Raw genomic sequence first — 247,158 nt, 5'->3', positions numbered from 1 at the left:
TTGACTCATGTGAGGTGCTTTCACACGGACGGAGCGCCCCCCTCACACACACTCTAAACACTCCAAAGAGGCCACTATGAGGTCTTATGCTAGGCGTGAACAGCCGCCACAGCTGCTTCCAAAGAGTTGCTTTGTTCCTGGAAACTACGTTGACTCATGTGAGGTGTTTTCACACGGACGGAGCGGCCCCCTCACACGCACAGACACACGTACAGCCTTTGTCAAAAGTTTGGAGCCCAGGGGGTTTTCTTTTGAGCCACACTGCGCTGTTCTTAATGGATCTGTAGCGCAACAAATTTCCTGGACATGAGAAGATTACTGGTACGGCCTCCTGCAATAGGTAGGACTTCCATGAATGCTCCTGGAGTCCCAGTATAAAGCTTAGAAGTGAACCCCCTGGGCCTTAACTTTTGACAAAGACTGTACATTCCTAGCGAAAATTCTTATTCGAGAATTAAGAGTGTTTGCTAGTCGACAATTAAAATCCAATCAGCATCTTAGTTCAACTGCATGAACCATATAGATTGCGTATTAGACTTCGTTACCTTGAAAATTATCATATGTTTGTCCGATAGCGTTTCACTGGGCTCTAATCGCAGTAGGCGCTGGCTAACGACTTCTTCAAATAGAGCGATGTAATAAAATAATCCATAGCACAAACCACTACGCCTACCGCATTTAAACAGAGAGCCTCCCTGAATAGTGTAGCCATATGTACTGGTGGGGAGTGATTGATCAGCATAGTCCACTCAATCAATATGACGACTCCGTCCTCGTTATGCATCATTTAGAAATAAATATGTAAATTTGTGAAGTTCTGTCCTTCTGAAGCCACAATAATTGCTAAAGCCAAAGTAGTTAGTGCTTTCTAATATGCCAAGTGCATCAGGAAAGCCCGCCTCAAGTTTTGAAGAGTAGGTTTTTTCAATTTAAGAGAACCTTCTTGTGATATGGTAATACCAGTGTTCGTGCACGGCAGAAATAGACGAAACTTGTAAATTACTTAAGTGAATGACTATATTCTAATCCTTAACGGTTTTAATATTATCAATAGGCACCTCACTGCAATTAGAGGTGCCTACGACACTCGCCTGCTCTAAGAAGAGTATCGTCGTGCCTCGTTGCGTCGTTCCCGTGGTGAGAGGCCGTAACGAGCTGTGGACAGTAAACCACTCTGAAGAGCCAGCTGTGTTGCCCCGGGGCCTCAAACTCACCCGTTTCGAGGAAGGTGTGTCAGGTTCTGTCGCGACGTTAACCAACTCCGTCAGTCAGCAGCACGTGAAAAGAGATATGGAGACCCAAGTTAAGGCTATGATTAATCAGGCTCTTCCCACAACCGTGTGTCGCACTCTAGTGGAACTCTTTCTGAAGCACGTGTTTGTGTTCGACTTTGCCAAAGACGATTCAACACCACCGCCTACCAGTCGTATTCATCACACGATCAACACCGGCTCCGCACCTCCTATACGCCTGAAGCCCTATCGAGTCTCAGCCACTGAACGTAAGTTAATAGATGACCAAGTTCAAGAGATGCTAAAACGAGGCATAATTCGAGAGTCTTCCAGTCCTTGGGCAGCTCCAGTTATCCTTGTTAAGAAAAAAGATGGCACATGGAGGTTCTGTGTTGACTACCGTCGCTTAAATACGGCAACGAAGAAGGACGTCTACCCGCTTCCACGTATAGATGACGCAATTGATTGTCTGCACTCCGCTTCATACTTTTCTTCTATTGATTTGAGATCCGGCTACTGGCAAATCCCCATGCACGCTGCAGATAGGGAAAAAACGGCATTCGTAACACCAGACGGACTTTACGTGTTTAACGTTATGCCTTTCGGATTATGTAATGCACCTGCAACGTTCGAACGGTTCATGGATACAATCCTGCGTGGCCTCAAGTGGCAAATTTGTTTGTTATTTGGACGACGTTGTAATTTTTGGCAAAACGTTTAGTGAGCACAACAGCCGCCTGGATATTGTGCTTGATTGCATGGAACCAGCTGGCCTTATCCTCAATTCCAAGAAATGTCATTTTGGGAACCGTGAAACAATTGTTCTTGGTCATTTAGTTGATAAAGAAGGTGTTCGACCAGATCCAAGAAAATTGAAGCTGTCAAAAGTTTTACGGTGCCTCAATCAGTGAAAGAGCTGCAGAGTTTTTTAGGGCTCTGCTCGCACTTTCGACGCTTTATAGCTAGGTTTGCGGACATCGCTTACCCACTCACGTGTTTGCTGCATAAAGATGCACCGTTCAATTGGACCAGCGAATGTGACGCAGCTTTCCGACATCTGAAATTTCTTTTGACCTCGGGCCCCATCCTACGCCACTTCTGCCCATCTGCACCAATTGAAGTGCACACTGATGCAAGTGGTATCGGTATCGGCGCTGTACTTATACAACGCCATGGTCACGATCAGCATGTGGTAGCATATGCCAGCCGTTCATTGAGTAAGAGCGAAAGAAATTACACGGTTACTGAGCAAGAATGTCTCGCCGTTGTTTTCGCTGTACAGCGCTTCCGCTCCTATCTGTACGGGAATGCTTTCACCGTCGTGACCGACCACCACTCGCTTTGCTGGCTAGTCAGTCTTCGTGACCCTTCTTGTGACCGGCTTGCTCGATGGGCTTTGCACCTACAAGAATTTAATTTCACTGTGGTGCATAAAAGCGGCCGTAAACACTCAGATGCCGATTGTATTTCCCGTTTGCCGCTTCAAATGACTGATGACGACGCAGACAACTTTGATGAATACTTGGCGTCACTTTCACAAGCCTTCCCCGGTCTTCAAGTTTTCTGAACTGAGCAACGCAAAGACCAAACATTAACCTCTTTGTTTGATGCCGCTCAAGATTCTGTAAAGAATACTTTTTGCATTCGCGACGGTTTGCTTTATAAGAAGAATTTTGCTTCTGGAGGAGCACGCATGCTTCTTGTCGTACCCGAAAACCTACGCATCACAGTTCTTGAAATGATCCACGACGACGCCACATCTGGGCACTTGGGAGTGACACGCACACTCCACCGCACACAACAACGATTTTACTGGCCTAACATGCGTTCAACCATCCAGCACTATGTAGCCAGCTGTGTGCAATGCCAGCGCTTTAAGCTGCCGACTTCAAGTCCACCGGGCAAACTGCGGCCAATCACACCTCGAACAGCCCCATTTGAGCAAGTTGGCATTGACCTCCTTGGACCTTTCCCATGGTCCTCTAAAGGAAATCGATGGATTCTTGTGTGCGTAGACCACTTAACCCGTTATTGTGAGACAGCCGCGATACCAGCTGCTACTGCGTCTGAAGTATCTAACTTCTTACTTCGATTCGTCATTCTTCGGCACGGCCCTCCTGCAGTTCTCATTAGCGACCGTGGACGCCAATTTACAGCGGACGTTGTTGAAGAACTTCTCCGCCTCAGCAACTGCAGTTTTCGCCACTCCACGCCATATCATCCCCAAACGAACGGTGTGGTAGAACGCACTAATCGGACGCTCACCACCATGCTTGCTATGTACGTCGCTGCAGATCATAAGGACTGGGATGGCGTCCTCCCGTTCATTACTCATGCATACAACACAGCGCAACATGAGACAACTGGCTACAGCCCCTTTTACCTGCTCTATGCTCGCTCACCTCGCTGCGGCCTTGACACCATTCTACCATTTTTCATCCACGATGAACCTTCTCTTGCGACCACACTATGCAGAGCTGAAGAAGCTCGCCAGCTTGCCCGTGTTCGAATTTTATCTTCGCAAGAGCGTTCCAAGAACCGCTACGACGTCCAACACCAAGAAGTTTCTTATGTTCCTGGTGACATTGTGTGGTTGTGGACCCCTCTACGCAAGCGTGGTCTGTGTCAGAAACTGCTATCCCACTACACTGGACCGTTTGTTGTGTTGGAGTGCATAAGTGACGTTAATTACGTTATATCACGACTAACTGCTAGTGGTCGACGGTCACGCCAGTCTCAGGTGGTGCATGTAGCCCGCCTCAAGCGATTCCATCCCAGACGGCCTATTTAACTCGCCCGACGGGCTTCGTCTGCGAGGAGGGAAATGTCACGTGCTTCCACAGAACCTCTACGGAAGAAGCAGAAGATGGACTGACGAGCAGTGAGAAAGGAAGAGAAAGAGCTGAAGGACGCTGGTAGGCTTCCTGCTTCCATCCTGCTCCGACCGATCCCCTCTGTGAATAAACCCCCGTGCGTGCTAAGCACGTAACAATATTTTACTGCATGGGTTTATGGGGGCTTAAGGTCCAAAAGAGACTCAAGCTATGAGGGGCGCCGTAGTGAAATGGGCTCCGGAAATTTCGACCACCTGGGGTTCTTTCGCACAGCACAAAGGCCTCTAGAATTTCGCCTCCATCGAAATTCTAGCCGCCACGGCCTGGATCGAACCCGCGTCTTTCGGGTGGGCAGCCGAGCGCCACAACCACTGAGCCAGCGCGGTGGCGCAATTAGAGATTTCTACCTGGCCGTTAATAATAGCCATACGTTTTAGAATTTAGAAAACGAGATTATCCTCGCCGCTGTGACTCCACAAAATTGTGGCATTTCTCGAGCCATTCAAAAACCGCGCGCATGCGGCCAGCGCAAAGCGACATCCATTAAATCTCGCCGCACTTTTAAATCACATACCAAGACACATTCTCTGCCCCGCCCGCGCTGGAGCAGCACAGTGGCGTGCAGAGGGGAACGCAGGGGAGATAGTGGCAGGGGCAGAAATTGGCTAGCCACTCAGCTGCCGCTGAAATCTTAATTGTCATGACTTGCGGTGGCAGTCTGTGCACACATGACTCTGAAATACATATATTACGCACCTAAAATGTCTCCAACCACTTAACACCTGGCAGAATCGACAGCGAGCGAGAAATACGGGCACCGGTCATTCTGCACAGGCCTCGTACATGTATTCGTCGTCCTCCAAAGCTGGCATTCATATATTTTATTCATGCATGCAGTAACATTTCATGCGCTGTTCAGAAGTGGATGAACCGAACCACATCCGGTTTGCGGCAATAATTTTCCTCCATATGGCGCCGGATAATGTCAAGTAATTTATTCCCGGATTCAACGCTCTTCGTCTGCTTCGTTCGCTCCTACTTTCGTAATGCGCCACCCCACAGCGTCACAGCCATAATTATTAGGAGTTGATAGTTAGTCGCAATACCTATCTTAAGCTTGCTCCACTCATTACCAGCGAAAGTCGGAAAAAAGATCTTTTGCATTAAGATAAGCAGTGAAACAATACTGCGATAATAAACTGTATTCATCCGTTGAGTCATATGACTTTTGTCTGCGCTGTAGGGAAGCAGCTTGATGATACCTTCTCTGCGTTGGAACAACTGTTCGTTGATTTAACACCCTTAAAAGAATCTTGGCGCTCTTTACCCTCATTGTAAACACTGGTCTTTGTTCTCGCCTGCCTCCATCCCACAAATTGGTCGTCTCACAACAGAATAATTTCAATGGCACTGAAACTACAGCAAGCTGCCGGAGCATATAAATTAAATATGTTTCGCCTTGTGAGCCCCGTCCGGAGCGCGCGCGCGCGGGCGCGCGTTCTACTGCAGGCCCCAAATAAACGTTTTAACAATCCAAATCGCCTTGTGAGGTAGTCATTGTTTTGTTATAGCCTTTACATAAGCGCACAACCTTGAGTAAATTGGGCTCTACATCTCCACCATTGAGTTTTGGCGCACTTTATACACTTCGCAGCTTACGTCGCCGCATGAACGTTAACGCTTATGGCCATGAGCTGCGTGGCAATGTTTTCATTAAGGACATGTGTAAACATTTATAACCTTCATAAAACTTCAAAAACAGGAGTTTGCCAAAAGAAATGTACTTCCCAGCAGCCCCGTGACATGCTGGGAATTACATTTCTTCTTAGGACGATAACTGCAGAGAAAAAATACCAAAGTTACATATTTTCATACAGTAAACATTTAGCAGACATCAAAGCTATTCCGCTTAGAAGTTCGCCTTGAGATTAGCTATATGTTAAAGTGACAAGAAAACTTCAACAACTGACCATTTCAGTCTTGCGGAGGAACAGTGTGTAAAGGACATCAATGTGGCTGGAATTTCACTGCGAATTTAACTTCTATGCCGCCATAAATGTAGAGGTCCTGGTTTAATAGCATTCTGAAATAATCGAAACTCACCAATGATTCCGCCAGGCTCAACATCAACTCTTATCTCGAATGTAATGATATGAACTTGGGAAATGCCATCCCAGCGAATAAGCTGCGAGACCGCGAAGAAATGAGGGACAAAGATCAAAGGCAGACAGTGGAGAAGCGCTCGCCCCACTATTGCAAATGGATGGTTTTACTTTTCTCTTTGCCAATACGTTCCCAATACTGGGCCAATTATCTCTCCTGCTTGGCGCAGTTGTTCTAACTTGAGACAGTTTCCCAGTGTATTGCTTCACCGCATTGTTAAATCGAGTGCACCATACTAACGGCTTTCTGAAGTTCTTTTCTGGTGCAGATGAACATTTATTTTTTCGAACATTTTCCTCCGCACATAAATCATTGCTTTCAAGACAGGAAGCTGGGCTAGTTGATGGTTCATGATATATCAAGAAGACTAGCGCAATACACCGGGACACGTATTTAATGAAACTGCTAGTTCAGGTTTTCCTCCCCATCCTGATCGTTTCCACCAACTTTGGCAGCCACGAAGCTCTATATTCCAGGAAAAAATTATGTTTTTGTTTGCGATTTTCGTGGCTTCAGCTCAGGTGATTTCTGAGAGAAACGCTGCGTTTGACGTGTAGAAAAACAAAAAAAAATAAAAATCATTCGTTTTTCTCGACTTTAAGCTTATATCAGGTCGTCACAAGGATTTTAGAACGGAAGGTGTCCTTTTCATTTGCTATTTCAGACATTCAAAACGCGTTCGAGTGTTTTCTTACGTGTGTAACGTGGTCGCTGCGTGAGCCGCAGCATCATCTCTGCTAAAATACCGAGTGTGGTTTCGGTTTGCTGTTTTTCCTGTTGTACAATACTTCTACTCTATATATAGAAAACAAGTTTCTTGGACCGGAGACAGTTGACTGCAAGCAGAGTTATGTGATTATCTTCTAAGAATGGTGGAAAAAACGCCGCAGTTCACCTTTAAGGGCACGGGTAAGCAATATATTTCTCATGATATTTAGACATACATAGGACCATACAAAGGTCGGTCAGGTTTGTTCGGATTTGTGTCTCATACTTTCTTCTTCGAACTGAACTGGAATTAATTCTGCTAAGCTCAGTAGGGGTAATTCAAAATTCCGCAACTGCGCTTTCTCGCATAACAATGTTGTATCAACCAAGATGGCTGACCATGCGTTTCCAGCTGAAACAAAGCAAGAAAGAGTTTTTTGTTTTATTCTTCCAAAATACGTTTCTTACATTCTATCCACACCTTTAGCGCCTGTCCTGTAGCCCACGTAGTTCCTTTATAGCGAAGTCGGCCATCTTCTTTGTGGCAACATAGTTATGTGGGGAAGCGCACTTGCGGAATTTTGAATATCCCCTGTTGTGAATATATGAAACACATTTTTATAGAATTTTTTTAAAACCTGACACTTTTCGGCTGTGAAGCAGTAAAACTCCTCTACACAACAGCTTCATCCGCAGATGTGTAGCATTCTGTCGAATTATATTTGCACCTATCTGTAGCCAAAGCTTTTAAGAAATCAGCTCCTTATCGTTTCTTGTTTTTGTAAAAAGAGGTAAGGTGCACACCCAAGTTGTGTGGAACGCATAAGCTACGTGTCAAAGGTACTGCGCAATAACGTAATGCGGTAATTATCATATATGCCGAAGGTCAATCTCTGCATTAACTTCATGGATTTCTGGGAGTGCTTATGCCCCCCCTGCCGCAGTGGTGCAGCGGTTAAGCGTTGCACCACTGCCCCGCGAGGGCGGGTGCTCCCAGCGGAAGGCCTTGCGGGGCCCACGTTTCTCTTCCCTAGCGATCAATTAGTAATTAAACCGCCACCTAGAATGGTGGGCAGTTTGCTCACTATCCGCTGAGCAGGTTTTGATGACGCCACAAGGTCACGTGACCTAGGTGGCCCACCTAGGTTCCTAGGTTACCCTCTCGGCGCCACCTGCAGCAGTCATTCTCTTGACTTTTCGCTCGCAACGACGACGCCAATAATGCCGACACTGACACCGGATTTTCTGGACAACGGAGCCTTTAACACTATCCCATTAAAAACAATACTTCGAGATTATGAACGCCAAAAATGTACGATATATTCGCTTCACTTTTTGGCCAAAAATTTCACAGAGGCAACTAATTACCTCATTTGGTGTCAGTGCGGTAACATTAAAGATGGTAATGCCTTTAGCTGAAGTAACGTCACTACCGGGCATGTGACGTAAGTTCCCTCCAGCCAGATGAAGTTACCCGGTATGGTGATAACTTCATCTGGCTTCACCAACCAATGGGCTAACTTTATTGCTAATGACACATTCCCCCCCCCCCCCCCCCCAAATAGACTTTCTCATTGAAACAATATAATGTGGACAATCCGTTTAATAGGACCTAGCAATGTATTTACTCCGGCCACCTATGTATTCAGTTCTACCATTTCTGTTTCGGCTTTTTGCGTTTTCACTACGCTTGTGCGACATCCTTTTTGATCGGTTCAGAATCTCTCCAATTACTTTCAACTACAGCCTACATCATCTCACATTAGCGCAATAGCACACCGCTAACATCCAATCAGGGACATCTCCTGTGGGTTATCACCGACGGATATAATCAAGCCAATTGGTGACGTTGAGGTTATCACGAGACGTTAGTTCGAACCACGCTACTATCATTAATGTGAGCGGCACGTCTGAACTAGTGTCTCAAAGAGGTTCAATCTGAAGAAGGCATTCCTTCATGCGTGCTCCCGGCAGACGTGTTACATGACTCGTTGTTCTGAATACGCATGTAGAAACATTTTCAAGAATATGTGGTTAAGCTAGTTGCTAAAAATAGGCATTGCGGTAGGATTAAGTGATTTGCGTTTGTATTTGACAGACAGCGGTTGATTTGCCATCTAGCTCTTGGAGACACACCAAGTTTCAAGGTGTTTCAAACGCATATCAAGGCAGGGGTTGATCTCGGTAGTCAACGGATGGAAATACGTGGCCTAAACACCCTCATGTTTTTTCCCCAAGATTTGAACCAAAAGCGACAAAAAATGTTTCTAATTAACAACGCAGCAGTGAAGCAATGCTACGCTTCCCCCGAAGTCACAAGGGTACTGTGTATACCTTGCCAGCGTTCAATAAAACTTGCCATATTTCCTTTTTTCCTCCTCCCTTGCTGTTGCTTTAAAGAAACACTCGAACTTAGCGAAATTCTAACCTTTACTCTTGAACCCATTTTTAAGGGAGAAAGCTCAGTGAGGGCACGCTTAATGAAATCAGGCGCTATCAATCACGTTTTAGTTTGTCAACCCGCCTTTTCTGGCCTTCGAGACTGACAGGAAACCAACTGCCGGCATTTCTTAATGGGTTTCATCAGGAACTCGGGGAAAAAATGTGCAGTCCATTATAAAATTAGCACATTGCCTGGATGGAAGCGTCATCACCACAACATAAGTGACGCCAGTTGCGGTCATCAACAGCTTATAATGTTATAACAAATTTTGTTTTAAATCCTAGCCTTTGTTTGTGCCCTTAACCTGTCCATTATGCCCAGATTCCTACCGTCATGCTGCTTCAGTGTTGTCCGAGGGACAGCGGCCGGTATATTTATGCCCCACCGCCATCAAGCCTTAAATCACATCCTCGCCGCTGTTCTGGATGGTAGACAGAGGCCGTCGCAGGAATGCCACGCTAGGCACGAACCGGTCACTAACGTCTCTGGAGGCAGCAACTGTCGCCACGTCGTCCCGGACCCTCATTGTTTATGCAGATTCACCGCCTTGCCTAGGTGGATTCACCTTGTGTCTGTGGTCTCCAGCGAAGATATTATTTTAGCATTGCTGCTAACGCGCCTTTTGGTCCGATGGGAAACACCACCTTCGTCTCTCGTTGTCCAGTGCATCATGGCGGTAGACCTGCGAGGTCACTCGGATGTTTGTTTGCTTTTTTTTTCAGCCCGTCGACTGTAACAACTCGTTATCGAAGAGGAAATAAACCCTTTTAGCGGACATCAGCAGAGCAGCAAGGACACCATCGCCATCGGGACATGTCAGAAGTCGCAGCCGCTCTGCCTTCGCGCTGTCGGCGCATCATTCTGCACAGGTGAATCCTTGTCTAGAGCCTCTTTAGATAACTTCCCCAGGTCTGAGTAGACTCCCAGTAAAAGAATGATGAATCATTAGCAACCGTTGGCTCCGTTGTGCTGCATGCGAATAAGTAATCACCCTGTTGTTTCAAAAATTACCTCGGGAGATTCCTCTGAACTCGTTAGATGTGCCACGGTGCACATTCGTTGGCGAGCCCGAGGACGTGCGTTCGTTTGCGGCCACGATTGCCGCCGCATTTGGATAGAGGCAAAACACTTAAGGCGCCTATCTGCTGTGCGATGTTCTAGCGCGTTACAATTCTACAGTTGGTCTAATTTACTCCGGAACCCTTCACTACTGCGTCCATTAAAGCCCGATTGTCACTTCCGGACGTTAAACCCAACGAACACACTCGACTAACGTGACTGTTACCTCAAGCTATTGTTGAATTTTGCCTCATAATTCCACCTTTAACCGTTCTTGTCAGTAATGACCGTTAAATGACAGCAGCGTAGAGACGGTGCCCCCGTGTTGGATCTCGGTACAAGAGCGAATTTTTCTTCAACTGCCAAGCTTCTAAGGAATCGGTACAGCTCAGTTCTGTACGCGTATGATTATACTTGAGTGATTAAAAATGGTTATTTATCACCTTCATACCTGTCACCTTCAATTGTCACCTATCAATTTATTTATTTATTTATTTCGGAATACTGTCAATCCCATCTTGGGATTTTTACAGGAGAGGGCAAAACATACAAATACAGGTTCAGTGCTAATTTTTTTTAAGAGTAGAAAATAAAGGCAAAGACATGCAATACAAATGGCAATAATAAAACAATCATGTCATCAAACTGATGATGTCACTTGATTACAATAAATACACTGAGAAGAGTACTGCAATACAAGAATACGAGCAAGGTTATGATGTGAGGAATGAGAGTACAGAACTCTCAGCGAGGGTAATAAATTTGTCTATGGTGCGTTGGGCTGTGACTGACGGATGCAATTGATTCCAATCTCGAACAACTTGTGGAAAAAAAGAATATTGGAAAGTATTACTGCGACAGAAATATTCTTCAAGGGTGAGTGCATGCTTGTGACGTGTTCCTCGTGTAGTGTTTATACGAACAAAGTCTGTGGGAGACATCTTTAATGCATTATTAAGAAGTAGATACAAAAACTTTAAACGGTGTAATTTGGCACGGCTGGTCAGCGTGTGAAGCCCTGCCGTGCGTAAAAGATCTGTGACTGAATGCATGGGGCCGTAGCAGTTGAAGATAAAGCGCACGGCTTTCCTTTGCATCATCTCGAGCGTGTTAACGTTCTTTTTAGTGTGGGGGAACCAGGCTATGTTGGCGTATTCTAAGACCGGACGGATAAAAGTGACGTAAGCAAGAAGTTTTGTATCGGATGTAGAATGACGAAGGGCCCTTTTAAGGAAAAATAACTTGTTCAATGCTTTGCTGGCTATGGTTTGAACATGCGTAGACCAGTTTAAGTCAGAAGTGATGACTACACCCAAGTAACGATATTCGGTCACACTACGGATATTCATGTTATTCCAAGAATACACATAATCCAATTTACACTTTTTTTTGTAATAGACATAGAGACCGTTTTTTTCAAAATTAATTACCATCTGCCATTTATTACACCACTCTGCATTTTTTCCTAGAGCATTGTTAAGTTTTTCCTGGTCATTAGAGTCTTTTATTTCTTGGTACAGCACGCAGTCATCCGCGAATAGTCGCATTTTTATTTCGGTTTCATCTGATAAGTCGTTAATAAAAAGTAGAAACAACAGCGGGGCTAAAACTGTACCCTGAGGTACTCCTGAAAGAACAGGTACTAACTTGGAGGCATGATGGTCGTATTGTACAAATTGATAACGGTCAGAGAGGTAATTACAAATCCATCGTACGAGTGGTCCATCACCAAATATAATTCTAAGTTTAAAGTGGAGTTTAGCATGAGAGACTCGGTCAAAAGCCTTGGACAGATCCAGGAAAAGGGCATCGATTTGTGACTGATTGTTGAGGCACTGCGCAAAATCATGCATAATTTCTACTAGTTGCGTAGTCGTTGACAAGCCACTACGAAATCTATGTTGGTTTCTGTGGAGTATGTTATTGACTTCAACAAAATTTGTCAGAAATTTCAAAATAATGTGCTCCAGTAATTTACAGCATGTACATGTCAGTGATATGGGTCGATAATTAGCAGCAGATGAAATATTGCCAGATTTATGTACCGGAATTACTTTCTCTACTTTCCACTCTGCAGGAAGGCTACACTCGTCGATTGATTTTTGATATATCAGGCAGAAGTATTTACTTATAGGCTCGGCATATCGCTTGAGAAATTTGTTCGGGATTCCATCTGGTCCATCACATTTCTTATCATCCATGTTTAACAACATAATAAGCACTCCCGCCTCGGATATTGAAGGAGTGCCTGACAGCGTGGTCTTACATTCGAATGCAGGGGTAAGGTCAGAGGAGTTGTTATCATGTGTGAACACTGACTGAAAGTGAGTGTTAAAGGTGTCAGCGTCAAGTCCTTCGGTGGATTTTGCCTTGCTGCTTGAGTGTTGGGAACTGAGATATCTCCAGAATTTGCTGGGTGCTGTTTTAATGAACCCATTAAGTGTGGTTTTACAATAAGTCAGTTTAGCAGACTTTATTTTGCTTTTTAATAAGTTAGTTAGAGAGTGAAGGCCAGTAAGGTAGTTTGCAATCGGGCGTATTTTGTTTGATTTTCTCAGTCGTTTGATTTTACGTTTGAGGTGGATAGCATCGCGTGTCATCCATGGATTCTTTTTCTTTGTGCATTTAGTTACAGTGGGAATGAAATTGTCAATGCAATGCCTGACGTGAACCTTAAAACATGCCCAGACCTGATCAATGGTTGACGAACCATCCATACACAGTTCAAGGAAATTGGCGCATTCATGGACGAGATATGTCATAATGGCTGCGTCATCTGCCTTTCCAAATGCTAAAATCGGCGATCTATCTTTTTTCACAGCCAGAGGAACAGGGAAAGGCAGAGTGCAAAACACAAGCTTATGGTCTGACAAGCCTTCTAGTATTTCAGTGTCAATTTCAGTTGATGGAAAATAATCAGTAACGAAAACCAGATCGAGTATCGAGCTGGACGACCCTTGAATGCGAGTAGGTGTGTGGACAAGTTGGATCAAGTTAAATTCGAATATAATGTCCGAGAGAGCATTATTATGAAGTGATTTCGGTATTTGAGAGCTCCAGTCCGGTTCTGAAATATTAAAGTCTCCAGCCAAAATAATTTTGTCACCTGATATGTGCCGGTGCATATAATCAAGTAAAGGAATCAGGTACTCGGGATCAGCGTTTGGTGGCCTATAGACAGCGCCAACGTGCAGGACGTATCCTTGTATGTTTAGTTTGCACCAAATACTTTCTACGTTCGGTACATCAGGCATAGGCGTGAAAGATATATCATCCCTCAAGATAATGGCCACACCTCCGCCTCTCGATGCTCTATCTTTGCGCAGAATAGCATAACCTGGTGGAACAACTTCATTATCTGAGACGTTTGAGTGAAGCCACGTTTCGGATATAGTGACCACGTCCGGGCTCAGTGCCATCAACAAAGCTTCCAGGCATTCCACTTTGTTGATAAGACTTCGCGCGTTTAAGTTCAGAACGGTTACTTTGGCTGAGATCGCGTGATTCTTCGATCTGGGATGGATACTTCGTCGTTTTTTGGCTTTACCTTAACCATGTCGTCGCTTTCTGCGTCCCATGCAAAAAGGCGGCCAGCTATGCGAACTTTATCATAAGTTAACATTACCTTTTCTTTCCGGTCCCGATTTTCTTTAGTTTTATTCCAAAGCTTTTTCCTTATGACACGAACGTTGCGTGAAAAATCTTCGCCAATAGAGTATCTGGTATTTTTCAGCTTCTTGCAATTTTGAAGGATTTTCGTTTTGTCTCTGTAGTCATGCAGCTTAAAAATTACCGGTCTAATGTAAGTCTCGTCGTCTGGTTTTGCTCTACCAAGTCGATGAATTCTATCTATTCCCGCAATGTCAACGTCAAGAATGTCTTTTAGAATTCCATCTACAACAGCCTCCTGAAGCGTTTCAGAGGATTCTTCCTCAGGTTCACTCAAGCCGTAAACAATCAGATTGCACCGACGACTCCTATTTTCAAGATCATCAAGTTTCTTGGCCATAGTGTCCACGCGCTGCTCAAGTACGGTAACCTTCACACACTCTGAGACCTGTTTTTCAAGTACACCAATCTTAAGTTTTTTGTCTATAGCGGATAGTTTTTGGTTGGTTACTGTTTTGCCCTTTTTAATTTCCTGTATGTCAGCTGCGATTGCTTTCAATTGGGCTTCTAGCGACGTGTCCCCTGGACCCGGATTGGATTCAACATCTCCTCCGAGAAGCAGTAAAAACCGCAGGTCACAAAACATCTCAAAAACAGGCCGTGGGCACGGCAGCACGAGAAGGCAAACATCATTACTGCGGTAACATTTTCCATATCGTCTGCTCACCTGGATGAAGAACAGAAACGGATTTGAGGCCATGATCCTGGCGTTGCCGCCGTGCCCACTGCCGAAAGCTACTTGGAAGCCTTCTTTTATACTGGTTGCTGTCGTTGACAATCTGGCTTGCAGTTCCAGAGTTGAAAAATTGGTGCCGCTGGGAACGCTGGTTTGTCTCTCGATGATAGGCGTCAGAATGATCGGTCGAGTCACCCAGTCGCCATCGGGAGCCGTTAAGTGCATCAGCGGTGTGCCATGCTCCGTTACCGGTCCTGGTATCAGCCAGACCCAAGCAAAAACCTGGATGAAGAACAGAAACGGATTTGAGGCCATTATCCTGGCGTTGCCGCCGTGCCCACTCATTATCAATTATCACTCATTATCACTCAATTACCTATCAATTATCACCTGACCTCATACCTCCTCCACACTAGGGGTTATTTCTGAACACATAGGGCAAGCTGCCGTAAAGTTGCGCGTAAAAAATATTAGTGCAAATCACCTGTGCCCGCAGCGATGCAATGACAACACGGGCCGGTGCTCTTAAGGACATACCCATAACAATAGCGCCACGCCGTTGCCTCTCTTCCATGTCAGAGGAGTTCAGCAGACATTCATCCCCTACGAAGCATTCTTTTTTTTTCTTTTTGGTAAGATGAAACGTTTGCTTAAAATAAAAGAATAAAAATAAAAAATGGATGGTGGTTTAGTACTGCTAGTCGCAAAACCTTGCGCGAAAGCACAGTTTTTTTGCTGGTGGACGCCAGCGCCACGTATTGAAAGCCCAGATGAGTTGTCCGCTGACTCAGGGAGCCACTAATGAAGGTCTTCAACTCTTTCATCGCCAGTGCCAATATACCCAATGTAGGCCGGCGGCCTATGCTCCAGTGGCGGGTTTCGTCATCTATGTTGTCAAATACTACGCGTATTGCTCAGCGCCATGTTGCTGCCACAACGCTGTCCACGCCAAAGCATGCACCGTATATCTCTCTGTCACTACCGCCACATAGCTCGAAGCGCGAATATTGGTGTGATAATAGTATTAGTTGATGAAGAAGACGATGTATAATAGACAACGGGAGAGTGAGTTGCAATTTAACACGAGGCGTGTTCGGCTGCGGCGATAACCAAGTGCTCTCATGCCGCGGGTTTGAATCCCAGTTGCGGATGCTTATTTTAAGACCGCTAGCTCTTACTCATCATGTTTCGAGACTTCGTGGGGTCTGCTACCACCCTGAGATCACAGCGCCATCTGTGGCAGCAGCTAGAAAAAAGCACATCTCGCATTGAACCTTGCAGCGCTATCTACTGTAGCATTGTAGAAACAGCCACCTGCCGCGTGCCAGTGATGACGTCGCGGTCCATTATGGTGGGTAGAGGTCGAACTGTGTGAGTATGGCGTACGAATATCATTTATATCAATTCTAGTCAGCCAAACAGCTAACGCTCGTTACTTTAACGTCTTCCAGACGGTGGCGGCCTTTTTTTTAGTTTGTTTCACCAACCTCGCAAGATCTTTCTCGGGGTTTACCTATCGGAATAGTGCTTTCACACTAATAAAAATGAAGATGCCGCTGCTCACGACAACTCATGCCAAGCCATCAATCCATGCAGTAAATCACCGAGGCGGGAAGTAGCGATTTTAACGAAGGTTACTTCTTTCTGACCGGTCTTGCTTCAAACCTAAGCACGACCCAGAGCTGCCGCTGTTGTCGTTTTTGGGAACCACAGCGCCACTTTGTGCAGTTCCGACGCTGGGGTTGTCCGTCACTTGTGGTAACCTGTTTTACTCGCCGCTCTTCTTCTTGCGAGCAGAGGTCCACAAGGCGGCTGCTGACTCAGCTCACCCACTGTTTTCACAATAAGGTAAAAGCCGTACATATAGTTTAGCGAACTGCGACAGTCGCCCTTTCATGGCTGACCGTCGTTTTACAGGATGTTTCACCTAATAATTACCGCACAATTTATACACATAGGATTTTGAGTTTGATGAACAAATTTTTCAGCATAGCATTGTCAGCCGTGTGATACATCAGAGAACAGCTAAGACGTGCTGACCAGCAGGCTGCTTAAGTAAGAATACATAGTTAATTTTTGAGCTATTACTGATAGGCCTCTTAATTATTGAGAGGCGTGTAGACCGTTATAAGTGACATCCGTGCGAGTTTTTAGAATTTCGAAAACACGGTTACCCTCGGCGCTGTGGCGCAACAAATTTTGTCCGCATCGCGACAAAATGCATGCACTGTCGAGACGCTTGCAGGCAAAGAAACTCTGTAGTGCCCGTAACTCGTAGAAACAACCAAAGTGTGTTGGCACACAACACCAACAGTAACCGTGTTTTCGAGGTTTTAAAAACTAATGCAGACGATACTTAAGGAGGGCTACACGCGTTTAAATAATTGAGGAGCCGAACAGTAATAGTCAAAACGCTAACAGTACAATATGGGTTAATCGTCCTGCTAGTAAGCACGTCGTAGCTCTATTCTGGAATACTGCCGCGCTGACAATACTTCGCTGGAAAAAGCGGTGTTGTAAGTTTTTTTTTAAGTTGTGTAAATTGTTGGATGAAACATTCTGTATACCGGAGTACAGGGCAAACCGCGACGTCAAGGGAACAACAATTTTCCCCAATCAAGAAATAACAAAGGGCTCGGCACCTGCAGGCGACAGTCTGTAAACAAAATGATGACAGTATTTCTCCGAATCGGTGTCGCCACAGAACGGAAACTACGCAGCAGGACATTCATTGCACGCAGGTTGCAGCCTGCGCTCCGTTCTACCCCGCTGCGTGACATCGCGCATTCTCAACGCTTCGCTTCTGTTTTTCATGTAAGTGCTTAAGGTGGAGCTTTGCTGCTCGATAAATATTCCAGTTCTTGTAAGCTTCCCTTAATGACGACTGTGCACGGTTACTCGGATCGCCCCTTCCTTGTTTTTAGTCCTAACAGACACAATACAAACACAGAAAAATATTTTCTTTATATCCAAGGATATTCTGAGATCCTTCGTACTCATGAAGCGAGCATGAGATTTCGAGGGCCTTATGAAATTAATAAATTTGGGGAGGCGCAGTTTCCATCACTGACACCTGAGCACTTTTTATTCTGAGGTTTTCCTCAGGCCCGCAGCCTGCTTGTCTCTCTAATGTGTAGGGTGTTTTTCTCTAATATGGTGGTTTTTAAGACGTTGCTACTTGGCCAAGTTCGCTGAAACCCTCTAGGACAAATCACACGACACACTAAAAAAATTTACTGAAGCCGTCCCAATGGTCAGGTTTTGTCCCAATGGTCAGGTCTCGAAGAAAGTGAAAAATTGTCAAGTTCTTTTGTAGGTGAAATTCCAACTCCAAATTCCTATGTTTATAAGAACAAGGCCTTGAAAACCCAGACTGATCATCTGTTAACCACATGTTTAAAGTGGCCACGCACCACCGTCAAAGAAACCGGTTTGGTCCACCGACAAAGAAAACTACACCACAATCATCGGGGCAATCAGAATTAGCAAACGTTGACTCTATTCAACCGAATCCAACACTGAAGTAATTAATCACGAATTAACAAAAGCTGATATGTAGAAACAGCCACGTGTGCTAAAACCTTACAAAAGTCAAAAGTCTTGAACAAAGCTACTTTGAACACGCTTAACATTGGCTTCCATGCTCTTTTCATCAGCCAGAATATGCGAAGGACTTTTTCACAAAAGAAAACAAAAAGGCGGTTTATTGCCTGTTACTCCAGAAGAAGAAATGATAGCAGTTTCTGCGGTCCAACAATACACATGTTAAACTATGAGAAACCCCTGTGGCATGTGATTACCGGATCTCTCCCGAGGCTGACTTGGCGATTTTCAGATTTACTTCCGTGGCAGTATGTAGCCAGTTGCATGAAATCTTTTAGTTATGTTCCTTTTCCAAGTTCTTCTCTGATCCTCATCAATTGTTTTTATTGCCCTTTTTATTAGGTATATATTTCTATTTGAGGAGCCTGAAGAGTCACCAGTGCGATATTTGTGCTTTCCTATCTCCCCTTCATTACAATTTCTCGCTGTGTCACATGACGGAGACATTTTATACCGAAAAGGGACGAAAACGTCTCTGCCCCTGACAATTCGTTCCCCACACACTGCTATCGCTCAAGCTAGAGTTAGGTCGAGCCGGAATTGTCATCTCGCGAAACATAAATTACAAGGTAGAGAGAAACCTTGATATTTAAGCTTTAAAATACTAATCTCTAAGGTGTCTACTGCAAAATGTAGAAACCAGTGTCTATAATGTAGACGCCAGTGTCTACAACATAATCCAGGAACTGGTAAGGACAGTGTGCCTTGCGGTTTTATAACGAAATCTCTTTGTTGCCCCCCCCCTCCCCATACGTTTCTGCTATCAAAACCTTTATTCATTATTCCTAATAGCATTCGTATTTGTTTTCTCTAGGATTGAATTCTTGCCTGCAGAACATTCAGGTGGCCCCTTCTGAGGCCGAGCCATGATGATGAGGTGGGCGTTCAACGGAGGCTCTATTTCGCTGCTGATTTGTCTCTGCTTCCATCAATGTAAGCGTATCGCTGTGTATAACATTTTAGCCACCGGTTTTCCTGCGAGGCAGAAATTCTGGAAACATCAATGGGGCATGGTCCAAAGGGCAACACTGCATGGCGGGCAGAGCGGAGAGCCAGATCGACGAACGATATAGCAATATTTGCGCGATGGGATGGCCCGTATTACTTCTACGAAAACATAAGTCCAGTATTACTTCTAGCTAACTTTAAGAAATAATTTGAAATAATTTGATAAACATCTTATTTAGTCTCATTCACTCACAGCAGGCCATTGCGTCCTGATAATAACATCCGCTGAAACTCTGCTTCCCACTCAAGGCTAAATTTCGTTCCCTAACCTCAATCGCAATAGTCCTAACCGTAATCATCGCCCTAATTATGTAGAGTGCAGGACAAAGACCGCTGCCCTATCCCCCCAATTAACCCTGTAATGGGCCAGCTGCAGCCATCTTATAGCCGCATATTTGTTAAATTTCCTGCATAAAAAAAGAAACAGCCCACCCAGCCGGTCAAAATATCTCTTCAGGAAACCAATTGCGAGCCTAGAATTGGCGGATATGCCACGTACTTCAGTCGTACGGAGAGTACCAGGGCAGCTGTTCTGCTTTCCAAAGCCATTACAGCAATATAGGATCAGCTTGAAGATATAAAAATCGAAAATGTGTTTGTGGAAACCATCCCGCACAAGAGGACATCAGAGAGCACGTTCTTTCCAAATGTCTAGAGTCCACCGTCGCAGAAAAGGGTCGGATTCGACACTCTGCTGAGAGCAACGATGAGGGGAGCCAAAACAACCGCCTCTTAATCGTGGGGAACTTCAGTGCTCGGTGTAAAAGCTGTGGGTATAAAGGCGCTTTCACACATGCCCAAAAATCCTGCGAACAAATCGGATTCGCTCGCCGCAAAAACTAGGATCTGTTCTCATCTGTTGACGCCCGGGCGAGGCGGAACCGCCAAGCCGCTGCTGTTTCTCGCTTTTCCACACCACGTCGCTGCTGGCGCCATACACAGATATAGGGAGAAAAGAGCATACATTTACGCTGTCTACGTACCATAAGTGTATGCAAGCTTAGGTGCGTTAAACGCGGGCGCATTCCAACTTTTAGTTCAGCGTATGCTTGCACAGACGCAAAATAAACTCAGCCTCTAGTGGCGCCATCTAGTTTTCAGGACGGGAACCATTATTGTCAACAAACCGAATCTCCTCTTAAGCCTAGAAGCGGCAGAATCCCCACTATGAATAAAAAAGAAGGCAAGTTTATCACTTATACGTTTGCTTAGAGCCGAGCTGAGACGAAGCGGAAGACTGTTGCCTCATTTATGGCCAGTGAACGCGCTGAAAAGGGCAGCAACAACGAGAATTCAGTCGGAAGTGAGGGGGTCCGGCTTCGAAGGGCGCTGCCATGTTTGTCGCCGCGCGGCGGAAATCAGACTGGACCTATCGGCCTCATCGTGCCGATTTCCGCCTTGCTCGAGCGTCAAAAGCGGCCGTCGGCGTCAAAAGCGACCAAATCCGCTTCGCTCAGCGGATTTTTGGGCAAGTGTGAACGCGCCTTTAAGGAGACTCCATGAAAAAGAAATGCCTAGACCAAGCTACAACCACTGAACGGATAGAACTAATTACTGACTGTACAAGGCCGAGTCGCATCGGCACACAGTCAAAGAGGGTGCCTGTCCAGACTTAACATTCGCCAAGAATATAAGGGACGCGGAATGAAACAAATTGAAGAACTAGGTAGCGACCATTACATCCTCTCTCTAACATTGGCCACGGCGGAAGTTACAAGGCAGGCAGAGCCAGGCTAACGGATTGGAAGGCAATCAGGAAGACGTGCAGCGAGGATTTGATAGGCAATATTGAGAAATGGAGTCGGATGCTACGCGAACAGAGAGACAACTCAGAAATCTTGGAAAAGGCAGCAAATATACTCGAAATACACAGCCGTTTTTGCACCCTGGAAGGCCCGTACAAGACTAACCAAGAGATGGAAAACGCAGAAGGGCAACAGGAGACATAGACCCCGCATAGCTCTAGTCTCCGCTCAGGCTGAACAGCACGCTCTAGCCCTGACCAGGCAGAACTGGGACCAGCTATGCAACTTACTGCGTAGAGCACTCGGCATAGACAGAACCTGGAGCCTGCTTAGACACGTGATTGATCCCACTAAGTCCATGTCTGAAAACAGCAAGACCTTGCAATGCATTATCCACGCTTTCCAGGGTGACGATGCAGACATGTTTCGCAAGATTACTCGCAATACTCACAGATCTCCCTCCTCCCCTTCAACATAGCTGTGTCAGGGCTGCTGAAAGACTAGAACGCATCAAATGCATCTGTCATGCCATGTACGCTGAAGATATCACGGTGCGGTCAAACGAGGGATCATCTAGGAAAAAAAGCTACCAACTCCAAGAAGCCGTAAATTGGAGTAGCCGGTAAGCAAGAGAATGCCGTCTACCTGCTACCAGAAAAGTTCGAAGTTATACGCATTCACTCAGGTATATACGACAAGGAGAACGTCTGACTCAACATTCTTCTCGACCGACAGGAGATTCCTGATGTAGCAACAGTACGGATCTTGTGAATGTGGCTACAATGATGATGATGATCGATTTTTATGGCTCAAGTGCCTTTGTGGACAAAGAGCGCCGTGGCACAAGGAGTTCTTTTTTCTACTCTCGGTGGGGTCAAAGACCCAGTTACCAAGCATTTCTCTCTAGATAAGCTCAGCACCAAACCAGGAGAACGCTCGTACCCATTGTATCACCGGTGGGCACCAGGAGGTTATGGGGATCGAACCCCGTACTTTCCGCATGCGAGGCGGATGCTCAGACCCCTAGGCCACAGCTGCAGTATGTAGCTACAACCCGACCACAGAGTGGACCACATGCTCAGACGTCTCTCGTATTCAACAGCCCGCCTGACTCGTATGATCACTCCAGTAGCCAACAGAAGACGGGGTTTTCAGGAAGAGGGCACGGTCAGGCCGAAACGAGCTCTAAATATCAGTACAGCCTCGTACAGTTCACTGTATCTAGTCCTTCGGAAGGCATATAAGAGCGCTGGGTCTACCTCTGAGAGCATCTACACGTAAATTAATAGCCCCAGGTTCTTCAACACATACCTATAGCATCACGAAGCACTTCTCATCGCTCATAAAGAACGATCGACTTCTAAACACCACAACACACAGGTCTTTATTTAGACGACTAGGCTACCCTGACAGCCACAAGCAGATTCAAGAGATGGAGGACGTACAAGACGACATCAGATCGACGTAGAAAGAGCTACCCATCTCTAAGCACATGCAGCAGCAACTACACCGAGGCAGGAGGGAAGGAAGGGCTCAGGCGATAGAGCAGATCATCACAGGCAAGAAATAATCCGCATTTGTAGAGCAGCCAGCTACACAAGACCATTAGCCATGGTGGCAGCAGCAAAATACAACGCTCACCAGGAGCTAGACAGCGTCACCATAAAAGGCTGCACCTCTGCTGAAGAAGAGGAGACTATGATTGCACTCACAGCCTCCAAAGCATCCGAAGAGGTGAATCCTTGGTAATCAACTCGAACTGGCAGACTGCCTGTCGAAATTTCCTGCCAAGCAGAATTGTCAAGAACTCTCTCCGCGTTCTGAGCCAAGGTGGCTCAAGCGAAGAAAAACATTCTATCCGGTGGGCACCGGAACAGGCCGGACTGGTTGGGAACCACGCTGCGGACGCCATCGCTCGAGGACATAATAACCAAGCGACGGCTGATGCGTTGGGACCCGAGCGAGTTACCCAGACGTACGGCGACATACTGGAGCACCTTAGGGGACTAAGGAGCCAACTCACTAAAGAGCATACTGTAAGTTGCAGGCAGCTCCAAACAAACAGAATTCCATGCGTATTTTTTCTAAACAAGATAAACCCCACTACATTCAGGCCCGCATGCCCATAGTGCGGAGAGACACGCACTAAACCACCTCACGTGGGGATATCAACACAACCCTGCAGTCCCAGTCATACACAATGCTATGCAATGTCACTGGGAACCCAATGATCAGCTTTCAATGGTTGAATGGGCCCAAGCTCCGGCAGCCGCCGCAGGAGTACTGGACTCGGAACTCGGGCTATTAAAACTCCCAAGGTGCTATGAGCAAAGTATAAACGTTTTGTCTCTCTCTCTCCCTCTCTACTAATCTATTCTGCGCCACTAATTTTCGCCCGCCCTCTGCAACGATTGCGTTCTCTTGGAATCCGGTGTGCTCCCCTCAGGACTATCGCATATTATGCCTTCTCAATATATGCCCTGCCGAAAGTCATTCCGTATTGATTTCGACTCGGCTATCCTTAACTCGCGTTCTTCCTTGAAATATTCTGCTGTTTTCATGTGTTTCATATACTCGTGCCATTTTTCTTCCATATCTATCTGCGCTTTGTCATATTTTCTCTAGGTCACGTCAAGTGATAATCTGTATATTCGATCTCAAATAATTACACTACACCATCGCATCTAAAAAAAAGTCTAGTTGGGCTAGGTACACGTTTCTTCTCTGCAGCGCAGCCTTCATGTATTATCAGAAAAGCGTAGTAATTTGTTAGCAAAAGACATATCGTATACTGCAGGCTAGAAATCCCAATAAAAACTAGGTAAACAACTGGTGCGCCCAAAAGAAAATAAAAAGCGCATAAAAGAGTCCCCAGTAGCCCAGGAACCATCTCTTAAATGCACATTACACTATATGCTCCCATCCTGGCCATTTGTTCCTGATTTTAGCCAGGATATAATTAACGCTGTTTCATAATTGCCGGAAATGGTGCTTACCGCAGGATTCTGTTACTATAGCCAGTGACAACTCAAGAGTTACGCGGCGAATGCCTCTGAAAAAAGACCGTCCAGCCAGTGGAATCGACCGATTTTCATGACGCAGAGACTAGGAAAAAAACGGAAGGAGAAGGCCCTTTGTCCGCGTTCAGTGGGGAGGGGGCTGGTCGGGCTGTGGTTGTGCAGGGGTTAAGCAGAAATTCGAAAAGACGGTGCGGGGTCGCTAAGGTTGAGGGCAAAGTCTCCTCCCTTCCCTGCCTAGCCTCTTTGGCAGAGCAAGAACTGGACGACGCCATTCGATGGATGGGCGTCCTCTGCGGGGCATTTGCCGCTGCATTCTTGAGTTGTAATTTGCTTAGTACATTTTATTCAATCATCGAATCCACGAACTGCTGGTAGATTGAGGCTGATAAAATTTCATACTTCTCTGTGGGGTATTACAGGTGCGTTCCAACCTATTTACGAGGGGAGAAGCATGATTTGCATTGCCATTGCAATTTCTTTTGTATTTTCAGGGCCTTATGTAGGCTGTTTCTAGAAATGGTACACATATGTATACATATGTATACATATGTATACATATGTACAACCTTGAATCCCTCCAAAACCGTGCTGTTCGCTTCATCTTTTGAGATTATTCACGCTTCACCAGTGTCACAGCATTAAAGCAACGTGCCGAGTTGGAACCGCTATCATGTCGACGCCATTTCGCTCGCCTAACCTTACTTCACAAACTGTATCACCATCCCACCCTCCACGACGACTTCTATTTGCCACACCCTGCAGTCTTTCCTCGCCGCGACCACGATTACAAAATAAAACGTATCACATGCCGTTCATTGCTCTACGCGAAATCATTCATTCCTCGCACTATAATATTGTTACGTGCTTAGCACGCACGGGGGGTTATTCACAGAGGGGATCGGTCGGAGCAGGATGGAAGCAGGAAGCCTACCAGCGTCCTTCAGCTCTTTCTCTTCCTTTCTCTCTGCTGGTCCTTCATCTTCTGCTTCTTCCGCCGAGGTTCTATGGAAGCACGTTACATTTCCCTCCTCGCAGACGAAGCCCGTCGGGCGAGTTAAATAGACCGTCTGGGATGGAATCGCTTGAGGCGGGCTACATGCACCACCTGAGACTGGCGTGACCGTCGACCACTAGCAGTTAGTCGTGATATAACGTAATTAACGTCACTAATGCACTCCAACACAACAAACGGTCCAGTGTAGTGGGATAGCAGTTTCTGACACAGACCACGCTTGCGTAGAGGGGTCCACAACCACACAATGTCACCAGGAACATAAGAAACTTCTTGGTGTTGGACGTCGTAGCGGTTCTTGGAACGCTCTTGCGAAGATAAAATTCGAACGCGGGCAAGCTGGCGAGCTTCTTCAGCTCTGCAGAGTGTGGTCGCAAGAGAAGGTTCGTCGTGGATGAAAAATGGTAGAATGGTGTCAAGGCCACAGCGAGGCGAGCGAGCATAGAGCAGGTAAAAGGGGCTGTAACCAGTTGTCTCATGTTGCGCTGTGTTGTATGCATGAGTAACGAACGGGAGGACGCCATCCCAGTCTTTATGATCTGCAGCGACGTACATAGCAAGCATGGTGGTGAGCGTCCGATTAGTGCGTTCTACCACACCGTTCGTTTGGGGATGATATGGCGTGGAGTGGCGAAAACTGCAGCTGCTGAGGCGGAGAAGTTCTTCAACAACGTCCGCTGTAAATTGGCGTCCACGGTCGCTAATGAGAACTGCAGGAGGGCCGTGCCGAAGAATGACGAAACGAAGTAAGAAGTTAGATACTTCAGACGCAGTAGCAGCTGGTATCGCGGCTGTCTCACAATAACGGGTTAAGTGGTCTACGCACACAAGAATCCATCGATTTCCTTTCGAGGACCGTGGGAAAGGTCCAAGGAGGTCAATGCCAACTTGCTCAAACGGGGCTGTTGGAGGTGTGATTGGCCGCAGTTTGCCAGGTGGACTTGAAATCGGCAGCTTAAAGCGCTGGCATTGCACACAGGTGGCTACATAGTGCTGGATGGTTGAACGCATGTTAGGCCAGTAAAATCGTTGCTGTGTGCGGTGGAGTGTGCGTGTCACTCCCAAGTGCCCAGACGTGGCGTCGTCGTGCATCATTTCAAGAACTGTGATGCGTAGGTTTTCGGGTACGACAAGAAGCATGCGTGCTCCTCCAGAAGCGAAATTCTTCTTATAAAGCAAACCGTCGCGAATGCAAAAAGTATTCTTTACAGAATCTTGAGCGGCATCAAACAAAGAGGTTAATGTTTGGTCTTTGCGTTGCTCAGTTCGGAAAACTTGAAGATCGGGGAAGGCTTGTGAAAGTGACGCCAAGTATTCATCAAAGTTGTCTGCGTCGTCATCAGTCGTTTGAAGCGGCAAACGGGAAAGACAATCGGCATCTGAGTGTGTACGGCCGCTTTTATGCACCACAGTGAAATTAAATTCTTGTAGGCGCAAAGCCCACCGAGCAAGCCGGCCACAGGGGTCACGAAGACTCACTAGCCAGCAAAGCGAGTGGTGGTCGGTCACGACGGTGAAAGCATTCCCGTACAGATAGGAGCGGAAGCGCTGTACAGCGAAAACAACGGCGAGACATTCTTGCTCAGTAACCGTGTAATTTCTTTCGCTCTTACTCAATGACCGGCTGGCATATGCTACCACGTGCTGATCGTGACCATGGCGTTGTATAAGTACAGCGCCGATACCGATACCACTTGCATCAGTGTGCACTTCAATTGGTGCAGATGGGCAGAAGTGGCGTAGGATGGGGCCCGAGGTCAAAAGAAATTTCAGATGTCGGAAAGCTGCGTCACATTCGCTGGTCCAATTGAACGGTGCATCTTTATGCAGCAAACACGTGAGTGGGTAAGCGATGTCCGCAAACCTAGCTATAAAGCGTCGAAAGTACGAGCAGAGCCCTAAAAAACTCTGCAGCTCTTTCACTGATTGAGGCACCGTAAAACTTTTGACAGCTTCAATTTTCTTTGGATCTGGTCGAACACCTTCTTTATCAACTAAATGACCAAGAACAATTGTTTCACGGTTCCCAAAATGACATTTCTTGGAATTGAGGATAAGGCCAGCTCGTTCCATGCAATCAAGCACAATATCCAGGCGGCTGTTGTGCTCACTAAACGTTTTGCCAAAAATTACAACGTCGTCCAAATAACATAAACAAATTTGCCACTTAAGGCCACGCAGGATTGTATCCATGAACCGCTCGAATGTTGCAGGTGCGTTACATAATCCGAAAGGCATAACGTTAAACTCGTAAAGTCCGTCTGGTGTTATGAATGCCGTTTTTTCCCTATCTGCAGCGTGCATGGGGATTTGCCAGTAGCCGGATCTCAAATCAATAGAAGAAAAGTATGAAGCGGAGTGCAGACAATCAATTGCGTCATCTATACGTGGAAGCGGGTAGACGTCCTTCTTCGTGGCCGTATTTAAGCGACGGTAGTCAACACAGAACCTCCATGTGCCATCTTTTTTCTTAACAAGGATAACTGGAGCTGCCCAAGGACTTGAAGACTCTCGAATTATGCCTCGCTTTAGCATCTCTTGAACTTGGTCATCTATTAACTTACGTTCAGTGGCTGAGACTCGATAGGGCTTCTGGCGTATAGGAGGTGCGGAGCCGGTGTTGATCGTGTGATGAATACGACTGGTAGGCGGTGGTGTAGAATCGTCTTTGGCAAAGTCGAACACGAACACGTGCTTCAGAAGGAGTTCCACTAGAGTGCGACGCTCGGTTGTGGGAAGAGCCTGATTAATCATAGCCTTAACTTGGGTCTCAATATCTCTTTTCACGTGCTGCTCACTGACAGAGTTGGTTAACGTCGCGACGGAACCTGACACACCTTCCTCGAAACGGGCGAGTTTGAGGCCCCGGGGCAACACAGCTGGCTCTTCAGAGTGGTTCACTGTCCACAGCTCAGTACGGCCTCTCACCACGGGAACGACGCAACGAGGCACGACGATACTCTTCTTAGAGCAGGCGAGTGTCGTAGGCTCTACCACAGCTTCAAAAGATTCGCACTGATTGTCAATAGAGGAAACCCGCACGAATGCTGCGGAGAAAGCTGGTACAATAATGTCTTCTTCCACCGCAAATGCTCCAAAATCCGGTGTCGAGTTATCCACAAGAGCTGAAAGTAGTGAAGAATTCAAAGCAATTTCTCCCGTACGACAGTCTAAAGTTGCACCACACTCTTGCAGAAAATCAATTCCAAGAATCACATCATGCGTTGACCGTGGTAGCACTGCGAATTCTGTTCTAAACGTTAGACCACCAATAACAACATCCGAAGCACACACACCAAGTGGAACCAAAGGTTCACCACCGACACCACGAAATAACGCTGCACGGTCACCACTAAACATAACTTTCCTACCTAAACGGTTCTTAAACCTCAAACTCATAACGGATACGGTAGCACCAGTGTCTACAAGAGCCATTGTTTTCACACCATCAATAAACACTTCCAGTTTGTTCTTCAACATAAACACGGGCAGAGGTATATTGGACGTCATCGACTCGCCGGCGGCCTCACCTCCATTGGCCGCGCCTCCTAGTTTCCCCGAGGCGGAGGGGATGCACGACGTTGAGGAGAAGGTGACCGCCGTTGGCGCTGAGGTGGCGGCGTCACACTGCGGTCAGATGCAGGTGATGAACTCCGCAAAGTGCTCGGACGGTATGGGTCCCAAGCGGACGTTGAGGGTCGCTGCTGCGCGGTGTGCACTTGTCCGTAAGTAGGCGCTGGGGGTTGGCAGTCTTGAGAAGTCGGGAAACGACGGCGGCAATATCTAGCGATATGCCCTGCAATGCCACACCGGTAGCACAAAGGTTGAGAGCGCCAGCGACCGCCATAAAAGTCCTGGCGAACAAAGTCGCGACGTTGGCTGGAGCCAGGATCTCGCTGCTGACGAACAACGTCTTCTGGGTAGGTGGGCCTCCTTTCCGCCGGCTGGTGGCCATAACGTTGGGCAATGTTCCGATCGTCCATGGGCAAAGTGCCGTTAGGTTGAGCCCACGGAGTCGACAGGGCGGCAACATCTTCCTCCGGTGCAGAACTGTGCCGCAGATATTCTGTGCGGCAGAAGGTGTCCCGGGATCTGGACAATTCCTCGCGCACAATCTCTCGAATCATATCAGCCATAGAATTTGGAGGACAGGCTTCAAAACTGGCTATAGAGGTGACATTGGCCAATCTTCCGAATTTAGGGGTAATTCGACGCAGCTTAAGAGCTTCAAATGTTCTGCAATGTTTTATAACGTCAGCGGTGGTGCTCAGGCTCTCTTTACTAATCAGGAAATTGTAAACATCTTCCGCAATTCCTTTTAGAAGGTGGCCGACTTTGTCTTCTTCAAGCATACTGGAGTTAACTAGCTTGCATAACTTTAAGATGGCTTCGATGTATGCCGTGCAAGTTTCTCCGGGTACTTGCGCGCGGTGAAGCAATGTCTGTTCCGCACGCTTCTTTGTTGCCGATTCATCCCCAAAATTTTTCTTGATTTCGGTCGTAAAGGTTGCCCATGAACTCAGTGTATCCTCATGATTGTCGAACCAGTCAAGGGCAGTGGCGGCAAGGAAAAACACCACGTTAGCCAGTTTGGTAGCAGCGTTCCAGCGATTGTATTTGCTCACCCGCTCGTAGTGTTTCAGCCACTCGTCAACGTCCTCTTCAGGTTTTCCAAAAAATGTGCGGGGCTCTCGGTAATGTGGCCAGTTGTTCGCTGTGGATGTCCCGGGTTGCTCGGCATTGTCGTCTCCAGGCATGTCCGATGGCAGTGGTGGTAAGCCTGCGAGTCTACGGCTCCTTCGGTAGATGGAATGCTCCGTGGTCGATACCCCGCACCTCCACCAAACTGTTACGTGCTTAGCACGCACGGGGGGTTATTCACAGAGGGGATCGGTCGGAGCAGGATGGAAGCAGGAAGCCTACCAGCGTCCTTCAGCTCTTTCTCTTCCTTTCTCTCTGCTGGTCCTTCATCTTCTGCTTCTTCCGTCGAGGTTCTATGGAAGCACGTTACAATATATTGGAATAACTTGCCATCACACATAGCTACTGAGGTTAACCTACAATCGTTTCAGCATTCGTTAAAATAAACCATGAACTAACAGATTTGGTATTTTTGTTGTATTATGTGCATTTAGAAAGTATTTTATTCTGCATTGTTTGTTGTGTTATTTGTGTACATTACTAGCTTTAATTCATTATTATGTGTATTTTGCTTCAAATGCCTGTGCAATATTTTTATGCTTGTATCGCCCCCCCCCCCCCCCTATGTAATACCCTCGCACGAGGGCCCTTAGGGGTATTGTAAATAAAAAAAAATACCGACAGACAGAAGATGACTCCGATTGGAGTCCCTGCTCCACATAAGTACCACGGGTTAATGGAAAGGACGCCGCTGCTCCTGCACTTGCTCTGAAGCGGCTCTCCTATCTAGTTTCTATCTGCGTCATCGTCTTTCCTAAGCGCACTAGAACTTTACCCTTTCTTAGCATTGAACCAACTAGTACAGCAAGTGGTTTTATTCAACCAAATAATAATGCGATAGCATTAAGGTTGTCGTATCACAAATAATTCCCCCCTGGTCCACAAAGTTTCCAGATTGTGCGAAACAGTTCGCGTGAACTTGCGACCTTGTTTACGTTAACCTACCACTCAGCTCAGCGCATGAGCGCTGCGCAACTTAGCGCAGCACATGAGCCTTACGGGAGATTGGAAAGCTCAAACTGGTCCTCAAACGCCCAGCCGGTGGCACTGTATGAATCACCCACTTCCGGTGGCAGTGGTGCATCGCTTCCAATGTAGCACTTCACAAGTAGTGGTTGGCCCGCCCCCAAAGAACTTCAAACTGCTCGCAAAATTTTCGACGTGGACTACCGGAGAAAATTAATTAAGGTAGATTAGTGGCGATTAATGGGTGGGTTAAGGGATTCTAGTGGGTGTAGTTTATAATACAGTCCCGTATGATAAACCCATGAAAGCTCCTCTGACGTCCTGGGGTGACAAGCACTTCAGGGTAACGGGTGTCGTAATTAAAGGTTTCAGGTGAACTTCGACCGACCCAGGTTCACAAACCTCCATCGGCAGGGCCCAGTAGACACGCGTTCTGGGTTTTGCCTTCATTGTATTCGGTGATACTAGCTGGGGTTCGATCCCACAACCTGGTGACCAGCAGCCAACCACCAAAGGCACGGCGCCGTCGTGGCAGGAGCGAATCCCATCTTTACCACAAGAAAAACAATCTGCAGCCGCTTCCTACAGCCGATGCATGCAGTTTGGGCGGTTCTTATTTAAGCAAAAAGAAAAGGCGCCACACTTTTCAATAAGCGGTATCTCTTTCGTCATTTTTCCGATCGAATCTGAACGGAAGATGCTCGGTCGCCGACTGACTGCGAGGTGTTAGCAAAACTTCGTTATTTTTCAGGCTACAAAAAGTTTTTGCGGAATAAACGAAAATCTGCAGCCAGCACTATTCAGCGCACTGAGCTTATGTGTGGTGAGTGTATTGCCTGTCACAGTGAAAAACGACGCAGCAAGCAATGAAGTTGTTTGTACATTTTTGCATACTCTCTTTGAGAAGCGTTTTCATGTAATGCATGATTAAAATGCAAAATGCTTTAGCGAATTCTAATATATCTGCTTTGTTAAAGATAATTCGACAGTCCACGCAGCCAAGTATGGCGCGTCAGCTCTTCCCGAGACAAACCATGGTGGTAGGCAGTCTGCTGGAGATACGGAAATGGTATGTTTTATGTTTAATTGCTGAGCACTGTTTTGATTGTTGCTAACCTCTGCCTGGTGCCTCTTGAAGAAGGCTTCGTTTTTACATCGTGAAGGCAAAGATGTCACTGGAAAAAAGAATGAGCCCTCCGTACAACGTAGTTTTTCTTATCGTGCTGTTAACTCCACGAAGAGCATGCAGCCACCACTATTTTCATAAAAAAAAAAATGTCCTGTGCAGTGCTGTATCACGCGAAGGTACAGTGGCGACAGGTTTGAATCTCATGTCAGAATCCGAGGTCATAATTCCATGCCTCGGGGTCGATCCTGATCGGAACACTTCTGTAGCCATCGATGTCTGCCTGCATGATCAGGAAAGTACTTGCCGAGAATGAACTCAAACACTGCGTGCCAGATTCTCCACCACTGGTCCACTCTGACGGGTGTCTTCTGTGCCATCGCTACTTGGGAGGGCGCTTCTGTCGGCAGCGGAATACACCTGTGACGTCCGGCAGAGTGTGCACTCAGGACTCCTTCATCGAGAGGGGGCGGGTTTGTTGCACCCAATCCACCGTCACCGCTAGGGAGTGGGTGGGCTGCACTTAAGGCGGGCGTAAGGGCTGCACCTCAGAGTGAAAGCAGCAAGCTGCTTCAAAAGGCCCTTTCATCTCGCACAGGGCCCGAAGATTTTTTCCTGTGAATAGCTGTGAATCGCTCTGCCTACCACCACAGTTGATGCAGAGGGGCCGTGTCTCCGCGTCGAGTCCGTCGTGATTGAGCGGCCCGGCTTGAGCGGAGGCGTTTATGTTTAGCGGTTGTGCCAACAGCTTTGGTGCCGGAGTTCTTGTTCCCAGTTCGTCCTTGAAATGGACATCGCCTTCAGACGGCAAGAACCACGCTCGCAGGCGGCGTTCAAAATTTGCACCGTCTTCAGAAGACTGACGCCACGCCTTCGTGGTGTGTACCTTTTCAGAGCGACTGGCGAATTCTTTTTGGAAGGCTGTCGATATTTTCAGCGCTAGTATTATCTGCCAGTTCCCGCAAAAGTCCGCCATGGACTTCCTTTGGGCGTGTCCTTCGTATTTTGGATCTGCCAGAATTTCAGGGTCCTTTGTGCAGGCTGGGACGCAAGATGCTACGGCTCTGTCTGTTGGCTTTCTGTCACTCGAAGTATTGCTCGCAGGAGGTCGTCGGTTCTAGCCATGGTACAAATGGCGACACGAGTAACAGATGGTTTTGTTTATGGTTTATGGGGGATTAACGTCCCAGAGTGACTCAAGCTATGGGGACGCTATGGGGCTCCGGAAATATAAAAAACCTGGGGCTCTTTAACGTGCACTGACATCGCACAATATACAAGCCTCTAGAATATTGCCTCCATCGAAATTCGACAGCTGCGGCTGGGATAGAAAAATGAATGTTTGCAAAAAGTGTTCCAATATTTTGTTTTTTCTTCCCATTTCTCCGAAAGAAATGTTCACGTGTAGACTCCTTCTGTCAAGAGGAGCTGCACTATTCTTTATAACAAAGCTAACCGCTTAGGATATGCGCGTGAGTAAACAGAAATATTTTAAAAAGCAATACCTACCACTCACGGAAATGTTCCCGTAAGCTATGCAGCCTGTAGCTTATCAAAAAATTAGCACACTACCTGACAAAAAAATTCGATGCCATTATTAAGACACTCGCATTATCTCGTACTTTTTATTATTACTTCGTTCTTTGTAAAAATGACTGTCACATGACGCAAGATTTGGCGCTAGAAGAATAAACCTCACTATACGCTCTCCTAAGATAGTTGTAATCCTTCGTTTTGCCCAACTTGGAAGCAGTATAGCCAATTACCACCTGCCTGGAGCCTTTCGTCTTGCAATGAGTCACCCATAGGCATTAAAAGCGAATGTCCTGAAGTTTTTGATACACTATATTGCGCATTTTACTTCTATTTACAGGGAAGAGCTGACACCGGCACAGTCGTGGATATTATGAAGCCACCGATGGATATGAAGACAATTTTTACCATCTAGCATGAGGCTCAAGAAAAATTCATGATCTGCTTCGCGAGCCCTCTGCCCGTTTTCGGTCAACCGCAGCATGATATATGCGACAGCACCGGATAAGAGCACCATAACACAAAAACCAACCAATGGCGAAACACATGTTACAGGAAACAAAATACAAGAACGTGCAAACAGAATATTCTTTCGAAAGAAGTTAATAAAGTGAATTTTTTTTAACCGTTAGACTGTTTACGTGGGTGTTTTCTTTGCTTAGCATGTTTAATATGTGTCGGGCATGCGATGTGTGCCTTACGTCAACCGAGCATAGGTCGTCTTGTCGCATTGTGGCATTGCTGTTACAATTGCTGTGGTCTTGGCACTGCTCCACCAACTAAATTAAAAATAGCGTGTTAAAAACACTGCTTGCTCTTCTTGTTCCCGTCAACTTGTAGTTGCCTTTGTAACAGATCACGATATATGGTGTCCGATGTGGGCCCCAGCCACAATGGAACATCTGAAAGCTCCGCAACCCTTGCAACTGTGCGGCAACCTCGGTGAAAATTCGAGACGCTCCAAATAGATGTTTCAGCTGTTACTGTATGCAACCAGAACGGATGAGCAACCCCACGGCGAAACTGCCAAAGCCGCATTCTTGTTGAGTGGCGCCGGCTATGAAGCGCCCGACGTGTTCAACGCGTTCAAGTTCGGGGCCGCAGAAAGCAAGGGGGACTCCACAAAGCTGTTTGGGAAATTCGAGACCTATATTGCGCCAAGGGAGCAATGAAGTTCACTTACATTATGCGTTTCGCTCAAGGAGGCAGGCAGAGCCGGAACCGTTGGAGAAATTCGTGCGAGACATACCAAAAATCTAAGCGTGACCTGCACGGTGGCAACACATGCAGTTTGTGCATGAAAGACGGGGGCTGCATGAAGGTGAATTGCGGGCAACCGCCATATTGGCTTCCCGTGCAGCACCCTGACAAAGCCAAGGCGTCTGTGTGCGGGCAAACGGCTAGTATATATCCGCCAGCAGCCTTCGTAAGTCCTGCGCAGATTACTCTGGGCTTCGCAGTGCAGAACCGCCATGCGCCATTAACGAGTTGCCGGGTAACAACTATCGACAGTCCCATGTACATTAGTTGTACACGGGAAGAGTTGAAGTTCTCACAATTAGCCTGCCAGAATATCCTACATCAGGGGTATAAGGGTTAAGCGTACCCAAACAGCAAGACCTTGCATGTTTCACTCTGATGAAGAGCTGCTCTTTGAACGTCGTAATAAAAAAAGAACCCGCTTCTGAGATTTGTTCATGCTTCTTTTGCGTTTATCGCATTGCATTTTTTTTCTGGTCTGCTACGGTCGCCGCGGAGAAAGATGACAGCATAAGGTTTCTTGCTTGTTTCAATGCACATAATTTACGCCAGCACTGCAAGCGCTTTCGTCGTCTCCATGCAACATGTGGCGCATGGACTTCACGACTGGTTGATGAACATGGCGAGCCTCCAGCGACTGCACCAGAGGCTCCAAAAGGTTTTTACTGTCACGTTCATTGCAGCAGATTTCTTAATATCCGCTACAGCAGTCTGTAGCGACGCATCGATGTAGAAAGAAAATTCTTGGTTTACGTGCAGGAATTCTTTGGTCTTCTTCGTCAAGCGATCGCCCATAATGTCAAGTGATAATGCAACTTGTCCAAGCGCTATCGCGAGCGGCCCCACCCTTCACTCTATCAGGAAGAGATACTAATCATAAATCGCCCAGAACAATTCTATCAATGAACAATAAAAGGTTAATTCAACGGAGCCGGCAGCTTGGGGTGTTCCCTAAAGGGCGACGCTTCGGGCTAGCGAAAAGGTTCAGCGCTCGAGAGAACAAAATAAAAACAAAAACCACCTGCAGAAACTTCGCACGAGAAACCTGTTTTTGTGCAAATTTTTTTTGCAAGCTTTTTTCTTTCCTCTCACCACCGCCTTCTCTGCTTTTCCTGGGTCCGATCACAACAAAAAACCTGCGCATCTCTGGTTTTTCTGTCGGCCTTTGTTCCTTCCCCGAGGGCTCCTCTGTGTCTGTCCTGTCCCTCCCAGGCCCCTTCCCCGAAATGGCGCGGATGCGCTGACTCTACAACCCACTACCGAACATTTTAAGCCGCCCTCCCGACCACGCTCCCCGCGACGCTTCCATGAAGTGGAGAGGAGGCTCCGATTCTACTTGTTCACTGTGCCCTGTTACTGTGCGGTGACGTCATGCAGAAATGCTTCCCAGCCTTTCCTGCGTTGCCTTGGAACAGGTTTTTCTTCTCTCCTGTGGCTGGGTTGAGTGTGGGGCGATGAAGAAAGCTGCGAAAACACGCTGGCACTCGCTCTTCCGCGTTGAATTTGTGTTATACAGTTTTTTGCGCCTTTCGTCGTGTTGCCTTGATCAATCCACGATCGAAAATGACATCGCCTTCCATGCGTACGTCCAGTGCAAGTATGGTGGAACCCTGTCGTCCTTCTCTCAGTGATGAATGACTTCGCTACGAAATACGTCTGTGGTGAACAGTAACATTTACTGACATATGAACGATGGAGGCCACGGCGGTGAAGGCGGATTTTATAACGGCGACGTCATGCTGTTAGGACGTACGTACGTATTTCAAATCACTCTGTTCTCTAAGTACTGCCTCCGTCTCGGTTATATGCTCGGCGTCAACAGAAACGTTCTAACTGTTCAGTGTTTTTTTAACTAGCAATTTGTAGATTGATTTCACAGCGTAGAGGGACGAAATACCGCGACATTTTCTTTCATTTACATACCTAAATTGCTTCCCTTCATGATAACATGACTAAAATTCGTTTTATGGTTTGTATTCTTTCTTTACAGAGGCATATGGTGTATACGTGTGAGAGCAATCAGCGATAGCGTCCTGATTGGGAGCGGCTCAAGGCCTTGAACAAACATCACGCATCGTATTGATGCTGCGGAATGTCCCGTAAATAAAGGCGGATGACCACGCAAGCATTGGAATTCTCCGAGCAACCTGTTTACACACCAACAATGTTACGGCGCAGATTTTGAAAACTTTATTGATTCAAATATGAAAGGCGTGAGGTGCAATCACGGTACTAAGCATTGCCAATGCTCAGGGCCAGGCGTCATGACACACCTGGCTTGTCTGTGCTTGTCGCACGAGGGCCCGCAATTCAGAGCCCCGTTTCTGCTACTGGGGTGGTTCGCAGTCGTGCCCCAGTGGTTTGAGCGCCCGTCTCGGCTGCCGGAGGTGGGTGGTTCGAAACCAACCCACCGCCGGGCACCCACCGGTCAAAAGGGTACAAGCGTCCCCCGGCCTGGCGCTCGGCTTCCTTTAGGGGTGTACGTTTGGGAGAAGTGAATAAAAAAGGGCCACAAATTGGGCTTATGCCGCACGAGGCGGACTTATGGTTGCTTGGCGGGGGAACTTATCACTCATCCGTCAAGGCAACTGTTTGGTCTAAGACCCTTTTCCCAAGCATTTCACCCTAGAAGAGCCGAGCACCAGGCCAGGGGAAATCTTGTACCCATTAAAGAAACCGGTGGGTACCCGGCGGCACTGGGGATCGAACCCAGCACCTCCCGAATGCGAGGCGGATGCTCTACCACAAGGCCACGCTTCGGTGAGGTGGACCTGTATGCAATAATTACAAATGCATATATGCATTTGTAATTATTGCATACAGGTCCACCTCGGGAATGGAATTTTTATTCCTTCGGCAACGTGGGCAGCAGTTATGGCGGCACCCAAAGATTCGCGTTTCTGCAAGGACGCAGCCCGCAGCCTTTGGACGACTCCACAACTCCTGGAAAGGAGCGTGACAGGGTAAGATTGCCATCGGAACCTGAAGTCAGAAGCCTCCACAGTGGGCAGAAAGCCAATGACGCCTGAAAAGCTACAAGCCATTGGCCGTAAGTTGCATGTCACAGTGCTCCATGCATTATGTTGTGTGTCAGTGCCCAATTAAATGATCGGCTGGGGGCATTATGTACTAGCAATCATATTTTCTTTTTCTGCAGGCGCTTTCGACTACTTCATTGGCCAGCACCCTGTAGAGACCCCAGCGCCGGCAGATCATGGCAAAAAAGTTAAATTATTACCTCAGTGAGCTGGTTCAAGACATGCGAAAAAAACTTAGATCTTTTGGAGTTTTTGATGCATTATAATATTCACCAAGCTACCAATATTTGGTGAAAGCTGGGAGCAAATAATACAATTGCACATCGACTGCAATGCGAATCGCTGATAATCACAGATTACCAGTTTCTGAGGCTCTGTATATTGCAGCATTTGGCTGTACACTTATCCCACTTGTTAGAGATATGGCTCAGTTTTTGTGCAGATTTAGTAAAAGTGGGATATATCTGAAGCATTTTATTTATGCCTTTGTCTTGTGATACAAGGCCCTCCTGTATAATACCGAGCTAGCCTGTACAATACAGGACTGTCCTGTATAATACAGGACTGTCCTGCTTTATACAGGACTGTCCTGCTTTATACAGGACTGTCCTGTTTTATACAGGACACTCCGGTATTCCGGTATCGCAAATCCTGCACAATAACCGGGTATGCGGTTCCGGTTTAAAATTCATACCGGATTTTTCAGTGGGGTGGGCTACCTGCAGAATTCATAAAATATGGCCACGCATCCAGCTCAGACGTCAGCCGTCCAACCACCCCGGCCAGATCCCCTGTCCCTGAGACAGCCACTTCGGGCGAAGCTGCGAAGAAGGGAGCGTGAGGGTATTGTTGTTAAAGAGGACGGCACCACAGACTGGGTGCTATTGGTCTTGATTAGGAAAAACGGTTGGAAAACTTACGGTTTCGTATACCCAAGAAAAATTAGCACATAAATATACAGCAGTACCAGCTCCCAGACAATGAGCACATGGAAGGAGAACTGCTCGGAGCCGTCGACTTCAGCTGTTCGGACACGAATTGTTTTCATGTATTGCGCTTGACGAAAAAACATCGAGAAGATGTTGACCTCACCCAAGAGCGAAACTGGAGAGGACGAAAGGCACGTAACAACAGAGATGTGTGCTTTGTCTGTTTTGCGCTTAATTCTGATCCAAAATATGTATTTCACTAGCTGCGCGAATAGACAAGCACGATTACAGGTGTTGAACACAGGGTGATGGCAATGCTTGGTCAAGTAAGAGGCTCGAATTCTTTATGCACGATGTCGTCAAAAGAGCTAAATAATATGACTTCGATCTTTTGCCAGCGCATTCTCGCTTTTTTCTTGGCCGCGATGAGTATGTATCTCGTCAATACTCATTTTGACGTTTTGTTTCTAGACCGCTGTCATAGACCCATGTCTCATCAATTATAATCACATTTGTGAGAAAATCTGGGTGACTTTAAATCCGTTCGCGAAGGTCAGTACGCACTTTCTTGCTGGATTCTTTTTCCTCACAAGCCGGGTTTTTGGGGGCCATTTTTGTGCGTGTTTTTATTCTGCAATTTTCTGTAATCCTCGTGTGTTTTCCTTTCTTCGCTGTCAAAAGTTGTGCTGTTCCGTTTTGAAATGCTACTAAAACAAGAGCCGCGCGTCCCGCCAACGCTCATGACGAAGTTTTACTGGAAAGAAACACATTTCAAATGTACCGGAGCGATAGAAGAATCAAAACAGGTGTGGAGTTTTAGCTGCTGCTAGTATTAACTGCTCGTCTTTTGACATCGATATCTTTTGCATATTCGAAATGATACGGGTAGCATAACGTCCCTTCTAATTAACACTTTCTTGGGCGTCAGCCTCAAACTGCCAGACTACCATCCTATATTGGTTCCTTACCTCCAACTCACTATAACTGTCATTCCAGCTAGATTTTCTAAACTGGAATTTTCTGGTTCGAAGCTTTTAATCACCCTTACGCTCATTGGTCTAACGTATCTTTTTTCTCTGCCTTCAATGAGTTAGCGAAGCTGGCGCTAGACATTCAACAAGTTAACGTAACTGAGCTCTTATTGCAGAAAATCGGCGCCGTCGTCAGCGTCGGCGTCGTTGGCTATGAGAAAAAAATCCGCTAAATATCCCCAAGGAAGCAACTTAAGTCAACCTAGGTTGCATCTCTGAGAAGCAACGTAAGTAAGTGGCAGCCTAAGTCAAGTGACCTTGTGGCGTTATCAGGACCTGCGCATCGCAGTGGGAGGAAGCTGAGCACCGTGGCAGGTGGCAGTTAAATTAATGATTGGTCATTACAGGTTGCTCGGGAAGAGCAACCTTGGTCTCGAAAGCCCCACCGGTGGCATCACCTGTCATCGCAGGGCAGTGGCACATCGCTTAAAGGGAGACTGAAGCACTTTTTTTGAAACTCAGGCTGGCAGCGGCGTCCTATAGTTTTCCATGCTGTATACTGGAATATCGCATCCAAATAAGGCAAAAACAAGCGTGAATTGCCTTTTTTAGCCGAAATATGCGGCCTGTGCCGCGGGGCACGCCGCGCGGCGCGCCGCCGCCCGTGATTGGTCAAGAGAGGTCGTGACGTCACTTTGAGGACCGGAGAAGCTGCCGATGCGGATCCGGCGCTGCGTTGAGTGCAGATCGCAGCTTTCCGTGTCGTTGTAAAAGCAAATACGGCGACTATTTTTTTTTTTACTGACCTCCGAAGAAAAGGATACTACAGTTTGCTCATTCCACGTATCGCCTGAAACCAAAAAAGACACAAGCAAAAAATTCTACGCCTAGCACAAGCGTACGCCAGCGTCAAAGACGCGATGCAGACCATGCGTAAAAGGTGCCAGCACAACCTCGGCTCGTATTCTCGGAAAGGAAGGGGTGCGAACAATACTCCAGTCAATTACCATCCCCGGACGCCTCCTGGCTCGCCCGGAAGAGCGTCATCCTAAAGAAAAGGCCCAAAGCACTGTGTACAAAAAATCCTGTTCTCAGTACCCGGCGTTGCAGGTTGGGGCAAGAAAGTATTTCGAGGAAACGATGAAGGAGCACAGAGTTGATGTCAAAATTAGCGAAGCGCAGTGGCCAAGCACTGCGAGGCATGTGATCACAGGATAGTGACGCAATCATTGTGCGCTGGAAACCATGCCAAATACGCGCACAAGGCAGCTGCTTCACTCGTGGCGCGTTCAGCAGATGCCAGAAAATATTAATCGCTGCCTCGGAAACCTTCGCCCTTCCTAGATTTGCAGTTTAGGTTCAGTGAAGTAGTTGCCAACTACTATATGTGTGTTTAAAAGCCAAGCTAGCTGCAACTCGTCCGCTGCCACAACTTGATGAAGAAACCGAGTAAGGTTGCGGTGTTTTTTTTTTGCAAAATCTCCGTTGCCATTGATTTCTCTCATAAATTTGCATCCGAAATCAACGTCGAACGCTTTCATTTCAATCGCTTAGCTACGATTAAACGAGATGCCGCATAGGAAGAGCTTCGATGCTTGCTTGCTTTGCTTTATTGTGCTTTGCTCTGCTTGCTTGCTTGGACACGTCGAACCGAGTATAAAATCACTAACCGAGCCTTGCACGTCTCAGGTGGTCTGGTAGCACCTAAGCTGAGGAAAGCGACACATTCTTAAGCCTCTATAAGGTTTCTTCAGGGGCTAAGTGAGCATGTTTCTACTTTTAAAAGAGCTAGGCGCTTCTTCGGAATGCTGACATATGCCTCTCATGCGCGAGAAAATCGAAGGAACTGTGTCATGGTTCAGCCGCGTCTTTTCGACAGAAATCTCCAGAGGTCCCATTAGGGACCTCTGGAGATTTGAATCTGATTCTCAAGGTCGGCTGACACGCTTTGTACGTCACAACGCACGCAGCACGAGAAAAAACGCGCGCTGAAAGCTCGCTCGGGCGCGCCGAAGTATCCCCGGCTCCTCAACGTGACGTCACGTTGGCCGACATGGACGAGGTTTCCCTCTCCGCTGTTCTCCTCTCCTACGCTCGCGCGGGGCGCGGGAGATTTGAACATCGCGTTTTTAATTGGTGATTGCGCCACTATTTTAGCCAAAATCGAAAAAATAATTTCATAGACGTGATCAGCAATGACACGACTTCAAAGCCCTAAAAAATTAGCTGATTCGAAAACCGCCTCAGTATCCCTTTAACCGCTGCACCACCGCCCCAGGAGTAGTATGAGGATTACCAGGGTAATGAACGTTGATAAAGATCGACTGATTCTGCATATATGGGAATTAACTCATTAGATGTCTATTCATACCCTTGAGGGTGAGCAGAAGTGTCCCCACGAATTATCCTTCTCGCCAACTTATGGACAACTCAACACAAAGACTTCATTGTAAGATCTGCTGCAGAGAGAACCAGTGTTATACCGTATAATGAAGGATTCGGCGGGATAATCAGGTTCTTCAGTTATCTATTAAGGCCCCTTTCATTTCCGCTGCTCTTAACCAAATTCTAAATTATACTAACCCTGACATTAACGTTACTAATCGTGGTCTAGGGCGTTTTTCTGAAAGTTTTATTTGTGATTTCTCGTCTACTCTATTTTGTACAAAGACAAAATAACGAAACTTGTATGTAATCGCATTCACCGAATAACTTTTCGTGTTAACATATCTAAACAGAATGGAAAGCATGGCTAGTTGGATGCTGTTCATGATGAAAATTCGGGTGCCAATGAACACGAAAGAAAGAAAACCACAGGACAAGCGCCGTCCTGTGTTCTTCTTTCTTTGTCTCCGTTTCTTTTGCGCCCGCATTTGCATCATGAACCATGTGTAAGCTTTGGTATAATGAGTCACTTTGAGTGGTAAGAAAACAAAACAAGAAACAGTGCCTTCTTGGAAGCGACTGCGCACAAATTATTCGCAAACGCATCATAAACTTTGTGAAACGTTGTACTGCCATGCCATTCGAAAGGCCTGACATAAATGCCTATTACAAAACTTTCAGTCGATCGTGAAAAATAATCCTGCAGAATTTTGGAACACAATTTTGCCGTCATGCACGACTTATAATATTTCACTGTGTGATAAAAACTGCAGTCAGCAGCTTAGGAAAGCTGCTGTTACTTCAGATCTGTGTTACCTGTTCCAACGTGCCACACTACAAGAATTAAAACTGCTCATTCATGAGTACAATAGATAATGCAATAGGAGGCTTATATTCATTTCATTTCATTTCATTTCATTTTAATACCTTAAAGACCCACGGGGGTATTACATAAGGGGTGGGTACAAACAGTCAACTGAACAAGTGTTATGTTGAAAAATGGTTGGTAACAGCTTCAGCCAATGTGGATGGGCATGAGATGGTAGCGATGTCATTGGAGAGGTCGTTCCAGTCTACAGACTAATTGAAGTTCTAAAGTCTAACTTTCGCAGGGGTAGAGGAAAAAATACAAAACTCTCAATCACTGTACATTTCTCTAGTATCGTTCGCTGCCATATATTCAAGCAAAGACTAGCAACAGGCGGAATTCCATATGATTGGAAAGTCGATAAAACAATCCCTGTCTATACATCTGGTGATAAAAACTCAGTGACCGCTACCCTACGTCTCTAATAACTATATAAGTTACTTGAATGCATCGTTGGCTCTAATTTCGCCTGCTGTCAACAAATAAACTTTTTTTTTCACTTGAACACAGGTGCAGAAAAGCATTCTTCTTTCACGCACAACCAATTGAATTTACTAGTAATCAATACTAGTGATCGTGAAGGAAGCCTAAAAGTCTTACTGCATATTCACTGTTTTTTCAAAGCATTTGATCGTGGCGATTATTGTCGCCGCATAGCTAAATTGTAATCCCTTAACTTAGGCTCCCTCGCTATATTCTGGATCACGAAATTTACATTCTTACAAGATCATTTCACGGTTTTCAACTTGTGACGTCATATGTGGCATCATAACGTGACGTCAGTCTTGGAGACATCACATCTGGCGTTCCTCACGGAAGTGCTTTTGGTCTGTTATTATTTGAAATGTTCATTAATGACCTGCCATCTCATATTAGATTATCTCTACAACTGTTCGGCGATGACTTGTCTTATGCAGCACGGGCTGGGAAATATTAATTTTATTTCTTTTTTTCTGCCCACACTGCTTAATGTTCATCGTTGAGTGCGCAATTTTTCATAAAATCAGTTCAACCACTGACCACGCCACGCCTAAGTAGGACCTTAAATCCGTGACTCAACTGGCGCACAATATGACTAATTGACTGATAATGCGAAATCATGAGTGTTAGCCAAAAAATTGGCAATGGCTTAGATCTACGTAGCGAAAGCTAAGGCGCGCTGTTCCTTTGTTTCCTGGGCAATTCGTTCTCTCTTCATGTCGTTCCGATGTCGATTCCAGGCCTACTCCTGCTTAGCAGACTTGTCGCCGTCCATACTGACGCCTCAACTCTGGTTGCGGCGCACGCGAGCTCTCCTTTTCAATCCTCCGACATGTTATGAGGCATGCGACACAGCTGGCGAAGCGAGCGGAGGCGAGCGCAACGACGAGGCAAGCGGTGTGACGTCATACCGAACGTCGGCGGCGGTGAGGCGCGCGGTGTGACGTCATGCCACATGGCGCGGCGAGCGCGCAGCGTCCGCCAGCTACGGCAGTTGCTAGGCAACGGCTCAAGGTCGTCTCTCTGTGCCGCCTCGGAGCACAGCCGCAGCGAAACCGCAAGTTCGTGGCCAATGTAGCTTTCGCTACAAAACATTTCAATTCGCCATTTATTTATTATTTTAATGTCTTTTCGCTAACTCGCACATCTTGTAACAATTTAGGGTCGTCGTCTGACTTCCGATCATTCTTAGGCGACACACATTCAAAGCATAACCGCCAAAGCATCGTGCACCCTTGGCTATCTGAAGCGAAATCTTCGTAGCGCACCGATTTCTGCACGCAAGCTTCAATACAGAAATTTTGTCCTTTTTCAGCTAAAATAGGCCTCTGCTGCCTGGTCACAACATCGGACACATCTCATCCATTTCCTCGAATCAGTTCAGAACCTTGAGCACGCTTTATTCCTCGCGAATGCAACCTCCATTCCAGTGATGCTAACACCAAGGTATCCGTATCGCTCAAAAGTGTGCAGTCACGAAGGGATATCTAACTAACCTGCTTACTGAAAAAGTAATCTAGAGTCATCACGAATCAACAATGCTACTTACAAGACCAATTTGAACACCACGCCCACTACATAACAGTCTAAGCGTTCAACGTCTATTCGGCTGAGCACTCGCGTTTTACTCTTCTGTACTGCCATCTGGTATTACTTGTTGCAATACTCCTCCGCATTGTAATTCTAACATTTTGGACTGATTTTAGTTTTAAGACAGAACTGAGCACCTTCTTGAAACAATAATACCTCATTGTAGAGTGCGTTCACCAGGGCCAACTAAGCGCATAGTCACTAACTATTGTATATGATTATATTCTTTATGTGTTATTATCATACGTATCAAAGGTGCATTGCCAGTCCACTAGCTAATGTGACGATGTTTCCGGTTGAGCTCAAGCTATACGGGACGTTGACCTTAGACTACTGGCAAAATTAACTCCTCAGTCTTTCCAGATCGAGTGCTGTTCAGTGCGTCTCACAACTTTTGTTTACAGAACACGTACAGCAAGCATATAAATGGTGTCATCAACCGAACAGCCGGATCGCACCTGTAGAAGGCAGACTTGTAGCAGGTGAAAATATCAGTGCAATCCCCTCATAATAAAACAAACCGGGTAGATAGACTAAGCACGTGTCAAATTCCAGTGCGAACTAAGCAACAACCTCAAACAACCAGCGATTAAATGTGGATGACGTGATCCCAGCTGCGCGGCTGGAGGAACAGAGAGATCACTGATCGTGAAAAACACAAAGGTGCACAAATTTCCCATTCAAATAAACCGCAATATAGAATATCGGTTGTTTTCAGCTTCACTAAATGTTTTCATAATAATTAAATAAATAATAAATAAATTTCATAATAATTTTAATGATAGTAATAATAATAAAAATAATAATAATAATGTTAATGAAATAATAATAATATTTTTTATTATTCGGCGGCATATAGATGGGCTGCACGGACACGCTAAAGCAAAAGCTGAATTTGTAGAGCGACGAGAGGCAAAAGTAGAAATTTGTTTCATTTCATTTCATTTATTTTTCCCTTAAAGGCCCGAGGGCATTACATAAGGGGGGGGAGCAAACTCAAGATTTGTACTAACATGACAAGAACACTACAGAGAAAGAAAAAAAAATAACAGTGAAAAGGAATATAAATGTACAGCAGGTAAGGGGCGTCGAAAAGGTTATACAATATGTAACAAGTAAACAAAATTAACACATGAGTAAACAAAGGCTAAGGAATGAAAAAAAGCAAGGACACTTGTCTGTATCAAGCACAACATATAATTGAAAAGATTGCTCTCACGAAAAATGGTCTTTTAGTATTTCACGGAATGATTTGCGATTAGTGCATGATACAATGGTGTTTGGCAGGGCATTCCTAGAGCTATTGCGTACGGGAAAAAAGAACTGAGTGCTAACGTGCGACAGTTGATGCGAGCGATGCTATGATTGTGGTTCAAGCGGCTAGACGTCCTATGGGGGGGTTCTAGTTTTGCGTGGCGTGAGCGCGGATGGTAATAGAAATGATGCAGAAGACAGAGGCGAGATATGATGCGGCGTGACACGAGCGATGGAATGGAGACGGACTGTTTCAGTGCAGTGATGCTGGTTTTTTTTTTTAATAGGAAGATGTTATAAAGCGGATGGCGCGGTTCTGTACGGCTTCGAGGTCCGCGGTGCGCATTTAATTATCATTAAAGTACGCGTCAATACGAATCAGGACAGAACAATAAAATAATTGAAAAATTTAGTTCAAAATTGGCCCTAATTCAGCACTCCGCAGCCTTTTGCCGAGGTGGATGTGCGAACGCTTATGTGGCGTTTCATTAAAAAAAAATTTAGGGGGCACTTTGTTGACCTAAAGTGCGGTGAGGCGAAAGCCCTAAGCGCGGTGCTTCTGCTTGTGTCGCTGATGTATAAAGATGTTAAGCTTTGCCTCTAAGAGTGGAACGCGACAGCGTCTTGCAACGCTGCCAGGGAGTCCACAGAAAGCCATCACCCGTTCGGCTCTGCGCCTTGCTCGACGGTAAATTGTTTTTTGAGGAAAGGAAATGTGTCTGTCTCGTATATCTCGCTGGTCACCTGAGCCTCGCCGTAAGGAAAGGGAAGAAGATGGGAGTGAACGAAGACGCCGTATTAGCTAGATGCGCCTTCGTTTATTCCAAACCATCTAGCTGGCATGGCGGACTGGTCAGCGTGCTTGTCTCGCATTCCTGACACCCTGGTTCGATTCCCCAACTCGACCAAATTCCTTCTCGGTTTTATTTATTTATCTGGTCTGTCTAGAAAGGCTAATTAGGCTAATTGGCCTTTACCATTGTTCTAATGCCATCCATCATGTCCTGTCACTCACCTGTCAAGTGATAAAACTCTATAGAATGTTCGACACATTGTCTATGAAACGTCTAAAAACGTCTAACTATTAATGATGGTTGATGAGTTAAACATAACTTGCACATTTCGTGCTACTAGTTAATGTATAGTTAGTGATAGCTAACGTGACCTAAACTAATACACTGACTAATTAGTGTTATTTAAGGTACAGGCGCAGTGCACAGGCCCATATGCCAATTCTTAACTACTACTAAATACCAATTAGTCATTTAGTCATTAAGTACAATGATATAATCATGAAATCACTATATCATGTTCTGCTTTCTTTCGATTGAACCCGATTAAGTATCTATTGGCTATTGATTGGCATATGCCCATATAAGGCATGCATTCGAAACGCGAACACATTTGCTAACACGTCTTGGTCACGAACGTATGAGGCATTAAAGGCTTTCGCCTTAATACCGACAGTCTGTGCACAAACATGTCGATAAGACGAGAGTAGGAAGGCAGGCGAAGCTCATGACGGAGCCCGTGATCTCGAAACCGCACTAATAACAACGTACACAAATGGCGCTCCCACACGGAGCCGGCCTGAAATCCTTGCTCGCTTGACTCAGGTTTCCAGGCTTCAGAAACGGGCGATATTTCTTCAAACATGAATGGTATTTCCAGTTTGGCGAATATTTCAAGCAGGCAAGCCTATTCAAAAAACGAATGGTCGCTTTCCAAGTGGTCGTAGTGCACGCGAATTGTGTAAATACTCGCAGTAATGATTCTTTACTCGAAACTTCAAGCAATATTACCGAGGTCTATATTTAGGAAGGCTTAGATGCACTGAACTAGAAGCGAGAGTTGCGGCGAGTTGCTAATTTTGAAGGGAATCGTGCAGTAGACAAGATATGACTAAAAAGAGCACGTCTGGTTCAATGACAGCAGTCCTCCGTCAACTTGACTTTTAAGTTCAAGAATAAGCTCTAAATGTCTGTTGTGTTAAGGAGACATTAAGTGACCGTGTGCCGTAACGCTCCCAAAGTAAGAGTTAGAGTTTCTTGTGATCTATCCCCGAAACCTCCCCACCTGTCATCGCTTTGCATCGTGAGTGAGCACTTGATCGCCCGCAGGCTGCCTTTTCTGCAGTTGCGTGCCGGTCCCGGTTGCAGTCAGTGTGGAATAAGCTGAACGGTATTGCGCGTTGGAGCTTACGTAGACAACATGGTGATGTCCTTGCCTCAAACAGCTTTTCGCTCGTTCCGTTTCTGAAATTTTAATCCTTGGGACACCGTGGCTGGAATCAGATGCAAGTGCTTTTGTCTTAGCTGGTAGAGCTAAACGCAATATTCTGCCTATAGCATGCGTAAAAATGGTTCCCTCTGCAACTGCTGAGAAAGCTGAGCATTTAACATTGCTCGGAGAACTTCCCCTATAATAACTGGCCGCAGCTGCAAACGTGATGCTAGTGTCGTTTTCCAGGTATAGGATGGCACCGATACAAATGGCTAAAATTTTAACAGCTCGCCCGTGCTGCTCTTAGGACCGATGTTATGACCTCCAGCTACCTAGAATCCGTCCTGTTCTTTGGGTACCCTCACACTAAATAAATCAGTTAAACCAGCAAATTCCATTTTGGTGATTCTCGAAACTTGGGTGTCCATTGTCGCCCGACTGTCCTTTCGTTGCGCTGTCTAAAAGTGGCAACTTGTGGCAAAAACATACACCAGCTTATTATTGAGATCTTGAAGGCCATAGAAATCAAGAAGCTAGGTTAGAGCTGCATGAGTGGTCCATATGCTTCTATCCAAGTAATACAATATTAGTTGTTTATTTCCTGTTCTTAAACATTTTGCTTGCACAGAGTTCAGCGCGCGTGGGCATGTCTGGGTTCATGGTCGGTAGCGTATCGCTTTGTTTTCTTGCTCTTCCTTAATTTGCTCGACTGTACTTATATGTGGGTCATGTCAGTAAACGTCAGTTGTTAGCGCTGTGATACGTCTTTCCTTCTCTTCTGTGTTCGTGTGTCGCAGCGCAGGGTCACCGGTATGGCCTTTTTTTGCTTTGTTTGTTCCTTGTTGAACGTTCGCAAGGAACCTTTAGACCATTCCGTCATTGCGACTGCGTTTAGATGTGTAATCCTGCGCAAACTTGAACTCGTACAAAAACTCCAGCCTAATCACAATAACTGCCGCAATTTTGCTGCTGTGAAGAATTAGTCGGCGCTGCCAGCTATATCATTAATGTCATTAAATTCCACACGCAGCTCTGGCTTCGCCGGTAAATCGTGACAGCCCAAAACATGCCCGTCGTTAACACTGTATTTTGCCTGATCTGTTGTTCTAAGCACGCCAAGCCCTATGATATCCCAGTTAATGGCCCATAGCTAGGCGAGGCAAGACTAACTGCATGAAATTCTTGCATTAACCGTTGCCACGATCAATGTGAACTGGTGAACTTGCCAGTGAATAAATCTTGGACGCCATATGTCACCCATTCTTTTCGCGCTTCCAAATATTCAGGGACAGTAGCGCTGACGCCATCACCGCGCTGTGAAGAGGGATGAGTCAAGAGGTAGAGCGGCTCGCCTGTGTTGCCAAAGGCAGCTTTATCGTGCAGTACACGGGAGTGACAATGTGGCGAAGGCACCGAGACAGGACAGAGAGATAAGTTTATTATAATAGATTTTTGCCCTAGAGGTTGACTTTTTATTTCAGAAGAGCAGCGCTGGCCGTGATTTCCCGCGCACGACAGACCAGTAGAACCATGTGAATTGCTGGGCTAGCTGGTGCATAATGTAGAAGGAATCAGCGAAAACTGACGCACAACAAGAAATAAGGGGTGGTCCTGTGTGTGTGTGCCCCCTATTTCTTGTGCTGCGTCCGTTTTCAGCGGTTCTACCTTCTGTGCATCTGTGAACTGGTAGACGCTGGTGGCCGAGTCTATACATGGAGGGAGAGGCAGCGTTCCCACGAGGCTCTTGTTGGATGAGGATGTTCAATTCATAAAAACAACTAGTTTTTCTGGTGTCTAAAGCTGTCTCCTAACCAGGCAGGAATGTGCAGAAATCATCGAATCCATAATTATTTTAGATTCCACTGTTCCAGTCATATATTAAGGGCCGCTGTTCGAGGCAAATTACCGAGTATATGGAGGGCACTTTTCTAAATATATTTACACTAGACATGCCGCATCCTTTTAAATTACTGAATGGCGCATTTGCGAAAAAAAAATGTTCTCAGTGAAAAACTGATGTGATACTGAGTAAGAGTGCTAAGAAGGTGAAACCAGCTTTAATATCGATGATATACAAACACGCATACCTTTCTGCCCGATCAGAAGCACGTCGTGTCACCTTCACGGGGAGGTAATACTCATTTCGGATCTAAATTTCTTCTCCAAAACACGGAAGAGAAAGAGAATGACCAGACGAGAACCTCCTCCGTTTTTGGTGGTTTTCGTTTGTATTTATTCGCTTTCTTTTTTTCTCTCAGATGGCAGCTGACTTTGTACAGAAGCTCGAGTGGGCGGAACCCACACCCATTGTCGAGGGAGTCCCACTCACGCGGCTCGAGGCACACAGTCCTACACGGATAGGGACAACGCAGAGAAAGAGAAAGAAAGGGGAAAGAAACACAAACAAGGATAAAAACGTAAGCACACCAGATCTGCAAGTGTCATAGGCGGTATGCGTGATAATAAATAAGGAAGTCAGAGAAGGACGCCCGCCGGGCTACAACTCTGTCCAGCTCCATCTGGCGGCAGAGTTTCAGTCATGGCGACGTCTTGGGCACACATCGAGCAGTATACATTAAACAACACTCGTCTGCCCGCGGTCTGACGCCGTTGTAGTCTTCACAAATCAAGAACCTCTCATCGCCTCGCGCAAGCTACCCAAGCTCGCGTTGCCTGGACGATACCTCTTTCTGATCAAACACTATTATCCTCTAGTGTGTCTCATCTGTGCTCGTAACACGGTCCTGACCGCGACTGAGGCATTAAAACTGCTCGGTGCATTTTTCAAGCTATTATTTGCCGAGGTTTTGAGGGTGTATTTCCATTACCTCAGTTACTCAGAACGAAACGCTGTTAGTGCAGTTTAGTCCAAGTATCTTTAGATATCATAATGCAAAGCACATAATGGGCCAACAGCGAACATAACTGCGCCCTTAAAAGCGATAGCGCATCCTGTTCTGGATACACCCATTTAAGGCTGCCAAAGTACTTAAGCTGTATAGAGTAGTTGGAATAACCTAGAAATGTTTATATCCCCTTTTTGCGCCACATTAAATTCTAAGTTCGTGTTACACATTTTCATCCTTTTTGAATTAAAGCAACAATTGCAGTGAGCAAAGCCTATAAAATTTAGGCTAGCTTTCCAACGCCAAGCTCAGATTACTTAAATCCAGCACAACCTTCATGAAAATATACATGCCTTCTTATTCGCAAAAGAAAAAATACCGCGGATATGAACAATGGTAACATTCACTGCACAAGCATGATCCTGAGTGCTTTTCTTTAACAACACGGTTTTCCCTAGCATGCAGCTCCGTATGAGACTAAATTTATCGAAAATAATCGCAGCTAGCCTTCTTTTGTTTTCTTTATTTCAATCACACGTTCACACCGTGAATTTAAGTGGTAATACGAATATTGAATAGCTCAAGCTTAGTTAGTACAGGCTGGCGCAGGTTGGGTTAAGCTTTCTTTTTTTCTCGGAAAGCATGAAACACAGCTATTATCATGCAGATGCCACTCGCAGTAACACTTACTACGACAAAGCATGCTTAGGCGTTGAATACTGCTGCATCTGGCACTTTTCGGGAATGTGACTGGCTTATCCTTCACTCGCATTTTAATTAGTTTCTACCACGAAACACGATTTTACCTCTTTTTAACCAATTAACTCTTCAAAGCAGAAATTAACAAAGCGAGCGTACTTGTGTAACTGTCATGTCCCAGCTTAAGCACAGCAATTTCTGCAACGTCGTGCGTTGCTTTTTTGTGCGAACGGCTTATCGGGAGCATGACTGGAGGGCTTAGTTTAGTCAGATGCTTTGAAAAGTAAGGTTATAGCCGTTATGCACGTTACCAGGAAACGTTTCTGAAGAAAGAAGGCTTATTTGTTTAAATGCGGCTAGCACCTGTCCGCAGTTCTTAGCGTAGCATGAGCGCCACATGTTATACACGCTTTCTTTGAACGGTTAAGTTTATCCCTGCTTGTTATGAAAGCAACAAAGAAGTATTTTTCACGAAGTACAGGATCAAGCAAAACACCTATGCTCAACATAAGAACAATACTTTCGACATAACATGATAAAAATTCTGCCATAACTTTGCACTCTTTGCACGAGCGATTTTTTCCCGAGGTAAGCACGCATACAGAGCAGTAAAAGACATCGAGTATGGCTTAACACGAGACAAAGCTATAATAGTATCATAGAAACAACGGGTTACCATCAGCAAAATCGCCGCGGGTTTCGCAGAGAGCAAGACACAAACGATATCCAAAACTAAAAAAAATAAAAGAAAACAGAAATGAAGATGTGTTGGCGGAAAATGGTGTCCCCCAAAACGTTGACACCAGTCTCACGTTCTCTCGCGTCAAGCACATTGATAACTCTGCATACATCCTAAAGTAACAACACGAAATGCTACAATACAGCACTGAATACTTTTGCAGCATATTAAAACAATGTAAAATGTTTGCGGGAGACACACACTCTAGCGCTTTACACAAACTCCAGAGGTCTCATGATAAAGCATTGAACATTTCATTTTTGTCCTTTTTGGCAGTATACTAGGCACCGAAGAAGCATTGACCGATTGAAGGCACTAGAGTAAATACAGTGATTATCATGCGTTCCGTACCACATAAATGTGACGGTTAGTGTGTTATGAAGATTTTTTTCAGCACGGTTTGTGACCAAGTAGCACAAGACCAAGTAGCATTGTGCGCTGCGTGAACATGAAAGCGCAAAGCCACTGCTTCAGGCAGTTCATCTCAAGCATTATATTTCACGAATCTTTTGCGTTTCTGCAATTTCAGACCATACAACAAGAAAAACAACTGGCATAGTTGATCAGTTACTTTCCGTTGCTTGCTAGTCTCTCTCATATTTTGAGTAAATCTTGCGAGGCATTTTGGCTAGAGCGGCTAGGGTACGTTGTTTCGTGCATGACCTGAAACAGCAAGAAACTGATTGTCAACTAGCATCTCCCTAATCTTGTAGTCATCTTTTTTTTTCTGAGCAATACATGCACACTTTCACAGTTCTAAAGACTTTTGACAGCTTTTTCTGTAGCATGAAGAGAAGAGCACATTTAAAGGTTAAGGAGGGTAACAATTTTGGGAACTATGACCGGCGGTGATGGTCAGCCTACCTTTATAAGGCTGGAAGTTCTGGAATTTTATACCCGTTGGCATTGTTCTAGCGCTATTTTCTAGCTAGCTTAAAGGCCAGGAAACACAGAACTTGAAAGTCTGGTGAGGCACTTATTAGTAAAAAGCTGCTACACTCTTGTGTCACAAATGACGTTTCATTACAAGCATTTTCAGTTTCGTATTTATGTCTAGGGCTATTTGGGTTACGCTCTTGCAAGACAGACCTTAACTTTATAACTAGTGACCTGTGTAGTGTTCTCCGTATCACACTGCGCTGGACAGAATATTTCAACGTTTTTTTTTATGGCAGCTAAAACTAGGCGATCATTGTAAATACTATCAGACAATACACGACATTACTTCACAGTCGGGAAAACTCAAGAAGCTGAATATCTAAGAGTTACAGGTGCTGATATCAGGTCTACGGAGATACATTGATTTACGGGCTCTTGAGCTATCGATGTTACTTGGGAATGCGCGTGGTACAAAACTGCGAAACCGCATTGGCTGTGGATTCTTACTGCAAATTGCTCAAATGTCACGTTTGTTTTAGATAACTTGCTCCCCTACACGCGAAATGAAGACACACCCATTTCCGAACGCCACGTTCTAGCATACAAAACGCGCAGTTCCTTAACCACATATTCTCTTTACGTAAGTGACGCGAACAATACTCTGGTTTAAGACGACGAGCTCGATTTTTAATCGGCAATGGAGTCACATACTTTTCTACTAACTGTTGGAATACTCAGAAAGATTCCCTTTCTGGCCCATACAACACACAATCGTCGCCGCAGAAAACACAGCTCTCGTGGGGGCCAATGTGCAGCGTTCCAAAACGTGTGGACAGTGGAAACGATGACAACCGGCGTTTACATCGGGTTAGGTGAGGATAGCGGGTCCTATGGAGCCCGTGCAAGCGCGGTCACACGGTCGTGGCATGCCTTAGAGGCTGCCGTGAAAACCAGCCCATCGATTCCACTACCACGGCCACTTCTGGACCGCTGTGGCCCTTACACAAACGAAAACAAGGTAAAACAGAACGCGGAACAGGAGACGACGCAGTGATTTGGAAGCGATATAGTTCGGGCGGACTACGTCTTAGCCACGTGCTTGCAGTCATCGACGTTCTCGGGCCAGTCGCAGACGCTCTCGTTCAGGTTGAACACGAGGTTGGTCGGGCACGGCATGTGGTGGCGCCGCTTGCCCTCGCACATGTAGTACATGGTGCAGTCCTTCTTGTCCAGGTGGTAGCTGATGTGGCCGTCCTCTTCGTCGCACACCACTTCGTCGGGATCTGCACAGGAGTGAGGGGTATCGCCAGTTAGCAGCAGTAATGACGCGCTGAGGGACCTTAACGGGACACCTAAGAAAACTACACACGGCTTTTGTCATTAACTGCTCCGTGGCCCTTTGTGATCTAACAAAGGGCGCTTTCATTGCTGAGAAATTTGAAGCTAACCTGCAATTTTTTTCTGGACCTTTTCAGATTCAACCTTGGAGACAGTCCTGAAGGCATCGAAGGTTATGGATTTAAAACAGACGCTTGGGCGAGTTGGTAATCCATGATTGTATACAGCGCGAAAAAGCGCTCGTCTTTGTTTTTTTCCCACGTCCCCGCCTTTTTCGCGCTGTCTACAATCATGAGTTAAAGATTTCTTCTGTTTCATATTCCACGCTTGAATTTTGTTGGCGTGTTGATGTGATGGAAGGCCGGTAAAGACTGCGAAACAAAAACAATTTACTAATTTATCGTATAATTGTTTATTTTCGGTTGTATCTAATTCCAAGTGTGACCGATAGTCGTGCTTGACCTGACCGCAGCATAGTTGTGAAAAGGGCCTTTGGCGACAATAGCTGTTTTTGGTGAAAGCGGCCTTTGTGTCAAATGCAGGTGGTAGCCCTAGAATCTAGGAAAAGACAGATTACTCCTTACTGTACTATTAGCTACAACAATTTTCCTGTTTATTAATTCCGCAAAACTCTGTGATTGAGGGCAAAGTATCACATAATATGTGTGTTAATGACCAAAATGATGTGTCTTTTCTTGGATTATGAAGAACTAATTTCGAAATCCCCTCTGCTATATTCTCCCCTTTCAACAATACTCCCATCGCAAGTCTCGCTAAAATTATTTATTATCACAGCCATTAAAGTCCTAGTACGACTTCATTACCACAAGAAACATACTTATGTTACTTTGCTACCACTATTCGAGTGTGCATCTTCTAAACAGAACCATTCTTGGTTTAAAACTTGCCCTCCTGAAAGGGAGCGACTAGTGTAGGTTTTCAAGAGGATCCTATTTTTGAGGCATACATACGACAATGTTGCTAGCGTAATATTTCAACAGCCTGGACGAGCTAACGTTACTCTGTGAAATTACTACCTGACGAAATGAAAAACCTAACGAAAAGTGACGAATGAGTAGTTCCTTCGTTGCCTTCAGTTCTTTACAAACGGATTGAGTAGCACTAAACTAAATTTGAATGAGGCTACCAACGATAAAAAGTAAGCAACGCATCGCGTTGCTGAAACAGCCAAAACGTGCTTCTTCAGAGAACGAGCTGCTCTACAGGCAACCGTAATATGAATATGCTTTCTCAAGACAAAAAGTGCCTGAGAAAGCGTCGGCTAAAATTACTTGTGAGCATTAACAAAATTTCCCAATGATCACCGTAGAAGAGACAGGAATACAAACAAATAGGGCAGTTGAAAAGGCAAGAGACAACAGCGGCAGTTCTCAAGAAACAAACGTGCACAACGTGTCTGACTCTGCAGCCTTCTAAACTCATCTTCCAGTATGTTCTTCGCGGTTTACCATCAATGCCGGCTTAGTTGTACAGCATATGCTGTGCTGAAAACTCAGTTGACTTGCAACGCTTTTATTATTAGACTGAAACACTTTTATGCAGCTACTCAGACTGTTGCATTAAAGGAATGCATCCCTGATGGTGCATTTCTAGTACTTCAGTGGCAAAGTGCAATGTGGTATTTTATGTACTCAGGTAGTAAACATGATTGAAAGATAACCCCTTGACTGCTAAATCTACGCTGTAACGGAAAGAAACTCGATTCCTCTGGCTAACTTCTCTGCATTGCATAAACGCCAGCGCCGAGATATACGTATTAGCTGGGGCACCGTTTCTTCCATGTTACCCCGCGTGGGTTGCTGCCTTCATTTCATACTTGTTATAGCTCGAACCAGCCAAGAGGTGCTGCTCCGCTCATAAACACGCATGTGTGGTCAGTCACTTGCAGTTTCGTGTAGATACACACCAAAATTATTACGGGGCATATGTCACGTGCGTGCTGCCTTCGAACTCGCTCATCTCTCGATCTCGGCCACAGCGCGGAGATGAGCGCCCCTTACCAACGAGCTGTCCGTATGAGTTGAAGACGTTGGAGGAGGCCACCTCAAGGTTGGCCACCTTGTAACCCTTGAGCTCCTCTCTGATGGCCGTGAGGAGAGGGTAGCTCTGGCCCGTGCACGATCCCCGGAAGTCATCCAGGTCGACAGACCACACCATAACGCCGCCATAGCCTGCCTGCTTTAGCCACTGGACCTGTAAAGGTCGATGTTGAGTGCACGTGAGGGCAAGTGATCAAGGGACAGGCGAGCAATATAACAAAAAGCGAATCACAGATTGTGGGTGCTACTTTGGAAGCAGGCACGTTGTGACTTCGGCACATGTGTATCCCGAGATTACAGACAGAAAGGGAGGGAAGGAAACATGAAAACAAGGCAGTGGGATTAACCCTCTAGGCTGTGTTTCGGGACACAATGTGGCATTGAAAACATAAAGAAAGGAAGGATGTCATAGAGAAATGACAGTCCAGAGAAAAGCGCAGAAACGGTAGGAGCGATAAAAGCTCTTAAGTAAAAATTATTGACAGCAATGCATTTATTCTAGGTTTAGCTGTTGAATATTTAGCTGTTTTTAGCACATAAGCTGAACATTCTTCTAAAACGATATGAGGTGGACCAGTGTCACCCTAGTCTGATACAGTCGGCGCTTTTTTTCCTACATGAACAACGTACCTTTTGTCGTAATTACTTTTAATTTCAACGTCATCTTCACATTCTAGGCCGTAAACATATTGGAACATAGATTTATTAAATTTATACGTAATTCGAAGTAAACTGAAGTGAGTTGCAAACCAGTTAACATGACTTGTAGCGAGTGCACACAAGTTTAAGCGGAAAATTTGAATGCAAGAAATTCTCCTTTGAAATTTAACGACGTCAGCGCCTCCCGTTGCCATCATCGTGCTCTTAGGGCTGCCAGCCGCTCTCACGCTTAAGGTGCATTGCATTATAATTTCGAACACATGTGGGTCAGACGCCCCTTAAACTATGCGTTACAGGCACCTACACTGTTCTTCTTCCCTTTTCCTCCATCCTTTCAGGACGTTGTTCAGGATGCGTTGAGGACGCCTCAGGACACACAGTGACACATTTCCCGCGCCTTTCCTTCAACTATAATCATCCTCTCCACCTCCTGTGTGAGCGTGTCGCAGCCTCGCTGTGCTGCTGGATTTGTAATGCAATGAACGAGGAGCACATCGGGCATATACCTTGAGCTTGAGACTCCTCTGGTCGTCGAAGCCGACCCACTGGTCGTCCTTGTAGGCGTACGGCACCATCTGTTCATTGTCCCAGACAAGTGTGGCTCCAGAACGCAACAGATCACAGATCTGCAGTGGACGGTAGCGGGCACCATTATCTCTCTGCTAATGAGACTCGAAAATAGGCGCACAATGCCGCACCAAAATTCATTATGAAATGTCCACCTCTTGCAAAAGTAAGACTACTTCACTCCAACATTGAGATTGTTAGCAATGAATTTCCAGCTGAAATTTTTTCATAAATCTGCGTGAGCGTAAGAAGAGTGCGTCATGAGCGGTGGTGATGAAATCAGCATATCATGAAAGCCCGTAATGGCTGCAGAAGGCAGAGTGGCAGGCAAGCCATGAGCCGTTTCTGCCTGCGAGGTGTTGCAATAGTTTTGTCTCTATCCTGAATACGACAGCCGCTGCTTGATCTTCAACGCCAGAATGGTGTCGTTATGTAGTGGCAAAGATTTATCGCTAGATATGTCATTCTACTATCCGGCGTTCGACAGCGGCAAAATATAATTTTCCAGAGAGCCACACTCCCTCATTTGCTAATGACTGTAGTTCGCGGAAATTCGCAAGCTCGGAATATTTATCCTCACGTCTAAGAAACATAGGATGCGTTTGTGTGTAACTCAGCGTTTCTGTTTGCTTCGTAATTTTAGCGGTCATAGGTTATAAAAAAGCGCTAAAAACATTAAGACAGAATAACGAACTCCAGGGGAGTTATCGCTAGGCACCGAGGCTCTTTCCTTTCGGATATTTTGGCGCTTGTATAATGTTCCACCACGTTTCAGCGAATGAATCAGCCTGGTTAAGGCTTGGCAACGAAAATAAAGGCTGGGTGAAATCCCTTCGTCTCGTTTTCTGTCATCCTGTCTACGCTTTTTACAGCGCAGCTCGTAAGCGACCATTGGTGGCTTGAGCGACGTCCCTCACCGTCACCGTCGGCGTAACGGGGCGCACAAGGTAAAACCACAAACACATGCGTCATGCGCGGGAAGATACAGTGTCTGCCCTCACTCAGAGATGGCGATAGAGTCGTACGCACCATAGCCCATCGAAAGCCGGCACTGGGGATGCATAATAAGCCACACGGTATGGCTCAGAAGCAGACCCCTCTTTGCTCTGGACATGTTACAAAGGGTGTACATTTCCCTATCACTTGGGTCTAAAACCATAGTTGCGAAATCTATTAGCGAAGTATGCTGACAGAGTGATTGACAATTATGTGAATCTCCTTATACTTCGCTTTGTGTTTCATGGAATGCGTGAGCAATTGAGAGGGACGAAATGTTTCGGATAGAATTGTGAATTTTCCAGTTATTTCTGGAATAAATTTGAGAATGGCTTTTTGATATTATACTCCAAGAAGACTAGTTAGTGAGAGAAAATCTGTGCTTGTTGCACATGATTCTGGAGTAATCAGTAAATGAACGCATTTAACTTTATTCCCACTCTAATTCCACATGACTGCACACTTTTTATGGGTACTGCTCTATGCTAAGGAAGCAAATGCTCAAATAGGGCCACCGCATTTTGCCTCGTCTTCATTTTTCTTCTGAAAGACGTGAACCCGAAATAAGATAATACGAAAAAAGCCGCCGAGAGTACAGCTCACCTCGAAGAAAGAGAGGAATCCCGTCTCGCCCGTGTAGTTGCCGGGTTTGCCACCGGCCGTGGACGGCGCTCCGATGTCAGTGAGGTTGTTGTCTCCAAGGGTGAAGGTGCGCCCGTACGTGGGAATGCCCACCAGCAGCTTCTCCTTGCTAGCGCCCTTGCGGACCCACTCTCCCGCGCTGTAGTCCTTGATGATTAGACAAAGGAGGGATCTCAATTTTACAGATGTTTCAACCAAAGGGTTTTAGCTATGGTTCTACTCGGGTTAATTCGAGGTTAAATTTGGTTGGATTAGGACACACCGCGGCGTTACCTTGGGGCTCTCTGAGTCTGAGCATGGGTGCGTTACCTTTGCAGAATTTGGAGGCGGTTTCTCTGGGTGCGTTAAGCTATAAACCTTTAGACACAGCTGTCTTAATGGGCATTTCAACAAGATAAACAGGCTCAGTTACAATCCGCTTTTCACATTCAGCCCTCAATTCATTTCTATCAGCGGTACTTTCCCACAGCTGTAGTGATTAGAACTTCGTCATATTTACCCAGCCATCGCAAAGCTTAGCACTCGCTGCAAGTCATATAGGAACTGCTCTAGACTTCCACGTGCCTAAAGACTTTATGCATTTAGTGTAATCAGAGAGCCGAGCATATATCCAGTGTGCCTGGTTTATCTGTGCAGCGCTTCATTCGGGAATAGCTACTGGGGACAAAGCTTGAATTTGACCACAGCGCAAGACGTCGCCAACATCGACTAAGGGCAAATTGTAAAGGTGACGTGCACCAGAGTTTCCGCACTAAACCCAAGAAAAGAATCCATTGCCTCCGACTTACTCTGCGTCTGCTAAGAATTTATGTGAAACCTCTGACAAGTCGACGATGTTAGCTCTTCATATGCCTTTTGAACAACAGGCGATATATAATTTCTTTCACAATGCAGTACTTGCTGTCAGAAGGTCCACAGTAACCGGGATTTTATGTGCACCACTACAGGCTCTGGATTTTAAATACACCGGCGAATTGCAGCTTTCCGCAGACAAAAGCCTTTTCGTTATAAAACTTTTCATTGCCATTATTTTCTTTATGGTGAGAGCGACACAGATGAAAAAGCAAAAAAAAAAACTAAGGATCTTTCTTCTGAAAACGTATCCTTTTTGAATTTAACTTTTCCCTTTTAAGAATACGGAAAAACCACGCGGATATTGTCGTTTAACTTTCACCAGCTTCAGTTTCCTCACTTCTGACGCATGAAGCGCATGGGTGAAATTCAACCTCCTTTTATTGAAAAACGGGGGGAATTTTGCAACGTGTAAGTACGTTGCCCAAGGGAAGAATGTTTCCAGAGTTCGGAAAAATCTATATTTAACAGGTTACCCGCCTTATCCAGCCATTTCATGTATTTCGTCTCTTTTACCGCAGCCTCGTTAGTGTCCAGCTTCTGGAAGATCCAATAGTTGATCATGTTTTCTTCCGTTAACGTTTGCAGCCGCCAAAAACTCCTCCTTTTACCAGTCACGTGTTGCACGAACATTGTGCAAGAACATGCACGACTCACTGCTGAATATGCAGGCAAACAGCGTGCACACAAGAATGAATTTGTTATTTTAAGCCCGGAATGGAAAATCTCTCAGGTTATTCATCGAGACGAAACCTTTTTCGTGCGAAAAAGAAATGTGCTTTTCTGTTCTACTGAAAGAATAACCTTGAGCTGTATGGCCAAGTGTTCCCTTTGGTATCATCGCGTATACCAGCAATTTTTTCTGTCTCTCTTCGTTTCAAACCCTTTATTCCTTCTCGTAAGGTGCCGTGTAAGTGTGCACCCTATGTTACACAGTTCCGTGGCTTTTAGTTCTTTACACGTTCCTGTCATACGCGACCGGAAAACACATCGACACAGTCAAAATGATTGACGTTTTTCTCACAGCGTGCATGTGTAATGGTTGGACTACCAGGTATTCGTCTCTTGACGGGAAACTGGGAGACAGTAAGCTTACCACTGTGAGCTTCTTTTGGAAGTTGCTGGCTGTGTAGAGTGGGAAAAGTGGGCTGTGGTGTCCCACCTGGCGTTCCCAGTCACCGTGGAAGTCGTACGTCATCATGTTGATCATGTCCACATGTCTGCGATAGGAAACTGCGGTGAAGCAACACTCAAGCTAAAAGATGAACTTGACTCTACTTTGGTCTATTCTACACACTCTGAAATAATATTGAACTTCCGGTACAACTTGTTTAATGAGTGTTCGTGCTGGCTCGAGTTAAGGCCGACCTCTTTACCGAGGATCATGAAACGCACGCGTGGTCTCCGGAAAACCTGTGATATTTACATTCTCTCTAGGTCTGCATTCGTGCTAACTGCTCTTTACACGCTAGAGAGCGAAATGCATGACATGTGAAGGCCGCTCCAATCCGGATTCACTGCTCCTACCTAACATTACCGGAATGTGCCTGTTAAGCTGGAAGCCTACGGCGCCAGTAGCAAATTTCCCCCTACCGTATCCGTCTGAAGTCGAGAGGGGTTGACAATGGGGACAGCGCGTCCCCCGCTTCGGACGCTGTACAGGGCAGCGGGTATTAAGGAGCAAGGGGCTGACGACCGTTTGCCATTGAGAAGAGATTAGCTCTCAAGTGGGTGGGGGTCAGTAAGGTCGGCGACTTCTGAAAACTCCGACTGTCTAGCTAAGCAATGGACTTTACTGGCGCCTCTAGAGTCGGGCTATGGCGAGCACTGGGCTCCGCCAACTTGTATGTACAGTGCCATTTCAGCAGTATTGGTTGAAATTGGGCGAGAGCAGATTTAATAAAGCTCCGCCCAGTTATCGAAGGTATTAAAACCCGCTGCAAACAAAGAGCGAGGGAGCGCGCCGAGTCCCAGTCTCGGCCGCTTTTAGCCAGCCTTTATTTTAAACAGCCTTTTCTCTTAGTACTTGTTTTTTGCTCCAGTCTTCAATAAATCGATTTTTTCTGTCAAAACGTTTGGAGAGGCTGCCCCAACCGACAACGTGTCGCTGGACTAGTGGACGAATACGTAAAGTGCCCAGCATTCGATCAGAGCAACCGGCCATTCCGACGACGATCCGGAGGAGAAACTTAACTGGTGCCGTGACCAGGCTGACCAGTGTTTCAAGTTAACTGGTACCGTGACCAGGATGATCAGAGTTACAAGTTAACTGTGCCTAAGTGCTTTCCTTCATCTCAGTCAGCAGTAAAAGTGGTTCTTTCGGGAATTGCTATAATGAATATTCTAATTAGGCATAACCAGTACACAATAAGTGTCAATTGTGGCCTGAACCCTCTTCTTTTGAACCAAATTTACTAGATATCAGGGCTAGGCAAAGGAACTGAATTTTTCTTCCGCGCATCAACTTTAGGAACGCAATCTCACTTGTTCAACTCTTCGACGTCGTAGCCGGCAGAGATGGCCTCGAAGCTGGCCGGAGCAGCCATGGAGAGGAGGAGCCTGGGCTTCTTAGATGCCAGTGCCTCACCGTCAAAGGCTGTCTTAAGCTCCTGCAAGAAGAATACACAGTAAGACATGCATCAATGTGGAAACCTCTCGACGGCTCTTAAAGATTAGTGACCATTTTTGCGTTTTTCTGCCTCTTAATTTTTTGCCCCTTGTATCTTTTTGCTACATTTTAGTTCCTAATTATTATTTTATTACTGTGGTAAATAAAGTTCCAGACTTTCATCTTTTACGTTTCCATCTGGAGCTCAAACCTCCATGCCATAGAACAGGGGCTGGCAGCGGCCAACTTTTTGAAGACGTGATGCCCAGGATTGCGTCCAAGGTGTGATTCAATAAAAATTTTAAGTTAAGAAACCACATCTCTTTACTTTAAAGGCCGAACTATTACAGTATAGACCGTAGAATGGCACCTTGAGATATGCTAAGAGTTACGAAATCATGGTTTTCAAAACGTCTGATCCCGATTATTTTAAGCGGAGGAAGAACACTTCATAACATGTGGCCAGTCTTCTCACGGAAACTAGAAAGCGATGGCTCCAGTTAGCCATCGATTTCCATACATAAATGGCTGGCTTCATATCAATTTTAAATACAACGTGAAGTGTCTCAGTAGCTTTAAACGATTTGCACGTGTTGTAGGGATCATCGGACTCCGACGGAGTTCAAGTTGTGCGGGGTTCGAGTTCTTGAGCGAAAACTGAGCTTCCTGCTCTTCATGTGTAGTTCCCTGTGCACTGAGATGCGAGAGACATGAACGAACCTTGATCAGGCCAGCCAGCCTCTTCTTGTCATCAGCGCCGCGGGGGAACTCCCAGTCGACGTCGAGTCCGTCAAAGCCCTTTTCTCTCAGGAAGTCGATGGCGTTAAACACGAACAGTGATTGCCTGTAACCGAAGTGCATTCACTTAAGGGGCGCCGTACTCTAAACAGCATTGAAACTTTGAATAGGAGAAAAGTTAAACCCTGGTACAAAGATATTCGGTGGTATGATCTGCACGGGATGAAATGTTTGCGTATTGAATATGTGTCGTGCAGGCGCCGTCACGCTAAAAGTGCACATTAAGGCATACATCTGAAGAACTGAGTAACAAAAGACGTGGTTTTGACGCATTCTCACGAAATGATCTTTCGGCTCTGTCGCGCTGCTCGTAACACAAGATCCGAAGTGTATCCACAATATAGTACGTATGTCTAAAAGTGCGTCCACATGGCCACAGATTTTATGCTTTGAGATTTTTGGAACATTGCCATGATTACCTTTATTTCAATGCTTCCAATAGAAACAATGTAGTAGCCAAATGCAGGCGCTCTGAAAATATAGAGATCTAGCCGTCTGCTTTTAAGCCACGTCTGGGGCTCATCTACCATCCGTGGAATTAGTATTCCTCGCAGCGATGAAACGTTACTTCCTCACACCTACTAGGTAACATGAAAAGCTGGCGCCGTGGCCCAAAAGGCCTCCCCTTGGTTTCTATTTTTTCACTGAAACTATAAGTAGTAACGTTTCGCTGAAACATGTTGCATATCCATGCTGACCCTTGCTGCTTCCATACATGACAGGCTCTCTTCATCGCAGCCAGTGCTCCAAGTTACGGCTCCACCCCACACAGTGTTGTGCAAAGCAACTGCCACTGGCAGAAGTCTCCGGTAAGTCATCAAGGTGCAACTTTCAGCCTCTCTAGACATCTTAACTGCAGCTCTCACCGTGTGAACGACCTTCCAGTACTGCTACGCCTGTGCCCGATTCTCTGACATAACGCGACCTTACGACACTCGACGCCTACGACGTGTCTTGCCACGGGGTCAGCGGAACAACCGCCGAGCAAACAACCTCCCTCCACGGGAGCGGTGCGCCTTGCCTCGCGACCTCCGTGTCTTACACACCACGACACAGGAGGCCATAACTCGTTGCCAAGGGCGACCTTCGCGTTCTCCGCGAGAGGAAACGAGGTTCGTTGCGTAACTTTGGCTCGCGAATCCTGCGCCGCGAATGCACTGTCTGCTTCCTTCCTCTTTAGCATCCACCTCTCACCTCTGAACTCTAGTGGCCCTCTTCCGACCCTATGAACCACTACCGACCCGGGGTCGTGAGAACACATCAGCAACGCCTCGTGACGAGCAAATGGCTTGTTGCATATGGGCTTCGCCAAGTCTTGTTCATGGTCGCTTCTGTTTGTAAACGTAGTCCAGTCGTTTCCTGGGCGTTTAAGCCTTCTTCTCACAATGATTGGATTGTGAGCGCCTCATTGCCCCTCTCGAACTCTATCGATGTTTGGCCTTCGAAGAAAGCTGCGCTGAAGAGGTCTTCAATGTCGCTCATCATCGAATGCGTCGTGCTGGCAATGTACGTCGGATGGTGCGAGAGCCAATCCTTCCGGCTTATGGTGTAACCCGCCCTTGGGATCATGCTGCTATATCGCTTCCCTGCTATTGAGTAATACGTTGGCACTGCTTCAAAGACGATGCAGACACGAGATACCTTGTGTGGGGGCCTAGTGCGGAGGACGTTTCACTTCCGCATTTTTATTTCAATACAGCTAGGCTGCTTGTTATTAACCTGGTCAACAAGGCGTTTTATGCATCTCCGTAGGCTAAATATTATTCTAAAAAAAAAGAACGTCGATTTTGCATCTCTCTTCTTTTTTTCCTCTCTTTACTCCTTGTTCAGTGCATGCGAGTCTATCGGGGCCGGTTTCTGCTTGGTACTCTTCGTTTCGTGCTTGTGTATTTGCAATTTTGCTCGTGTAAAATAACGCGTGTTCCGTTCAAGTAAACTTAGATATCAGTAAACACTGTTTCCTACTTTCCTTCCTTCTTTGGCCGTGTGTCACTGCGCTGTTTCACAATCATAAATTATATGCATTAGCGCTATCCAGCATGTCGCGTTTTGTACTTGCATCCTGCACCTCCTGATTTTTGTTTTGTTTTCTGAAGGACGGTTTTGTGTATATAGCGAGTTATGACACAGTCTCCTCAATTTGTACGCACTCTCATTGCAGAGCAATACAGGGCACTCCCCCATTCATTTCCTCTGCAAGCCCAGCGGTAGCAGTTTCCGCTCCGGGGCTGGTTTGTAGATATCAGATTAGCTTATCGCGTGTTCTTCTCGTAGCCTATATTTCAGCCATTATTTGATGCCTACCGTGCACTGATGGTGCAACTCAATCATGTGTTTGCATATTATGTCTACTCGAAACAACAACCTAGAAGATTTAGCACTTGGTTTACCGTTCCTGCCTTCTCTTTCGACATCTTACTTTTCGTCTGGCCTAACACCTTATAAATTATTTGGCCATGAGTTAATACCGCTCGCGGTCTTAGTAGGCCTTCGCCACCTCCAGCTCGCAGGAGGGTGAACTTCCTGCATTAGTACTGCAAGAGACACTCGAGCAGGCTAGAATAATGGGCTCCCTGACGACGAGCCATTCCGTGCAAATATACCGACGGCACTTGGCAAAAACGACGGAAATTTTCAGGACCTAACTCCATTTTGAAATACTGTTTCTGAAAATTGGCTTGCCGGATCTGCGGCAACGCGCAGAAAGTAGAGGCATTACGCCATCGTGACCGTTACGGTGCTATATCAAGACGACAGCTAGCGGCGGCAACCAGCAGTTCCCAGCGTAGGCGTCTGCCAGGGCCTTGGGCACACGCCGCCCCGAAGGAAATTGGTTTGCTGTGCAGTCACCGTTCAAGCCAGTATGGACGCCCGCCACTGCGTGTGGGTCGTCCCGCCGCAAGCACATCGTGGAAGTCAAAGCTGTCTGGCGCCTTGACCTGTGTCTGATGCGCGGTGACCTCTTGTTAAGCGCGCAGCACAGCACTCAACCGTAACAGGACCTCGTCCTGCAAGGTTTCCTTACTTTAGTCGTGAGCCGATAGTTTGGACTGTGGCGCGCTGAACCGTTCTCACCTTTACACCAACGTTTCCTCTCGCATACATATCCTGCACGCTGTGCCATGTAGATGAATCTTTTGCACTCTGTACTTGCTTGGTGCCTGGCTATATGAAGCGTGTGCGATATCTCTGCAGTTACAGACCCTTTCTCAATGTCCCTTTTTCTGAACAGCGCTGTCAAGGTCACCTATGTGCTTGTTAGCTGACGCAAGTGAAGTCTTGCCCATCGATGAAGAACAATGCTGGAACTTTCCGCGGAACATACGCCGGTGTAACTCTTGCAGTATTTCCGAAGAAAAAATTTGCTTGTAATCGTATGTACTTTCAGGAGTTTCTTATATGCACTGCCCGCCACAATCCGCCTAAAAAATTCTTCTACGGGAGCATCCCCGAAAGTTAAGGCAGCACAGATGTAACACTAGCCGCAAACCTTAACATGCATGGCTTAAGGAGAGGCGCTTTTTCACTGGCAACTCTATTCACAGTGACCAAGACCTCTGTTGCGTCGATTCCACTGGATACACTTGTATGCTGAAAAACGTGCGTTAGTGGATCTTTCTTTACGGAAATCACACATAGTGCGATGAATAAAAGCCATCCCAAATTACATCGGCAAGTGCTCGTACCCCAGTAACGACTGTGAGAAATTAATAGCGGTCGAATGGTATTCAAGTAGCTGCAATCATCAGTAAGAAAAGTAGCAGTCGCCAAGTTTACGTTGAAATGACGCTTTCCGCAGCCGCAACGGTACACTGAGTATGACCGAACCACATCTATTCAGAAATCTGAGAATTGTGCATTGAAGAACAGTAATGACTTTCTATGCGAAAGGAGTTCAGCATGTGGCTGTGCGAGGACCGACCTGTAGGAGTTCTCGGTGACTTCCCTGAACGGTGCCGATCCCAGCATCCAGCCTCCGACAGCCAGCATGACCCTAAGCAGCGGATTCTTGGCCTTGAGGGCAACGATGCGCTCCCAGAAGCCCTTCTTGGCGCCGCCGTCTCCTTCGTCCACGGGCTCGGTGGACACGATCTTGTACTCCTTGATGTTGGCGAACGCGTAGATGACGTGCGTGCAGAGCGTAGGGTCGATGTCCTCCGGCTCGTAGTGTCCCTTGGCCTTGCGCTTCGAAGACCAGTTGGTGTAGTAGCACACGACGCGGGCATTGGTGTCTGCGCGAGAAGCAAAAAAGAAGCAATAAAAAGCAATTAAAACAAAGCAAAGAAACAATTAAAGTAAGCAGCTAAGTGGCAAAAGTGCCCAGATGCTAGCTTCTCTGAGGGTAATAAGGGAGTAATTACTCCTTTATTACCCAAGGAGGGAGGGAGCAGTTATTCATATGGCGCTTTAAGTTATACTAGCCAGCATTTATAGAGCACTTCTCCAGCAAATATGTAGTCAAAGCCCTCATTGTGCACGAAGTTAACTGCTCGCCCGAAACCTGACTGTAACGTCGTGGTCTGCCCCTGGAGGTTGGACACCCCGTTCGCATCACTTCAACCTCTTGCTCCAACATCATATACCATTCGGCCTCCCCCGCAGTGATACTACGCTGTTGTGCCGCCTGTGGCTGGGAGTGGCGTTCACAAACGCCTATTCCCATCTCATCTCAATGGCTGACTCTCCTGCGTGTGGCCAGTGTGGTTGTGACGAGACGATCAGCCACCTCCTCTGTGACTGCCCTCGTTTTGAGCGAGAGCGCGGTTGCCTAGTTGCTTCTCTGCTCCGCTTGGACTCGCGTCCTTTAACAGAGTCTAACGTTCTGGGGCATTGGACACAACCTTCCAGACAACGGAAAGCGATGAAAGCGCTCCTGAATTTCCTAAGGGACTCGGGGTTGCATTCCCGCCTATAATCTTTAAGTTTTCAGTGCGCGCCCTCTGTCCCTGTGACATAGTGGTCGCTGGTCACTTAGAAGACTCATTTCCTTGCCGCTCTTTTTCCTTTTTTCCCCTTTGTTCCCCCCCCCCCAAGTGTAGGGTAGCCAACTGGGCATCGCCTGGTTAACCTCCCTGCCTTTCCGTCCTTTTCTCTCTCTCTCTCTATGCAAGTGAGGCGCAGCCATTCACACACTTTGTGCTAACTGCTTCAGTTTTTTTACCATATACAAATGAACTTCGTAATTTTTGGTGCCCATTGGCTTTTCAACCAAAACCGGAGAAGCCCTTGACGACACGAACCAATGGACCGCGGATGTTTATCACATGAGAAATCTAAGAAAACTTTTTCTGGAGTAAATTCCTCGGGATGCTCTATATACTTCGTTGATATATCATACGGTCGTGTTTTCAGAATAAATGAATAGCAGGATATTCGTAACTACCCGCACGTCAAAAACAAGCACACCTTCCACACTACCAGTCATGAAACATTTAGTGTAAGCGTTGTCGCAATCGTATATGAGACCTGCTTTCTTGGGTCTTTCATTCGCCAGAAAAAGACACCGGACTCCGCTCAACGCAGAAGCGTCATGTATGAAGTGTGGTTTCAGATTTACCTGGTTCCGCAGCCTCGTCCTTGGCGGGCAGAGAGGACGGGGCTGCCTTGAGGGGGTCGGCCCTCTTGAGAGCGTTGGGCGGCGTCGTGGTCGTTGCGGGTTTCCCGCCCGTGGTTCGCGGCTTCTTGACAATTGGAAGCAGGTTCTTCGGTCCCCGGCTGGGCCTTCCCAGCAGCTCTTCGGCCATGGCGCCGATAAGCGGCCAGGTCTTCGTTGTGCACCGGCCACGGAAGTCGTCCATGTCCACGGTCCAGACCATGGCTCCGGCGTAGCCGTTCGTTTTGATCCAATTCATCTATACAGGCGGCGGGAGCAAGAAGGAAAGACGATATCATTTTGGAGATGGAACGGAACTGTAAAAAAATGCTGGAAAATTGCCGTAGTGTCTGTAGTGAAGAGAACTTCTAGGAGAAAAATTCGAACAAAAGAATTTAGATTTGAATAAGGGAGTTTACCGAATATCCTAACTACATTAAACTATGGATTAACTAAGTGCTTCTTGATACTGTGTCTATGCCGGAATGTCACTGGGTAGAGAACGAGTCACACAGTTTCAAAACTGTATTCAGCGAAAGCTATTCAGCTGAACTTCGCTGCCGTTAATGTGTGCCTGTCGGCAGGAATTTTTTTGTTTGTTTGTTTCAGCGCATCCTGCGATCCTGGGCTGTGAGCTGCAACTGTCGCACTCCACGGAATGCACAAAGTAGCTGTAATTGTCCGATATACGCATACCCAACACTGCTGGAGAAAAGCATTTTTGAGCCGGAGACCTTTTATGAACGTAATTTTTCCGTATATTGTAAGATTTAACAATAACGATCGATAGATCCGTAAATAACCCAATGGCAGTCCTGAATTTTTTTTCTATTAACGTTTTTCTTATCGTCAAAAGCGTTCCCTACTGGTCTTTTATGCGAGTATTAACTGTTCGATGCAGTCGACGGAAACACTTTAAATGATAGATTTCGGTACATATCAGAAGGATGGACCATTGCCTTCAATATTACCGCAAAAGGATCGTATAGTTTTCCCATCCTCGAATTTTTTGTCCGAAACCGTTGGACATGACGAAGCGACATGGTCGACAAATACACCGAGGGCAAAATTTGTAGCGAATTAAGCCCTTTGATTTGCTGGCACATAGCGGGGAAAGCAAAGTGAACGACAAATAGCTTGATGGAAGCCAAATTTTGATGAATTAAAATTTGTGGCCACTCAGGATCGTTTCCCTGCGAAAAAGGTGCTGAAGCTATCAGCAGTGCCTGCTTAGCACGAATGTCGTTCGATGTCGCACCTTTGCCCTGATGCTCCTCTCGTCGTCGAAGCCAACCCACTGGTTACCTAGGTAGGCGTAGGGTACCACCTGCTCGTCGTCCCAGACGTACTCAGCGCCCTTCTTGAGCATATCACATATCTGCGAAAACAGAAGCCAACACAGTGAGTATTTCACGAATTCGAACTGCTCCTGCAAAAGGGAGCAATGTCTATTGGTACGGTGCTGAAGTTGAATACATTTAACTACAAGGCTGCAAGAAGTCAGCGATCCAATATCACTATCCGCTGTATCCTGCAGAACGAACAACAATGTCGTTCCAGTGTGTGTTTCAAATATTACATCTAAAAACTAAGAGACAGTTGGTGAACAATAATGGAGGAAGAAATGGACTTGGGCAGCGCATCTAATGGCAAGCCAAAAGAACAAATGGTCGTTAAGGGTAACGGGCTAGATTCCAAGAAGCGTAGCAGGAGGCGGTGAAGAGTTCGGTGAGAGGATGAGATTAAGAATTTTACGGGGATAAGTTGGCCGCGGTGGGCATAGAGCAAGCTTAAAGGCGCGATATGAGGGAAAGGACTTGTCATGCAGTGAAAGCAGTCAGTTTGATGATGAATTGCGCATGGGTAGCTTCGGCCACAGAACGCTATAGTACGAGGTATTTTTTTTCCTCAAGAATGTGACACTAATCTTAGCGCATTTCATCTTAGAAAAGCCGAGCATCGTGCCACGATAACTTTTTGGACTACCCGCATGCGAGGCGGATACTGAAACCACTAGACGACCTCTGCGGTGCGAAGGATAGAAGACAGAAAAATCGGTAATGCGTGCCAAGTTAGACAAATTAATTGTGCTAGATTGAATATTGTTCTAATTTTGCCATTGGACTGAATTCGTTTTTTCTTTTGCATAAAGCACTCAGCTGCTGAATCAAAGTCACTGGATCAATACTCGGCCATCACTGCCTTATTTTAGTGAGGTCGAAAAGTTTAGTGTGTGATTGTGCTATTCGCTGTCGGTGTGTGGCACAGGACCCCAGTTGATGGTCGAATTTTCCCGGAGCGCTCCACCACGCCGTCTCTCATATCGTTTTGAGGAGCTTCGGGAGAGTGAACCCTATGTACCATCATATCTTTTGGATTTACCACAACGAACCATAGCAGATAAGTAACTAAATTTCAGTAGAATAAGAAATGCGTTTTTTCTTGTCGTACTGCCTGTAATATCTTGCATTTTTTATTAATTTTAAATTGCAGTTGCCTGAGAAAACATTTTCAATAGTACCAATCTCCCAATTTCTTCTAAATTGTGTCCTAGCATCACGTCTTCAATTTGTCCTGACAGCCATTGACAACAAGATCATGACTGTCTGCCACACAGGAAGGGTTCCTCTGCGTTATTTCCTCTTGTCATTAACAACCATTTACAGCGATCGCATAAGATCAACACACCTACTGATTGCCGGTTTTAGCAGCGAGATAAATCTGCTGTAAAAGATGCAACAACCCCAAAGTGTAGAAACTTACTTTCAGTTAATAACCCGTTATCAGGTCGCACTGAGTCAGAAGCACTAGGGAAGAAGATAATCGAAAATCAGACAAGATGGTGTAAAATACTAGCGCGATATCGATTACAAGTGCGCCACTTCACAGGCATAAAGAACGCGACGCGCAGACTGGACAACGCACGGCTGCGAAGGGTGCGGAACTTGTGACTGCTGAACCAACCGGAAAATCTACCAAGGAAGAAACAGCGGAGACTATCCCGGCCATTAATGTGTGACTAAATAAACTTAAAACAATTCCCCCTGCGATGCTTCTGCGGCATTTTCGTTTTTCATTTCTAAAACGTGTCCCTGCATTAAATGAATTTGATTTGCCGCTTTTCAGGATACAAGGACCAAACACACGTCCCGACAGATAGCTGTGGTTCGGAAGACAAAACCTGCAGCTGGACTAAGCACCCACCTCGTAGTATGCAAGGAAGCCGGCCTCCTTAGTGAACTGTCCAGCATCGCCGCCACCCGAAGACGGAGCGTTCATGCCATTCTTCTTGGGATTGGCGAGAGTAAAGGTACGACCGTAGGTGCCGGTACCCACGACTATCTTCTCCTTTGGTGCACCCAGACGCTCCCACGTCTTCACGCCGAAGTCCTGTAAAAAAAAACAGAATTCACGTCATCAAAGCAGCAATAGTAATGTGCTCGCTTCCCGCTGTTCACGGGCTGAGGTCGTCACCCTGTGCACACTAAGGACTGGGACTGCGTAACGTGAGGACAGAACTCGCCGGTGTTATCAGCTCGTCCCCTTTCCTCTAAGTGCAAGAAACTGACGTCGGATTTACAACATGCAAAAATTTGTTTGTTTTTTTATCACAATGGCTTGCTAACATCCCGGCTGCGACAAGCGTCTATTGGATCTAGCCCTGACTTGTGGGCGGAGCGGCGGACTAGTGTTACTGTCTCTGGCCTGCAATGACTTGTGGAGTCTTCCCAGGTAGCCATTCGTGAGCTCTGCACTAAAGGATGCAGGATAAAGACTACCTAAAATTGTTATATGAAAACTGTTATACAGTATAACTAGTGCAGCTATTAGTGCAGTTGCTACTGCTGTTACCCCTGCTACTACTGTATACTACTACTACTTGTACTGCTATTGCTGCAAATAATGTTATTACAATTGCTACCAGTATTACTGCTTCGGCTACACTAGATTTGGGTAACACCTACCATGCAGAGCTGCTTTCGCCATGTGGTCTCGTTGGCCTGCGCGTAGAGCGGGCTGTTGTGTCCAGTCATGCTCTCCCACTTGCCGTGGAAATCGTACGACATGACGTTCAGGAAGTCGACGTAAGCTGCAACGGCGGGCACGTCGTAACCTCCGCGGATGGTCTCCGCCCCGGCAGACACGGCTGCGGTCAGCAGCAGTCGCGGCAGCTTCTTTTCCTTGGACTCAGCCTCGAACGCCTCGCGCAGTTCCTGTGCCAGGCAGGGAGCAGTCGCATAATTGAGGACGAAGCACAGATGCACTTGCATGATTTTTTTTTTTTGAAGGAAAGCTGTGGTGGGCACTTGTGTACCTTGCACTAGTGGCTGCCCCAAACAAGACTACCTCTTAACTTTCGTTTTCTTAATTCATTCTTTTTCTTCTCTACATACGTTAGCTCCCACATGCGACGTCGCACCTGATAACTAGCAAGCGAAGGATATCAATCTGCGGCTTCAGCATCAAATACCAGTCAGACAAAGCATGATTCGGAAGCGAATATTCACAATATACGGCCTGAAATGAAGAGTTGGGTGGTATCGGGCTTGGGCATTTCAGGATGCTCTTGGCCGCAATAGTTTGTACTTAACAGCTTCCTGAGGCTGCGGCACTTTCACACCATTGTAGATATCTAAGAATCAAGCGCCTAGATTTCATACAGATCCGGTTCCTCTGGTCACACGGATCGGCTCTTCTGTATATTGGTGTTCACTGCGTCGAAGCTGCATATTCCAGAACTTTTGCGGAGCTGCATTCAGAGCACTCACATTACTCCGCCAGAAGCTCACTTCTTTCAGACTCTTAATCTGCTGACTACCAGTCAAAATAGCGCAACTTTCGAATTGCTATTTACGGGCACGCCTACCGGAGTTTCCATGCCAGTTAAATGAAGCAAAGTGAAAATACGTGACTAAACCAACGCCTGAAGAAAATGGTGATATTTTTAAAATGATTGTAGTATGTGCGAAGGGAGTTGTTAAATAAATATCCAGATTACAGGTTGGGTATGCACTGGAAAGTGCAGAGCTCGAGGAAGCCCTGTGATTCTAAAGTTCACAGGAAAGGAGCCGATGAGGTAAAGCATGACGACTGCAACTGGTGGTAACGAAAGGTCGTGATGCTGACAGAGTTAAGCGAACCGTTCTTCAGCAGGTCGCAGAGGTATGGGCTACAGAAATATTTCGCACCCTTAGAGAGTTTGGGTTTCTGCACTCGCACCACAGACCTTGACTAGTTCAACAAAGTTCTTCTTGTCCTCATTTCCGCGCGGGAACTCCCAGTCGAGGTCAAGACCGTCGAACTTGCGCCTGCGCAGGAAGTTCAGAGCGCTGAAGATGAACAGGCGCCGGTTGTAGCTGTTGGACGCCATCTCCTTGAATCGCTGAGTGCCGAAAGACCAGCCACCTGGGCAATAAAAAAAAACGAATACACATTTACGTACCTCATGATGTTTAGGGTAGCGGTGCGTATTGTTGCATTTCCCCCTCTCCGAAACATGCGCTGTAGTGCGCTGTAGTAACTTTCGGACTGCTGCGCATTCATATTCGCCAAGACTGAGGGCACTAAGTAACGTAAGAACGCGCACAACTCGCTTTAACTTTTCTCATGTTAATGTAGGGAGGAATCTGCAGCCACCTTCTGTTGAGTTCGTGCAATGTCAAATACATTTTTTTTTGGCCGACATTGGTTATCATGCAAAATTTCTCGTTTTTTGATAACACTGTCCACTGCTACGAACGTTCGTGGACAGCGCACACAAATAATGGTTTGCGCACTCTTGTACGCTGTACTTTTTTTAAGTGATAAGATATCGGTGCAGTGTCCCTGTCGGTTTCTATTATCTTAGCGTGACTGTTTCTAAGGCGTTTCAAGGTGCGCGCAACTCTTAATGTATGCGCCTTGGCAGAGCCAAGACGAAATTATCTCATTTAAATAGACGTCAAAAGTGAATTTTTTTTATTAGCGCAGCCGCCGCTGGAGCAGTTATTCATACTAGGTTCCAATGAAATGAAATAACTCGAGTCTAGCAACAACTGCAAGCGGAATTTCGATTCGTGCCATGAGTTGCTTTCCTTGCAAAGAAAATTTCAATTTCAATATCTTATCATGGCATTGCTTCATTAATTATTTTTGTTTAATAATTTGTCATTCTAGCCTACACCTAGCGGTGCCAATCTAGCTTGATAAGGCCTTCTAACACGTAATTTTATTCTCTGTGCACCGAAAGATATATCTTGACGTCACCGCCGGGTACGTGGGAAAATCACCGGTGGTATACGACAACTGTTTTTCACTTTTCGTTCTCTCCCAACTTTTAAGACCATCATCTTCCCTTTTAAAACTAGCCTCTTTGAAATGAAGAGTCTAATCCACCAAAATGGGCAAATTTTATTCTTCTTTAAGCCTCCCCCTAGGAAGCGTGCCTTTCGGAGCAAACATCTATGTTCATCTCAAAGTTCATAGTAGGAAGATGATGTAGATTCGCTCTTTTGCAGCTCATTCTAATAACATGTTTTCCACAAAGGCTAGGTGTTCTGTGGTAAGATTCTTGTCCAGCTTCTATTTCTTCGAGTTACGTGCAACGCAGAAACTCTCGAATATAAATAAGAAAGGGTGATTTCCTTCGTCATCGTTCATTCAGCAACGCCACGTTTAAGCCTAGATAGAAACCCTAACATCCATAGAATGGCCGCACTAGTTGTTCTGCGAAGCCACCACGAGAATCGTAAATGCAAATTATTGTGCTATCATTGCTAAACTTTCGAGACCCCTATAAAATGAAAGCGGTGTCGGAAGCGGGACGTTGACGAAGCCTTTCGCCTTGTCTGTACAAATCCTTTGGCACAAATAGCTGGTAGTGTCACACGCTTGGCAACCGTTTCGACCTTGCAGAGCATTCGGTAAGAGAGTCACAGAAACCAGAGCCGCGCCAATGTTTACAACGTCACTTTCCTTGTTCACCTGAATACAAAGCATGTATAAACTGATCCTTCCACCTCACCTTGATTCCTGCATCAGATCAACAGCGCAAGGTAGCCCTAAACATAGAGTCACCGCTCACTTTCACATTCCAATTTCAATTGGCCTTTAACCTGAGCTACTAGTCAGCACCGAAGGCCGTGTCATCGTTTGGCATGAAGAACTCACTCGACCAAGGCCAACGTCGTCATTAGTGAGTATTAAACTCAAGACACGTAGATGAGCGGCATACACAGAGGTTTTAGGGCAAGGATGCATTATTTAATTTTGGCACTCTGAAGAGCTCTAAAGAAACTGCAAATAACGCATATTTACTACAGCACGCTGCGCTTGCCTCTGGTACATTTTTTCAAGCAGATATGTATTGCTAGGCTCGCGAATCATTAACTGCTGATTCCTGTTGGTTCAGTTCAACACCATTCTTGCAAAATTATCGCGCAAAACCCGCCAACCGCCATAGTCATCGGAGTGATAACTGCGTACAACGGAGTCTACGAAGTAGCCTGATTTCTCAAATATATTTTTAAAAATCCCCCATAGATTGGAGGGCTTGACTATTATGCATTTCTTACAGGCCTCTAGCTGAATGAAACTGAAAAGTTAAAACTCGTCCTAGAGACGACTTCAGTGCTGGTCGCACGAAAGACATTGAAGTGTCATGTACTCAATGGCAGGCATCATCCCAATGTGTCCCAAGTGCTTTTACTTCTATTGAGGCTGCTTTCTGGCAAACCACAGACAGTCAACAAGCCGTCTTTGTGGTCCGTTATGCAATGGCGACTTTCAATCGCACGCTGCACAGAGACGCATAATGATCTCGGGAAGAAGACATTTGGGCAGTTTCCTCTTCTGTTTAAAATATTGCAAAGAAAGGCGAAGGCGCTCCTATGTGGAGCAATCTACAATGCCATCACTGCAGGTGTGCTGCGCACTAAGCAGAGCCTCATTGGACCCTGAGACTCTTGAAGGCTACAGGGAGCATTCAAGTCGTATGCGTGCTGCTGTAGATGGGCCCAAGCGGCACAGTGGAGTGCGATTCTTGTATACTAAGCAGCTCTTTGTTTACAAGACTACGTGCTAGTTCTTGGGATCCTGGGAGATTCACATGTAAGCGGGACGGCGCTTCCTTTACTAATAATAAAAGCAAAAAGCATCCGGGCAGCGTTTGGCAGGCATATTGTCCTCGGCTGCCGAAGATGGCGCGGTTCGATTGCAAAGAAAGTCGACTGCGTTTCGAGGCCGACGCGCCTCGGAAACGTTGGCTTCGTAAAGTGGCTAAGAACTTCGGGAGGATTCCTTTCGGCAACGCCCTTGCTGATATCCGATCGTTCTTTATACCGGCGAAGTAAAGAAGAAGGGCCTTTCCGGAGATCTCTCTGTGAGATTCCCTGTGTGCCAGATTCCGTTCCCGCCGCTTTAAGAAGAATGCGCTCAGGCGCTTGCCTCTTCTAGGCGCATATTAAACAAGTAGGCGCTGAATTGAAGGCCCCTGTGCGGAGCTATGTATAGTAAAACGAGCTGCACGTTATCACGTTGCCCCGATAGGACGTTTTTCGTCGCGTGTGTTTCCACGTCATCGAGAGGCCCTTCTGGTTCGTGGGGTGTGTGTCCTATCGCATGAGATAGCTATACCTGGCACGTCGGCCTACCATGATACTACAGTCATTTCCAGCCGCTCCTCCCTCCTGAATCTTTTCTCTTTTTTCCTGTCACTGGTCGACAGCGTTCATTTTTTTTCTCACGTGCTTGAGGTGCCATGGGGAGAGCAACCGAAGAAGGTCCTTATTTATAATGAATGTGCGAGGAATTCCAACAGCTTAAGAAACCAAGGTTCCAAATTTCTTCCTGTAAGCCTTAATTCATTTTCTGATCCGTAGCCTTAATTTCACTTCTAAATGCAGCAGTCAATCGTTTCGTGTACACATTATATTCGCCCTTCACAACAACTGAACGAAACGCTACGGCACACTGTTCACAGTGGCTGTTACATAGGCCAGACCGTCTCAACCACAGACCGATTAGCTGCACCTTTTCAAGTGGTTGAGGCCCTTCCATTCTTTTGTTTCCTTTCAGCCTTCTCTTTGATTATCCGAGAAACGGCCCCGTTAGTGCTGAGCTGTTAAAATGCGTTCACTCGTAAAAGCAAACTTTCAGCGCCCATTGCGAACTCAAAAGCTGGATCTACTCCTAAGCAACTTGCACACGTCTCTTCCAATGATTGCGCTTGCTGAGTGCACTTACCGACGGCGAGCAGAACCTTGAGGTTGGGGTTCTTCTTCTTGAGGTCAATAACCCGCTCGTACAGGCCCTTCTTGCCATTCTTGGTGTCGTCGGAGGCGTCGAAGCTGGACAGCTTGTGCTTCTTCATCCAGCCGAAGGCGTAGATAATGTGCGTGCAGAGCGTGGGGTCAATGTCCTCCGGCAAGAACTTGCCGTCGCCCTGGCGGTACTGTGCCCAGTTGGTGAAGTAGCAGACAATCTTCTTGTTTGTTCCACCGCTTGGTGCTGAGGGGCCTGCGAATATGAGAGGAATTCAGGTTTATTCAAATGGATTTGAACATGTGGAAGGTGCGCAAAAATGGGCCCTTGTTTGGGTGCTTTCCAGGGGAACGGCTAAACAGCTCGCAAATCAACTCTCGTATGCCCAAATTGCATTGCGTCCTACGTGAAACTACCGATATTTGTCCTAACCTGCTTGTTCGCATCGCAACAGAATAGCAGTCTGGAAACCAGGCTCTGTAATCCTTGCTAACGATATTTTTGGAAACACTGTTAATTTGCATTCTCCCGACAGGGAAGCCAGAGGTTTCGTGAAGGTTGCGTCACCAAATATTCATGGCTGCGTAAAATAAGCTTGGCGGCGGACACAAACACTCTGTCGGCCGCAGTACTAATTGAGCATGACGTGAAACCGTTTGCGCAAAAGCATGTATCGTTGAGAACTGCGCTTAGAGGGGAAATATACACGGCCATCGTCAAAATCAGACGATAATTCCAGTAGCATCGCTGTTACATTTCAGTCTTTATGGACCCTTAATTAGTATAATCACGTGCTTTTATTATTCTTTTCTCAGATCTTCATGCCGCGATTATTTTTTCGTGATTTAGTGTTAGGCGCCTAATAAGCTAATAAATAAGGGAACATAATTTTTCCCCGGTATGGACGAGGTGAAACAAAACAACAAGCACCTACGGTGCTAAACAAGAGAGCCGAGTGAAAAAAAAAACATACAGTGCATTCTTAGACACAATTTCTTGCCTGAATTAATCGCTAAGCAGGCTACAATTAGGTATGAGCTAATAATGCCTTTTGCTCTGGCTTTTGGAAGGGGCAGAATTCTCATAAAAAGAGAAAGGTTTATTCTTACTTGCAATAACGAAGCTATAGTGTAAAGTGATTTGCGCCTTCAACGCATGATCTCGTTTTCTCATCTGCTTTTTAAGATTTTTGGCTTAGGAGTCATTATTATGAACAACAATCATAAGACTGAACCGTAGGAATAGAAAGAAAGCTTCTGTTCTCCAATCTACAGTGAGCGTAGAAAATAATGCTCCTGGCCACGTCAAATAACCGCCATTTAACAATGATCGCTATACAGTGCGCGATCCGTCGGCAACATCAACAGAATAACAGTGATTTCGCTAATGAAGGTTTCTGGCGCCACGCCTCTGATCGCAGGATACGGTTCCGCCTACGCGCCAAAGGTCATCTTTTCTTTTCCAGAGAGCTGTGTACCCATAAACAATAGCGGGAGCTGGAGAAACTATAAACGCCGGCATCGTGACCACCTCATGTTTATTTCTCAATGAAACTAGCCACACTCGGTCATAATGTGGACATCGTAATTGCCTCTGAGGACTACCCATCGAAGCGATCTCGTCAATGAACCCTGTAGCCATCGATTTCATGCCGCATCTCTTGTCTTGAGAGGTGTCACCGTAAATAATGATGTGGCTTGAACTCAGAGGATGCGCTTCGGCATCTTCGTCGCTGCAGTCGACCTAGCCTGTCTGGGAACGCCTCAAAGAGAGGGCGCAGGACAAGAAAGATGTACTGTCATGAAGATATAGGCTAATTGAGGCCGTGTGAATGCCTACCTGGATGGCGTTTCTGCGCTGCAGTATTCTTTCCTTTAACACGTGGGCAAAATAGTACGCTTTTGAATATCGAGCGCAGAAAAATCTGCACAAGTGCTCCCATTTTGATCGTGTTAATATAAGAATCAATAAACATCAGTCATTTTGTTTTTCAATCGTAGATTGTTGAAGAATTCAGCGTGAGCTGGTGTTTAGTTCGAGACCGTTCTTGTCTCGCGTGCGCAATTTTTGTTTTAAATACCACAGCCACAGTTTTGCAATTACAACAGTTACTAGTTTCTTTATTGGGAAATAACCTATATCTGTGTAAGGTTTTCATTGTTTGCCTCTCGTCCGTTACCTGCATTCCCCAACGTGTCCTAGAAACCGAGAGGCACCTGTGACGCTGTGGGAGCAGTTGCCCGACTGTTCCTCTCTCCGTTTCTTTCATGCTTCCTAGGCGTTGCAATAACTCATGCGATCTTAGATCAGCCATTTTAGGAAATAAGTCGATCACTTTAGTCTCGTTACAATGTTTTTGCCTACAAACGCTTGCTATACAACGCATTTCAGTTAATAAAGGGACAGCTTGAATCCACCTATTCAGATTTCGCCCACCACCCCTGAGGACCTTCAGGAGCGGATACATTAATTTTGACGGATGGAAGTCTGTAAATCAAGAACGAAATAAAACTGCAACTGGGACAAGGCATGGCATAAAGCACTAGAGACACGGCAGTCGAACACAAGGTATTGTTACGCAAATAAAAAAAAAGGTACGAGGCTCTGAGTAGTTGGCACGTCTAATGAATAAAAAAACCGTATCAGGAGAGCACCTAAGGTAATGACACTTAAACGTACTTTTTGTTGTGACCTTACAGAGTTGTAGGCTGCTCCATTCCTTTAACCCGAAAAGTGTGAATGAACTTGCATACACAGAACGGCGATATCTTATACATTTTATTTTGAATTGGTAGTGCAGAGCATATAGAATGAGTGACCACTTATTAGAGCCTATGGAAAAGCTCGAACTTTCGTTCCCGACTGCATTACCTCATAAGCAGTGATGTGGGTACCAACAATCCTATAGAAGCACAATTACTACTATTGTTCATCCGACACTCTATCGGAATTTCGTGTATCATGCAACCATTAAGCATACGTCGAACCGCAATATGACGCTGTCCTCAATACATGCTGTTGAAACGGAGAGCGATATTTATTTGCGAAGAACCGCCGACATTGACAATGTTCATAAACTGTGCTTGTGGCATGAAGGTGCGCTCCTAATGCGTTCTATTCACGTCGGGAACGGGGCAAGGGAGTGGGGGAGAGGAGTTATTTGCAACGTCTTCAGTACTCCTCATTATGGTATGAAGGTTGCCTTGTTATGCAGTGCTTCGACTCAGGTTTTAAACACAGGCTCTTCAAGCGCGATTAACTGGAATAGTATTCCCCGTCCTAGAACCGAGTCAGCTGAGCCGAATGTGAGGTCCGCGTGAACTCCTGGCCTCTGACGCGAGTAAATAATCTACCTACACAGGTCCTTGCCGTCCTCAATGCAGGAGGTTTGTTCACTTATTTCACATGGAACATTCTCAAGCCTCTTGCCTGGACTTGCAGAAATTTCTCAGCACTTTTGTCACTACTTGTTAACCCTCGGGTAATGAATTGTGCGTAATTTTTTTCATCATGCTTGCTCGGATACAGGCGGCTTTTTTAGTCTTTATGATCAAAATTTTTTGTTGAATCTACACGCGTGTAGTGATGTGGGATGTTTATCGTCCAGTGTTGCGTATTGCACTCATTGTAACTATCTCGTTACACTTATTATGAGTGTGCCTGTATGTGCATAATACGCCATCTTTTGTGAATTTTCAGTCACTTCTGCTGGGAGAAGTAATTGGCACAACCCTCAGCCTTTCCCTTTCACGCTCATACCAGTTAAAAAGTATAATAATCCCGTTACTGCACTGCTCTGAACGCGACTAACCGTACGGATGAAAATACTCCGAAAGTTTTTTTTTTCGTTTTTTATTTTTCGCATCTAGAAGTGACAGTTCTATAATTAAAATTGTTTTCTTTTTTTGTCTATGAGGCACCTGTAAAAATTTCAAAAATGATTTCTTTGAAAGTGAACACAATTCCCTCTACCCGGGCCTAGCAAGTATCCTTGAAGTTGCCGAAAGAAAAACAATCATCGTGAGTGTCTTTCCTAGGTCTCGTCGTTTGAAAACCAGCGGTTCCTTTTACAGCTGCCAGCAGGTTAGCCTTTCATCCTACTGAACGCTGAGCACCAATGTTAACCCTTCTCTTTCAAGTGGCCTTGCGCCAGTGTGAACGGTGGACTTAGTGATATTTGCTTTCACCATTGTACAGCTCTTTTCTTTGTCTAGCATGAACGCCCACTCCATACAAGGGCCACTCTCTTGAGCAATTTAGTTCTTGGCTCTCACTTTCACCGCCTTTCGTGAAGGAGTTCGCTTCCTTTGAAGTAGCTGCGCGAGCTCGAGGGCGAGCAAGCGGATTGCATAGACAAACAACAACCATAACCGCAAGGAATGGCTGGAAAAAGGTAGCAACTGTTCCGGGTTGAAATGTTTTTCCGGGCCGAAGGTTCCTCTGCTCTGTTGAATTAATACAAGGTTAGCTGTTCGAAGGACTTTCCCTTGGTTTGATGACGTTGTCGATGTACTTTGTTACAGAGCAAGACTCTAGTGTTCTCCAGCCACGTGCAGACATTTACCAACACTGAGCAGCGGTGGTGAGGGCTGTGGAGTCGCATCTGTTAAAATCCCCAATCCCAGATCACCTATCTCTGATGGGTCCCTGATATGCAGATGGGCTTTCATTCAAGCGAGTTCACTACAGTTGTCAGTTGCTTACCCCCGTAGAGAGCGGGAGCAGTCTTGGAGCGGTTATGAAGAAACAGATTTCTTCTGAGGTCAACGTAAACGTTCTTAAGACACACATTTTTACAAAATTTCATGCGCGTTGTTTTGGAAAGCAGTCCGAAGAGTAATGCAGATTAAAAAACAAAACTGGCGTCATCTTTGCCAAAATGAAGGGCTTTGAAATTTCATAATGAAAGTTACTGCTTCCAACAATCATAGAATGAAGACTTCGCTTGATTGTTTTTTTTGTAGATTTCTCCTTCACAACACTATCTAAAATGCTCAGTCCAAATATCAGATCTCAATAACTCATGTAAACTTAACGTCTTGAAGTTATTCATGGCCATGAAGTTATTCATGGATGGTATATTTATCAGTTGTTTAAAGCCCTCCCCCCCTCCCTCACCGCCTATTTTTAATGCCATTTGGGATATAATATTTCTGTAAATAAATGAAGGCCGGGATAGAGTTCGTCGCGAATTCACGAATTCGTAGCGATGAGTCACACTTGCAAGCGGCAGCGGTAAAGCAGGACGCCTTCCACCTTCTTTAATCATCCCCGATCTTGACACTCGCTGCTGTCAGTCGCTCGACTTGTAGATAATTTATGCGCCATGACCTGAATCAAGTTGACCTCTAGATTGTCCCACGACAAGCAACGTCTGTTACGACTCTCTGGCGCGAACAAAAAAAATGTTTTCAAGTGACTAGTGAAAGCGTCCATGGAATCCTGTGATGTCACTCAATGTGCAAGCGGAAATAGACCCTCATGCCTGTGTCAAGATGCGCCATCGCGCGTCTGGACACACGTTACCCAGTTACATACGCATTGGACGCTACGACCACCTGCGCGAATAGGCGCCTTTCCCAATAAATATATCCATCTCAGCGCTCGCAATCAAATACGAACTCACAGCGAGCGAGACCATTACCAAAACGCAAGCAATCCCGCGGACGACGCATCGTGCGTCGTCTACATCGAGGTCGCAGAAGCCTATACCGCGCACGCCGAATTAATTCACCGCCGGTCGTCTGCTTTGCCCGCGCTCGTGAAGCAGACGACGCGGCGGTCTTCAACAGGCAGGAGAAGCATGCGAGCACGATTCGCCGCGGGCGGCCCGAAAGCACAGGTGGAATGCAGAGGAGCCAATATTTCGTATGCGATATTTTGTTGCCTCAGCGTCGGCGCGTGCCGTTAAGGAAAGCCGAATTCATCCTGGGCAGCGCTGAATCCTGCCTAGGCTTGTACGTACCTCGAACGAACATGGAAGTCTTCTGATACGGGAGCTCTTACGCGAGGTCATCTGCCGGCTAAGTGACCGTTAGCGCGAACCGCATACCATCATTGTGGTTAGGTCTCAGGAAGAAAACGAATTCGCTTTCGGACGCCCTGATAATGAAAGCAGCAGCCGAGCGCACCGACAAAGATGAAGAGAAAGAAGACATATTGGAGTTATAGAAGCGCGCAGTTCCTGCTGCTGATGACGAGGGGAAGGGGGAGGATTGCTCGGTTAGGCCTAGCGCTACCACGGCGCCGACGGATGACCCACATCTTCCTTAACGGGGTTGCCTGCCAATCTTTTCCCCGCCGCCGGTCTTTTCAAGTCCGGTCCCGGCACGCCGCCGTCGTCACCGCCACCCTCGGGCCGTTTGGTTTTACTATTCGCCACGTTCGCAACCCCCCCCCCCCCCCTTTTCCCTGAGAGGGTCTTCAGCTGCTAAGCCTCAGGCGGTAGCGAGGCAGTGTACAAGATGGAAGGCATTGAATGCACTGCCGGCATAGACGGCGACGGCATTCTCCTGCACGACGACGACAAAAGCCAACCTTCCAGGTCCCCCCGGGGCCATCACGTCTTTTCATCCGTCTCCCACGTTGCGCTGACGTAACTACGGTCACGCTTCTGTGAAGGACCGTGTCATCGAGACGCGTACGCAACAACGGCCCCCGGACCGACCCCTTCCGACGTCCAGCCTACCATCCACTCCTCTAGCTAATTGGGAGCATCGTGTTCCTTTCTTTGAGCTGCCGGAGGCTAAGGGAAAGGCACCAGCCCTCACCGCACAGTATCAAGAAGCAGCAGAGGGAGCACTGCTATCTACCTTCTTCTTGTTTCTCATATTCGTCTTCTTTCTTAGAGGTTTTCTATCGCATTGCTGTAGAGGGGCTGACATTACGACGACGACGCCAGTACGATGTGGAAACGTAGGGGCGGCTTACACACAAGCGTTGGTCTTTTGTACTGCTGAATGACCAGGGGCGATGCGGTGGGCCAGCCGCAAGCTCTTTTGTCGCTGGCGCCTGTTAACGCGTTGTGTGCGCCCACGATGTTGACACACGTCCCTGGGGAATGTGGAGGGTGCTTTCGCATATCGCGAGATGGCGCGGTGACGGCTGGAGGAAGAGGGGGGGGGGGGCGTGCTTGTTCTTAGGTGTGCTGAGGGCTCTTGCGTTTTTCGCCTGTCTTTCTCTAGTAGGCTGAGAGGCGTTGGAGGGGTGGGTCCTTGAAAGACGAGGATGATTGACGGTTTCATCTGGCTCCGCTCAGGGGCTAGCAGCTACAGGTGCTAATGGCTGGCGAGGAATGTCCGCGCTCAGACACATGGGCGCGACTTCGGCAACACGCGAAACAAATGTGACGAAAGAAAAAAAAGTATCGTTAGAAGGAACCTACATACTGGAGCTATCCGTGATTGGCACAGGTTTCTTTGACGCAGCACGATTATCTTAATAAGGTGAAAGCATGTCCCCGAAACGAAGGCAATAAAATTATTGTGGGGCAGCGTGAAACGAAGAGAATCGGTAGGTGAAGGTCTATTAGACGGTGAAGAGTTAGACGAGGCAATAAGAAATCGGCTGGAATATGGTGGTCACGGCTGGCGCAGAACTCAACTGATTGTAAATCACTCAATGGCACATCTCTGTCTCTGCCATGCAATTCCTCGAAATAATTGCCTTCAAGTGCAGGGACCGCATCTGGCCCGAAGAAAGAAAATTATCAGAAATCGGCTCGCAACCGTGCCCGTCCTCAAATCTTTCTCGAAGCTGGTCGCGTTCTTCGAAACAAAATAAATAGAGAACAAGGATATCAACGGAGGATAAAGTATAACATTACCTTTCCGCTACCCTGCGTTACCACGTCTCGTAAATAATCTTGTAATATTGAGGACCGAGGCCTATCTCCACTGTTCTGGACTTCTACCCGTATCAACAGCGATAAGTGGTAGCAGCTGCGTCTAGAACCACGAGGAGGGCACGTTGCTTCTCCACCAGTGCCTACTTAGTTGGTTCTAGGGATATGAAGGAAGTATTCGTCCTACAGTGAGCGTAGTTGTCTGTTGTTGATGTTGATGAGGATGAGTTAGCCACGGAATCCCAACGAACTGATTAGTTGTGGATGGTAAGCGCATCATACAACACCGGATCATTTTTTTTTTCAGAGATAAAATCAGAAACATGCTCTGCATATATCTCATAGATCCTCACTAGGTCGTCACGGCAAATTGCGAGACATTCGCAACCTATGCAGTATATTACGATCACCTCATTGATCGAAGCACTAAGTAATTCGAAAGTTTTTTTATATATTTGTTCTGCTCAAACGGTCAGAGCATCGGTGCAAAGGCATTTCTGTGTCACGATAAACAGGTTCACCCCCGAAAGACGACAGGATGTAATCCAAGAAAGAGCACATTCAGATCCGTATCACCGTCCCAGCCCCAAGTTACGCGCGGGGATATCTCTACTATGCCACTTCCCCGCGATAAGTAGAGGTACAACTTCCGGCCTTCCGCCACAGTTCGACGGTGCTGATTCTATTTCCTAGAAGAAAACCTAGACACACACTGGTCGCTTCCGCGAGTCGGTCATGACGATTGACAGGGTCTTTCATTTTTCAGTTGTTTTTTTTTTCTCTCGGATTGCAACTTCACAAGAAATGACCTAGGAAATTCCCACTGCTAAACCGAGGGTAATCTTATTACCCACACCATGCACAGCCACAATAGTAGCAATTAGCTATTTTCGCATATCTTTGGTCCCCCACAACACAAAAACTAACGAAAAGACGCCCCGCACACGGCAAAAAGTGCTGACAGGCGTAAAGCGGCAAATTCGTTCAATTAGTTCAGTGAAAAACTGAGAAAGAAACGTATTACCAGCGGTTTCAGTGTGATATTGCTATATAACAAAAGCTGAAATCTTCAGGGTCCGCGGGACCTAGAGGTTGTTAAGGAAAAAATTCTCACAACCAATTTTTTACCCTCTCAAGACTTGTTGGATGGTCCGCCGCCTTCGCCGTACGTTAATAGAACCTTTCTTGAGAACCGCGCATGAAACATGAATTTTAAAGAAAGGAACTGAAAAACAAGGAAAGAACTATAGGAATTTTAGCTCACAAGCGGTTCACTCCTGAGAGCTTCTGACTTATTTGCTTTGTTACGCTTGTGTTTGTGTCTACACCAGAGTTTTAGTGTTTTTTTTTCGGCCTGCTGCCTTTTATCTCTTCTTACCCTTCTCCTGCTGGCACACAGGAGACAAAGGTTTTTCTTTTACTGGAGCCAGCATGGCGTAATAATTCCTGCACCGTTGGCATATGCCAAGGCGTTCGATAAGTTTGCCTACTTCTGCACTAAGTCTGTTAAAATCCTCTTTCGCCGGAGCACATCACTGTTCGGTGTACTCGTTATTCGCGGCGATGAACTTCTGTCATTGGTGGGTGCACAAATGTCTACATATCGTCGGCGAGAAAAAACTCCAACTGGAGCACTATATCTTGCAGCCCGAACAACGTACAGCCAATTTCAAAAGTTTATAGCCAAGGGCCGTCGCTTCTAAGCCGTGTAATGCGCTCCTTGTAGCATCCGTGGAATTCCTAACCTAAGAATGGGGAAGGACCAGTATTACTACAACCTTCAAGAGATTCGGAGCACTGGGGATGAATACCGATCCACATGGCGTGGTCCAGAAAAACTCCTCTGGGCTCTAAACTTTTTAACGAAGGTTGTACCTTCACATTTCTAGGCGCTTCCAAAGCTAAAAGAACGTCTAAAGGGTACGGCCTTCAGGAGAGCTTATCTCCTTTTAGTTACCTTAAATTGGCTTTAAGCTTGACAAAGCTCTGATGATCCGAGTTCCGTCACTCTTTAATTTCTTATTTTTTTCAATCGTTTGAGACGACGAAGAAAAGAGAAAAAGGGTATGCCTATCGCGTCCACCGAAGAGGTCACGTATGAACTCTGCTTCTGGAACCAGCAGCGAGAAATGCTGACAGCGCCAGATGAGCCGTCACTGTCAGAAGTCTGCATTCCATCTGCGACGCCAAGCAACTATCGGTATGCAGATAACGGAATTGCATTGTTGATGCTGCTGACCATATTAAAAGGTGGCATGATCCCGAAAGACAGGACATGCCAAAGATCCATAAAAATACTATGAGATAGGAGCCAAAACATATAGAACTCCCCTCACATCCGCGCCTAGTCTCACATAGCGGAATGTCTTGTGATTATTGAGGGTGTGTCGGAAGCTGACAGCTGAGAGACCTACTTAGCATCGCCTGTCCAGGAAATGGGCTTCACTTCATCTTTTCCGGTCACCTCTTCGCAGAGAGTGAGTAATATGACTTCGAGTATCAACGGCGCATGCGGCTGTGTGGATGCCTGTTTGCTGCCTGCAAAAGTGGTTTGAGTTTAAATGTTTTTGGACAGATTAACCTTTCTTTGCGGAACTCCTACATCCCGCAGACAGCTTCCCGGTACTGCACTGTACAGATTACCCCTTATTCAGAAAGTGCTTCCTATAACAACCCATTCGTGCACTGGCAAGAGGCTCTAGTTGCCTTCGAATTTCGTTGCATTACTCATTGCTTCGATATGCTGAGCCACAACATGCATCAAGAGAATTTATTATTTCAATACAAAGGCTCTTTCTTTGTATTGATGGCTTCCGTTGTTTAGATCTATTTTGTCGTTCTGATACTAAACTCAACATGCCTTCTTTGTTTAGATATTTGATATGCCTTGAAGTGTGGGTGGAAAACATAGAAATTCTTTGACTCCCCCCGCCCTCCCCCACCGTCACCCCACCGCCCCACTCCTTAGTCGACCTCCACACCAATTTCAACGCTACCATTAAACTCCCAGCACATTCAGAGTATACCACCGATAAGAACAATCACAACCACGCACTTGCAGGAGCAATTCAGCTCACATAAAAAAAAAAGAAATAGATAGCAGACCTCAACTTTCCTAGTGCGCTGCCCGACGTCTCAAAAGTGGACGGATCGACGCAGCACAGAGAAGCAGTTAAAGATCTCGCCGCTAAATCGAGCCGCGAAAACAACGTCTCAGCAAAGCACGGCGCTTCGGTCGACCCCAATTCTTTTCAATGCATCGTCCTCGCCGGTGCTGCTTCTTGTCGATAGGGCGCAAGCAAGCAGGCGTGCCCCGCTCCACGTCTCGCACGAGCCAGGACGCTCGCACCCCGCTTCTCTGCGTGACTTGCCTATGCGGTACCGCCCATCCAGCGTGCGACCGCTGTCGCCATCACTTTCCCCACTCTTCGCTCGACAGTGGCACGCCTCTGAGGGGGAAAAAAGAAAAAGTGTTGTCGAGCCGAAACGTCGCCGTCCCACGCCGCCTCGAAGGCAGGCACAGGCGCGCACGCGACGGAAACGGAGCAGACCGCACGTCTTCCAGGCTCGAAAGTGACAAGATGGCGGCGAGCAGACGCCCTCGAAGAGGCTTACTGCGCGCATACGAGAGAGGCGCAGCGCGACGCTGACTATAGACGACAAGCACGCGACGGGCAGACGAGGAACAGGAATGCTGGCTTAAGGGGCTGGCATTGCTGGGATTATTTTTACACAGTACATTATTCAGTTCTCGACAGGTACAGCTGACTCTATGTACGTCGGTCATAAGCTCCAGCGTCCTTGCATACCTGTACGGAAACATGGAGCACATCAAGGGAGCTCTTGCGCTAAACAAAGTAGACGTAGGGGAGGAAAAATAAATATGACCTGTGTTTTTATTCGTCTCTTCTGTGTTTTTTCTCCCGGTGCCTTTTTTGTTTTGTGCGAAGATTTCCTTGAATGATTCACCAACTGGCCCAACAACCTGCCTTATAGAACATGCACAGGACAGCTGAGATCTGGGCTACGCATCAGAATTTAATATGGTGCAACCAGCAATTTTAAGTTTCTTTTCTCAGGTACATCTCCGGTGTTAGCTGGATATTTCGGTGTATCCATGACACCTAGGAGATCTTTGTTTACCACAGGGAAATAGTACACATATGGGAACGCTTCGGTGGTTTTGTGGTAGAGCATCCGCCCCGTATTCGGGAGGTGCTGGGTTCGATTCCCTGTGCCGCCGGGTGCCCATCTTTCTTCTAATGGGTACAAGATTTCCTCCGGCCTGTGCGTGGCTCTTCTGGGGTGAAAGGCGCGGGAAAAGTTCCCAGGACCAAACCGTTGACACCGAAGCCCCAGGTACCAAAGGACAGGATAGAGGCAATGTATAAGCAAAAGAAATACCGCAGTCTACAATGCGGTGGCCTCTGCTTCTCAGTCGTTCCTTTAGTTTTCCATGGGCAGCTTTGTTTACAAAACCTAGCCATGAGCTCATGGGATGTTTGTGCAACAATACGGACTGAGCAAAACACGAAGACGTCCAGTATTTCCAAGAGAGAACGCTATTGTATCTAGATTTTCCACGAGATTAAGCACTGCGCGTCGTGCATTCCATCCGCACAATCGAAGACAAAGCTTAGAAACTTCCGCGGCGCTGGAATTGACGTCCTTCGGTCACGCTAAACTAGCCCGACATATTTAAACGCTCGTAACAATGTGCAATGTGATACGGTGCAGCAAAGATTGTTTGTCGGCTTCGTGCGAAGAAATTATTTAGCGAGGTGCCCTACGCTGCCAAGACTTCGGGTTAGGCACCAGCTATACGCAATATCAGATAATAACCCTTTTGTCTGCCCATAGCCATCATGTACAGAGGTCACGTTCCGGGTGCACTGGATCGTTCGTCCTCGCAAGCGGTAAGCAGCATAAAGCTTACTTTTATCAGTCCCTAATATCTGCCATTGTGTCTCGAAAATTCCCGCACAGGGCCATTTCACTATCGACAAGGGACAAAGATTCCATTGTGCGAAGAAAGGCTCAGGTAAGATGAAACTTTTATTACGCCACATCAATGACAAGTGCGAGATGAGATTCATGAGCATTGAACCCATAGCCTCAGCGGATGTTTTTAGTATTTTATTCATCTATAACCTGTTTCGGAAGCCTGCATTGAACATATCAGCAAGAAGACAGTTCCATATATGACCACAATCTAAAAGTCTCATCGTAACATCACCAACAGAGATTCTGGTAGCTCATCTTGGAACTGCTTCTTCCTGTGTTCTCCCTTATACCGGTCTCACCCAAGCGGCTAACTGTTATTGCAACTAATTCCATGCCAACACGAATCTCAATGAGCCTCTTCAACACTCAGCCATGTTCGTAATGCCCCACTGTTCAAATGGTCACCTTAAATATCCACAGGTTTCTTACAATGACTGGCCACCGTGGGGCACATTCTCATAACATTGTGGCTTGGTGTAGTGCTGATATTACGTGTAGTGCGAGTATGGCCCACTCGTATTTGGTTCAAGATTTAACTGATAGTTACTGTTGGACTAGCTGGAAGTCCGACATCCCGTTCATTGCATTCAGCGCAATGGACCAGGACAACTAAAAGAAAGACGAACACGGGTGCTGCTAAAAATAATTTACTGAAGGCTGAAACCACTGCAGATAGTATAAATCAACGCGCCCACGCAGGCGCAACCGTACAAGGCTTCTAGAAACCAACAAGCTTAAAGTTATCGGTAGAAGGCGTGAAATAAATTACATCTCTGCACTGTAGACAACAACTGATGTGTGAGTAAGATTGCAAGTGAGTATATAATTCAGAGATAAAGTTTCTTCCTCGCCCTGCCCTATAATTTCCAGCTTGCTCCTTTGTAATGTGCCTTGTACAGTTGCCTCTGGCAGGTCTGTTTATTTATACATGCTGTGGTTTCACCCTTCAACAAATTAGTTGGGGGCAGTGACCGTGTTCGCCTTCCTTCCCACTGGCCTGCCCTTTGTATTAAGTGAGATGAAAGGAATACTTTACATGCTTCTCCACTCGTCGCATGTCTAGATTTACTTTTGGCTGCAATATAGGATGCAATGTCTGCTCTCGTGCAAAAGGCATGCCCTCACTTCTCAGGAGTCCTGCACTTCAGCACAAATTCGACTGCTATTAACGACGGACTTATCGAGGTGGCCATTAGGATCCTCACTACATAGTTCCTTCTCAGCGTAATGTCCGTCCAGAGGAGGGCCGCATAGCATGGCAATAGCCGTACTCAATAAAAATCAGAAAGCCATCAGCTTCCTACTGTGCACTGTTCTCCAGTAATTACTCCTTCGTCCTTCGAGTGGGGTGGGCTTTTGGTCGGTGTATGTTTTCCTTTAATTAACCTGCTCTTACCATGCAGTAACCAACCTACTGCCATAGCTCGTTATTCAAGCAGCGTACGCAACCCTGAGAACCGGAACAATACACAATGGCTTTAATGGATTAAAAGGGACTCCGCCGCGGTGCAGAGTCCCGGCTATCTGATCCACGTCGCAGTGGCAAAGCTCGCGGGCAACTTTCTCCCCTGACTCACAGCTCCTTAACGACGAGAAAACCGAGATCCGCCAGTCGCTTGCAATGCATGTCTTCTTGGCGAGGCTTCGCTCATTGGCTATGCATCGTATAGCAGGGAAGTGATCGAGATCGACTTCGTTATCGACCAGCACGGGTAGCTAGGTCAATAGCAGCAGTGAAACACGGACGACGCCCAGTTTATAGGGGCGTGCCATTAGAGACAGAGAAGGGGTGATTAGTTATTCGACGGCAGTCCACGGCTTTTCGAAAGCGAATGGCGTTTCACCGTAGGTGCAACTCAACGAGCCAGCTGCAGCGCTATTTGGCTAGCAACGTTACTGAGCAAGGCCACCGAAGAATCTGAGGTGAAATTCGCCAGTAAAAAAGAGGCGTGGAATTAGATATATATGCGCGAGCCAGTATCTGTCTAGAAGGCTGAAGATGGAAATGCCAGCCAGCAAGACGACCTTACTGGCCGCCTCTCTTGCATGTCTTGCTGTGCCTCGCGACTTTTACTCTCTTTGCAAAACGGTCGATAATATCAGAGGTGAAAAGGTTCCTATGGGAAGCTGGCACGGTATTGAGTTCCAGTGGTAACCAAGGACTAGAAAAGCGTTCCTGAGGGCAGCGTGATATTTCTTGGCGGCAGAGGTTCGCCACACGTTTTGTTTCTAAGCAAGAAGGCAAAGTTTTGGAATAACCACGTTCGCTCAGCCTACCCATACCACATCTTCTTTCTCTTTCGAGGACGTACAGGTGCGCGCTCAAACTCATTTCCTTCTTCACCGATAACTATGTGCAATACATTCAGAAAAGCCAAAGGGAGCCCCACCGCAAATACTGCGGAGGATGACTTGATACAAATCGCATATTATGGAACTGCCCACACGTTTAAATCAAGCTCATCAAGCCCCTGTCTGCGATCCAGGCTTGATACCAGCCTATTTCGTAGGGCGAACTAACCCACTCCGCTATACAATCTTTTATGCACTTAACGGGGATGCGTCAGTAGTCGCATAGCACCCAACCCCCTAGTGTGACTTAAGATAAGATCGTTATAGACGCATGGAAAGCAAAAATGTACCTTGTTTTACATTTTTCAGCTGTGCAGAAAACCTCTGAAAGAAATGCGAAGCTAATGGCTTCGCTTTCTTCCACACAGACTGTAATACATTTTAAACATAGTTTATGACCCTCATTTGGCCAATGTGATCGTTGTTTTAGGTTTGTATCTTTTGCGCTGTGTTGCTTTGGTTAGAGTTTGTTAACTCTTCTAAAACATGCAAAGCAATGTATTTCATCTCAACTCCTTGCTGTGTTTTGGTCTTTTTGCTGGCAATGTTCTACTTTTCATTTCAAACAAGCGCTGTGTCTTTGCCAAAATACATTTTTGGTTTTCAACCCCAACCTAGCCTCTGCCTATGGATTCGAACATTGGGAATTTGTATGGCAAAAGTAGAAAAATAAATGAAATTATTTGATGATATAAATGCAAAAATAGAAAAGGAATATCTGAGCGCAACAAACTGAATGCGGTTAATTTCCACGAAATCGAAGTTAATGTCAAGCTGTCCACTACAAGCTGCGTAACAGCCATGGTGTATACTTTCGAAGGCAAAAAGGAATGCGTTGATTCTTTCCTGTAACATCTGCGCTCGTTAAATTTTCCTCCGCTGCGACCCAAGCCAACAGGCGAAGTGAGACACATCGACATACTTCCGGCCTCTGTCAGCTTTGAGCAGAAGGTGCGTGCCGGAACGGGTTCATATCTGGGCCAGTGCCCGTATGACGGCCGGCTAAGGTCAACCGCTCGCCGGCCGCCGCCGACCACGTGAGATATATCCTCTGTAGACCTCGGGCATGGCTGATGCCATTAGAATTTGTTCTTCGTGGAAATCCCGGCACACCTGCAGCCATCTTATACCGAAAATAAGAAAGGACAAACAATATAAACTCTGGAAAAGCAGCGAAAGCTTAGTTTGGGCTAGTTGGCTTGAGTTTCTTGGAAACAGCGCAAAAATAAAACGGCCCAGACGGGACTGGCGTAAACTGTCTACTTTTTCCGTCCCCCTTTTATGCTCTTCTTGTGTTTTTTGCGTTATGTTTCCATGTAGACTGCCGAATCTTTTGCAAGGACATGCCATCGGCTTTTCAGTTACAAGAATTTATCATATAAGTTTCCCTGCTAGAGAAATACGTTTCGTTTAGCACGAGCACTAGACTGCACCTTGCGGCCACCATTTCTATAGTGGACCTTTCTAGCCCGTGCTTTAAGACAACGAACGCTTATCGCTAAAGCAGTCATACCGATCACGCACTCAGGGGACAAAAGAGACAATAATTACCACGGGAAATGGTCAGATTGGATGTCTGGGCTAGTTGGTAAGCCATTATTTGAGGGGGAAGCTGGGGGTGGGGGGCTTACCTTGATATCTAGAGCCTTCCTCAAATTAGTGGGTCGCTGGGCATGCGCGTTTGATTCTTCGAGCATGTCATTTCGTTTCCAATTCTTTCAGTGACAAATTAACGCTCGCCCGGTGTCTCTCTCATGTCCTTTTTTCTTGCCTTTAGCCCCCCCCCCCCCCCCCCCAATTTTCATTATGACAAAGTCCATCCCTCTTCTTTCGAAGTAAAACGCACGGCAGCTTCTTCTCTCCTTAAAGACACAGATACCCTCTATCTAGTGAAGTAACTCTTCATTGTATATAAGCACCACTTAATCCAAGTTGCTCAGACCAGCATCTTTATTCTTTCTCTTGTATGCCGAAGCTGTCGCCAATACAGCCCCCTCCAAGTCCCTCGTCTGCATACAATCCGAAAGTGAGCATCGTCGACGGTGAGGCTTTGTGGCCGAAACGTGACAGCAGATGGCGTGTGGCTTTGTCGACTAACCACCACGTAACTTGGCTTGGATATTCTCCTTCGCATGCTTGTCAATGCCCGAATTTTCTATTAAAACTTTCAACGTCAGCGGCGGCAGCAACGCTGGTGTTGTTGCAATCCTACAAAGTCCCTCATTCCATTATCCTTGTAAAAAAAAAAAAAAAAGGTCACATGAGGTTCTTTATGCACGGACGCCTTCTGTGAAATTTCTATCGAAACACACTTCGCAAATTTTGTGCACTTTACGTAGAAAATGGCCTCTTGTGGGCCTATTGACTATCCTTCAAATGGAACTCGCTTCTCCGCGGTGTCGCCGCTTGGAGATCAAATGCGGCAATTGTGTGCACATCGGTAGTATGATTGTTAGGTTTGGTTTGCTTTATTGGGTTTTAACGTCCCAAAGCAACCCAGGCTATGAGGGACGCCGTAGTGAAGGGCTCCGGAAATTTCGACCACCTGGAGTTCTTAAACGTGCACTGACATCGCACAGTACACGAGCCTCTGGAATTTCGCCTTCATCGAAATTCAGCCGCCGCGGCCGGAATCGAACCCACGTCTTTAGGGTCAGCAGCCGAGCGCCGTAACCACTGAGCCACCGCGGCGGGGCAGTATGACTGTTAGAGACAGGCAGATTTTCTTCTCAGGTCTAAGTAACCACACCTGCTTCCTCAAGATCCCTGTACGGTCCACTGGTGCCTAAGCCATCTGCACTGAACGATCGCCACAAAAGAGTTTTCGACCAACTAAAGGCCTATTCCACGCCACGACACTGCCAGCTCAAATATCCTCCGAGTCACTCGCTGAACCGAGAGGCTGTAGTGGGCACCAGCGCAAACAAAGCAACCCGTCGTGTCCTACGGCCCAGATTCCTGTCTCTTCACTGCGCCTTGAACCCGCTCAGCTCACGGCGGGCGAGCGCGCGTGCAAGCGTGTCAGAGGAGCGTGATGCCTGATGTCGCATCCTCCGTGACGGACAGGCGGGGAGTGGGGGCGGTCAGACCAGGAGTCGGCGGCTGCGCTGTTCGTGACATCAAACGTGGGCCTTCAGACAGCGACATACCCAGCGCGCTTCCTCTTCCACTCACGGACGGAGTAAAATAAGAAAACAAGCGACAAAGACGCGCGCTCTCTGCCTCCTGGACGAAACGCGGCACGCTACTGCATAGTAACATCCCGTGAGCACCGAGTTTGCTTCGTGGTTGCCGTCGCGGCGTCGTGCTACTAGTGCAGCGGAGTTGCCCCGTACGCCTGGGCGGTTTCCTTCCCGAATCGCGGTCGTAGCGACCGCTGTGCCTGCAGACGCAGCGACATCACTAGCCCAGCCAGAGGACAGAGGAGAACAAGACGACTCGAGGATGCTTTGCAGTGTCGAAGAAAGAGTCACGAAGAACGTGGAGGCCTAGGACTCGCACGCAGTTTTGTCGCTGAGATCCTCGCAGCGTTGTTTCCTTGACAATTCTTCTGCGCGAACGCGTCCTTCAGCGAGTCTCTCCAGTGGGATTCTTTAATATCTTCTTATTCGACTAAGACAGCCCGACAGAATTCGCAGACAGACAGACAGAATTTACATTAAGGGCGCTATGATGAGCTTTCTCTGGTATTTAAGGGATATTTGGGGAACGTCGCAACCAACAAGTCCACCATAAACCTGCTCGCCGCTGAAGGTATGACCCAGATTGTCGTGAGACACAGTGAACTGAAATGACCGTTCGAGCTGATTGGAACATTATACGCCGTTCAATAAGTGCAGATATGATGGGGACAGCCGGAGAACATGTGGGTATTCCTTCTGTTTCCCTCTTCTTCTGTGCCCTAACTTAAAGTGAAATGTCCGGTACATAAGGGCCACACAACAACAGTAAGTTGGCTATGTGTCTTTCCAGCATATGTCGTCCTGATGGTTATGAGACTTGAGTCTCTGGTCACCAAACAACGGGAGGAATGGTGGAGGAGGAGTGCTGTCTTTCACTGCTATTAATTGTAGGTAGATGGGTAGCAGATATTTTCTCCAAGTAGACAGGGCGTTGTACACGATAATGAACCTTCAGCCATCCCTGGTCTGCGACAGTGACTATTAAGACACGGTTAGTGAAGAGAAGGCATTGCATTGCCGTTATAGACGTCTACGGGAGGACAAGGCTGAATTACAACAAGCAGCCTCCAAAGAAATTGTGAAATCTCACTTCCTTTCTAACTTGCACTAAAACTTGTGCATCTCAGCGACTACCACATTTTGTGCGCCATCTTATGAACTTGATTAATATCGCTGTAGATTATAAGCAACTTTTCTGTTTCCGTTTTCCGTCATTTATATTGTTTCCTGCCTTGCGCGTGGCAACTAGATTTTCCCTCTCGCTTAGCTACAAAATCAGACTTCTTAACAATATATTCGCACGAAACCTTTTCTGTAGCTTGGCACCGGCACATACACTCCGTGTCGCCCCTAACCGAATTAAGAAACAGGTATTCTCGCCATCGTTACAAATAAAAATTCGCCAAAAATAAACAAAAATTGTCCCAATTAAGACCAGCAGTTAAATCCATCATTAGCTTATCATGGCAACTCTTCTTTCAGCGCAACAAATGCCCGTGATCCCAATTAACTAACCACCGCAGCTGATATTAAACATCCCATTCATTTGCAACGTACCACGTCGTCTCAACATATATAAACTGCTTCTTTGTGCTTGGTTCCCGAAATACCGTTCGTCAACACATTTTTCCGCTCTTATGATGAGCTCACGCACGCCTCGTTATGTATACCTCCCTTCGTCCGCCTCCTCTACGTCTCCGACAAACGAGCTGGAAAACAGGACCCGCTATTTCGGCGGCAGGGCATCGCTCCCTCGAGTGAGAACGGCTTCAGCGCTTCAACAACTTCCGTCACTCGCGTCAAACCCAGCTCAGTCCGTGCGTCCCAGGAAACGGCTGCTCCGTGCAGCCTCCTCTGCTTATAGCGCGACACCAGGGATTATCAGGTTGCCCGAATTAGCTGTCGTTCCCGCCCAAACACACTCTGAAAAGCCAGACCATGTAGTGAACAAAAAATTAAGAGATGGCAGTATACCTGTGTACACATGCCCATATAATCCTTTCTTCTCACTTGATCCACGCTGACAAAATGATTGCCGCGACGTCCGGAACGTGGCGACATGATAATAGCGATGATGCAACGGTTGTCGCAACGCCACGGACGTCGCGCTAAAACGAGCTGCAGGTTCGCATACTTGGTCTGACGGCAGCGGCGGCGTGACTGATGACCGTTTAGGGCCGCTAAGATTTGTTGGATGCGAGCGTATCTGCGAGGCAGATATGTGAAGCGTGTTATATTTAGCAAGCCCCGATCCGGGGAAGACCTCCGATGTTGGCCCAGAAGCCCCAACAACATTCTTTTCTCCACCAGTCAAGTGACTGCGGAGGGAACGAATGCCAGTCACGCTATTCTGTCTTATCAAGGCAGCTAACGATCACCAAAACCCAGGAAAGCAGAGGGAAAGCTTTTTGTAATTAGTGGTGTTGATCAAGTTTGGAGTGGTGTCGATTCAGGTAAAAAGTGGGTAATTGACTAATCTGCCACTGATCAGTACCACACAGAAAAAAACATTCCCTAAGCTTTCCTTGGTTTCGGCGTCTGTCGGCTTCCTTAAAGGGGTAGAGACATCAAATTGCAAGGTTGTACAAAAGACTGCCATACGTTTCCTTTGTATGTGAGGACCATAAGAGCGAAGTATTAAATTTAAGGGAGGTCTAGAACATATTTTAATTTATATTTAAAGTTTGTGAAAATGCTCACTCTTGAAGTCTGAGCCATCGCTAGTGCATCAATGTGACGTAGGAACAGAGAAGAAAACACAAGCAAGTATTTCCTACGTCATTGCACAGTTTTCTGACGTACGGGACCAAGTTTTGCGGTTTCGCGGCCTAGCAACCTTGGTTACGAGTGCTCACGAGTCTTTTTTTTCTGCACGCTCGCGAGTGCGACGGTGCTTTACGCCTGGCGTTGCCGCAGGCGATGTCGTTGCCGAAAGATCCACTTTTGCACAGGCATATTGCCGGTGCCCTAATCTAGGAAGCATTCTCTGGTATCATGGATGTTATGTATTTTCTTGTGCGAACGTGAAGTACGCCGATCATGCCGGCCGGCCAGCCTGGATCCCGTCTGCCGGCGTCATAAAAACGAGCTAAAGTGTGTTCTTGACGTAAATAATAAACCCTGGGATAAGAAATGTGAAAAATGTGTCATTTTTGAGGATCGCTGACCAATTCTGAGCTGCTGGCAAAGGTAACGAGTGTGATACGAGCAAACTTCTTGCCACAACCGCCTCGCAGCTGCCGCTGGCCCGACGTTGGGGTCCGGCTCGCCTGGCGCCCGCTCGCTTCGCTGCTGAAGGCGTCGCGGCGATTTACCATACTATTATTTTATTGTGAGATGATGCTGTTGACAGTAAAGCCATGTGTAGAGTAGGCCGTTTATTATAGCGCAGGCGACTTCCGAAGCGCCGGCCGCTGCGGCTTCGATGCGGAAGAGGCTATAGGCCTAGCGACGACCACGGCAACCAGGCAGCAGCAGAGCTCGTCTCCCGGAGCGCCCGCGAGCGATGTCGTTGCCGTAAGCTCGAAACATAAGCAGGCATGCTTTGTCGCTGCTCGAGCAGTCTTTCTGATAACAAGGCGATCTTGTCTTTTCTTATGAGATTTGTACACCATCCCAAGCAGCGCTCAGCCACTGCTGCACGGCGGCGAAGTGCGACACCGGTAGTGGGCGGAGCTTGGGTAGAGCGGCGCAGCGATGCTCACCACTCCGTGTCCCTGCTTGCAGTGGGGCGGCAGTTCGCAAGCGACGATCGGTGCGGCGCGTTGGCCAAGTGGCCATATGGCTGGATGAATGTTGCTGCGCGTGCATTATTTGTCTAAATAATGATTGCACTTCGCGCTCTGAGCTCGCTACTTGCTTTTGGTCGGCAAATGTTCTCGCTCGGCCACCGATCTGCCCAAGACACGCCGGCCGACGGGTCTCGTCGGCATCTTTGGTTGGCGGCGTTGTCACACTAGGACGACGCTTGATCTTTGGGGCATCGTCGTCGTCGTCGGTGCAGTGTGACTGGCTAGTCGGGGAACGACCAGGTTGGCCGACGCGATCGTCGGCGTCGCTGTCGCGTCGGCATCGGGGTCCCGTCGGCCTAGTGTAGTTCCTCGTCTGCGTCATCCCGCGATTCCTCATAATCGGTGTCTTCGCCGAAATAAAACTCTTCTTTCCGACTTGGAGCTGTTCGGCATTGCGACTTGCCCTCCGTCCAGCTCTCCGTGTTTACGCGCACCACGTGCGTGTCAAGCAGACGACATGCCTACAACGACGTCACGGCTTTCCGGACCCACGTGACAACGCATTGTCTGGTTTTTGACGTCATGTAAAAGCCTGGCAAAACCTGGCAACTACGAACCGAAACCGAAACTGCTGGGTACAAATAATACGATTATTAATTATATAATAAGAGTTCATGCTTCTAAGATGGTGTTCCATGCTCACTGAATCGCTACGCATTATTTACAACCCAGAAGTACAACACAAAATTTTGGTGTCTCTACCCCTTTAATAAGATGTTACAAATAGCAGATTATCTATCTGTCATTAACTACTAAATTTTTATAGCTTGCCGCGGTGGCTCCGTGGTTATGCCGCTCGGCTGGTGACTCAAATGACGCGGGTTTGATGCCTGCCGCGGTGGTCGAATTTCTATGAAGGCGAAATTCTGGAGGCCTGTGTAATGTGCGATGTCAGTGCACGTTAAATATCCCCAGGAGGTCGAAATGTCCGGGGCCCTTAACTACGGTGTCTTTCATAGTCTGAGTCGCTTTGGGACGTTCAACCCCACTAAATCAATTAATTTTTATACCTTGTTGCGTATATGTCATCATCATCATCTTCATTATGATGATGGCATAATACGTAACACGTCTCTATATTTCTGCCGGGCCGCTGTACAATAAAATATCCACTGGTAGCCAGCGTTGTACTTCTTCATGACCGAGCCTCGTGCTAGTACTCGGATCCACTTTTGCGTCAGAAATCCTCCAATATTACATTAGTACCCTGCCAACCAGTAACGAGTCCCATACTTGAGGTTGTAGACTATGCGTTCATAAAAGTCTTGTGGCATCGACGTAAAGTTCAGCACTGGTGTAATGCTGAGGAGCTCACTTTAATCGACTTTTATTTTACTGTACAAAATTCATGCAGCTTTTCCACCTTCCAAATCCGTTTTACGCAATTGCAGTCAAGTAAACCCTTCCCCCTCGGTCTACCACCAGTGAAAGAGTAGACAGTGTTACTGTTTTGTGCCGTGCTGATATTTTCACGTTAAAATAAATCTCAAGGCGTCCTATGCGAAAGCACTGAGTGACCTCAAGGGCACTCGGCCTGACCATCTGTAGCTCCGTGTTGCGGTTGAACCGCAGGCATCCTTGTAGCCTCTGTTGGACTGACTGTGTTGGCACGTGCATAATCTTCACGTTATTTGTAGAGTGAGCGACGTAGTGAACGGCGTAACACCTCCTGTGACTACCTCGTGGTTACGCTACGCCTTGTGGACCATGACGCCACCTACACCGAGGACCTGTCTGAGTGCTCTCCGCACAGCTTTTCGTGGAGACTCGTCCATCGCAAAAAGCAAAAGATGGCTAAACGCATAAAAAGGAAATCATACTCATAGAGGCGTTTTTTTCTCTTCCTTCGTGAATTATTTGAGTAGAAGTCTCGTCTACAACATCATTTCTAAACAGTCGCTTTGAACGCTATGACTATGAATCCAGTATAAATGACGATGACAGGATTGAGTGGTTTGAAAATAAGGACCGAACTGAAATGATTTCAGTGCGTCGTGAAAAAAATAGTGAGCCACTTACTTGTGAGACTGACTTTCCGGAGGGGTCTCCTTGCAGCGATGGCATCTGTGACGCTCCATGTGGCCAGTATGGCCAAGAACAACCACCTCGGTTTCTGCAAGACAGCGATAAATGCCACGTTAGCGCCCGCAAGCAAAAACGAAAAATCAGCATATTTATTTAGCTCACAGCAGCTTTGGGTAAGATATCAGTTGGCACGTTTTGGTCTCAAACGACGTGCAGCGTCGGCTACTTCAAAGATCCAAATTTGGCGCATTTCATTAACTAAAAGTGCATTTAGTGTGCGTCGTCCCAGGAAGCTATTTCTATGTTTCAAAGGGAAACACAAGCTCTAATGAATCTGCTGTTTTCTTCCCTGAAAACAATATTTGAAAAACGGTAACATTTTCATGGGGTTTACAGCAGCCATTGAGTAATATACTGCAAAAAAAGTGGTTATAGACCACACGAATACCTTGATTTGAGCGTTGTGTGTCATCAAAAGCGGAGTTGCACTGGCTTATGCAGTGGATACCATTAAGCATTATCGGATGGCTGGAGCGAGCTATCCACAAAAGCAGTTCCTGTCGTCAAATTCACGAGCCTGCGGCTTCGTGGCGCATGTTATCACCGTAATTTGGTTGGCTATAGTATGTCTAAAGAGACAATCGCTATCTCTGTTGGATAATGTTGGCAGCCGCTGACAAACTTCTCATAAACAACGGCTAAGAACACGTTCAATATTTTGCGTGCTGCAATTAAAGACGGCGCTCCGATACTGCTTGACAACATTCACTTAAGTCAGCCATTACCATTTATAGTTTCAAACGACAATCATCATGCCGTGCAAAAGACTGTAGTACCCATGTAACTAGTCACGCGACTCGAAGAAGCACACTCTTTTATTCACACAACCATTTTTGCACAATTTCTATCTTGCTGATGCCCTAGTGCTTACTTTTTTTTCTAAATAATTGGTATAGTATTGCACACAAAGCGAAACTTACATCTACCATGTGGCTACTCCCGTTCTTTTCCTCTTTTATAGAACAGGGTTCGTTTATGGTTTATGGGGTTTAACGTCCCAAAGCGACTGAGGCTATGAGGGACGCCGTAGTGGAGGGCTCCGGAAATTTCGACCTCCTGGGATTCTTTAACGTGCACTGACATCGCACAGTACACGAGCCTCTCGAATTTCTCCTCCAAAGAAATTCAACCGCCGCGGCCGGGATCGAACCCGCGTCTTTCGGGTCAGCAGCCGAGCACCATAACCACTGAGCCACCACGGCGGCAGAACAGGGAAAAATTCTTTTTTTTTTTTTGCTCCATACCCCAAGGCAATGAGAATTCATAGTCAGCTCCAACTGGTACAGCACCCCACATATCCTCTTTCTTAGCGAAACGAGCCGATTGGATTGTATCCAGGAACAATACGACACAATCTCCATACGGGCGTTAAGGCTCAATTGCCCTCAAGCATTAATTTTCAATCCAAGAGAGGAAATCTGGTAGAACAACTAGGGTTTAAAAAAATATCTGGCAGCGTCTAGAGGCTTTCGCAACTCTCCTAGCAGTCCGCTAATCGAATGCATGTCTTATCGTACAAAGAAACGAAATCGAATTCACCGTCGATGGTAATAGGACTGGGCAGAACTTCGGACTCTTATTTCACGATCCTTCCCACCCGTTAGTCGAATACGTTTTAATCTTTGTGTGTGTATAAGATCGCGATAAGGCAAGTTCAGAGAACCACCCGTGACAAGAGGTGCCAGGAGCCCCGTGAGCCTTTTACAACTTCACAGGCCGTTATTTTAGAGCGTAAAGGCAGAAAGCTATCCGTTAAAAGAATATACAAAGAAAGGAAAACAGCTTCTTGGAGTCGTCTTTTGTAACGTTTCTTTAGCAGCGTTTCGCCTTTTCTTTTTTTTACTGTGATCGGCAGTGCTTTCATAGCAGAGCTGGAATCCGAGACTGCCTGCTTACTTTTAGACGTGACGTCGCAGCCGGTTGCTGAGAATATTTCAAGAGACCAGAAAGATGAGTTAGGAAATGATAGATGCGGGTACGTGCCGTAGATTTTGAAGGGCAAGGGACGACAGCTTGAACATAGGGCTAAAAAAATTTGTGTTTTACGTCCAGTCCAACAAAGAACAGGGCATATAGACTACTATAGGAACAGGTTAAGGAATTAGTTATAAATATGGTTGAAAATATTTTTTTTGCTCAGCAGACAGACCATGACTATGAACGGAAAAATAACGCACAGTTAATAATGGTACAGGGGACACTTGTTCAGCTGCATTCCTCTTCCCGCGAACCCAAGCCGCTGTCTCATAGATTAACGGCTCGGTTACGTGGTACTTATCAGGTGGTTCAAACTGAACCTTACGGCCATATTTATCAGGTGGGACTACTATTTATTTATTTATTTATTTATTTATTTATTTATTTATTTATTTATCTCCTTTTTCCTCAAAGGTCGCGGGTATGCGGATTTACTGCGGAGATAGGAGCATGACAGTTACACGGTGATGGTTACGATCATAGTTGAACTAACCCTCCAACCGTGCTGAGATACCAAGGCAATGTACAAAAAAGCTATAAGAATAACAACGCTCCCTATCAGTGTTCGCCGTATCAACGTCCTTTCCGTGCCTTTTCACTCCTGTAGTTTGTGGCTAACTTCGCCGGGAAAGCACAGCCCAAGATGGCCGCCCCATTGCACCTAACGCAGCTTAGCCTTAATGACGCCTCGAAGACTCGGCGCGCCGCCGTCTTTACGACCCCGTTTATACGCCCGCCATCGAACAAGAAGACGTCTGGCTGGTCTCTCAAGCAGTCCGGTATGGGCCGAGCTGCAGATCGCTATCCCGCCCGCACGGCTCGCTCTCGCGCAAAAAAAGAACAACAACAACAAAGGAAAAGCGCTCGAGATAAAAGTTGTTTTCAAGTTTGCTTTTCGGAGCGACCCATGCTGGTTGGCACACGGTCCTAGCCGTTCACTCTCACTTGAATCGTCTTTCTCTGAGCGCTCTTTTAGTTGTCATCTTTTTTTCTTCTCTGCTTTGGCGATGGCGTTGAGCGTTCGCTGCTTTGTGTTCGAACGGCGGCTGCTGCCGCCGCTCCTCTCTAATTCTTTAAACTCTATAGGATGCCCCCGGAGGCGCATCTCTGGCCCGTTGAATGCAAGATGCACACACGCACGCACACACTAGTCTGGTGAGTTAAGCCGCTGCCCTGCGAAGACGCAAGAACTCTTGGCCTCGTTCTGCGATGCGGATACGTGAAAGTGTTTCTCAAACACGCCTGAGGAGAGCGGATGAAGAAGAAATAAGTAAAATGCAGAGCGCGAGGTGAGTGAAAATGGAGAGAGGTTTGGCTCGAGGCAAGCTCGTAGTGCGCTGCGCATCAGTGCGGATGGATTGCGCGATTCCTTTTAGCTTTCACTTCCCGTATATAAAGATTGCTTCTTTTCGCTTCCCGAGCCATTCGCTGCGCTCTCCCCTTTTCTTTTCTACATCATTGCTTCGCTGTGCGCAATAAAGAAGATCCTTGAAAGACGGAGCGCACTTTCGATGAGAGGACAGTAATGCGCTGGAGAGACCTTTAACAGAGCAGGTATTCCTTTTCCTGCTTTCTGTACATGTGGCGCTGCGGTGAGGTGTTAGTCCGCGGGGCTTTTCTCGGAAGTGGTAAAGCATTTCAGGCATGTTCATTGCAGTTTCCAAGAATTTACGGGCGCCCTGATGTCGTCACCTTCGTCAGCCAGTACGGCGTCCCGGAATAAGAGCATGATGAAGCGACTGGGGACCTTCGGTTACAGAAGCGGGGGTTCTTCATGGGTCGAGCCGAATGCTTCGAAATGCGACACAGCGTGCGTTAGAGCGTGCTTGGGTGTATATTTGAAAAAACAACTCTGCTCTTAACAGATGAAGACAGAGGGAGGACATACACTACACACAAGGCGCATGTTCGTATATGCTCTTCCCGTGTCTCCGTCTGTTAAGCGCACTGTTGTTTTTCAAAGATCATGAATTAACTAGCTTGTCAAAAAGTGTTACTTGAGCGTGTATCTCAAGCAGCGAGTAAGTAGCTAGGCGAGTAGCGGAACAGATAGGGCTGTGAAAGAGTGGTAGGATAAGTAATGCTCAAGCTAAGGTCTAAGCGGCAGGATAAATAGATGATTAACTTGACGAAGACAGTGCTTGGGTAAGCCACCAAACCATTCATTTAGTGTATCACTTTGTGTAATCAGTCCAGTACCTTTATTATTCATCCGGCGCATAGACTTACGCAAAGTTGCCTATAGAAGGCAACACCGTAGGACTGGCGGTATATATGATCTTTGTACTTTGCTCGGCTGTTACTTCGGTGGAAAAAGCGTATTAATTTCTAAGAATATTAGTTTTTCGCCAGAACCCAGTTAGAGGGTTAAATTGAATCCAGTCAGTCTACATCCGTCAGCGGCCTGTGTGCTCATGTACTCCTGTGTCCAGATTTAGCGTACCTGTCGAGCGTAAGAACCTAGTAAAAACCACAACACCAACTCCTGAGAAGCCACCACGGTCTCTAACAACAGGAGGCTGTGAATAATCAGCTCGCGAACTGATAAAACTGTCACATCGCTGTCTTCCAATTTGTTTCATTAACTGCAGCAATAGCCCAATAACATTTACTTCTCTCACAGCGTTCTTGCAGTTAATTCCATGTAGTTCTTACTTCACTTCTGGTCTACTTTTTGTTCAGCGAAACTACCTACAAACAGCCTCTGTTACTCGAAGTGCATACGTAGAATCGCTTTACGCGATGCATTGAGGTAAGTGGCTCACGAAGCATTACACCTACTTGAAAATTCCTGCCGCAAGTACAAAAGACTCGAAGTCAGTTTCCTGCGAATGAAAACGCATAGCGGGCGGCATTGTTCCCACGTACTTTCAAGATTGCGGCGTTGTTGTGTTGAGTTGCACGAAATGCACAGCCCTTGGCCCATGCCTCCGTCAAGCTTTACAGAATGCGAGCACGGCGCGGAGATGTGAAGCGACACGGAACGCTGGCTAAGCGTACATTTTTTTGTTGTGTTTTGTTTTGTTGGGAAGCAGGTCGTGGCGGAAGTGTGTCGGCGCAATTAATTTCGGGCTCCTCATAAACGGCAACCAAGGGGAATGAGTGTGAGCCTTCATGAAGAGAAGAGGGAGAAGGTAGCTTAAGGAGCAGAATTACGCGTTCTATATATTTTGCCTGCCATGTTAACCATGGCCGCAACATTTCAAGTCGTGTCTACATTTTGATTTTAGGCAACGCTGGCAGTGCCAGCAGTTTCAATTTTCTGTTTTTTAAGGCGAAATCCTTTAATACCTCATCGTTGTCGACAGAAGGTTGTCAGCAGAAGCTTGTTAGCAGAGGTGTCACGCTTTCCTACTCAGACCAGAAAAAGAATGCACGAGCACGATGGGATTCGAACCACCATCCTTCCGTTCCGCAGCCGAGCGTGCTAATGGCTACGCTACTTCCTGCCAAAGGATATGTTGTTCTCCTTGTCTAAGACGCTGGAGAGTTTTTGCAGAAAGGCGTCGAATCAGACGGATGCCTCCCAAACGCCGTCCACTGTCTCCAGCATTTAAGATTCACATACAATTGTGTACTTAATTAACATCATAACCACACATCAGTGGTGACACAAGCAGCAACACCACGCTAAAGGCTTTCGCCTCACCGCACTTTAGGCCAACAAAGTGCCCCCCCTGATTTTTTTTTAATCATCAGGCACCGGTCTTTGCCTTCCTTCGCTTCGTTTTACTGTCAAAAAACTGCTTGCACATCTACAAACACTAGTGACAGTAGATCAAGTCTGTTAGGGTTTGACGCAGCCTTTTTGCTTTCTGAAGCACACAGCGTTGCTCGCGGAGCAGAAAATGGCCAACGTGATTTCCTAGAAGCAACAGTCTTGAATTAAAGGTTGAGCTCCTTTATTTCTTCAACTGTGGGACTAATGAACAATAATAATACTAGTACTGTGGATACAAAGCCGAAATGGGGCTGTTATGCTGTCACTTCTAACGGTTTTCATACTGATTCCTCCCTTCCCAATGAAAAGCATCACAAGATATCATAAAAGCGGGATGCCCTGCTTGTCACCAATATTCCACGTGTAACGGTGTAATCTGGACGCAATTATGTTCGAGCACGCACAAAAAATTGCGAGGACACTTTGCAACTAAATTCATGAGAGGCGAAAGCCGAGGACACTATGCCGTGATGACTTCCCGTGGATGCGTCGTGACACCGTTCCTGTGGCTATGTCGATACCCAAATTATACATCTTTCGGAGATCTTATGTGTTAATCACGCTTATTAACGCATTTTCCATCTAACATGACAAAAACCTCGACGTTTTTCCGACGATTCTGTGACAATTTTCGCTATGCCGTGATGACTTCCGGTGGATGTGCCGTCACACCATTCCCGTGGCTATATCGACGTCCGCGCTATTTCGACGCAATTTCGACATATTTTCCTATAATTTATCACCTAATTAACCTACAGTCATCAAACTTGGCTTCTAGGTTCATTTTTTCCTCCTCTATCTGAAGAAACCATTGATTTTCTTCTACGTTTTTAGTTCCCGAGTTAAACGCGCGTGACAAGCATTGTTAACGGACGACAGTATGAGCCATTAAAGGCTTTCGCCTTAATACCTGAAAGCATCCAATGGGTCTCAAGCGGTCTTCGTTTCTGGGGATCCGTTCGAGATTGCCGGTCTCAGCGTCAGTGAAATAAAGTACAGCCAAGAAAATAAAACACAAAAGAGGAGGCAGAGAGCCGAAAGCTTCGTCTCTATCGCATTCCACTCTCTACGCAGGAGGCGACAAAAAAGCCAGAGGCAACAATCAAAGAGACAGCACTTAGTCGGCAGGCAAAAGTAAGAACTCCAGCTTCTAGCACCGTAACTAGGTTTTTCTTTATCTCATGCGGCGAAAATAATTGACGTGGATTCCTTTTCTCGCTTCTAAAGGTGGACTCGCCTCGGCGGCGTTCTCTTCTGGGCCAAACGGGCCCAAAACGTGTAGCTGCCGCGCTCCTTTGTTAATTTTGCGTCTGGTGCGAGGACAGACTCGTGTAGGCGTGACGGGTGTCCCGTTATTTCGCTTTCCGGCATCAGCGTAGGGCTTGTTACTGGCGGAAAATGCGGCCAGTGAAATCGACTGAGACCATCGCCGAAGTGTCTTCAGTGCTCATAGCATAGCCAGAGGGCGTACGAATATACTTCGAAACGAGACAAGCAGTGGCTATTCTCGATGCTTGAAACAGCAGAAAGCACTCTGTATGCGGGCTAAATTATAGCGTATGCCTGGCCATGTGCCAGCCAAACAAGCCACGAAAATTGCCTCTAAGCGTAATATCGGAAGAAGCGACGCTCAGATGTTTCCGCAGTTACAACTCGCCTATATTCAGTTTGCCATCTTAAGTCATTTTTTTTTCGCTCCAGTGCAGTTGCCTGTCCCCTGAAACTTGAGACGTTAGAAAAAGGAGGACGCTGGCATAAATAAGTCATCTTTGCATCGGAAGACTCGCTCTCGACTTTCCGTCTTTTTGAACCGGTCGCTCCGGTACAGAATTTCGCGACGCTAGCGAGAGCGTCGAAGGAAAATATTAAGCGTCATGATTGGAAATAATCCCTGTCGACCGCACTGGTTCGCGGTTTCCTGGAGATCCTGTTTCGGTCGTTTCTGATCACTCTAATTTTAGTGACCCAAAAAAAGCCAGGAAAAGACATGTGACCCTAGCCGGGGAAATGCCGGCAATGATTGCCACATGGCTCTAATCGACTGTGAACTGCAGCGCCATTCCCTGTCAGGTTGGGCAACGTAGCCAGAGTCAGGTCCCTTTTGGAGAGGGCACTCATTTCTGGCTTCGTGGTAGCCTAGACGCCTATATCCCGCATGAGTATTTCGTTTTTTTTTTTTGCCATAGCCTGCAGAAATACGGTGATCCCAGCAGGCTACGGCCTGCCAAGATCGGCTGTCACCAGCAGGCTATAGCCTGCCCAGTGGAATGTTTCCCGCACCCTTGTTCGCTCCTTGACTTCGATCGATGCAGTATAATGAAAAGGGTACCATTGTTACGCAGTGCACCTCAGTGACTCCATAATGCAGCACTAGAGTGGTTCGAGTGTATCTCGCGCGAACTCTGTCTATTAGGTGCCGTTGCAATAAGGAAAGGAAGAGCGAGTAATTTTCCCTTGTTTTCACTTCCTGGTGGCTAAACAAATTACATGTAGTGTCACGAGAAGCCGAACAGCCTTGTCGCGTCACTGAAATAGTGATATTTTTAGCTTTCGGGCTATCTACGGACCTTGATGTTGCGTTTGTGAATGTTTCGTTCTTTCGTACGTTCGAATACTCGACAACTCATCCCTGAGGCATCAGGGGAGCTTCTCACGGGGCAAAGTTCGATCACAGACCACAATAGGAAATTCGTGAAAGCCGTTTCTTACGATTAACTTTTCCCGCGTTGTGTAGACCGCGTGTCGAATATACTCTCCGAAGACCGCTTCTTCCCAACGGGGAAACAAAGAAGCACTTTTCCAAGGTCGACATACCGTTTTAAAAACGAATGTCTATTATACGGCCTAAGCCTACTGGCTGCTACAGCGTGGATTAGGGGACCTCAACGAACGCCCCCTACCACGCTTTTTCCTATGTCCTTTGTATTTCCCGCCCGAACGGCCTCTCTGGCGAAACCCTCGGGTGAACTGGCGTTCCTATTTGCGACTCCATATACCGAAGCGGCGCCCGACAAGAGAGCGCGTTTACGCACAAAGGCCAGCAACAAAGTAGGAGTGTGCGCGCTCGCCGAAATTGCAAAGGGCCAAAGCGACTCAGGCTTCCCCCCTTCACCTCGATCGCCAGCCAAGCGTGGAAGGGTGACTTCAGCGACTCCGCCTTTCAGAACCAGCTCCCAGTTAAGGCGCACTGCTTACAACAGCGCCACGCTACAGAGGGCTGCTTCCGCGAATGCTGCGGCTTCGACTTCTAAACGGCGCATTCGTGTTGGTCGTTTGCAAGTCCCGAATAGCTGTTCTCTTTTCTATGCACTCTCTCTTGAAGCGTTAGACTGAAGTGCTTCTAAGATGAAGACACCATAGAGATATTTTAACAAGACGTTGGACGTTCTGCATTTATCGTCCAATCTTAACAGTCGCCATTCCTACAGCATTTACTTTGTTCTCTTACTTCTACACTCTATGTTCTCCTATATTCTATATTCCTATATTCTCCTTCCTATATTCTCATTCCAGCGGACTTGACACCTAATCATTTCGTGAGCTTTTGTGTTTTCTTATGCTTTTCCTTACGCATTCTTTCCGAATTTATGCATGCTAATTTGCGTTTTCATATGCAATCATTGAAAGGCAACGAGCCCAACTTGATGCACCAATGAATATTTTTTTTCTTTTCCTACAAACTGTATCACCCTTTCTGGACACAACCTTTCCACCTGTTCTGCTGGTGCGACAACACTTTGGACATTAGGCTACCTTCTACGGTACACCATACCGTTCTTCGATCTTTGAAGGGGGTCTGCCCTCTTTGAATTGGGCTTTTGGATCTGTGTTACTATGACCATTTTGCTTTCTTCGAAATTATCTGCTTCGGGCTCTATTGTTCTCCCTATTATTTCATTTCCAATCGGCTCAAGCCCGTGAGCACCTCGTTCGCTGCGGGCTTCTTCAGCATTTTTTTCTTTAATTCCTGGAACAGCAAAATACATTGTAAACGGCGATGCAGTAGATGTAGTATGTTGGAATCCAAAACGCTGTCGTTCACCCGTTCACAGAACAATGTATACCAGGTAGGCAGCTAAGTTAGGGTGCTCTAGAGGGTTTTCGCGGTTACTATGTACTCGAAGTGCAACTGGTCCTTGTCGACTTTTTTGCGGGTACTTAGACAGCGAGGTAATGTAGCGCGGTGTCGCTGAGGAAGCCATTTTATCGCCCCGTTAAAGGGTGAGAAATCCAGGAATGTCTTTTGAGCGCGCAGAGGTACCGAGTTGAGGGCATTGTTGTGACATATATATGAACGAAACATTCTGCCCTGCTTTAATTTAAATTAAAACGAAGCGTAACCTTTTCTGATATTTTAGTCGTCTTGGTAAACGCGGGAAATCCCTATCTCAATTGTCTGTAGATGTAAGACAAATTCATTAAAAGCAGTAGAAAGAACAGCTACACGCCCAAGGTAAGACAGGAATCCGTGACCTCCGCATGTAGCGCAGGGCGCTGTAGGAGATGAAGGTTATTTCCAGGAATTCATTCTTTGGGCACCTAGTTTCACGTCCGATTCGTCTCAGCCAACTCTCGTGATATAAAGCAGCAAAGGTCTTCAATCGCTACGTGGAACTAGCCATTCAGGTATGGCATGATCTTTTTTTTCTTCGGAAGCGTCTAACGTAATTGCCTTGTGCCCCACTGCTGACGGCTCAAAGCCTCTGTGCGACTCTGCACGGGCATCAAGGAAAGCCCGGCTGCTGCGGGAGCACAAGTGCACAGCGGACGAACAAGAGCACCACTCATTTCCTCCTTCAGCGAGCTGTCACTCCTCACCGCTCGAACTGTCATCACGACCCACGTGCCACCAACGCACGGAAGACGAATCTCCCTTCCTGACACGACGCGTCTCGTCACGCGACGCTCGTGGAGGTCCTTTCGCTGCCTTCCAGGGTGCAACGAACGAAGACCACGACTCCCTGGAAGTGTCTTCACCTTCGGACGTGCACCCCCTTCTTCCTTGTCCGTCGCTTCAACGAACGGCCCTGTCTAGACCGGATAAAGAGAACGAACAGGACAAAAACAAAAAATGAGCCGCAGCGCTTCCTTGCTTTCCGCATCTACGTCGTGCCATCCATTCTTCAATGCCCATTCCCGCCCTTGAGCACTACCCGACCCTAAACACGGCCGCCAGCGCGTGAAGTTCAGAGGCTGCTGCAAAGAGCGCCGGTCGTTGTACCGCGATATGCTCGGAGCCTTGAGCGTGGAGATGGCCTACGCCGTCTCGAAACAATGGGCGGATTAAAGACGTATACACTGACGGCATGTCTTCGGCGAACGGCTCAACCCGTTCTCGCTGCTCCTTCCGTACCCAGCGCCTTTACTATCGCACGCATGGACTAGCAGTGCAAAGGTCATGAACGCCACGGCCTGACCGGGCACAATGCCGCAGTTCACAGTCATCACTGATTGCAGGGCAGCACCATCAACTACAATCTACCAACCACAACAACAATACCACCTTGCCTACACAGTTCTCTTCCTCCCTCGCCTTCTTTGACAAGCCTTTGACCGGGAAAGGAAATATCGGAGGTTGAGGTGTTCGAGCAGCGCTGTGAGTTTTAGTGAGTTCCTATTCTCCTTCCTCGATATCGTGCTATGGGCGACCTTGAGTATTTTGTATATGGGTATGTGGATCTAACCGGGAGCCCGTGTTCGGCGTTCGATTCCCAGCGGCCACCCACGCAAGGCTCGTGACCTTCGACCTTCTTTAGACTATGGCCGTTGAAGAGGTAAATTACTACCCACGCTCGGATGGCCCAATGGACCTGCCTTTGTACCATCCACTTCCTGGTCATGGGCACCACTGGGAAAGGAGCCAGGCCGATCCTACCACGTCTCCGTGTTCCCAGGAGATTAATAGGTTCTTGCAGTGTTCCGCTGCAGAGTTCCATGAAACTCCATTACATCCTCCATGCAGTCGAACAATGCCCAGAATCTCTCTCAGCCTAATTGTGGTGTGTCATTAACGGAAGGCCTAATGTAGCAATGGGAGAAGAAACCTTGGAAGTTCCTGTAGCGTGCGCACGTTGCGCCGAAATTCGCGTATGATGCATGGCCGACACCACGTATTTAAGAGTACCCGGCACACAAGGTGGAAACCTTGACGGGCAGACAGACATCGTGTTGAGGCTATTCGAGAATGCATGGAGTGAACTAGCAGTCCAAGGCTCTTGCCAAGTGAAACGACAAAAGCCTCCAGAACGCTTCGAGGATCTAGGGAACTATGTTGTTCGCTGGCAAAATTATATGGATATCTGCTTGAAACTAAATTTTCGCATTGCTGCGTCGGTCAATCGCCTACTGCAGTACAGGACAGACACAGCATGTAGAAAGCGTATTGTCGAAGTGACACACAATTAGACGGAAAGCCTATTTTTCACAGTTCCACCAGTTTCAAAGGCAGCCAGAATCCACTTTGTTGTATGGGGTGGCTGGAATTGTTAAAGTCGCATCCAAACTATAAACCGAGCGCCTATAGATCACAGGCATGAGTTTGCTGCGAAAATCCCAGAGCAGCAGCCTTGTACTCGCTCAATCTTTAGCGCCCCCACTGCTGTTTCCTGGAAGTTGTACCTGGCGCCTTCAAAGGGTGGGAGGTGGACCGGGGGGGGGGGGGGGGGGGGGGGGGGGAATCAAGGTTGCCCACAAATTTGCAGACACCGTCAAGGACGCCTATCTTCGAGCTTGCCTATACACCGCAAGTGCAGACACCATACGCCTTGAGGTCACTCTCGACAATGGATGCGAATGGCTTTGCGCAAGCACCCGGCAAGTCGATTTGGCACTCTCAGTAAAGAAAGCTTTCCAATAGAAGGTGGCATTCATTCCATTCTGGGCCGCACTGGACACGCTGAGGTCGAAGATTGAACACCTTTCTGACTAGAAAAAGTAAACTCCTTAATCTCAGTTTTAAAGCAGCAGTAAGGACAAAGGCAAGCACGGTTCTGAATAAGCTCTCCTGCTTGGAGCTCATACTGCCTTAGCCTTTTTTTTGAAGCCTTTGGAAACGAAAACAACCCGAACGTTTGTCCAGGAATCCTGAATCACGTATGTGCAGAATTTCCTGAGACATGACGTGTCACATTTTATAGGTCGATATTCTTCTTTATGTCTTCCTTTCGAGCACTTAGTTATCGAACTCACTTCCATTTTTCTTTTTAGGCGATTAGTTTAGCGCCGAAATTATCTTGTGAGCCATGACTTATATTTCAGATGCCGTGGGAAATATCAGGTGGGATAAATTGATGGGTACTACGCATCAGTGCTGATCTCGACAGCATAAGCCGTAGGTCCGGCCAGGGCGCCAGTATGCGGATTAAGCTCAGATGCGAAAGCATGCACTTATAAAGCCGCCTGAATAACACCCCTGTGGCAGAAATGCAACCAGACTCCCCGTAACGAGCGCCATCACAGTCCGCATAGGTAGCTTAGCTGTGGGCAGCATATAATAAAGAACTTGTTGGTTTAGGTTGGTTGGTTTATGGGGTTTAACGTCCCAAAGCGACTCGGGCTATTAGAGACGCCGTAGTGGAGGGCTGCGGAAATTTCGACCACCTGGGGTTATTTAACGTGCACTGACATCGCACAGTACACGGACCTCTAGAATTTCTCCTCCAAAGAAATTCAACCACCGCGACCGGGATCGAACCCGCGTCTTTCGGGTCAGCAGCCGAGCACCATAACCACTGAGCCACCGCAGCGGCCAATATGTGTCGTTGTCATTTTTATATGTATTTGATACAGGAAGCGCATCGTCGTCTATTAATTCTGCCCCATTAAGCTTATATACTTGCTTTACTTCTGATTCAAACGGAATATTCACGATAACCTTATTTGAAATCTCATTTGTGCTATCACTGTGAAGTTTGTTTTTTTCCTAGCTTACTAAGAATCAAGCATGCGCCGCGCAATTAAAGCAGAACGTTACCGATCTCGTGCTTTATCGTTCGTCATTAACTAGCACGTGAAATGCGGGCATCTGTTGTGTGTGTGGCATCGGCATTACGCAGCCTAAAGCAAAAAGAAAGTCCAGACAGCAGGAAGCAAATGGACAACGTTCCAGAACTCAACCGCGTCTGGCGCACCTTACGAGCGAATGAAAAGGCTCGAGGGCTAGCGCTAACGCGTTCGAAGCCCCGCTAGGCCGTTAACGTTTATTTCCGCGTTCGACGCTGCATGCTGGCTACGGGGAACGCACCTTTTACAATGCGGCCGTTATGTGAGGTCAGTCCGGAAGCAACTGCCGCATGCCTTCGTGCGATGGAGTGCTGCTCTGTGCTTTTTGCTCCGCGCAGCCTTGGCTATCTACTCCCGCGACCGCTCGCTGCTGCCTGGGTTAAATGGACGTTTAGGATGTAAAAGGGACTTTTAAAGGGCCTTTTAAAGGTACTAAAAAAGGGACGTTTACTCCGATAACTGTGAAAACGTCTAGCCTATCTATACCTTTTGGCTGGCACTGCCATGGGGCTGGCGCCAAAGTTAACCTATCCCAGTAACATCCTTTCCAAAAAATAGAAAGGAAATTACACAGTCCAGCGCTTTTTGCTTCACCCTCGTATTTTGCGGGATGGGCGGAATTCAAACCCTTAGTTATACGGGGTTTCCAACCGCTTTTCCAGGGGGCATAACTTTACCGTGGCCTCATATCCTTGTTCTCTCTGGCTAAATGCGACGAAAATTACTGTTTCCTCCATCATTGTGAAGACAAACGCTCTGTTAGGCGTTTATTTCGCGGTATTCCCTTCCCTCCGTTAAATTAAAACCATCACCACGATCAGCCCCTCATCGCTTATCAACTTTGGTAGCAATACTGGAGATGAGGATGATTAGTTCGAATGGCTCAAGGACAGCTGTAGCAGTAGAACGCCGTTGCACAAGGTGCTTCTAGTATACACAATGCGGGGTCAGAGACCAATACTGCAAGCATCTCACCCGAGAGAAGCCGAGTATCAGGCCAGAGGAAAGCTAGCAACCATTACAAACGGGTGGGTACCCGGCGGCAGGGGGAGGGTCGAACCCGATACTGTCCGCATTCGAGGCACATGCTGAAGCCACAATGCAACCATTGCGGTAAATGCTAGACAACTATTGTGTGCTTCAGAACGTAGGTTCATTGATCGAGCACTCTTCAGAATGTCAGTCGTGCAAAGTCACGCATTCGATCACTCTTATTGCACGGTGAGCCAAGCAATGATGCTTAAATACGTTTTCATAATTTTTCTAGCTGCATAGCGGGCTTGCTGCGTAGTGAAGGAGACCCCAAAACAGCCTTTTTTTTTTTTTGCAGGCCACTATCATCATATCATTTCGTGTAAAGTTGTAATGTATCACCGTTTTTTCGGATCAAGCGCATGGGCACTACGGACTGTAGTACGCGTCCTCTGTTTTTTTCATTCCTCCCGGTGTATCTGCAGCGTGCCTCACCGCCCTCCTTGAAGACAGGCATGCGAAGACGTCCTCGAAGCGATTTGCTGTTCTAGAATTCGCGAGCTTGCGCCACCCTGAGTGCCCATCGAATCGCAGGCTCAGGCGTCTCGCTGTCTTCTTCGAATCGACGATGCGACCGAAATTTCATATTCAGGGCTTTTGCGCCGTGAATTTGACCCAGTTTCGAAGTTTTCCGCCAGGTGGTCAGGACTCAGTCCGTTCGCCCATCTTGGTTTCACAATGAGAACTGATTTGACCCTTTGCTTTGTAGACACGCACGGCCGAGGATTGTAACTGCAGGTGCCACGAGTGGTCTTCCGCACCTAGCGCCATTTCTCGGCACCCAGTAGCAAATAACACTCAAGTCAATGGGATTATTTTCTCCTGTAATCGTGAGATAACAAGACTGCTCATTCACGTTGGTAATAGTGGCCTACTCTTTTTGCGCTTTACAAAATCTTACTTGTAAAATGATTTCTGTTCTCACACCTAATAGCTTCGGCGGGGATTCAAAATCGTTTAGATATGCTGCTGTCAATCCCAAATTCGAACGATTATTTTAAATCTTCAGTGCATTGGAGCGCATGGTGACAATCGCAAGAAGTGAAAGTGTTGTTCCGAGCTTTTAGGGCCTCCAAAAAATATTGGGAGCTGTTTCATTTCAGTGCTAGCAGATCGTGAAGGACGGTTCATTAACACATAATTCTGCACGACTTCTCCGTCTCTATCCAACTGTTTTCTGTTGGATGTTAAATACAGCCGCTGTTTCCGATGGTACTATTCCTTTCTCTGTCAAACACCATCCGGAGTCAGTGGTGTTTGATGAGAATTGCCGCAGATCCATGGTTCTGCAAAATATTGAAGCGAGAAGTTCGGGACTTCCGCCTTCATTTCTTTACCAATTCTTTAAAGAATCCTAAGAATGAGACTAGCGCTCCTGAAACCATTCGCAGAATTATGACTACATTAGGAAGCTCCGGGTATTCATGCTTTGACTGCGCATTTTGCATCTGTTAAGAGATCTTTCCGCTAGACGAAAGGCGCCTTTACTAGACTACTTATGCCGACAAAAATGTCTTCGAGAAGGGACTGGTCTCAATGGAACGCCGCGGATATTTCGCAAGAAAAGCGTCCGCTGCGCACCTGGTGACGAACGCGCAGAAAACGTTATCTTGCAGAGAACCGGAAGAAGGGCAACGGTAAATGTAGGATTACGAATACAGGTCACGTCTTAAACGAAATGCGCTTGCTGCCAAAACCCAACTGCATAAACTTCCCCTCGTGCGTGACCCAACTTTCCCGTTTCACCTATCGCCGGCAACTGCTCTTACGTTCTCCACCTCCCGCTCTGCCTTCCACCCGCTAAGTGCCATTGGCGAGAACTTTATGGGCCTTTGTAGTCCGCGGGACGATGGGTGATGCCCTGTTGACACCGGCCCATTTGGCTTATCGCTTGGCTCTGACCGCTGGCAGTTTTGGCAGCGAATCTTTTCCACCACATAAAATTGTGTCTCTCGCATGCTATTACGATGCTTTGGTCCTCCGTGTTTCGAGAAACTCACGGAAGCTCTTCACGCCGTACGCGTCCTTGGTTCCCTTGGCTCTGAGCAACTGTACGACGAAAAAGTTTTCTTTGTGACGAGACGCGGTGCGCAGTTCGACATATGGGTTTTGTTTCGCTGCCAGGTGTGGTTGTCGGCCAAGTCTCGTTAACCGTTTAGTCTTCGCGGGCATATTGTTCGACGGAACTTTGTAAGGGCTTGGACGAACTGCCTGTAGTGCTTGCGTTTCGTCAATCTCGTTCACACGTCCTTTCTAAGTGAAGCGCTGGTGAGCGTAAAGGGGGTAACCAATGAGAGGCACCTGGCTGTAGCTTCGCGCATTAAAAACCGTCTCTGAAATTGTCGCGAAATAACGCTGCTGTCTTAACAAGCTTTAAGACTATTTGCTGGTTTGTCTGTGGGATATTTGGGATTTGAACGGGTGAAGTTAACCAAACGCATCTGTTTCCTTGCTCAGCTGTGGCGCAAGAATTTTGTCCAAAATGATTATACGTCATTGAGGTACAGATGAGCGTAGGAGTACATAATCCTCCTGCACAAATCACGTGCATAGAAGTACTCTTGTATGTATGATGAATTCTGCTGCTTTTTGCTTTGTTGTTCATTGTAGACTGAAAACAATGCTTTCGTGCGAAGTGTCTGGCCGCAAGCTTAACGATAATTTATGCAAGCATGTGCGTATTCGTGTACATGTTATTTTTGAGAAAATTTATGTGTGCCTTCATATAGGACTGCGTTTTTGTGGTGAGTCAAGACAGAGCTGTGAATGTGATGGCGCGTTTATTTCACCAATAAAACCTACATTTCACTCTGTCGGCGACAGGCAGTGCGTCTGGCGCTGGAGAAAACGCGATGCTTGTCGCAAACTTGCACTCTCATCAACCAAGCTGCAATGAGCGATATTTCCATACGCTCAAGATGCTCAGCTGAAAAGACTCCCTGTATCTGTGTGAATCGTTCGCAATGGCGCCCACCCACTCAGCGACCCTTTCTGGCAACCATATCAACACGTCCTCTTCGCCGTACGGTGAGCTGCTTTTGAACCTCCACCGTTCAGGCGCCGTTGACTCACCCATGGCCCTTATTTCTGGGACGTGGGAACGCCAACGGCCACTGCAAAGACGAAGCGCGCACCGACCCGACCAGGCCCGTTCTCAGTCAGCTTATGGGTCACCGCTCAAAAAAATCTAACAAAAATAAAAGCGGCAAGAACATTTTATAAATAAACGCCGTGAGCTGACACTCAGCTAAACACAGGAAGGAATAGCCCTGTACGAGATAGTCTTTCGAGGTCAGATCGTTTTCTTTTTTTCTGTTTACACGGGCCTAAAAGGAGACAACTCGGAGACCAGACCGCATAAAGGCTACGCCAGGAACAGCTGCGTGTCTTCGTATGGTCACTAAATATGGGCGCCCCACGAACAAGGAGTGCGCAGGTGTCTATTCGGTGATCCCCAATTAGCGACAGGGTTCACGGTTCCGTTCCTCTACACGAACACAGATGCCCGAAGCTGGGACATCGACCGTCGCGAATTAGGGTCGGGGTCTGCACGTTCACAGCGCACGCTGCATTGTCTCAAATCGCACCCACCCAGAAAAGGAGTACGTTCTAATCGCTGCCTGGCGTGCGCCTACACAAGCTGCGCTGCGCGGAGGGCGCTCTTATCGTCTCCGAAGACGGAACGGTTGGAACGTCCTCGTATTAAGCGGGATCGGTCAGCAGGACGGAACACGCGATTGCCTTGTACGTCAATGCGCGCGCTCGGCGATAGCCCCGGCAGCTCCGTCTCAAGCAATTTGTAGCTGGTCGTTGCTGAGGCGATTGCGGACACGCGTCGGGAATTCGAAAGTGATACAGGGACCTCCCTGTATACATATATATATATAGGCTGGCCGTCGGTCGTGGGAGACATCGAAAGAAGCCAGCTTGCCCGCTCGAATGTGATTCACTGCCGGCGTGTTGGTCTTGGCGAAGATCTTTTGAATTCTATTTTCTCCCGACCTGTCTCTTCGCGTGGACACGAGTGTGTGCGAAGCGCTGCCGTGAATGTAATCACCGGGGAAAATTTAATCGCGCGGGTCATGGCCCGCGGCCGCTGTGTATAGGCAACGACACTTTATCTCCAGTGCCATTCCCACGCTACTTGTGCGATCGCTTGTTTTGAATTCGAAGACGTGAAGCAAATTTTAAAAAGACGCAGGCCCCTATATTTTTCCTCATTGCCGACGCAAGTGCATAGCTCTGGTGGCAAGTGCATACACGTGCTAAAATTGTCGACGAACTCGCGCACACCAACCTTCCCTCCCTTTCCTCTCTGCTAAGAACAGTCGTGTGCCGTTCCCGGTAAGAAAGCCGCGTATTGCTCGGGGTGTCTGGTTGTACTGAGTGCCCAATAAAGTGAAACAAAGCAGCAGCTTTTATCAGACTCATAAAACCAACGAGTGTGGTATCAAAGTCGATGACAATGGCTAGAAATTAGTGTTTGTCTTTGTAGAGCTGAAGATAAGAATCCGTATGCGGAGGCGCTGACAGCCCGAAGAGAGACGTTGTGGCAGGTAGAGTCACCCACAAACTTGTCTAGAGCGCTAGAACTCCGTGCCGTTTGCGGGAATTCGAGCCCTCTTGACAGATCTGTGGACCACTTTGACTTATCTGGTCATTGCACACGTTGATGTTTTCATTTTTCTTGGAAGTACAAATAAGAGGTCCATGCCACGCGTCTGGACGCCTTCTTTGTCGCCGCTGGTCTAACCCACGGAGCTCCTAGCTCGAAGACAGAGTGTGTCGCGCACAGTGGGGACAACGGCTCCGAAAGATCACCGCCGCCATTAGCTATACGAGAACGGCAAGCTCCATCTACTCAGGGCACGGTCCTCTAAGTCCTGCGGTGAGCGACGTCGTCCTGCGAGAGTCATTCATCACGCTGCAAGCACCTCACGGAGAAGGAACCGGTGATCCCGTTTTCAAAAGAAGGCAATCTCCGTTGCAGAATAGGCGGCCTTGAAATTGCCTCCCGTGGCTTCGGGAGCATACGGCGATCGTCACAGGCTCATTGTTACCCACCAACGGTCTGCCCTCAATTGCGCACGCCCCATTTGGGTCAGTGACCGCGATGCACAATGGCCCACCTTCCCAAGCACTCATCCTTGTGGCAACATCATTGTTGCATCCGAGCACACGCACGTCGTTATGTTCCATCGTCTTCTAAGTGCACCTTCTATCGCCCTATTAATTAGACATACGGCACGCAGGGCTAACCGACTACGCCGGAATCACGGCTATAGTAATGCTGGGCTCCAGTGGGTATGCTACGTAGAGTGCACACCATTCAATCTGGCGCCCGTGCGAACGCCTTGAAACGTCCGAGATGCAATGGAGACTGGAGGCCTACTGCCCGTGTACCCCACCTTACGACTGATCTCATTCTTTCATTTTGTATGTGCGGGTTTGATTTATCAGTGCAACCAGTAGTGCGCAATTAGACCCACCGTAGAGCTGGGTCATTGCGGTTGCTCTTCGGGCTGTACATTGCCTCAAGGCCATCTGCGTAGGCTTGAAATTGGTGGGAGGAGTTGGGGTATAATGACGACTAGAGTGGCTCTTGCTTCTAAATATAGAGGTCTGTGCATGACAGCCAATGATCGAGATGCTGGTAATGCCTTCGACAAGGTGACGCATTTAGGGAACGGCGCCCGAAGGCCTGTTGCGCAGCTTTCATATGAACGCGGTTCAAACTATTCTTTCTTCTTTTTTTAACATTTTAAGATAGATTTAAATAGCCTGACTCAATTACTAAATTTTTGTCGCTACTGATTCATTTATATAAACAAGTTCGTTTGCTTTCGAACATCATCTGTTGCAGGCAACCGCGATCAGTTTGAATGGCCGTGACCAAAAAGTTGATGGTTGCATGCGTCACAGACGCCTCCGCAAACGTTGAGCCAACGAAAAGCCACCCAGACACATGCCCTAGCTAGCAAATTAATATAACTTTCCGGGCGCTAGTGTAACGTGTGCATGGGAAACAGATGACGTTCAGCACTGGCGCCATACCGCGGTACAGACCGATACAGTGACGTCACAGGTTTTCGAGGTCACTTCATTACCGCTAACTTCGGGGCGAACTTACTACGAGGCGTTGAATCTCCCCGTAAATCTAACACAAAGACAAAATGGTAGCGCTAAATACGGCAAGAATACTTCGACACAATATGGTGGTTTTCATTTCATTTATTGTCATGACCACTGCGTATGCAAACATAAGCCACAGAAAAGAGTAACGATATCAGAAATGAGAGTGCAGACCTCATTCTCCATATTTCTTATGATTTCACTTCCTCGGGCATAGATGATGTTCTCCTCCAGGTGGTGAATGAGCGTATACTAATGAGAAATCTCTTGTGAAATTCATTTATTTTTTCCATTCCAAAGTCGACCGCCAACTGCACAGACTTCCCTAGTGTTCCCAAGCCCCGCATCCCACCTACTCTCCAAGTGTCGGTAGCCTTAACCACGCAAGAAACCGGGCTTCTTTCAGCGACTTCACCGAGTCGTGAATACCACGGGGAAGCGGCATTGTACTTCGCCGGACAATCTCAATAAGGAAAGAGGCGTCTCAGCTCGCATGGCGATCAGATAAGTGGGCCCCGTTTCGAATGCAAAAACCCGGACGTGGCTTTTCCTCTCCACGCTGTGTAGTTTGTCGAGCCAATTGTCTGGAAGCACGACACCTAGACGAAGAGCGACGCTAGGAACTTTCTCGTCCGGGTACAAATTTCTCACTCCCGCTTTCACCAGCGTCCTTTCCTTTTTCATGCCGGAACACGTTTCGCTTTCGGAACCCGAGGAGTCTTAGTGATTCAGTGAATAAAAAAAAAAGAAAGTAGTGCTTTCGTTTTCTTTTCCCGTGCGAAAGCCGAAGAAAAGAGAAAAGAATTAACTAAGCCCGCAACGAATTTATGCAGGATCAGGGAAGTCATTGCTAGCGCAGTCGGTGAAGCGTAGCGACTCGCTACTAGCGGGGTCGCGTGCCCGTTGGGTGACGCCTATCCTCGAAAACATGTGTGCTGCCAGTGTTAGCGGTCGAGATGAGATTGAAAAACTGAAATACAAACCAGAAAAAAAACAAGAAAAAAAAGACGTGAAGGGAGAACGTGCAAGAGTTGAGGTTCGCGCGGTGCACGCACAGCGTGAAGGCGCCTCCAACCAATGCTGCGCGCGTTCTCCACGGTCTACCCCAGTTCCTCAAAGACGCCGGCTGCGAACGTCGGAGCTGAATATACGACAGAACCGGGCGCGAAGATGTCATGCACGTATGAAACTGTCTGAGATTAGGATTCCGTTGCGGAGAAGGAAAATAGATGCGACTCTCGGAGTCTCCGTGCGTGGTTTTCTTTGAATATTTCTCCTTTTAAATAATTTCAAGTGAAATAAAAAAGGGGTAACGAGGAAACGCAGTAGTCAAAATGCTGCGTAGGTATCTTTGATAGCAAGTCAACTGAACGGGTGAATTGCCCAAGTTGCACAAGTCAGAACAACCTTTAGTACAACAACCCACAGTTATAAGCGTTCCAGAGTGTGATGACTGATTTGTGTACGCAACGTCTGAAAGCGAACAGCCGTCGCAACTAGTGGCCCTTTATTGTCAGCACAAATATTTGTGTTACGAAACACAATCAGCCAACCTGTTGCAATACTACTCATTAAATGGACTCCTGATATTAATGGAGGAAAGGACGCTTAAAAAAACGTCAAATGGAAGACCTCGTCTGCTCGCGATCATTCTTGGCAAACATCAGGAGAGCGAAGTTTTATTTTTCCAGAAGTGGGTCTGGACCTGGTTTCCTAAATTCAGTTCCCGTCTTTTCTACGAAAGCCTTATGTTCGTGGTATAACGAATGTATTGCCCTTCTCGTTGATACCTACTCTCCACCTGCTCAATGGGAAAAACGACCTACTAGTAAAACTAGAGGGTAGAGCACGCACATCTTGTATTTCTCGATTGCTAGATCGTAGTTTAAAGAGGTGTTCCCTCCATCATGCAAACACTGCGGAACCTCTAGCCCGTAGGCATTTTTATGCTAGTTTTGTTACCCTCGAGGGCGATGTTTTGACACATTGCGTTGGTTCACATCAGTCGTTCCTGAGCTGTCTCAAGACCGATCCCACACACCAGGAAAGGTCGACGGCCTACAAGTCCGTGACATAGCAGCCTCCGGCAATGTACCCCACGCAAGGATGAAAAAGTGGGTTTCCATACCGGCGCAGCGGCGATAAGCCCCTGCAGGGCGCTTTTTACACAACGGCGATACCATAATGCCCTGGGAGAAATCATACATCGTCTTTTGCGTTCGTAGCTTTCCTCGGCCCATGTTGCGTTGCGCGTTTCGAAGAGATCTATCAGCGATACTATAACTAAAGCTGTACTCTTTCGTGATGTCCTCTAATTTTTCTGAGTATTGAGCGAAGCGCACTTTTTGCCGACGACTTATGTCGCGTTCTCTTTGTGTTTCTTCTCATCAGATGTCACCTGGTGCATTCCCTTTTAGAAGCGGGTATACTCGCCATGGTCCTGGAGCAGATTTCGATCATCCAGTATACAGTTTGCTTAATCTTGGAAACGAAGGCATATTACCACCGCGAAGGCTGTTAAACGCGGCACACAAGGTATTGAGGTTAACAAGTAGAGGAGGCTGAAACCTCGGTTAAAATCATCGTAACTAGCTGCTAGAACTTCGCAGGTTTTAAAGAAGGAATTTGTTTCCGTTGTCAGCCGTATGTATTCCGAATTTTCTGAGATGGAAATCTACCCGAGGACTTGAACAGAATACCCTGTCCCGTACAGGGAATGCGCTAGAGGACAGCCTACCCCCTTTTCACTCCTTTCGTTTTCGAGTGTATAGAAAAATTGGTCTCTCTTCTATTCCTCGCTGCTCACTCTGACGGCAGGTTATACCTTCATCATGGGGAGCAATTTTTTTTTCTATTTTTATTTATTTGACTCCAAGACAAGGCGTTATTCCTGCTCATCCTTGCGTTCTGGTGGAAGCAGCACAGACACAGCTGAGTTGATGCAATACACTGCTGACTCTCGTTGTCTTTACGCCATTGACTCCAGAATGTCGAGAAAACACCAAATCACAACTCTTTACTCTTAATCTTGTCCAGTATCGCAGGCGATGCCAACCTTACTTTCTTTCTTGCATGGTTTCGAGAACTTTCAAGAGAAACTGTCGCCCATACCAGCCGTAGAACCGGATCCAATTCCAAGGTTGTCTTATACAAGATTTGAAGCTATATACACCTCTTGTTTTGAACAAATCGTCATGCTGCGACACATCTCACCCTTAACAATAAGTTAGACGGAGCACGAAACGAACGGAGCATGAAACGTAACCGTCTTAAAACGGCCCTCAGGCAGGGACCAGGATACCTCGTATACATAATGTGGGCTCTATTCTATTTTGGCCTAGGCGAATTCTCAATGACGCGGCTGTCTCAAACGATCGCCTTCCCTATGCTTACCGGGCGAAATCAGCTCGCCAGGACTGTATTTGAAACAAACGTACGCATATAACCACCTTAGCCTCGAATGCAGTTTCAGGATCTCTTCTGGACTTCCTTGGCAGTGGCGGTCGTTCGTCGTACCGATCCCGCTGCGACCCAGATGCTCCTCGACAAAGCGAGGCGACAGTTAGCGGCGGTGTCCCGCACGACATCGTTCTCCAAAGCACGCATCTCAACCATGCGGGCACGCAGACCTTGGCTCGCACGCCACCTAACGAGTCGCCCATTCAGATCCGGACAACAAAGCGACCATTACAAGACACGCGCTTCGCGACCCCTCGCGCCGCTCATGTCTGTGGCTACGCTATCCTCCTGCCCCTGGTTCTGCCGTAGTGCCGTCATCGCTGGCTAACCCCCCGACCTTTCCTGCACCTCCCCCCCCCCCCCCACTTGTGCCAGTAATCAAAGAGGAAGGAGGGTCCGGTCATGAAAAGCGGCGTCGTGTCCCCGTTTCGGCAGTGACCACAGAGCTACGCGAGCGCCGCCATGTTGTAAGAGCCGCTGAAAGCGGCGGCAGAAGCCAGCCCCGGGTCAGCGCGTACGAAGGGACGTATAAGCAGGCACTCGTGCGTCCCCCCCCCCCCCCCCCCCGTTGTCCGCCATTGTTGGAAGCCGGCCGTGTTGCTGCTTGTGCTGGTTCTGACTGCATGCGCTTAAGCGTTTAGTGTGCGCGCGCGACTGCCCAATTGACGAACGTATCGTAACAGCAACTCGCCTCGACGTCGCCGTCGACGTCCCTGACCTTCGCGTCCTCTGGAGGCCTCGAGTATATGTGGAGCAGGGGAACGTTAAAAAAAAATTGAAGGTACAGGTCAAAATGCGGGTCACGTGCCACAGACTTGACCTGCGTTCCTCAACTCCATCCGAAGCGGCGATCGTCTGCGCTGCAGGAGAACGATGTAGTACTTCGGCGTCGTCTGCTACTCGTTTGCTTTGTGGCTTTGTTTTTGTCTGCTCCTTCTTGTCGTTTTTTTCTATTCTTGTTTTGTTCGAACGAAATCGCGAAACCACTTTTCGTTTCGGCCTTCTTTCGGGCTTACATGGGTGTGCTTTTTTTTATTTCTTTGGTTCGGTTGTTTCAGTTTTGGTACGGCCCCTCTTTCTTTCACGCGCCGTTGTACCTTGTCGTGTACACAGCGAATTGCGGTCACGCCGCTTCCTCCCCCTCTAGCCAGCTCCCCGATTTCGGGTGCCCGTGCCCTACTGGCTTCTCGCTAGAAGACCGGCTCGAAGCCGCGGATGCGCTTTTGTCTTGTTCATGGATTCTTGTAGACTGGAGCTTCGCACACAGTCGGCGGCTTCGAAGACTGGTTTCGCCTGGCCGTGTAACACCTGTTTCGGGGGTTCAGCACCTCACCTTTCCCCCTTGGAACGAGAGGCCCCCAGCCGCTCTTCAAATTAGCGCGTGCTTCTGTTTTCGCGTGTGTTCTTATTCTAAGGCGAATTGAGGCCTGCCCAGACCTTGTCACGGCAAAGCTGCTATCGGCGCCCTGTTTAACGGAGGCGTTTGCGGAGTGTTTCGTTTCGGCGTTTCTCGAACACTGGCCATCTACTTTAATGCGCTTTTTTTGAGGCACAAACCTTGGAGAAAGAAAATGGCTTTGTTGATTTTGGCTTCTATATTCTCCGTCGCTAAACACTTAATAAGCGTTACAAACGAAAAGCACTTGCCTTAAAGTTCGCTCCGTCGTGAAATCCTTTCATAACCTGTGGCATCTACTACAGGCTAGCTGTCCCACTTGGGCTCTATCTTAAGTAAAATCATCGCTGAAAACCTTCACATGATGTTCGGTTCTCTTACTTCAAGCTTTAAATCGGAGCTCAGTGCCTTTGTAGAAGAAACTGAATTAATATAAATTATACTAATGTCCCCACAACAAAAATACCGTGATCTGCTGTTTATTCTTGGCCAACACAGAGGTAATTCTTTGCAGTTAACCGATGAATTTAATTCAATTTAAGGATAAGTCAGTGTTACTGTCTTAGCACACCACTGGACAATATAGCGGAGCCAAGAACTCAATTCATTAAATAACTGATTGCAAAAGGGTAACGATGAACTGTAGAAAAGGACGGAATAGAGTTTGAAGGCAATGCGAAAACAAGAAATAAATCAAGGAACAAAATCGGTGTGATATCCCTCCGCGGACCGTTGCTTGAAGAAGAATTCTCAGAATACCGTGCCTCTTAGTGGTCCGCTTGATTCGACAGCTGACTGACTGCAGTCTAAATGCTCAGACGAAGGCGAGGATAATCAATCAATTCTGCTTCAAATCTATACCAATTTTCTGAGAGGAAAGAGTGATTGAACAGCATGGCTTCAGGGTTTCGCTTTCTTTAAAGTGTTCTTTTGCTGCAAACGCAATGCCTTCATATCGCCCATCACGCCGTCAGATTTCATCGATAGCGGGGGCTTGGATTCGCTTGAGCCAGTGTACAGAGGCCGAAAAAATAAATATACTAAGTTTAATTGCAATACAGTGATTGCCAAGGGAAATATACCATACCAGTTCTGGCTTGGGAATTATATTCCGTATTTTCATCTCTTGCTACGGCTACGAGAGACGTTGAACGAGTACTCTGAAGGCATATGCATTCAACTAGTAGAGAGTTATAGCATAGCGCGACCCGCTAGCGGGGTCCACTTACTCGGCTCACCACTGCGCATGCGCGGATCGGCACCAGATGGCACCAAGTGTCGCCTGCCGCGTAGGGACCAATCAGCGCGTACGCACTGGCGACGCGCGGTAACGGATGACGGGAGCCGATAGCAGATCATGCGACGCTATAAGTCTCTACTGTCGCCCGCCGTGTTACGCAAGATACGTGTAATTGTTCCTATTTTTGCAGCGTAGCTCCCGCAGCGCATAGGCAAGAACCCTCGGGCTAGGCGTATTGCAAGAAAGGAGTCGGTGATTGCGGGGACTGGCCGTGTATTAATATCGGTGCTTTCTGTTTCCTCGTTTCACCTGGCGCGACAAGAACCATTTCCATGTTACGATTGATGAAATGAGCACTTACAAGATAGAAAGTAGCACCCACGGCGCACAAGACAGCGTCGTTTAGTGTACGGCATGCCATCGTCGCTGTACGCGGAGGTGAATTTCGGTCATGTCTTGCGAGAACGATGAGATTGAGCCTTATATACGACAGAGGCCTATTACGCCGGAAATAGGTATGTCAGATTGCCGCTTACCACGTCTTCGTGCAGGAAAACAAGCGGATTCGGAAAGAACGAAACAGAAGAAAAGAAAGCTTTGAACACAAGCAGACCTCTTGACGTGCGTAGTGCCGTTAACAGAATCTAGCCCACATACAAGAGTACGTTCTGCGGTGTGAAGGTAGAATGGTATGCGTCACTGTACCGTTATTTGTTGTCGACCTTCTAATAATATGCACATACGCAGCGTGGATGCCTCACCGCCGTTGAACAGTTTACACTGGAGCCAGTTTTGGCTTCATCCTGCTGCAGGAGTTACCTTCTGGGTGCCATAATAATCATGATCAGTCTATATTGCCAGTTATCCCAGAAGTTGATTGTTCTGAACGGCACTTCTCGTGTTTCGAGCGCCCAATACGGAATGCATGTCCAACGTTCTTGGCCAAAAAATTTTGAATGTTAGAAAACTGTAGGATAGTGGCAGAAAAATATTGAAAGTAATGGTCCATTCCTGGGATATGTAGCAAAGTCTTTATTTTCTAATGTTTCCATTGCTCTCATCAAACACTTAAGTCTGTCATAGAAAATCAATGGGGAACGCTTTAGACGCAGCGAAAACTTTAACACCAAAACAATTCAAGCCTCACGAAGCGCACACATACTGCATGTAGCGTCGTTTCTCCTTGAACGTAGTTGAAAATCTGCGTTTCGTCCATGTCGGCTGTTTTTCGTGTCAGCGTTTATAAGCACAGCGCTCACTTCGAAATTGCGAGTTGCACCCGCCAGATGCTGCAAGTGTTCCGAATTTCAGGACTCAATGCAACTCCGCCGCCTCCGCAATGTTCAGCCCTGGCGTTTAGTAATACTGGAAAACTCGGGAGAAAGCGACTGCGTGCTTGTCGGCTATGCACACTAGACCACGATGATAGAGGTCCCACGAGTACGCAACATCTTCGTTTACTTTGTTTTTTGTTTCTTCACGTTAGGTAACATCAACTCCCCTAAACGCTGCTTTGTTCTCCGAGGTATTACGAAGCACGAGTTTCCTGTCTTGAAACAAGACCACCGACGACACGAGGCGCACGCAACAGCTGAGCTCTCGAACAATGAGTCCTCTCTGGCGCTTCCTTGAGAGAGAAAAAAAAACAACATCGCAGTAGAAGGTCTCCCTAAAATGCGAAGCTTTAGCGAACGAGAGCGGAGGTGTACCACGCTCGCATTGTTTTACGAAGCACGTCGCAACAATGGCTCTGTTGCAGAGCGAGCGATCGGAGGTCTTCGACTGATCGTAGCTCCTCAAACACATGTGCTTCTTTGCTGCTTGCGCTCTTTACGCGTGCTGCTCCCAGAGTGAGAGCTCAATCGTATCAGCATCCAATCATTAATAGAGGCAGAAATATTGATGGCAATAACCAGCTTTCTTGTGTCTCAGCACATCGTGACTCACGGCCTGACCTTTCAGGCAGCTTGTCGAACGGCTGTTAAATGTGGAGATCGAAAAAGATAAAATCGAAACAATGCTCTAGCTCTCTGAGATCACCAGTTTTGTCGTCACTGTTATTGTCCTCCAAGACCCACATTACAGGTCTGATGACGTAAGACGAAGGAGGAATGGGAGGGTGTCGTCGGAAAGTGGCGCGCCGAGATCCTCGATATGAAGACGCTCGCGTAATTGCTTCAGCTTGAAAAGGAAAAAATTAGACCGTGGCAATGTATAGTTAAAGCGGGAAACTGACTTCGAACTGGACTTTCAAGCAATATAAATTGCAAGCATTCGGGTTCATTTTTCTTCACGGACAACAGTGTGAAAGGCTTTCAAAACTACATATGCAGAAGGACGATTTACCAATATATTTTGAGCAATTAATCAAACAACTGCATTTATCCTAAAATTGCGGTTTTCATGCGCTCCTGTGTAAATGTTCAGCCCGTGAATCACGCAGTCTACCGAAGCTAAAACTTACAATGCACAATCTGCTGTCCGCTGAAGCTACTTCCGTCGGTTCTGTGATGCACAGCAGACGACATAGCCTTCGAGATGTCACTGCCCTGTAGTGTACGCAGATTGTAAATAAAAATATGTTTTCACAGTGGGCGGAAACCTGTCCGAAAAATAAAGCGGTAGAATAACTTGTTTGTAGCAGAGTACGCAATACGTTTTCGCATTCTGTTATTCCGAAGGCCCTACATGCCATTATCACCAACAACCTGAACGTGAGCATTAGGTGGCCGTACTCATTATACACATTGAGTTGACCACTCTGAGAGCCAAGCCGAAAGATGGCAAGTTTAAGTCACAATAATCTGCAGTGAATTTCGTCCGCTTCGCAAGCATCGGATTCTGTAACATGATTGTTCACTAAATAGAGCGGTCACTTAAAGCAGTTTTGGTGTATCTGCCCTGAATTTGAAACAGGAATTCCATCGTATGCGCTCCCCATTGTTTTGCCTCAGTAGGACGCATGCGCGAAGCTTTTCAGCCCACTTTCCTTTTTTGTCGCCTGTCACTTCACATGAGCCACACCAGAAGCTTCTGCCTCACTTCATCTTCACGCTTTCACTAAACATAAATTCCCTCTCGGCCGTGGGGCCGTGCTCTTCGCGCTGACACCCCGGAGTGTGTGGGCCTGCATCTCGACGGCATGCCATTCTCGTGGCTGCCACATTAGGCCGCATCAGATAGAGGCAAGGATTTCCGTCCGTCCACGGCTGTCTCGAGTGACGTCTCAGGCGCTTCCACCTATGCAGCCTCGCACAAAGCGTCTCCCGTTCGCTGCTCTGGCGTCGCCTGTCATACGCCAGCTGTCTGTGCGAGGCAAGGACGGCCTGAGAAGCTGAGCGCTCTGAGAAGAATGACCTCCCCGCACGACAACACGCCCAGTGGCAGCTTGTCCGCACGTCTTACTGCGGCTTTCAGCGCGACTTCAACGTCAAGACGGGGCTGCCACTGTGCTGTTTCCTGTCTGGCTTGGCTCTCAATAAAGAATTTTCCTTCGCGAAGCATGAGCAATGTTTCCTTAGTTGGAAGGTTGAACATGCACTGAAACTCTAACAAACTGGGTTTCGGAGTGAGTGAGTGAGTGAGTGAGTGAGTGAGTGAGTGAGTGAGTGAGTGAGTGAGTGAGTGAGTGAGTGAGTGAGTGAGTGAGTGAGTGAGTGAGTGAGTGAGTGAGTGAGTGAGTGAGTGAGTGAGTGAGTGAGTGAGTGAGTGAGTGAGTGAGTGAGTGAGTGAGTGAGTGAGTGAGTGAGTGAGTGAGTGAGTGAGTGAGTGAGTGAGTGAGTGAGTGAGTGAGTGAGTGAGTGAGTGAGTGAGTGAGTGAGTGAGTGAGAGTTTAATCCACGTCAATAGTCTGCATTCTGTTTACTGAGTTTAGCAGTTGAGCCCAGTAAGGCGCAACGGCACACGTTGCTCTGACAGGGTGGGAGATGTGCCTGGCTGCCAGAGGACAGGGCGAAGGTCCACTTAGTGGAGTTGCCCTTCTGTGTTGCGTAGAAGGCACATGCCGAGAACATGCGCTGAGATATAACGCGGTGCATACAATCGACCAACCGGGCATCCGCTTTTGTCAGATCGGTGGTGATTACTCCAACACAAGGGACACGTTGTAGGGTTCGGAGAGGCCAACAGCACTGAAATGTAGCCATATATATGACCTGTTTTGTGTTCATGAGCAGCCTAATTGGGCGAGCTCTCTCTTTGTACATATGGCTAAGGTTGGTAGTCAAATACTGATACATTCCTCGACTATCTTCGAGCGAAAACAACTAGCTCCGAAAATAACTCTTTGTCGTGCCTTTTTGTTCAGAATAACCACCTCCGCAAAAGACAACAGCATGTTGCCACGCTGCTACCCTTTATCATCTAGAAGGAGTCTGGGGCATCCCACCTGAAATATATGAACAGCTGAAACAGCGGTCAAGTTAAAGGTAGGGGTTGGAAATAACCCACGGCCTCTACTTCGCCTTCATATATGTTACTTTTGAAGCAGAAATATTTAGCAGCACCTTCGCAGGGATGCACACTCAGCTGCCATGATAGTCTATTCACCCAATGTACTGCTTTAGCACAATAGCGTTAAGGGCCCTCTGCCGCAGAAAAGCCGGTGTCGTCGTCGGCGGCGTTGGCCGTGAGCGAAAAAACACAGAAGCATTACTAAATAAAATAGTGCTCCACCGCTGCACCACTGCGCCAGGAGCGGTGTGAGGACTCCCAGGGATCTATGAATGTAGAGAACGACCTTCTGCATATATGGAATTAACCCCTTACGCTATCATGTCATACCCTCAAGGCGGAGCGTGAGTGTCCCCGCAGATTTTTTTTTGCCTCTTTGGATTTAACACTACGTAGTCTTTCAGCTGCGTTGAACAAAGGTTTCACAGCTCTCCTCGTGGTTAATCAACGTGAATCAAAGCAGTGCCTGTACTGGCCTTCATCTTCTGGCCCGTTTTGCTCTACTGTAAACATACGCCCTCCTGAGGAACAAAACGGTGTCACCTGTGTGCAAAGCATGGCAACAGCGTTTCAAACTGCAACTGCGGAGTTAAATGGAGCTATTGTCCAGCCTTCCGAAGCAAGGACAGCGACTGTCGGCGACCGCCGTCGAGACCACTTCCTACGCAGGCCAAGCAAGCTAGGCTCTCCTTGTTACTCCACTAGTGTCCCTAGCCAGCGTTGCTACCCACTCGGCCGAACCGGCACCGGACGGGAGGCTTGCACGCGAAGAATTAAGGGCGTGGCCGCCTAATGCGGAGCAGTGCCGCTGGAGTGCATACTTACACACATACATACACACACGCGCACACGTTCGGTGTATAAAAGAGTCGGGCAAGGCGAGCGGCGGTTTCGTGTTTGCTTTGTCGTCTCTCTCGCCACTACTGTTCCTGTTCGCGTTGGCGTCGCAGTTACGTTGTATGTGAAATCACGTGCATAGCTCGAGAGCCGCCATCGCGGGAGCTGCTAGCCGCTGCAAAAAGAAGCACGTGCTTGTGTCTTTTTTGTTAGTATCTCAAGTGATGCTTAGTTATATGCAGCGTCGTGGAAACACAACGCAGCTGAAAGCTGGGGATGACGTTAATTCATGAAGCAGTTCCACAAAATGGAAGCTGACATGTCTGCCATGCAAGAGACGAAGCGTGCTTCTCTGAAGATTTGGTTGTCCCAAAACGCGCCAGCCCCCATCCTTTGTAACTGAAACATTCCTTAAATGTGGCGACTTCCGTGTTTATTAACGCCGGTTACGAAGGAGGCATTGATACGTGGACATAGGTGTGCGTTTTCAATTGAACCACCAAAAATAACTTCAAAATTGTAAGTTTATTATTTATCGGTGCTGCGACTTAAGTCCAAGCTAAATTTTAGCAAAGCTGTCATCCAGTGAATGTTCTGCCTCATGTGGTAGTTTTCGTGGGGTGTTATCGGTAACCTCCATGCAGTGGCCCAGCCATCGCAGGCGAAACAAACTATATTGACCCAGCAGTGCAGCTGAGGTCACGTGTAACTAGATATACGCAAGCGTAAAGCTACGGACGCAACTAGTAAGTTTGGAAATTCAGATGTTTCTGAATAAGAATTGATCGCATTAGACGAACTCATGCCCAAGAAATCTGGACAAACACATTTTCGAGCGCGACACCGTTTATAAACCCAATTTCGTCATATATTATAATATTTCACCTTGTCAATCAATATACCACTGCATCACCCGACAGCAGTCTAGCATTTTTTTTTTGTTAACGTTTTTGCCATCGTCAAAATCGTTCCCCATTGTTTTTCTAAGGCAGTCTTATATCTTCGGTGCGGTCGATGGAAACACCTTGAAAGAACGTGTGTTTGTACTGTGTTCTACCCGACCTTTACGGGCGTGCGACCTGCGTATATATATATATATTTATCAGATTTATTGTCAAATAGATTTATTGTCAGTGTACTCCTTCCCCCTGTTCTTTCTATTACACCTCCCCTCTTGCTTTTCACTTCTACACTCTGCCTCCTATCCTTTATTTCCACTGCCCAAGCTCAGGTGCTTCCAGCAGCGATAGCTGATGCCGGGGTAGAAAAAATTCTTTTACCTTCCATATTCAATGCAAAATAAAAAAACCACTACAACAACAACGATTTTGCTACATATCAGAAGAATGAACCATTACCTTCAATATTTCCACAACAGTACCTTTTAGTTTCTCAATTTTCAAAACTTTTGTGCGAGAAAGTTGGACATGTCCGAACATGAACCTCATCACATGAAGCTGAGCACGTGGACAACTCATGGGCCTCACTTTAGACGCTGTTGAGTGTTGGTAATCACTGCACACAACTGACTGGGGACACTACACACCTCCCTCTCCCCATGGCCGGCGCGAGCGACTGTGGCGGTGTCGAAGCTGCCCGAGAGCGGCGGCCGTCGTAAGCCACCACCAGCGGCGGGACGACAGAGCCAGCCTTGGCACGGATTGTCGGCGAGTTGTTCACCTTCGTCGCTGCTGTGGGGCTCTTTTTCAGAGCAGCGCGCCTTTCGCCCCCAGCGGCACCTTGCGCGAGAGAAGCACGCACCTTCAGCGGGGGTCCTTGGCGCGGCGAAAGAAATACAAGACGCCGTCTGTCGTCTGCTCCCGGCAACACTGTCGCCTCACTCCGCGACCCCGCTAGTCTTCGTCGTCGTCGTCTTGATTCTTGTTCTCTCTTTTTTTCTTCTGTTTTTCGCGTCTTTTTCTACTTCCTCTTGTTACGTCCCGGATCAGACGCTGTCTGCGAAGTCGTGCACGACGCGGTGTTCTTGTTCTGCCAGCTCAACGTTACGTGTGAGTTAGTTTGTCCACGTTACGAGATGACTTCCAGGTCGTCAGCCTTATAGTGTATGCTAGAGAGATACTATTTGGTTTAGGTTTTGGGACGGCTTGAAGTCGGGTGACGTCATCTGCTGGAGGCAACAGTGGTCTGATTCTGCCTTGGTGGCCTGCTTTGTCGTGTGCTTAGATGTCGTTCTGCTTGGTTGTCTGTAGCCGGTGTTTTCCCACAGCATGCTCTGTCCACATTCAGGCTACGTTTAGCTGGCCCTGGTGAGACGTAGTTCCGCCTCTGACGAAGATAGCTGCCCTGAATGTCCGTTTATTTTGTTTCATTTAATAAACAGATTCTAAATGATTCCTCATCAATGCATCCACACTAGACCGGGGTAAAGAAATACAACTTCTAGTCACACACTTGTGATGTCATGCTAGGCTCCAAAACAAAAAATAACCTATTGGGGTATGAAAAGAAAGCATTCTTAACGAAAAAAAAACAGTCCCACAAGACGACGGACAAGAAGAGTGTACACACCACAACGACTGGACTAGCAACTGAAGTTTATTGGAAAATACATGGTCCGAGCAAGGCCAGCAGAGCATGCGCAGCAGCATCATTACTAATCACTGAGCAAAAGATACAGAGACAAGAAATCCCATCTACCGTGGACGACCTAAAAAAGCAAATTCTTTTTCAAGCAAGCGCACCGAGGTTGTGCTTATACAATCAGAGCCTAACAATCCGATATGATATGCTTCCAGTATTTCCCGCTCCTGTTTTTCCTTGCCTCTACCAAGAATGGTGACATTGCTGAATAAAGGATAGCAGCCACATTCATTGCAATGGCGAGGCAAGTTTGCACCACCATCGGACCCCAGGGAGGAGTGATGCTCACGAAGCCGGTCATTGATACACCGGCCAGTTTGGCCGATGTAAACTCTCTCGCATGTGAGGGGGAACTTATACACCACCTGTGCGACACATGTCGTGAACCGATTCTCATGATGCGTTTTGCAAACGTGGTTCCTTTCCCTGCCTCGAGAAATGCGCGAACACAGTCCCGACAGCTTGCAAGGAGCAGAGAACACCAAACTTAATCCCTGCTTGGCCGCCACTTTTTTCATGTTGTGGCTCACTTTATGCACGTACGGCATGACCTCGAACTTCTTTCGTTCAGTTGGCCCAACGTCAGTCCTCTTCGTGCGTCCTTTCTTGAGGTTCTGAAGCAGCGATTCAGCCACTGCCTTCAAAGGTGATTTAGGGAACCCCGCGGCTTCCAAACCTTTGCACTGATTGTCAAGGCTGGTTTTGATGGCATGGTGACAGCTTTTTCCCAGTGCATTGCGGAAACAGTTCATCGCAATCCCTCTCTTTACAATCTTAGAGTGCGCAGAACCGAAAGGTAACAAAGCTTTCTTGCTTCTAGGCGAAAACATCCAGCATAAATGGCCATCGTCAAGGAATGTTAGTTGCAGTTCTAGGAACCAAGCGTGTGTGCAAAGTTTTTAGGCACGTGGATGATTTTTTAGTATTTTTAGAGCTTTCACCTGATGACACTCTGCCCGCAGCAGTAGACGATGTTTTGACTGCTTTTAAAGCTTCTTCACGCACTCTTAATTTTACTCATGAACTCCCTAGCAATCATTCTATTAGGTTCCTAGAACTGCAACTAACATTCCTTGACGATGGCCATTTATGCTGGATGTTTTCGCCTAGAAGCAAGAAAGCTTTGTTACCTTTCGGTTCTGCGCACTCTAAGATTGTAAAGAGAGGGATTGCGATGAACTGTTTCCGCAATGCACTGGGAACAAGCTGTCACCATGCCATCAAAACCAGCCTTCACAATCAGTGCAAAGGTTTGGAAGCCGCGGGGTTCCCTAAACCCCTTTTGAAGGCAGTGGCTGAATCGCTGCTTCAGAACCTCAAGAAAGGACGCACGAAGAGGACTGACGTTGGGCCAACTGAACGAAAGAAGTTCGAGGTCATGCCGTACGTGCATAAAGTGAGCCACAACATGAAAAAAGTGGCGGCCAAGCAGGGAGTAAGTTTGGTGTTCTCTGCTCCTTGCAAGCTGTCGGGACTGTGTTAGCGGATTTCTCGAGGCAGGGAAAGGAACCACGTTTGCAAAACGCAGCATGAGAATCGGTTCACGACATGTGTCGCACAGGTGGTGTATAAGTTCCCCCTCACATGCGAGAGAGTTTACATCGGCCAAACTGGCCGGTGTATCAATGACTGGCTTCGTGAGCATCACTCCTCCCTGGGGTCCGATGGTGGTGCAAACTTGCCTCGCCATTGCAATGAATGTGGCTGCTATCCTTTATTCAGCAACGTCACCATTCTTGGTAGAGGCAAGGAAAAACAGGAGCGGGAAATACTGGAGGCATATCATATCGGATTGTTAGGCTCTGATTGTATAAGCACAACCTCGGTGCGCTTGCTTGAAAAAGAATTTGCTTTTTTAGGTCGTCCACGGTAGATGGGATTTCTTGTCTCTGTATCTTTTGCTCAGTGATTAGTAATGATGCTGCTGCGCATGCTCTGCTGGCCTTGCTCGGACCATGTATTTTCCAATAAACTTCAGTTGCTAGTCCAGTCCTTGTGGTGTGTACACTCTTCTTGTCCGTCGTCTTGTGTGACTGTTTTTTTTTTTTGTTTACAATGTACCAACTGGCCCGCATTTCAAGCCTTCTGCAAGCATTCTTATATTCCCCGAACACTAAAATCATTCGCTAGTCAGCGCCTCTTACTATCGCCATGGACTTCCGCCAGTGCCCACTGCAACTTCTCTCCGCTTTACGTCGTTTAAAACGCGGATTGTAATCGCCAGACATGTTCAGAAAACCATTCACCTTACGCATGGACGTTGTCATTGTCGCCCCTGAACGTCACGAGAGGCATCACGCAAATTCCGAGTACGAGGCCATCGTCATCGAAGGCCTTTGACGCAGAGGTATGAGTAACGGCATTCTGTCCTCGTGACGTGGAAAGGCCCTTCCCGTCTTTTACGCATGACCAAGATTTCGCGTGAGCGATTCTGTCGTTGAGCCCTTTCTTTTTTTGTGTGTGAGCATGCGCCATTCCTTCTGCGAAGTTCTTACGCGCTCGATTAAGCAGGAGTTTCTTTTTTTTATTTCTCTTAGAAATAGCCAGAAAAACTGCGTTATCTGTCTTTTCGTTTTTTTTTTCTTCCAACTTTCCTTCACCACTCCGTCTGTAACCCCGTCTGCGATGCCGTCTGCGAGGCCCAGATTCCACGCCATCCTATGACAGGAACCGGCTTACCGCACTCGAACCACCAACAGCAACAAACCGCCGATTTCTCAGCATTCGCCGGAGCAACGCGGCTGCGATTTTCGCTGAAGTGTCCTTGAGAAAAGAACCCCAGTGAGGCTCGTTTTCCCCTCGGTCGCAGTATCAATTTCGCTGCCACGCGGGCGATCCGTTCTGCCGCTTTCTCTGCGCCTGTCTCCAGATCAGAAAGCTCGCCTTTCTTTCTGATTGAGCGCAGCGCCATAACTGGGGCCCTTTGAGGCGCATGACTGATTCCCGCCGTGAGCCGTTTCAAAAGGGGCGGTGCGCCAGGAACTGATTCACCTCAATGTATCAGGGCCTGTAGAGAGTGACCCGTTCATTGCTCAGTGTGCCTGGCCAACGCCTGCTGCTTCCAGCTTTTCCCGGCCCTCTGTCTTGCATGTGTGTGTAGGCAGGCCTAGTCTAAGCATCTGTTACCTGAAGGCCGTTCCGGATAGAAGTGTAAGTAGCAGGCCGTCTCGCCTGTTGTGCGGCAGTATTCCACAATTCCGTTTTGCGAAAATTATCGACTTTCGATTCGCCATTTAAAGTCAGACGTTGTCGCTTCGCTTACAGCTCGCAGCATTGGTAGGACACGAATGGCAAGAAAGGGGTCGACAGTTACGTCATTCTTGTGAGATTGACAAAAGTTTCGCAAGAACACTATGCGGTGACTGCAGTTGTTCATGTAAGGAGTGTCCGGTGCCGAAAGGATGCATTTTAGAGCTGTAGTTGAACAGTGATTTCGCCCTAGTCAACTGCTGTATGAGTTGTGGGCAGTGCGTACTTGTGAGTCCGCTGCAGCGCTTGAAATGTGATGACTTGGACTACAGTGGCTGTTTATCAGCTTTCTCTCCCGACAGCGAGCGTACAGTGTTCCACTGTAAGCGGAATTCTCGGCAGTGAATACTTTGGCAAAGATTGTCACGTGAACAGTATATTCTCTACTGCCTTTGATTAAGTTTGCTTGGGTTCAGTCGCCTGATTAAATAGTTGTAGTAAGCGCCCGTGTAGTTCTCTCTCTTGTGTGTGCCTTCGCTGGGCTGAAAATCCCGGTAATATGTTTAACTATGCACTCATGTGCTAACCGATCACCCTTTATTTCTTGTTCGCTATACACGGCTCATCGCAGTCAATCCCAATTTATATTATCTAGTATATCATTGACTCGAGTTGGTTCGCCAAACCACGCTGAGTCAGATTGACGCAATTACGACAGCCCGTCTTTTCAACCCCAACACGGTGCCTAACGAAACTCGTTCTTTCCCGGTGTTCAGGAACAACTCAACGCTCACATTCTCCAAACCTCTAAGCAAAACTTATCTTACCACTATTACTATGCATAATACTACGCACTTCCTGTCCCGCACAAACTGCCCTTCAGCGGAAATTCCGTTATTTAGCGAGGAACTGGATTGAGCCCATTGAGCCGCATCCGTCTACAGGACGGAGGCCGTGTCCAGCTGGCAACCGCTCCCGTGGACGGGAGCCAAGGCAGAGCTCGAGCGTACGCAAACACTGATCGAGGCACGCCCGTCCACTCCCGCCGTGCACTGCGCCTCTAAGACGCTCGGACGTTGCGTCACACGTGATCTAAATACCGGGAGCGCTCTCCCATGCCCGCTGCCTTCTCTCCATGGGCCGGTATCGAGAGGCGAAATTTGCGGCGAAGGCTATTGTGCGAAGCCAACTAGGCTCGCTCCTCACGTAGAGGTCAGTGCGATAGTGGGCGCGCACAGGGTTTTTACGCGTTCGAAGGCTTCCGAAGAGGCAGTGGCTTGCGAGTACATCCGGAGTGATGGTGCGCCCTTAGGCAAGACGAAACATACGAAGGTGTTAGAATACGAGGGTGGTAATGTGTCGCAACGCTTTGCCGCTCTCGCCGAGGAGAGGTTCACGGAGCAGTCTTTGAACAGGTCGTTCTGTGTCTTTTAAGGGCTTTCCACGCCAAGTCAGTGGTTTGATAGTAAAACACGCAAAAGAAAACTGCGCCCAAGGTCTGTCTGCCCGACCATAAAGCGCTACCAGACTGATCTGCGGCCACAGAAGAGTGGTAACACTTGGGAATACTGTGGACATAATTAAGAAGCCACTAAGGTTGTGGAACTGAGCTAAATGGTTAATTCACATAGTTTCTCTCGCAGCCTGAAGCACATGACCACAATGACAGGAAAGCACCGGGCAATGATCTTATATCCTCGTGTTTCGTATTTTTTTCTTCCGCACTGTCTTCTACTTCCGGTTCTGGCAGTGACGAAAACTAAGCTTGCAGGCATCAAATGAAGGTATGTGTGTGTCTGCCAACACCGAAAGATATCTGGAAGCTCTTTCATATGCCAAGAATAAATTAGAATTTTATCACTTCACCTGCAAACAAACAAAAAAGCTTTTCAACCCGGCCCATCACTGTGCTCTGCAGCGCGAAGGTTAATCGACGCCTCAGAGCAGAAAACTTATGGCTCCATAGATTGACCATAGCTAACAGGAATGTGCGCGACAGTACAGTGCAGTTGTACACCGTTTTACAGGTTAGCGTATTTCACAGTTAATTTCGAAGCAGATTGTACACAGATTGCCTTTCATTTTGACATCCACGATGGACGGTCACAGCGTTACGCAATAATAACCTTTTGCAATAACAGCCTCTGAGAGGGTGGTCATGTGAATATGCAGCGATGTTATGATAGCACTGAATGTAATCTTAAATATAAACTTTGACCTGGTGCCAGAAAACGTGCACAATCGAAAGTGTAAGCGTCTCCCATGAACCAATGCCATGGGAGCCAATACTGCAATACTGCATGGGAGCCAGAAGTTTTGAAGCAATACGTCATACAGGTTGGTCACTAACTTGCCACCACGTTGGCAGGGTATCTCGTTGTTCAGAGTGATCCGTTACCACATTTTCTACAGTCAAACCAGTATTCCATTTCAGTGTGGGCGCATTAACCTTACCGACCTGAGTTCCAGTTTCGTGAAATCCGGATCTTTGTTCAAAACTATCGGAACTGCAGTCGTGTGTAGCGACTGCGTCTGACAGCTACCGCGAATTAGGCTCTGTCATGTGTGTATGTCACGTGTGAACTTAAGTAACTGTGAAAATTATAGGGCGGCGCAGCTGACAGCATTCTTTGGTTGGTTTATTGGGGTTTAACGTCCCAAAACGACTCAGGCTATGAGGGACGCCGTAGTGAAGGGCTCGGGAAATTACGACCACCTGGGGATCTTTAACATGCACTGACATTGCACAGTACACGGGCCTCTAGAATATCGCCTCCATCGAAATTCGGCCGCCGCGGCCGGGATCGAACCCGTGTCTTTCGGGTCAGCAGCCGAGCCCAGTAATCACTGAGCCACCGCGGCCATGGCAGCATTCATTAAATCAGATTATCTTCCATTCATTACCTGAAGCGCAGTCATGTCGGGAGGCCTTCAACAATGTTGGCATAATTTCCATGCACATTCTAATAAAAAATTTGTTCAATGCGAACAAGAAAGAACGTATCCATTTCTTCTTATTGGCCAAACTTGGTTCAGCATTTCGTTCGGTGGGTATAGCTGGACCTACACCACATTAGCCAAGTGGGTTTCGCCATAGCAAGATTTACACTTCCAGTCGCACTGCCAAAGTACACCCTTTGGCCATTGTAGTGAAAAACGATTTCTCAGCGAAAAAAGCGACCTTTCCCTGCGGCTTCCGTCGTGCCTCAGCCACTTCCGTTTGGCGCGCGCCAGCGCTCCGATATCGCGGCGTCCTTGCGGTTTGCGCGCGTCCGTTACTGTGCTTGCGCGGAGAAGCAAAAGAAATAGAAGGCCTGAATCGCGTGAGTGCGCTCAGTCCTTGTGACAAAAGTCGCGCGCCAAGGACGACCAGGACTTGGCGCTCTTTTTTCTTCGATTACGCAAACATGGCGCGAGATTTCTTCTCCTTTTTCTCCATAGAGAGCTGACTTCACAGTCTCACTCGTGTTTCCTGCTCGTCGGTTTCTATGGCTGGGTTACAAGCACAAGCGGATGCGGACAACCTGCTGTGAATGAGAGTGCAGGAAACAAGTGCGCAGTCATTCCTTCGCTTTTCGTGGCACTGCGAAGCAAAGCTATTGTCTTGTGTTATTTCTTGGGAATGATACGCAATACATCAGAGAAGCTGGACCAACACTTGCAACTGGCTCAGCCCCAGTACATAATCTACAATGAAATTACCTATCCTGCCTAGTTGAGGCCTCGGTTTCAATCACCATACAAAGTCCGGACGTGAAAAGTATGACTGAGTTAACTAGATCAATAAAAATCTGCCATAAAGTCGTTGCTTCCACATTTAATTTGACTCCGTCCCTAACGCCCACCTTGCGTACGTGCGAGAGTAAGAACGGGGAAGCTAATATCTATTATATTGCAGCTGTTGTGTACTTCACGTGACATTAGTATTACTTGTCACGTCATAGTCACGCTTGATAAGCTGAAACTGCAACTACAGTGAAAACCTAATGAAGTTATAAATTATTCACTTCGTGCAGGTGAATTCCATGTCGTGATTCATGTTTAATAACGCCTTACGAACTATTGGGAACGAAAAACAAAAGCCGGCGACGAAACATTTCCTATTCCTAAACCTTAAGACGTGTTCAGGTCAGGTCGTCCTTCCTTGCCCTTAAAATAAGCACAGCTTTCTCAAACACTTTATCCGGGACACGCTTTAGGAACTTGGCCTGGATGATATCAGATAAGAGAGTCTTCCTTTCCTTTCTGAATTTCTTGCCATAGGCTATGAAATTAAAGTGTTTTGATATGCACTAAAGCCGCTGGATTCTCGTCCGGTAGCGGAAAAAAATCTACGGTCGACGGCCACATCGAACGTTAGTTTTGAAGGTTCACCACGCACTGTACTGATTTTTGAGAGCATTGTGATTAAGTGGCAACTTGTAACGGTGCGGCACGCACGAGTTTCCCTCCAGCATTCATCTCTACTGCATCCCTCGCGTCCCCATTTTCATCTTCTCTTCCCTTTGACCTCCTTGCCTTTTCACTTCCTCCTTCTATCTCCCTTCTTCAGGGTAAGTGTCGTCGGCGTTGAAGTCTTCTTCCATAACCGTGAACTAAGCCGCACCCTCCTAGCCAAAGTGCGCAAAATGCATCACATTCCGCATACACGTGACATAGTTCCCAATAGTTATCCCGCCGCCAGACTTTATTTGATGCGATAGCATCATAGCCCTAGACTTAACTAAATATGGGGTCGGTCACAAAATTCTCTCGTTGGCTGGAATATATCTATTTAGGGCAGGTAGTGAGCGCTGATCCGGATCATGAGAGGGGACTAATTATAAGAATAAGAATAGGGTGGAGTGCATATGGCAGGATCTCTCAGATCACGAATGGCAGTTTCCCAATATCCCTCAAGAGAAAAGCATACAACGCCTGGACCTTGGCGGTACTCATCTATGGGGCAGAAACTTGGAGGCTAACGAAAACGGTTCAGCTTAAGTTGAGGACAATGCAGCGAGCTATGGAAAGAAGAATGATAGGTGTTACTTTAAGAGACCGGAACTGGGCAGAGTGGGTGAGGTATCAAGTACGGGTTAATGACATCCCAGTTGAAATCAAGAGCAAGGAACGGGCTTGGGCAGGGCGTGTTATTCGAAGGCAGGATAGCCGCTGGTCCTTAAGGGTAGCGGAGTGGGTTCCAATAGAAGGCAAGCATAGCAGGGGGCGCCAGTAGTTTGCGTGGGCGGAAGAAAATAAGAACTTTGCCGGACTACGGAGGCCGCAGCTGGCTAAGGACAGGGTTAATTAGAGAAGCATGTGAGAAGCATCTGCCCTGCAGTGGGCATAGTCAGGCTGAGGGTGATGATGATGATGTCAGTGACGTAACCAGAGCAGAAGCCGTGCATTTCTGGCAAAGGCAAGCACAACTTCTAATGCCATCGCATTGACAACGCGTAAGGGAATTAGGTATCCCTGTGTTTTTTTTTTCTTTGGGGTCTGCAGTGGAGCTCGCCTCGCACCCTAGAAGGAGACCTCCTAACAACTTATGAGGGCTTCTTCCCTGAACTCACCTGATCTCTTAAGTGAAAGTCATGCCAGCAGGCCTCCGCTAGGTAGCCCAGCAGAAACAAGGTGGCCTGAGAACCTTCTTAAGCAGACAGAACGTGCAAAACATAGCATTAAATGGTAAAAAGCGGTCAGTGCTCATTAGAGCCTCCGTACCTGTGCGGAAGAGGGAAACGTTCTGGACACGTAAATAGTACCGGACATAAAAATGCAGAGCTTGATTGTATGCAAATGTAGAGTACAGAGCAGGTGGAAGATGAGCGATGCAGCGGTACCTGACCGTACCTCGTTGAGCTACATCCTAGATTTCACGTGCATCGCACACGGCTTGCGCATCAAGCGCCACCTGCCGACCGTGTTACTTTCCCGCAGTCGCCGCACATATGCTCAGCCACGGATACGGAAATGGCGCCAGTCCGTGCCCGTATGGGCGTCGTCTGCACGGGCCTGTTCCCACGCACCTGGAGCGGTGGCTCTTCTGCTTACGAATAGAGAGGGGTGGAACTAGTTTTCGCCGGCCAACCTGCCGGTCGCGCGCGCAGAGAAGAAGAACGACCTGTTTAGAACTACAATCTGGCGCCTCCGAGATGACAAAGGATATCAACGAGAACATCGCGGCCGGTATTGCAAGTCCGTCCCCGTCGGCTGCTGTGGAGTGCGGGGCCATTTACGGGACAACGCCTTTCTGTTCTCTGTTTTTTCGTTTTCGCTGCCAACCACGCGCCGTTTCCGTCTGCGACGCACGCTAGCAGACGACCGGAAGTGCGCGGAGAAAAAGCTTCCGCGAAGTGCATGCCACAGGCTTTGAGAGAACTCCTACGTGGCGAAGGACTACACTGCATAGCTTGAAAAGAAATGTAGGCGGACGGCTTTATCTGGACGCTGCAGGCTGTACTGAAATGCCCTGTAAGCGCAAGACTGTAAATAACCCCGCGATGTTTTGTCCACCGTAAGTATATTCCGGTACACGCCTGGAATGCTTAAGTCGTCGGTGCATGAACTTCAAACCAGAGCTCGAGAGCTGTGTATTGTCTCTCACGGCTGTACGCAGCAGTGCGTTTTGCTCCTCAGAATGCGTTAACCGGATGTCTGAGGTTGAGCTCAGCAGCGTGGCTTGAAACAGGTTTGACACGTGGCGCAGAGGGAGTTGTTTCCTTCTGAGTGAGCTGTGATTCATGCTTATGGCGTTTGCGGAACTGCCGTTATGTGTCATTGAGAAAAGAAAAAGACGAAAAAAAAATCCTTCACAGCGCCTCTTATATTTCAAGAGTTGATTGTTACTGGGGTTTAGATGTTGCTTTAGAAAGAAAGAAAATTACGAACCATAGTAAACGTCGATGATCATTAAACGTACGTCACTTCTTTCTCAGTTCAGCGCTGATGTAAATACCTTTGCTTGATATCAGCTTAAGCAAGCCTAGCAGACACCTGCACCTTCATCATCAAGGGTTCTTTTATTGCTTATTAAAGACAAAAAACTGAGGTCCGCCAGGAGCAGCCTAACATGCATTCCTTCCAAATCATCGTCGAAGGTGAGTTGCTCAGGTATACCCATGTTAAGTGCTCATATTCGGATACAGACTCGTTTGTAATGACCAGCAATTTCAGGGTGGCACCCGTGAAGCATATATCTTGCTGTACCTGTCGTCGACGTTTCTTTATTCGTTGTCGTCACCCAGCGTGAGAACACATTGAAGCGTTCGTGTCAGCTGAACATTTGCATCTTGCCATTGGTATCTTAAGAAGCAACGAGCTTTCGACACTCGCAAAAAGCTTGAAAATAAATTGAGGTCAGTCCGGGCAGCTATGGAAAGGAAAATAACAAGGGTAAAATCAAGAGACATATACGTAACCTTGACGGGGCTCAGGATTGTCGTTGAAGTGGAAAGTTTCCCTGTCGACTGGAAGCTAGCATGTTTAATTCTTTCTTTTTCCTACTCCTTTGCATTGTCTCAAGCCAATGGCCACAAACCAAAAGCGCCACTCTATTAATGCTCTGTCCATACAACGACTGAACATGCTCAGCTATCAGCCGAGGTATACGCTATACGTGTCCGTAACGAGGCAGCTTCTGTACAGCGCTGGCATCGCTGGCGACATCAGCGAAACACCATCGGTGTTATTTCTTGCTTTCTTTTGCGCTGCTTTCCCGGACGTCTAGAACAGCCCCCGTCGTTAGGGCCCGTAAAACGTCGTCGTCTCCGCTGTCGCTCGCTTTTCGAAGACCTCCTTTGTCTCCATGAGAGCCGTGCACCATTCAGGACAAGCGGCTCCTTCCTTTGTTTCTCGGCGCGACGAAGGAAAGATAGGAGCGCGTGCTAGAAGAGACCGCTTGTGCCAATGCTCACGGAAGCCCGTTCGCATTTGTGAGCAATTGCCGTTTCACCTTCTTTCGCTCCCATCTGCCATCCTTTCCTCAAGACGTGGTTGAGGTGTCCACCTACAAGTGAGACGGTTACTGCGCCATTTGCGCTCCTCGAAAAGCACTCATTGGTCGCAGGTATTTTATAATAGTGACGCATGTTGGTATTGCCATTTCGTGTTACGGCACGCTGGTATACTTCTACGAGTTTTTTCCTGCTGTCCGTGTAGCTAGACAGGATATTTCTCCAAGAACTACTGGTTTCTTGCGGGAAGTTGGGCGCTGATATTCTTTGGTGTCGCTTGAAACGCGTTGTTATAGACCGCAAAAATCTTCGCCTTTTTCGTACCTTCAGCAAACTGTGTTTCTTCTTGCAAACATCGTAGGAATTGATGCATACAGGTGCATGTGGAAGTGATTGCTACATGCAGCGAACACTTTGCACCCTTTGTAATATAAATTGTTTATCAAAGCTTTTCATTAACTTCTTGTCGTATGTAGTTCCCGGCCCGTACGCCTCTCGAATTCCTACATATTCACCGCATTTTTTAATTAAGTTAGCATTTCCTGAACATTGAAGCATTTTCGAGGTGTATAAACGATGCAGAGTCTTTTCAGTTTGGTTTTCTAGGAGAGAGAGGTGAGATCCTGTAAGCTACAGCTGTTTTTGAGTATATATGCCCATTTTTGTGCTAAACTATTCAGCTTTCTACTTCCTCCAGTAGAAGGCAAGCGCTAAGAAACATCGCTCGTTACATTCCTCCTTTACCTTCCTTCTTTCCTTCTCCAGCGCAGCAAAACGACCTGTGGCGCCCGCCATTTCAGACAACAAAGCCTTCAACAATGCTTCCTTGAGCACTTTGCTCAAGTAGTGTTTTCCTGCGCTTAGCGATGTCTAAGCAGCGCAGCCGAAAGACACATCAAGCGCGGCAGGATAAATGGGTAGCTCCGAACTCTGCAGAGGCGTAGCGACTAAAGTGTAATCTCCTCAGTCAGGAATTCAGGTCACCGAAAGTACATAAAACTTTCTCCATTTTGAAGGGCACCCTCGTATTGGTGACGAGCAATCCAGCGAATTCGTATCGTCTGAATCAAACGGAACTGGTTCAATGACTTCGGCTACGAATCGCGAAAAAGAACAAAACGAATTGAAAGCAAGGAATCTACCGGCTTTAAAGCCGCAGAGGAAATGGATTTAATCGACCGACTCTCCGGACGAAAGATTGCAGACGAGAAGAAAGTGGTTGGTAAATGCGCCCATGACAGCCCTAGCGGGCGCATCAAAGCCGAGCCCGCCCCTTGTGGGGAGCGGCGGCATTCCAAGATGGCGACGCCTTCGCGTCGTCGCAGACGAAATGACCGATATCGCGTACGAAAGCGAAACTGGATCTTCTACCGCTGCTCGTAGCGCTGAACTACTGCACTCCCCTCCTCCCCCCTTCCTCCCCCCCCCCCCCAGGTTTAAAAAAATGAGCCTAAAAGACAGTCTCGATAACACTAAAGTGGAAGAAAAACAAAAAATCCCACTAATGTCTACGGGCATTCTGCCGTCCTCCTTGTAATCACTGTACTTTCAACTCCCAGTGCTCTAGTTTTTTTACCAGGCAGACATCATTCAAGGAAGCGTTCGACGAGGCTGGCCGACAGGCCTGCGATATACGCATTTCCCCATCCGCTTCGATGCACTGTACACTGCACTAAAGTAGGTCTATAGTGCGGCGCTCAAACCTGTCGCTTTGAAAAATTTTAGAAGCGTGTTGATGTTCCTAGTTGACGAAGGTTGAGGCCATGCCCCCAGAATGCTAAGCCAAAGACCAAAGACCAAAAGTCCAAAGGACAAAATGAACATGCTCCATACAACGTGATGAAGTGAACTTTCGTTCAACTCTTTCAGTCCCTTATCCCCCCCACATCATCAGGGTCGCTGCCTGGATACTGACCCTGTCTTTCCGCTCTTCTGCGTTTTTCTTTTACATTTCATTGAACATAGCCAACAGTTCTGGACAAAAGCATTTTTCAACGGGAAGGAGTTTATAAATGCAGTTTTTTCGTACTGTAAGATTTCACTATAACTATGAACATATCATCTACAGATCTCCCGAGTGCAGGCCTTAATGTTTTTTTTTGCTATTAACATTTCTGCTATCGTGAAAAACGTTCCCCATTGGTTTTCTATGGCAGTCTTAACTTCTCTATGCGAGCGATAGAAACACTTTAGAAGCAACACTTCGTTACGCGTAGGAAGAATGGACCATTACCTTAAATATTTCCATAACAGTTGCTTACAGTATTCCAGTTAAAAATATTTGCCCCGTAATGCTGAACATTGCGAACAGTGGAACAAAGGGGCTTCATGAGCACAGTAACTGCGTTCCTGGCCTCACTTTGTAGAAGTGTTACGACGTCTTCAGCAGTACACTTTCAAGTTCACCGGCGTAACTGGGTTTCTGTGTTAGAGTGTCGTCCACTTTGGTCCCCCCCCCCCCCCCCCTCCACCCTCGACCATCAACCCACCAATAGCATGACCCACGCCGTGTTCCATCCGTTTTAGTTGCTTTCAGACCGTCCTCCTCACATCTTCTTTCTCCAACTCCTCGCTATCTGCATATTTCGCGCAGTGCTTTCCGGCCTTCCAAGTCTGAGCGCCCAACTTACCGCATTTCTTTACGTCTACTCCAGCGCGTAGCGGCTACTGCCGCACCCCTCACGGAACCGGAACTTGTGGGAGGAAGTTTTGACGCGTGGTTGCGCGTTGCCGCAGACGGAAGGGGCACGCAGAATGTGGGGCGTGTATAATACGCCCTGTGGGAACGAGACCTCCAGATGCCCGGGCAGCGCGCACAGTAAGCGAAGGAAAGAACCACAGCCACTGGCGAAGCCAAAAGAGAATGAAAAGTGGAGCAAAACACTGGTGCGGGCCCTGAACAAACATAAGCAGCAGGAGGTGGAAAGGGCAGCATATTATCCCCCTGCATCGCGGGTAGCGGTTGCGGTATACCCTCCGTTGAAGAATGGAGCCTCGACTTTGACCACGCCTCGTTGGCAGCCCCGGGAGAGTGTCGGACAGGTAAAGACTGAGCGGTTATGCAAGCCGTGGTGGCGATGGTAGCGACGCCTGGGGGTCCTAGCGAGGAACGAGTGAAACAAGCAAGACGACAAGAGAGAGCTGTGATTGAACCCCCACCAGACGGGAGGGGCAACTTCACGACAGTTGACCGGTCGTGGCCCAGATGGAGACTAGCGGGCCATGTCTTTGCCCTTGCGAGTGATATGCAAATCGAATCAAGTCACGGCGGCCGCACCGGTCTGTCTTCGTGATTTTCTTTCGTTCTTTGTTTGTTTCTATCTTTCTTTCCTTCTTTCTTCCTTTCTTTCTCTCTTTCTTTGTCCATGTCTATCTTTCTTTCTTGCTTTCTTTCTTTCCTTCTTCCTTTCTTTCCTTCTGTCTTTCGTTCTTCCTTTCTTTCTTTCTTTCTTTCTTTCTTTCTTTCTTTCTTTCTTTCTTTCCTTCTTTCTTTCTTTCTTTCTTTCTTCCTTTCTTTCTTTCTTTCTTTCTTTCCTTCTTTCTTCCTCTCTTTCTTCCTTTCTTTCTTTCCTTCTTTCTTTCTTTCTTTCTTTCTTTCTTTCTTTACTTTCGTTTCTCTCTTTCTTCCTACTCTTTCTTTCTTCGTTTCACGGTTTAGACTACTGAAAACTAGTTAAACCAGACGGCAGTAGCGTAAGCGACCAGCCACATTTATCGTCTGTTAGCTACGATATCGTCTGTTAGCTACGATAAGGCGCACTGAAGACGTATCGTCTGCAGCATATCTGTTCGTCTACTTCCATGTGGCTACGTGTATATATTTGCTATGCCAATTTCCTACCAATCACGATGTTTTATCAGTTATCGTTCGCTTCGTATGATCCCCCGAATGACGTTAGGCGTCTCGGATTCCCGCTAACTTAACGCTAGTGGCTAAACTCGTGGCGTTTGATCTGCTGTATAGAGGGACTTTCAAACTGTCGAGCGATACGGATCCGTCCGCAATTGGTAATCTCTTCCACAAATTGGTTTCAGTTTCGAGACAATATCCGCTTCAAATCCTCGTCCCAATATAGCCACTGTTTCAGGAATACCTGCACCAACTGCCAGTTTATGAAAGATTTATAGTCTCAGTGCATCCGTCGACGCTGTCAGGAATCAATGTAAGTTTTACCTTAAGGACATTCGCAACATCCCGACGTCTTCGAAATCTTCGGCGTCGATTCTACATGTTTGCGGTATCGATCAGCCTAGTTTATCTTAAGCAATAACGTGCCGCAAATCCCGTATTAAACTGAATAGAAACAAATTTCCAAAAATAAAAAAATCAAACTGTCATTGACTAAACTCTCTTCTTTCGTCAGAGAAGTTATGCAAAAAAATTGATTATTACTAGTGGTTTGAGTACATTATTCCTCCAAAAATATTCTCTGCCTTAGAACATTCAGCGCGAAACTGCGGCAGATGCGTGGCTCGAGGACGCTGTCATCAGAGTTCAAAGACCGCCCCACTTACATAGATGCGAATTTCGCTTTCCTCCTAAACTACGCTACGCGGACTGGCGTTGTGAAATATTCGGCCAACTGGCATATACGAGCAAAACCAATTCGATACTTATTCACGACCTCCTGCTTTGGGCATGTAGATATTAAGGGTAACGTCAACTTTCAGCGCCGCACCCTGCGAAGTCAAGGGTTTTCGCCCGCTTTATGCGTCTGTCCTCGAGTAAAGTTCAGGTTCTTGCCTCACTGGGCGCCATCTACCTCCTGCTGCACGATATTATAAGCGCTAGTTCATCACAGACTGCGGCTTCTGCGTTTGCTTAACCTAGCTTCATGAAGGATGGTCACAAAAATTAAATGTTCTGTCGAAATCCGCCACTCTTAGTAGGCTTACTAAAACATGAGTTACCGTTCTGCCTTCTAGAACTATGACTTGTATTCCTGACTTAGCCCAACAAGACTTACACTCATGTTGATCAAGTTAGCATTTGGACGCACACTTAACGCTCTTAACAGCATGGTGGTTGGCTTGAAGGCACGCTCTACAACATCGGCAGTTGTACTCTAATAACTGGCAAAAAAAAAACACAAAAGTCAGGCATCCACCATCGGACAACTTTGAATAGCGCTCATACCAAACTGTCTTCCGGGGCAGACTCGTATGAGTACTTCGGTATTGCTAAAATAGTTAGTCCTGTGCTTAACACGGTAACTCAGAGTGCTCTGTTTTGAAACCGATGACGATGAGACATTGTTTATGCGGGCTATCGGGCTCTTGTCGTGGCTCCATGTGCAATTTTACTCCAGTATCTTTCAATACACAGCGATAAAGGCACCATCTGTCAAGAAAACCCTCGTATGGACAAGTGCTTCAACGACCTCTATAACCTGGAAGACGAAGCGCGATTCCGGTTTTCGACTCTAATTGCTGCTTGCGCGTTAAACACGTCAGGCGAAGCGGATTAAAACAAGCCAGACGGGTCTCAGAAAGCATGAGAGCAAATAATTCTAGAAATGACCATTCCATCTGCAATTTTAATCGCACGCTGATGGTCGCACCACCGTTTTGATGTCTTAACCGCAAGTACACGGCGCCGCTCAGGCTTTCGCTCAGATGGAAGACGAAATCTGCAAAGCAAATGAAGTCGTCCGGCCTCACTTCAACGCGAACGTTTTCCGTGCGCGGTGAAATTTATTTTTCGTTGTTTTTGTTTTTCTGCGAGAAGTGCAGTCGGGGGCGGAAGCTATTAGCGCAAGTAAACGACAACCGCAGCAGAGGTTTAGGAATGTCAGACGCTAGCGTTCACGAATCCCGCTAATAGCGAGCTAGCTGCATCGACGCTGCCGTGGTCAAGGCACTTGCGAGGGGGAGGGGTGGGGGTGACTGGCTGAATAGGCGCTGGTTTGCACTGAACGCGCTCCATTGCTTCAAAAAGGTGCAACGTGCACTGCTGTCGTCTCTGAACGCGTTAGTTGCGTAGATGCTCCCGCGGTCCTTACAGCAACCACAGACGCCAGTTTCTTCGGACGATTTAATATCAATTTTGAGTGAAAGGCAATACTTTTAGCATTATTCACATTGCGTCACAACCTTTAGTGCTAAGGCATATGCAGCCTCAGCCAAAATGACGTGAAAAGTTAGACGCGTCATGTATGGCCACGTACCGTCACTTCCGCATTTGAGGCTCGAACCAAAAAGCGCGGCCATACTTATTGGCCGCTTCGAGAATTCGGACCCGAAACGACGGTGTTCTTTCGTGGCAAGTGTCAGTGGCGAAGAGATACAGCGCAGGTGCCGCGGTGCATCTGTTCGCAATGTAACACCAGCTAGCCCAAAGTGCTCCCTTAGGGCCAGTCCGTTTTACTTCATCCGAGTTTTCTCTTGCTTGAAAACCCAATTCAACAAACGGCCTTGAGCCTCCCTTTCTAATAATCAGCTCATTCATTCATTCATTCATTCATTCATTCATTCATTCATTCATTCATTCATTCATTCATTCATTCATTCACTCATTCATCCGAGCGCTGTGCACTCGGATGTCAATGACTTCCGCTACCATCGAAATGCAGCTGGCTCAATAGGATTACGATCTCGTTAATCTTTTCTTAGAAGTGGAACGCTGTATAGTATTTCAGCAATTGTTGAGATTCACAGTCTTTGCCGAAAGTAGCCAGGCTGCATGGTTTGCTTCTCATTCGTATAGCAGATCCCTTACGGCTTCCCTGAAGATCAAAAAGTTCTTTGAAGGTGAGGACAGGGGTTCTCCTTACCGTACAGAGATTCGGAGCCTGGGGGCTGGCATAATAGCGTTAATATACAACTGAGAAGCGAACCATGCAGCCTGGTTACTTTTGGCAAACACTGTACTTTGCTTTCTCAGACGCCTGCCGCATTATGGTCCCTGAAAGCACATCGGCCAGCATTGGCATAGCAGCGAGTACTTCGAGTGCCGACAGTCAGCAAACATACACTCCGAAGAAGGAAGAACGGCCGGCGTCGAGATCCCATATTAGAAAGTCAACTTGGCCGCACAAGCCCGGCGCAGCTTCCATGAACGATCCTCCGAAGAGCAAACAGTCGTTAAAGTTTTTACGACTCGTCGCTCGAAAAGACGACCTCTAGTGCACACAGAAAGAGACATATACCTGTTTGAGGCCAAAGCTCACAGGTCACATTTCACGCTCTACAGAACCCTTCCTTCGCCGGCTGAATCTTTTCGAGTGCTGTCCGCTTCTCCCTCAACGGCTGGTCGTAACGCTTACGGGTGGCCACCTTTGACCTCTTTCGGGAGTACTCAAACTCCCCGTGTGTAGAACGCGCATCAGCTTTGGTCGGAATTGGCGCCGGCCGGGGGCGCAGCGGCTTCTTTGGTCATTCGCCGATGTGGGGGTCAGAGGCACGACGTCTTGTTGGGTCGCGGGGCTTGGTCGCAGACGCAGCTTTGACCGAAAGAGGAAAACGGCATATTTGGCTGGCTTTTGCGTGGCGTGGGAAAATGTTCCCCGAACGGCTTAAGACGGCCGGTCTCGGGTGTAGTGAAACGAGCCCAGCGACCATTTCAGTGACCCGTAAGAGGACTGCTTCGGCAGAAGTATAAAATACGCAGGAAAACAGAACACCGAATGACTACGCGCAGGTTTAGCCAGCAAGGTTCGAATGCAAGACTATTTCTGAGGATGCGCTAGACAGTGGCGTTCTCGCAAACCGAAACAGAAACTCATCCCCGAGCTACGTTTGAGAGGCCGTGAAGGTGAGTTTTGCGACGGAGAATACTTGCATTTTTGTTAGCGCATGCCTGGTGAACGACAAAAGGTCTAGGCATTTCGATAGCTTTCTGGAGCCCGTTGCTTCCATTGTACTTTTTTGCGCTTTCTTTCTTTCTTTCCTTCTTTCCTTGTTTCTTTCTTCTTTTCTTAATATTTCTTTCTTTCCTTCTTTCCTCCTCTCTTTCCTTCTTTCTTTCTTCCTTACTTCCTTCCTTTCTTTTTTTATTTTTTCTCTCTTTCTTTCTTTCTTTGTTTGTCACTTCCTTTCTTTGTTTCTTTCTCCCATTTTCCTTCTTCTTACCTTCCTTCCTTTCTTTCCTTCTATCTTTCTCTCTTTCTTTCTTTCTTTTCAGGTTTATTTCCCTCTCACTCGCTTTCTTATTCCATTTCAATGAAAGTAGCATGCTAGACACTCATGTACTGCGCGATGCCAGTGCGCGTTAAAGAACCCCGTGCGGTCGAATATTACCTAATCCCTCCTTTATGGCGTCCCCCATGGCCTCAGTAGCGTTCGGACGTTAAACCCGCATAAATGACCACCACTTCTTTTCTCTGATTCCGCTTGTCGTTCTTTCTTTCTTGCCTTCTTTCTTCCTTGATTTATTTCTTCCTTTTTTCCTTTCTTTGTTTCTTTCTTTATTTCCTTCTTCCTTTCTTTGTTTGTTTCTTTCATTATTTCGGCCTTTCTTTCAGTTTTTTTTCTCTCCTTCTCCCTTTCATTCTTTCTTCCTTTCTTTCTTTCATCCCTTCTTTCTACCTTACTTTTTTCCTTCCTTCCTTTCTTTCTGTCTCTCATTCTTTCTTACCATTCTTCCTTTCTCAGCCTGCATTAACTCCGTGGCCTCATCCCCATCACGAGACCCCCGAACTTCTCTTTGCCACCGAAAGTGGTGTCTTCGACTCGCGCCTTTTTCCTGCCTTCATGCGCCTGCCGCACCGGCTCCGCATTGTTGCCGGTTCGGATGCGAGACGGTTCATTGTCTTCTCCTCCTCCAGCACAAATATATGCCACTCGAATCCGCACACACAGCGAGCGACCCGCTGCGAACAGATGAGGTCACCGTCTCTCCGCTCGACGGCGTCCGTAATACGCGTGCCGTCATCATCAGGCCGTCTCCGCGTCATCGTGTAATACCAGGCGACTAGAACGCCTATAAGACGCGCCATGCAGTCGCTCGGGCTGCTCACGGCGCGGGATGCTTTCGTGCATGGACGCGGCCCGTTTAATGGACCTGGCAGCAGAAGCGGCAGCCATGTGACACGGATTTTATTCAGCGCTGGTCGTTGTTTGCGCACTGTCAACGTATACCGACGATGGGAAGAGGATAGTAGGACGTGTCTTTTGTCTCGGCTGATGACGTCATGGCCGACGCGGGTGAACGCTCACGGCCGCGTGCGCGACGAAAGGGGTTCGTTTGCTCGATGGTGACGGTGCCGATGTGCGTCTATGCAGGCGTAGTTACGTCATGGATGCAAGAGTGCCGCCTGCGGTACTGAAAGGATGCGGGTCGAAGACAGCGGACGGCATAATAAATGGAGGAGTTTCTCAATGGCTCGCTTTTAATGCGCGGTCGCATTTACAGCACAGCGAATGAAAACAAAAAAGGCGTTTAATGCAATGCTGATCGCGTCTTATTCGGCGGGAAAGTTTACGGCGTAAAAACGCAAGAACAGTAAGCCTTAATCGGTTCCACCTTTCAGGCGCTAGTTTTTTTTCATATCAGTTAAGTTCTAGCAGGTTTAGGTTCAATTCAGATGGCGGAATCTTCTGCTCTCTTCTTCAGGTTAGAGTTAATCGAGCATGAATTTTCCGACTCTCGCTGTATTCTTGCAGGAGCGGATGGGATTTTCGAATTGGCGACGCAGATTTGCAAGCAAATCAATTTTCGTTGAACGTAAGTACATTCCAGCACTTCAGGTCTTTTAAGTAAGACGCCATAAAAATCGTCCTGATCAATTCTCGATTGTGGGCTTGGTTGTAAATATCTTCGATTAACCACCGCTAGCTGCAGACTATCTTGAAATGCACGAGGAATTCGCATTGCATGTAGTCCGCGCCTGCTGCCTACAGCCACGACTGCTGAGTATGCGGTTTGCTGCGTCGACGCCTGCGTTGTAACACACAACTTGGAGAGAATAGCGACAATTTTCTGGTCCACCCGAAGCGCTGTTCTACGCTGCCGCTTATGGACATGACCTTCTGCTCTCTGACATCGACAACACATAGCTACATCGACAACACTTCTATAGGTGTATAGGTGTCGTCACGTTTCATACTTTCCAATTATCACCGTAACTCCAGTGTTACCGCTATGAAAACTACTTTATCATTGCCACCGCTTTCACTCCACAGAAAAATTTCTCGCTTATGCCTATTTCACAAGATCTATTACTATAATCCTGTCCTTAAGAAGCGTCTACTAACTACCCCTATATATATTTCCGGCCGCATTGATCATCTTCACAAAGTAGGTGTTCCTTCATGTCATACCAAACACGCTTTCTATTCGTTTATCCCTAAAACTTCTGACAGTTGGAACCACCTTTCCAGGCTCATTGTCGATATTACTGACCCAAATGCTTTTAAGACTTCCGTATGTAATCTCTATTCATAGATTTGAGTCAATTTTCTTTGCATTGGTTCTCGCTGTCATATTGCTGTCTGCCGGAAATATTCTTTCTTTTTGCCTCACTTCTTCTTTTTTCCCCTTTTATTGTTTGTTTTATTTTTATTTTTCTCTCGCTTTTTGCCGCGTTATAATTTCTTCTCTTTTGTTTTTCTGCTGCGCGGTACCTTATGCAATGCATTATTTTATTTATTTTATTCAATACTGCCAGCCTCCATTTGGTGGCCAAGGCAGGAGTGGTACAAGGGTACATCGTACATCGCGACAAAACAAAGCAAGTAATAATGCGAATAAAGAAGCAAAAGCTAACCTCTTTCCCACTCCCCTCTTTAATGCCTTCGGGCCCTGAGGGTATTCAAATAAGTAAATAAATAGGTAAGCAATCATTTCAACCAAACGCGCACCTCCAGCCGGTAATAATATGGTCTCGGGTTTGTCGCTGCCCAAGCCGCTGACGACAGCGCCGCCTGTGCACTGCAGGCTGCCTACAATTTTACTGAATATGCCGTGTATTCTGTTCTCGGTGTAATCCTATAGGCTTCTTTGTGAACGCTTGCTACAGCATGTGAAGTAAAATGTGACGGTAAGAGAGAGCAATGTGTTACTCGCCGGCTCCTGCATTGAATTTCTATGTTACCAATGACGGATAGTTGAAAGATTTAATATAGAAACAGACTGTCCAAGAACGCATCCCATGTTACGATTTCAAACGATTGCGAAAGCTCTTGATGGTTCCCTCTGAAAAAAACAGAGAAGAAGATTTGTTCTCCGCTTAAATCACGAATGCTGCAATTACTTGACTCACTTTTGACGTAAAGCATATAAACGAGGATTAAATTGGAGAATGAGCGCGTGCGAAAAAAAAAAAAAACGGCGAGACAATGGTCTGCCTCGTGAACAACATTTTGCGAGTTTCTTTTTTTGTCCTACGACCAACTACCAACTCGGCCAGCAACGTGCTATATGCTGAAAAAATAAGGGCTTGAAAACGCTTGGCTACCGGCTGATAGTGCTGAGCGTCTTTCAATTTCTAGTCACTAGGCTTCTTCTTGTGTCGTTCCTCTTTCTCACTTTTTCACTTACTGTACTTTCGTAGTACGCAATTATCTACAGTAACTACCTCTCCCTGAGATGCTAGAGCCACGAGTTGTGACTCTTCACTAGAATACAAATCACGTGCTCGCTCCCCTCGTTCTCACGGCACCGTGAACATTATACATGCAAACGCATTCGGACTCAGATATCCGAGGCGCTAATTAACTCAGACGAGCTTCCGGCACAAAAACATAACCCGCGCGCTTTCGTGTCAAGGCCAACATCTCAGAAAAGCTCTGTTATCGGCACCCTTTGTTCTAGCCTACTCTCGACTCATTAGAAACAAATGCCTAACTTCCTGCATTTCCATTCCATCCAGTACGAGCGAAATTCTAACGACCCGCGACGTCCTTCTCTAGACACACTCTTTCGATAGATATGACGGCGTCTGAAACGTTTTTTTGTTTTGTTTTGTTTCTGGCCACGCTCACTCCGACGACCGCGGTTATAGAGATCTGCGCTGTGCCTATTTCGCTGTCTGCACACTGCACTCGCATCGCCCGGACGTGCCCGGACTGCAGAGACAGGCCAGCAACCGTATCGTGCTTACAGAGTGAAGCCCCGCTTGTCTACGCCCAGAGCAGAATCCTCGCTAGCGTAGTCCATTATCCAGCGCGCTTTTTCTGCCACACCGACTGCGTGGCCTTGTTGCCGGGAGGCTGTCTTTTCTTTTTCACTTATCGCGGGACACTCTCCCGCCTCGCTCCAAAGATGGGACGACCTCTGTGTTCTGGCATAAAATCCGTTCGCGGCCTTCGATGGGAAACTCCACTGTGGCTGCAATTGCGGCCGGCCCGAGGACATGGAGGTTCTGCAGTGGCGTATAGGAGAAATCCAGAGCTCGAGTGTAGGGAGGTTTGTGTCATACGCGTCGTTTATCTCCCGCGCTTATCGCGGCTACCGCCAGTCCGTTCCGTTGGCGATGAGAAAAATGATCCGTCGTTCAAGTTATGTGGAACGTTTATAAACTCACGTATATACGCTTTCGGAGAAACGGATGCGCTCTAGGGCAGATGAAATGGAAAAAAGCACGGCTTTACCGGTGGCATGGCGCTGAATATGCGCATTGATCGTAGGATGAGAAATGTGAAGTCTAAAGCGTGTTTTGTTTTTCTTTTTTTTTCTTTAATCTTTTGTTCCCACGAGTTTTTAAGAACAGTTTGGAAGCCACGCTGATGTGACCTTTCCACTTGCTTCGTTGATAACAGCGAACCACAATCGGTTTCCGGAACCAAGGTTGAAGAGCGGTGAGAAACCTTGCTCCACCGCTGGCAATTTTCAAGACGAGCCGTCGCGGACAACAGTGCCGAGCAGGCATGTATATAAAGCTCGCAATGAGTTGGCTGGCCAATGAACGACCTAGTTTGTATTTTTGTGTGTGTGTGTGTGTGTGGTTTGATAGTGGGCACAGACTGCATACTCAACCCGTTCTGAATGCTTTTTGGCGGCCCCTACCCTTTTCTGAGAAAAAGTTTCGCAAGAACTCACTCTATTTACAAGATTGCAGCGCACACTAGTCTCCGCCAAGAGAAGCACACACGCGGCGAAGAAATTATGCGTCAGACCTGATCTGCGTGTTTACCCTCTTATTTTGTCGACGTGTACTTTCTTCAGTGTTATTCCACCAAACAGCGCAGATATCCATACTCAAGAACATGTCTCGCCATCAGTGACACTACTAAGAAGTTTTTGGCATTGTAAGTTCAACCGTGACACAAGAATCTGCCAAAGACCCACATATCGACTATATTTCCAAGATGCCAGCAACAAAAACAAGAGAAAGAATTGGTTTTCTTGTGCTAACCTAAAGAGCAAAAACAATTAGAGCTTGGTATGCCTCAACCTGCACTCCAAACCCTGCTACGCAAACTACGCCAACTACGCCCACATTTCATAGTTAAATTTAGAAAGGAAAGGAGGGAAAAAAAAGGTCTTCGACACAGAAAGCTCCACTATTCTGCCACGCCAGGAGCCACGCATTCATTACCGTGATATTTTGGCTGTCGTATACCTGAATGGCCCGCTAACATCCCCTTGCCACCAGTCAAAAATTGGTGATGCGGGTTGTTCACATCATCGACTTAACTTCTGACCCCGACGAAGACGCCAATCCGAGGATAGTTATCTCACGCACACCGGCCCACGCACCAGCATGACCAATGCCGCTTGAACTGAACTGTCCCTGCTTACCCTTCATGGCACATTGCCCACCACTTCAGCTTGGCTAAGGCAGGGCGCCAGGAGCCACCGACGCGTCTGGAGTTGAGAACATAATCACCCTTTTACCGGTTTCTTCGTAGCCGTAACGGCCGTCAGGATACCCCGGCGGTCATAGCTACGTGTCCGTGAGGCGGCGGACGCCTTATCGTGTGCCGGAAACGCATCTGTACTCACACAGCGACCGGACCGACCGTCACCAAACGGGGTCTCATTTGCATTGCCGGTTGGGCTTCGTTTTCACTGCGGCCACCTGCAGTTCTTTGTTCTGAAATACAACCGGACGCCGGGAGCGCTAGTAGAGAGGCAACATGGCCGTCTGTTTGCCTTCTTTCTAAGGGACACTATTGAAGTGGCGTCTGATGCAACCCAAAACGGAGGTCGGGCGAGGGCCTTAACAACCGTCCCAGAAAGGAGTCGCGTCGTCTGCTACCGTCCAGTCTCCTCTTGCTGCTGAGTAAGCAGAAGATGCCTCAAGCTACGGCCTTGATGGCGTCGTCCGCAAATTGGGCGCTAACCACCACCGACGCTAACCGCCACCACGGCCATCGCGCTGTGACCTACAACTAGATGAGAGGGGATTTCGCAGAAGGTCTCAGAAAGCGTTGTGTAAATGCTACGGAACAAGGCACATAATTTGTGGAGGTAAAGGCCTTTCTGAATTTTTCAAACGTAGACATAATGTCGAACGTAAATGGTCTGCCGTATGACCTGCATTAAGGAAGCGAGGTAGGTTTGCGCCAGCTAGATAAGATTCACGTGACAGTAGCAATACGCGCAAATGGCACTCCTTGGAAGAGGCGGAATTGATTGAGCAAGGCCGCATAAAAGTGCTTTAATACAAAAGGCCCTTGAGTATAAACTACACTTTCTCCTGTGCACAGAGATAAGCCCAGCTTCAGAATTCGGCTTCAGCGAGCACCGCTCAATTAAATGCACATTGCAAGTTTTGTGGAAATAGCGGCGGGCTTACTTACGCATTGCTAACTGTTTTGTGACTATAGTAGACTTCCTGTCAACCTTTAGGGATTTCAACCTTTTATATTCTGGGGTGGTGGTTCAGAGGTACGCAGGCACTGGCCTTATAGAAGAAGTGCAGATTGGGCTAGGTGGTGTAGATTCATAATGGTCGTTACAGCAGCGCCAGCACACAGAGCAGCGCTGATTTATTTGTGTGTCTTGTCTCTTTCTTGGTCTACGTGTGTTCGCGCTGTTGTGACCACCATTATGAACTGCCTTATCTCAAGATAAAACTTGAAGTTCACTACATTCTTTCTAGCCGTTAGACGCTGATCGCTTCAGAGACGAATGAAACAGCACTACGATGAGTAACATCAGAACCGTAAAGAAGCAGAGAAGAAAAAAACCAATTAGCGATCTCCTCGGACAGATCACACGCATGAAGAACAACGCCAGTTGTAAGCGTCTCACCTTACGAGCAGCCAACCACAGGTTGATTCATGATCCCGTGTCTGAATGCAGTGGGGCGTGCGGTTTCTCGTACATATATCTTCGGTGCATGTACCTTTCCAGCAGCACCGCAACGAAACACGCAATGCGCACCTTTATTTTCATTTTTTTTACTGAGTACACGGCAGCAGCCAATTCAAATCTTCGACCAGGTCGCCTGCCAGAGCGAGGCTTGTAGGCATGCATCTTGCCTGGGGCAATGCAGTGACATCTCGACCGCGACCGTTACGGACGACGGGAGAGAGTTCACGAGCCCGTTCGTCTAGCGGCTACACTGAATTGCTGAACCCGGACAGAAATTGGGTCAGTCGCGACTGCTGCTCCTGGGCTCGCCTCTGTATCTTTCCTTTAGGTCGTCTATTGGGACAGCACCACGTGTGCCTTCTTTCGATTTCCATCACTTTTTCAGCGTTTTTTAAACACGTGTTTTCTTAAGCCTCTTTATTTTCGTGTGCATGTGTATTTTTGTTCGATGGTGCAGTTCTTCATTGTGAACTCGTCTTAGTAAATGTCCCCAGTGGACACGCTCGTTAATTTACCCCAACTCAGCAGCTCCGTTCCAGTTCTAAAGCAAGCTCCTTTCAATAGGTCACGCAACAACGCTCCAGCAGAGACAGTAGGGGAGGAACGAAGAACACCGGCCCAAAGTAACGTTGAGACCAGGGGCGAACGAGGATTTAACATTGAATGAGACTTGAGCGTCTTTCGTTCGACGCCGTAAAAACGCACGGAGACGCCCGGGTGACGCTTCTCCACGTTCCCGCTAAAGTAAAGCACGGCAGTGCTGTGGTCACCCGCCTTTGCCTCCCGTTTGTTCGTTCCTCTATTTCTTTCCCCTGTCTTGCCTTCCCTCCTTGTCTGTTACAGCCACTACACGCGTGTCGAGAAACTGCCTGTCTGACCTCTTCGCAAGGCGCCGTGTGCAGTTCGGCCGGCAACGAGACAGAGAAGTAAATAAAAATAAGAAGAAAAATAAACGTTTTGATAGAAAGGCGAGATCTGGGACGCCCTCTGAGGCCGCCGGTCGAAGCCGTCCACTTTGCCTCTGTTGCGGCGGCTTTGCCCGCATGCTCTCTGCCCGCTTCGGACGTGGTAGAATGCGCACGAGCAGTTTAATCCGCTCGTGCAGTCGTGAGCGCAAATGACGCGTGACGAATGGGCGAGCATTACGCGCACGAAGTAACCCAAACTCGATGACCTCACTGAACGCCGGCCGGGACGGAGCGAGCGCTTGTGTAGGTCTACTTTACGATACGGCGTCCTTGAAATCGTCGGCTGACAACCTTGCGTACGGACGCACGCGTCATATCAAGCGCTGTCCGCTGTGCGTCATCGAAGCGTCACCCCAGCGTTGCTTGCAGTCGCCTTGTGCGTGTGTGCGCTTGTCCGTCAAAATTCGTCGCCGCGTGAGCCAGTGCGCCCCGATTGGCTCCGAAAGAGAAGCATTTGCGAAGTTCTGAGTAGTTCGTTCGGTGAATTTGCTACGCATTCTTCGGTTCAGACGTGAGATCATTTCGACGCGCATGCCGTTCAGCAGCCTAGTGCTTTTTGTATGATGGCCTGTTGCGGTCATCTGTGTGTACTCTGCGCAGTTTTTGGGCGTATTTTTTTTTTCCGGTAGTCTGTACACGTGTTCTCAGCTCGTGCGTGACCTAAAAAGCGAGACGCAGCCGGGATGACCGAGAAATTATCGTGCTAGGCAGTGGTCCGAGTCCCAGAAAAGGACAGCGATTGAAAAGTTGTTTGTTTAGTGACGGTATAAATCAACCGGCACGTGAAGCAGAGCGCATGCGCTGATGTTACCGTTGGTGAGGAGCCATGATGCACACAGCCTGCCATCCTACCACCGGCTCCAGTTAAACGTACTGAACAGACCTTCATATGAACATCGCCTTTCATCATGAAGTTCTGGTGTTATTGGGTGCATTTCTGCTCACTGCAGATTATATGGCATGACTGAAAATAGTGTTTTTAACCTCAGACTCCAAATCACTGTCTTCTTTTTTTGTGATTGTGCAACCGCTTTCGATTGTCGTAGTTTTTAGGTGTAAGCTCTCAGCTTCCGCAACTTGTGGATGCTACATGCATTCTCACTGATCCAATGAACGGCATTGCATTGGTGCCACTGATTGCAGAGAAAAACGATTTCATTTTATAAGCTGTAGATATGGAGGAACGAACATGAAGATTTTGTCTCAGAAACTATTCATTGGCATGGCTTCTTTGCAACGATTAACGAGAGAGCAGTTCACCGAAGTGATATAATTCTCTCTGTGCTTCTTTTCTTATATAAAAGTAACTGAGCGTATGAAACAGAGGTAATGGTGCTTCACTATCCACGTAATGCTTACCTCCACGTTTCTGTACCCGCTTTCTGCATAGAGCTGGTGAGAGAAGCGTTCTTCTCCTCTGGGCTACAGTAATATAACGTTTCCGGTTGTTTTTTTTCTATCCCATCATATCATCATTCGCAGTGTTCAGCAGAGTAGAATGGGAGAAGTTGTAAAATTATACTGGCCTCATTTTGATAACATCATCTTATGAATCGCCCAACGAGATGATCGCGGTCCCAACTTTAAGAAAGTGATTGCGATTGACTGTGGAGACTGTTTTGAGAACAACGCAATGCAGTCTTCGCCATTTTTTTTTTCATTTTCGAAACCTCTTTGGTTGTTTTTATTATGCGTCGGAAACAAAAGATTGGGTGTATCCAAGAAAATTACAGCGTAACGACCAGTGGAACTAACATGTGGTAGACAGCACGAAAAGGCAAAGCTGATCTTTTTTGTTTTTGTTCCTAAACGCGGAAGTGACCCGTTAGGGCACGCTTCTCTGACTCATGCATGACTCCGCTGTTGCGGAGGTCGCGTGAGGCCGTGACCTCCTGAACCCGGTGGATGCAAATAGCTTGCGTCTATACAACCAACAGAGCGCATTGTTTTGCGAACCGAGTATAGAATGCAACTCGGAAGCGAATGGCCGTTACTCTCATGCGCGCCGGACGGTCTAAGTGCTTCCTCAACCGCATCCGCGGTCTGAGATTACCCAGCTCAGGTGACCTCACACTGAGGGCTTCGTTTTGCGCCGAAATTTGGGCCTTGTGTCTTCGAGTGCTGGCAAAGCGATCATGCCCGCACGCAAGAATAACGTGAATCATCACGCGAGATTCACACGACCAGGTAATGTGTGCCGCAGGCGTGATATCCATAGATTCTCGACTGGTGGGTCTTGCGTACAAACTGTGAAGTTTATGTACGTTCGCATGTCCGATGTAAGCTCCAAGAAGGCATAGTAAAGTATTAATGATCGCCTTGTCTTCCATCTAGCCGTTCTCACAGCCACAAAGCAGGCGTCAGAGACTACCTTTGCTCATGGTGTATTATGTATTAACAACATCGAAAGCATGAAAAAGCAAAGCGCTTGAATCACCGCCTTTGGGAGAGAATCATTTTTTCGCAGCTATTGTTTCTATTTCCACAGACTCACGGCTTTACGGGGTGCAATACGCATTTCAAGACCAGTCATCGCACTGCGGTGTTCAGTATGCATTTCAGCAGCACTCACGGCTTTGCAGAGTTCAATGTGCGTTTGAGCACCAGTCGTGGCTTTGCGGTGTTCAACATGCATTTGAACAGCACTAACGGCTTTAAAGTGTTCAACATGCATTTCAGCACCAGTCGTGGCTTTGCGGTGTTCAACATGCATTTCAACACCAGTCGTGGCTTTGAGATGTTCAACATGCATTTCAACACCAGTCGTGGCTTTGCGGTGTTCAATATGCATTTCAACACCTGTTATGGCTTTGCGGTGTTCAATATGCATTTCAACCGTAGTCGTGGCTTTGCGGTGTTCAATATGCATTTTAACAGCACTCACGGCTTTACAGTGTTCAACATGCGTTTCAGCACCAGTCGTGGCTTTGCGGTGTTCGACATGCATTTTAACACCAGTCGTGGCTTTGCGGTGTTCAACATGCATTTCAACACCACTCGTGGCTTTAGTGTTCAACATGCATTTCAACACCAGTCGTGGCTTTGCGGTGTTCAATGTGCATTTTAACAGCGCTAACGGCTTTACAGTGTTCAACATGCATTTCAGCACCAGTCGTGGCTTTGCGGTGTTCGACATGCATTTTAACACCAGTCGTGGCTTTGCGGTGTTCAACATGCATTACAACACCAGTCGTGGCTTTACAGTGTTCAACATGCATTTCAGCACCAGTCGTGGCTTTGCGGTGTTCGACATGCATTTCAACACCAGTCGTGGCTTTGCGGTGTTCAACATGCATTTCAACACCAGTCGTGGCTTTACAGTGTTCAACATGCATTTCAACACCAGTCGTGGCTTTGCGGTGTTCAACATGCATTTCAACACCAGTCGTGGCTTTGCGGTGTTCAATATGCATTTTAACAGCACTAACGGCTTTACAGTGTTCAACATGCATTTAAGCTCCAGTCGTGGCTTTGCGGTGTTCAACATGCATTTCAACACCAGTCGTGGCTTTACAGTGTTCAACATGGATTTCAGCACCAGTCGTGGCTTTGCGGTGTTCGACATGCATTTCAACACCAGTCGTGGCTTTGCGGTGTTCAACATGCATTTCAACACCAGTCGTGGCTTTGCGGTGTTCAACGTGCATTTCAACACCAGTCGTGGCTTTGCGGTGTTCAATATGCATTTGAACAGCACTAACGGCTTTACAGTGTTCAACATGCATTTCAGTACCAGTCGTGACTTTGCGGTGTTCAACATGCATTCCAGCACCAGTCGTGGCTTTGCGGTGTTCATTGTGCATTTAGACACTACTGAGGGCTTTGTGGTAATCATGATGGATATTAACGCCGAGGAAGATAATTTACAACCCGTATTTTTTATGCAAACAAATTACAAAATATAGACCAACTCTCTCACCACTTTGCTCAAAAATTAAATAAGATGGATAATTTAAAGTATTCAGCATTTATAAAATTTCCTCGCACGGAATTGAGTCGGTGGGAGAATTCTTCTCTTACAACGTCTTATTTTCTTTGCTCGCCAATTCAATTTCGGCATTTCCGAATAGACGAGTCTTTCTGTGAAACAAGTCACATTTTGCATTGCAGCCTCGCGACGATCACCCGCGGAATCAGAGCTACAGCAAAAAGTTGGACTCTGAACCTGCTGCCGTAAGTTCTTGCTCGTAAAAAAAATAAACAGGATAACAATGACAAAATAAATATACAGCAGTCTGAGTAGATGCAGCCCAGAATGGTGTCACAAGGACAGGAACTCAAGACTCGTGCATTCCGTTCGGGGAGGGAGCGACGGCTCTCTGATGGTCTCCGGGCCCGACTTCCGTCGTATTCACGACGAGCGCGCAGACAAGAGGCATTCTGATTCGCTTGACTTACGACCCGCGCATACGAGACGCCGGTCGAGACGAAACAGCAGCAAAGGCTGGAAAACGTCTCGCTCAAGACAATGATCCACCTGGCTGTTCGTCGTCTTCCTCGACGATGGCCGTCCGGCGGGAACCCGTGGCGCCCGGTTCGACAGGGTGCCACGTGTCATGCCCGTCGCGTATGCAGCATAGGTCATATACCACATGGAATACTGCGCATTGAGAATTCCCCGCGTAATTGCGGCCGGCACCACTTGGCTATAAAACCATCAAAGCTTGCAGGGCGAGCAGTGGCGGATATAGAGGTGCAGACACTTCTATGCGATTGTTAACTGAACAAAACCCTGAAGAAAGAGTTCAGAGAGGAATAAGCCTAATATCGTTAACCTGCCATAGTAGAGACAGCTTGCCTTCTGAAGAAAGTGCTTGCTTGCAGGAGTAATGGATGAGTCATTCGGATGGCATAATTCGTAAATGTATATCAGGACTCGTAGCCAAGAGATGCGTATAATTTTCGGATGTGGTATCTGGTCTGGTTACCAGGATGTAGGTTCAATCTTCTGGCGATGAAAGCTCCTTTGCTAACATATGGTATAAGTTCTTTGTACCCTAATGGACTCCTAATGCTATTCGCGCTCATGTAACCAATCTCTCTTGGATCTTTAGTGCATCGACCGCCTTTGCATGTTCTGCATTTTGTGCAGTCTGATTCGTACTGAATGATAACGTGCATATGTATGTGACAGCGCGAGAGATAACAAGCGCTAGAGAAAGTTGGTGCGTTAGTACGGTTAGAACTGAGGGACTAAGCTAGTCAAGCCGGCCTGTGAAACCGATTATAGTGTACAACTCTAATCACAATTTTCTCCGCTCTCAGGGGATGTCAATATACGTATTTGAAAGGACTTTCGATTTCGAAGTCACCTACTGTGAGACATTCTAGTTCGCACCTTCCAGCTTCGTCCACTGCCGCCATTCCTTACACTTTGCTTGTAGGGCGCTACACTACTTCACTACTTGGACTGAGCCTCGAAGAGTAACAACGTCAGTAATGCGTACACGGGAGCTAAGACGGGAAATAAAGCGGGGCTCCGTCGTCTACGCTCGCGTGTGCACAGGAAACGCAGGCGTGCGCCAAAAAAAAAAAAACAAAAAAAACAGCTCGGCATTGTGCGCAGCGCGCGCGCGGGCGCGCAAGGGTTCAGTCACGAAAGAAACCCCTTACAGCCACGACCACACGACGATGGCTACACAATGGCGCAAACGAAGCAAAAACAAAAATGGAAACACGAAGCAATAAAACACGCCGACTACCACACACGGGCCATTCTCTTCACCGGCAGCAAAGCGCCTTCGCCACCGTCGCTTCGTGAGCACCGCTCCTTGTAGCGCGCGCCCTTCCCTGTATGTTGTCTTTCTTTTCAGGAGGGGAAGAGAACCGTTATACGCGGCCTACGACGCACCTAGAGAGGGAAAGAGGCGAGCTCTTCGCCAACATTTATCCGCCTTTGTCTGCGGCGGTGCTGTCTAGGCACGCGGGAAGAAAAAAAACGCCGCCCCGAGGATCACCTCAGCCGGAACAAACATTGCCGCCGCTTTGCGATCGAGCGTCAGCGTGTTCTCTTTGGGCACATTTCCTAGTGGCGTCCCTACCAACAACTCTTTCCCGGGGTGCTCCTAGAGACCTCAAGGGTGCCGCGAGCCGTCCGTTCACCCGTCGGTGCCCCCACACGTGCAGGGGCACGTGCATTCGTTAGCTCAATGTATTCTATACGGTGGATGTAATTCGAAGCCTCGCGTCAACCTCCGTCCTGACCTCTGGCGGATCGCGAGAGAGGCGTTGTTGCGAGATGAACACTTAAAAAGAGTAGAGCACGGTCAACTCTTTGATGGCTTCGACCCACAGTGCTTGGCGTTGGGGGAGGGTGAACTCGCGCTGATTGAGGGCAATGGCTGCGGATGAGACGCCATTGGCGAGAAGAGGTTACACAATTGAAATAGGTTTCCTTAGGGCACTGGGCGTCATACAGTCGTGATGCGACAGTCTGTGTATGGAAAACAGACCTCATTTTTCTTTCATACAGGGCTCGGGGAATGAGCGCATCGATGTCCATCTGTCTATTACGGCCCGAGGAAGCAACTCGCAGGTTGAGTAACTGCGGCTCACGGTTCATTGTTCGTGTGCAAATTGGCATTCCGGAAGGACGGAAGTGCATCCACTCGCGGCCGTCCTCAGCGCTTCCGCTGTGGATGGGCTGCAGAGAATAGTAGTAGAAGGAGCCAGGTGTTTTCTGTCTATGGCTTTAATTGACCGTTAGGGAGGGGAAGGGGATAGGGAGGCGCTGGTGTTGTTATTTTATCACTTCGATTTTCTCGTTCTGTCATTGCTTTGAGAAAAATGATCACAAATCTTGCGGCTTCCACAATCGTAGTTGATTGAGGACGTAGCTTTCTCAGTGGCCTGGCAGCGATCTCAGTCCAGCGGATATCGCTATCGGGTGGAAGCTTTCAACGTATTCAAAGTGAGCATGCTATCAGAGAACAACGAAACTTTAGTGCACAGGCTTCGAATTTTAGGGTTATGACACCAGATCTGCGCCTCCCTGATGAACTTCGGAGATCTGTAAGAGACGTCCAGATATCGGGTAACTGGTAGTCGAACTTGTAAACAACAGATGAGAGCCGACAGGTTACCCAGCTTGGTTACTAGACTGGATTTTGAGGTGAACGAAACGTTGCCTTGTGGGGTATAGAGGCACATGTGGAGAGCAGACTATTATATTTGCTAGGTCATAGGTTGGGAGCTGCCGAAAGTCTGTATTAGTTGCTGTAAGGTGACTGAGTGCCAAGCACCAACAACCTTCCCAAATGAACAATGGCTTTGGGCCAGACTCATTAAACGAAGAGTTTTTCTTTAGAGCAACCCCTACGAAACGTCTTCGAGATCGAACTTCCTGGTCACATCACCAGCTCCGAGGACTCATACCGGAACATTGTGTTGAGGAGCATTGGTGTAAGGAGGCCGTCAGTGGGAGTGTAGAAAACTCAAGGCACTGGGTGCAGCCCAACTTCCGCAATGCCCAACCACATACTTTAAACCTATGCTCTGTGCAGACCTGCGGCCGGTTTATGCAGATGGGATAGAGTGAAAAAGCTCAACACCGTTTCTTACTTATGGGAGCACCTAGTTCACTGAATCGAGGGAAACGCATAGTTCAAAAATGCACGGTGGTGGGGGCTACACAGCGCGTTTTTTAGATAGATAATTACTAGCCTTCCCTTTGTAATTAATTACAGGCGTGCTCAATAACCCCTGATTAATTCCCAATTTTCTTCCAATAAACAGACTACTATCATGGCCGTCTCTACCAATCCTGTAGATCTGTCTTACGCCTTTCTGGTTGTTTTGCCTGACAACTAAAGCGCCATCTGCTGCATGAACGAAGAAGTGATTACTGTGTTTTCATGTCAAACTTCTCGAACAGTATAAAATGACAGTGGGCTCTTTCAGAATGACTGTGGCGCTTCTCACTGCCTGTCAGAAGAACAGTGACGGGCAAAGGAAGGGAGAATCTTAGAGCAGTGGGACACTAGCACGGGCACAGTACAACAAAACTAGAACGCGCTATCTGTGCACCAACTCATTCTGAAGAAAATTGCACACAAAGATCAACTGTGAGCTTTCAACTTGAGTACTAAAACTGTAGGGAACTATCACTGCACTGAGTGCCGTTCACAAGGACGCACGAAGTACTCGCAGTGAATCGTTTAACTCTCCTCTATCTGCACGTGGCAGCGGTGGTGGCTCGGTTTGAGCCAGTTGGCAGGCCCGTGCAATTTCTATTTCATCCTTCTCTCAGTCGCAACAACAGTGAATCGGCAGCGAAGTGCATGTGTTCCGCTAGCCCTCCCTTGTTTTGGACAATGCACCACCGGAGGCCCACGGGCATCAAACAGAATTGTCCCCCAAAACAGTGTGCACTGCAAAGCATGCCGTCTAAGCCTCAACGTCGTAATGGCCTTCCCCAGCGCCGCGTACTGGCGCCTCGGCCGTCGCTGTGAGCGAAAGAAGCGTGGCCGACGCGAATTGCCGCCCGCTGCCGCCTTGTGCCCCGCCGGATAATGACGGCCGCCGGTGTGCGCAGAACCAGCGCGCTACACGCGTCCAGTAATCGGCCGCCGCCGAAGCCAAGACAAGCGAACGTATTCCTTTGCTTTCTTTTTCCCCGGTCCACAGAGGAATGGCTGACCCAGTTTAGGCCGTTGCATGGCGGCGTGCTCCCCTCTGCTTGTTTGTGGTGGCGGAGCGGGGGCAACAGCCTTTTTGTCTGCTCCAGTAGGAAGGGGGAGGTTCGCTCCAGCTCATAGTGCTTCTACACAAGCGGTCTGCAACTTCTCTACGCTGGCTACCAGTTCTGCCGCTACCGCGGCAGCTGGTGTCGTCAAAATTCGAAGCTGCTTTTCGGAATGTGAACACTACTTTTTTTATGGGGTTTAACGCCCCAACGCGACTCAGGCTATGAGGGACGCCGTAGTGAAGGGCTCCAGAAATTTCGACCACGTGGGGTTCTTTAACGTGCACTGACATCGCACTGTACACGGACCTCTGTAATTTCGCCTCCATCGAAATTCTACCGCCGCGGCCATGTGAATACTACTACTGGGTTAGCCATTTCGCGGTCAAATCAGCTGCTAAAATGCTCGACCTATCCTGACGGGGTAACTGGGCGGATATGTGGAATTCGGCTCCGGACTCCGAGGATAGAAACCCGAAGGCGGCGATCATAATTTGATGGCGGCGAATTGCAAGACCACCCGTTGTGGTTCGGTGGTTAAGGCGCTCGTCAACCGAGCAGGAATACACGGGTTCGAACCCGACCGCGGCGGCCGCGTTTCGATGGAGGCGAAACGCAAAAGGCGCCCCTGTGTGGTGCGATATCAGTGAACGTTAAAGATCCCCAGGTGGTCGAAATTATTCCGGAGCCCTCCACTAGGCCACCTCTTTCCTCCCTCCTTTTTTCACTCCCTCCTTTACCCCTCTCTTACGGCATGGTTCAGGTGTCCACGTAGATATGCGAGACAGTTACTGCGCCATTTTCTTTCCTCAAGACCAATTTTCAATTTCTGAATTGCAGGAACACCTTTCTTGTGCTGTGCGCTATCAGCGTGCAGTGGGCAACCAAAGGAACTGGACATTAATCGGACGCCCCCCACTACGGCGTTTGCTATAGTCCACTAGGCAGCATCGGGACATTAAACCTGACGTAAAACACCCCTTTACTTTCCATAGCTCAGTGCGCTGTCTTCTGCCGTCTTCCCCACCTAGGCGGAACACTTTCTGAATGCCGCAAATTGGTTTTCTTGGCGATACGCTTCAATTGTGATGAAACCACAAGCACTATTCACTAACTAGTGTTCGGTCAGAGCGCGCTGCTATTTTATCCGAGCAGTGGGGCGCAAAGCTCCACCGTAGCGGCAGTACGAAGCTGTTTGTGACAAATGTCGAAAACGTGAGATTGTACTCCGCGATAGTGGACCGCGGGTGGTCGATGTTAATTCGGATCGGCCCGGAAACCCATCGCTCTTATATAATTCCACGCGTGACCCTGAGAGGTTCGGCAGAGCGCTGGTACCAGCAGAGTCTTGTGTTCTAACGAGGCGCACCCGTATTCTAGGCACGTCATCCCCTGAAGCACGTATACGCTCCAGTATCAACATTCTTCGAAAGTTCTTCGCTTCGCCTGATTAAAGTGCATTTGCTCTCTGCACTGGCACATCAGTTTGGAAGAAATAAATATTCCCAGTGGCGTTTAGCAGCTCCTATTCGCACTTCATAAGTGCCCCCACTCACGTGCTACACAGATGAGAGAGCACTGAGGCGTCTAATTAATGTAGGCGAAAAATAATTGCGTAAAATAGCTGGCATTTCGGTGTAAGCGTTATCTTTAGGATATGATAGCGCTGCTTTGCACGTGGAATGAACCCAGACGACTTTAACGCTTTTGCCATTTCTGAAATATGAGACTCTTTGGCGGATAAGTTAACGGAGGCACCACTCAGGAAATCTTGGTTTTTGCATATTCATTCTTTTTTTCTTCCCCAGTTTTGTCCCGTTTTACGCCTTGCATTGAATGTCCGCCATTTGCCCGTTCAGTCAGCGACTGAACTATGCCGGTTAGCGGTCATGAAATGCAAAAATACAGAAAGGAAATTGGAAGATTAGAAACAAATTAGGCTGCACGGAAGTCGCAGACAATCTTACCGGCTTCATTATCGCGCAGGAGTTCTCGTGTATGTGAGAAGCCGTGCGTGATATAATGAAGGAAATACGTCTCCCATTACACCACACACGTAGAGTCGGTCCGCCACCGTGCATGCGGAAAGGTCAAAGTGCCGCGAGGCACCGCAGCCCGTTTTCTGTTTTCTTCTTTTTGTTTTTACCCTCAGCTTCGTCTTTGTCGACCGTATTATCCGAGCGCCACTCACTTTGCGGGCAATTTGCGATTCGCACACTCCTACTAACGACGCAAGTATGCACGCTGCAGAGATATCCGCAGGCACTTGCAAATTAGTCGCGCGATTAAAACGACATTAACGCAAACGTCCGGGTGCGATACAAGGTGTTGTTCCACCTGTTGCTCCGAAGAGAAAGAACTAACTGTGGGAAAGAAGCGGAACACTGAAACATTTGCAAAGGCGTCGTTTCTTAAACAACATTTCGTTTCGTTCATTAAGCAATCTCACTTACGAAAAGCAAATTTTCAGTGCGAGCCGCCGCGGTGGCTCAGTGGTTACGGTGTTCGGCTGCTGGCCCGAAAGACGCGGGTTCGATCCCGGTCGCGGCGGTCGAATTTCGATGGAGGCGAAATTATGGGAGCCCGTGTATTGTGCGATCTCAGTGCACGCTAAAGAACCCCAGGTGGTCGAAATTTCCGGAGCACTTCACTACGGCGTCCCTCATAGCCTGAGTAGCTTTTGGACGTTAAACCCCGTAAACCAAATCAAAATGTTCAGTACCTTTTTAGTCGTGTCCGCAAACCCAACTATGGCTTGCAGCTTCCGTAGCGCATTTTAGTATGTACTACATAGGCAATCTCATGTGACAGATTCGAGCGTTCAAACTAACTTCATGACGATCTCGAAAGAAAAAAAAAACAAAAAAATGAGGTGCGGACTTTTTTTTTCTTCTATTTGCACCACGCCTCCTCCACTCCTGCCCGAAACCTGTAATGTGTACGTATTACAATGCTAGCACCTGGATGAGGCATTACCCAGTCGTCACCGACGCCGCCACCTTGTCGCCCGCCAGCAAATATAACCTGTCGTTTGCCTCACGGCGTTGGGGCCGATGCCCTCGTGAAATCCAACTTCGGGTAAAGGCCCCGCGTGTGCTCTGCTGTGCTCAAGTGCGTGCTCAAGTCGAGCACCGACCATGGCGGCTTAAAGCGAAAGGGAAAAGGAAAAAGCGCTTGGCCTTAATTTCTTCACATACTCTTTTTTATCCCGAAGCATGCGAATCACGGTATGCACGTCATGCTTACTCGGCAGGCGGCGTAGCTTGCTTCTTACTCGTGCGGTGGTTTATTACCCGTCAGATGATAGCGAGCAATTGAAGTGCCACACCTGTCTTTTCCCGCCTTGTCTAACTAGAAGTAGTTCGATGACCGACGCTTTTGTCACCATGCCACCAATCGGGATTCACCAGTGGTTGCCACTTCAGCGCGATTTGCTGCCAAAATGTCACTGGTTTTTACACACATCAACGCTTATGATGGCTCCCGTGTTTTCGTGCGCTCCATTCATTTCTCGGTGAGGAGGTCCCCTGTGCAACCTTTGGCTTTCAGACCTCCTACTGTATTTAACAAATATGTGTATGTACTGTTTGTTCGTTTTAATAAAGTGAACCTGATTCTGATTCTGGAAAGTTTGAAAGCTCCAGCAGCAAGATGAGGCTGAGTGGGAGAAAAGTGTCCTGCCCTTTGGTGTGCTTTTATCTGAACCATAAAATGCAGCCTTTCCTGCCGGCCACGCCGCTCATAGCTGTGCAGACAAAAATAGCTGAGACTGGTGATCTAATCAAGCCTGAACTTGGGGGCCAGCCAGCAAGACTGCCAGGACAGAGGCTTCTTGTTTACTTGGCTTCGCGTGTAGTGACCCGACAAAAGGTGTGCGACATTGCAGTCGGACTGTTTTCTACTTTTGCGGCACGCAGTTTAAAAACAGAATCATCTCTGCAACAATTGAATAGGTATGTGTGATGTGTGCACGCATTTTATGCTTTGTGAGCCACTACTGGGACCTAATGCCTTTCTCGGAAGAATTTGTGAACGCTTGCTGAGAGAACTGTGCTTGCACATGTACCCCCTTCGCCAAACGTAACCGAGCAACAGGTTTTTTCTTCTCAACCGTATAATGGAGCCTTTAGGGCTCCCCTAAAGACTGAAAGGTGCCAGAACGTCAGGACAAGGGTTCACCTTAATTTCCACAGATTCGGAGATTATGGGCTGCCATAGGTGTTTCGCTACGACGCTTAGAAACAAACCATAGTTGCCGGGTTACTTTTGGCATAGACTGTACATTAAGCCTTAGGCAACACACCTTGTGTGCAGCGCACTGTTTTCGTGCGAGTGCACTAAACCGATGGTTCTGACCGCACCAAAATTGTCCGCCCGTCTGTCTGTCTGTCTGTCTGTCTGTCTGTCTGTCTGTCTGTCTGTCTGTCTGTCTGTCTGTCTGTCTGTCTGTCTGTCTGTCTGTCTGTCTGTCTGTCTGTCTGTCTGTCCGTCCGTCCGTCCGTCCGTCCGTCCGTCCGTCCGTCCGTCCGTCCGTCCGTCCGTCCGTCCGTCCGTCCGTCTGTCTGTCTGTCTGTCTGTCTGTCTGTCTGTCTGTCTGTCTGTCTGTCTGTCTGTCTGTCTGTCTGTCTGTCTGTCTGTCTGTCTGTCTGTCTGTCTGTCTGTCTGTCTGTCTGTCTGTCTGTCTGTCTGTCTGTCTGTCTGTCTGTCTGTCTGTCTGTCTGTCTGTCTGTCTGTCTGTCTGTCTGTCTGTCTGTCTGTCTGTCTGTCTGTCTGTCTGTCTGTCTGTCTGTCTGTCTGTTCGCCCGCCCGCCCGCCCGCTTGTTTGTCCGCCCGTCTGTCCATCCATCCATCCGCCCTGTCTGTCTGTCTGTCTGTCTGTCCGTCCGTCCGTCCGTCCGTCCGTCCGTCCGTCCGTCCGTCCGCTCGTCTGCCCGTCCGTCCGCCTCCCGCCCGCCCGCCCATTGTTCCGTCCGTCCTTCTGTCTGTCTCTCTGTTTGTCTGTCATGTCTGTCCGACTGCCTGTCCATCCGTCCGTCCATCCATCTGAGAACAACCTTGATCGCACAAATTTCACCGGTGGCAGGAGCTGCCATCTTACACAGTGCTTTCGCACTTTATACGAAAATCGTAAACAATGTCTCTCATTTTGTCGTCGTCACCACTTCCCTTCGTACTTCTGTCCCTATCTCTGTCTTTCCTTCCCCCAGTGTTGAGAAGCAGGCCAGAGACACGTTCCCCCTTTTCGACCTCTGCGCCTCCCCCCCCCCCCCCCCCCCCCATTTAAGCTTCCACTTTCTTCTGCCCCAACAGCGGGCCAGCATCTAGGAGGCATTCTTCCGATACGCCAAGGTGGATAACATCGCTCACCGCTTAACTGCAATTTCCTGATCGGATATCTACCGTACAGCGTGGGTCACTGCTTGCTAGTCTGCGAGCGAATGCAGTACCGTTGCCGAGCAAGGACAAAGCTGAGATACAGCGCGCACAATAGACGGACGTCGAACGATTTCAAATTCTGAGCAGGTGCCCGGTCGATTTGATTCGCCGCTATGCGGCTTGCGTGCACAGCACGCGCGCGTCTGAATTGCTCGCGGTTAGAGCTGGTTATACCCTCTTGCTGTTCTTATGCCATATACCCCGCTGCGATTGCCTCCTGCCAAGCTTCCATAGCAGCACTGCACGCCTCCTCGAACTTTATCTGAGCAACGCTTTTTAACTCAGCCTCGGGACACGACCCAGCACTTACGTAGCGCACATATATTCAGCTATCTGGGCCACTGGCAGCGATGCCTGCTGATCAACAGCGGAGGGAATGCCAGCCAGTGTTTCGTGCACCAATGCCCGTTCGGCGGTTAACGTATGGCTTTCGCGGGTGTTGCGCCCCATCGCTTACTGCTCACCCTGTGAATGCTCACGTCGAACACGGTCGGGAAGGCCACGTCGTGATCATGGTCCAATGGTGGCTCTTCACTTGATGTCTGAAGATCTTGCGCGACTGCTAACATCGACAACGTCTGCTGAGGAACGACGACAGAAACTGTTGGGTTCTACAGGCAATTGTAATCAAGACGTATATGAGTATGAAAATTACAGGTGGGTTTGTCAAAATGTCACACCAAGTAATGCGTATCTACCATGTTGTCCTTCTGTCTTTACTTTTTTGAAGCATTATTCATTGAAGCTTGTGAATGGGTGTTTGCTCGGGTGGGTGCTTGCTGTTAAAATGTGGTTTTTACCTATACTGACCACGGAATGGCGACACTTTTCACGGCTTATCATTTCTCTGCTTGCTAGCAAAGAAAGTACAATGCAGTGATCACTTGAAACGGCCATGTTTTCTACTGTTAATTCATTTGTATAATTCTTTTTCAATGTTTAGAAGTACGTTTATCTTAATATAAAGACCATAGAGCTTGTAGCGCTTTTTATTACGTTAGAGCTCCGTACGAGGCAATGCGTTGAGGCTGCTTTACAGGCAAAGGCAACAGCAAAGAGAGATAAGGCGTACTGAGATAATCACGGTGCTGCATACCGTCAAAAACCGAATCAAAGGATACGTTCGAGTCAAGTGCACCGCTCAACTTGCGCATCGCACGTATTTTGCTGACATTATGCTTCTCTGTGATCCTTTGTAAACTGACGAACACTTGTACAGCTATCGGCATAATACTGGAAGTCCGTAGTTCACATTAGTTCACTGGAATTGCAACCTGAGACGAGGGTTTAGTATTATCGTACATGCACATAAGACTTGAATAGTGGGTGTTTTGAGTTGAGTGTGCTTTATAAGGGCCTTTTCACTGTTTCGAATGGCCATTAAATTTCAACTTAATCTTATGAGAGGGCGCTTTGTTGTGTGTCTTCGTCTCTGATCCGTCAAATGTACTGTAGTTACGGAAGATTATGAGAGGGCGTACTGCACCACGTGAAGTTGTTACACCGCGTTGATAAAAATGGCAGCACTGAAAACAAACACGGCCCTCGTGGTCACTGATTCCTGTTGTTTGTGCACAGCTGAGAAGCGCTCTTTGTAAACGTGGAGGCTAACAAAAAGGATTCACCTTAAGTTAAGGACAACGCAGCGAGCTGTGGAAAGAAAAATGATGGGTGTAAAGTTAAGAGATCGGAAGTGGGTGGAGTGGGTCAGGGAAAAATTACTCTGGTTAATGACATCGTAGTCGAAATCAAGGGGAACAAATGGGCTTGGACCCGCCATGTAATGCGAAGGCAAGATAACAGCTTCTACTTAAGGGTAACGCAGTGGATTACAAGAGAAGGCAAGCGTAGCAGGGGGCGGCAGAAGGTTAGGTGGGCGGATGATATTGAGAAGTTTGCGGGGATACGGTGGCCGCCACTGGCAAAGGACAGGGTTAATTGGAGAGACATGGGAGAGGCCTTTGCCCTGCGGTGGGCGTAGTCAGGCTGATGATGATGATGATGATAACAAGCGCTGACAAAACATGCGATGTCCTGCATTATTCCTGTATGCTCGAAGAATAGAGTGGAGTTTTATACTATCTAATTAGAGTCCACTTTAAGCCTTTTTTAATATATAATGTTTTCTTTGCGACAGTTGTACACGGTCATTTCTCTCGATCTACAAAGTAGCAGTTATGAGTGGAAGACAGCTTGCCTACTGTTCATCGAGGCAGGCGCTTCTTATAACGACTGGCCCTGTGCAGTTTTATTAGTAATACCTGTTGCAGGGCCTCGATTTCACTGTCGTTGGATGAACGCTCTTAATTTTACGCACGGTTCAGAGTAATTAATTTTTTTCATAACGTTGATGCACCGTGAGACCCTTCCTTAGGCGATGCATCATGGGCGTTATAGAGTCATTGGGAGAGAGCCTTCCTAAGCTCTCGTGGACAGTTCAATGGCTTTCTTGTTGGATACCTCTATGTGAATGTTTTGCTATTAGGGTTCGCTGATATATCAGAAAGCACTTGAACCGTATGAATTATAAGGGAAACAAAATTTCGGATTCTGCCTTATTTAGCGTTCAAATAAACAGGGATGCCTACTACTGACATAAGTACAGCGCTGCTGAAATTATATCACCCGCCGCGGTGGCTCAGTGGTAGAGGCGCTTGTCTACTGAGCCGGAGTACCCGAGTTTGAACCCGACTGCGGTGGCTGCGTTTCGATGGAGGCGGAACGCAAAAGGCGCCCGTGCTCTGTGCGATGTCAGTGCACGTTAAAGATATCTAGGGGGTCGAAATTATTCCGGAGACCTCAACTACTGCACCTCTTTCTCTCTTCTTTCACTACCTCCTTTATATCTCCCTTTACGGCGCGGTTCAGGTGTCCACCGAGATATGAGGGGCAGATACTGTGCCACTTCCTTTCCTCAAAAACCAATTTACCTGAAGTTATCTATAAGACGTGTTCTAGGAGGAAACAGTCAGGAGACCGCGGTGGGACGTAATCCGGTCAGACGATCGTCGGACAATTCCTTATCACTTGTGATGAACCTTCCTATTACTTGTAAATCTGCTATCCAGCGATGCACGACTTTCAGTCGACCCTCCCGCTCTAAAGGCGTTCACGCCACCTCCCCACTTTCGTTTAAGCGTCATCATGAAATGAGTGGCTATAACTGCCGTGCGTGGTCATTCAAACGCATTTCGGGAACAAATGAACAATACTTTTTACGACAGCAAGAACGCAGTAACTGTCTTACTTCTCGATTACACCATGGAAGAAGGGATGAAGGAGGAATGTTAGAAAGAAAGCCAGAATAAGGCACAGTAGGGGAGGGCAACGGATCAATTTCGACTTCCTGTGGCCCTCTAACATGCATTCATATCGGAAAGCACAGGCGCGTATTATGAATTTCCGAAACGCAGCCGCCACGGTCGACATTTAGCCCCGCATCCTGGTGTTAAAGAAATAGTTTTATAAAAGGAAACGGACCAGTAACTGTCTAACATATCAGTGGACACCTCAACAGTGCCGGAATGAAAGATTAAAGGAGTTAGTTCAGCCTGTCCTCGTGTTCAGCGTTGCAGTAGCACCGCACGCCGGGGCGGCGATAGAGGAGTTTGTGACAAAAGGACAGGCGCGTTAACCATGCGTGTAAGAAGCCCGAAGCTTATCCTAAATAATCTGTACGTTTCGGACGTACTCACACAGGTTTGTCACACGTATTCAACTATCGAAACTAATCTTTTATCGCGCGGATCACACTCTTGGTGCAGCCTCTCGGTCCAACAACAGCCATTTCTCTGCCGCCATCATCCCAATGGCTACCGGCGAAGTCATTTGCCCCACAACAGCTCAATTAAGGGAATCGCCTTCCCGTCGACTGCCATCCGTTCCCCTGGGGTACCGCAACACAATGCTTCATTATACGCGCAGCCGCTTCACGCTGAATCCAATGAGGCCTGCTCCGGACCACACACCGACCCGCCAGCCGCGTGGCCCATTGTTTCGTCGCGTGAAACCACTCGGGCATCCCGCAGAAGTCGTTGTATCTAATAGGCGTGATGGTGAACCGCAGACCGAGCGCTTCAAACACGTAGCGCGCGCGCGCGCGCGCAAGAGCGATCTCTCTGTTGAACTTTGACCTCGTGTGGCTTAAATGACGCGTGCGAAGGAGTTGAACGTGGCTCTTCTCCCTTCTTTCTTTTCTCTTCGTTCATTTATCCTCTCACCTCGCTTCGTCCTTTTTTTTCTTTCTCTTTCTTTTTTTCTTTCTAGAGGCAAAGGGGTCAATGAAACGCGACGTACAAGTCACCCAGCGCAGCCTACTCAGCGAAACGAAGACAAGGCTCTGCCCTCGCGTTGGCGGCTGCGCGGATAGCGGCGAAAGCGACCAATTATCTGGCGGCCAGAAAGTGTCGAGCCCTTTGGCACCTCGCTGCCATTAGCGTCGTCTTCCGCCGCGTAGCCTTCCATACTCCGAGTGATGTCGCAGTGCAAGGCTGGGGTGATTTGTCCCAACAAATTGCTTTCAGTGATGGTCGGTGGTTCCGGAGACTGGCCGTCAAGGACAGTAATTCAATTTAGGTTCTCAGGCTTTTCATTTCGCCATTCATAATTATTCAATGCAAGTAGCAGCCAACCTGTACAAGCACTTTTGGTGTGACTTTTCCTCTGTTTGTTTGTTGACTGCATGAGGAGCTAATGTAACGTAGTCTGCCAGAGGCTGCCGAAATGAAGCCTTTAAAATAAACCTGAGATTTGGAAATGCTGCGTTTGATTTTCGGCTAGCTCAGATAGAATAAACATACAGGCCAGTGCTGACGGTATTTATTTTTTTTAGTTTTGCGTCACGCCCCTTGAACGCTGCTTTAGCTGTTTAGATTCCTGAATACGCTAGGCTGCGATCATACATCTACTGTACAACACAGAACGAAAGAGCGGCTAACCCCAACCGGCATTACAGTAAAGGAAGATCCGAAATGATATCGCGTTCTTCGAAAGCAACAAGGACTGCGCCACTACGGAGCACGGGGTGTGAAAATGATTTTTGGGACGAGACTGTCGTTCGGTTCCGAAATCATTTCTGCCGTCGCATACTTTCTATGCTTTGTCTCTCTGTTCGTTTCTGCATTTCTTAGTTCATCTTCAGCGCAGGAACCCGAATATCAACAGGTGCTTCATAACTTTTGAGGTCGCCCTCGCAGTCGTTATCACTTTCAAATTCACCGCAACTACCGCCATAATAAGGATTATAAGGATAATGAGGAAGTTTATTTGATTATTACGTCTTGCCTGGTTCTGCAGAGGAACCGAAGTAAACGCTGGCTTTATAAATCTTGATGAAACCACAGACCCCCTCTTTGACCACACGCAGTGGCGTAAAATGCACGCACACAAAAAGGAAACTCGTAATATCTGGACACCCAGCGCTACAGAACATCAATACAAAAGGGAAAACGCCACCATCAATCAGCTTAATATAGTCGATTCAGCGAAAAAGGGCTTTCGCAATGCACACTGGTTTCGCCAAGCACCTATGAAATTGTTCTAATCTGGGCCACGCCGCATCAGCGAATTTCTTAAGCTCGTCACTCCATATGACTAAGTCACCCGCTCTCAGAACTACCTTCTCTTGCTATGTACTTTGTCATTTCAGCAGGCCTTTAGACACGCCTCCTGTATCCCAACCGTGGCCCTCACACATACCCAGGAGCACTCGCATGAACTAGCATGCAAAGGTTCCAGAACAGTTTTGCAAACTAAATATATAGGCAAAGCTATTGAGCAAGTCGTCGTTTCCCTATCAGCCAAGTATGTGTCGCACCTGAAAGCGCGTCCCCTTTCAGCGCCCCGTGTGCATCTATCTTGCTGTCATTCCTCCAAGTCGTCGCTCCCTCTGCCGGCAAGAACTCGTCCGGCACTAGACGCGTAGCCCTCTGAGATCTTCCTCCTTGTCCAGCCGTAATCGCCCACCAGAGGGTAGTACATCGTTCACGGCGCCCAGTGCCATATAATTTTCTCAACGGCACATTGAGACTCGACGCCCTGCGCAACGTTTATCGCACGCCGTTCGCATCGATGCCGCTCGAGCTGCAGCCCAGCAATCAGCTCGGACCCAGAGGTTAGCGGGGTTCACGGTGTTCGCCGATATGTTAATACCTGAAGAAAGCCACGATCCTGCCGCCTCCCGCTTCGCTTTATTCGGGTCAGGAGACCGTCATGTTCCTCCTTGTTCGTTCTTCGTCACAGAATCTCCGGCCGATTATATGTATGGCTGCCGCGCCAAATCGGGCCTGAAATAGCGCGAACAAAAAAACGATCTGTCATTTGAGGAGCCCCCTACTAGGCACGTCTTTATTCGCCGCCACAATTTGACATCCGCCGTGAAGCGTGACCCAGATAACACCTATTCCCGCCGGCTTCTATAACTGAGACTTCTTGTTTCTGCGCGTCAGCATTACCCCAAGCCCATGTCATTTCTTGCTGGAGTACTCTCTGGTTTGTTCTTCCAGTCGGCACCCTACCCTTGAGTTCGTTGCCTGTCGACTGCAGAGAACATGGTTTTACTTGGAGGTGCCGGGTTCTAAGCCTAAAATGTCTATGCACTCTCGGAGAAGTTTGGTCACCGGCTGGAATTGATGAGTACAGGTCCAAGAAATTTTGAGCGACCAACTGCTCTGCTGCGATTAAAGTCTCTTCGCTGTCACTAAGGTGCTAAGCCGGAGTATTCCGGTTTTAAACCGTGTCTCGCTAAACTGCCACATCGCAATGAAACTTGGTGGCCTCTGTCAACGTATCGATTGCATCCTTTTTTTTTTAGAAATTATCTTAGTACGAAAGGAGTAGATAGCCCATGCGAAGCTTTGCGAAATGTCCCAGCTTTTGTGTCTGAAGTCGTGGTCTTCAGAACGCTGCTTTTCAGTGAGAACTCTGAGTTAGTGGCTCCAACTATCGGTATACGTGAGCGTTCTCAGCCTTAGCTAGTGTGCCGCTCGACCAACTCGAGCCGAAAAAATCTCGCAAAGCGCTTCAGGTTTGTGCGGCTACCACTACGTGCTGCATGGCGCTGAACTTAAAAACTTACCGCGGTAAGTTTAAATGTTTAGTAGACTCTATTGAGTTCCTATTGGCGTCAAAACTCTTCGGTGCCAGCGCAGGAAACATTTTATAAGCCAGATTCTGTAGCGCGTAAGAAGAGAAGGCCGTCTCTATCAACATCTTCGGGAACAATTGAACGGGAGGCATCAGTTTCCTCTTATAGTTACAAAATGAAAATATATTCCAAATCAGTTACGGGGTGTTCGCTATTTGCACCCGAGAGATGGCGGCAGTTGGTTGGTAATCTCCAGGAAAGATGGGCATCGCAAAGGGTGGGGGGGGGGGGGGGGGCATATCTGCGGCGCAGAGCAGTGGTTAAGCAATCAGTGGATCCCGAGAGGCCGTCCTTACTAACTGAAGGTAAAGAAGTTGGCGGAGATAACGTGGGCACATATCTCCTCGACAGGAACAATTGTAGATTAATTGAAGATACTTTTGTCCCCCAGTGGAAGTAGCCTGACTGCGGCAGGTGGGGCTCCTGATGACGATGGTGAACCTTAGTGAAGCTAAACCGAGCCGCCGCGGTGGCTCAGTGGTTATGGCGCTCGGCTGCTCACCCGAAAGACGCCGGTTCGATCCCGGCCGCGGCGGTTGATTTTTTTTTTAGGAGAAATTCTAGAGGCCCGTGTACTGTGCGATGTCAGTGCACGTTAAAGAACCCCAGGTGGTCGAAATTTCCGGAGCCCTCCACTACGGCGTCTCTCATAGCCTTAGTCGCTTTGGGACGTTAAACTCCATAAACCAAACCAAACCAAGGTAAACCGGGTGGAAATGTCGCCGCCGCGTAGCTGCTCTAAGGAAAGCGACAGCTTAGTAAGCTTAACCTGCGGTGCAAAATGTTTCTGCCTCGCACGATTTGTGCGAGCGATTTTGCGTAAGTGACTGATTGATTAATAGCTTGACTGATTAATAGATTGATTGATTGATTGATTGATTGATTCATTGGTTGACTGACTGACTGACTGACTGACTGACTAACTGGCTGACTGATTGATAGATAGATTGATTGATTGATTGAATTATTGAATTATTGAGTGAATTATTAATTGCCTGGTTGTGTGAGAGAGTGAGTAAGTGATTGAGTAAGTGTGCTGAAGTTGAAATTTTTTTTAAATTCCAAAAGAAGTTGCATAAATATAGTGGAAGAGCTACCATGGAACAAGACCGCAGGTTGGACCTCCCATACGAACAAATTTCAATTCACCACTGATCAGTCAAATGCGAAATAGAAGCTAAAAAGAGGACCAATCTGCAAAAATTATATTGCGAAGCAACAGAGACAAGAAATAAAAAGGTGCATAGTGTAAATGCAAAACTGACAAATATAAATACAAGAAGCAAAATAGAGAAGAAAGTGCAACAATAGAGCGTATGATTTCGTGATACATAGGATGAATACCATCGGTTTAATGAAAATCGCATAATAAGAGGGAAAAGTTTTTATTTTTACTTAAACAAAGAAAGTGTATTAGTTTTCTTGAAGTCAAAATTTATAGAATTCCAAAATAATGCGACATAAAATTGAAGGAATCGTTTCGCGTAGTTCGTTCGGACCTTAAGTAGTAGAAGGTTAATACGCAGCGTGAACCAAGCTATTTAACGACTCAGTACTGGTATCCGCATTTTCGTATGGACACCCCTTTCAAGGGCAATGGCAAAAACATGCAGGCAGGCTACTTTCCTCGTACGCGAGTGGTCGCCTGAGCTCAGTGGCGGCAGATCGCGCCGAAAAAGAAACACACGGGGCATTCAATCCGTGCGCACGGTGGTTTTCCACGTAGATGCCACGAAAAGCAAAATGGCGCCGAAAACTCTCAGACGCCTTTCGCGTGCTGCTTTGTTCCTGCTTCCTAAACCACTGGTTTCCTCTCTTTACGCCTGCGCCTATTATTGGTTGCTGTTTTGTCCGTGGTTAAGAGCACGTTTGTCCTGCTTCGACTCCCACACAGAAACAGCAACCGGTAAAGAACGAGTCATCTATTTTTAGAGCCGCCGCCTCTGCTGGCTTCGCTGACAAGTACATCTTTCGAGGCGCCTCTACCTTCGCGTTCAAAGCAGATACGCCTATATGGGAGCAGAAAAGTAGTAAAGTCTCTTCTAGCGCACTACCTTTTAAAAAAGGCAGTGTGCTGGAAAGCAAATTACTCCAATTTTATTTCTTTCTGTTTAGGTTGTACCCACGGACTTCTCCAATGTGAAAGCGAACAAGTTTTCTGCATTAATTTAATTAACTATTACTGCCACATTTGTATGTGACTAGCATACCTTTTATAGGTTTTATAACTGGTTTTTCTTTCTGTCGTATATTATCAATGGCACCTTTAACCTTCTGAAGGAAAATAACCAAAAAATTTGTCTTTTTCTTCAAACTGATTGTTCCCTTTCACATTGCACGAACCTGTACGTGGGTCTAAGACCGGCTTTCATGTTTAATCATCTGGTTACGCATTGCCACATGTTGCTTTCTCCGCTAAGACATCGCAAAAGTGGAGACAGCTTGCTTCCTTGTTAAGCCTAGAAGCTATTTGCGCCCATTTTCTCCTAATATAAGCTTACCGCTTAATGGGTAGGCTTAGTGTTAACGACTTGTGGATTAAGATCCTCTCTGTCAGTGTCACTGCTGTAGATCGTTACTGATATTGCAGAGGCTCTGTTCTATTATGTTTCAGTGCAAGTTTTTCCGTTTTTGTTCCATATTAAACTTCCATTAGTAGGTGCTCCCTGCGCAGTGTGTCGAATGATTTAATATAAAGTAAATTTTTCACGTTGCTTTCTCATTTATGTTTTCACGTGCTTCTGAAATCTCATATCCTAATAATAATCTCCAGAGGAAGAATTTATTGCACCCGCCATGAAGCTTCTAGGTATCGTGTAAAAATGAACTGAAAAAAAAAACGTGCTTGCCTGCATATTGCGAACTCGAATCCACTTCTAGCAGCAAGGCAGTTCGCTTCTATTTCAGTCAGCCTTGCACTATTTTATCCTTCAGCAACAATTTCAGAATGCGCCGGGTTCATTCAGTTGCTATCGTCAGAAACGACGTTACAGCCATAGGAAGACAAAAGCCTCTCCAACCCATCTCCGATTAACCCTATCCTGCAAAACCCGTGTCCAGCATATCTCCTGAAATCTTCTTATATGGCCTACACACCAGAGTATTTCTCACCTCTCTGTACGTTCCTATTCAGTTAGAGACTTTTATCATAGCGCCTACAGCTACCGCTAACATACCGCGCGCCGCTAGTGCGCACTCGTTGATTGGTTCCGATGCGGCAGGCGTGGGCTCAGCTGCGCCGAAGGCGAACTGCGCACTGGCGGCACGTTGTGTGCGGTGCTGGTGGCGGTACGCGATGTTCTAAATCTCACTACTGGTGTTTACTCTGGTACTGCTGCAAAGCATATACGCCCGTTCCTTCCATTTAGTTAGCACTAGAATATAAGTGACACCACTATGCCCAACTGAATCCACTAAACAGTCAGTTTATGTTTTAATTTGTATGCAACTTTCGTATGCGACTTCCTTGAAACACGTTTGTATGCGACTTCCTTGAAACACGAACGAGTTTCCAGCGAAGAACAATTGCAACGGCAGCCACGCTGTCGCGCTCAGACATCAACGTCTTCAGGCGAGGACACACACCCTCGAGGTGTGCGGCGACTCCACGTGTTGGCGCTGTATAACTACACCTCTGCAAGCAACAGTTGCAGCCATGCATCGGCGGTTATGAAGTCAGCCTGTTTCGAGCATTAACGCGCCGATGCTAACGGCGCCATATGACTTGTCTTCGAGACGCACTCCTCTGACATGGCTGTTGAGAATTTGCCAGCACTGAGGCTGTGTGGGTGCTGCGGACGGAAGGCCTATTTTCACTGACACAGTGACGCATAAATTAACGCGCATTCCAGCAGACGCGTGAGTGCGGCTGACGCGTTCATAACTCACTCCGAAGGCGCGGTTCGTTACAGGCTTGGAGCGCGACCAAGAAATCGATTGAAGCGAACATAGAGCGAGTAAGAGCGCCTTCGGTGAATTTCCACACCCCGGTGGACCAGCTGAGGCAGGCAGGCGTCTTAAAGCGTTTTGCTTTGGAAATGTTATTTCGGTGGCTGTTGGAATGAGTTTACTTATTCCTTCAAGTGGCTGGGGCTCTCAACCTTTGTGTTTTTGCAGCTGCTGTTTCGTTCCCAAACTTGTCATCACATTCCAGTTTTTCACAGTTGTGTACGGGGAGGAAACAGCCCAGCGTCAAGAAAAACACCGGAAACCGCAGCCACAGTCCAAGCTGACACACGATTTTAAAATTTAATTTTCATCTCAGCAATGCATAAAGCGAATTCGGAAGATGCATGACGTGGCAGTGGAGTTTAGCTCACAGGATATCTTTTATGCTAATTCGCTTTATCAATAATGAGGCGCTTGTTTTCACACCTGTGAAAGTATTTCTGCTATCCATGGAAAGACGTAAACATGGTCCGGTTGCGTGCAGGCTACCTGCTGAAATTAAACGTATACATTGGAATAAAATTTTTTGATGACTTTGTAGGCTCTTCCATTAATCCAAAATTTATAGAAGCTATTGTGTCTATTAAAAAATATACATTAAGTGCTGAAGATAACCACTGCTTGGAGCGCCAAAACGTGCTGGTCTGTTCAGCCTTCGCTGTCCGGGCACTCCTAGATTGCGTAATGGAATTAGGAAGGAAAGGGTTGAATTGTACCAGACACGCTGTAAGAGGCAATTATCCAATTCATGCAGTTATTGTAGTCAACCGGCATTCTTCTGTATGGTGTCGCTGAGAAATGCAGCGGATAGTAAGAAGCAAAACTACACAGGCCGACCGTTTGCTCTAAATTCGCGATACGTAGACGACTTTCCGCATGCTAGTAACTACATTCTTGGTTCCAGAGAAAGCCCCCGCAGTGGATATACCTAAAGCACAGCCTGCATTGTATCGACCTGATCATCAATCTTCAATGTGGATCGCCGCCCGACGTTAAGAGTCCGAATTCCGTTCGCAACCCTTCACGGCGCTTTCCCTTCGACGTCGGCCGGTCAGCGTATTATGCCACGTCCCTGGCGTTCCGGAGCGGATAAAAACGCCTGCGGTGAATGGCTGGCCGTATAACGGGCCAGTCGTCGCCGCGTTCGTACCAGAGCCAGGGCGAAGGCTGCCCATGAATGCTCGTTTCCGCCAACGGCCTTCAAGCAAAAGGCGCCGGACGTCGCCGACGCCCTTCTTTTCTGTTCCCTCTCCCTCTATTCTTTCTCTTGACAACTGACTATTAGCAGCCACGCACGCGAGAGTTAAACGGGAACACCTACGAACAGAAAGAAGAAACACATTCGCTCTGAAGGCGAGGTAGCCTGGAAGAAGCTAATAACAATATCAGAGGTTGCTGGCCAGAAGCCGGCGCCCTAGGGCGTTTTGTTTTCTACTTGTTCACTCGCGTCTAAGGCACTCCCCCCCCCGGCTGCGCCAGCAGGAAATGCTGTTCATATGTGGGTTCTCTTGCGATCGTCGGTTGCGTTAAATAATGACCAGCAGAGTAGTTAGCGCTGCTCTCTTTCTCTCTGTCCTTCAGTCTCCTGCCGTTATCAAGTGGTTAACTCGTCGAAAAGAAGGTCCCCTTATCTTCGTGACAGATCTTCACGTGAGTTGCCGGGTGGTGTAAAGTGCGAATGTTGCACATTCACGCCAGTGTAGTTTGGAGCGGTCACCGTCATTCTCATTGCCATCGTCAACACCTCGTCTGCCGTTCATTGCAGGAGAAACACCTCACCAATTAATGTCCAGTCAACCACGTCCTGCGCGAGTAGCTACCTAACGTGTGAGTACCTGGCAGCAACGTGTAAATCGTCTAGATGTGATAACACTGATTGATCAGGGATAGTAGATTTTTACCTACCGTAGTCGCCGTGAGGTGCGCCAAATACGACGCACTGGATGGTCTTTGATCTATTTCGATCATATAGGGTTCTTTAACAGGCACAAAACATTCAGCACTCGGTCGATTTCGCACTCATCGCCTTCAAATAAATGCGGTCGCCAGGGCGTCGATCGGTCCATGGGACTGGATCGGTCCAGCAGCCGAACGCCATAACTACTCAGCCATCTCGCTAGAATGCATCGCTTTCTTTCACCGCTGTATTGAGCGACGCAAAGTCTGGAATTGTTTCTTCCTTATTTTTATTGCGAAAGCAATACTACTTGCACTTTCACGCCTTTGCCGTGCCGCGGCGGTGACCACCATTTGCCTTCATTTGACCTTGACTGCATTAGATTGGATTAGATTAGATTAGATTAGATTGGATTGGATTAGGGTAGATTAGATTAGATTAGTTTAGATTAGATTGCATTGGATTGGACTGGAATGGAATGGACTGGATTGGATTAAATTAGATTAGATTACATTACATTACATTAGATTAGATTACATTGGTTTGGATTGGATTGGATTGGATTGGATTGTATAACCGATGCATCACCACAGGTCTAACCACAAGCACCACCACCAGCTGAACCATGGCGTAGATACGGATATTGCTTTCGCAATTACCGGGCTTAACCAAGCTAAGCCGCAGCGAATTTTTTAAAAAATCATTATGCATATTCAGTCCTTAGTTTAAAGTTAAAAGAGAAACCGGCATCATTTCATTATCCTCCGCCGTTGCCGTTATGCGTGTATTACCATAAGCGCCACAGTGAGCGCGGCCAAGCCAAATAGGCCGACAATTACCGAAGCACGCGCCAGGCCGCCCGCGGTGGACGGTCCGTTCCGTGACCACACCTCGGCCGCCCTAGCCACTGCTTCCCCTATGGAAGAGAGCGCATACAGGTCTGGTTGAAAGCAAGCGTTGAGGCAACGCCAGCTAGCGGCCCTTTAAGCGATCCGTGAGAGTGAGGCAATAAATAGCGGTCGCCGCCGCCGCTCCAAGACAGCCTTGGTACTGTTTTTCAAGGTCGTACACTTCTGCACAGCCCGCCCTTAGAGAGCTTAGCCCCGCCACAGCGTCGCGTACGCAGGAAATTGAGGAAGAAAGCGAGAAAGAGAACAGAGTGAAGTGAAATGAAATGAGCGAGGCCGGCCCCCGGGAGAACGATTGGCGGAGGGCGATATAAATATGCGAATCTCGATCGGCTCCTATACCGGCGTGCCAAGGGCCTCCGCGGCCGCTGAGGCTAGTGCTCGCGTTGAGTGCGGTCTCCGCCTGGGTGATGTGAAATCCCTCTTTGCGGCGGCGGAGTTGGGGTTTGGATAGCCGGGGCGGTCGGCAGTAACCTCGCCGCCGCTAAGAGCGATGTTTGATGTTGTGAGCTTTGTGCGTTTTGGTATTGCGTGAGGCAGCGGCTTACCTTTGTTTTTGTTACTTTCTTTCCTTCTTTTGATTTTTGACAGCGATCTCTTTGATTTTTCTTTTTCGCCGCCGTGGTGGCTCAGTGGTTATGGTGCTCGGCTGCTGATCCGAAAGACGCGAGTTCGATCCCGGCCGCGGCGGTTGAATTTCTTTGGAGGAGAAATTCCAGAGGCCCGTGTACTGTGCGATGTCAGTGCACGTTAAAGAACCCCAGGTGGTCGAAATTTCCGGAGCCCTCCACTACGGCGTCTCTCATATCCTTAGTCGCTTTGGGACGTTACACCCCATAATCCAAACCACCTTTTGATTTTTTTCTTTGTTTGCGCTGATTCAATGTGGGGTGGTGCCATTCCTTTTTCCCATATACATCCATCTCTTGCGGCATTCAAGGTTTGAACGTTCCGTGCGAAGATTTACTGACTGCTCAAGACATCCGAGGCTGGTTCCTTCATGTGGGTTCCCGACTGATCCTATTAGTGACCGCGCCAATCGGCGACTTGAAGAGGCGACGAACCTTACGGTTGCGCATGTTTTCGGCGCTGTGAATGCGCTTCGCCGGTATAATAGTTATTTGCACTGCCTGATCAGTGAAAGGGCAGCGTTATGACAGCCCTCAAAACCAGGACTCAGCGTGAGTCGGGCATTGTATGTTCTTTTGACCCACAGAAGTGTGCGCACACCCTTTGGAAGCGGTACGCGTGCTTCGGAATTCACTGGCTGGTAAGCTCTTCATGGAGTCCAATACCGCTGCTCTCAAAGATTGAGCAGGTATTACAACTCAATGATTAGCATAAACTGCAGCACACAATCCGTAAATGTGGGTTTGCTTATACCTGGTGTCACTTTCCGGATTTTCCACTCGACTAAACACGGTATTGTGAAAGTTTTGCATGCACACACGTTGCGCTTAGGACACTCATCTCGATGGAATGTGCAACTCTCATTTCTGTGAGAGACGGCACCACTCGAAAAATAACATGGATGGAAGTGATTGCTTCTGGCTGTTTCGTCACGATGTGCTGCCAAATATTGTCACTGCACAAGCAAGGATTCAACAGCCGCTTTCGTGGGGTACTGCAAGTTATTGGCAAGCAATCAGCTACTAGCCAGCACAACTAGAAATGTAAGCGTAATGGCTGTATTTGCGTTCGGCAGAAGTACGTTGACAAGTATGCTTCGCCTGCGACTGTCACTTTCCCCGCTGCCGGCAGGGCACTTTTCTTTTTTTTAAGCCCTTTCTAACATATATCACTTTCCCTGCAGAGAGAGTAACATGAAGATAATAGATGGCTCGCTATGCAAACATGTATTTTTTTCCTAGCTTTTGCCTTCCATTACAACCTGTTCATTGCGGCGCTTGTACATAGGCAGATTGAGGGTGAAGCAGTCACGTTTCAATTAACTTCGTATTGATCACTTCGGTCTATGCCGCTTCTGTATCAAGTAGCTTCCTTCATGTTCACGGCCCACGTAATTTCACAATGACGATTGAAACTCCTGGGAACTGCGTGATTGAAAATGCAGTGAACGCTCCGGCACGATGAAACGACCCACAAAGCCAAAGATTCAAGCCTGGCAGGATTAATGCAAATAAGCCAACAACACTAGCTGCTCTAGTGCCGCTTTCCACCGGTGCATCCTGATTGTGCTGACAGGACGAATATTCATCACTCGTTAAATAAATGCGAGGTTTGCTGTCTTCGCTAACACTAGTTTATTCGGTCATGCAATCTTCCTGGGTGCAGTTAGGCAAGATTATGACTGCAATGGAGAATTGAGACGCGGGGTTATGCGGAGCGTGCGTGTCAAGTCGCGCTTCACCATCAGGTGCCGTTACTCTAGGTTAGAAAAAAGAAATGAAAAACACTTCCTACTGCACAGCAACGGAGATTTGGGTGCTGCCGCAGGGAGACGTATCTGTCGAGGAAGTCTACCGCCGCAGCTCGCTGTCTGTGACACAGTTGCAAACATAATGCGCCGAGGCATTCGAAATGCAAGCAGCTGCGTTTGAAAAACGAATAAATAAGTATGCGGGATGGCTCTGAAGAAACCAAATTCGCATCACGACCGAAAAAAACCACCCGTGCACCCGTATCTATTATCAGCAGACGACGCTCAACTTGACCACCGAAGCTGCTGTGTGCGAAGAAAACGAGGAAAAACGGGGTGTCGTCTGCTGTTCCCGTTCCCGATGCAGAGGTGACGCTCCTGGCCAGGGACTTTGTGCGGGGCCGAACGGCCCCTGCAAATCTAAATGATTTTGCATATCCAATAACTATTCGATACATGGGGAGCTTCTTCGCGTTTACTCGGGAGCGGGAAGCGTCGAGAGGAAAACGAACACTTCCCTGAGAACGCGGGTGCGCACTGCGGAGCCGCACTGTGCAACGAGGAAGCTCGCACTCGTTTCCTTGAGAAATTTGTAAGCGAAGTGAAAGGTGGCCATAAAGAAGCAGGAATGGGCAGCTATCATGGAAGCCAGGTCTGATTTGAATAAAAAAGAGGAGAGAAAATGGCAATGAGACAATGACATTACAACGCACCATTAGGATCGCGTACACTCAATAAGGAACCGTTTTTACAGACGAATTATGTCTTTTGCTTGAGCATAGAGTAGTTCATCATAAGGGGGCATTTATGATATTCAGTGTTTAAAGATAGCACTGCGGTATACCAGGAAGCTGTGTAGGTGATTTGAGCTATGAATGGCGGAAAAGGGCCCTTGTAACAAAAGACCTTCGGTAGCATTTCATTGCCTTGTATTCTAACAAGGGCACAGCCGCGGATGGCCTTACAGAGAGGAGAACAGTTCGGCGAAGTCCTAATAGGCTTCCAATAGAACAACAGTTCGAATTAACTGATCGGTAACTAATCTAATTTTTCAATAAATGGCGGCGTACCTTAAGCTCAAAGTATGAGCGCTTTCACTACAAAACAGGAACCACAAGGCGAACTTAAGGGGCTAAAATTGTATAGACGTCGAGGTCTGCGCCTCGTTTCTTTATATCAGCGCGCCGTGAACAAATAAGTGTAGATTAGCTCTGTCAGTGCGTAAGTTAGTTGAGATGCGTGCAAATCTGCACCGTTCTCTGCTGGCCGTACAATATTTTGAGCGTGATTATTGCAGTCCAAAGAGGTTATAGTTTTACACGCGCTAAGAGTGCTTGTATCTTCTTTCTTTCTTGGAAACGTCCATTTCATGTGACGCCCAAGATTACCCAGTTCCTCTGCAAAGTATCTTGAGTATAAAAGACATCAAGGGCAAACGACATCTAGAAGCACAGGCTCGTTGCCCTGGAACGACCAACAGAGGAGCATATCAAGCCAAGATCATCACCGCAACAAAATGTCCGGCCTTAATATATGGCACGAAGTTGAGTCTTCTCCCGGTGTCAAGCGCACGGTTGCGAAGCTCCGTGAGCGGTTAGTTCCCAGGAGACGCTAATGGAGGAAGTGTGCTTCGGCCCCGTGCACAGAGCGGAAGGACCTCCACGGTGAGCGGAAGCGCTTAGAGTGAAAGCGAAGCCCGTGGGAGTGTTGCGCTGCAAGGCCCATTGGCCACCGATGGCCCGACCCTTTGTGTAGTCCACCGGCTCCCGATTGCAGCAACATCAAGCGAAGCACGCTTGCGCACTCCCCGACACGAGTGCATAATCGTAAACGATGGCAACGGACGCTCCACTGGCCCATTGTGTGGATAATTAGCCGGCTATAAATGATTCCGTGAGACAGATGTGTGGGTAATACATTGGGCTGGACTCTTGGTGGTCTCGACAACGGGATGCTGTGATTTGGTCTTTCTACCTGAGTGCAAAAGATTCAACTTGCGTTACGCTAACTGTGTGTGGAATTCGCTAAGCTTGAAATGTATCGACTGTCAAAGCAAATTCTTGTTAACGGGCCACTGCCATGTATGATAGGCAGCACATTGACTGCAATAAGCGAGGATTCAGTGACTCGTATGTGTCACGTACAACCGGCTACTTTTACATCTTTCATCAAAATAGTCAAGCTCTATGGTATAGCTAATTACTAAAGCCAGCTGACCAATGGGAGATGCGACTTGCCTATTGGAACTTAGAGTATGTTTCGGAATAAGCCGGCGCACTTTGACTGCAACAACTTTGGCCAATGCGATGGGCCACGGACAATTCATACGCACCAGCTGCTACTTTAATTCATCATCATCATCATCATCATCCTCAGCCTAACTACGCCCACTGCAGGGCAAAGACCTCTCCCATGTCTCTCCAGTTAACCCTGTCCTGTTTAACCCTGTCCTCAATTAACCCTGTACTTGAAGTCGGTCTATGATAAACGGGCGTCAACACCTCCCACACGTAGTACAGTTTTTGGTAAATGGCGCATTTCGTTGAGGACAACGCAACGGCTTACAGGTCGCAAAATGGCCAGGGGAATGCAGTGAGCAGTGTGCATAAGCAAACAAACGGGGAAAATTATACCCATGCTAAAATCGGGAAGATTAAACGAACGTGGCGGAAGCATGTAATGCGATGTGAAGATAAGCGATGGTAAACTTCAAGAGGAGGAAAACTTAGCAAATGGGATGCGTAGGATCAAGTGTGCTGTTGATAGGGTAGATTAAGCTGGCACAGGAAGGGGTTGATTGGAGATTGATTGGAGAGGCATTTGGCAAATTGTGAATATAAATGGGTTAATGAATACGATGCTGATCACAAAGTATTGGCTTTACAGCAAAGGACTTTCTATAGTGAAATGACTCAATCGGTTCTCGTAGTTATAAGTTGAGACAGGACGCGACGCCGACACAGTATCTGGTTAGTCTCACCATCGGGACCCAGAAAGTTCATGTCTGCATAGCACATAGTCTCTTCACTAGAATAGTCAAAGGGGTGTTAATCTGAACCTTATGCTTACTAGGTCAAGGAGAACCAGATTCACGTCATGGAGCGATTCAGAGCGGGCATAAAGAGAAGCATCGTGCCTTGTCCTACCTTATCTAAACTATCAACCGTTCGATCTCTAAGCAGGCAACGACATGTTGACATACACTGCCCAGAGGAAGGCATCAGCAACAACAGCAGGAAGACATATTTGCCGATGTACTGCCGGTGTGTTCAACGACCGGTGAGCGCCTTTCCTACGTGGGAAGGGACCAAGCCGGCACCATTACAGACTCGCATCCGAACTCTCCTCTCGCGGCGCTATTATTAGGAGCGATTAGAGGCACCCGCATAAAGCCATATACCTCGGGAGCGAAGAACTACAGCACGAGCGAGCCCTAATGGTTCGCACGCCTCGCAGAATCGTCGCCCAGCTGACCTCTGCTGCTCGATTTCTCTCCATATTTTCTTTTCATTTTCTCTCTTTCCTATAATCGTGGGCAGCCTTCTGGCACGACGCGGAACCGCCGGGCTTCCCGCGGACGCCTGTCTGCTCCCTGCCCGCCTCGCGGTATTTTTTTCCTGTCCAGTCGACGCGACGAAAGGGCCTTCCACGTTTCCTGTTGCCCGAAGCGGTTCCGATTGCGCGCGTGTATACTTCACGTTGTTCCCACGAGTTCGATGCAGTGCCGTTTAAGCAGAGTGGACGGCTTCAAGAGAAAGGAAAGGATCTCAAAGGCTTTTCCGCCACTCTGTCTGGTCTGTCCTGCTACGGTCTCCTTTCAGAAAGTGCACGATATGCCTTTTATCCGCCTATTGTTTCGTGTTTGAACATGTTAGAATTAACTCTGATGACTTCTTCAAGGCGGGTAAGGCGGGCCATGACCCAAACCGTTTTCCCTCCGCTGTAGGTGTAAAATTAACTTTCACTGAGAGATGTGGCACGCGGCTATGCATTAGATGGAGGCTTCGTTAACTATGCTTATGACGTCGTGGAATGGTTCTAGATCATAACATTAGTGCAATATGCTTTCCCCAATGGCCTATATCCTGGCTTATTAAATGTGTCCTAATTACAGCGAAACGTTGCAATATGTTCTAACGCTGCTCTCGCGTTAAAGCTTTGAAGACACCTGTGTGATCCAACACCGGCGAGATGAAGTCTGATCAGGAGAGCAGCGCAAAGAATCGGATCACATTGGAGGTTTGATGTGCAGCACGGAAAACATTGGTGCAGTACCCGGTTGTCTCCGACACCTCCGCCAGCGGTGACTATGTACTGCAGGCCGAACAACCAGATCCTTAAGAAACTCTGTCTTCTATTTTCGTTCCGCGTACTCAAGGTTAACGCGGTCATGTGGAAATCGCCCCTACAAAGAGCAACAACAGGTGCATTAAAAAAGGTGTGTGTGCTGTGAGGGTCGTTCGAAAACAGCATTTTACTGCGCATACGCCTTGAAATATTTTATTGCGCTACTCTTTTCAGAATTTATAACCGTTCGACGAATGAAACTTCACCTGTGGAGCACACATATGCTGCAAAAATTTTACATTCGCAAAAGAATTTCGCTTTTTGTAAGCGGCATGGTGCTGACTCGGGTGATAGAGTATTTTTCCCATCATAGTCTGTAAAACTTAGAGCAATCCACGACCACGAGAAGGAATGCGCATAGAAAAACATTAGCCACGGTGACATATGCGGACAGCTCTCTTCGAGTACGGCTCCATTCGTTTTACGGCGCCCCACTTTCGAGGCTGAAGGCTGCAGAAGCAAAACGAACTGACTCGGTGAAGAAGAGCCACTTCGGCTTGTGAGGCAGAAGACACAGAGCTCATTGGGAGTGGCGTCACTGTCATTAGCTGGCTGCTTGTGAATTCGGAGCACGGCCGGGCTCCAATCTATACTGCTCATTCGGTTGCGGCCGTCGTGCAGGTTTTTCCGTGACACCTTGAGTAGAGAGCACAGGAGGAAAAAGGACCCGAATGTTCTCTTCTGGTTTTGTATGAAGGTCTGTTTCTTGTGCCTTTTACGTAGCCTGAAGCAAATCTGTCGGCGAAAAACACTTCAGTGGTCGCTGGACGACTGGCTTTAAAATTGAACACGAACGATGCAGATAACACTGAGCCCCAGTATTGACTGTTAGCATTCTATTAAGGTTCTACCATTCCACTTCCTTCCAGCTACAGAACAGCTTTTTTGCCTTTGAACAAACAGAATACAAAACTCGAACAGACAAAAGGAAACGCATAAACATGCTGATCGTGCCTAAATGCGATCTCTAACCCTATCTGACGGCGTATTCGATTTCCTTCTTCCTATTCGCCGCTGTGGCTTAACGGTTAAGGCGTTGTGGTGCTGACCCCCACAGCGCAAGATCGGGGCCCTTTCAGTGGAGTCCCATTTCGATGCGAACGAGACGTGAAAACGCCCCTATGTTGTGCGATGTCAGTGTGCGTTAAGCAACCACGTGGGGTGGAAGTTATTCTGGAGCCCCCTGCTACATCGCCTTTCTGCCTAGATGCAGTCTAGGGACATTGCATTACACATACCATTTCATACCTGACCGAACCCTGGGATATCATGTCATTTTTCTTGCTATTTTTGTTCAGCCAGATTGCTCAGCTCGAAGACTACGAGCAAAGGGACTGTAACGCATTCGCTGACCTGCTTTCGTGCAAAGTTGCCTGGTCATCGAGACGGCGAATTTCTACAGCTATGGATTAGCAGCTGTATCCTCCACACGGGATTCATTAGACGTCGCCTGTTTTCATGGAGTTCTGAAGGGGAAATGCTAAATATTTTGTTTAGTTACTTCAAAACAGGACCGAGTTCATTAACGAGCCTAGAATAATGATGACATGTTTTCAGCTCGACTGAGCCATGAACTCATGCGTCATCATATCTAGCCTTTCGGCGTTGCATAAAAGGATGACATGAGACACATTCTTAATCTCTTAAACTCACTCCTACAGTCAATAAAAACTGTGTTTTGACAACAGGACTAGAATCTACCTCGGTGATCAGAATTTTCCTCAGGAATTTGATTCCAAGGGTGTGCGTAAGAGACTTAATCGTGAGAATAGCTGCAAGATTCCAACACGCTCTACAGAAGTGGTGGATGGCATTGCACTGAAATCTCAAGGAGATGGATAGGGTGACAGGCAAGGTGTTTTCAGCGTACACAAGGAAAAAAGTTGGTGATGCTGGATTTCGCTTTCTTCAGGGAGTTTGATAATTGTGTTTTTAGTAAGACCTTTTCCCCCTAAGCGCTCGACATAGCAATGTTCTCGATTTGAATTAGCAGTGCGTGTAAATCATCATAAAAGCCTAAACACGTCCACTGCCCGAGGAAAGCCTCATGCAATGACCTTCAGTTGTCCTTCAAATTTGCGTACGCTTCATATGTGTGAAAAATTATGGGGTTTTGGTAACGTCCCTGTACTCTTCGTGATTGGTTAATCCTTATTTGTTGGCTTTACTGATCATTTAGCATTTACATGACTGCAGTCGCTCGTTCTTAGTTTTTAATTTAAATCTAAATTTATATATATACAAAACAGCGCCACAGCACACAGGGACAAGGAAGAGTGCTGCGTGCCGTGGCGCTATTTTTTATGTCGTATGCTACCAACAAGCCCAAAATGCCACCTTACTTTTAGAAATGCGGATGTGTTCTATGTTTTTTTTTTACACTGAATGACATGTGTCCCAGATGTATTTCGTCGAACATTGTCTCCACTTCTAGTTTTATTTCCTCCCCCTAGCGAAAAGAAGTAGCCGCAGCCGCTGTCTGGCACCAACCACGCAATTCACCTCCGTGTAACTATATAAAATAAACCTTTTCCTGCGTCAAAAGGAACTATTTTATCCCCGCCGATATGAGAATTTTCTCCGTCCATCTAATTTTCTCCCACCCCCTGCTACATTTGCCTTCTCGTAGCACGTGTGTACGGGAAAATATTTGCTCAATAGGTTAGCAGCGGTCGAGTGTAAGAGCCGGAAGTCTAAACTGATATCTCAAACTTCCGCTTAAGAAGTGCTCACCACGTGCACAACCGAATAAGGTTACCGACCGCACTGCACGTCGCGACCCACGAGAGAAAGCATGCTAAATGAAGCGTTGAGGAGAATTAAAACTGCAAGAAAAAAATCTTATCTTATCTGACACGTGCGCCATACGTGTTTACGCCATCTGCCGCGTCCCAGATGCACTCCAGTCACCTCCTCCCGGAACGTGACCCGTTTAAAAGAGATCGCCAGATGAAATACCCCCAGGGTCCTCCACAGTAACCGGGAATTTTTCCATCACTTTCCCCGGCAGGCAGAGACTGGTACAAACTGCGCCGTGGCTTTTCACAACACACAAATTAGTTTGGGAGGGGTATTTTATGTCTGAAAGGCAACACCCATACTAATTGGACGAATGACGTGGGTGGAGTTTCTTGACTGTATACCTGCTTTCGACCGCCTCTACAACTGCTGTTGTTTCTTTTTTCTTTGCCTGACGTGCGCTTTCATCTCGGTGGACAGCTGCTTGTATTTCTTTTTTCTCCCGCCTAACATCAAAAGAAGGTCGCATGTACAAGACCGCAGCCGTATCAAAGGTCTACAGTTTGGCAACTACATTGAGGTTACGCCAAAACGGACGGCGCGGTTACCCAGATGAGTTGAAAGACATTACATGAGAAGAGCGTTCTGAGCATGGCACTTGCAAAACTACCAGCAGGTCCCATGTAGTTAGCACCTTCAGTCTAATTGGTTTCAAGCTATAGGACGCTAGCTGGTTCGGTCCCGCCGCTTGCTGCAGTGACAAAGAAAAGTTTCAAGAGGATTCTTGTACCAGATCGCCACGGTCGTACATGTTGCCCCTGCCTGTGTGCGGAAAGGGGCTGGATATCAAAGCCTGGTGTGGCTTCTGATAAACGAACTTTGTGGAGCACCAATAGAACCTTCTTCACGACTTCTGTGCATCCTCGCAGCAACTTCTCCTATATATATATATATATATATATATATATATATATATATAAGAAGGGGGTGAAGATCGGATGGATCCGGTAGAACATAAACGTAATTCTGTTGACACACGGTAGAAAAACAACTTTATTCTTAACGTTAGAATAAAGTTGTTTTTCTACCGTGTGAACCGATTTACGTTTATATATATATATATATATATTAAGAGAAGCGAACAGGCACAGAAACCAAAGAATACCGGGAATTTTATTTATATTTATTTATTTTGTGTAATGCGGAGGTTCCCACCACCGGCATGTGGTTGTTTTTTCTTCTGCTTTTCTATTAAATTATCTTAAAGCGATAACATAATCAGTAATATTCTCCTTTGATCAACACCAAAAAATAAATACATATAAATAAAATCCCTTGTGTTCCTTAGTTTCTGTGGCTGTTGGCTTCTCTTAAAATGTATAACGAGCCCCTCATTCCCCTTCACTTGTCTGCTATATATATAAGTATAACGTATAAGTATATACGTTATATACATGTATAAAGTATACATAAGCATAATTATATATATATATATATATATATATATATATATATATATATATATATATATATATATTACTTCCACCTACTTATTTCTGTACTTCCTATCCGTTCCTCGTTCACCTGCTATGTGTCCAACCCTTACAAAAGGGGAAACATTAGCGAAGACAAATCACTCTCGAAATAGATCGCTCTTCCGATCGAATCGTCGAGCCTAATAAATATGTTTCCTTTAACAAAGCGTATACTTCGTTATGTATATAAAAGTATCTTTAAAGCCTGGAATGGCATTTTATGAAGTCTGACGTCAACAACTCAGGCGATGCGCCTATAGGTGTATCAGTGTTCTGAATTACTGCCTTTTTGAATGCATCTTTATTTTTTTCGCCGCTCATGCGTTAAGCACATCCAGCCATGATTAAAGAACTGACTTGAAGTATGCATTTTGAAATAAATATAACTATCCTTACTGCTTCTCGCGCGCAGACACCACTCGTTTATTCTACTACTTTTAAACTACTGTTCGCTAAACCTGATCACTCATTTAAAAAAAAACAACGAATAAGGACTTCAGAGTCACCATCGCGCTCGAAACATTTAAAAGACGACCTTCTTTACATTACCTTTCACGTACGGGCGTACGCACACAGTGCGCGCTTTCGGCCGCAGTACTGAACGTGTCTTCTCTCTATTCAACCAGCGATTCGTTGACCACGAAGAAATTCTCGGACAATGAACAGTGCTGGAGTTTTTTTTTTTTTGTAATTCGCCATCCGGCATATATCCCCCCCATTAACGCAGCGTATACAAAGCGTACGTTTAAAGGTGTCTGCATTCGGCTATTTTACCAGCCAAATGTTTGTCGACATCAGGCGTGAACTTTGGGTGTAAGTGCTCCAGAAACACATTCTCACCGGTTGCCCATAAAAGTCACGCATCTTTTTAGAGGCGACCTTATTCTTCGTCTAGTATGCTTCTTCCGTTTCGCCTTCCTTTTTCGCCAAGCTTACCTGGTCTACACGGCCAGTTTAAATCTACCTTCGCGTCTTTATATCCGGACCTACGTACTGACGAGTTTAGTGGATCGGTACGGACGTAACTGAAGGCAGAAGGTGGTTCCGTTCTAAGTGCTGTCCCGCCTGTAAAATTAGAAACAAAGGCACGTTGTATGTGCGCGACAAAACGCACCAGCCATAACTATCAGCCTGAATATGCCATTGCTTTCAGTTTTTGAATGACAATGTGAAAGTATGCTGAAAAGTTGTAGCCTGCTTCGTTCCCTTCCGTAGAGCTTGATGCTGAGCTAGTTGGCCACTCATTCTATGAAATTGAAGATGGCACTATTGGGAAGACAACAGGGGAAGAGGTTGACACAACAAACAAAGACTTTTTTGTCGTGTCCGGACTTGTAACTAATGAAGACATGTGTGCTGCTTATAATCACACAGATGAACTCGGGCAAGCACTGTTAGGCAAGTAAGGTGTCCGAAGACATAGGGATGTTTTCACGAAAATCACTCTTGCAAGCTTTAAAGCGCGTTTCAGAAGAGAAACTGAAAGGGAATTTTTCTACAGCATCGATCGATCTGGTGGAAGGAAAGAAGGAAAATAGAACAAAATTATTCACACTGAGCAATCCTGGACAAAAACGCGTTTAAGCGGGAAACCGTTTATGATTGCAATTTTTTTTAATATGATGTGATATTTCACTACAATAATCAATGTATCCACAGATCACCCGATGTCATTCTTGTATTTGTTTTTCTATTAACGTTTCTGTTATCGTCAAAAGCGTTCCCCATTTGTTTTCTATAGCAGTCTTAACTCTTCGATGCGATGAGCGGAAGCACTTTGAAAGAAAGATTTTGACCTATATCAGAAGAATCGACCATTAGCTTCAAATTTTTTCCGGCAGTGTTCGACATACACTCTAAGAACAAAAGGAGTGCAGGGAACTCCTTTCGATGGAGTATACGCTTGTCCCATATTTCACTCCTTTTTCCAGAGTCGCCGCACCCCTGCTAGGCGCACTCCCTCTGCAGGAGTAGAAACACTCCTTTATTACGAATGGCTGGGAAAAAAAAGTTGCTCCGGAGGGAGGATTCGAACCGGGAAACTCGGCATTGCGAGCCGAGTGCGCTACCTCTCGCCTATACTTGGGACGGGTGGGAATGCTTTTCAGTAGATATATATGCTAACATTTTGAGTTCAGCGGCAGTTTCGTGCGTATATGTCGCAAGTTCTGTTCTCTAAATTGGTAGATCGCTGGCTGGTTAGAGTTTCCACAGCTCAGTAAATGATGAAACAGTAAAGGCAACATCTGAACGCCACAACGCCACGGTAAATCTTTACTCGACAGCAATTTCATGGTGCACAGTACGTTGACTCGCCCTTCGCGAACGAGTTAACTGGTGTCCTGATGCACTATTATTCGTATTAAAATGATGTGTAGCTTCCCTAGAGCACTCGTCGATCATTCATACCGTAGTAGGAATGCCATATAAAGTGTTGAGACTAATGTTTCGCCGTCGACCGCGAAGGTTTACGGGATCTGACAGAAGTGTTTTCCTTTAACAGAAGCATCGCTCGTTTCTGCGAACCGCTTTTTCTTGGAGGTTGTTGTGCTGAAATAGATGTTGCAAAATGTGAATGGCGGTTCCGAAGGGCATAAAATATATTCACACAGCAATAAACTAATGTTTAGGATAAATTGCGACCGTTACCATGACAGTCTCTTCTTAAACGCATTCTACGGAAGTGCATGACTTCGCTGAATGGTATAGACTATTCAGAACCCCGCGGCGGTCGCATTTCGATGAATGCGAAACTCCAAAGCCTCATGCACTGCGCGATGTTAGTGCACTTCGCTTTGGGATGTCGCGATGTCAGTGCAGTTGCTTTGGGACGTAAAATCCATTGAAATCAAATCAAATATGCTGTATGAATGCAACGCAATAATCTCCAAAGTGTACACTGCACGTATAGGTTATGTACAAGGTCTGGCTCTGTGGGCGGAGCACAGCGCACTTTCTTGTTTGGTTGTTTTTGCTTATCACTAGTTTGCATAAGATGCGAGTCACAGGTCACTATATATATGGCTCCGCTGCAGTACAAAAGCTAAGAAAATAAACAACCTCCAACTCCCTCAGGCCCTAGAGGGAGTACGCTCGCAGTTTTACTCTGTACCGAAGGAGGCGTTTCACTCCTTAGGGAACTTAGGCGGAGTAAACTGCTGCTAAAGAGAGTGCAGTAGCCGGTATACTCTATCATAGAGAGTATCAGTTCTTAGAGTGTAGACTCATTGTACAAGACGAAACGAGCTTCGTTCCACCTCAGTTGCCTGCATTGAGGGCGGCGGGCTCATCTCGTGGTCGGAAGGAAAAGCAAGGCAAAAGAAAAAGGGCAAGGAGACTACTGTCGCGTCGTTCTGAAATTAACCCAAATCCAGCCGTCCCCTGCCGGTCTTGCAAGGTCCTCCGGGTGACATTCCTGGGCGATTAGGACGGTCACCTCCGTCGGGAATTCTTCGCAGGAGACTACGTAAGTCCCTTTTCCGCCTCCTAATTAATTCACTAGCGGAGTGGAGGTCGAACGTACTGCCAGCCGAGAACTCGGATTATAAAGCGCAGAAATAAAGAAAATTTTAACAAGAGAACAAACTTTTGACGTGGTCTGGACAAGTGAGAGGGGCTTAACGCCGTGAAGATGTACATCGGCTTTGAGGAAAAAAATAGCACAAGGGCAGGTGAACTATTTCTATTGCCTAGAGTTACTAACGTGAGCTTAATTGGTTTGGTTTGGTTTCTGGGGTTTAACGTCCCAAAGCGACTAAGGCTATGAGAGACGCCGTAGTGGAGGGCTCCGGAAATTTCGACCACCTGGGGTTCTTTAACGTGCACTGACATCGCACAGTACACGGGCCTCGAATTTCTCCTCCAAAGAAATTCAGCCGCCGCGACCGGGATCGAACCCGCGTCTTTCGGGCCAGCAGCCGAGCACCATAGCCACTGAGCCACCGCGGCGGCCTCTTAATTGTCAGTGCCCATTGGTGTCTTATACAGATTATCTAGACCGGACTGGGACCGGGGTTCAAAACCTTGACCTCGGGCCTAGCAATCTAAGTCTATTGACTCTGAGCCAACTTAATCCCCAAGAAATCAAAGCCCAAGAAGACTACAAAAAATAGGGAAACAAAGGATAGTTGTTTTGTTTTCTTCTGTCACCTACAGCTTTTTCCTTGGTTTGTACTTTTTACATATTCAATCTCTATCCGGCTACGTCTATCGGGTAGTCGTGTCGAATAACGTGGCGCGAGACCCCAGGCGATTGAACGAAAACCTAGGCGATTAAAAGCAATGACGACTGAAAGCCCAGGCGATTGAGCAAGTGGCTACTCAAAGACATCTTTCAGACTTTACCATTTCACAAGAGCGATTCAGCTTCTTAAATTGAGCAATAAGGGGAAACTATATCCGGTTCTCCTCACTGCGACACGTCGCGATCCAAAGGGCAAAAAAGTTTAACAGGACTAACGGTGTTTCACATTCCTGCGTTTTCAAGCTGCGCACTTACAGGCGTACATCCAAGGTTTCTGCAGAGTATCAGCTTCTGCAACAACCTGCGATGTGAGGCCCTGCAGGGTAGAAGATCCTGGCCATTTAAGAAACTTTTCGTTCCCAAAAGAGTGCTTCACACATTATTTCCTGGTGCGCTCGTGTGCACAAGGAATGGGAAGCTCTGGCTGGTGGCATTTTCCACGCGAATAAACGATCAAGTCCCATTCTGGGCGCATCGTTGCGTACCGTCAGCCATCCGTGTCAACGCTGCGATCGAACCCGGCAGTTAAGTCAACTAACGAGGCGGCTAGGTTATGCTCGAGGCTTATCATCTCGCGGAAGCGTTTTAAGGAATCATATTTAAACAGACGCCTAAACTACCTTTCCCGAAGCGCAAATGGACGACCACTGTGTAGCCCTGTCTTCTTGTAAAAGAGCGAACTTGTTTACTTCTGTCCGGCTCCATCAAAAAAAGTAACTGACCTGAATTGCTATAAAACGCCGACACATCTGGAGAAAGAGGGAAGAAAAAAATCTTCACACTGCTTCGTCAGATAAGGTGGCGATATCGACCTCAGCGCACCCGCGCGATTACTCTGAGAAACGAAGAGGACTTCGAGAATGTTCAGCGGCGCTAAGATAGAGGTTATCGGTGCCCCCCTGGAATCTCAACGCAGTGGTTACAAGTTGTTGTGCAAGCTAAAAGAATGGCCGCACAGTAGCCGGGGCGTAGTGATTAATCGTCCGATATGCGACGTTCGAACACAATGATCGGGAGCACGGCTGGCGCTGCCAAAGCTCGCGTAATCAACAAATGAGAGGACTGGTTCTTCAAGTCTGTCGATCGATCCGGTCTCTCGCTACCGCCCGCAGGTGTCCCGAAGGGTTGGCGTAGATTATGGGAGCCTTGCAACAAGACTAAACAGTTCGTAGCGGTTTTGCCGACGAAGCGTGCAAGGACACCGGTAATTCCTTGTGACGCTAACTTTCCAGAAGGTATTGGAAGCACTGCACTGACATCGAGCTGCAGGGACTCGCCAAAGATGATCCCAAGCATTTGCGATCAATACAAAGAACCAGCGTGACTTTTCGACTGGCAGTGAAAACGAAGTCATCAAATTAGTAGTCGGAGCACAAGCTACCGGTCTAAAAAGACTTTCTGTCCCCTTATAGTGCGTCACCAATGGGTGGCATTCAATCACGTAGGATGCCGGGCTGATCTTACTGCTTTTCCATGTCCTTTTCAGAAGAGAAGTAAAGCGATTTGACGCTATTAAGAATGCTGCGAATAGAAGGACGTGGAGAACTGGTCAGGCTTCTGCTACTGACGACCCAATTTCTTCGAATAGCTATTTTTCGAGTATGCAATTTGTTATGCCCGACTGCGAAATTTCTGTTCTTCTATCACTTGGTAGTTTTTCTTTACTATATAAGGAATGACCGACCTAAGCGCCCCGAGTAAGCGTCCTGCTGCAACAGTCCCTGGTTTTATTCCCCGGCAAACAGACGCGTGGCACCACAGATTAGCACAAAGGCATTCAAGGACACCAGTACATCCACTATGTGAAGATGCGAGCACGTATGATTGATCGAAAGGAAGAAAATATAAAAGTAATGCAACTCATGCGTACTCACCATGATGCAATGTTAATGTGCAAGACGGCTTCCGAATCCAGTTGCAGGCGGGTAGTCCTTGTTCGAAGCAGCCGATAACCCGTGTGGGAGCCGGAATTCACTGGATATCACACACTCCGAGGCACCGGTGTCTTATTACACCGAAACTCCTAGAGTGAAATTTTATGCCCAAGGAGTCCTCGCGAAATGTTCCTCGTTCTTCCTTTTTGAATCAAACCCGAGCCACGAATGAATTGCGAGCCAGAAAGTTCCCCGGTTTAGGCGGGTTAACGTCACCTAACCCAGGTAAAGCAAGGCCTAACGCACACGCCAACTCGCAGACGACGACAAAGTTACGCAGAGCGCGCGCCCTCAGCGGAGCCGCGCAGACGACGTCACCGACGACGATTCTTTGGTTTCGGTTTGCACTGACCGTCCTTCTTCAACCCCTGGAAAAAAAAAATTGAGAACCGTCTTCGCGCTGGTACAGCGCTAGTCCTGCCGGTGAGAGTGTGAAGTCCCGCGAAGCCTGCTTCTACGTCCGGGGGAGGCAGAAAGCGTCGAGGCGCTGTCTAGGTGGTGGCACACTCGTAGCACGATGCGCAGAGGGATCGCGAGCGGACCGACCGACCGACCTGGTCGAGCACCGTTACCTGCTTTGCGCGTACGTAACGGGTCTCAGCGTCTCACCGCCGCACGCCACCACCCCCCTCGGAAACCGGTGGAGCGACGCGTGGTCTGGCAACATCCACACCGTCACTCACTCACTCACTCTCTCGCTAGCTCACTTCCCCTGGAGTTCCCCCTTCCCCACCACTTGCCCTCACCCGATTTCATGAACGCTTTTTTCTTGCTTGGACGAGTCACGTGACAGCCGCCGGCCCAACCAGCGGACCAGAAACCAGGTAACCTACCTGCCCTGCATCGTGCAGTCTGGTCCGACTGCCTTCTTTATCGCGCGTCTTTTCTCCTTTCTTTCTTTCGCCCAGCTGGGTCCTTTCCCCTTCCTTCGTTGCTACTTTTCTTGCCTCGTACGTTGCCTTTTCTTCTTCGTTAAGAAAGTTTTGCACGCGTCTGAGCCGTGCCTCTGCTCCGCAGTCATGCCTGTGTGCTCCTCGAGGCGATTGGCGAGTCTTTAATGTCCGTCTTGTTTCCCCTCGGCAGAGTCTCCACAGCTGTTTCCTGCCATGTCGGCCCCTTCTAACTAAGCGCAAAAGGACCTCCCAAACTCTCTTAAACAGGAACAATATTCTTCGCGTTTTAGCTGCGCCAAAGGTAGAAATCCTTCCTAGGAAACTTGAAATCTTTCAGGAGTAATATGCTTAGTACTTTCGTCGGACACTTACTTTCGTAGTAGGGTACTTAGGCTTTCGTAGCCATAATACGCAGACACGTCCTTTTTTTCAGTGCATTTGGTGGGATCTAGTTGGATGAGATAATGCAGTAGCATCTCTTCTCAACAGCCCAAACGGAAAAATCTCGCGTTAATGCACCGCCTTGCTGAAAAATATGCGTCCGCAGTGCTTGCAAAAAGGCCCACGAAGAGGCGTTTCTGTATTATTATTTGAAAACGGAAGCTACAAAGGGACGAGCGCCATAGTTTTCTCATCCATGAAAGATTAGGGGCGCTGACGATGCATGTCGATCCAGAAGGCACAAACCAACATCTAACCTGGTGGACCGTATATTTTCAAATAAAGGCTGAGCACTTGCACTAGGCATCTGTGGAGTTTCTTCATACACGAACTGTGCGAAGATATCCTTGCAGCTTACGTCAAGAACTAATGGTTGCGTTGCTAGAAAGCTTACGCATTTTAGTGCCAGGCAAAAGTTTTGTTTTCCCTGCTGTATCTCGGCATTGAAAGGCGCTATGCAGCTAAGGACATCCAATTCGTGCAAATCGCTATGCGATCGCTCCCAGCGTGTCATGTTGCCCAGAACAAGCGGCATTTCTAGATACATTGCGCAGGCAAGTAGGAGAAGATAGCGGACGCCTCCAAGCTGGCTCAGGCTCAGTTGGATCCTCTCATAAATGCACCAAAAGAGGATGAGTACTGGCACCTAGGAAGGTGCGCCCTTGACTCATCTATATATTCTATACGCCTCGATCTGATTTCACCTTGTTCGAACGAAGCATATGCAAATGCTGCGACACTGCAGCAATGTGTAACGGTCACTGGGCGAGCGTTAAAATGCGAACGTTCCAAATTCTTTCCGCGGACTTTTCGGTCGGGGAGTGGTTAACACCGCAAAATAAAAGTTCTCGCGCCGAAAAGATTGAAGAATTGCCAGTGTTCTACATATAGCAGAAGTATGGTGAGTTGGGCGAGTTGAATCCAGTTCATTTTGGCTGAAAATCCTACAAGCAACCATAACTTCCTAAAGCTGTGGAGAGAACGAAATAACTCCTCATTTTCTGCAAGTACTTTTTGCTATGATCGCCCAGTCGACTCAACACAATCCTCCAATTTCGCTCCCGAATTTGATTTCGTGCTAAATCTTTAGTGCACAGATTCTGTTTCCAGATGGCACATAAAGTCATGTAATTTTTTCTGGCTTTAGAACAATTGAGAGAAATGTCGGTTTACGTTGGTTTATTTTTTATTTAACGTCCCGAAGCAACTCAGGCTATGAGGGACGCCGTAGTGAAGGGCTCCGGAAATGTCGACCTCCTGGGGATCTTTAACGTGCACTGATATCGCACAGCACACGGGCGTTTAGAATTTCGCCTCCATCGAAATTCAGCCGCCGCGGCCGGGATCGAACCCGCGTCTTTCGGGCCAGCAGCCGAGCGCCATAACCACTGAGCCACCGCGGCGGAGTAATTTAGAGAAATTTATGTAAAAGAAAAGGCTTCTGGATATTTCAATATACTTCTGCGGGCGGCAAACATCTTTCACCTCACCGCCTCTTTGGTTAGTATTTTTAACTTTTTTAATGTACCAACCCGCTGTGGTGGTTATGTTGGTTAGCGTTTGGCTGCTGACTACAAAGTCACGGGTTCGATCCTGGCGGCGATGGCCGGATTTCGATTTCGCCAGAAATGTAAAAAAAAAGAGTCGTGCGATGTACGAGGTCAGTGCACAGCACAGAACCCTAGGTACTCTTTAATTATTTCTTCAGTCCTCCACTACGGCGTCCCCCATAGCCCATATGTCGTTTCAAGACATTAAACCCGAGAATTTAGAGCTTAATATGTTTAATATACCGCTACCACAACCATTCTCGGGCTGCTTGTATAGGATGAGTTCTGGAACTTTGGGAACGCGAATCATTTTTCATGCGTTGTCCTCGCTGAGAAAGTTTGTAACACCCGACGACCATATATAGATAGGCTTTACAAACATGAGCTGACAGCTTCTGCATTTGCCCCGCATTCATTTTAGTCGGTTGTTGGTGGCATAGTGCTGTAAATGTTAAGTTCGTCATAGTGCGAAAGGTGACGTAGAGTCCCTGCGCTGATGCACGCAAAATGTTCGCCCACTTTTGTGCCGGCATATCGCGGCAACACTTCAGCGTCCGCATTGTAGAGCTCCAGTGGATGAAATCATAGACCGGGCATATATTTAAAACTGTTCACTATACCATGACCACATGGTCGCGTTGTTAGGAGCACATGTTATCTATGTTATCCAGAGGAGGAAGCTCGAAAGAATGCGTAGAAGAGGCGAAAGAAGTAGACGGAAAGGAGGACTTGCGTGTAGTAAGGAGGCGTCTGTGGCCCATCGGCAGTAATGCATTCCTGCAAGAGTTGCACCCAGCGAATCAAAGGATTATTTACAGGCTTTTGTTTCTTTACTTTTCGGTAGTGAAGGCATTTTCATCACCATTAATTGCACTTTACCGCTATCCGTTCCTAAACCTAATCTTGCAGATGTAGGGCAATAGGATGCGATGATGAATGGTGTGCCTATGCATCGTTACTTGCCCGCTGAGCAACGCGAGTCTTTCACCACACTCGCCTCCCTCTTGGTCTTCATCCGGAACCTAACTAAGACTTACTTCCAACAACGGCATGGAAAAGCGCCAACACTAGGTCGAGGCTGACTTCCTGTAAAGTGCATTGGTACCATCGGGTAGCTCAAACTATGATCGTGTCGCATCAATTCTATTGCAATTTTTTCCACGGTTCCTGCCGCTCACCCGTGCCACGTCGTGTGGTAGGATCTCTTGACACATGCTGGGAATGATTTTCGGCACAACACCTGAAAAAGAAAGAAGGAAATAACGAGGTACAGCGAATGACGAAAGTAATCAAGAGATTCGAAAGCTTCCTGTAGGGCGTGCCAGCTGCAAACGGGAAAGGCTCCGGCGACGTCCAGTTATCGTTTTTATCCGTTCATACTTTGCTTCTTTACCTTCCACCCGGCTGACTCACGAAATCGCCTTCGGCTAAGTGCTCCAATAGAAAAACCTGCCGAGGTCACCCGGTTGGCCTAAAGTACACTGGACATAGGCAGGCGTAGAAAAAAATAAATTAAAAGCGGCACCTTCGCTTTGTACCGACGCTGCTTACTCGGTGATGATAAACCAGCGCAAAAGGAGCAAAGCAACAAAGTCGTAGAGGCTATGTCCGGTAGACCAATTGGTCTCGCTAGGTGGAATGCCGCTTGAGGAAACGTTCCCACGGATAAGACAGGCGTGCAGGCGCCATGTTTGATTGTGCGAAAGAGGGATCCTTGAGATTTCCTCTTTTTTTTAGCCTTGTTGTCCTAGAGTGCTTTCGCTATCTGCGTCTGAGCAAGATAAGTTCTTATATGGCGTTGGTAAACTTGTAAGGCTAGCTGAGAACGTGCAAAGGAACTTTCGCTCAGTGAAAGTTATGCACACATCGGTTGCCCATTTGTGAAATTTTCATTATTGGAAGCCACAATACATATTGGAGCAGCTTATTCCATCAACTCTTTAATAGGCAGTGAATTTGTTACGTGACCAGCATGCCGTAAAAGGAAAATTGCGACGATAATTACACTGTGCGTAGTTGTAGGACAACGTTGGGTAAAAAGCCATGTTAGAGGCACGCTTTAGTAGGAAACAAGAGGCTTCATTAAGAAACGCGAGGCCATGAATGCCTAGAACAGCGCTTTTTAGGTTTAACTAGCAAATCTGCGAAAATTTGAATAACTGAAAGACAACTACTGTTCAGAGGCAGTATGCACAGATTGTTGAGAAAATACTGAAAGATGGAGAAAATCTCAACACAGGGCATCAAAGTTAGCACTACCACAAACAGAATGCGCCCTGTAAAGGTCACAGACGGCAATGTTTGCTTTATGGTTTATGAGGTTTAACGTCCCAAAGCGTCTCAGGCTATGAGAGACGCTGTAGTGAATCTGTGGCCATGCAACTGAGATGATGATCTCCAGCGCATTACTTACGAAAGACAGATGACAAAAATGAGCTTAAACCATAGCATGAACGAAAGTAATCTTCCGCATTCTCACGAAGAGTGAATGAACAGTTGGCACTTGAGTACGAAAAAAGCGATGGACTATGTCTCTTTAGGTGGAATAGTTATGACAGGTCCAGGAAAAGCGAGCGAAAAGAAGAGCGTTTTACCGATATTTTTATGCTTAAAACAAAATACATAGAGCCAATCTGTACTTCTAGCATTAATTTTGTAAGGTCTAAATAGAACTATGGGTACGATCTCACATGAAGAAGAGAATAGGTTGAAAGCTGAAGCACAAAAGCAGCAGTTCAGGCTTAAAACAGAATCAGGATCTTATATTGTAAGCGTATATTGTGTCCAACTGAAATAGGCATTAACGCTCGCGTAAGAAAAAATAAATAAAGGCAAAGAGAAAATGAAATAAATGATTGTCAGCGTATATCAATAACTGTCAACAGCTCAAAACCGACTCTCATCTTCCAGTGATGTGGTCTGTGATAGAAATAAATATGCTTAGAAAATGTGGGTGCACCTTTCGTTGTCATAAACAGCTAAGGGTGTTTTAGCCTATCTTTTACTGCAACGTTTTACATATGAGTGTTGCGTTGATTACGACTTAGATTATGTACTCAGGTGAGCATACTTGTCCAGAGCGCTCGATCGGTGCTCCGCAGATTAAAGGAAGCAAAATTATAAAGCTGGTATTAAGTTTCAGAAATAATTTTTTCGCTCGAGTGCTACGCAGCAGGACAGAAATACAATTCGTGAAGGCACAAGACTCTGGCCGCTAGTAAAGCAGCTGCATTAAAAAGAACCTTGATTTGCTCATCAGCGCACCGCTCGAGGGCTCTACGCCTATAGATAGCATAAGTGGTGTATGTGACGCCAGCCTCTGCTCCGCAGCGCCAAATTTGATGCGGTTTCGATAAGCCGGGTATAGATTAGCAAAATGTCACGCTTGCATATAAATCAAGCCCCTCCCCTCTCCCCTTCGGCTGTCTCGACATCAGACGCGGCCGTCACAAGAGGGTATGATACTACCAGTTGAAGCTCGTGCAGCGTACCCCACGTGTGCTTCCGACCGTATTTGTTTGGTCGATATCCCGCAAAATAGCTACAGATGGACACATGCTGTATGTCAACCTTTAGTGGAACTGTTAATGGCAGAGGATTGAAATGAAAACTTGCGCAGCAGACAGATTAACAGTGAAGCATAGGCAGTGTGTGTTTGCATAATCAGGAGCGTGTCTGATATGTGCATGTGCCGTTAAAAGTGTTACGGACACCGAAATCACGAGAAATCAGTTTCCTTTCCAATTTCCACACTGTGCAGGGCGACGATGGAGGGCCAGAGTGCACCCTTCACTTCGCGGCTGCATTCTTTGACTATCCAGTAATTAAACTTTCCTGTCAAGCCCACCTGCCCTAAATCCCGCCAATCTATGGCAATAAAGTTGTTTCTCTCTCTCTCTCTCTCTGTTTAGGTTCCCGGGCTCCGAAAACTGTTGCAGGCAATCGACGCAAAAGGCGCCCGTATGCTATATGAGACAGTGCACGTTAAAGATCCCGAGTTGGTCGAGATTATTCCGGGGACCTCCACTACGGCACCTCGTTCTTCCTTTCTTCTTTCACTGCCTCCTTTATCCCTTCCCTTACGACGCGTTTCAGGTGCCCACCGAGATGAATGAGACAGTTACTGCGTCATTTCCTTTTCCTTAAAACCAATTTTCAATTTTTTTTTACCCGTACGTACCCGTAGAATACCCCTTGTTAAATTTAATTAGCATATAACCAAGAACTGTACCGCTATCTCTTCTAGATGTTCGGAGAGAAAACGGTGTCAAAAAAGATATTGTAAAGCACTTCGCTGCGACGCTCTCCCGTTTGAAGAAAACAGTGGGCTGCATTTTCAGTAAATACTACTTTTAAATATTCTCTAATAGCCCTACAGTTCTGCGCAATTCGAGCAATTGCACCCACACATTGTGCATGCCCATGCTAGTGCTTTATAATAAGGGAGTAATTACTCATTGACATCCACCCAAGCGCTGCCATACGGCTCTAGGGTGGATATCAATGTATAATTACTTCGTTATTACAGATCTGCTCCAGATTTGGGGATTCCTCTAAACATTTGACCAATACTCGTGCTTTCCTCGGACTTCTTGCAAGGCATTACACGAAACATAATTTCGGGGTACTCATGAGCTCAGACTTAAATTCTTTTTAACAACTAGCGGTATGCAATGGCACGCTGTGTTTTTTTTTTCTTTCTATGTAATGGAAGGCATTAGCGATTGTGGTAGTGTGTCACTACGCCAACCACTGTTACAGCTACTGAGCTACACCTTCTACGAACATATCACTTGGTAATTGTCGCTGGCTGCATTGTTCCAAACAGACCCGCTGACTATCCTCGAAAGTGATGCCAACAGAAGCACGATGGATGTGCTGTCACGAAACCCGATTGTCTTGCTAAATGAATCGACGGTTTTTCTGATAGCCGTAGTGACTACGAGCGGTGACGACGTTAAGAACCGTCATTCTTTGTAATCAGTAAAACAACATTCACGGCTTTCCGATTCTCCTTTCCTACTCTTTGTGAATGGCGGCGTTCCACGCGGACAACGATGTTACGTTATACCGTGTATTCTATCGCCCGTCGCCTCACCGGCTAGACCGCATTCTCTGTCTCCAGTGGCCTCTCGGGTCATTTCTACGCAGCTATCTCTGCGGTCGCCTCAAATGACCCAGATGTAATGGAAGCTCCCTAGTAAGTCCGTCATCAACCGCTTCTCAGTTCATTCTTACTGTTCTCGTTCCCAGCGTCGGCGAGGCGATAGGACGGCTTTCTGCAAGGGCTTGAAGTTACTGCATTTTAAAACCTTCATTTCTTGACAACGGTTAGACCGGTATGGCAGAACAGTTTGCGGTGGGATGGTGAACTTATGAACTGAAACCCAATAGCTCTTAACTGAAAGAGTTTGAAACAATTTAAATACACACTGTTCAGATAGTGAGTCGCCAAAGAGCGCTGCCCGCCGCAAACGAAAGAATGCCATTCCTTTTCTCAGTCAGAAAAAAATTGCAGAAATTATACTTCAAGACCAGATCAGGGTTACACCACAGGTGAAAATAACACCAGGCTCTAAAGCTTAGCAAGTGCGTGTCATCAAACAGACCAACACAATGACCTCATGAGCACCTGTGCAGCCTTTGTCAAAAGTAAAGGGGCCGAGGGGCTTTCATCTAGGCCGCACTCTATGGGTCGTTATGCATCGCCAGCGTTTCCATTACAAGAACAATTCGAAACTTTGTAGTCTATCTCGTCCTCGGAAGCATTTATAAGTATTTAATGCATTGCTTGGAAAGCGTATGCGTTTAGGATGGCGGTAACCGCACTCCAGTATCGGCTAAATTTATTAACATGAAAGCGTTAATGGCTCCGTTGTCCACAAAATCTGGTGTCAGTGTTGACGGCATCGGCGTTGTGAGAAAATATTCACGAGCATGACTCTGGCAGGTGGTCCCAGAGAGCAACCTATAGAAGGCAAGTGGGCCCCTAGGTCACGCGACCTTGTAGTGTCATCACAACCTGTCCATCGGATAGTGGGCAAACTGCCCACCGTGGCAGGTTGCAGTTGAGTTAATGCCTGGTGCTCGGAAAGATTAGCATTGGCCGCTCAAGGCCGCCCACCGCTGAGAGCTACTGCCATCGCAGGGCAGTGGCGCATCGCTTAACCGCTACACCACTGCGCCAGGAGGGGTATGAGGACTTCTAGCGATATATGAATGTAGTGTTGAGAATGTCCAGTTCCGCATAAATGAGCATTAACCCATTAACTCTTTTGTGTCATACCCTTTAGGCGGAGCTCAAGCGTCCCCTCCTATCCTTTACTGCTGCACTTGCCCCATCTTCATCCGGTCCTGTTCTTCCAGCTAGCCAGCGCGCATGGTATTCTTGGCTACATTCGCATCTTGAGGAGCATCCACGATCAGACGCTTTTCACGGGTAAACAGTGCGCTGGCGTACCTTTGGTTCTTTAAGCGTCGCCGCATTCAGCGGCCTCGCTACTTTCATTGTTTACCGCACCGTAGCAATCGCCCGTTCTCCATCGGCATTAGCGACGAGTTTGGTCGCCTCCTCAGTTTTGTCTGCGGCTATAAACAGCCGCCGGTGGTGACACAGTCCCTTTCTACCTTTTGACTAAACAGTCGTAATTGTACTGCCATAAACGGCGGCAGCTGGCTGGCTCCAAGCATTTGAAAGCGCGAAACGAACAAATGAAAGATGAGGAACACGGGGGTTTTCAAAGTGAAGCATTGGAGGCTACCAGTTATAACGTGATGCACAAGAGGGTGTGGCGGTGGCCGCTAACTGAAGAGGCAATAACGTTCTCAGCACCCTATGAGATATAGCCGGGAACTTTGAACACTGCTTTGTCAACTGCAAAGGACAATTTTGCATCACGACCTGTTGCAAAGCACACTAAACAAAGGCTTTGATTTAAATTCCCATAACCTCCAATGTTCGCATTCATGCTCTTCTCTGTATTCGGATGACCTTCGCCATAGCTTGCTGAAAACTGAAGGCAAAATAGTTTTGTAGGTTAGATGAGCCTCTACGAGAACTGGAACATCCACGAACGCTATAGGAGCCCCTTACACAGCTCATAACCTAAGGCTATGGACTATTTACTTCTGACAAAGGTTGTACATCAAAACGACGTGTCCACAGAGACGCTTTCGACAAAGACCAGGCGTGCATCGATGGAGCCGTCAGGGCCTTTTCGTCCATACTCAAACCATCCAAATATTTTCCGTAAACTCCGCGCTTAAGGAGCGTAATCTGGATAAAATGACTATAAACGTCGCAGCAACTGCGTAGCTATTTGCGCGGTTCTCATTTCGCTTTGTTGCTGCACGTTATAGTGTCAGTGTGTTCGATATTCGAGCCATTGCCAATGTGCAGCGTCGCATCATCAGCTCAGCCGAGTGAGCTAGACAAACCTGGTCGTATATGTGTGTGCTTACCACGGGCTATTCGACATACAACTTTAAAGAAAAGCTATACAGGTCTGGCATAAACTTTCTACGTGCGGAAAAATTAGTCCTTGTCCGGGGATCGAACCCTGGACAACCGCTTCTCCGGGCAGTCAAGCGGTTAAAATTTTTTCTTCGTAAGCCGAGCGGCTGCGATGGGGTGAATGATAAGGTCTAATTACTCCCTTGTTTCAGCTTGTGGACGTGTGCAGAACAGCATGGCTTAGTGCATTACTATGTTTCCGTATCCCCAAGCTATACATCTCTAGCATAAACTTCCTAGGTGTCGAAAAATTAGCCCTTGCCCAGGAATCGAACCCTGGACTTCCGCTGCTCTGGGGCAGTCAAGCGCTTAAATTTTTTCTCTAGGCAAGCGGCTGCAATGGGGTGAATGATAAGGTCTAATTAATAGCTTGTTTCAGCTTGTGGACGTATGAAGAAGAAGGTGTAGTGCATTACTCTGTTCCCCTATCCCCACTCTGTGAGGTCAGCTCACCCATCCACGGAACATTACACCCTGTTTTGATACAGCATACAGACCGTTAGATCCTGCACCTTCCGGCCTGGCCCCATGTCTGCCTTTGTCTCACTCTTATAGCGCCCACCATTTATCATAACCTGCATAGAACAGCTTGTCAAAGCAATCACCGCGTACCATTATTATTACGCCACCTGTTGTGCAACGACTACCTCGCCTCAGTGAGACCCGCACCGTGGAGCTGCTGCAACAAACGCGGAAGGACTCTCACAGAGTTCATCGCTGAATGGGAGGAAGCCCCTCAGCGATGCTATCGCACTCCTCTCGCCGCCAGCGCCGCAATCGAGCAGCAACGCAACCCGCAGTCCGCCACCGCCACTGTCTAGGTCTGCGCTAGCGAAGAAAAGCCACTGCTATGCCTCGGTCAAGCACTCGCGAGGCAGGAGCTAGCTGAAAGGAAACCCGTTTTCGGAGTAGCGCGACCGTCGACGTCGGCGAGGCTGTCGACGTGTCGTCGACTGCCGCCGCGAACAACTCACCGCACCGGGCGTACGCCTGAAGGAGCGCTGAAAGAAGGATAGAAGTACGGAGTGGTATCGCATATCCGCCTGCATGTGCGCGGTCCTTGAGGCCGCTTTTCTGGGCGCTCCTGGCAGGGGTGGCGTGACGTCATGGTGAGAGCAGTGCTGGCGTAGGTATGCAGGGCTTGACGTAATAATGGGCGTTTGTTCCCTCGTGCGTTAACAGGGCCGGAAGCAGTGTCATAAAAATAACACGTTATTCATTCTTTGTCCCATTACCAGCTTTGCACTGAGTTGTCTCCTTTGGGGGAGAGAATATTTGGCGACGGAAGTGACATTTCGGTTCGGTTTGGTTTATGGGGTTTAATGACCCAAAGCGACTCAGGCTATCAGAGACGCCGTAGTGAAGGGCTCCGGAAATTTTGACCACCTGGAGTTCTTTAACGTGAAATTACATCACACAGCACGCGGGCGTCTAGAATTTTGCCTCCATTGAAATTAGACCGCCGCGAAATTTGATCAAACCCGCGTCTTTCGGATCTGCAGCCGAGCACCATATCCACTGAGCCACCGCGGCGGCTAAAAGTGGAAGTGACATTTCGACCTTTTCCGTTAATGCCCTTATTACCGGTTAAATTTTCCTGTGCTTGATAAATCAGATCAAAATAAACCTGAAACAGATTTGCGCGAATCTGCGATCTTTAGGGTTTTTTGAATCGTTCGCAGCCTTCAATATTGGAAGCTAGCGCAAGAAAGTCACAGCACTACCTGCTAATACGCTGCTTATAGTTTTCGTAACTGCCTACGCCTTGTAATTATGCGATTTATTTATTTATTATTGATACCCTCAGGGCCAAAGGCATTTCAGAGGGGAGTGGTTACAAATTACAGAAAGTGAACAAAAGCAAAAATTCAACATACAAGCGTCATGTTCCTGGTTATACAATTCAGTAAAAGAAGTAAGCATAATATGTAAGTGCAAGGTAAGAGAACAAAGGAAACTAAAGTAAACAAAGGAAATGGAGAATGATAAGTACATTTGTTGTGAGCCTTAGTATACAATGTTAGCTAAATTGTTACGGAAGCGCAGGATGTCTTGAATGCAGGCTGTCGATCCGGGAAGGTGGTTCCAATCTGCTGATGTACGGGGAATGAACGACTGAGAACAAGTTTTTGTTTCGTGCGACGTTATACCAACCTTGTGAACGTGATCTAGCCGTGGAGAGATGAAAGACGGAGGAGATATCAATTCATCGCGTAGATTGGGACAGTTGTAAAAAATTTTATGAAATAAACATAACCGTGAAAATTTTCGACGGGAGGCTAAGGGTGGGAGGTTGAGCGTATTTTTCATGGAGGTGACACTCGCAGTTCGATTGAAGTTAAGTAGGATGAAACAAGCTCGAGTGCATTAATTGAATTTGCGTAGCTGGGGTCCCAAATTGCAGATGCGTATTCTAGTTTACTACGGACAAGGGTTTTATATAACATGAGTTTTAGGGAGGTAGGGGAATTGGAGAAATTCCGGCGTAGGTAGCCTAGCATGCTGTTAGCGTTGTTAATTATGACGTTAATATGGAGCGACAAATTTAGAGTGGAAGATATATGAACTCCGAGGTAGCGATATGACGTGACGGCCTCCAGTATGGTATTATTTAGACAATATGCACCTGTAGTAGAGATGTGCGGGAGACACGTAAAACTTCTTATTAAGAAGAATTAAGTTGCATTAACCATAAGTTGCACCATGCAGATATAGCAGATAGATCATTCTGTAGAGCGCATACGTCGTTAGTGTCGTTAATTTCGCGAAAAATTACGCAGTCGTCAGCGAATAGGTGTATGTTGGAGGTTACGCAAGAAGGTAGGTCATTAATGTAAATAAGAAATAAAAGAGGGCCTAAGACGGATCCCTGTGGCACTCCGGAATGGACGGGGGTTGATGGAGAGGTGGCATTGTTAGCAGTTACGAACTGAGTGCGGTTGCAAAGGAAATATTCGAGCCAGGAAAAAAGCCTCGGATCAAGGTTTAGTTTGCTTAGCTTAAAAAGTAGTAATTTGTGGCATACCTTTTCGAAGGCTTTTGCGAAGTCGAGGAAGACGCAGTCAGCTATTGATCGGCGATCAAGGATGAGATTAAGTTTATGCGTGAATGATGCTAACTGAGTTTCGCAAGGCAGACGCTTACGAAAACCGTGCTGCATGTCTGTAAAAAATGAATTTGACTCCAGGAAGGTCGCGATACCTGTGTATAATATGTGCTCCAATACTTTACATGGAATACTTGTGAAAGATATGGGACGGTAGTTAAGGGGTGAATTCTTGTTACCTGATTTATGGATTGGGACCACCTTCCCGACCGTCCAGTCAGCAGGCAGAGCACCGGTGTCGAGGGACAGTTGAAATATCTTGCAAAGCAGCAATGAACAGTAAGTTTGAGAACCCTTAAGAAATTTCGCGTTGATTAAGTCAGTACCTGGACTGGAGCATGGTTTAAGGGATTCAATAATCTTCTCAATACCGCAAGCTTCGATGCAAATGGGATCCATAGTTATGTAGTTGTAAGTCTGCGCTTGTGGAAAAATGGTGTTAGTACAATGAACAAAGTTATTACAGAATGTGGAGTTCAGTACCGCTGGGCATTTTGCATCTAGGATGGCAAGGCCATTCTCGTCTAATAAGTTAATGGTATCGCTGTGACTAGGGTTGACAATGCGCCAGAACTTTTTAGGATCAGTGGAAAGAATGCTACGAAGTGTATTGTGAAGAAAATTATTTTTTGTGCTTTTAAGTGCAGTTACGTAAACGTCATTAGCTTCGCGGTACGCCTCCCATTTTGCGTTACTCCCAGACTTTTTCGCAACTCTGTAAAAACGTTTTTTTCGATTGGACAGTCGTTTAAGATAGGAGTTGTACCACGGGGCTCTCGAGTGGGAACAGATTGTCCGTAATGGTATGTATGTATCTGTTAGTTCTTTAACTTTGGTAACGAATAGATTCCAGTTAGTATCGACAGAGCGGTCATCAAACCCGTTGCAATAATAATCGAGAAATTCGGCGAGTTCCCTATTAATGGCCTGAAAATCAGCTTTTTTATAGTCGCGGATGTGTTTAGAAATCTTCTCAGCTGGGGGAGTAACGATGCAAATGTCAAATGAGAGCGATAGATGGTCGCTGAGACCAGGTAAGTAAGTGATTTCTGAGGCCATATCGGGATGGGTGGTCAGTATTAAGTCCAGCGTGTTTGCAGTGGTATTAGTAATTCTTGTCGGTTGAGAGACTAGTTGGGAAAAGGAAAAAGTGGAACAAAGGTTTAAGAAATCGGTGCTTAAATTAGAAGAAGGGTTCTGAACTGGGGTATCAAAAGACCAAGATATGTTAGGAAGATTGAAGTCGCCAAGTAAGAAAACAGGCGCCAGGGGGTGTCGTGTGCAAACAGCATTTATGGCATCGTGCAGATCATCGAGGAAGTTAGCAGAGTGACTGGGAGGACGGTAGCATACCCCGAAAACAATTTTTGAGTGTCCAAGTTCCACGCATGCCCAGACAATCTCGAGATCTGTTGTGATGTTAATAGCGTAAGACCGGAATGTTTTACAAATGGCAAGTAATACGCCACCACCCTGACGTGACGTGCGGTCGCAGCGATAAAAAGTGTATCGGGATGAGTTGTGGAAAATTTCGGTGTTACGAATGTTAGAATGAAGCCATGTTTCAGTAAGTGCAATAATACCTGCGTTACACGTGTCAGCTACGGAATGAAATGCGTCACGTTTGTTTACGATACTTCTTACGTTAGCGAAAAGAACAGATGTGCGTGGTGAAGGCGACGACTGCCCACGTCCCCTCTCGTGATGCTACAGGGCGTTTTCGGTGTTTTGGGCATTTGATGAAGGCGACCGCGGTGTGTCCTCTTCGGGTACTTCGGTGGGAAATTCCTTTATCAGTTCGATGTTGTTTGTCACGCTGTCGTACATGTAGCACTTATTGTTAACGTAGAGTTTGTTGTAACGAAGCTGGAACTTTGTTGTAACGAAGCTGGAACTGGTGACTGAGGCAGGCTTTTAGCGAAATTAGTAAGTTGCTGGCGCGCATTACGGGTTGCTGGCGAAAAATCCTCTGATACAGAAATGTTGTTAGTTTTAAGTTTAGCTCGACATGCTAGTATTCTGCCACGATCTTTAAATGAGCCGAACCGGATAACTACAGGCCGACATTTCTGATGTGAAAACGTACCTATCCTGTGGGCGCGCTCAATGACCGGTTGATCAAAATCAGTGCCTAAAGAAGTTGAGATCTTTCCTGCATGGGAATCCTTAAAAGTAGTGATGCCGATGAGGGCGAAGGTCATAATGAACCACCTTGAATTTTGTAGCTGTTAGTGAAGGACCTGTAGTGGCAGCTTTTATTTCACCGCCGAAGATCTATATCGTTGGCAGGAAATTGTCGAATCTGTTGGCGAAGAGTAGCCAAGCACAACTATGAAAGTAAATGAATATGCACTCAATTCAACTCACTGTTATAAAGCCAGACTTCGGCGCAGTGAAACAATCAAGTTTTTGATTGAAACTTTACTGCATAGTACTAAAGTAAGTTTTCTATCAACAAGTCCTTGCATGAAGCAACGTGTGCCTGTGCGGCACTCCTACTACTCGGAAGTCGGTCACTACGCTCGTCTTGGGCTTTACAACATTTGAAATCGTTTGGATCGATTAAGGAGGGCTTTGAAGCTATCATGGTTAAGGAATGCAGAGCGAAAAGACAAGGACTAACGAAGAAGTGGACAGGACTGACGTGGGTGCTTTTATTTCACCGCCGAATATCTATATCGCTGGCAGGAAATTGTTGAATCTGTTGGAGGAGAGTAGTTCTTGTGACCTTGTCTTTTCGCGCTACATTCTTTAACCATGATCACTGACCAACAAGCCCAAACAGCCACTTTAGTTCTTTGAAGCTCACCTGCCTTAGACTGCACGATGTTTAATCAGATCAGTGCGCAAGAGCGCCATGTCGTATCAACGTCACTCCACTGCCGATGTGTCATTTATCGATCGCTCCTTTCTATATATACCTTTTATTTTTCTTGCATCCTACATATACAAAAACTCAATAATACCGGTTCCGTGCTTTCACTGTTGAGCTGTTTATAACAACCTTCATTTAACATTACCCATAAGAAAATTACGAGGAACGTTGTTCATACTGAAAAAAATCCAAGTGGCGGACATTGCGCATGGGTGCGCATGGTGTAGGCCAGTCATCGTTTCTATTTACCGACCCTGCGGTTAGTGCTGCTGTCGCTGTTGGTAACTGCAGATATTATGAGGCAGCAGTTCCCCCCTCCCCCTGCCAAAAAAAAATTCTGATGATTTGCATAGTTAGGCCAAAGGCGATTTAAGTGTGCTTGTACTTCGGTTCCGGTATTCGGATAGCAATAATGGGTTAACACTCATGTATGTAGAATTGGTCATTCTCCACATTGATAGATACGTGCATGGAAGCCGCCATACCGCTCCTGGAGTAGTGGTGCAGCGGTTAAGCAACGTGGCACTGCCCTGCGATGGAAGGTATCTCCAAACGGTGGGGCTTCTGAGGTAATGGTTGCACTTCCTGAGCAACGTCAGCGATCAATCATTGATTGAATTTCCACCTTTCATCGTAGGCAGCTTTCCCATAACCCACTGGGCAGTGGGAAGTGAGCAGTCTGCCTGGTGTATAATATACACACCTGGAGAGGTTGCGCCCAACCCGGTGGAGAGTTGGGTAGCCTGCCGCAAAACAGGCTTCAGACAAACACAAATTGCAGGGAATGGCCACTGTAAGCGCTAAGTCACTAAAACACTCAGCGATGAGTACCATTTTCCCTGTGTTCTGAACACAAGCGTTAACGCGAAACTTGACAGGCATGTAGATGCATTTGGTTTCAAAAATTACTGGCTGTGCTCTGAACTTAACGAAGGCGAATAACATCATTTGATCCTGGTAAATAGCCGAAAGCGTCGCGCTGTTTGCGGCACAGAGTACCACTGTTTAATCTTAATGTGGACAGAACATAATGTATTCATCGCAAGTGACTCCGCGGCGACTATTGTTACTTCAGCCATCTGGCGATGTGCAAATTTACGGAGCTGGTGAAGCGAAATAGATTATAGCGCTCCCTGTGAAGTGTACGGAAGTGAAGGTGCTGCAGAAAATGAAATTTCATGCCTGCAAATGGGAAAGTGCTCTGTGAGATAGTAATGAGATGCGTACGCTTGTTTAGAGCGCTCGTGCAGTTTAATGCGGAGCAACAAAAAAAAACGGGTGGTGGATTACTGTTGCTAGGCAAGAAATATTGCGAGAAAGCATGGTTTTTGCAGGTCAACACCACCGCCACGTACCTCAAAGCGCGGCTGAAGTATCCACTTACCCAGGGAGCCAGTTATGCGCCTTTCCTTTCCCCAAAAATCAACAGTCCAAACCTTCCTCTGGTTTCCAAAAAAAAGGAAAGCTGCATAACTGCCTCAATTTGTAGGTGGACGTCGCCTTCTACTCACAGCACGATTGAGGTGTCCATTCACTCAGTGAGCCACTTACACTTGCTACTCGGAGGCTTCACACAGACACACACCGCTGAAGCCGGGGAGTGCGGCTGGAAGTGATTTTGCACAAATACATTTCAGAGAAGGCTCCTGGGACCCGCCGCGATGGCTCAGGGGAAAGGCGCTCGTCTACTCAGCCGCAGTACCCGGGTTCGAACCCGACCGTGGCGGCCGCGTTTGGATGGAGGCGAAGCGCAAGAGGCGCCCGTGTGCTGTGCGATGTCAGTGCACGTTAAAGATCCCCAGGTGGTCGAAATTATTCCGGAGACCTCCACTACGGCCCCTGTTTCTCTCTTTCTTCTTTAACTCCCACCTTCCTCCCTTCCCTTACGGCGCGGTTCAGGTGTCCGCCGAGATATGTGAGACAGATACTGCGCCATTTCCTTTCCTCAAAAACCAATTTGCCAATTTAGAAGGCTCCTGGGGGGAGAACCAAGACGTCCCTGAAGATGCCCCCAAACCGCAAGAAAACCCATTAGTGAAAATAAAGTTTTCCTTTCCTAGAGCAGCAGCCTTCTCAAGGACATAGCATTAGTGGCTGTATCAGTTGTATGTCTATCCGGCTGCGCTCTAACGTAAGTAATATCTCCGAAGCCCAGTACTTGCTTTAAAATTCAGCTTCGTTTTCCCTGCACAGCGACGCTCATGCGCTCTACGAAAGTGCGTTCACCACTATACGCACTCTTGAGTCCGTGGCGAAAGATTGATTTCGAAAAAGCGGCCACATTCAGGCGCGTTTCGACGAAAACGCCGCGAGTTTAATCAGACTTAATTTGCAGCTACATTAAACGCTCTTGATTGCACAGTGAAACATGACATTACAAGCGTCGGCAAAGCGAAGGCGTATTGTGGACGTAGAACAAACGAGTTTCAACAAACTTAAACATTAGTTCGATCAATTTGAAGTTGCCCAATTAATAGCGAAGATGCGACATCAACAGCATATGCGGCCCTCACCCTTCGGGCCTACATGTTGCACCTTTCCGTGAGGGACCTCGCCTTCTTGGCCGTTGTCTTGAACCTACAGATGAACCGACAGACAGACCAGGCAAAAGAGGTCAAGATGTGGTCACCCTCCGTGGCGTGCGAAAGACGCCAGGCATCTCCTACCTCTGTTTCTCTTTCTTCCGTGGGCTTATTTGCCTGCGGCTCGCGCCGGTCACGACCGCGTCTCTGGAGCCGCCGGCACAATGTTCAAGGTCTCGCGGGACCAAGATGGGCGGGCTCAGTGCGGCGTCTCGAGGGCGCATTGACCCATATTCCAACCCGTAGTACCTTCGCAGCTCGTTCGTGTGCGTGGTTATCGCCCAGTCATGCGCTCTGAATAACGGATAGAGCACGAGCTTCCCGGCGAATCCCCGACCTCCCCCGAAGGGGGCGACCTCTGGTGCGATAGCGTCCACACTACGAAGGCACTGAGGGGCTGAATAAATTACCGGGCCACGGGCGAGCGACTTGCACTGAAGGGATCCGTCGTCACTTCAGCCTGCCACTTCCTACTTAACCCTTACTGAGGTCAAGATTTCGTCACTACACGTGTATGGATCCCTTGTGCGCCGCTCCATGAAGATCCATGAGACATCCAGCCCAGCATTATCAGCGGGACCGAACAACGAGCGGTCACATACATGGTAAGCGTGCGTTCATGTATGGACAACGAGCGTGTTGTCATTGCCCTATGTGGACCTAATTTCCCTCCGCGGTGACCTTGATGAGCAGAGCTGGCATTGGATCACTCCTTTTGAGTATCAAGACAAGGTTCATCTCGAGGAGAAAAACCAGCCTTTACAATAGCGAAACGGTTATTGCGTCGTGCTGTCTTCTGCCCATATCTCTTGCAATTAGGGTCAGCAGCGATGCCGACAGAGCTCGTTATTTCTCTTTTATGCATAGTACAAGCCCAAACGTTGCCACAACCTCTGATGACCCGTGAAGCTCAAGCTGAATAGACGCCCTTGCATCACACATCCACAATATATAAAGCCAAGAAAACAAAGTGCAAAGGCGTGAACGCGGTTTGGCTTAACGCCTTTGCGACTGATAATCAGAGTTCTCACTTTGTGGGCTCCAGGTCTGCCTTAACCGTCACACAACACACGATGAAGTTATAAAGACCTGGGGTAGCGGGCCCTGAAATAAGCAACAGCGTCACTCACAACAATTTCCGAGAGCGCTCTCGTTACTCGGCTCAGTTGCCGTGCCGTAGCTTTGTGCGTGATTCGCAACGCAGTTGTTTTAGGAAGTCGGCTTAATACTCTATAACGCGACGTCGCGAGAGATTACGAAAGTGTGCACGAGCGCACTTCATCACATTTCCCTCCTCTTTAGGCCTAAAGGCTTAGTCCTAAAGCTTAGTCCTAATGCCTCAAGGCAATTTTTGAACATTACTTTGTTTATAAACGCGCAGGAATCCATTTAGAAATCACTACACCACAAAGTCATCACGCGCGAATCTCTCCCAAAAATGACGGGAGCCTCTTGTCGACACTTATTTTTCTTTCATTTCTTTTCGCTTCACACACTACTCATCATCACTTCTGCAGTCAATCAGCTTTTGTATCCGTTCACTGGGTTTTTTCTCTGAAAAGTAAAACTGCGCTTGCAATCGTTTCAGCACGGTCTACGAAATTTTTACAAAGGAAAATTACATATCTATTCCAAGCACATTATCCACGGTAGAATAAAGCATCCGAAGGGTGGTTTATGTTCCTCTTTTTCTGCGCATAGTGTTTATGCGTGCTGTCCTATAAAATGTAAAAAAAGGAAATATTTCTTGCCCTCGAAACAGCACACGTCACTTGTAAAGAGCTAAAATGGCAGCGGGATACCATAGCCGATATCTAGCATTTTATTGGCTAATTGGTAGGCAAGCTAATAGATTATCCCTTAACGTAAGGGTATAGATCACAAGAGAGGGCTAACGCAGAATTAGGCGTCAAGTAATGTGGGCGGATGAGATTAGGAAGTTTGCCGAGATAAGGTGGGGGCAAGTAAGGGTCAATTGGCCGAATATTTGAGAGGTATCTGCTCTCCAGCGAGCGTAGTTAGGCTGACGATGATGATGACATCTGCGAGTTGCGCAAACTACAGTTTCGAACGTTTCTTTCATGATGAATCATACAAGTGTAAAATGCACACTTTACGGCATTATTTCGCCAATGCAGTCGACTTAAATTAAGGCTATAAAATGCTCCTTTACGCTGCTTGTTTTGTCACGTTTGGCAACGAAGCGTTCAGGGATAGCTGTCCATCTCTTCATAGTGCAGAAGCAGGGCGTGAAAAGTTCCTAGTATCGATTTTCAGTAGTCCACTCACATGTGAACAACAGACTGGACACAGTGTGAAAGCGACCCGAAAGAAGTGAGCGCAAAATTTCAACAGTGCTCTTTCCCCATTCAATGACGAAAATAAAACGTCAGTGGAAATCTTCAGCCAGCTTGTCCCGGGTCGTTTTTGCACCTCGTCTGGTCCTTTGTTCAGAAGTGGACGCACTGCTGAAAATGAACATGTAGAACCAACCTTACCCTTTCCGAGCACTATTTAATAGGCTGAGATCTCCTCTCTCTGTGCTTATTTAGAGGGACGGCTGGTCGTTCTTTACAGCCTCTGAACCTGGATTCATTGACGTTTTTTTGTTAACGAATACAGATTGAAATGTGCCTTATGGCAAGTAAATGAATTTCGTTTTGAACACCCTTTTCCTTTGCATACCCCTGACACCTGGCGGCGCTTCATCGCTCCACCTCTACAACTACCAGTTTTTAGTCTGCCTGGAAAGCACACTGCAAGCTCTTCTAGTGACTCTACAAGCAAGAGGAACACCTGTGTTAAGGCGCTTAATGTAGCTGAGTCGGTACACAATTCATGGTTATACTTAGTTAACGCCTTTGCAGTTTTCTTTTTGCGATTTTTTTTTTATTTCGGCGCTCGGTGAATTAACTTGCTGATGGGCGCTATGTTAGCAGTTCATAGCATGTGTGCAATTCAACTGGGAACCGCTGATGTACTATATTTTGGAAGCAGTACTCAACAAACTATGCTCGCATGTAGGGCGCTACCAGAACAGCCATGGCTACTTCGGTGTTAGACGCAAAGGGAAGTATACTCGCTACGTTCTTTAGTTATGGAAAGCGAGGTTATATTTTGGCTCGTCATGCTATCAGCAGTGCGGCCTCAGTTCATTTCATTCGGTCAAAAAATGCATTACACAAAAAAGTACCAAGCGAATACTGCAGCTGGAGATTTTCAAGCAGTAAATGCAACGGGGTTTCTTGTAAATAAATCTCTGGTGAGCTATAACCTTGTTAAGAGCTAACATAACCGACTGAAAGAAACAGAAATAACGCAAGTCAGAAGTATTGTGGTTTAAAGCAGAAATTGCAAAACACCAATAGAAATGAAAATAATTTGAAATGTCAATTAGTCCGAACCTAGTTGATAAGCATGAGAGGAAGAAACACGAAAAAAAATTTTTTCGAAGACTGATAACCAAAGGTTTACTTTAAACAACGAAAGGGCGCCAACAGCTTTATAATATGAGGTGGGAGCTTTACCACGTAACTACCGCGAATTAACCTGTTTGCATTGCGAAATTATATCGTAGTTTTTTAGATCTTTTGCTAGATAGTGACATTCAGGCTACAACCAATGCTAGTTGACGGGAGTTAGCGGCCTTTTGCGAAGCTTTCTAGCCAATCTGAGAATTCACTAATGCTTCATGTACCTTACACTGGAAAGCAAAAGATAGACTTTCGCAGTTCACCTCATTTTGGATGGTTGGACTGGAAGGCTGCGTCTATTATGCACTTTCATCTATTTGATTCAGGAAGAAGTTGGAGCGCTTCCTGCCTCCGATTAAATATAGAAGTGCTGCTCAAATTCAAGCGCCTAACTTTGGTTGTCGCAGGTTCGAAGGTTTCACATCCGCATTGCCGTTGTAACTGAGTTGGCAAAACACGCAAGTCCGAAGAAACGATTGCTCCACCATTGCCATGTACATGGTGGAAAGTGTTTAAAAATACAAGAATATTGCTAAAAATCTGCGAGGAAATGCGGAACGCTTGCATGCCCTCTACAACTGGAGACAGTGGTTTAAGAAGGAGGAACAACAAGATCTAGTGTTTATTCGCGACAGTCGCTGGCGTCACAAAATGTCGCGGTAATGAAAATATAAAATTGGCCTCTGGATTTGTTTTGCTGGCAAACAACGGCTCCAGCGACAGCGCTTTAGTCTACTGCTGTATGTTTCGTCTGTTCTCGGTAGGATTCCCGATTTCGGTTTCTTTCCAACACTAGCGCCGGCAAAGAACGCAACTGCCTATGCAACGCGAAGTTCACGACGCTCCGCGCGGCAAGAAGGTGAAAAACGCAATCACTCGCTTCACGTGTTGCAAGCTGAAGGTCGAAGTACCATGCTTGCCTCTCACCTTGCTTTAAAACCGTTCAAAGCTCTGTATACACCTCGAACGTATTGAACAGCAAGTGCAAAGCATGCATAGTTGAGCGGTTGTGCAGCTAACGTATTTTGCGCGGGAATCATATGTGCCGTATTTTGTGCGGAAATCATATGTTAGTGCAGTACGAAGACATGAAGCGTAATAAACGGACAGGAGGTTGTGCCAACCATCGCTAGACATATGCACTCTACTCGATTTCCGTCATCTCCATCCGACTTATTTCCTTCGTTCTGCTTACGCCTTTCTTGCTATTACGGAGGGACCTATAAAATCCTGAAAAAGACTGAACGCACTTGCCCAGGCGCAGCGAATTCGTCCTTGATAAAAAATGTTAGTCAGTGTTATGAAACCTTTCACTGGGTATGTTCTTGTTAGTGCTTTAAATATCGTCCTCCTGGCCCTTTTAAACAGTGCGCTGCTGAACGAATGACAGAAACAAAACAGTAACGACCTAAACTTGCTATTCCATTTTGAAACGGTTCAGTCACTGACCGCAGCAACAGTGATGGTGGTGAACACAGGGACGAAAGCCCACAACAGTCCGAGTTTCCTGTTCGCAATATTAGAAAATAACATGAGGAACAAACTGTGAAAGAACTGACAATAATTTCTAGTATTCTATATAAAACCGACAAACTGACCGCACAGCAATGCCCAGAAAGAGTCCGGCTGCTATAAAAGCGATCTGCACCTATAAGCAAGAACCGTATGCACGGCATTCATTACGGAAAAAGGCCTTCGGGGCAATCTTCCAAAGGACTCTGATTAGCTGCAGAAGATTCCCAAATGCTCACTGTCAGAACTTCGCGATGGAACGGTTTCTTAATTTGAACGTCACCGGAAAAAGATTTTCATAATCGGCATTGAATGCGAGTACAAGCCAACATAATTTCGTAGTTGGGTACTTTCTTTCGCTCCTTCAATATTTGCACGTTAAAGAGTTAATATTTGTTGACAAAACTGTTTGTAAATGTCATTTCCATGATAATATAAGCGATCATTGAACCACCGTGGTAATGTTTACCGCTGCCAGGTTATTAATCTATGCATATTCCGCGGAGATTAACGACTGCTATCAACGCACTCCCTCACCAGAACAGAGTATGGCCACTCTGGTGTAGTACTTGGCCGCAACCTTCTATGCACAAACCAATTAACCCTCTGCCCTCAGTCCATTGCGGCTGCGGAGCGGAGGGTGTCAAGAATCTCTGGCTCCGGGCAGGCCGCCTGGCAACGTTTAACGTCAGCACCGTATCCAGTGAGGCTAGCCTAGCAGTGTTGTTCGAAGAACTAGCGGGTATTGAATGGGATGCCATAGGGCTTAGCCATGTTAGGAGGACAGATGAGGTGTATAGAGTAATAAAGGTTGGTTGGTTGGTTGATGGGGTTTAATGTCCCAAAGCGACTAAGGCGATGAGAGACGCCGTAGAGGAGGGCTCCGGAAATTTCGACCACCTGGGGTTCTTTAACGTGCACTGACATCGCACAGTACACGGGCCTCTAGAATTTCGCCTCCATAGAAATTCAACCGCCGCGGCCGGGATCGAACCCGCGTCTTTCGGGCCAGCAGCGGATAGACGAGAACTAGGTGTGGGATTCCTCATCAATCAAGATATAGCTGGCAGCATACAGGAGTTTTGTAATATCAACGAGAGGGTTGCAGATATAGTAATGAGGCTTAATAAGAGGTGCAAACTGAAGGTGGTGCAGGCCTACGCGCCTACATCAAGCCATGATGACCAGATCGTTGAAAGCTTCTATGAGGACAAGGAATCGGCAATGAACAAATTAGAATCGCAGTACGCTGTACTATTCTAAAATCACACACTCATCAAAAAGAAGATAAATGCAGTGAAACAAATGACGTTGTGTGTGGTTGTGGTTTTATAATGGTGTTATTTCTTCGCCAGACGAGCTTTCGTCTAACTTTGGACTAAGTACACTGTACTGATAGCGGACTTCAATGTGAAGGTAGGCAAGGAGCAGGCTTGTAACCAGGCGGTAGGTGATGATGGCGTAGGTTCTGGGAATAGCAAGGGAGAGTTATTAGAAGAGTTCCCAGATATAAGTAACTTACGGATCATGAATACCTCCTTCCGCAAACGAGAGAACAGAAGGTGGACGTAGAAGAGCCCCAATGGTGAGACTAAAAATCAAATAGGCTTCATAATATGCTCTCACTCTGGCATCGTGCAAAATGTGCAGGTCCTAGGAAAGGTCTGTTGTAGCGACCATAGAATAGTAAGGTCTCATGTTAGCTTAGTTATGAAGAGGGAACGGAGGAAACTAGTGAAGCGGAAGACCTTTAACGAGTCAGAGGTAAGAGGGAAAGTAGAGGAATTGGAGGCTTCGCTGCAGAACAGATTTTCCGCTTTAACTGAGGAGGACGACCGTAATGTTGAAACAAATAACGATAATCTCACAGCTATCGTTACGGAGTGTGCTGTAGAAGTAGGCGGTAGAATGGTTCAGCATGATACCGTTAAGCTATCTAAGAAGATGAAAGATCTGATTAAGAAACGCCAAAGCATGAGAGCTTCTAACTCTGGAGATAAAATATAACTAGCAGGGCTATCAAAGTTATTAAATAAGCGCAAGGTAGCCGACTTAAGGAAGTTTAATATGGAGAGAATTGAGTATGCTCTAAAGAAAGCAGGCGACATGTTAGGCATAGGTAAAAACCATATGTATGCGTTAAGAGACAGAGACGGCAATGTCATTAGCAATATGAATAATACAGTTACAATAGCCAAAGAGTTATACACAAATCTATACAGTAGCCAATTCAGAGCTTTAATAAGAGAGACAGTAGCGCACAGAAATTTGATATCCCGACAGTAACGAGAGAGGAAGTAAAGAAAGCATTAGGAGCAATGAAAAGGGGGAAAGCTGCTGGTGGGGATGAGATAACAGCAGATTTGGTGAAGGACGGAGGAGACAATATGGCAGAAAAACTAGCCACCCTGTACACGCAATCCCTTGTGACCTCGGGCGTACCAGAAGCTTGGATGAACGCTATCATTACCTTAATACATATTGTGACGATTCGTGCGCGTACACCAGTGGCCGCACAAACCCGGTCAGTGACTCCCGGGAGGCGGCAGACCGCGCCATCCTGGCGGCGTGTCGCCACGGATGGACAAGGCCACATAGCTCATAGGATGGCCGCCGACGACTCCTACGGTGGGGATTAAGCCTGCCACGAAGATTCCAGGGAAGAGCTGCGCGGTGTGGACCCGGTCAGCGACTTTCCCGGGAAGCGGCAGGCTGGCGTCGTGTCGCCACGGAGGGGGGCTCGACGCTGTCACGAAGATTCCAGGGGAGATCTGCGCGGAGGGAACAAACCTCATATATTTGACCTCATATCTCGTCCTCTGCAGCATATATGCAATAGCTCGTTAGCTACAGGAATCTTTCCAAACAGCATGAAAATAGCAAAGGTGGTAGTTTTGCATAAAGGTGGTGCGCATGATGACATTAACAATTACAGACCTATTTCAGTTCTGCCATTATTTTCTAAAGTGCTTGAGAAAGTGATCAAATCACGCCTAAGTAAGTTCTGTATTGAAAGAGAGCTTCTTGTGAGGCAGCAATATGGTTTCCGTCCAAATAGCTCAACTGAAATAGCCCTTCTGAATATTAAAAACAAGGTTATCAATAATTTTGAAAATAACCGATTCACGCTAGGTCTGTTCCTTGATTTCAGAAAAGCGTTTGATTCTATTAAACATCAAATATTATTTTATAAACTTCCTTTTTTTGGAATCCGTGGCGTTGCTCTCAATCTTATTCGTAGCTACCTGACGGACAGATACCAATTTACAAGCCTTAATGGACATTCTTCTATTCTAGAACCGATTGCATATGGTGTTCCACAAGGTTCAATCCTGGGACCCTTGCTGTTTATAATTTATATTAATGATATTGTCCTCATACCAAACACACCCGATATTATACTTTATGCAGATGACACCAGTGTGTTTTTTTCAGGAAAACAGTTATCTGCACTAGAAACCTTCGCGAACACCTGGCTACATGAGCTTTCATGCTGGCTCCGGATAAACCAAATGCAATTGAACGTTCGGAAAACAAAGTACGTAATGTTTAAGCCGCGAAATAAACCTGAAGATTTTAATATCCAGGTCAAGTACCAAGACTCAGCCCTTGAACGCGTTTCCATTTATAAGTTCCTAGGTGTCTTATTTGAGGAAAACTTAAGCTGGACTTCTCATATAAATAAGGTTCACACAAATATCTCTAGATCTCTAGGCATTTTGTATAAAGTGAGATATTTGGTTCCCAGCTCTATTAAACGTCAGTTGTATTTTGCTTTAGTACAGTCTCATTTACATTACTGTCTGTTAATCTGGGGCACCACTACCAAGACAAACTTGCACAGGCTTGAGATATTGCAAAAACGAGCTCTGCGTTGCATAGAAGATGTAGGTCCGCTAGAACATACATACCCATTATTCTTAAAACATAATTTACTCAAGATAAACGAACTATTTCAACTAAAGCTTGCATATCATGTTTATCATGAAGTCACCCGTGACCCAGTTTCCTTTTATGCTTTATACTTCCCTAACAATAAACCTTATGATTTCAGGTATAGTCATTTTCAAATGCCTCTGATGAGAACGAATTATGGTATGCAGCACATTGATTACTTAATTCCTGATTTACTTAATAAACACCCACGTATTATGGAACTTCTGCAGCAGCCTCGTTCCCCCCGTAACTTCAAGAACAATGTTAAAATGTACCTTCTGTCCCTATCTCCTCCATAAAATGTCCAGTTTCTAGTTTTTTTTTTTTTTTACTCGCTGGGTGTATGTCTAGGTTCGCTATTTTTGGTTTTGTTGTCCTAAAGACGTAGGAGGCATGCAATGCGGTTTTCATTGTTTTTGGTTTGCGTGCTATTTCTCCCCTTGCCTGTATGTTAATTCTATGCATCTCATTGTTTGCTATTTCAATTTTTTTGTTTTGTCCTAGCTACATTTTAGCTATGCGTTGTTTTTTCCTTTATTTTTCATTGCATCTGTGTTAATTATGTGTAAGTCATTGATCGTTACATATAATTCATGTAGTACGTATGCGATGTTGTTACTTTTCTTGTTTTTGCTTTGTGTACTTTACTGTGTAATTTGCCACCCCCCTGAGCAATGTAACGGGTGACGGGGCCACGTCAGGCAAAAAATAAATTGCCTTTTGTCCCGTCACCTCTGACAAATCGATGTCAAAATAAACTTCACTTCAAAAGGAAGCGGCGAGCGGGCGGCGCCGCGGGGGCACCAGTGGCCGCACAAACCCGGTCAGTGACTCCCGGGAAGCGGCAGACCGCGCCATCCTGGCGGCGTGTCGCCACGGAGGGACAAGGCCACATCGCGCATAGGATGGCCGTCGACGACTCCTACGGTGGGGATTAAGCCTGTCACAAAGATTCCAGGGGAGATCTGCGCGGAGGGAACAAAAGGAAGCGGCGAGCGGGCGGCGCCGCGGGGGCGGCGTGGGGCAGCCGGCGGCTACGACGAAGGTGAAGGCTGCAGAAAGAAAGAAGCAAAAGGCTTAAAAAGGGGAGCCGACGGGAGGAACGGGCAGAGAGGGACGATTCGAACGAGCGGACGAGACGGAGGAAGGCAGAAGACCGGGGCCGCGCATCGACCAGGGAGGCCGGGGTCTAGCCTTCGCCCACGTTCGACCTCCGACAGCACGCTTCCACGCCAGCAGCTCCTCCAACGCCTGGCCGAGAACGAGAGCTGCACAGCCGCAAAGAGTCCCCAGCCCGGCCGCAGAAGACATCCAGCCATTCGTCGAGCCCGTGCCACGACAAGCTGACTGAGCCTCGACGTGGACGAGCCCTACTGCATTTCCCGTAAGCGGCATCAAGCCAGACCCATTAATTAAATCATATTCTAAAATCATTCTTGGAGTCTGTGTATCAATCTCCTCATGCCCAGTGTGGACCCAGGGCCATTTTAAGAAACCGGGCCATCACATTGGTGTCAGAAGTGGGGTCCACACTTTAATCATTGGGCAAAAGCTTGATTGCACCCCCAGCGAGAGGAGCTTGAGGCACTGACTATTCAGTCTAAAATGGATGCGGCCCACTCGAGTGCACAGCCCTTTGGGGCAAGCGTATTTGCTTTGTCAAGCATGGTGGAGAAATTCACTGGCGACGGTCAGGGGCCGTCTATTGTTGAATGTTTTGACATGTTAGATCAGGTGTGCAAAATGGGCGGTTTAAATGATGCACAGCAGCTGGGAATGGCGAAATGTCGCATGTCTGGAGCAGCACATAACTTTGCCTGGAGAGATGAGGAAGTCAGGAAGGCTGGCACGGTGACTGAATTCAAAACCCTGGCGTTTAAATATTTCGACAGGGAACTTCCCAGTGTAAAACTCAGGCGGTTCCTCGACGCTCGACCGGGGCCAAAGGAAGATGCACGCGCGTTTGCCTCCCGCCTTCGCTTCCTGGGGAATGAAACCCTAGCGCGAGAACCGGGACCTGATAGTGCGAGGCAAAAGTACGCTAAAGAGCTGCTGCTGGAGCAAATGAAGTCCCAGTTCCTCATTGGCCTGAGGGATCCAGTGCGCAGGTTTGTCTTGTCTAGAGCACCATCGACTCTTGAAGGAGCGATAGAGGCAGCCGTAGAAGAGGAGCGTAATGAGCTGCTGGTCTCTAGTGAGGAAAGGGTGCGGCTCGTAACGGAGCCAAAAAGCGCAAGAGCCGACGCGGGCGTTATTCAGTTGACTGATAGGCTAGATCGGCTGGAGGCGCTCCTTGCTGAAAGCGCACAGCCGAATAGCAGGAGCAATTTCAGGGACCGTGAACGGAAGCAGGTTCGCTGTTATGCTTGCAAAGGGTACGGTCACATTACTAGATTTTGTCCCGAGCTAAACCGCGAAACGAGTGTGTCAAATGGGCAGCAGCGTGCACAGACCGACACGGAGAGGGAACAACGAGCCACCGCTCCAATGAAACTCGTAGTAGAGTCCCCCGCAGCCCAGCCGGCTGAGGGGAGGAACGGTGGTTGTGCTATTGTAAGCGTTTTTGGAGAGTCCTGCCCGATAGTCAAATTCGTGGTAAACGGGGTCACTTGCAATCTTTTCGTTGACACTGGCTCCCGGATAACGCTCCTCAAGGAAAAGTTTTTCGATTTGCTGACAAGGAAGGGAGACAGGCAGGTGTAAGAGGCCCGCGAATCTCCGAAAGTGCGCTTCGTGGGGATTACAGGAACTGATCTCGGCACAGGAGGACTGTACCTTTTGCGCTTCACAATTGGGAACGGTAGCTTTGACCATCCAAGCTACATTTGTTCAGACGCGGTGTCGCTGCCGGAAGACATATCGGGCCTCGTAGGTCAGGACCTGTTGCGGCAACATGGCATCGATGTCATACTAAGCCAAAACTGTCTTTCCTGTCGCGGAACTTTGGTCCCATTAGCAAACCGAGAGGCTGAGTACGTTGCACGAGTGGACTGTGGGGAACAGAGCGCGGAACAATGCTCGCCAACACATGCAAGTGTTAGTGTTAGGGCAAGGAGAGAAACGGTAGTGCCGTCTGAGATAGAACACAAGCCAGGCAGGGCGCACACAAACGCGGACGCATTAAGTGGAGCTAATTTGGTGCGCACTGTGAATGAGCTTCTTCCAGCTATAGATACAGACGACCTCCGCACCGAGCAGTGGAAGGACAAGGCGCTAGAGAAAATATTTCATGCTGTTTCGGGGGGGATCGCCCGAGACCCCGACAACTGTTACTTTGTTGACAACGAGGGGACACTACGGAAGCGCACCCGGCCCACGCGGTCAGGAAGGCAGGCTGGCCAAGTATGGGAAAGAGCGGTGGTGCCACGGTCAATGGTGACGCACATCTTGAGAGTTTTTCACGATGTCCCGTACGGGGGCCATCTGGGAGTAATGAAGACGCAACGGAGGTTGGAGCGTTACTATTACTGGCAGGGCATGCGTTCCGACGTTAAAGAGTACTGCGCTAACTGCCATTCTTGCCTGGAAAGAAAAACTCCGCTGACGTCTCCATTGCAAGTGGCCCATGACGTAACAGTCGAAACATTACGGGATGCAGCCGACAAAAGGAAAAGGCGGTTCGACTCTAGGGCTAGGGCGGTTCCTTTCAAGGTGGGAGACAGCGTATATCTCGAGTGCGTGCAGGTCAAGGCAGGACTCGCCCGTAAGTTGACGCCCAAATGGAAAGGACCTTACCGCGTAGTAGAGCAGCTATGGCCGGTTAATTTTCGGATTCGGCATATCGCAGGGGCATCGACAGCTGTAGTTCACGCTAAAAGGTTAAAGGAAGCACCAGCATGCTCGCCTCTTTCTGAAACGGCTGCCTCAAGGGGACAGGAGGGGGAGGACGATCTTCGCACGGAGCCCGCCATTGTAAACCACCCTGCATTGCAGAAAAGCGGTCAGAGCAGCCAGCACAAAAAGTTCAGTCCCTGTGATGAACTGGAACACTTCATGAAGTCGCAGCTCGGAAGCGCCCTCCTTGAGGAGGAGGCAGCCCAATCTGGCAGCCTGATTCCACGGACAGCAGCCGAACAAGCTAGGTCAGCTGAACCGGTTCCTGCTCCCTCTCTCATTCCAGCAGCCAGGTACTACCTACGTAGCAGAGTAGTGGACAGGGGGTTGCCTCACTAAGTCTGTATTCCCTTTTGTTTTGTTAGGTACGGCACAAGTGCGATTCTTTTAGTTTCGTTTTGTTTGTTTTCTTGTTTTAAATCTTGTAAATACTGTTAATTATTATTTCATTGTGTGCACTCGAGCGGTATCCACGTGAAAGAATTGTTCTTAAACTTCGGTCTGGCTCGATGCTCGTTGGGAAGGAGGGCGTGATTTTCGTGCAGTCCTGAACAGCGTGCGCGCCCGTGTGTGTGTGTGAGTGTGCGGTGAACTCCTAATGTTCGATGAACATTCTTTTCAAGAAGGAGCGGATGTGACGATTCGTGCGCGTACACCAGTGGCCGCACAAACCCGGTCAGTGACTCCCAGGAGGCGGCAGACCGCGCCATCCTGGCGGCGTGTCGCCACGGAGGGACAAGGCCACATAGCTCATAGGATGGCCGCCGACGACTCCTACGGTGGGGATTAAGCCTGCCACGAAGATTCCAGGGAAGAGCTGCGCGGAGTGGACCCGGTCAGCGACTTTCCCGGGAAGCGGCAGGCTGGCGTCGTGTCGCCACGGAGGGGGCTCGACGCTGTCACGAAGATTCCAGGGGAGATCTGCGCGGAGGGAACAAAAGGAAGCGGCGAGCGGGCGCCGCCGCGGGGGCACCAGTGGCCGCACAAACCCGGTCAGTGACTCCCGGGAAGCGGCAGACCGCACCATCCTGGCGGCGTGTCGCCACGGAGGGACAAGGCCACATCGCGCATAGGATGGCCGTCGACGACTCCTACGGTGGGGATTAAGCCTGTCACGAAGATTCCAGGGGAGATCTGCGCGGAGGGAACAAAAGGAAGCGGCGAGCGGGCGCCGCCGCGGGGGCACCAGTGGCCGCACAAACCCGGTCAGTGACTCCCGGGAAGCGGCAGACCGCACCATCCTGGCGGCGTGTCGCCACGGAGGGACAAGGCCACATCGCGCATAGGATGGCCGTCGACGACTCCTACGGTGGGGATTAAGCCTGTCACAAAGATTCCAGGGAGATCTGCGCGGAGGGAACAAAAGGAAGCGGCGAGCGGGCGGCGCCGCGGGGGCGGCGTGGGGCAGCCGGCGGCTACGGCGAAGGTGAAGGCTGCAGAAAGAAAGAAGCAAAAGGCTTAAAAAGGGGGAGCCGACGGGAGGAACGGGCAGAGAGGGACGATTCGAACGAGCGGACGAGACGGAGGAAGGCAGAAGACCGGGGCCGCGCATCGACCAGGGAGCCCGGGGTCTAGCCTTGGCCCACGTTCGACCTCCGACAGCACGCTTCCACGCCAGCAGCTCCGCCAACGCCTGGCCGAGAACGAGAGCTGCACAGCCGCAAAGAGTCCCCAGCCCGGCCGCAGAAGACATCCAGCCATTCGTCGAGCCCGTGCCACGACAAGCTGACTGAGCCTCGACGTGGACGAGCCCTACTGCATTTCCCGTAAGCGGCATCAAGCCAGACCCATTAATTAAATCATATTCTAAAATCATTCTTGGAGTCTGTGTATCAATCTCCTCATGCCCAGTGTGGACCCAGGGCCATTTTAAGAAACCGGGCCATCACAATATGAAAGGAGACTTCAAAGACTTGAAAAGTTACAGGCCGATCAGCTTCTTCTCCGTTGCCTACAAAGTACTAAGGTAATCGCTAATAAAGTCAGGACAACCTTAGACTTCAGCCAACCAAATGGTCAGGCAGGCTTTCGTAAAGGATACTCGACAATAGACCATATCCACGCTATCAATCAGGTGATAAAGGAATGCGCACAATATAACCAACCCCTGTATATAACCTTCATTGATTATGAGAAAGCACTTGACTCAGTGGACACCTCTGCTGTCATGCAGGCATTGTGAAATCAGGGTGTAGAAGAGTGTTATTGCAATTATTGAAAAATATTGATAACGATTGCACAGCTACCTTACTCCTCCATAAAGTCAGTAATAAAATTCCAATAAGGAAGGTTGTCAGGCCTGGAGACACTATCTTGGCAATGCTATTCACCGCCTGTTTACACGAGGTATTCCGAGGCCTAAATTATGGACAGTTGGGGATAATATTTAATGAAGAATACCCAAGTAGTCTGCGATTTGCTGATGACATTGCCTTGCTAAGTCGCTCAAGACATGAACTGCAAAGCATGATCAGTAACTTAGACAGGCAGGGTAGAATGGTGGGTCTAAAAATTAACATGCAGAAAACTAAAGTAATGTTCAACAGTTTAGCAAGGGAACAGCAGTTCGCCATTGGCAGCGAGATGCTGGATGTAGTCAGGGAATATGTCTACTTAGCGTAGGTAGTGACCGCTGATCCAGATAATGAGAGGGAAATAACTAGAAGAATACGACTGGGATGGAGCTCATATGGCAGGTACTTTCAGATCATGGATGGTAGTTTACCGATATCCCCCAAGAGAAAAGTAAACAGCGGCTGTATCTTACCGGTACTCAGGTAAGGATCAGAAACGTGGAGTCTAACAAAGAAGGTTCAGATTAAGTTAGGGACAACGCAGCGAGCTATGGAAGGAAAAATGATAGGCTTAAAGGTACGAGATCGCAAGCGGGTTGAGTGGGTGAGGAAATAAACGCGGTTAAATGTCGTCCTATAGTCTAAATCAAGAGGAAGAAATGTGCTTGGCCAGGGCATGCAATGCGAAGGCGAAATAACAGCTTGTCCTTAAGGGTAATGGAGTATATTTCAAGAGAAGGCAAGCGCAGCAGTGGGCGGCTGGAAGTTAGGTGGCCGGATGAGATTAAGAAGTTTGCGGGGATAGCGTGGCCGCAACTTGCAACATGGGAGAGGCATGGGAGACATAGGACAAGCTTTTGTCCTGCAGTTGGCGTAGTCAGATTGATGATTATGATAATCAAGAGTCTTAACATAATGCCTTCCAACCCAGCTGAGAAGAATGCAGAGATAGTGGGCAGAAAAGCGCGGCAGGTGTTGTCTACCTTTAACGAGTGTATATCTGTGTGGCGGAGATAAACTATTGCGCTCCCGGTGTCCCACTTGCTATTGGTGCTGACCTGCAACTCTCCATTTTTGAAATATATTCCTGTTTCTGAGCAGTCTGAGCTGAGACGAGCAGTTCTAAACAACGCAAGTGGCCCGCCAGTCTAATAATCGTCTAGTTTCAGACAAATAAATCAGAACGTCAGATTTTAATAGCTGAGTTTTATGAGGAATTTCACAACAGGTAAAACGAAGGAGCCCTTCACCACATCGACTACATGACTGAAACCTCCTCTGCCGCAATGAATGCAAATGTTGTACCCGACACTTGACGCATGGCAACATCCGCAATCATCTTTCACCATTTTGAATCTGTGCGCTGAAGATGAGTCTGAGGATTCGCGAACATTAACTCTCGTCAAAAAAGAAAAAGAAGCCAGCGGTTCCACCACACATTTCCTGTTTGCACTGTTGTGTGCTTCCGACTACCTGGTGGACAGACGCTCTCCCGGTATGAGACCGCTGCCGCAGTTAAAGATACTATCAGGGAATCCCTATGGCTACACTGCTGGCGATTTCACTTCGGAGCTTTCTTTTGTTGTCACCGTTTTACTCGCAAGCCCTCACCTAGTCGGTGGAATGTCCGTACCTAATTGCATAATGCGCCTCCGCAAAAGCCTAACTTGCGTCTACATTACCTGACGAATACGCGCGTATGTCAATGAACAACAGGAACGCACAAAGCCTCTAAAGGCGCAGTCTCAGCGAGCAACAGGCGGGAGGTCAGATCGTCAACAGCGCCTCGCACGTCTCCATACACCGCCCCGCAGCGGAGAGCTTGCGTCAAACACTCCGCATTCCGGCCGGAGGGGACCTCGCTAATTCGCCTTCCGGTGGCGTCACTCTTACGAACCTTTTGAACGGACGCGTGTCGCGTTCGGCCCTTCCCTCTCCTCCTCGTATTCAGTGAACTGCGCCCAGCCAATAACGCCGCCTTCGGCGCAGGGGAGCTAAACCACAAAAGGAGTTAACGAAAAGGAGAGAGTGGCACTGTGCGTGACTGTGCCTGTGTGAGTCTTTGGCAGAGCTTCCCTCGCTTCTGAGCGAGGAGGCAAAGACCTGTAACCTCGTTTGCCCCTATAGTAGGCCTGCAGAGTCGTTATCGCCGTCACATCAGGCTCTGAATTATCACGTCCCACTCACTAGTTCCGTGCAGCAAGAGCAGAGCCGAGACCACACCGAACTTCTCCGACTGCTACGCGGATTGATATAGTCCGAGATTTTCGGGCATCTTCGTATCTAAAAGCTACCCTGCTGCACGAGCGGCACTGTGCTACGCAAAGGTATTTGCAGAGACGAGTACTCCAAATTCTGTATTCGGTGAAAAAAACAAGAATCGCTGATATGAAGAAAATTCCAGCTGGCGCAGTACGGTGGCAGTGGAACTTGTTCACCCTTCTGAGTGGATCGTGCAGAGCGGCAGTCTTGGCGGCGCTGCGTCGAATTGAGGACGCAAAGTTTAGCGAGGGAGCGTGCCGACGGCTGCTTGCGCCAGCG

General features: G+C 47.3%; 2 protein-coding genes across 2 annotated transcripts; both read right to left on the bottom strand.

The window, feature by feature from the left end:
• Positions 1-13,920: 13,920 nt before the first annotated feature.
• On the bottom strand, positions 13,921-15,129 carry LOC149347154 (uncharacterized). The gene has a single exon (XM_089541505.1). The coding sequence runs from the start codon at positions 15,127-15,129 to the stop codon at positions 13,921-13,923; it is 1,209 nt and encodes a 402-aa protein (XP_089397631.1).
• A 39,610-nt stretch (positions 15,130-54,739) lies between these two features.
• Cht7 (chitinase 7) lies at positions 54,740-210,598 on the bottom strand. The gene is made up of 16 exons (XM_089585506.1): positions 210,549-210,598; positions 103,205-103,298; positions 78,996-79,268; positions 75,001-75,179; positions 73,739-73,987; positions 72,978-73,163; positions 71,032-71,151; positions 69,738-70,032; positions 68,103-68,412; positions 64,103-64,226; positions 63,259-63,383; positions 61,871-61,994; positions 59,884-60,069; positions 58,224-58,343; positions 57,019-57,211; positions 54,740-54,942 (listed from the first exon to the last, which is right to left on the bottom strand). Exons 1-16 carry the CDS (start codon positions 210,549-210,551, stop codon positions 54,740-54,742), a joined length of 2,784 nt encoding a protein of 927 aa, XP_089441632.1. The 5' UTR covers positions 210,552-210,598.
• Positions 210,599-247,158: the final 36,560 nt, after the last annotated feature.

Source organism: Amblyomma mixtum, chromosome 4 (genome assembly GCF_055824585.1).
Source record: "Amblyomma mixtum isolate Tamu chromosome 4, ASM5582458v1, whole genome shotgun sequence".
NCBI classification, from domain to species: Eukaryota; Metazoa; Arthropoda; class Arachnida; order Ixodida; family Ixodidae; genus Amblyomma; species Amblyomma mixtum.
Note: the sequence above shows the minus strand (reverse complement) of the source record. Positions and strands in the feature narration are given on the sequence as shown.

Coding starts and splice junctions, on each gene's coding strand:
- LOC149347154 (XM_089541505.1), bottom strand. CDS start 15,129: ATGAGTGGGCACGGCGGCAACGCCAGGATAATGGCCTCAAATCCGTTT.
- Cht7 (XM_089585506.1), bottom strand. Junction 73,164..73,738: donor GGCGAAAGCAGCTCTGCATG/GTAGGTGTTACC, acceptor TTTTTTTTACAG/GACTTCGGCGTGAAGACGTG. Junction 71,152..72,977: donor GCTTCCTTGCATACTACGAG/GTGGGTGCTTAG, acceptor CTGTTTTCGCAG/ATATGTGATATGCTCAAGAA.